At 37.0% G+C, this 288358-nt stretch overlaps 2 protein-coding genes across 2 annotated transcripts; both read left to right on the forward strand.

Moving 5' to 3' along the window:
• Positions 1–26946: 26946 nt before the first annotated feature.
• Positions 26947–218209, forward strand: LOC128861909 (mucin-2-like). The gene is made up of 5 exons (XM_054100287.1): positions 26947–27136; positions 52636–52895; positions 133496–136840; positions 142098–145750; positions 218016–218209. Exons 3-5 carry the CDS (start codon positions 133749–133751, stop codon positions 218207–218209), a joined length of 6939 nt encoding a protein of 2312 aa, XP_053956262.1. The 5' UTR covers positions 26947–27136; positions 52636–52895; positions 133496–133748.
• Positions 98595–105873, forward strand: LOC128860177 (trypsin-1). The gene is made up of 5 exons (XM_054097470.1): positions 98595–99530; positions 102729–103098; positions 103294–103679; positions 103764–103943; positions 105615–105873. The coding sequence occupies exons 1-5, from the start codon at positions 99468–99470 to the stop codon at positions 105786–105788; spliced, it is 1173 nt and encodes a 390-aa protein (XP_053953445.1). The 5' UTR covers positions 98595–99467; the 3' UTR covers positions 105789–105873.
• Positions 218210–288358: the final 70149 nt, after the last annotated feature.

Below are 288358 nucleotides of genomic sequence, written 5' to 3' on the forward strand. Positions count from 1 at the left end.
GCTGAATCAGAATTGCTATTAAAGCGCTTAAGTTTTTGACAGCAATTGCTAACATGGGGTTGTTAACTGACATTGAGTGAAATGAGCCGACCATGGTGACATAGAACATAGTACAAGTTGGCGCAAATTCAGTCATCTAATTTTGTTTTTGAAAAAAAATTTACTAAAAACTAATTAAAAAAAAATTTCCGAATGATAGAAATATTTATTTAGGCGCGCTCCATTGCCCGTTTGTTTGGATACTGACGCTATCTAATTTTCCGATAGAGTGATTAATTTTGCGCCACCTTCTTTATATGCATGTAAGAGCAGATACTTTTTGGAAAGTTGTGATTAATTAATCGAAATACCTTTCAGTGTTCTTGTGTTATTTTTTTTGTGTTGCTTTATTAATTATTCTTGCTTTATTAATTAAAAAACTAAGTTAAAAAAAAAATGGTTTTGAAAATACTCCTCCTCTAAAATGCTTCTGGTCTAGTCTCGGCCTAACAATTGCAAAATTGGCTAAAGTTTGGTTCGGGTCGGTTTCAGTTTTGGCCGAGCTATGATAAAATTGGTCAAAGTTCGGCTCGGTTCGGCTTTGGCTTCGACCTAAACCTAACCATTTACGGAATCATCATCATCATCATAGTTGCTCGAACTCCGTTGCGAAGCATAGGGTTAAAACAACATTTTTCCACTCATTTCTGTTCCCTGCTTTCACTTTTACTTGCTGTCGCGTCAAGTTTTTGTTCATACCTTTTATGTCACTTTCGATGCAACGGCGCTATGAGCCCTTGGAGTCTACCTCGGATCGTGATCTCCGTGCCTCCTTTGCGTAGTGTATTGCCAAGCCCCCTCCACTTGCGCTCTCTGATATCTTGCGCGAGTGGGTTTTGTTGACATCGTCGGCTGGCATTAACGGAATCCCACTTCAAAAAAGTAGGTAAAACATGGAATTTTTTCACTAAAGATCAAAATTGTTTGAACTGAAAACAAAATCTTTAATCTTTTCTTCGCATCCATTAAAAAAGTTGTAAACTTCATTATATTAAAGTCAAAAATCTCTAAAACACAGTTTTCCTCTCCTCCTTCATATGCAAGAAATTGTAATTTGTTGTTGTTATTGTAAACTGAAAATCTCACTGGACATTGAACACGCCGCTGCGTGCAAAGTTGTGCACGACTGTCTCTTCCAATTTGACGGTACTGGAATTTTTGAACATCTGTAAGCAAATTTAGTTGTCATTTTCCACTTCAACGACTTGACAACACGAAACACGCACACACGAAACCGGCAGAAAGATGAGCTTAGCATCAAATGGAAATTTCACTTTTGTTCGATAGTCGAGTGAAATGTGGAAAAAATCGGGAAAATTACAAATGCAAAGGCAACTAATGAAGATTGGCGAATGTGAACGGCAACGAAATTTTTGCGTAGAAAATTATAGATTTATTAATACAAATTTGTTTTCGTTGTTATTAAATTTGTGCACGGCAGCAAATCAACTTTCAATTTCATTGTGGCACTCATAAATTTGGCTGCAATTTCTTTAACAAATACACAAACACACACACACACACGTACGTGAGTCTCAAAATAGATATATTTGAATTTGTGTGTGTGTGTGGTGAAAAGCAAAAGTTGTGCTTAGCCTTGACCAGTCAGCTGTGGCTGTGCAAAAAGTGCCTCTGTACGTATGTTTGCATTGAGTTAAATAAATCACGATGCGGAAAGCAAATGAAATTGAAAACAATTACATTTCGGAAAAAATGTTGATTGTATTTGTATTGAATTTGCATAGTAATATTGAAAAAAGTAAACAAAGACGACGAAAAAACGCAAGTAGGCAGCCTTCGTTGATGGCTAAGCCATAGCCGCCACTACGCCATTACTGCCGAACATGGGTGACAAAGAAGACGACAACGACAACGCCAACGCCAACACCGCAGTTTGCAGCTACGCTTTCGTATTCGTAATTCTGCACACGTAGGCAAATTTAGTGTCACTTTCAGCGAGTCTAGTCACCAACAAAAGCGACAACGTATTGTCCACTGCACAGCAACAGAGAAATTGGAAGATGTGTGGCCAGCTGACAGCAACGGCAGACAAAAGAAGTGACAAAGCGCATGATAAATTGCTAACAAGAAAGGGAATTCTTTGTTCTTTTGGCTGGCGAAAATAGGCGCTACGAGTATGCAAGTGTAGTTCCTTAGAATTCTCGCTGCTATCTATTTTGAGAGCGTCAATAAATTTAAAATAAAAGGACAGTGAAAAAAGAGAAATATTTGAAGCTCGAAGTGATTTGTAAAAATATTATTTCAAAGGCAAAAGCTATGGCAGTCATAGGAATATTGCAAAGAGAAGGAAAGGAAATAAAATCGTTATTAAGTAAGGGTTTAATAGAAGAAGTGGCTACGTATCTAAATACGCATGCCGTAACAAAAACGACTATAAATATATTATCGGATAGCCAGGCGGCCATTAAATCAATGAATGCGGTTATACTAAGTCCGAAGGATGCACAGGAATGCCAGGCAGCCCTAACTGATGTTAGTGTCGTATTAAAGGTCAGCCTTATTTTGGATCCGGCGCACAGAGATATTGAGGGAAACTGTAAAGCCGATGGGTTAGCTAGAAAAGGTATTGCTCTTCAACTGTTCCGTGATAAAAGCACCATTGGAATACCATTGGCCACGAATAAACTAATAATAAAAAAACAACATTACCCAAGAAGTCTATAGGTCATGAAGAGATAAAGACGCATGTGTAACAGCTAGGCTACTATGACCGCAAATAAACAAGAAAAGGGCAAAGCAATTACTTAGTCTCTCAAGCGATGATATCTCGAAAGTCGTGGCTTGTCATTGACTATTTGCCAGGCATTCCTCGAGACTAGGAGTTTTCTCCCATGTATATTGTAGAAGTTGTAGAGATGAGGAAGAGGGAGAAACAGTTGAGCACTTCCTTTGCAATTGTCCAGCCCTAGCTAAAATCAGAGCAAGTTGTCTAGGTAAATACTTTTTCAATTCTCTTACAGAGCTGTCTGGCGTGGGGTTGGGATCAATTCTACGTTTCATAAGAGCCATAAAATGGTTCCACGATGGAAAGTAAAAGGGGCTCCCGTGCAGCACAGTGGTATCACAATGGACCTGTGGGGTCTAAGTGAGTTGGTCCTGCAGACCGACTACCACCATAACCTAACCTAACTTAACCTAAGGGGTTTAATGGCGTAGATATCTAACAGGGAACAGTACACGGTTATACTAGGCTGTTCAATAAGTTTTTCGGTTCGATAAGAAACACACAATCAAATGGTTCGAATTATCTTATGACCTCACCATTTTATGAAAAATGCTTTCCACGCATAAATTTTGATGGGTTTGGAAACAGATGGAAGACGCTAGGAGTCAAAACTGGGGAATATGGTGAATGAAAATTCGAACTTTCATTCATGGGTTTTAGGCATTGTCAAAATGCTCTTGCGAAACTGTTTTCACAGAAGAAGGTTTGCACCACCCTTTAGTCTCTTGTTTTGACTTAGGATGATGGTGATAGACCCAAGTCTCAGTCATAATGATGAATAAATGCACCAAATCAACTTTATCCTGTCGAAAACGCTCTAAATGTTGCTGAGAAAGTCGCATTCGAATGTGTTTTGGTTCCATTGTTAGCGACTAAGGCACCCATTCGGCATACAGCTTTCTGAAACCCAATACCTCAGTCAAAATATTGCTTAATCTGCCCAATGAAGTGCCTAGAGATTCTGCAAAATATTTTTTCGTCATATGACGATTTCCCAATATGATATCCTGCATTTTTTCTACGATTTCTGATGTTTTTGCTGTTTTTGGGCGTCCTGGACGTGGATAGTTTTCAAGGCTGGTACGACCACGTTTCAATTCAGCAACCCATCTTTCTACTGCATTAATTCATGACGAGATGCTATTAGACCTACACCTTCAACATCCATTCATAAATATTCTTTGCTTTTAAACCTTCCAAAAATAAAAATTCAATCCCCGCACGATACTTGATTTTTTCCAATGTAGAAAATACTGTGACACGTCGGTACAAAATGACTTGTAAACAAAGAATGAATTCATAGATTGAAGTGATACCTCAATAGCAGAGGTAGATAGCAAAGAATAAATATCTGCCGTTTGGAGTCGGCTTGAAACTGTAGGTCCCTCCATTTGTAGAACAACATCAAGGCGCACACCACAAATACGAAGAGGAGCTCGGCCAAACACCCAAAAAGGGTGTACGTGCCAATTATATATAAGGGTGTCTTTTTAGAGGTTAGGTTTTCAAGTTGGCACTACTTTTTTCGTAGATGGTCGTTTTGACAGCTGTCACTTGATTTATGCTCAGTTTGGTTTGCCATTTCATAATGAATAGACTTACACCTGATCAAGCGCGTCGCACGTTCGGTGAATGGGCCCAAAACGAGATAGCCACCGATTCCGATTTTCACAAGAAAATTTTGTTCAGCGATGAAGCTCACTTTTGGTTGAATGGCAATAAGCAAAATTGTCGCATTTGGAGTGAACATAATCCACAAGCCATTGCTGAGACGCCGTTACATCCTCAAAAAGTCACTGTTTGGGGTGCTCTATGGGCAGAGGGAATCATTGGTCCATATTTCTTTCAAAATGAAGCCGGCCATAATGTTACAGTCAATGGAGAGCGCTATAGAGCCATGATTAATGACTTTTTCGTGCCTGAATTGGACGATGTTGATGTGGACGACCTTTGGTTCCAACAAGACGGCGCTACATCCCATGCAGCCAACGCAACAATTGATTTATTGAAGGAAACTTTTGGTGAGCGCATTATCTCGCGCCGTGGACCTGTGGCGTGGCCTGCAAGATCGTGCGATATAACACCGCTGGCCGAGACGATTGACGTCTTGGAAGAGAATATTCGGCGCGTTATTGCTGACATACGGCCCCAATTGCTGCAAAAAGTGGTCGAAAATTGGGCCTCTCGGCTGGAATTTATTCGATCCAGCCGCGGCGGCCACTTGCCCGAAATCTTTTTTAAAACATAATGGCAAACCCTTATCTTTATAATAAATCTAAATTCTTGACCATAACATTAAATTATATACGTTTTATTTCATCTTGAAAACCTAACCTCTAAAAAAAACACCCTTTATATATATATATATATAGATAGAAGCAAAACTGTGGGCTACTTTAAACTTCTACGCCATAGCTAAAAGTTTAGGAATGTCCAATTGAAGCCATAGGCCAGCTAAATGACAAACTTGTTTGCGCTGTGTTGTAGCTATAGCTGCTGCGATGTGCACAGCATAGCAAAACCAAAATTGTATTCAAAAAAATTATTCCTTTTGCAGCACAGCCGCATCATATATTTTAGTGCCGTTGGACGTTGAACGTAGACTGTCGGGAGAACGATGTTTGTGTGATCAATTTGGTGGCTAGCTAGCTCGGGTCTTTCGTGCATTCTAGCAGACTAAGAGTGAGATATGGCGAGGGATAAGCTCCATCATGATACCAGTGGTCATGAAATAATATATGAATCTGCAAAATTGACAAGTCAAAAATATCAGTTTGCCATTCTTAATTTTTAAATCTAAAAAGCCATTTTGATAGAAATGCAGCTAAAATTAGACTCCTGGAAAAACCCTCAATGTCACAGGTTTAAACTTGAGAGCAGTAAGAAAACAGTTGTTTGTAGGTTCTTCGAGTATCTAGCCTTGGCGCACGTTAGCTACTAGTTGCTCCACTGCTTTTCGAAACACTGTTTATGGGAGATCTCCTTGCTCATTACGATTTGAATCGTTAACGGATAGTTTGCATAACATCGGTCATGTAGGGTATTCCAGAAAAAAAGTCTAGCGGCGTCAAATCGCAAGCGCCGAGAGCGCTATTAACACGATTACCGAACTTGGTGCGTAAAAGATCCCTTGGGACATGGATTGTAAGGCACGTCGCGCCATCCTACTGAACTCAAGGATTGTCCAAGTGCGCGTCTTCCATTTTCTGCCATAAAAGCCATTTATCAATAGCGCTCAGCGTTAACCGTAAGGGCGTTATCAACTGCATTTTCAAAGCAAAATTGAGTCCCTAATGCCATTGCTAAAAAATCCGCACCAAACTGTCCCACTCTGAAGATGCATTGGCTTCTCGATGATCACATGCTGATTTTTTGATCCACAGGTGCGGCAGTTTTGCTTGTTAGCATAGCTTCCGAGATGAAAATGAGCTTCACTAGAAAATATGATATATCAAACAAAATCGTTGTCCATTTTGAGCAGCTCTAAGATCCAAACTGAGAAGTAATAACAGAGCGGATAGTCATGTGCTTTCAATTGCTAAGTCCATTGGCCATTGTAAGCGAATAACAAAGCAAGGTCTGTGTGCAAAGTTCCCATCAAGTTGGTGCTTGAGTGGTGCTTAAGTGGTTGAGTTCGATGGCGAGTCGATGATCCAGGACTGAGTCGCATACTCCCGGTTACGGTAGCTACATTCTCGTGATGTGCACCGTAAGGCGACGGGAACCATGAGTTTTGTTCACTTACATGGCAGTCTCATGACCTTTTTGCAGAAACTTGCGTAAGGAGATGTCAATACCAACCAACCGAACCATTAATTTAAGGCGCTTTATGGGAAGCATTTGTACTCGTAAATACCCTGAAATTTCTCGTTTTAAAAGTATCGACTAAAAGTCTTTGAAGGTTATAATCTCCAAATTTTCTTCTGCTTGTTACATGGGATTCTGCACTACATTTATATGCCTTTTTTTATATCTTTTTTTGAAAGTATCCTTTCATCTCTACTTATCATCATTTCCACTTTCCGCTCAATACCTGCCTAGAATCGACACGTTTATTTGGTTATTTAGCAATTTTCGTCACTGCTATAAAAATTCGATACACCAAATTTCGATAAATGAAAAATCATAAAACAGAATTTTCCCAAGAATTGCATTTTCACTTACTTTGCACACTTTGTAGCCGTTGAATTTTCATACTGGCATTTTTCATGGGTACGGCAGCAGAGACACCACGCCGGTTTGCGAGTGTGGCCCAAACGTACAACCGCATTCCACAGACACCTGTAGCGGTTAGCCAAAGTGAGGGCGAAGTGATGAGGCAAAGAGCAAAGATGTAAGTTAGCGGCGGCGAGTGGCACAGGCTTGTCGCAATCATAACCAGTTCAACGGCAATTCGCCAAGCTGATATCTGGCATATGCAGCTTCCTTTGCTTGACGGCAGCGCATATGGATTTGTGGCGGCGACCGCATACCTACATTCCCGTACTAGAGTCGTATATGGCCGAAAAACCCAATCAAGCGACACGTCAATGGCTGCTTGGGTATCGAACATTTAAGTGAGACTCTGTAACTCGTTTGGTTGAAAAGTTGAAATGTTTGCTAAAAAAACACACACACACACACAAAACATAAATTGCGCTAAACGAAGTGACAGCAAGCAGCCATATTTGCGCACTTGTTGTTGTGACATAAGTGGCAAGTTTTTGGACAATGTGGGCACGTAATTAAATGTGTTGGAAAATGGTTATTGAATTGGTCAATAATGTTGCTTGGTTCATTGGGGGCGCCCATGTATCAAAGGCAGGCAAACAACAAAAAAAAAAAAAATTAAAAAAGAAATTTAAAAAATATATCTAATGAGCAACTGCTTCAAGCGAAAAAAAAAATAATAAAATTTAGCTGTGTACTCTAATTTTAGGTATTAATTAATTAGGAGCGCTTTTTATCTAAAATATTTTTTTTTTAATTTTTTCAAAGCTGCCAAAAACGCAACTTCTTTGAGTGCTACTAAAAGCTGAAAATAGTAATAGAAATTATAAAAAGTTGCAACAAAAACTTGCAGTAGCAGGTGTTCCCGCTTTTTTTAAATTGAATTTAATAGTATTTGTTTTTGTACGCTTAAATATGTGCTAACTTTTTTGCTCACTTTAATTATTTTTATTTTTGCTTCAAACTCCGCTGTATAGCGTGGGAAAAACAACAATTCGATTTGTGTACAAGTTTGTTCCATTTTATATTTTTATTTATTTTTAATGCTATCGTCGCGAAGTGGAAGTCAAAACTAGGTACCCTGGTTGCATATAACAATAACTAATGACGACCTTGTTTTGCCGCTCAAGTTTTGCAAATGAGTTTGTCGCTTAAGTCTTTTGTTAATAGCGCAGTGCCGCAGACACTAATGCTAGTAAAATACTTTTTGCTTCACGAAAATAGAGGAAAAATAAAAAAATATAAAAAAAATGTAAAACAAAAAAAGAGAAAAAGACTAGTAACTGTAACAGAAAATCAATTATGAACTGCACATTAAAGTGAACACCCTAATTGCAAATTACTAAGGCCAAAAATTAGAATTTGAATGGATTACTATTACTAAAAAGCGTTTTGCAGCAGGTTAGCAGAGCTTGGGAAGTATAAACATTTTTTTATTGTAAAAATAAAAATGCTGGTATCATCGCTTTTTAAGATTAAGGTTTCGATGGCCTTAAAATTTTAATAACGAAAAGCAAGTAAAAGTATGAAAATAAATATAAAAATTATTAATAAAAATAAAAATGTATGCCCATCTATAGTGGCTTGTCGCTGCTGATATCCGTATCCCAACTGCGATGCATAAGACTTCTTTTCGCGCCATTTTTTCTTAAAAATTTAATTTCAAAGTGTCAGCCACAGTAGACAAGATTTAAGTAAGAAAGAACTATTTTTTTATCCATCTGCTTTTATCCGAAGTGATCCCAGAGCAGCAAAGATTTTTACTATAATTTTTTGTTTCTTTTATTTAAAACCGATTTTTAATAGAAAAACTTCTATTAAATTTTACTGTACAAAGTGGCGCAAAATTAATCAGCCAATTCTGTTTTTGAAGAAAATTTATACTTAATAAAACAAAATATTACTATTATTAGGCTACTGCCCAATGCGATTAAAGTAGATCCATTGTGCAAAGCCTGCTGAGGGACTCTATATTTTGAGGCTTTTTTAAATTTTAGCTCATTCTGGGGTTTATTGTGCCATACTTTCTATGAAGGCACGACAGTACTACCAGGGTGCTGTAGCCGTTTCTGCCTAGTGCAGGACATTTACAAAGAATTGGTTCTCAATTTCGAGTGTCCGTTTCACACAATCGGCAGGTGATGGTCTCAGAGTGGCGAATTTTGTTAAAGTGATATCTTACGCTACAGTAACCAGTTAAAAGTCTTAAGCCTACTCTGCTCAGTGAAAGTAGCTTATCAGAAATTCCTCTGTCCGTTGTTGGAAATTGTTATTAGGAATTGTTTCCCGTGTTTGTTGACCGATAGCGTTTCATCAGTGTTCAACGACTTCTTCAAAAAAAATAAAAACATACATGGTTTTTCGTGATGGAAATCTTTATTTTGACCTTCAAGCGCTTCATTGCTTGCTTTGCTTGTACGAGGTTTGTTAGAAAAGTATCCGACTTTGTTTTTTATTTCTACCACCAGACAAATTTAAATTACGTGCGCTTCCATAAGCAGACCTGGAACTTTCGTCTTGGTGACGTGGAATGCTTCCACTGCGACGACTGCATTTTGGTTTCCGGGTCGTACCCGTACACCCAATGGTAATGGTGTTCATGAAGCCAGGATCACGGTTTATGGAGTCCAGCATGTCCTGTGAGACTTCAACACGAAGTTCCTTTTGCTCCACCGTCAGCAGCTTCGGCACAAATTTAGCCGCAACTCTCTTCATGGCCAAACCTTCGGTCACAATGGAATGAGCCGAAAAAGTGCTGATATCTATCTACCTCTTCTGCATTTTCTCAGATAGTCACACGACGGTCCCGCATCACCACAGCGTTCACTTTGACAATGACATGCTCATTTCTACCAGAGCGTGGCTCGCTCTTCGCAGATGTGCGACCGTTTTTAAACCGATTGAACTACTCCTTAATCTGCATCGTCATCGAAAGCCATCCGAATTTTTCGAATAGTTTCCACTTGGCAATCGCCCAGTGTCTGGCAAAATTTGATGCAGTAACGCTGCTCCAATCGTTGCATCATTTTGCTTGTATTCAAAAACCGACGAGAGTAATGGAAATAATTTCTTTTTGTTTGCCTTTACGCTCCGCTCCATTGTTCGTCTCTTCGTATACTGAAGCTTTCTAGTTCACAAGTGTCACATATGATTTACGTACGACGCCATTTGCAAAAATTATAAATATTCCGGTAGGGTGATTAATTTTGCGCCACCTTTTATTATTATGCAAAAAAATGTTTCCATGTGTATGTAATTTTTTTACGCAATAAAAACTATTTTTAATAAACAAATTCCTTTTTGAACTTATTTTGTGTTTGCTTTTTGTCGAGTGCTGACCATAAAAAATTTCTTTTTTAATTTTCTTAAAACCATTAAGTTAATTTTCTTTTTCAATTTTCAAATATTTTATTAAAGAAATTAGGTAACGTTTTTTTAATTTGTTAATTTGATAATTTTTTATTTAAATTATAATTTAAAAAAATTTAATTAACATTTTAAACTTCTTATGATTTGCGTTTTGTCATCAAATTTAAATATACAACAAATTTTACTCAATAAATTTTGTTTCCATCTCAGTTTAGCTTGGGAATTGAAAAAATAAATTTCTTGAAAAGGTTGTGTTAAAGTTTTTTTAATTTTTTAATTTTAGAAAATTTTTTTAAAAAAATAAGTTAGAATTTTTTTAAATTTCAGAGTTTAAAATATTTTCTCAAAAAAATTAAGTTAAAAGTAAGTTAACATTTTTTTAAACTTGAAATTGAAATTGATTGGATTTAAAACCAAATTTTCTTAAAAAGTTAAGTTAAAATTTTTTTTTAAATGTCTAGTGCAATTAAAAAATAAAACAAAAATAAAATATCAAATTTTTTTTATTTTCTAATTCTAAATTTTTTAAATGTTTTTTGAATTTCTAGTGAAATTAAAAAATTGAAATTTAAAACATTTTCTTGGAAAAATTAGGTTCAAATTTTTTTTGAGGTTTTAATTTTTAAAAATATTTCCTAAAAAATTTGTTAACTTATTTTTTATTTCTAGTGCAATTAAAGGCTACCGGACCACTGCAGTGTGTTCCAGGCAGAGGTAGCCGCAATCAAGGAGGCAGCTGATTGGCTGCTCCAATGCTCAGAAGTAAATATTTACTTCGACAGCCAAGCGGCAAAAAGGGCCCTCGGGTCTATGACGGTGCATTCGGAATTGGTCAAGGAATGCTTGACCTCGCTTTCGACTGCGTCCAAATTCTTTGACATCAGCCTCATCTGGATTCCTGGACACAGCGACATTGCTGGAAACTGTGAGGCGGATGAGCTGGCCAGACAAGGGACATGTGAGGTAATTTCCCCGCTAAGGGGGAGAATTGGGATCCCCCTGACTACCTGCGGTCTGCTCCTGGAAAGATGGGCATCGCACCAACTCAGCGAGCGCTGGGGAAGTACACAAACGTGTAAGGTCACGAAATCTTTCTGGCCACGTGTGGACTGGAGGCGCTCGGGCGAGCTTCTGAGGCTGACCAAATATCAGCTCTCTAATCTCGTGGGTTCTCTCACAGGATACAATGCGCGAGGAATGCATGCTGTGAGACTTGGAATCACCTCGAGTCCGTTTTGCGCTGGATGTATGGAGGATGAGGGAGAATCATCTCAGCACCTTCTCTTTAGCTGCCTTGCTCTGGCGGGGCTAAGATCCAGGTATCTTGGCTGCCTGCTGATATAGCTGGCGCTGACATTAAAAATCTGATGAATTTCATCAGCAGCATAAAGCGGTCGTCGCAAACATAGTCATCGTTCGTAATCCGCACGCTCCTAACCATCCCAGCACCACCTCTCCCCGCCCTCTCCCTGCACACCATCGGTCTTTCTCTCCCACCTCACCCCTTCATAATGGTATCACAAAGGACGAACCTTTCTTCGTCCAAGTGTGCCCATTCCCTGGGCAACATATCAACCTAACCTAACATAACCTAGTGCAATTAAAAAATTAAAAATAAGAAATTAAATTAATAGTGCAATTAAAATATTTTGTTAGATAAATTTCGTTAAAAATTTTTTTTTTAAGTTTGTAATTTCAGAAATATAAAGGGTGTTTTTTTTAGAGGTTAGGTTTTCAAGATGAAATAAAACGTATATAATTTAATGTTATGGCCAAGAATTTAGCTTTATTATAAAGATAAGGGTTTGCCATTATGTTTTAAAAAAGATTTCGGGCAAGTGGCCGCCGCGGCTGGCTCGAATAAATTCCAGCCGAGAGGCCCAATTTTCGACCACTTTTTGCAGCAATTGGGGCCGTATGTCAGCAATAACGCGCCGAATATTCTCTTCCAAGACGTCAATCGTCTCGGGCTTATCTGCGTAGACAAGCGACTTCACATAGCCCCACAAGAAATAGTCCAGCGGTGTTATATCGCACGATCTTGGAGGCCACGCCACAGGTCCACGGCGCGAGATAATGCGCTCACCAAAAGTTTCCTTCAATAAATCGATTGTTGCGTTGGCTGTATGGCATGTAGCGCCGTCTTGTTGGAACCAAAGGTCGTCCACATCAACATCGTCCAATTCAGGCACGAAAAAGTCATTAATCATGGCTCTATAGCGCTCTCCATTGACTGTAACATTATGGGCGGCTTCATTTTTAAAGAAATATGGACCAATGATTCCCTCTGCCCATAGAGCACCCCAAACAGTGACTTTTTGAGTATGTAACGGCGTCTCAGCAATGGCTTGTGGATTATGTTCACTCCAAATGCGACAATTTGGCTTATTGACATACCCATTCAACCAAAAGTGAGCTTCATCGCTGAACAAAATTTTCTTCGATGCGTCGCACGAACCGAACCATTATTTTCGTAATAAATTTGCACGATTTGCAAAAGTTGTTCAGGTGTAAGTCTATTCATTATGAAATGGCAAACCAAACTGAGCATAAATCAAGTGACAGCTGTCAAAAAGACCATCTACGATCTACGAAAAAAGTAGTGCCAACTTGAAAACCTAACCTCTTAAAAACCACCCTTTATCATAAAAATTTTTTTTACTTATTTATTTGCTTTTTATCATCCAATGTACATTTATGTACCAGGAATTTAACTTAACCTACAGTTTTTTTGCGTCTCAGTTTAGCTTGGAAGAGAGTTAAAAGAGTTACTATATATTTACGTTTCAAGTGCTGAACATCGTTTGCCACTATTTGTTCTACCTTTTATGAAGTGCACGAATTCGGCGCTGAAAGTATTCCTGAGATGATCGATGAATAGATTCATATTTTCACTTCTTCATAAGAGCCAAAATGCTGATCGGCTAAAGCACCTACCACCGATCGCAGCAAATAACAGTTGGTAGAATCAACATCCATAGAGTACGGTGGGTGAGGTGAGACCTCCTATTTCAGTATTTCTAAGTATTTGCAGCGAGATAACTTTGTCAGGGCTCTCTTCATACTGTCAAATATTATCCTTCAGTGTTTGGCTTAGACGTATAAATTGTGTTCGATGACGTTCATTTCTGATGATTTTACTCGGTTTTAATAGTCTTTATAAAGACAAAGCATAACAATGGTGTCATTAAATTTGGCTCCGCCGCTTTTGAAGACCTCCTCAAATTACATTCTTTCACTAATTAGATTCTCTCTGTGAGTATTTATGAGCGTTCAATGAGCCTCGGCATCAGTTTTCTTTGAATGGACGCAAAACTGCAATGCTAATGACTAGAAAGTGATACAAAAATTGAAATGTAAGGCTAAGAATAAATTTCTGAAGAATACAAATTCAGTAAAGCCATACTGTAGTTTTTCTCACAGATATCCAAGAGTGCTGTGAAATATTTTATATCTGCATATTTCCATTAGCATTCACAAACTGTAGCCCTCTTTAAAAAAACGTCGTTAGTAAAGTTGCTCCTCAATGTATTTTTTGTGTCTTAATGAGTATATCTTTTGTTTATCTTTGGACTCCTTAGGCTATGGACAATTCACTTTTGATTTCAAAGTGGTGAATGATTCAGCTGGAATTTCAGGCGTTATTTGTTAACTTTACCAAACCAGAATGCTAAATTCTCTACTGGTATTAAAGTGCTTTTTGATTTTTTTTTTCTTTTTTGGTTGCTAATGTTTTTTTTCAACTTGCGCTTTTTTTTTTTAGTTTTACTTCATTTAATAAGAGATTTGGTTAATTAAATCTCTACAATTCTTGAAAACGCATTCCAAATTATTTCGGAGTTCAATCAAGAATATTTCATGCGAACATCTCTTTGGAAATAATAATTTACAAAATTCTAGACAACCTGTGTATGCCACCACTTGAGGCGTAGAGAATTTGATTTTACCAAAAAACAGCAACAAAGTAATTCTTTCGCATTCCATGCACATGAGAAATTGACTAGACCACCACAACAATTGCTTACTAACTTACAGAACAAATCATTTCAGTACAATACCTACACACATGCATACATACATACATACATACATATGTGTATTGTATATATAAATTCGTTCATGAGTATGAATGGGCCTTGTCTTTATATACTCGTACAATTGCTGAGATTTCAATTTACTTTGTTTCCACTACACACATTTGGCCACATACCAAAGAACGAAAGACTAAGAAGCAATAAATCTTTTGTGGCACAAAATAATAAGTTTATTTCGCCCTAGGGAGTGGCGGTTGGCTGGTTGGTGGGTTGGTTGGCTAGCAACACTTGCTGGTATTGTGGAAAGAAAAAAATTACTTTGATAAAAAAAGTGAAGTGCGAAGTTAAAAAAAGTTAAATAAAATAGTCGTTGACAAAGTGGATGAATAGAGAAAAATCTACAAATAATCAATTTAAACAACTTTGATTGCTTGCGCTGAGTTGATATTGGACAAGCTTCAAGAATTTCACATGCCACTATTTTTTTGGTATACCCTTATTGCATGATTTTTTTTGAATTTTGTAAGGTTATTTTTTTCAATGCTATGATTTACCCATAAACGTGTTAATAGAAATCATAATAGAAGGTGTGATGGCGTAGATATCCCACCTTCCATGAGTAATTTAAAAGATCGTGGCAGTTGTTGACGGGGGGATGAGAAAGCAAGAAAGCTTGATGAAATGACATCACAAACATCCGAAAAAAGCGAAAAACTATTTTACGAAATACAACAACAACAACAACAAAATAAGATAATAAGAAAATGAATACAAATGCAAATATATAAAAAGAAAAGTAAATAAATGCATATAAAAATAAGCAATGAGATAAATAAAAAACAATAGAAATAAATAAATACGCAAATAAATAAATAAAAAAAAAACAAATAAAATAAAAACAAAAAAAATGGTGTAGAAAATTTATAAAAAAATTAACTAATTAATAAAAAAAAAATTTAAATAAAACATAAATAAAAATAAATAAAAAAATACATCTAAATAAAAAAATTAATTAATTAAAAAAACAACAAATAAAAATAAAAATATAATAAAACAGAAATAAATAAATGAATACATAAAAAAACACGTAAACACTTAAAAAAAATTTAAAAATAAATAAAAAAATAGAAATAAAAAGAATAGATATATATATAAACAAATAAAAAAAAGAAAAAATAACAAAATGTTTGTGAATTTTATGAGTGAAAAAAGTAATAAAAAAATTAATACAATTAATAAAAATTAAAAAAAAAATAAATAAAATAAATAAATAAAGAAGTAAAGGATTAAAGAAATAAATAGAAAATAAATAAATAGGAAAAATCTTTGAATTGAAACTTCGAATAAAATGGCGTCAATTAGAATAGTCAAGGGCAGTTGACTACTTCTCCAATGCGGAGACAAATATGACTTATGGACACGTAACGACGTACTCGAGCTGTAAAGCTGTCTCAAATATCCCACTTGTGAAAACCAAACTTTTGGTAACTTAAAGGCTAAATTAACAAAAATCACAAATTTATTTTACCAGACTGCTAAAAAAATTATATTTATGTATATAATTGCGCTTAAATCCTTTGCTGGGTGTTTGACCGAGCTCCTCCTCTTATTTATGGTGTGCGTCTTGAGGATTTTTTTACAAATGGAGGGACCTACCGAACGGTAGATATTTTTTATGAAGAAATTCTTCATGAGAAACCTTTTCCCAACGACAGAAGAAATTGCATATAATATTAGGTGCGCAACTAAGTTCTCGCTGTTTTTTTGATGAATATACAACTTTATTCTGAAAAAATGGATACAAGTGAATCATTGAAAGTATTGCCCATCCCTGGCTACTACTTTTTCCCATCTTTCTAGTAGATCTCGTAAAACGTCGCGGTAAAACTGTTCATCTTTTGAGGCTATCCACGGATCAAGACATTTTTTGATGTCTTCATATGGATGGAACTGCTGGTCAGCTAGACCATGTGCCATCGATCGGAACAGGTGGCAATCGGACGGCGCAATATCTGGAGAATACGGCGGGTGGGGTAGAATTTCCCATTTCAGTGTTTGGCAACGTGAGGCCGAGCGTTGCCATGCTGTAGAATCACTTTTTCATGCCTCTGCGCGTATTGCAGCCGCTTCTCACGCAGTGTTCGGCTCAATCGCATCAATTGAAGTCGATACCGATCCCCAGTGATGGTTTCGCTTGGTTTTAACAGTTCATAATAATAATAAGACAGTAAACTTTTTCGATAATTTTAACTAATTACTTTGTAATTTGGTGTCCTGATTACGAAAAAAAGTATTAAAAAGTTATATCACCCATCAATTTTTCACATTTTCCAATTAAGTAAAAATAAAGTTTATGTACCAAAATGTATCGGATATATTTCACAGCCCTGCGAGCTACAGCTTATAAAACGGCTATGGGTGTTTCTTGAAGGTTTTTTATGCTGAAAACGAATATGACCTTGAAAATGCTCCAGCACGTCAGGATTTTGACAATTTGAGGTTAAATAGTCGAAAAATGCAGAAATTCGCCCTTTACAGGGGCGTTAGAGAGTTAGAAAGGTTGAATTTGCATATCTAAAAGTCTCCAATTCAAAATAGAATAACTTTTTTATATTAATCGTAAAAATATTTTTAAAAAAGGACCTTAAAGCTAAAGAGTAGTACTTTGCGATGCCGTGGTGGAAAATTAAAAAAAAAACTTTACCTTGCTCAAAAAAAATTAAAAAAATGGCCAAAATCTGCATTTTTTGACCATTTAACCTCAAATTGCCAAAAATTCTGACATGCTGGAGTATTTTCAAGGTCATATTCGTTTTCAGAATAAAAAAGCCTTCAAGAAACACCCATAGCGCTTGTAGAAACTGTAAAAAAGCGAGATTTCGCAGGCCTGTGTAATTCACAGCGTAAATATTCGACCGAGGCGACGACGTAGAAGCATGACTGGGCAGTCCCATGACTTTATTTTCTTTGGATTGCTGTAATGAATCCATTTTTCATCACCCGTCACGATGCGATGAAGAAAACCCTTCCTTTTTTGCCGCTGGAGCAGTTGTTCACAGACGAAAAAACGACGTTCAACATCCCTTGGTTTTAACTCATAAGGAACCCAAGTACCCTGTTTCTGAATCATTCCCAAAGCATGCAATTGCATGGAAATGGATTGGCGGGTAACTCCTAATACTAAAGTAAGTTGTTCTTGCGTTTGTCACGGATCCTCATTGAGCAATGCCTCCAATTCAGCGTCTTCGAAGGTTTTGGGCCTTCTTTAACGCGGACTGTCATCAATATTAAAATCACCGTCTGTGAAGCGACGGAACCAATCTCGGCACGTTGTTTCAATTAAATCAGCATCTCCATAAACTTTTTGTAGCTCTCGATGCGCTTCAGCCGCCGTTTTTTTCGAATGAAAAAGGAAAATCAACACTTCCCGCAAATGACGATTATTCGGCATAAAATCAGACATTTTCACAAAACCAAATGTATCTGATAGCAAAACAAAATCACTAATGTGTCGGAGCAGTTTGTTTACCATATGTCTAAGCTTGGTTTATGACGTTAAGGTTATGTTAGAATCGACTAGCACACACTGCTGGCGGTATTTATTGACAAACAGCGGGAACTTCGCTGCGAACCTTATTAAACATTTTTATTTAGAGCACGCAATTAGCATCTATTTAAAAAAAAACTAAAATTGTTTTACTTTATCTAATTTAATGCGTATAAAATGAAACTTACATCCGACAGCCTGACACGGTTGCCACTTTACAAGAAATTGAAAAAGAAAATTACTTGAGTGCGCTTTAAGCATTTAAAAAATATGTACAGTTTTGTGCTAATCTAAGCAACTTTATCCCTTAAGATAAATATAAGTTTATATCATTATTTTAGTGAAAGATTTAAAGTGTTTTAATGGCCTCCAAAAATTTAGTTTTCATATTTCTCTTTTTGGGCTCAAGGCCGGTTTCACAGTAAGTAAACAAATTAAATTTTTGCTCCTATTTACTCGTGTTTATTTAATATCAATCAATAAATTTGCTGCTTTATTATTTTAGTAAAAGTATTTGGATTATTTTTTCGTTCATAATATCAATTAGCTACAATAACAGAAAAAAATTGGGTTAGAAAATTCAGTAATTACAAGTAGTGTAAAATCTAAGCAACTTTTATTGATTTTGAATATAATCGCTTCTTTTTACCAATTATTATTTCAAATGAATTTTTTTGTATTACTAAATAAATAATATGTATTACCAAATGAATAAAACTTTCAGTTATAAAGGGCATGGAGATTTTGTTCGGAAATTTTTGTTTTGTTATTACGAGATTTTTTTTAATGTCTGGAAATGATTAGGATTCAGTTGCTAATATGTTGCCTTATCACCCAACCTGTCTGTCATCTGTCAATTTGCATGAATGTCTCCGTGTCCAGGGACCCAAACAACGAACGTGGCTTAGCCAGCTCATTTAGAATAACTTCACATTTAATTGCTACTCTGGAATAAGTATTATTGCACTGTCGAGATTTCCTGGCAGCTTGACGGTCAGAGCAGATAGTGATCGGTTATGCTGCAACAAATGAGTCTCTGATCTACAGGGCAGTCTTTTTAATAGCTAACTCAGCTTGAAAGAAGCGGGAGTAGTCAAGTAGACGTAAACTTAGGTTCAACTGCAGCACTTCAGTCTAAAGCCATCAGTGCGACTGGCACTGTGCCATCAAACATACCAATCTGAAGAAAAAAGTTGCAAGGCTGCTATAAGCAATCACAATAAACCTGGAAAGGTTCGGCTTGCGATAAGCACACTGCCACATGCCACAGGGTATCTATTCCTTCAGTAGAACTCTTTCTGCTCTACAATACTGTTTTGAGGCTTAGATATAGAATACGCGGGAGGCAAAAAATACCATTTACCGCATCTGTTCTTCTTTGCTTTTTAGCGATGTAAAAAAGCTGCCGAAGTAGTCTGGGACATTTGGGGCGTGTATGGAGAAGGTGGCATACACGAATCTATAGCACAGAAATCGTTTGCATAGTTCAAAAATGGCGACTTTGACGTCTATGATACGTCCCGGAGTGGAAGGAGATACGTCAAAGCCCAAAATCAAGCCGGATCTTCATTCAAAACAGATCATGATATGGAAGGGCATGGTGGACGGGGAAATGCTCGGGAAGAATGCCACGGTCAACAAGGAGCTCTACATTGCCCAGCTACATCGCGTGAATGAGGCTACTCGTGTGAAAATACTTGATCGACATGGTTAAACCATACTTCTTCACGACAACGCCAGGCCCCGTGTTGCACAAGTCGTTAAAACCGCGCTCCAAGAGCTTAAATGGATGGTCCTTCAGCATCCGCCGCATTTTTTGGACCTTGCACCGAAATATTAACATACTTCCCGCTCCCTGTCAGACCATGTAAAGAGCGTTACCTTCAATAACAAAAAGGTGCTTGAAAACTGGCTGAATAACTTCTTCGACAACTTCAGACCAAGCGATTTTTGGCGGAACGGCATCAACAAATTGGTCGAGAGGTGGGAAGAGGTTGTAAACAGCAAAGGTGAATATATAGCGGATTAATTTATTGGTATAATTATTGGCTTGTGTTTAAATAAAAGTCTTCGGTAAAAACGCTACAAACTTATTTCCCAACCCAATAGATGCAGGAATGATTCATGAAGCGAACTGGGAAAGAACCAACTCATGCATGATTGCGAAAATTTTGCTACGCAGGCACAATATCGAGTCCACAAATTATATTTTATCTATTCCCAGCAAAGAAACTTGTAGGTACAAGGTGGCACAAAATCAATCATTTTAGTTTTTGAATCACTTTTTTACTGAATAACAAACACCAAAAAAAAAAAATTTTATTACTAAAAAATTAGTTTGACCTTTATGTGCTCCTCAACTTTTCGCTTTGTATGCTGCAGCAGTCTAGTTCATAAATGTCAAGTATGATTGACGTACGATGCCATTTGTGAAGAGTATAAATCTTGCGATAGAGTGATTAATTTTGCGCCACCCTGTATGAAAAACGTGTCAGTGTGCCTTACCATTCCCAAAGGGGTTAAGAAGTTGATATGCATTTTAATTTTCATCTATTTCTTATTTTAGTTTTATTAGATAATCAGCTTGCGAGTAGAAGAAGTTAAATTATAAAATAGTTATTTATGCACAAAAGCAAGTTTTTCTTGTATTTATTTGCAATAACTGTTTGATTTATGTTTCAAGTTGGCTAACGCCGTCGTTACCTTCATCTTAAGCTGGCTACAAAATTCTTGCCCACACACATACACAAACACGCAAACTGCGTTCAAAGTAGCATACAAATAATTACACGTAAAAGTAGGTTTGTAAAAATTTAATATTCAAGCGAGATTTTTCACATTTTTTATTTGCAATGTTTTATAACAACAATTTTGCTAACTTTTTTCATAACACATATTCGCTTTGCTTGCAGCTTTTGACTGTTCAATCTTTGAATTCAGTCATTGATTGCAATTTATTTGTGGTTGGTGAAGATAGAGAGACAAATGAAATTAAATATTTGCCTCAATGTGTGCGTGTATGTGTGTGTGTGTGTGTTATGTTACGCCAAGGGGGTGTGCTTGCACATACATGTATATGCTATATATGTAGATGTATATATTTTAAACAAACCACCAAAGTTCAAGTGAGTTCAGTAGCGAACCGCAAACGCAAAAGAAAAGGTGTTGGCTGTGCGCTTCCTGCGTCAACAAATGAGATTTCGCGTACATATTTTATTGCAATTGTTAGTTTTGCTATTATTGTTGCTGCTTTTGTTTGTGATAAAGTGAAAGTCACCATCTTCAATGTAGAATCCTGATTTTGCATTTGGTTACAAATTTAATTAGCGTCGTTAGCGGAGTTAGTTTACAGGCAAATGAAGTGTATTGTATGTAGTTCGTCAGCGCCAGGTTCGCTGCTTAAGTCTTTTGTTCACTTCACGTCGTCTAATCGCGCAGAAATTGCCGACAACACAATTAAAATAAAAAAATAAAAAATAAAACAGTAAACAATAAACGTTATTGCAGCTATTTAACGCGAAATTAGTGGACTTAGCGAATGCTTGCAAGCGGCTGCTGTGCAATTTTCCTCATTAAAACTTTGAAAGTCGGCTTTTAGTGCAATTTTCCAACGTTTGCATGCCAATGCAAGCTCTAATCTTGAAACAAATTGATTACATAAAATCAATAATGCACACTTTAAGAGCTCGCTTCACATGAAATTTGCATATTTTTCACAGCTCTTACAGCGCCTCGAGCGGCAGTCATTTGTTATGCTACATTTGCCATGCCACTCATGACAGGCGATCGTTTCGGTTTTATTTCTAGCTTATTTTTCTTTTTTTTTTAAATTTGTGTTAATAGTTTGTTGTATTTAATTTTATTTAGTTTTTTTCTACATATACCTCCATGTATTTGTCTATTTATAATTTTTACATACATACATACACTGCTATATACATACATATTTTATTAACTATCAATTTTTCATTGCACCAAACCCTCAGCACACCTATATTTTTGTAATACATATAAACAGACATATGCACACTGCCATGCACTAATGTGATTTTTATTTTTATTTCCTCTATTCATGCCTTCATTGGCATGCAGCCGGTATTGCCCTTACCGTTGCGCGTAAATCAGACAAGACGGCTTGGAATCTATGTTCAAATACTCTGTAAGCCAGTAAGCTGACGCTGACTAGCAGCTTGATAGCGGACCTTGAATTCGCTTCATTTCGATTTTCATGCAACTATTGTGCTTGAGTTTTATATTGAGTAATTTTTCAGTTTTAAATACTCGTATTTGTATTTGCTGCATTTTTTTCTCGCTACTCTTCATGCCCAGTTTATTAAGCAAAACTGTTAACTCAAAGGTTAAATGGTTGTTGTATGCGTAGTGTGTAATATTCTTTAATTGAATGATTTTAAGTTTTTGGTACACATTTTATGGCGATTTTTGAGGCAGAAAGCAGACGATGCAGAGAGCAGACCGTAATAGAAATGATTGGTAAACCTTCTTAGATCTGTTGATGAAGACTGCGTTGCACAAGTAGTTAGTTCTATCTATAAGAGTAGAGATGCCAGATCGAAATAAAAACACCCTCTTCAAACTTGTCAAAAAGGGTTCCGCTGAAACAGAGTTCCGGTCCACTGATCGAAACAAATACATATGATAACTCTTGTCTGATCCATGGAGCAAAACAAGATTTTCGGTCCTCAGCACAGTAGAGATCCCAGATTGAAATACAAAAACAATTGATAAGGCTCGTCAAATTCAGCAAAGAGGTGCCGTTGAATAAGATTTCCAGTGCTCAAAAAATTGGTAAGCCACCTCAGATTCGTCAAAAAGGTTTCCGCTGTATTAGTCAAGCCTAACTTTACTTGGCCCTTCCAAAGCTGAATACTTTCAGAGCCGGTGTATTCAGAGTCATTATGCCCATATATCTTTTACTGCTCATAGTTTCATCTCCTTAGATAATCGCCATTGGCCGTGTGCGAAGCTTTATCAATTTTACGCAGAATATTTCTCTCGAACACTCCAAGGCCCATGACGTTAGGTCTCATACAATAGGACGGGCATGACGAGTGACTTATAAAGTGTGTTTTTTCTTCAATTACCTACTTAATTCGAAGTAGCACTTATTAGGAAGGGAGATCCTCCATTGGGGGATTGACAAGAGTTAAGCGGCTCAGAGATCTCCTTTCGAATGCTGTGTGAGCTGGTGGTATTGCTCAAAGTTATTTTGCATAGCTGTATAAGTTTTTCAGGGATTGCAAATTCAGGCATTGCGGTATGTAGGCAACTTCGTTTTGATCTATCGGAGACGCCTTTAAAATCGACAAAGAAATGGTGTATATCGAGTCGTACAGTTGATGTACTTTGAATATTTCATCAGTGGTTGATTTACATACATCAGATTTTAACAAATCAAAGATAATCTTATTTTATTCGATAAGTTAGGTTAGGTTGACTTAAAGTCACCTATTGACCGGTTCGGTCCAAAGCGATACCAGATGGAGTTCATCAGTTATGTATTTTGAAATAGTCCTCCCGCATAGTGCCTGTTTCTGTTGTGAATTAAAGAAGACATTACCAAACCGCTGCTGAGTTGTCTTCCAATCCGTCAAATTGTGATGGCCCCAAATATTTTAAGCGTGTTTTGAATAACGCAGGACATCTGTAACGGAGACGCTCTACAGTTTTCCTTGAGTTCTGCTCCCTGCATTTACTCTCCTACTCGCCGTCCGAGATTATTATCTTTTTTATTCGTAATTTTGTTTTTAATGAAATCCTCGTCCCTATTGACTATCGGATTTTTATAAGCCTCACAGTCAGCTGTCAGTTTTATTTCTTCAAAAATATTTTTTTACTAAGACGTTGATTATCACCAGATATGTATATTAGTTATAAATTATACCCCATTCAAGCTCTCGGAGCTTTTGGCGCGTAGTTAAAGATGTGGTCCGGTTTTGCCTTTATAAAACTCAATATCGCTTGCCTCAATATGGCCGGTTGTTAACAATAGAGGTCCAAAAGGAATGTTTGACCCAATGGAAGCAAACTAAACGTAAAATAAAATAAACGAAATCAATAAAAAAATCTCCCTGGCTATTTCACCACGACCATTTTTGGCTGTTGATCTCATATGGAACCCAATTTTCATTGTCAACTTTTTACTCCAAAAGGCTTCACATTTTACACGTTTCAGCAAAGAATCACAGATATTAATTTAGTTCAAAGATCTCTTTTCATACTGCATGGATTTATGGTTAATTTTCATTTACTAAGCCAGTACTGAAATACATTCTGAGTAGTACTCACATAAAGAGCACAAATTTGTTTAGCCAACTGTTTCAACTATTCCCCTTTTTTGTAGTGAAACTAAAAATGCACTATAGGTTTTCTTTGCACTTGAGAGCTTCCTTCAGCTTTTTGTTCTATATAAACAATGGTTTTAGGGTAACATCACTAAAATAAGTGAGTCTCCGGCTTACGAGAGCTGCACCATGGGCTGTGAAGTCTTATCGACAGGCTCAAAAATACTACAGATGCTGAATTCTAATAGTCCGGGGTTTCAGCAGTGTTAACAAAAACTACAATGTCCCATATACGAGTAGTATCCAGTGAGTGTTCATAAGTTCCCTCTATCCAGATTTAGGATCCTACTTGACGCTCTTCTGGAAGCAAAAATAAATCGCTTTACCTGCTTCTGTGGCAGATTTTCCATCTAATGTCGTGCGAATTCAAAATTTTCTTTATGCTAGCTTTGGTAAACCCGAAAAAGGGTGAGTGCGCATTGAATTTTATTGCACCACTCAGTGTCGCTAGATAGTCCGCCTGCTCGTTGCAGCCATGGCTTTCATATTTTGGTACTCAGACCAGCAAAATGGTGTTCGATGTTATTTAGTGATGAGCTTAGGTGTTTTTATGTGAGATTGTAGTACACATAGGGTTTTCTGTCTTTCTGTCAAAATACAGTTGCGCTTCGAAGTCGTTCTCCCATTTAGATATTCTTCGCCAGGAATTTCGATGCGATGGATCCCCGCTTAAAAAAATGCGGACTACCTGCCCAATTGTTATTTTTTTTTTTTTTTTTTTTTTGGTGGGTAAAGTAGGGTTAAAAATGACTTCGCACTACTGCGTTGGGTAGTGTGACCGCTAAAACAATCTCTCCTCCTCTTCTGGGTAGACTCCCTTCCCAGATCTACTTGCTGTATTACTTCGAGATGGTCCATAAAATAGACCAATTCTATTCACCCACGTCTGGCTGCCCTATGTTTGTGGCCAGCTTTGTGTCTCATTCTGTGCGGTTTCGCTTTGCTGCCCTGCTTGAGGCATCTTGACGATCTCATTGGTTGGCGCGATGTCGCCAATCTGCTCCCTCAGGTCACTTCTTTTCACAAGCCCTCTGTCGAAATTAAAGAACGTGTCCGGGGTCATCGCTCGGTGCTTCGCAGTATACGCATCTGGGGTTACTTACCTTACCCATGCGATATAGGTATTTTCGGAGGTATTCGTGGCCCGAGAAGAACACTTCCCCGAAGTTCCTTAGAACACATTTACCTATTGTACGAATGAGCTTCGCCGTCCAGCTGCCACTCGATTCAGTGTCCCATCGACTTTGCCACCGCTGCATGGTTTTGCATCTCCGTTCCGCGGTATTAGTGGTGGCGTGGTTTTTACTAAAGTCCCACGTGCCCAAAGTTTGGCTCATAAACACGCACTCCAATTCTGCCATTTGTGTACCAGATTTCCGAGTCAGGTTTAATGTATGGTACTTGGCTCCCAAAGCAACCGATCTTAAATACTTGTAGATATGTAAGTTGAAATTTTTAGAAACTTCCAGCGCCCAGATCCACGTATTTACACTGGATAATTATTGTTCAGTCTTAGAGCTCTTAGAGTAGCCTTCTTTTCTATCATAAAAGGGAAAGGAGGATACCTACAAGTGCTCCGATACACTCATGGCGCAGGTTCTCATTGCCCCAGTTACGCCGACGCACACCAATCGTAGCATCATAATAAGAAGGCATAAATACAACCAATACTCGTAGATGTCAAGCGATACCTCAGAAGCCTAAAAAGAAAAAAAGCTCCAACGTAGTGTCCGAGAAAGACTTCAGCGCAATTCACATTTGAGTAGCACCCAATGTAGAATACCTTAAGAAAGAAGCCATGTAATTAAATCAAACAAAGTAAACATTTGATAACATTAAAAATCCATAACAATGTAAGAGAAAATACAAATACAAGCAAAATACAAATTAAATGGGCAAGCAGCTATACAAATCAGACTTAGTATCTGTCGCTCTTCATCACCTTCTAATGAGTTAAGCGAGCGTCCAACTTTGCTTTGCTCAGTGAGTTGAGCGCTATTTAATGAGAGCGACTGAAGCTCTCACCAGCTCTGGCACAAAGCGGCTGAAACTCTCAAACAACGAATTGGTTGCGCAGAGCGCCCATTTTCATTCAAGTTTTGCTAACCGCCGCGCTGCGCCACACCGCACTGCAACGCTCACTGCTTTCACAATAAAATGCGTACATTTATTTATATTTTCTATTTTTAAGTTCATTTATTTAGTTTTATTTTCTTTGCGATTATATTGAATTTTCACACTCATGCCGTGTGGCCTCCTTAAGTCGGCTATTTTTCTACGCTCGCACGCTCTTCTCACACAACAACAATACGACTATCCGCTAGCCGCCAGCCGGCTGTTGTTGACTCGTTTCTTAAGCCGCTTAAACGACAGACTTGCCAGCGACGAGACTTGTCGTCTCAGCAGCAATTTTTACGTCGTTCATTGCTTGCGCTGTTCATACTTTGTTTGCAAGCATGCATGTGTGTGTGTGTGTGTTTATGTGTGGCAATGTGCTCTTGTTGTTGTTGTTGTTGTTGTTGTTTTTTATATTATTATTAATATTGTATTTGTTAGTCAGTTGTCCAGTCTCAACTCAAGCAAACCAGCTAGCCAACAAATAGCTTGGCCATTAGGCCGAAGAGGGGACGACAGTAAGGAAGGTGGAGGAAGTGAGCAGCGCCACTAACACTTTGCCAGCGTTTGAGCTGAGTTTTGTTTGGACGACGCGCGCAGTTAGAGTTTGGTACGTTGCGCGTGCAACACGCGTTCGTCGTTCGCTTACAATTCGTATAAACATACATATGTACATATAGGCAAATCGTTTAAATAAAACATTTCTTTGTTTTTGGTGCGTTGTTTTGTGTTTTTTAGTTTTTTTTTGTTAAATTTGTGTTTTGTTTTTGACATAATTTTTTTCATGTTTTAATGAAGTTTTGCGGTGTCAGCGTTGTGACGCGTGCAAGCGTAATCAACTTTTATTTGTTTTATGTCTATATTAATTCACACAACTTTTAGCCGCCTTTAAGTGATTTTGATTTTTTTCGTCTACGTGAATTAACTTGATTTCGCACAAGATTTGCAGCTGCTATCTTGAAATCCCTTAGTTTACGGTACGGTTTTGCAAAACTGTGAGCGTTTGTGTAAAAAAGATCTGCATTAATTGCAAATTAACAAAGATCAAGCAAATGTTGTGTAATTGATGAAAAAAGCCAGCGGAGAAGAAGTGAAAAAGCGTATGGAGATGACAAACAAATTGCGCATTTTACTGTGTTGTCAACATATCCGCAAATGAATAAACATTGAAATAAAATTTTTTGTCTTTTTTCCTAGTGAAAAATATATTACTTCAGAGTAATAAGTAAATAAGTTAAAAAAAAAGTATTTATGTATAAAATTGAAAAGTTATACAATTGAAAAAAAAAAAAAATAAATAAATAAAAAGAATTGCGTCGGTGCAAAATGGATAAATTTTTCGTTAAAGTTATGCCCACAAAGCTAATGAAATAAAAAAATTTCTCTGCATAAAAAGTGGAAATAAAAATAAAATAATAATACTAACATAATTTTTTAGGAAGCAATAGATATTTTAGGTCGAAGTGTCGGCCATTGGGTACACTGCAGTCACTAACAACAAATAAGTATCTATTTTTATACTTGTAAGGAAAGAAGGCAAAGCCGAATGATATTTATGTGCATACTTCCCTACAGCGCTAATCACACTTTTCCGCAAATTCAACTATTTAAACATTCTAGCAAACGATTTGTGGGACGGAGCGATGCTCGTCCGAAAGTAGTGAGATTTGCACTAGTTAGAAAATAACCAGTTGGAGTGGGTACACATCAAACAAAACGTAAGAGAAAACGATGAGGTTTCGCAAAATTAATCATCTAAGACCGAAGGTCTTTTTTGAATAATTTTTTATTAAATAAAATTAAAAATAAATTTAAAATTAAATAAAGAAATTATAAAATTAAATAGAAAAAAAATAATAAATAAATTAAATAAATAAACAAATAAAATTTGAAATTAAATAAATAAAAAATAAAATTCAAAATTAAATAAAAAACAATTTAAAAAAATTCAAACAAAATATAAAATTAAATTAAAAAAAAGGAAAAATTAAATAAAAAATAAATAAAATTTAAAATTAAATAAATAAAAAAAAATTAAAATTAAATAAAAAAAATATAATTTAAATAAATATTATTATTTATTAAAATAATATAAAACATTACACTAACTTAAAAACAAAAAACAAAGAGCACACAAGCTGCTTGGGTCTAAATAAAAATAAAATGTAATAGTAAATAAATAAATAAAAAAAAATAAAAAAAATTGAAATTAAATAAAAAAAATAAAAGTTAAAATGAAATAAAAAAAAAATTTTAAATTAAATAAAAAATAATTAAAATTTCAAATTAAATAAGTTAAAAAAAAAAAATCAAATAAAATATAAAATTAAATAAAAAAAAATTAAATTAAATAAAAAATAAATAAAATTTAAAATTAAATAAATAAAAAAATCAAATTAAAAAAATTAAATTTAAATAAATAAAAATAAAATGTAAAAGTAAATAAATAAAAAAATAAAAAAGTATAAAATTAAATAAAAAAAGATAAAATTTTAAATTAATATATAAAAGAAAAAAATACAATATAAAATTAAATAAACAAAAAAAACATTAAGAATTAAATTTTAATAAATAATTGAAAAAAAAAAAAAATGTATTAGATATATAAAATAAAACAAAAAAAAAAATTTTCAAATAGAAACAAAATGAGCATTCACTCATATATATTTTTATGAGACAGGAAGAAAAAACTAAAGGATATTTCTGTGCATACTTCCATGCAGTTAAATTCTAAACTATTCAGCTACACTCTAGTGTAGGAACTGATATATGTTGGAAGAAATGTTACTAGTTCGAAAGTAACTAGAATTGTACTAGTTAGAAAATTACCAGTTAGAGTGGACACACCTCAAATAAATGATGATGTGATGGCGCAAAATTAATCACTTTTTTTTTTACAAAGAAAACTAAGCTGAAGGATATTTATGTGAATATTTCCTTGCAGTTAAAATCGAAACTATTCAGCAATATTCTAACGTATGAACTGATATATATTGGAAGAAATGATACTAGTCCGAAAGTAACTAGAATTGTACTAGTTAGAAAATTACCAGTTAGAGTGGGTTCGCTTCAAATAACATGATGAGATAGCGCAAAATCAATCATCCATTTTTTGTATTTTTTGAATAACTTTTCTTCCAAATGAAATACAATTATTTTGAGCGATGGAAATCTCTCTTTTTACCTTACGCGCTCCATTGTTTGTTTGTTTGTAATTTGTAGCTGTCTAGTTCACTAGTGGCGATAGAGTGATTAATTTTGCGTCACCTTGTATTTGTGTGAGTGGACTGAAAGGAGGAAACATACGAGATTTGCAAAATTTGAAAACCTTCCGATAGGGTGATTAATTTTGCGCCACCTTGTATAACTAAAAAGGCTTCTTACATTGAAAATGTATCTACAAAATGAAAATTAAATTATTGTAAATATTGATGAACGCAAGCACCTACCTAATTTTTCGTCCATTATTAACTAGTTCATCAACAACTAGTTCAGGTAATCGTTAAATGCTGAGATCCTAATGCTTGGGCTGACAATTGACATTTCATAGGACGGCGCTGTATCAAAAATACCCGTTGTTGGCATTGCAAAAAAGAAAACAAACAAAAAAAGTAACAAAAAAAAAAATTAAAAAAATCAAAAAGTAAAAAAAAAAAAAATAGAAAATAAATTTATATACTTCAGTTAGAAAGCAAGCTGTTAATAAAGTAGGTGTGTCTGTATTCAGATGTTAATCTCGACTCCACTGGCAAATTATTTTTCATTTAACATAATAAAACTGGTGCTAAAAAAATTGTCTGCTCACAAAACTTATCTAAACGAAATATAATGCATTCTCTGGTTTACGAGTACATATGTCTGTATGTATGTGTGTAAACCCACTTTCGCGCTAAAACATTTTAAATAACACTGTTCTCCAATTTTATGACAACACACATCATCCGTGGCTTTGTTCATATTTTCTGAATTAGCTAAAGTTGGTTCGATTTTTTCTCGTGTCTAGGCATAAGTCATTTTCGTAAAAGTGGTTAAAATGTAAGCCTCACCTCAATCAGAGTTTAAGAAATATTCAGTAAAATGTCACGGTTAATATTTTCGCAGAATATTCTAATCCATTAGCCCCCACCTAAAAGGGTGAAGGTGGGTGGGTGAAGAGGGTGATTCTACTTCAAGAATCCACGAAAAACATCAATTTGGAAAGCCGTTCGAGGATTGAAATGTTGTAGAAAATTAGTTTTGAGAAAAGTTTACTGGGGGGTTTTGTCAGACTGAATTTTCCTGTCATCAACGTAAAAGTCGCTAAAAAATGAAAAGAATTAATTTGTGGCAAGAAGGAATAACACCCCCCTTTATTATTTCATTTGATAACAAATTTCATTTAATTACTTTAAGCAAAATTTATAAGGGAACATTTTTTGTATTACGCATTAATCTTCTTCTTCTTAATTGGCGCGATAACCGCTTACGCGATTTTGGCCGAGCTTAACAAAGCGTGCCAGTCGTTTCTTTCTCGTGCTAACCGGCGCCAATTGGACACACCAAGTGAAGCCAAGTCCTTCTCCACCTGATCTTTCCAACGCAGAGGAGGCCTTCCTCTTCTTCTGCTACCACCAGCTGGTACCGCATCAAATACTTTCAAAGCCGGAGCGTTTGTATCCATTCGGACGACATGACCCAGCCAACGTAGCCGCTGGATCTTTATTCGCTGCGCTATGTCTATGTCGTCGTAAAGCTCATACAGCTCATCGTTCCATCGCCTGCGATATTCGCCGTTGCCAACGTGCACGGGTCAAAAAATCTTACGCAGAATCTTTCTCTCAAACACTCCAAGCGTCGCTTCATCGGATGTTTTCATCGTCCCCGCTTCTGCGGCATACGTTTGGACGGGCATGATGAGAGCCTTGTAGAGTGTTAGTTTTGTTCGTCGAGAGAGGACTTTACTACTCAGTTGCCTACTTAGTCCAAAGTAGCACTTGATGGCAAGAGAGATTCTTCGTTGGATTTCAAGGCTGAGATTGTTATCGGTGTTAATGCTGGTTCCTAAATAAACGAAGTCCTTTACAACCTCGAAATTATAACTGTCAACAGTGACGTGGGTGCGCCGACTGTTTGTTTGAAGACAGGAGGTACTTCGTTTTGTCCTCGTTCACCACTAAACCCAGGGCTAACATTAGCCAAACCGAAACTATGCTTTGGTAGTTATGATGAATTTATTTTTCAAGCAAAGGTTTTCTTGAGCATCTACAACAAAGATCCTTCCTTTTATAAATATTGAAAGTACAATAGTATTAATTTAGTTGCTCTAGAATGATTTACTTTGGTGACAGGAAGGTTATGCCTGAGAGACCCTTCATACAATTTTTCGAAGAATATTTTGTTTAGTACATTTTAATCATATAAAGGCTTTCGAAATTGGTTTTTGTGGGTTTTTGAAAGTAGGGGTCGCCGAACCTTCTAGATGGAAGCTAATGAGTTAAAAAATTCCAATTTATTTTTTTTACCTGTTTATAAATTTTACCTGTAACATTTTTCGGCATATATTTCCCACTTTCAGCTCATTTAGACAAATCCGAGGCGGCGCAAAATTAATCACCCTAGCAGAAGTTGTTAAAATTTTTGTAAATTAGGTTATACGCCAATCATATATCGCACTTGTAAATGAAACAGCCGCGGACAAACGGATAGTAAAAAGAGGTAAACGGAGGTAAAAAGAGAGATTTCCATTACTTAAAATCATTTATTTTTACTTATTCAAAAAAGTTATTCAAAAATTAAATTTGTTTAATTTTGCGCCACCTTGTGCCTTGCTGCAGTTTCGAATTGCCTGCTTTCAAGCACATGAAATATCTATAAATTATGTTACAAACCCTTTAATAATTGCAGCGATTGTGCTAGGCGAATGGAATAGTAAAACGAAGAGCGCGGCTCGTTTAACCCGGGGTTTGTCACTAGGCAAATACAAACACAAACGGTCGCAACCGGGCAAATTATTACCACATAATATATAGGTGTATAATTAATTAAATATTTATTTTATGTAGGGAGCGCAGCTTTTGTTTCTATGCAGAAAGGTAGGTACTTAAAGCGGCAGGTCACGATATTTTGTAGGAAAAAAGTTAGAAGTGGTTTTATTACCTCTGTGATATTTTTTACCCAGTAGCGATGAACGCTGGGTTAAGAAACTTACTTAGTTAAATACAACTAAAAATAAGTTTTACACATTCAAAATGTTATAGTAGTTAAAATTTTGAGAGACATTAAGGCCGGAGATTTTATAAAGCCTAAAAATTGGAAAACATTTAATTTTTTTTATATGCGCAACAAAATTAAATTACCTATAGTAAAGATGCTATTGTAATAGCATTCCGCTTATCCATTTATTTGAAAATCATTAAAACAGCCGTAAATTTTTAAAATATTTTTATGAAGAGCTGTAATCAATTTCACATTAAATTTTATTATGAAAAACTGCAAAAAAAATTCCTACATCTATATACATTTTTGTGGAAAATTTATGTTAGTATAAAAACTGTATTTTCTGCATCACAAAACCTGTGCATTTGTGCCAAATAATAGGCCAAGTAATCAATCCAAAATTAAATGAGTAGATGTTGCAGGCATTTATAAAATTAGCGTGGCATACAAAATATTATATATATTTATTACATATATATATTAGAATAAAAAATAGTTTAAAAAAACTAAAAAACACGCTTTTATTGCTAATCGAACTAAAAAGTAGAAAATAAATTTTAATGATAAAGAGACCTATAATGAAGTAATAGCAAATCGAACGATCAGTCATAGTCAACTACCTCAGAACAGAATTATAACAAAAATTAAGATACAAATAGAATAATTGAAATTAGAATTAAAAGCTTGGGATGTATTTTGCTCCACTTTCATAACCCTCTGTACATAGGTAGTTGCCAATAGAATTATTGTAATATTTACTATATCAAGCATTCCCATCATTGATTGAAGGTCGAGCCTTATTTTTCTGAATGAAAATTATTGTTTTCATTTAGTCAGTGATTTATAGTCCGATTAAATTGTGTTATATTTTATTTATTTAATTTCTTCTTTACCGACTATATGTCCAAAGAAAGGCCTTGACACAGAATAGATACTCTCAACACAGAAAACGGAGACCGTGGATTATATTGACACAATCAAAATGAGATGTAAAGTTCCAGTTTGGTTTTTTTTAGTTCATTTTTGTTGTGAATGGTACTTTAATCGATAAAATTTTATAAATGAAATTATGGTAATGATAAATTCCTTCTTATTTGTCAAAATTTTGTTCCGTAAAATAAGCCTTCTATTCGTACTGCAGTGCCGCGTGCCCGAGCAAGTTCGAATTCGAAAGAGTAAGCGTAGATTCCCGAAATCAGTAAGAGTAACCCGGAGAGTGCTGGCATGCGCAGACCGCGCGTTAGCTCTGTCTTTCTTACTCTTCTACAGAAGATCTACTACTCATGATGGAAAGAATAATGAGATGGCGCCTATCGTGGTCCCGTTACTTTGCGCTCAGCGAATTTGACAACTAGTTACGAGATTTTAGCTCCAGTATGGCCAGATTACCATTTTCGTAACTTGATTAAGCATTTTTGTTTTTGTTATTTTTATTATATTTTGTCTCGGAGTTTTAGTTCTTTCTTCATGACATTTTTCTAGCTGTTCTAATTAAAATGTCATGTTTATAATTTTGTGAAATATACATTTTTAAGAATTAGTTAAATAATTCACTCAGTTTTATTTAGCTTTACTTTTTTTTAGCATCTGGTGGCATTGCCCGCGATTGCCGGTGTTGTTGGTGTTCTTCTGCTTTCGGCAGTCAAATCCCTCTCTCGCTACTGCAGAGTTGCCTAGCTTTGGATATAAAAACGCACTTAAATGCCCATTTAAAGAAAATAACCCAACAAATTTTTATTGAATCCCTTAAAGAACTTTGTATGCGTGACAAATTGTCTTTAAAATGTGCGTATTTTTTAATAAATGTGTTATGCTTATGTACAATTTAATGTATGAGTTTTTTTTTGTTAAGCGAGACTCTTTTGTTAAGGGAACGACTTTTTTGCTATATTTGAAGGTATGTAACTAGATAAGGTACTCTGTTTGTAAAAATGTCAGTATGGTTTCCTTAGTATTTTCTGATATTTTGTTGTTTATTTTTACAATGAATATAACTCTTAATGTCCTATGTCTCACTAAGGATTGATGACCGGAAGAAACGATTACACCTCTATGGTTTTAATTCGCATTCAATAAATTCAAAGGCTTTTTAAAATGTGTAAAAAGGTTTCCAATCTTAAGAAGAGTTGAGAGGCATTTAGTATTTTTGCATAACCTTAAATGGAGCTAAAAATTAAATTTGCACTTTCAAATTATCAAATTTTATAAGAGTAAAAAAATTTTCATTAGCACTAAAATCTTCTCAGAGTGACTTTTTTTAACCTGTTTTTGTTTAATAACATAGTTTGTTTTTTAACTTAAAGTTTCGGTAGCTTTAAATTAAAAAAAAGAAACAAACACGAAACTTAAAAATGTTGCATTTTGGGTATAGAAAAGCACTAACTTTATTGCGAAGAGCAAATAGTTGGCAATACTGCACAACTCAGCAAACGTGACGTCACGTACGCTCTGATGGGCGCAATCTTCTTTCTATCATTCTTGCTACTACTGTGGGCAAAAAGTAAGGTGCATTTATTTGTCAAAGTTCGCGGGATTAAAATTTCGGTCTAGTTATTTTTTTCATGAGTTGGCAGCACTGTTATTAACATCTGGGCCAACTTTCATGTGAATGTCATTATCAGTAATATATTTACGCTTGTGTTTACCAAACGATCGATTTTTACAATGTCTGATTTGATTGAGCAGAGAAGTGCCATCAAATTTTGTTTGCGGAATGAAATTTCGGCTGCGGAAACCTTTAGCATGCAGAAGGCATTTGGTGATTCGACAATGTCGTAGAAAAATGTTTATAAGTGGTACAAAGACTTCAAAGAGGGTCGAGAACGTGTTGATGACTTGGAGCGCTCCGGACGACCATCGATGTCAACAGATGACCAACACGTCAACAAAGTGAAGGAGTTAGTGCTCAAAAATCGTCGGTTGACTGTTAAAGACCTTACTGATATGATCGGAATATCAGAAGGATCTGTGAAAACCATTTTGAAAGACCATTTGAGCCTACGAAAAGTCAAATCTCGTTTGATACCGAAAACTCTCAATTTCTTGGAAAAAAGTCGTCGCGTTGGTGTGTGTGAAACAATTCTTTCAGTCTATCAGGACAAGCTCAAATGCATCATTACGGGAGATGAGACTTGGATTTATGCTTACGACCCTGAAACAACCGACCAATCAAGCGAATATCTTGCTAAAGGCGAGGCCAGACCGAAAAGAGCACGTCAAAGTCGTTCAAAAATAAAGGTCATGATGACAGTTTTTTTCGATTTTCGTGGTGTGGTGCACTATGAATTCCTTTCACCTGACCAAACTGTTAATAAGGAATATTATTTGAGCGTTATGCGTCGTTTACGTGAAGCAATTCGTCTAAAAAGATCAGACTTATGGGCCAACAACTCTTGGTTTTTGCATCACGATACTGCACCGTCTCACACTGCACTCGTTCTTCGTGACCATTTCGCCAAAAATTCCACGCATATCGTTCCGCAACCAACGTATTCGCCTGATTTGGCTCCGTGTGACTTCTGGCTATTCCCAAAACTCAAGAGACCACTCCGGTGAACGCGTTTCGAGTCGATTGAGGCGATAAAAGCTGAATCGAATACGGTGCTGATGGCTACACCGGAAATGGACTATTTGGCATGTTTCGGGGATTGGAAAAATCGTTGGCATAAGTGTATTTCATCGAGAGGGGATCATTTTGAAGGGGATGAAATTGATTTACAAGAATAAATAAAGATTTTTCATTTTACAACCAAATTCACCTTACTTTTTGCCCACAGTAAAAAAAAGAAAATAGTAATCCTGGCAATCCTAATAAGGATAATGGGACACTTTTATCAAATTATTGCATGTCATCGGTCCTTGATAGGTGTTCAAAATTCCAAGTCGATCAGATTTTTAGAAGCCAGTGAAAATTAAGCTCAAAGATTCCGTTACATACGTACATATATACATACATACAACCCGAGATAATAAAAGTGTGTTAAAAATAGCCTTTCTGCTTCAGCACAGATTCTCTTAAATGCCTATTTTCAGCCGGGCACCGCTTTTCTATATACATTTTATCAAATCAACTTTTGTGCATTTTGCTTTTCCTGGAGTGCCTTTCCCTCGCTCCATTGGAAATGGTAGTTTTTTGGGTGTTTCTTTAAAAGCCTGTAAAACGGGAACGAAAAAAAAGATTTTTTATTTCTTTTTGAGTATTTTATTACATACAAGGTTCATTTAAAAAGGTGTCAGCTTTCAAAAAATGGTCTTCCAAAAAAAGATATGTGGCTGGCCTCACGGATTCACAGGTGTCTGAAATGAAAAAGACAAAAAGTTTCTTCTTCAGTATGAATGTCGTTATCGTGTGAACTACTAGCTGTAAAAAAATATAATTTGACAACCTTTTTTGATTTTAAAGATACGAAAAAAATACTTTTTAATTTTTCAAATGATAGTAGTTCACACGACAACGACACCAATTCTACGTCAATTAAATTTTATTTCAACAAAATCGATTCAATAGAACTGGCTTTATCTGTGTTTATTGTTCATGTGAAGGAAATAAAAATACGCTCGAAAATAGAGCTCTAATATCTCAATAGTTTTTGTTGGCATGTTGGCCAAATTACAATTTTATCAGATTTACTACTCCATTGCTCAAATTTGAGTCCTATAATGAAAACACAGTAAAAAAAATAATGAAAATGGCTTCATTTCTTTTCCAAAATATTCTCCTTATAAGTCAATACACTTCTGCATCCGCTTAAACCAATTTTCAAAGCACTTTTGACACTCACAATTGGATACCTTCAAAACCAGCTGTTTAGAGGCTTCAACAATTTCTTTAGGCTTTAAAAAACGTCAACCTCGCATTTGTCTTTTAATATTCGGCAACAAAAAGAAATCATTGGTTGTCAAATCAGGGCTGTAAGGCGGATGACAAATTAATTCGATCTTTTGAGTGCTCAAAAACTTTCATGTGCGAGCCGGCACGTGAGAGCTCATATTGGCTTGGTAAAATATGAATAATCTTTGTCGGTGGATTTTCTTCAATTCTCCGAAAACTTCTGGCACACAAACGGTGGTACACCACTCCGAATTGACTATTCGAAGTTTTTCCGGTGGTACTGTTGTGGCCAGATTTTTCGAAAAAAAAAACAGCCGCCCATTTACTTTGAGGGGTTTCTTACTCGCTCAACGTTTGTTGGATTAAGCTCGTTTTAGAACACCCAAACTCTCGATTGCTGTTTTATTTCTGGCCAATTCGCACAGATCCAAGATTCGTTACTTGTTACGATGTCAAAGGCACGCTGTGAAGCACCGCATTTGAATTTCTTCAATATTTTTTTTTACTCTTATCGACGAGTTCCGTTAGGTAATAATCCTATTGCCAAACAACTTTCCGCACCTAAATATGCGTCTGCCTTGAATGGCGAGCTGCAATTATCTAACCTAACTGAATTGTTCAATTCGTGTAGGACTAAAATATATTAGTCCATATTTTATGCCACGAATTAAACAAACTATGCCGCGGCATTACTGCATTTACTTATTTTACGTTCAAATTTATAGCAAATCCCTAAAACGATTGGATTTTTTCTTAGCGTAAAAACGTCTTTCACCCGAAATCTACCAAAAATTCAGATAGAGGATTAGACCAAGTCTGACTTATGACTTTTTACCGTGGCTGACTTGGCTTCTTGTTAAAAATGTTTATCATAAAAAATATGTACCTATTATTTAAAAATATTAATTTTGTGTCTATTACAAATTTATGAGCTGTTTAAAGCTGTTTTGCGTTGCTATGGTTGGGGAGCCGTAACAAAGAGTGTGAACGTGTAAAATTAAGCGGAAAATCATAGCGGCAACATATACTTTATTATAATAAATTAACATATGTTTCTGTGTATGTGCATATATGAACATATCCACACATGTAATTTTGCTGTCTGCAACGTTAGCTGTAGCCACAGCGTTAGTAACGAGCCACAACCTCAGCCCCAGCTTCAGTAACGGCAATCATCAACAACGGCATCTCCGCATTGGCAGCGGTTTTGGCATCAGTTTCGGCATCGATTGGCATCGACAACGGCAGCAAAAGTAACAGCAATAGCAACAATAACAGCAACAGTAACACCAGCAGCCAAAGCAGCCTCTGCACTGACAACTACACCGGCGATCGAGTCAGCTTCATCGCGCGCATTGATAAATCCATTAAAAAATTTCTCTGCTGCAATGCGGCAGTCGAGTTGCATGCTGATATTGCTGTCGATTTAGCAAGTGCACTGTTGTTGTTGTTGGTGTGTCGATGGCGCGTAGATGTGCAAAAAGTGTGCAGAAAAACAAAAAAAAGAAGTAATGAAAATAAAAACAAAAACACCGCTAACCACTTTCCGTTCGCCATTCACTTAAATCGATGTATGAGTGTAAGCGTGAAAACAACAAAAACAACTAAATAATACAACAATAATGTATGTAAGTCTATCAACAACATTAAAGTAACAGTAAAAATTCCGGCAAAATTAACAACACCAACAAAATGCTAGCAATACTCGCATCAAGAAGACAAATTTAAAAATCTCTGCAAATCGAACAACTGCAAAAGCAATGCGGAATAGCTGAAGTAAAAGAAAGAGGAACAAAAAGGAAAAGGAAATGCGCATTGTATTCATTTAGTTACTTGATTATGAGAAATTGAGGAAATTTGTGGAATGGACATGCAACGGGTGGAATAATTCAGCGGTCGGTTTTGTAGGAGCGCGAAAACGGAAATAAAGGCAAATTGAAGTGGAATGGAATAAAGTGGAAAGAAACGAATTGAAATGGAATGTCATGGAGTGGAATGATATGTAATGAAATGAATGAAAATTAAACTAATAAATAATGATATAGGATGAAATTAAATGGAATAGAGGGTTATTTATATGAAGTGGAATAGAACGGAACAAAATGGTATTAAAATTAAGTAAAATAAAAATTGAATGCATTAAGTGACTATAATGTGAACGGAATTGTTGAAATAAAAAATAAAGTGGTAATTATTGAAATGAAATGGAAGATAATTGAATTAAATTAAAACAAATGAAATGAAGGGAATTGGAATATAGAGTAAAATGAAGGGGAATTAAATAAAATAAGAAAATAAAATTAAAATGAGAATAACTGAAATGAAATAGAAGATAATGGAATGAAATGAAGATAAATGAAATGGAATGGAAAGGATTGAAAGGGAATTGAAGTATAAAGTAATAGGGAATGAAAGGGAATCAAATTAAATGAATTCAAGTGAAACTGAATAAATGATGTACAGGGATTGATTAAAAAGTAATGAGCCTTATTTTTTTTAAGCAGTTTTATTAAACCTTATACAACTAATATTCTTCAAAATAGGACCCTTGAGCGTCAATACATCGCTGGTAGCGGTCCTTCCACTGCAGGAAATATTTTTTAAACTCATCCGCCAATTCGGCTATCACAGTTTTTTCGATCGCCTCGATGCAGTCGAAACGCTTCTCCTTCAGCTTTCTTTTCAGGCGCGGGAACAAGAAGATATCCGGAGGAGATAGGTCTGGGAGGAGGATGTGGAAGCACCGGAACCTTCATCTTGGTCAATGCAGAGGTGCAGAGGAAGGCGGTGTGCGCCGGCGCATTGTCGTGATGAAGGGTCCAATTGTTGACGAGGTCGGGCCGAACCCGGGGACGCGGTTTTTCAGTCGGAAGAGCACTCCTTTGTAAAATTCCGCGTTTACAGTGCTTCCGGTACAAACTGTTTAGCTTTGCGCAAAATTTGATCGAGTAACGTTGCTCCAGCGATCGCTGCATTTTCGCCACTGCAAAATCCTAACACACTTTTAAAACAGCTTTCACGCGCGGAGCGAAGTTGACTGCACCGCTGTTGCCAGCGAACTGGGACCGGTTTCTAGTGGAAGGGGAAGGTCATTTTCCCCCACCAGCCGATTCGGTTGATCGCTTGGCAGACGCTCCGCGTGGGAAGGTTCATTACTTTTCAATCAAACCCTGTATTTGAATTAGAAAGGAATAGATTAAAAGGAACTAAGAAAAATTAAGTAATTTTAATAGGACTATGAATAAGTTCGTGCGGTTTTACAACAGATGGCGTAACTTGATTATTATTTCATCGATCCACATTTCCAAACATTCATTGGAGAGCTACTGTCGTAAGGCACAAACGTCAGTATAAGTTTTTTATTTGAAGCGTAAACAACAATATTTTTACCACACTTGAAAATGTCGAATTTCGTGCCAAATAATGTGTTTTTGCGGGGAATTCTTCTTCATTATTTTAATATGAAGAAAAAAGCAGCCGAAAGTCATCGTATCTTGGTGGAAGTTTATGGTGAGCATGCTCTATCTGAGCGAACGTGCCAGAAGTGGTTTGCACGCTTTAAAAGTGGTGATTTTGGCTTGGAAGACGAAGAACGCGAGGGTGCGCCGCCAAAGTTCATGGATACCGAATTGGAGGAATTGCTCGATCAAGATCCGGCTCAAACGCAAGAAGAGGTTGCAAAAACTTTGGGAGTTGATCAATCAACCATTTCCAAACGTTTAAAAGCCATGGGAATGATCCGAAAGGTAGGCCATTGGGTGCCGTATGAATTGAAGCCAAGAGACGTTGAACGCCGTTTTATGGCATGCGAACAACTGCTTCAACGGCACAAAAGAAAGGGTTTTTTGCATCGAATTGTGACTGGCGATGAAAAGTGGGTCCATTACGACAATCCAAAACGTCGGGCAACGTATGGATACCCTGGCCATGCTTCAACATCGACGTCGGCGCAGAATATTCATGGCCTGAAGGTTATGCTGTGTATCTGGTGGGACCAGCTGGGTGTTGTGTATTATGAGCTACTGAAACCGAATGAAACGATTACGGGGGATGTCTACCGACGACAATTGATGCGTTTGAGCCGAGCACTGCGAGAAAAACGGGAACGCTCAAATGGGATGTCCTACCCCACCCGCCGTATAGTCCAGACCTTGCGCCATCCGATTACTATCTCTTCCGATCGATGCAACATGGCCTGGCTGACCAGCACTTCCGTAATTACGATGAAGTCAAAAAATGGATCGATTCGTGGATTGCGGCAAAACCGACCGAATTTTTCACAAAGGGAATCCGTGAATTGCCAGAAAGATGGGAAAAAGTAGTAGTAAGCGATGGACAATATTTTGAATATTAAATTTGTAACCATTTTACGTCAATAAAGTTTCAAATTTCGAAAAAAACCGCACGAACTTATTCATAGCCCTATTAAAAGTTGATAAAACTGAGGGAAATAAATTAATATGTTCTGAAATGAAGCGAAATAAGTTGAAATATAATTTATTTAAATGAAATAGAATGAAATTCGAAAATTAAGCAATATAAAAAATGAGTAAAATTAAAGGTAATGATATGAAACGAAAAGTTGAAATATAAAATAAAAATAAAACTTTAATAATAGAATTTGAATGGAAGATACTAGAACAGATTGAAGTGATCCATGAATAAAGTGATTTAGAATACTAAGCAAAGTAAAGGAAATAAAGCGAAATGAAATGCAATGGAATTAAAATTTGTGAGATGAAAACAAGACTAGGCAAAGAATGCATTAAAATTGAATACAAAATTGTTGTATATAATGAAATAGAATTGATTGAATGGAGTAGAAAGGAATGAATTGCAATTCAAAGCTAAGAAAAATAAATTAGAAATGAAATAAAATGCACTGGAATCAAAGTAAATGAATTGAAATGAAATTAAACAAAAATGAAATTAAATTAAATTAGACCTTCCAAAAAAAAAAAAACAGAAAAACCTGGGTACGGGACAGCTCTTAGCTTTTGCACTATTACAATGCGCCGCCTTACGCTGCATTCTGGCGGCTTCTGGTTACTCAATACACTAAAAATAATACTGCCGTCGTAATAGTCGAAGCTGACTGGCACGTTAGGTTAGGTTAGAATGGTTACCCAAGGAGTGGGCACACTTGTACGAAGAAAAAAACGGATTCGTCTTTTGTGACACCATTGTGAAGGAAGTAAGGTGAAGGAAAAAACCGATGGGATGAAAGGAGAGGACGGAGAGAGGTGGGAAACGGATGGTTAGGAGGGTGGGTTTAGGGTGTGTGGATAATGAACGATGACTGTGCTGCGTTTGCGCTTTATGCTGCTGATGAGGTTCATCAGACTTTTAATGCGCCAACGTAGGAGTCGTTCGAAGCATGCCACTGATTTCAATAAGTGCTGACCTTTGAACCCTCTCCAACTTCGTCACTAATGCCATCCTTTCTAGTGAGTTCCACTAGACTATGATTGCATATAACAAAATTGGCTTTATAATGGTATTATAACTCTACAACTCTAGGCGTCCTTGCATCCATTCAAAGGTATTATTGCCTTTCTTACTCTCTCCTTAATATTGGGCTTCTATGTAAGGAAGCCTATTACAGTCAAGGATAATACCTAGGTACTTCACCTTGTCAGTTAGCCTCTGCGGAGCGCCCGATTGACTATAAAACAGTTTTAAACCATTTGTGCAAAACTTGTATGCAAAAGTCGTGGATTTCTTTTTTCACAAACTAATCCAAACTATTTCCACTAATGAAAGTAAATACTTTCACACAAGCGAGAAGAGTAAAAAAAGTATTTTTAAGCCAAAGTTATTCTAGGGTAAGAAAGATGCTAGCTTATCTTCTGAGCTCCTCTGTCTATTAACTATTTTGAATTCATTAATCTTACCTGCTAAATTTCAATAAAAAAAGTGGTGCTCAAATTTCTTCGAAAAATATTTCCAGTGCAGGTATAGAACAAAAGGTATTTAATACGTTGTAAATTATTATTTTTTCTTATTATCTGAATAATATTATTACACCTGAAGCAAAACGTTCGAGGAATAATTAAATAAATTAAAAAAAACTTTATTGGGTTGTTTGGAAAGTAATTTCGTTTTTCCCGACAGAGGATTTAATTGTATTTTTTCACAGGTAACTTCACACTTAAGTCGCATTGACATTATATGCTTTGACAGCTGATATAGCAAGGCTTGTGTGTGAATAAGTTCGATTGATTTTGCGCAGTAGTTTTTGGTCGGTGCCCTTTTAAAATGGGGATCAATAAGCAGCATTTTCGTCATATTTTACTTTTTTTACTATAGAAAAAAATGCTGTTTAAGCCAGAAAGAAATTAACCGATATGTATGGAGAAGATGTGTTGACAATACGCCAGTGCCAGAACTGGCATTTTTGATGTTGAAGATGAAACACGTTCTGGATTGCCGGTTGAAGCTGATAAAGGCGCGATAAAGGCATTAGTTGATGCAAACCGGCGAATAGCAACAGATGGGATCGATGAGGGGTTAAATTTATCGAATTCAATTGTTTATGACCACCTGAAAGGCTTGGGTTTAAGATCGTATTTAATTTTCACCACAAAAAAAAAAAAAGAAATTACTTTCCGAACAACCTAATAGTATAAATTAAAATAAATTAATTAATTAAAAATAAATTATGTTAATTAAATGTAAAAAAGGTAAAAATTAAAAATTTTTTTCTTTTTAAATAACTAACAATTTATTTTCTTAAAAATCTTCCTTTACTTTTTTTTAGTTTAAAAAAAAAAAAACAAAACATGAATTAAAAATAAATTATGTAGGAATTAAAAGTAATAATTATCCATTTATTTTCTTAATTATTTTTCTTTACCTTTTGCCATAAAATGTACATAATTTAATTCACAAAACAAAAAAAAGGAAAAAAAAATTCAACCCAATTTGGCTTAGGAATTGGGGTGTTCATGTGATCTTTGATGACTTACGAAATGAGCGTAGCCAAGTTAGGCCCCATAGTAAATAGCCGGTTCTGTATCTAAGAATACACAACTTGGACAACTGTTTTTTGGAATTATTCTTACTAATATTGTGATTGGGAAGACTATTATCAAATTTTTGGAATATTAAGACGCTAAAAACATGCGTTGGGTTAAAAAAGAAAAATGCGACTCCACCCAAACCGAGACAACTTTGCTTATTTCAACAATTTCTACATACAAAATTTTTCAAGAATCTTCTTTTCCCCTTATTTCTTCGCACATTACAGTTTTGCTACCGCTTTTAGCAAGTGGCAGCCACTTGCTGCAAGTAACTGTAAATTTATGTAGGTACAACGTTGTTAGGTCAGTTGTTGTCGTTGTTGTTTGCATTGCTTTCTTACTGTTGCCAGCATGCGCTGTGCCCAATTGAGCGGAGAGTGCGTCGCGTGCGCTGCGATCGTGGACCAGCAGCATCCACGGGCATAAAAAATGGGCACTGCTTGTTGTTTTTGGCTTTGGCGTGCAATTCTTATTTTTCATACGTTTTTGTTTTATGTTGCATGTGTTTTTTTTTCTTCGTTTTGTCACTCATCAACACGGCTGTGTTTCTCATTTTATTGCGCTTGTATGCCATCAATGTTGCCGTTGCGTCCAGCGTGCGTGCTACCCTCGCACGCTTCGTGTCACACATTTACCGTTCGATCAAGTTCATTGTGCGTTGACAAAATCGCCAATTTACTTTTTTCTATTCTTTTTTTTTGTTTTTGCTCACCACTTCTACACTTCATCACCCCATACAAATGCGCGCTGTGCTCACTGATTGGCCGCACAGTTGTTGTTGCCGACTTTCACAAGCCACACAACACTCACTGTAGTAAGTTATAGTGAGTGCACTTGCCACATATTGGAATTTGCAACACATGTGTGTATATATGTGTGTAGCAAAACATGTGCATACGTTCACGGTGCACTCGAATTTGCAATGTTGTTGGAATGGGCTTCGTGAGTGTAAACAAAAACGTATAAATAAAATCAATGTGGCGTGCAGTGTATTCGTGTAGACTATGAACAAATCGCTATAAATACATATCTGTCTGTATGTATATATGTAATCATGTGTGTATGGAATATATGTGCCACATTAGTTAACGTTGAATGCACCACATCGTCGACGTTGCGGCTGTCTGATGATTTCAGATCTCTTATGATATTTTTTCTATTGCTTTTTTTAATTTTTATACTTAAGAAATATAATAAAATTATTGATTTAATGGGATAACTTGCAGCGAAAAATGTGCATTTCCTTATTTGATACAAATAAAATATTAGCATAAATAGTTCGCTTAGTTAAAAATTTATTATTATTTTGTTAATAACATTTGTTTTGTATTCTTGTTCGAAATTCACACTTGCAATTATTAGGACTAGTAGCTGGCTACAAATACTTACCAGCTCATACAAGTGATATTCAAACCTTGCAAAAATCCTGTTTAAGAGTTATACAACAGTTAATAGCTTTTTCCTACATATTTTGTTCAGGGCTCAAGTTAACTAGAAATTTTCACTTAATATAAAAAAATACACTTTTTTATTAAAGCTGTGCAAAACATTAAAATTTTCACTTAATATAAAAAAATACACTTTTTTATTAAAGCTGTGCAAAACATTATCTAAATTATGGCATTTCTTGAATTATTAATATTTAATTAAAACCATGTGGCAACCCTGTTCAAAAAAATTGTTGACTAAAGTTGCGTAGAATATGAATTTTCACATGCTAATTAATTTTTAAATAAAATAATAACGATTTTAAAGTATATTACGCAATAATAACTATCGAGATTACTACTTTGTGCTTCAACTTTCGATGTAAAAAGAAAAAATTTAATTAATAATCGGGTGACATCTCTATCAAAATTAATGGATTAAAGTTGCTTGAAACATTATCTAAATTGCCATATTTGATTTAAAAATTATTCAAATTTAATTAAAGCTAGGTGGCAACCCTGTTAAAAAAATCATAGTAAAATCGTATAAAACATATATTTTCAACTCATAGCTAAATTCTGGCGAGCTTTTTAATTTCTTGATAAAACATATGGTAACACTGTTCAAATGTGATTGTGGTAGTGCTACGTGGTATATTCTCCGCGATATTAACTATCCAGATTACTACTTTTTAACACCTTTCTTTTATTGCTTACATGTATATTGTTATATTGCTCTGCAACTTTCCAAGTAATAAAATAAATTATAAAATTTGTGAAAAAATCAGGTGGCATCTCTATAAAAAAAAATTAATTAAAATTGTGTGAAACACTATTTAGATTTCCATATTGGTTTTAAAAATTGTTAAATTTTCATTAAAATCAGGTGGCAGCCCTGTTGAAAAATCCGATTAATATCGTAAAAAACATTTTATTTCAACACATAGCTAAATTTTGCTAGGCTTTTCAATTTCTTAATAAAATATGTGGTAACCCTGTTCAAATGTTTACTGCGATAAACCAACGAAATATTATTATTTTTTGCTTAAAACTATATTGCACTTGAACTTTTCAAATAATGATTTAAATACATTTTTTTTTTATTATATAAAATTTGGTTTATTTTCAAAAAATTAATTGAATACAAATTTTAATTACAACTAGGTGTATACACCATATATTTTCACATAATACCAATAGTGTGTCATTTTCATTTATTAAATAATTTTTCGCCTAATGCAAAGAATAATACGAAAATAACTATCGAGAATACTACTTTTCCACACCTTTTTCTATTGCCTACACATATACTGTTATATTGCGCTGCAATTTTCAAAGTAATAAAAAAATTTAATTACAAATCAGATGGCATCTCTATTAAAAAAAAATTTATTAAAATTGTGTGAAACTTTATCTAAATTGCCATATTTCATTTAAAAACTATTAAATTTTAACTGAAACCAAGTGGCAACCCTGTTCAAAAAATTTCAGAGTAAAATCGTATAAAACACATTATTTCAACTTATAGCTAAATCGTGGTAGGCTTTTTAATTTCTTATTAAAATATGTGGTAACCCTGTTAAAATGTTTCCTGCGGCAAACCATCGAGATATTATTTTTCGTTTGCTTAAAAATATTGTTAGATTGCACTTGAACTTTTAAAATAATAAATAAAACTAAATTTGAAAATTAAAATCCTATTATGAAAAATTTGGTATTACTTCAACTTTTCAAATAATAATTTAAATAAAATTTTGAAATAAAAATCAGGTAAAAACCCTATGATGATAAATTTGGTTTATTGCAACTTTTAAAGTAATAAATAAAATTAAAATAAAATAAAATAAAATAAAATAAAATAAAATAAAATAAAATAAAATAAAATAAAATAAAATAAAATAAAATAAAAAATAAAATTAAATTAAATTAAATAAAATTACATAAAATAAAATAAAATAAAATAAAATAAAATAAATAAAATAAAATAAAATAAAATAAAATAAAATAAAATAAAATAAAATAAAATAAAATAAAATAAAATAAAATAAAATAAAATAAAATAAAATAAAATAAAATAAAATAAAATAAAATAAAATAAAATAAAATAAAATAAAATAAAATAAAATAAAATAAAATAAAATAAAATAAAATAAAATAAAATAAAATAAAATAAAATAAAATAAAATAAAATAAATCCTTATTGATAAATCTCAAGCGACTGGTTATATAGTTGATATTGCTGTTCCTCTAAACAGAAACATGCAAAAAACATATGCAGAAAAAATATCCAAATATTCTGACTTAGGCATTGATGTCAAACGCCAGTGGAAGCTAAGGAAGGTGCACACACTACCAATTATCATCTCAGCCCACGGACTAGTGCATAAAAACTTAGCAGACAATGTCAAAACTCTTCAACTCCCAGAATATTTAATTTTCGACATGCAGAAAGCAGCTTTACTCAATTCTTGCCATATCGACCGAAACTTTTTACAGTAAACGTTTTTCTTGTTAGTAAATTTGTTAACTATTTTGTATAATATTTATATATAAGTATATTTAATTGTAATATTTTGTACCTGTTATAAATTATTGGCTTGCAGCTAAGCTGTCGCCAATTAATGTAAAACACTCCTTTTTTGGGATGCAATAAAAAAAATAAAAAAATAAAATATATTAAAATAAAATAAAATAAAATAAAATAAAACAAGATAAAATAAAATAAAATAAAATAAAATAAATGTTAAAATTAAATATGAACCAAAGCCAATATTGGAAAATGCAAATTTTAAACTGTACTGGGACAGATTTATATCCACAGATGAAACAGCAGCTGCCAACAAACCTGACATTATCTTGTTCGACAAGACAAATAAAACGATCGAAGTAATCGATTTAGCGGTGCCCCTTAATCGCAATATCCAAAGCACATACTCCACTAAAATATCGAAGTACGTAGTTTTGGCCATAGAACTTAAACGGATGTACAAAGCGAGGGAAGTTAATATAGTACCAATAATTATATCTTCCACTGGATTAGTGCCTAAGCATTTAATAAAAAAACTTGAAGAAGTATGACTGCCAACACCTCTTAGAAAACATGCAGAAGTCGACCATACTGGACACATGTGCAATAGTTCGTAGATTTTTAAATATTTAAGCAATAGCAATCGCATGGGCGTAGAACTTGGACTACGCTCCACCAGTGCACAATCCCTTGAAAATTTTATCCGGGATGTGTAATCTCCGGCAATAGCCGAGATGGATTAAGCTCAAATAAAATAAAATAAAATAAAATAAAATAAAATAAAATAAAATAAAATAAAATAAAATAAAATAAAATAAAATAAAATAAAATAAAATAAAATAAAATAAAATAAAGTAAAATAATCGATCGAGAATTTCACGGCATTGCTGATCGGAGGTGGCGAGTGGAAACTACTTGCGTTACGACCAGACAAATCTGGCCATCCTACAATCTGAAACAGACAAAAACCCTTATAAGTCTTTCGAAACACGAACTAAGGCATATAACATCTCTTATCACCGGCCACTGCCTTTTGGGCACTCACGCACGTCGGCTCGGGGTTCCTCAAAACGACCTGTGCAGATACTGCGAGGACGAAGATGAGGAAGTATCGAGCAGACATTTGCTGTGCAGTTGTCCGGGTCTAGCCAGAAGTCGACTCGCTCTTCTAGGGTCTCCAACAATTGACAATCTTTCAGTACTCTCGGACCTGAAAATCGAATCTCTCATCAAATTTTCGAAACGAATTAATATCTTTGACCAAAATCTACAATAAAAATCTCGGTTAGGTGGGGAAATCATTTAAAATAATGAGCTCTAGGGCAACACAACGGACCCAACTTGCGGTCTATGTGGCACTCCGATGCGGGGTCACCCTTAAACCAACCAACCAACCAAAGTAAAATAAAATAATTTAAATTAAAAATTAGGTGTCAATCGTATTGAAAAACAAATATTGAAAAATATTGTACAAAACATAGGTTAAGACGCCTGTTTTATTTAATTTTAATTTTTCAATAAAATAAGTGTTAAGCTTATGGAATTATTCTCAGCGATTGGAATTACCGCATTTTAGCGCCTTTCTTTTATTACCTACGCATTTGTTCTTATATAAAAATACATTCTAATAAATAAATAATTTAATGAAAGCTTAATATTCAAATTTAGTTATTCAAAAATATTTCTGAATTAATTTCTTCTATGAATTAAATTTAAACTTCTTAAACTTTATTGAATTCAAACCCATACAGTGATACTTATAATCCAAAAAAAGGTGCTAACCTTTTAAGAATATTATTATTATAAATAAAATGTTTATATTATATATAAATTCTAAAAGTAAACTTAAAGTTCAGTACCAGCAGCTTGAGACCTTCGATCTTCCTCAATAATTTCTCAAGTGACGTCATCTACTTTTAGAAAAACATAGAGAGTAAAACATTGTCTAAGTGCAAAATTTCAACGAAGAGATTCCTGAAAGGGCACCGAAATTATCTTTTTATGTACATATTTGATCCTTTTAAAGCCTTACATTAGGTGTGCATGCGTCATGTAGAGCACCTTCAATAACCACGAAAATCTACTTGAAAAACTTGCCAGCAGAGTGATTGGATGCGATTTCAGCACATGCGAAATACCTAGCGTTGCAGTCATTGGAATGACTGCTCATTTCCCTACACACAATTTTAAAATGAAAATACTTTCGTCATGGCCTGTGTCTAGTTCATGCCTAATTATGCACTTTCTAGCACCAACTAGCCGGGTTTCGCAAATTAACCCGGAACTTAGTGGACATTTTTTCAAGCAAAAATTTCTCAAAGCAAAACAAATTCATATTCTATTAAAATGCCGGCCGGTCAGCGGCAGATATTTTGTCGCAAAACTATTTTTAAATGCCTTTCAAATGTGTTCCTATTTCGGTCGAATGCCATTTGCCAGCCGCCGGTAATTGCAAGTAAAAACCGTTGCTCCTAAACGTGCAAATACCTGTGACGCGGTCGTTGCACGCTGGGCGGCCAATTTACAATCTACAATCACCAAACACCGATTGCCGATCGCCAATCACCAATCGCCAATCGCCAGTCGCAATTTGTAAGTTGCCAACAACCATTAATAGCGTCTCTTCAGCTATTCACTGGCCTGCAATTACACGCAACTGAGGTCGTTGCAATTGTTGCAGTGCCTTCGCATTGTTGCTTGTTTGCATGCAACAAAAAGTAAGCGTGCGCGTAAAGTCGAAGGCGCAAAAGTGCGTAATTAATTTGATAATAAAATGTGAAGATTTTACCACGGTGGTGTTAAAAATTAGTAGCGGTACAGTTGGTGTGTGGGAAACAGAAAAAAAGTGATAAAAACGGCTTACCTAATATTTTTAATTTTTTCATAATTTTTGCTGAACAACTCAATTACGTGTAAACATATTTAAGCACTTTATTTAACTTATGAAATCATTTATCATTTTTGGCGTGCTAACTTATTTTTCATTTCCGTCTATTTATTTTTTAATATTTTCACTTTAAATACTTATTTAATATAACACTTTTGAAGTTTACTTTTCCTACGCTAATTGATTTTTATGCGCTAATTAATGACTGGAGTTGGAGAGTTGTGAAAGTGAAAATTGCAAACATTTTTATGGTCAATTGTGCATGCAAATTTTTTTTTGTAATTTTGATATTGACTATAAATGGGTGCATAAAATATAATACTGATAATTGAGTTTATGTTCTTTTTGCGTTTGTTTTTAACGGCGTACTCGTATAAGAGCTATGTAATTGCATATTTGAAGAGGATTTAGAAAGGAAAGCTTCAGCGCTCACAGTGCAAGACTTTCTGGTATAAGGAGTTCAACGTATGCTTTTATATTATAAACAACAATTAAATTACTTGAAATAAATATGAATTTATTGAAAATTAATTGATCATATGAAAATATAAAATTAAGGGAATTTTTTTCAAGTAAATTTAATGTATACATGTAAAATAAATATTGGACACAGCTGCAGTTTTGATAAAAAATATTTTGTCTAAGTTTACAGCTTCAACTCTTGATTATAAAACTTTTTTTTCTGCTTCTTTAGATATTTTTACTTGAAAATCTCTAACTAAACATTTTAGCTAAACCTTTCAGGTTGCCTTTCGAGTGCTAAAGGCACTTAAAATAATTTGATATACAAAAAGTTGTAAATAAAACAATAACTGCAGAGTGTAGAAAAAAAATTTAAACTGCATTTTGAAGATAATTTAATACAGAAGTTGTCTGAGAAGCTCAGCAAAGTGTATGATAAAAATTGTATCAATAACAAAAAATAAAATTGAAAAAACCAAAAAATTAGCAAAACAAAGTAGCCGGAAATACTACGGTGAAATTGAAAGTTATACTCCTAATTAAACTGCAGCAGCAGCAGTGGCAGCGGTGGTAGCAAAAAAAAAACAAAAAACAAACGCAATGTGAGAAAGTAAACAAGGAGGGGAATAAGAAAACCACAAAGTGCAAGAAACACAAGTTCAGTTACAGTTCAGTGAGTGACGGGAAATCGAGTGGGGAAAAGTGTTTTTGCAGCAGCCGAATGTGAAAAATTATATCGCACGTATTTGTCTATACATATGTATATGTACATATATACGTGTATGTATGTATACAAATATATATAAAAAAATTATAATATTTAAAAAAAAAATTATAATAATAAAAAAAAAAATTATTTGTAGAAAACAAAAAAAACAAAGTCGAGCTGTAAGTTTGAATTTTAAAATCAAAATAAGAAGTGCAGAAAAGTTAAGAAATCAAGAAGAATTAAAGGAATTAAAGTAAAGAAAATAAAAGTGTTAATTGAAAAAAGTGAAATTACAGCAAATTGCCAACAGAGTTGAATCTAACTTTTGCGGTGTATTTACAAGCCGAACGAACGCTTGACGAGTGCAGTAACAAATCGTTAAGATCGGAGAACAGATACCTTCAAAAGGAAGTGGTAAGTGGTTATATTTCAATTATAACTTGAAAAAGTGCTTATTTTATACAAAAAAAAAGTAAGATCTCCTCAAATAACAAATAAACTTGAATCTGCAGTAAAACCCGCCTAGGGGTTTCACATCAAAATTTCAATGCTGCCAGTCACATAAGCGGGTTGGGAATTCATCTTGCACAAATACTTCTGTGTCTTAAAAAGATGGGCTGAGAATATATTAAAAAATTAAAAACTAATTTTAATGAAAAAAATTTGCGGGCGGTTAAGGGGACATATTTTGCCCGATTTTCGTTAAAATTACTTCAAATAAAGAAGTCAATATATATTTTTTTAAATTGGCATACAGTTTATTTATACATTAAAATAATATACATTTTTTTTTTTATTTCAATCATATAAAATGGCGGATGTACACTCAATTCTTCCAGGAAGGTCATGGAATAAAATGCTTAGAAAAATGAATTTTGGAGCGAAATTTCCTACTATTTTTGCTTCGAAAAAATTATTTTTTCGAAAAATTCTCGAATTGTAAATTCACATGGAAAGTAATATCATAAAAAAGATGTGTGCAAAATTTCAGGGAGATCGGTCAATAACTTTTCGAGTTATCGTGTACGCCAATTCGAAAAATACAGTTTCGAGAAAAACGCGTCTAAAGTTTGAATACAACGTAACTATACCTCTCCCAGCGCTTGAACGCAAAGAATAGAGTCGTCACGGTTCAAGATTTATAATATAAGAAATACTTAAATTTACGTTCTAAAATTTTTTTGACATATTTTTAAAGGATTATATTAACATTTTATGAAAAACAAAAAAAAAATGTCAAAATTTTACAGGTATCTGTCCCCTTAATATTTAAGTGTTCCGTGGTTTTCATTGTTGTTGCTATAACGAGACACAGATGTTAGAGTTTTTGCCTCACAAAACCAGAACGGCTTAGGAGGCGATGGTGAGGTTTTTCTACTTTATTATACTCAAATATGACCACTAAGGACCAATAGGTCTATGTGATGGCTTTCAGTCGCCAGGTCAATCTATACTTAAAATAGTTACAGCAACAAATACTCGAAATTATTTGAAGCCCCACGGCATGGATTCATACTGAATACTGAAATTACTGAAAACCACTTAACACATGGCCGCCCGGTAATATTTTGCTGAAGTTTACTAGAAGACCGGTGATTTTAGACCTGAAAATTACTTTGGGAGACGTGTAATAAAACTTCGAAAACTTTTTGAAATCAAATATATATTTGAAGAAATATTTTTTTATTTAGTCAGAGTAAGTCTAATAGACGAGATTTCTCGTTCCCGGTCACCTACCAATGTTTAATGAAAACGAGAAATCTCGCTCCCGGGCACCAAGACGAAATTTCTCGCTACCGGTCACCTACAAATGTTTAATGAAAACGAGAAAGCTCGCTCTCGGGAGTCAATGTGTTAAGAACGCTGTCATTATTGAGAGTTACACGTTCGTTAACCTGAGAAGCATTCGCATTTGCCCTTGATCCACGTATCACAAGGAGCTTGCACAGCAATTTATCGCATTTATAAAACAACCGCTTTCTGATGGGTCAATCGTAAAAAGCGACACATTTTTCCCATCTCTCAGGCAATTTGAGGATGCCGCGGCAAAAAAAATTGGCCGTCTTTGGCCGCAAACCAATCATCGAGCCATTTTTTGGCATCTTCGTGAGAATTGAAGCGCTGCTCGGAAAGTGCGTGGCCCATCGATGCAAACAAATGATAATCGGAAGGCGCCACGTCTGGTGAGTAAGCCGCACGCACCAGCGGTGCCCAATCGTACGTCCCCACCAACTCTCGGGTCGCTTTTATTCGATGTGGCGGTGCATTGTCATCAAGAAAAATTACTTTGGGACGCCGATCGGCATATTCTGGGCGTTTTCGGTATATAGCGCTATTCAGATCAGCCAATTGACGTTGGTAGCTTTTGTTGTTTTTGGCTTGTGGCCGGGCGGATCATACGATCGTTTACGCTTGGGATTCGAGAAATACACTCATTTCTCATCACCCGTAACGATTCGATGCAAAAAAGACTTCCTTTTGAACCGGGAAAGCAGCATTTCACAAGTGGTTTTTCGATGTCCGCAAATCGTTGTTTGAAGGCACGAAATTCGACATTTTTAAGAGCGACAAAAATGCATTGTTGTATGAAACGTAACAAACAACTAACTGAATATTGTTGACAGATGACAGACGAAAAAACAAGACATTTGGGAAGGTTTAAAAATACTCCTAGCGAGATCTATGTACTAATAGCTGAAAGTCTCATTTCATAGGTATGCACCTGGTATTTTTTATTTATTTTATTTATTTATTTATTTATACAAATAGTACATAGTAAGACTAAGGTCTTTTGATAGTACTTCAACAATATTATAAAAAAACTGGAATGTTTTTAACATACAAGTTTCTTAATCTAAATTTTACACCAGTTCATTTACAAATCAATCCAATATATTTAACTTAACTATAATAATAAGAAGAAAAAAACAAAAAAAAGCAGTAGGAAAAGAAAGGAAGGATTTAGAAAAGAAAAAGAAAAAAACAAAAGTAGTACAAGTAATTAGAGAATGTAAAGAGAAATGTAATGCGCTACTTTAATGCAATCAAACACTTTTAAAATAATTATAGACTTGTGCCCTGAAGTTAGATCTGTTAAGTCCAGCCTTCACAGTGTCGGGTAATGAGTTCCACACTTTAATAGCGTTAATGAAAAATAATCTAGATGATGGTAGGTAATTAAATTTTGGAACGATGAATTTGTTGTGTCTGCGAGACCTTACTGGTATCAACTTCTCTGTCAGATAGGGAGGAGACCTGAATAATATAAGTTTGCACAAAAATATGCAATTCCTAGCAGATAAATAGCTATTAAGGCAACAGCCTAGTAGCCTTGATCTGAAGGCAGAGATATGGTCATATCTGCCAATCCCATATACATACCGCGTGGCGTTATTAAATGCCACATTAAGTTTATGGCAAGATGTGGAGTCGAGTTTGCTGTATACCACCTCAGAGTAGGTGATGAGAGGCATAATTAGCTGGAGAACTAATTTGCGCCTCGTTTTCTCTGGCGTGAATGTTGCGGAGATACTCAGCTTTCGCAATGTAGCGTAAATATTCCCCACAACCCTATTTATATGGTCAGCACAGGTAAGTTTTGTGTTAAGAATAAACTCCAAATTTTTTACCTTATCCATAAAGGTAAGGGAACTTGTACCTATCCACAATTTAGGGATATTGTCAACATGCACAACACCATTACATATAGGTAAGACATATGACTTTGACGCGTTCAGACATAATGAGTTACCATTAGCCCATACAGAAATAGCAGACAAATCACTGTTTATTTTGAAACATAAATCTTCAACGAGACCAATACGACTGGACAAGTACAATTGTATATTATCAGCATACGCATGGACATTCACGTACTGACAAACGGTAAAAACATCATTGACAAAAATACTGAATAAAAGTGGACCAAGAATAGACCCTTGCGGAACACCAGTTTGTACGTATCTTGACTGAGATGTTAATTTACTGGTCTTGACCTTCTGCGTTCTGTTACTAAGGTAGCTGGCCATGAGCTTCACCGCACTGTCTTTGAAACCGAAATAGTGTTTAAGCTTCAAACATAATAATTTGTGATTCACTTAGTCAAATGCTTTAGAAAAGTCAAGTAAACAAAGTAGAGTCAAGTCTCGGTATGACGTCAATTAATGACAGCTATTTTTATTCATTTTTGAGATCTTTTTTCGTGGCGAAATGGACGTTATATACACGCCCTATTTATCATGCTTTCGATTCGTATCCTCACGATTTTTGCTCATATACGAAAATAATCTGAATTTTTTTTTCTCAAAAAATATTTATTTATTCTTCTATTTCATCTCCTTCAAAATAGTCCCCCTCAGATATAATAGGTCTATTTATAAGTTCGTGCGGTTTTACAACAGATGGCGTAACTTGATTATTATTCCATCGATCCACATTTCCAAACATTCATTGGAGAGCTACTATCGTAAGGCACAAACGTCAGTATAAGTTTTTTATTTGAAGCGTAAACAACAATATTTTTACCACACTTGAAAATGTCGAATTTCGTGCCAAATAATGTGTTTTTGCGGGGAATTCTTCTTCATTATTTTAATATGAAGAAAAAAGCAGCCGAAAGTCATCGTATCTTGGTGGAAGTTTATGGTGAGCATGCTCTATCTGAGCGAACGTGCCAGAAGTGGTTTGCACGCTTTAAAAGTGGTGATTTTGGCTTGGAAGACGAAGAACGCGAGGGTGCGCCGCCAAAGTTCATGGATACCGAATTGGAGGAATTGCTCGATCAAGATTCGGCTCAAACGCAAGAAGAGGTTGCAAAAACTTTGGGAGTTGATCAATCAACCATTTCCAAACGTTTAAAAGCCATGGGAATGATCCGAAAGGTAGGCCATTGGGTGCCGTATGAATTGAAGCCAAGAGACGTTGAACGCCGTTTTATGGCATGCGAACAACTGCTTCAACGGCACAAAAGAAAGGGTTTTTTGCATCGAATTGTGACTGGCGATGAAAAGTGGGTCCATTACGACAATCCAAAACGTCGGGCAACGTATGGATACCCTGGCCATGCTTCAACATCGACGTCGGCGCAGAATATTCATGGCCTGAAGGTTATGCTGTGTATCTGGTGGGACCAGCTGGGTGTTGTGTATTATGAGCTACTGAAACCGAATGAAACGATTACGGGGGATGTCTACCGACGACAATTGATGCGTTTGAGCCGAGCACTGAGAGAAAAACGGCCGCAATACGCCGATAGACACGACAAAGTTATTTTGCAACATGACAATGCTCGGCCACATGTTGCACAAGTGGTCAAAACATACTTAGAAACGCTCAAATGGGATGTCCTACCCCACCCGCCGTATAGTCCAGACCTTGCGCCATCCGATTACTATCTCTTCCGATCGATGCAACATGGCCTGGCTGACCAGCACTTCCGTAATTACGATGAAGTCAAAAAATGGATCGATTCGTGGATTGCGGCAAAACCGACCGAATTTTTCACAAAGGGAATCCGTGAATTGCCAGAAAGATGGGAAAAAGTAGTAGTAAGCGATGGACAATATTTTGAATATTAAATTTGTAACCATTTTACGTCAATAAAGTTTCAAATTTCGAAAAAAACCGCACGAACTTATTCATAGTCCTATTAGTACACTTGTGCTTGCGTTTTTTTCAATCGTCGAAGCAGTTCTGATACGCACTTTTTGGTATGTCCTTAAACTTTCTCAGAGATTCGGTTTTTATCTCCTCAATCGTCGCAAAACGCCATCCTTTCATGGATCTCCTCAATCTTGGGAACAGGAAAAAGTAGCTGGCAGTCAAATCTGGCGAATACGGTGGCTGAGGCTTGATAACGCTGTTGTTTTTAGCTAAATAACCTCTCACAAGTAAAGATGAATGAGCAGGTGCATTATCATAATGAAAAAACCATAAATTTTTTTCAACATTTCCGGGCGTTTTTTTCGTATTGCTTCACGCAAACGGCGCATAACTTCAAGACTGTACTCCCTATTTACCGTACGACCTTGTAGTAAGAGCACCTGATGCACTACCCTATAGTAATCGGAGAAAAGAGTGAACAAAACCGTGACATTTAATCGAACTTGGCGTGCTTTTTTTGGTGTTGGTTCTCCTGGACTCCCTCATTGGGACGATTGGGCTTTAGTTTCGTTGTCATAACAATATACCCATGATTCGTCACCAGTTATGATCCTTTTAAGCAAATCTGGATCATCGTTGATGCGACGCTGCTCATGCGACGCTGCTTTTGGTCAAAATTCAGCAATTTTGGAAAGAACTTCGCTGCCAAACGCTTCATGCCCAAAATTTCCGAAAAGATTGCATGGCATGAGCCAATCGATATGCCGACATGCTTAGCAACTTTTCTAATTGTGATTCGACGATTCTCCATAACAATTTGCTTCACTTTCTCAACAATTTCATCGGTTGTTGTTGTGCTGGGGCGTCCAGAGCGAGCGTCGTCATTGACATCTTCGCGGCCTTCTGTGAAAAGTTTGTACCACTTGGAAATATTTTTTCGACGCAGAGTACTCTCATCTTAGCCACTGTCAAAATTTCAAGTGTTTTTGGTACTTAATTCCCTTTTTTACACAAAATTTGATGCAACTTCTTTGATCCATTTTTTCCTATAGCAGACAATCGTCAAACACGCAAAACACTTGTCTTATTTATGCCTCTCACAAACAAACTAAAGATGCTGTGTTGAACATATCTTCGAAACGAGTGTAACAAAATGAAAAAAAAAAAATAATAATAATCGAAAGTCGTGTACGTAGCCCGCGAAATTTTAAAATTCACCTTATTTTTTGAACACACCTCGTACTTATGTCTGCATCACCTTGCAAAATTAAAAACAAATCAGTATTTTTTTTTATAAAAATATAGTTCATATAACAACAAACTTCAAACTTCAATCTTCAAGCCTTGTATAAAATATTACCACATTTCATCAAAACTCTCAATTTTTTAATCAGAATTCCTTAAATTTTATTGGGTATGCAGTTTGGAGCCCATTAAATTTTAGTATAACAAAGTGCATGTGTGAAGTGAATATAGTTGATTTTTGACAATTTTTTTTACGCGAGGTATCACGTCTTCCCTCCTTTACAAAGTACGAGTACATGCTTGAATTTTTTATAGAGAAAAAAAAGCACAGCTTCATCAAAAAAAAGAAAGGTAGAGTAACGCATTAATAGCGATTTGCGCAAGCATTTTTTGCTTTAGGAGATGTGATAAAGCCAGCTAAGGTTTAGTAAACTAAAATCTATTAGCCCTACTACAGGTTCACAGTGGCTATCTGAAAGTAAATTATTTTGCATGCCTTATAAATATTCCTTATATTTTCATCACTTATTCTTCTAAAACATTCTACTTAGATGCTAACCTTGACCACCCCCACCTTGTGCTCATGTTTCGCTAATATGTATTACCAGTTTGTGACTTCACCTTTTTCGTCTTGAAAAATAAGTAAATAGGGTAAATAATGCTGCATTGTTCCATTTTAAAAGCAGCAGAAACCTTCTTTGTTGTTTTTTCTACAATACAAAAGCTGCTAATTTTTCACAGCATTCCTAACTGGTTTGTAGCATCTATAATAATTAAAACATTTTTTTAATGATTTTGAGCACTAACGTTGTTCCGCAGATGACGCTATAAGCGATGAATCAGAAGTGGTTGTAGTCGCTTAGCTAAATGATGAAAAATTATTGTACAATAAAGCAAATCGTTTGAACTACATAAATTAAGATTTCTGAGAAGAGCAAAGTTTTTGAGTTGCTTATATATTATGGGAAACTACAAAATTAAGGGCACCTAATTAAATTATACATATAATGCATGTAGTCGTATATAAAAATCATATTAAATCTATTGGTGTGTCTACAGGCTATAAACAACTGATAGACTTCAATTTCATGGTCGTTAAGTCTATCCGGCATGTAGCAACATTTTTGCTCTGGAGTTCAGATATTTCTAAAAATTTTACTTACAATCCGTTTCGGTTCATAGTTAGAATATAGGTGCATATTTATTTAGCGAACTGAAGATATATTTTTTAAATCACATTTACGTTTGTATTCATTTAATATTTTTCAACTTTCGAAGGCGAAAATATACTTAGCGGTTTGCTATTGCCTGGCGAGTGGCAGTCGCTATTAGCAAAACTTTTGCCATTATTTGATGTTGATTGACCACCATCGGCATCGGGCAAGATTGACTTGAAATTTCGCAATAATATTGCAATGGAATACGGCAAAATGATTGTAACATATAGTAAATTATTGACTTAATATTGAATTCAAATACGAAATTCCTCCATACTTATTGTATTTAAAATATATTTTGAAGAAGCTTCCAATAAAAAAAGAAATGATTTTGGAGAAGCTGAAATACAAAAATTTTCTGAATAGGGTTGCCACAATTCTAAAAATTTAAATTAAGTAATTGAGTACGTTAATTGAAAGTTTACTTATATGCCAAGCGCAATGTATTTGGAACCCTTTAAGCCTGAGATATTTTTAAAATAGAGTTGCCAACTATCTCAAAATTTAAAATTAAATAAAATATATTATAAAGAAGCTTCCAATATTAAAAGCAAATATTTTGGAGAAGCTTGAATAAACAAATTTTCTGAGCAGGGTTGCCACATAACTAAAAATTTTAACTAATAAATTGAGCACGTTAATTTAAGAGTTTACTTATATAGCAAACGAAATTTATTTGATACCTTTTATGCCAGAGATATTCTTAATAGAGTTGCCACCTATCGGAAAATTTAAAATGAGATAAAATATTTTTTGAAAAACTTCCAATATAAAAAGAAAATATTTTGGACAACCTAGCTAAAAAATTAAAATTAATTAATGGAGTACGTTGACTGAAGGGTTCATACCAAACGAAATGCATTTGAGACCGTTTAAGCCAGGGATATTTTTTAAATAGAGCTACCACCTATCTTAAAAATTAAAATGAAATAAAATATATTTTGAAGAAGCTTCCAATATAAAAAGAAAATGTACTGAAGAAGCTTGAATATGTACAAAAAATTTCTGAATAGGGTTGCCACCTGATTTAAAAATGTAAATTAAGTAATTGAGTACGTTAATTGAAGTGTTCACACCAGACGAAATGTATTTGATAGCCTTTAAACGAGAGATATTTTTAATTAGGTTGCCACCCATCTCAAAATTTAATAATAAAAAGAATTTTCAAGAAATTTTCAAGAAATTCAATACAAAAAGAACTTAATTCGAAGAAGCTTGAATACAAACATTTTTTGTTTAGAGTTGCCACCCAACTACAAAATTTAAACTAATTAATTGAGTATGTTAATGGAGGTGTTCATACCAAACGAAAGGCACTTAAGAAAAAATTAAAAAAAAGAAACGAAGTTAATCAAGACTCTTTCAGCCAGAGATATATTTGAATAGATTCCCCTATACCTTAAAAACGTAAATGAGATAAAATATTATATATTAGCTAAGTAATTTAAGTCAATGGCATTAAAAGAAAATTGTTTGATAAAGCTTTCAGCTGGACTAAGTTTTGAATAGGGTTGCCTACTATCGAAATAAATAACTTAATAAGCAAAATACAAGACATCAAAAAATAGGATATCAGGTAGTCTTCGACCGAAAGTTCCTTAGGAATACTTTAATGTAGAAAAAATTTCGCAAAGGGTGGCCAGGTTTTTACTAAATATGCTTTTAGTTTAAAAAATGAAAGATAAATATAAGACGCAGCTTTAGCGGTACCGGGTTAACACTTTTTTCAAATTAAAATGGAGCAAAGCACGCCAAGCCTACCAGCCTAAAAACATAATCTGATTATTATGACACTTGGTGCAGATGCTCTACTGTACAGTGTCATAAATTGTGCAAAATGGTTATGAAATACTGAATGGGTTGCTGAGAAAGTGGGGTGAAATATTTTGACTGTTTTAAGGTAAATATTTTTATTTAAATTGAAAGTCGAATAATTGTTTTGCTAAAAGAAAATTAGATACATGTTTTTTATATACCTTTTTTCTTACTTTTCGGCCAAAATTAAAAAAAAAAAACAAATTGTTAAGAAAATAATAGAAAATAGCATCATAATAAATGGAAAAATCTTGATGCAACCTTTCAAAGGTGAACATTTTTCTATTGCTCGAAATCCTTTTTAATATGAGAAATGCACTAGGAGGCTTGTTATTCTCTGCTGATAGGCGACGCCTATTAGAAAATACTTTTTTATCTTTGCATATTGAATATCCACAGTGGGCGTCGAACTCGCCAGTAACCGAAAGGTAATCACGCACAAATCCACTCAGCTACGGTGACTGCTAACATAAAATAGTAGATTTAAAAAAAAGTGCAAGACCAAGAAAATGAAAATAATTTATGCAAGCCCTTGGAAGTGGTAATGGCAAGGTCCGTACTGGCGCGAGTTTAGACTCATAAAAAAACCTTGACTTTCACAACGTTAAACATTCATGAATGCTATTTATATAGCAAAATCAAAGCCAATAATAAAACTGCCAATTTGGTAAGGAAGTAAGTGCGAGAAAAACAGCAGCAGTACCCAACAGAGCAGAACTTTTATTGTGCACACCAAAAAAAGGAAGCTAAAAATAAATATAAATATTTGGTTAAAAAACTTTATAATATTCAAGGAAACAAGAATCAGTGAGTACTACAGGTGTGCAAAACATGAGGCCAATGCGAGCCATCAATCGAATAAGCGAATAGAAAGCGACTTGTGGCTGTGTAAACAGACAGGCAGGCTACTACAGCGGCGGAGCAGCCGAGACAAATCACACTGGTCGCGTGACTATCTAATTGACACTCTGTCTGACTGGCGACTCGAACGTCTGCCACTGCTTGCCTCTTAAGCCAGTTTGTTGTGCTTCGCATATCCGTCAGACTGTTTGACTCACTAACAATTAACTACGCGTACTTTGTTCGCCGCATTGTCTGTGTGTCTTCTTACATTCACTTTATACACTAAACTCTTTTTTCAACGTTTTCTTTTTCCACTCCACTACTGCTATCCTGTTTACTTCCCGATAAAAATGCACTCGTCAGTCAGCAGAACTATTCCCTAATTGTTGAATAGCAATTAAAGCAAATTAAAAGCTGCCACAGCCGCTTTCTCACACAGTTGCCATTCTTCACCACCGTTTCCTGCAAGGCATTCATCTACGAGTATGATCGGCAAGAGAATCGTGTAAATCTTCACACAATCTGCACGAGAATCCATTGTGATTGTTGGCTGCAGATTATGAGAGTTTATAGTCGGTACAAAGTGTCCAATAGTTTGTTGACAAGAGGCATGCATGCACATGAGAACTTGAACTTAGGGGAGCTCTACGTAGAGAGAGGAAGAATGAGTGAAGAATTAATGATGATACTAAAAAGTTTAAGTAATTCAGGGTTTTAGAGTCCCGCAACTGACTCATTAATTTCAATTTATAAAATTATTACCATTTTACTCATTGTTAGTGTTTTATGTACCCATTTCAATAGTACTTGAGAGCGCAACAATTATTCTTTACAAAGTATTTTTTTGTTTTACTGTGTTTCAGAATAGTCTATCGCCGTTTTGGGTGTTTTTACCGAGCTCCACCTTCTGTGTGCTTCTTTATGTTTTTGCACAATTCGAGGGACCTACGGTTTTACGCCCCCTCCGAACGACAGGAGGGTTTTTATGTGGACCTTCTTCATGACAGATGTTTCGGCGGTAGGGTTTCAATCCTGTGCACTACTAAATTGATATTCACGCACGAACTCATTCGGCGACAGCGGCTACCGCACTTAAGAATTCGTTCGATATATTCAATTAAGCGTCAGATTTACTTCAGAGGGCATGGAATATTCTTCAGCAGATTTCTATATTCTCATTTTTATAATACTCTGAAATATATATTAGAAATAAATTGAAGTATATTTCAAATTATCGGAAAAACATTCGACGCTTTCTGAATCATATTTAACGGATTATGAATTACAATTGACTAGAGATCGACCGAGCATTGATTTTAAGGGTGAAGAAGAGGAGAATCGGTATATGTCTTTATGAGACCGGAAGTATTTTGCGGCTATAGATGGCTATATTCCAAATTAGTAATTATGTACTGAGTGGATCAACTCAGAGTAGATAAGTAACGTCACAAGATAGGTAAGAGGCGAAACAATTTGTAAACTGAAGAATCTGTTAACTAATTTAGCAGGGTTCTTCAGAACGAAATCAGTCATAATGTTCTCGAGAGCATTAAAATTACTTTCTCTACTGGGAAATGGAATATTTGAAGTATTCTCGTGTATTCATAATTCGTAGTCATTCGGCGAATGAAACTTAAATCCTTACATTGGCTCTCTTAATCGAACTGAAGTCGCATGTGAAAGAGTTGTCAACGAACCTACAACAAATTTCACTTGGTCTTTGTATTTAATTCTTCGGAGTGCATTGATAGCCATCGAACTAATTCGAAGAGCAACACTTAGTCTCATTAAAAATTGGTCTCCTCAAAACTATTTGAGAAAAATATTTTTCATATTTGGCTTCAATTTATGTACTACTCTGTACTTTCCACTGGAATGGAGATTTCTTTCTTTCTTTTATTATCTTTTACCGATGTCTTGCTAAAACTAGTCCTATGATGTGAACGCAAATTTACCCAGCTTCGACTACTTTTAGCTGCCAAAGGTACTCGAATTTCTATTTTTTACCAAGTGAACCACTGACAATCAATAAAAATATTCTTATGAGAAATTCTATTTGTGTTCTTCTCTGCTAATTCTTAGCTAAAAATATCGCTAACCTACAGAGTTAATCTGTCATAAGAAATTTTGGTAACATTTTTCATAAGAAGTGACGTTTTTTTAGCTATGGCTAGTTTGAATGAAGTAAGAAGCAGTTAACAACAACAAGTCATGCAACACTTTTAGAACCCATTATCCCCAAGTGCACTTTAAAATATCCCAGAATACTAACTCACCATCCGCCTTGGCTCAACACGGGGTGTTTGGTTGTTTTTTCGGCCAACTTACATAATTTTATGGCCTCATAAAAAAAATTATGTTGCAACAAGCACCAGGAAAAGAAAAACACATTAACTAATAGGACTATGAATAAGTTCGTGAGGTTTTTTTTCGAAATTTGAAACTTTATTGACGTAAAATGGTTACAAATTTAATATTCAAAATATTGTCCATCGCTTACTACTACTTTTCCCCATCTTTCTGGCAATTCACGGATTCCCTTTGTGAAAAATTCGGTCGGTTTTGCCGCAATCCACGAATCGATCCATTTTTTGACTTCATCGTAATTACGGAAGTGCTGGTCAGCCAGGCCATGTTGCATCGATCGGAAGAGATAGTAATCGGATGGCGCAAGGTCTGGACTATACGGCGGGTGGGGTAGGACATCCCATTTGAGCGTTTCTAAGTATGTTTTGACCACTTGTGCAACATGTGGCCGAACATTGTCATGTTGCAAAATAACTTTGTCGTGTCTATCGGCGTATTGCGGCCGTTTTTCTCGCAGTGCTCGGCTCAAACGCATCAATTGTCGTCGGTAGACATCCCCCGTAATCGTTTCATTCGGTTTCAGTAGCTCATAATACACAACACCCAGCTGGTCCCACCAGATACACAGCATAACCTTCAGGCCATGAATATTCTGCGCCGACGTCGATGTTGAAGCATGGCCAGGGTATCCATACGTTGCCCGACATTTTGGATTGTCGTAATGGACCCACTTTTCATCGCTAGTCACAATTCGATGCAAAAAACCCTTTCTTTTGTGCCGTTGAAGCAGTTGTTCGCATGCCATAAAACGGCGTTCAACGTCTCTTGGCTTCAATTCATACGGCACCCAATGGCCTACCTTTCGGATCATTCCCATGGCTTTTAAACGTTTGGAAATGGTTGATTGATCAACTCCCAAAGTTTTTGCAACCTCTTCTTGCGTTTGAGCCGGATCTTGATCGAGCAATTCCTCCAATTCGGTATCCATGAACTTTGGCGGCGCACCCTCGCGTTCTTCGTCTTCCAAGCCAAAATCACCACTTTTAAAGCGTGCAAACCACTTCTGGCACGTTCGCTCAGATAGAGCATGCTCACCATAAACTTCCACCAAGATACGATGACTTTCGGCTGCTTTTTTCTTCATATTAAAATAATGAAGAAGAATTCCCCGCAAAAACACATTATTTGGCACGAAATTCGACATTTTCAAGTGTGGTAAAAATATTGTTGTTTACGCTTCAAATAAAAAACTTATACTGACGTTTGTGCCTTACGACAGTAGCTCTCCAATGAATGTTTGGAAATGTGGATCGATGGAATAATAATCAAGTTACGCCATCTGTTGTAAAACCGCACGAACTTATTCATAGTCCTATTAGTAATTATGTGAGAGGCGACAACTGAAAGGAAAAAAGTAACAACAACTAAAGAAGTTGCAGAAACCATCGAGCACTTAAAAATAGAGTGTGGAAAAGAGTTGCCACCAATGAGCAGACAAATAACTACTAAGCAGGCAATACTTAGTTAAGAAGCACTGCTGGCTAGCAGCAGAGCAATGTAGAACATGTCTTAAAATGAAAGAATAAGAAAATTGCTACCTAGATTACTAAAAGCCATACTAACCACTTGTCGTAAAAAAAGCAATAAAGTTCACTGAACTTAAAAGGTGCTGACAAGAGATTTAGCGTCGAATGGGCAGTGAACCCAAAGAAAGATATCGAAGGTACAGGAAAGGAAAATGTAAATAAAGTTAAGTGATTGGCAATTTTACAGGGTATCAAAAATATGGATCACTGAAGTGAAAAAAAATAAATACCGTTAAAACTTATGTTATGTTATTAAGTCATTACGCAAGAAAATAAAAATGTTTTTGTTTTTCGTATTGCCACAGCATTAAAGTTGGAGTACTCATATAGATGTAAAAAAAAAAAAATCCATTAAAAATAACAAATATTTGCAAATTAAGAGAAATTCTAAGCTTTTTAAACATTTTTATTAGTTCGTTTTTTTTTTGTGCCTGCTTGGTACACATTTTGTAGTCCATTTTAAACTAAATTCGCTATGTGCAATGAACTTGAAATCTACTGATCTTTGATGTAGAAGGCATTTTACGAAGTTAACATCCTTAAGTTTTTAGTTAAACAATTAAAAATTAAACTTTAATATCGAAAGTGCACTTTTTGTTTTTCAAAATATTCTCTCTGAGGTTGCTGTTTACAACCTCTTCCCAACTCTCGACCAATTTTTTGATGCCGTTCCGCTAAAACTCGCCTGGTCTGGTGTCGAAGAAGTTCTTGAGCCAGTTTTTAAAGTAGTGATCGGTCGGTGCAAGGTCTGGAGAATACGGCGGATGCTGAAGGACCTTCCATACGAGCTCTTCGAGTGCGGTTTTAACGACTTGTGCAACATTGTAACTGGCGTTGTTGTGAAGGACTATGGTTTGACCATGTCGATGTCATTCAAGCGGTGTAGCTGAAGCTCCTTGTTGACTGTGGCATTCTTTTTGGGCATTTCCCAATGCAGTATGCCCTCCCAGTCATACCAAACACATATCCTGAATTTCTTTGAATGAAGGTTCGGCTTGACTCTCTTCGAGTCCTGGAGCCATCCACTTTTTTCTTTGCTTCATATTGATATGTAGGCGCCATTTCTCATCTACCGTGTCGATTCGGTACAAAAAACGCTGTTTATGACCGCGTGTTGCTCGATGGCAGGCGAGATGCGGAGAAGCAATTTGAAGGCGAAGAAGCAATTTGAAGGCGGCTTTCTTTGGTTTTTTCGTTGAGCTCGTGAATCACCCAGACTCCAAATTTTTCAGCAAATCTCGTTAAATAAAGGTGATTGAGAATCGTTTCATGATCGCAGTTCATTCCGAATTTATTTCCGCCAATTCATGGCTGGTTTGGCGACCGTTCGCTTTCAAAAGTAATTTGAGACGTTCTTCATCGAATTCAGAAGGTCTTTCGCCTTTCTCTGTGGCACGTGTCATCGACGTCAAAGTCGCCATTTTTGAACTTTGAAAAGTATTTCAGTGCTGTAGACTCGCTTATGACACCTTCTCCATACACATCGCAAATGTTTCGGGCTGCTTTGGCTCAAAAATACAATTAACATAGTTTTGTAGAGCTGAAAAGGTTCTACCGAATGAATACTTACCCTTTGTCAAGCAGCCAACAAATCGTTGTAAAATAAAAGAAAATATAAAAACACTATGAACTTATTCCCCAAGCCAAGTTTATGGTAATCATGAGGCATTGGACTGGAATGCTCAGCAAAGAAACTTTATTAATAACCGGAAGAGATTGAGAAATCTATGATGAAATTGTTCAATATATAATATAATTTAATGTTATGATTCTTAAATGTTTTCCATTATTTTTCAATTGATATAATTTATATATATAAATGTTGCTTACACCGTTTTTGGGTGTTTGGCCGAGCTCCTCCTCAAATTCATGGTGTGCGTCTTGATACTTTTTCATAAATGCTATAATTTTTTGAAATTTTACTTCAAATGTGATTATTTGAATTGGTATAAATGCAATATTTTATTTGTAAAATTGTATGAACGCCTACATTCGAAGTTTTGCTAGGCAAAGTTTTTGGTTTGGCAAATAAAGAAGAAGAAGATACGTATGAGGCATATGTCTACATATGCACATAGGAATAGTATATATGTTTTTTTCCTTGTTCACTCCTCCTTGACAAGACTCAGTCTTGCGATGGTTTCTTTAATCTATTTTGATTTCTGACCGGGTAGGTGATTAGCCTGCCGCTACCAGTACTAAATAGTGGGAATGCCCACCTGTCGTTACTTAGGAACAACGCCTTTTTACTGCTTGGAGGGTCATCTGTGTTTCACATTTTAATACCGGAAGAATCCCACAGATGGTTCAGGACTTCGCTAAATTTGGTGTGTCTGCGCTATTAGCGCGGTTGCCTGCTTCCTCTTGCCGGCGCCACTAATACAATGCCCAAACTGTGTGTTTTTCTTTGTTTTTGCTTGTTTTAGCAGCCACAATGCCAATAATGCACTGACTATTGTGCGGGAGTAAGGATGGAAAGGATAGGTTTTTGGGGTTGAGGAATGCGTTTTTTTTTAGAATCAGGGGAAGTAGATAAATTCGGAAAAGTCCAAGGGCCGTGCTTTACGTGGGCCTTTATATATGTAATCGGACTATGAATAAGTTCGTGCGGTTTTTTCGAAATTTGAAACTTTATTGACGTAAAATGGTTACAAATTTAATATTCAAAATATTGTCCATCGCTTACTACTACTTTTTCCCATCTTTCTGGCAATTCACGGATTCCCTTTGTGAAAAATTCGGTCGGTTTTGCCGCAATCCACGAATCGATCCATTTTTTGACTTCATCGTAATTACGGAAGTGCTGGTCAGCCAGGCCATGTTGCATCGATCGGAAGAGATAGTAATCGGATGGCGCAAGGTCTGGACTATACAGCGGGTGGGGTAGGACATCCCATTTGAGCGTTTCTAAGTATGTTTTGACCACTTGTGCAACATGTGGCCGAGCATTGTCATGTTGCAAAATAACTTTGTCGTGTCTATCGGCGTATTTCGGCCGTTTTTCTCGCAGTGCTCGGCTCAAACGCATCAATTGTCGTCGGTAGACATCCCCCGTAATCGTTTCATTCGGTTTCAGTAGCTCATAATACACAACACCCAGCTGGTCCCACCAGATACACAGCATAACCTTCAGGCCATGAATATTCTGCGCCGACGTCGATGTTGAAGCATGGCCAGGGTATCCATACGTTGCCCGACGTTTTGGATTGTCGTAATGGACCCACTTTTCATCGCCAGTCACAATTCGATGCAAAAAACCCTTTCTTTTGTGCCGTTGAAGCAGTTGTTCGCATGCCATAAAACGGCGTTCAACGTCTCTTGGCTTCAATTCATACGGCACCCAATGGCCTACCTTTCGGATCATTCCCATGGCTTTTAAACGTTTGGAAATGGTTGATTGATCAACTCCCAAAGTTTTTGCAACCTCTTCTTGCGTTTGAGCCGGATCTTGATCGAGCAATTCCTCCAATTCGGTATCCATGAACTTTGGCGGCGCACCCTCGCGTTCTTCGTCTTCCAAGCCAAAATCACCACTTTTAAAGCGTGCAAACCACTTCTGGCACGTTCGCTCAGATAGAGCATGCTCACCATAAACTTCCACCAAGATACGATGACTTTCGGCTGCTTTTTTCTTCATATTAAAATAATGAAGAAGAATTCCCCGCAAAAACACATTATTTGGCACGAAATTCGACATTTTCAAGTGTGGTAAAAATATTGTTGTTTACGCTTCAAATAAAAAACTTATACTGACGTTTGTGCCTTACGACAGTAGCTCTCCAATGAATGTTTGGAAATGTGGATCGATGGAATAATAATCAAGTTACGCCATCTGTTGTAAAACCGCACGAACTTATAAATAGACCTATTATTATAAATATTTTAGTAGCCGAAAACACATTTCAGCCACTTAATAATATATATATATACATTTCTTTCCAATATTTTCATTTAGCTTTTGTTACCTGCAACCTGATCGCAATTATATACTGGCCAATGCACGAAAAGTCGATTAAAATTCATTACCAAAAAAAATTTCACTCCCCTTTACACCATTACACCACTACATAAACATACACATACGCACCTATTCTATGCACCTAAATATCATTGCACCCATACTTAACGTTGTGTGTGTGTGTATGCATGTAACTGTGCCACACAAATGCCTTCGCTAGAAAGTGCATTGTGGCGGCTCGAATTGATGAAAATCGATATAGAATTTATGTAATCAAGCCAATAGAATGTGAGACCAGTGACCCATTTTGAGTTCATGGTAAGACAGACAAGAACTCACAGTGGCACCAACAACATTTATGTGCGCGCTGGCAAACAAGTACACACACACACACACAAATGCATACACATACAAATGCACCTGGCTAAACTAGTTTCGAAATGTTCAACTTAAACGCTTGACTAGTTGCAGGGGAAAAGTTGCAATTGCAACTGTTCTGTTCTCTTATTCTATGCCACGTTTGTGTCTATTAGCCAACTAACAAACAGCAGCACCCCACTATGGTTAACAGCCCTCTTTGCATGCAAGTTACGTTGCACTTTTTACGCTTTCGACATTGTCCACTCGCTCGTTGTCAGTTGGAATTAATTCTCAATGCACTTTATGTAGCCTACTAATAGACAGTTGGCCGGCCCAACAAAAGGAGGGACGGACGACGGCACGGGCAGTCAGTCAAGTGATGAATGCAGTGGCTGGTGTGCTTGTACATATGTTTGTGTTTTTGCTTGTGCTGAGGTGCCTATGATATGTATATCTACTCGGCAATCAAATGAGTCAGTAACTTACAATTTGCTGCATACATAAAAAGGCAGTAACAACAATAAAACTAGCAATTAGAAAACAGATTGAAACAATGCAAGTGAGTTTGAAACTAAATGCAAACGAGCAAAACAAAAAACAAAAACAAAAATGAAAAATAGAAAAAAATTCAGAAAAAATAGTGTGCCGTTGCATGCGTCGTTGCATAAATTTACATATTAACTACATTTTAACAGTTTTAAATGCGACAGTAGGTGGGAGGTGAGTGAATTGTGTTTGGGTAACGTACACTGAGAGAAATTTTATCAGTTTTATAGAAAAGTTTAGAAAAAAATTTATATAATGAGAGAGCCTATCATTATATCGAATCGGTGGCGAGAAAATCTGCATATTGCCTTGATTAAGCAGCCCGCTACTTAGCTATTCATTAGCTATCCCAGAATTGTATCTGATGACAAAAAAAGCGTGCTAAATCGATTGAAGTCATTCAAGCCGCTGCCAGCATCATTGCAAACAATGTTTTCAAAAGGGCTTAGTAGCTGGGGTGATAACCTCGAGAAGCGTGCAAAGATGCATATCAAGGCAGATGGCTAGTATACTGATTATTGAGAAAGTGTTAACACCAAAATTTATTTAATGAAAAAAGTTCGGTTATGTTTTGCAATGGAGGGTATATATAGCGCCCGCCATCTATCGTTACGGATTTGAACTAGGTATTATTTGAAGAATGGTAACACTTAGCTGTCATCTGATTTGACAGAAAATTAGTTTTATTCTTCCGCTGAACGAAAATGGTTGTGTATACGCTTAAAGAACGCTGGGAAATATTGCGACATTACTTCGAAAATCATGGTAATGTTGCAGAATGTGTACGAAAATTACGTACGGCAATGGGTAGAAGAAAAGCACCGAATGAAGCGTATGTGCATTACTTTGCGAAAAAAGTTAGAGAAATTGGGTTGCTTATTGACAAACCAACGCGTGACCGACCAAAAACCGTGCGTACACCCGAAAATATTGCTGCTGTGGCCGAGAGTGCTCGTGAATCACCAGGAACGTCAGTTCACCGTCATTCTCAACAATTGGACATTTCGGAGACATCATTGAGACGAATTTTGCGTAAAGACCTTGGTATGACGCCGTACAAAGTCCAATGAATGAAGTTGTGTTCCATCATTAACCGGAAGGATTGTACTTCAAAATAAAAAAAACAGTTTGGAAGAATATTGAGTAGTTTTTTTTTATAGCATTTTTAATTCCGTAAAGTTATATGGCGGACCCTTTATATATATTTATATATGTATTAACATTGCTACGGAAAGGATGATGTCACGTAACACAAGGCAAAACCTTCTGGAATACCACCAAAAAGGAAAAAATAGCAAAAAAGCTTATCCAAAAGGAGAAAAGAGAGTCGCTTAAAAATCAAATACAGCAAAAGAGATAAGTGGCCCCGGTAACGCAGGACTATTCTATTCTAAAATAAAGCACCAAAGATCAGAATACATACCTAGACTAAACACATGTAAGGATGCGAAGCGTAACCAAATTTCAGAAGAATGAAAAGTTCTCATAAGATGGGAAAACTACTTTCAAGACCTTCTAAAGCAACAGTACTCAATCTAACGCAATTCAATGGGCAGAAATTCTGGTCGAACCACCCACAACTGATGAAATTAGTCTTGAGATAAAAAAACTAAAAAATGGCAAAGCAAATGGAGAAGATGCCGAGCTCATCAAAAATGGATTGACGGAACTGCAGAACGCCTTGGTGTTACAAAGCATAAAACATATATGTATATGTATTAGGGCGGGTCGATTTAAAAATCGTTCATTGCTCTGTGAAAATCGTATTCTAGGGATCAAAATAAGAAACTTTGCCGAAGGAACCATACTTCTAAAACGAATTCTGATGTCCCCCAATTTGGGTCGAACGAAAAATCCCACTTTGACCCATTTAGAGTGCTCCAATCGAGTCCAAATGTATGACCGACCCCCACTAACTTTGGACGGCCAATCCACCCATGTCAGTGGCACACCTCCTGGAACTCTCCTGGGGGGTTCCCAATACAATCATTTCAAAATATCACCATTTTTGGCCTTTACATGAGAAAAGAAACTAAAAAGTTCGACCCAAATTGGGGGACATCAGAATTCGTTTTAGAGGTATGGTTCCTTCGGCAAAGTTTCTTATTTTGATCCCTAGAATATGATTTTCACAGAACAATGGGCGATTTTTTTGCCTCCCCACAAATCGACCCGGCTTAATATGTATAGAATCTGAGATTATTCCCAAAGAATCTAGTCTGCCATTCATTGTAGCAATCTACAAAAAAGGTGACAAGTGCTTCTGCAACAATTATCGCGGAATTTCACAGTTAAGTACAGCGTATAAAATTTCACGAATGCTCTACACCACAGATTGAATGATTACACCGAACAAATCTTAGGCGAGTGCCAAAGCTTTTGTAGTTTGTCAAATATTTGTAGTTTTGCTAAACCATACAATTCAAGAGGTTGATTCATTAGGAACTATATTCAACAAAGCCTCACAAATATGTGTCTTTGCTGATCACTTGGTCATCTTCGCGAGAAATAGAAATGTTCTCAGAGAAGTATTTCAAGCACTCCCATCAAAACCAAATTTTTTCGGTTTAAAGATCAACGAAAACAAAGCGAAGTATCTCGCAAGCCTTAATACGTTAAGAGAAGCACCAGATCTTAGAATTGGCGATCACGAATTTGAAAGCGTGGATGAAATTAAGTACCCCGGACTGTTTCTCAGTAGAACAGATGATACAATGATTGTTATCGAAGACCGTGTACAACCTGCAAACAGGACATATTTTGCCTACGTCAAACTATTAAAAAGCAAGCTCTTGAGTAGGACAACGAAAATCAAAATATATAAAAAACACTCCTGTTAGGTGTTTGGCCGAGCTCCTCCTCTTATACAAATGGAGGGGCCTACAAGTTTCAAGCCGACTCCGAACGGCAGATATTTTTATGAGGAGCTTTTTCATGGCAGAAATACACTCGGAGGTTTGCCATTGCCTGCCGAGGGGCGACCGCTATTAGAAAAATGTTTTTATTAATTTTGCTTTCTCCGAGATTCGAACCAACGACCTCTCTGTGAATTCCGAATGGTAATCACGCACCAACCCATTCGGCTACGGCGGCTGAAAAGAAGAATACTGAGGAGAATAATGGGTTCAGTATGAGAAAATCATGGAGTATATCGCATCAGATATAACAGCGAGATAGATGAGTTCCTGCAAGGCGAAAACATTGTGCGGTCTGTCAAATCCGATGGCTAGGGCACGTTTGTAGAATGCAAGATGAAAGAATACCTCGCGAAGTTCTAGATGCGCGCATGCTTGGTGAAAAGCGAAAAGAACGGTCGCGAAAACGGTGGTTAGACGACGTTGACGACGAGCTCAGAAGCATAGGAGTGACGAACTATTGTAGCATGGAGAAGAATTGTGGAGAAAGCTAAGGCTCATAACGAGCTGTGATGCTATGAATGATGATATGTATCGGGTGTTTTTTTAGCTGTTTTTTTTTTATCGATAGCGAAAACTCACACATTCTCAGCTGTGAAAATGGCAAACTGTTTTGGTATTTCTCTGCCGCGAAATTGTAGAAATTTACTTTGAAAAAAAAGAAAAAAATTTGTTTGTAAAGTTCATAGAGCTTAACAATCGGTTTATTGCAAAATTAATTTGCTAACAACTTTAGAGGTGGTCCTGTTCACTGGCCTCCTCGTTTAAGGCTCTCGCCTCATTTGAAATGGTGGTTTTTGGGTGTTTCTTTAAAAGTGTGTAAAACGGAAACTAAAAAAGATTTTTATTTTTGTTTTCAATACTTTATTTTTGATCCATTGTTAAAAAATAAAAATTTTTTCTGGCCATACGTGGTTCGTTTGAAAATTTGTCAGCCTTCAAAAAGTCGCCTTCAAAACAAGGTATGTCCTGGCGGCACGGAATCCGCGACTCAGAGGTGTCTGAAATCAAAAAGACAAAGAGGTTTTTATTCAGTATGAATGTCGATATCGTGCGAACTGCGTTTAAAAAAAAAAAAAATTGATAAAATGGCGGACCTTCAATGATAAAAAACCGTTTTTTGAACCTTTTTCACTTTGAAGTTCCAAAAAAATATTAAAAAAGTGACAAAGAGTAGCACTTCAAGGCCATGAAATCACTTTTAAACTGACAGGCAAATCGACGTGCTAAAGCAATGAGCGCTTCAAACAGTATTCGAAATGATGTGAAGAAATAATTATTGTAAAATTAAATTCAAATCTAAATTGAAACTAAAAGCAGCAGTTGCAACTTTTTGTTTGTTGCAACCAGTTGCTGAGCAATTAAATTTATTTTGTAATGAAAACTCATTCAAGTTGCTACTGGAAAAAATAGCATATGTAAGGCAAAAATTATTAATAAAATACTAAAATTTTCATAATTTTAATTTAATGCGCTTAGTTTGACCTTAGGCGCTGTGGCGTGTAAATAATTTGTTAAGATGTTTGAGCTGAGTGGTTACGCGCTGGTGTATACGAAGATACATTTGAGTGTTGAAATATGTACGAATATTTGTACCACTGTTCCAAGCAAATTTGTATGATAATTACTTTAAAATTTATTAATCATTAGAGTTCACGCTAAGAAAATGAATGATTTAGGCATTAAATCGCCTGTGGGAAAATTGTCTAATAAAAAATTTCGAATACAGTTATTTATGATAATTGAAAAGAAAATATATATATGTGTATTGTATATACTTATATTATATATTGTATGTCAAACCAAAAAAAAAAAAGAAAATAATAATAAAAATAGGAAAAAATATGCATATGCGATGGGAGTATTTATGCATACATTCAATAACGCGGCCACTGCCTTTTCATTTACTGCCGCATTTGTTCGTTTTTTAAGGGGTTAGGGGTCGTCAGAATTTTCAAATAAATGAACTTTTTTGCATTTCCTTAAAACATAACACCTTAAAAAGACTGTGTGAAAGTTTGAAGTGAATCCGATAAATGCTTTTCGAGTTATTCAACAACGAACAAAGGGCGCTCGGGCGCTCCAGAGCAGATAGCAAAACGTTAAATGCATTTTTCTCAAAACTATGTTTTTTGAACTGGTGATCACTATAACTTAATAGCCGCTTAGTAGATTTCAATAAAATTTATACTGCTTTTGAAAAACAAAAAAATTCGTGCCTGATCGAAGGTTTTTTTCAAAAATTTCGATTTTTTTTCAAATTGTTTAATTAATTGTTTAATGTTAATTAATTGTGGGTTTTTTCTCGAAAATCTAAAAAATATTTCCTGAAGTCGCCATATTGTTAATTTTGAGAAAAGCTTCGATTAGGCACGAGATTATCTATTAATGAAACTAATTTCTCTTGTCCGATTGATTTTAGGTGAATCTCCAAGGGCTTGTGATAATCACCGCAAGGGACTTTTGGAGAAACGGGCTCCACGCAAACAGCGATAACTTTTAAAATTGTAATTTGTTTTTTTTTGAAATTTTGCTAAAGTCAAGTCGAAACATGTTGTATTAATGCTATGGTTTTACTTTTGTCAAAATGAAGCAGTAGACTAGCAAAAAAAAAATTTTTGAAAATCATTATTTTTTCGGGCCTGTGACTACCTCTAACCCCTTAAAACGTTCGCTTCATTTCCTACTTACCTGCATTAGTTCAATAAGATTTAATTTTAGGCTTTCCTTTTTCACTAAATTTTGTAGCATTTCAATTGAATTGTATTTTTAAGATACGAGGGGTGTTATTTGCATTTGTGAGCGTAGGCTTTAGTTCTAGACGAAGATATACGCGTTGAGAGTTCCGTCATTTTGTTTAGTCTAAGCAGTCGTTTAAGACATTTTCACAAGCAACTTAAGGAGTTTTTTGTTTGTTTTTTTTGTTTTATTTTGTTTTTTTGTTTTGGTGGTGGGCTACTACTACGTCGAGTGGTGTGGCCACTAAAACAGTCCCTTCTCTCCTTCTCGGGACTACTTTCTGTATTACTTCGGCAGGGCCCAGAATGGTATCCATAAAGGACCAATTCTATTCACCCACGTCTGGGTTCGCCATATTTGTAGCCAACTTTCATGCTATAGGCTCGTACTCTTGTGTTTTTATCTGCGCGGCTTCTCTTTGTTGCACTGCGACGAGGCTTATCAGTTTTTTCGTATTACGTTCTCGATGAATTTCTTTACCGCGTTCCAGCTATCCTCGCGTTCGAGCATTTTGCTGATTATATTGCTCGGCGCGATGTCACCAATCTGCTTCCTCAGAGCATTTCTTTCCGCAATCCATCTGTCACAACTAAAAAACGTGTGTTCAGTGTTATCGCTCGGCGCTCCGCAGTATACTCATATGCACTTGGAATCGCTTACCTTGCCCATGCGGTATAAGTATCTCCAGAAGTATTCCTGGCTCGAGAGGAACTGAGTTAAGAAGTAGTTCACTTCACTGAAGTTCCTTTGGACCCATTTGCCAATTGATGGAATAAGTTTTCGCCGTCCATCTGCACTCGGTTCAGTGTCCTATCGGCTTTGTCATCGCATCATGGTTTGCTATCTCCGTTCCGAGACGCTAGTGATGACGTGTTTCTTCTTGGAGTTCCACGCATCCATTCATTCACCATGAGGTCGACGGGTCTCCCCGCTGATCAGGAAAACTTAAGCGCCAGAGATAGTTCGCCAGGCTGAGGCGACTCTGAATGCCGCTGTTCGTTGCACAGGAACTACGCGATCTTTAGATTTTAGTTATATGATGTATTTGCCGATGAACGAAAAAAATTTTGAGGAATATTTTTGTGAAATATTTTAAATTTCTAACTTCACCGTAGATGGGCATTCAGGTCTCTTTTGTGAAAAGCTCGTATCCTGATGATGTTGCGCAATGTCTCTGTATAAAAAAATTTCATGTGTTCGTTATATAGAGAAAATACTCAACACGATCAAGAGAAGAAACTATCAAAAATCAATGAAAATTTTGAGCTACTGCAAACCTGCAAACTTACCATTTATCAAACTCAAATTGATTGGGATAAAATATGGCGTTACCATTTTGTTTTTTAATTGTGATTAAAAGCTGTGTTTCAAGCGGAGTTGTTTGCTGTTCGAGAAGCAATGAACCTTGTTGTGGAAAACAGATGGAGAGGCAGATCTATATATGTCGAGTCCTGTAAATACAGGGTGAACTATGTCGGTAGACTTAGTATCCTGATGCTAACATGGGTATCGCGGGTAACGAGATCTCTGACTCTTTAGCTAGAATGGGCTCCGGGCCACAGAAGTTGGCGGACGACCTTCTGTGCGTCTGCCCAGCCTTCGCTCCTACCAGGCTTGGGGTCTTTGTCACTGATGTGTTAAGAAGCGACCACTTTGGTTCCTTGGCATCATAAGATCTACTTAGATTTCTTCGGAGGTCGCGTAGATGTAAAGAAAATTAAAAAGATAATCCGAGTGCGGTACAATGGACTTAATGATGTCTGATGCCTGTACTTGCTAGTGTATCTCAACAAAAACAAAAAAACAAAAAAAAAAGCTTTGAGAGTTGGGTGTAAATTTTGCGATTTTTTATAAATCTCATACAAAGTTTGAAGCTTGGATTATTATTACATTTGGTGCAGCTTGAGCTACATTTTATAAAAAAAAACAATTGAAATTAAAAAATAAAGAAGTAAATAGTTAAAACTTGTCATATAAGGTAACTTAATTTCGGAATTTCGGGGCTTGTATGTCAAAAGTTTAGGTGACCTAACTATGAGAGCACAACTGCATTTATGCACTTCGGAGAATAGCAAGAATAGCGAGCGTTTCCTACGAGCACCTAAATTCGCCGACTGCTTAACAGTTGCTGCTTCAAAGGAGCTGGCATTGGCTATTTATTAATAATATATATGATTGAACAGACTGATGTTATTCTCCCATATGACAATATTGATGCTCGTTGACTTTTCATCAATTTACTCTATTTATCAATAAATTTGTTTTTAATTTTTCTTAAATTTTTTTTCTGTGAAAGACACTACCATAATTGTATTACCTCATTATACAGGTAATATTGTTCCACTTTTTTCGTATCCACATTCTTCCAATTCATTATTTACTTATATGATTTGCATTTGACTTCTATTTATTTATTTATGTTTTTTTGTACTAATACTTTTTTTTGCTGCTGCTTATGTGTTTTGTCGTGAGTGGGCGATTCCGCTTTATGACTTCAAATTGTTACTCATTTATAATATTAATTTAATTAAGTATGCAAAAACGTGTCTAGAAGTAAATGCCATATCTGAATTGTGCGGTGATTTAATAATGGTTGCGCCACAAAACGTCACAAAAAAAAAAATTATGGTAATGAATGCTGATTCAGAGCAATACGAGAGGTTTGTTTTTACGAAAAACGAAAAGGAAAATAATAATACTAATAAAAATAAAAATTAAGCATAAGAACCAAATAATCAAAAAGTAAGCAATAAGAGGTTGAGAAGTGTTTGAATTGTGGAACCAGCTGTCTTGTAGTTTTTTTTTCATTTATTACTATTTTTATTTTCTTTAATTTTTTTATTTTATTCTATTTTGTTTTTCACATTTCCAGATTTATTTATTAAGCACACATTTTTGAGATACGTGCATACCGCCTTGATCCAAAAAATTTCCTTCCAAAATTTTACCGCCATTACTTGACATTTGTAAAAGTAACACCGTCGCGCGCTGCCACCATTATCCGTGAATTTTGGACCAAGAACGAAACAAATAACATCCAACAGACATTGAATTCACCTGTTATGGCTCCCTGCGATCTTCTGCTTTTCTGATTCGATCGAGTCAAAAACCCACTATGGGGAACGCGTTTTAACAGTGTAAAGGAAGTAATGGAGAAATCGAAGACGACTCTGATGGCTATACCGAAAATATGAGTAAAGTTCCAAAACTGTTTCGTGATCTGTATCAACAGCTGGCATACGAGCATTTCAGTTGATAAGGAGTGCTTTGAATAAAACTTTTGAGGAACAAACTTGTATTTGGAATTTCCTGAATATATTGCGGAAAGTTTTTGATTAATAGAAATTTTTCCAAAGCAAGTTTCTCAGTATACATGAAGAAAATGAACCATTACACATTTTCCATTTTAACTGTTTTTTTTTTTGTTGAGACAGACTGTACTGACTAGCAGTACGCTCAGATAACACTAAGTTAGTACTGCACTCGGGCTCCCTGTTTAATTTTCTTGAAATCTACTCGTCCTCCGAAGAAATCTGAGCAGATCTTGTGGTACCAAGGAGCCAGGGAGGTCACTTCTTAACACATCCGTGCCAAAGATCGCAAACCTGAAACGATCGAAGGCCGGGCAGGCACACAGAAAGTTGTCCGCCGTCTTATCCTCCACTCTACATGCTGGGTAGAGTGCAATGCCATTTATGCCTACCTTTTCCATGTAGCCAGTACAGCACTCAGACAACATTGAGTCCATTGTATTGCACTCGAGTTCCCTTTTTAATTTTCTCCAAATCTTCCCGACCTTCGAAGAAATCTGAGGTGCCAAGGAGGTCACTTCTTAACACATCCGCGCCAAAGATCTCAAGCCTGAATCGAGCGAATGCCGGGCAGACGTATAGAAAGTACCCGTCATCAGTCCAACCAGCTGCTTACAGTCCCGTCTGATTAATGACAGGAGGATCTGCGACAGCCCATTGGACATGTCAGGCAACTTCAGTTTTGTCCATCTGCAGCCTCTCTTAGCCTGCCAAGCTCGCTTGTGAGTTAAAGTAACCCGTTTGCTAACCGTGGCTTTGATGGCCGCCGAAGGGAGTGGCAAAAATGAGGCCAACTTCTTTGGCGCGAAGCCCATTCTAGCTTAAGAGTCAGAGGTCTCTTTACCCGCGATATCCGTGTGTCCCGAGACCCATGCTAGTAGCATCAGGATGTTATGTCTACCGACATACTATAGCCAAGATTTCCATGTAGACACCGGAGCCGGAATCGTGCTCGGTTCTGGAGCTATCCGTGATGCGAAAACAGTGTTTGCCGGGTTCATTTTCGGTTCATTTTGACTTAATTCTCGTGTTCAATTTGATTTTTGAGGTCTAGTGTATTAAGAGAGTTTTGGTATTGTAGAATTTTATGAAAAATATGTTTTTGGTATATCTTAACCCGTTATGTCCCTTTCTTATGAGTATTTTTTGCACTTTCCTACAAAATGGACAGGAAATACTTTTGGTAGGAATTTAATGAAAAATATATTTTTGGTACATCTTAACCCACTATCTCGCTCTCTGATGAGTATTTTTTGCACTTTCCTACAAAATGGACAGAAAAGTCTTATCTATTTATGAGTTAGAGGGTTAAAAAGTTTCACACAAATGATCTCTGTTAATTTCTACGTAGAATTACTGAAGGCATCCTATATCTAAAATGTAAGGATCGCATAGTTTTCTATGCCGATTTCCCTAAAGAATGTCCCAAAGGGTGAATACTTTGATTCACCTAAAAAAAATCAGTCGTTTATGTGACTTTCAAATCACCGTTATAATTATGCTTTCTCTTGTCCTCTCTACTATAATTCATTGCCGGATCTATTTTATTTTTATTTTTGTGATACAGTGTAATTGCATCTCTGCCTTTCAGTTCATCTTTATTAAACTTTGTTGCTAATTTAACCCATTTTATATAGTAACGACTCCAAATTGATGTTGTTTAAGTGAGCCGCGCTATTCATTTCATTATTCCATTCGCCCAATAGGTATGTCTTAAATTCTCAGCAGTGTTATGGAATAGTTCTAATATCAACAGTAGTCGTGTGAAATAATTTTCAAATATCAGCAGCAGCAATAATTTATTTTATTTGAATATTCGTCCAAGTCGTGCCTTCCATGGGCAGCTATATAACCTAACAACAGCAAGAGCCTTCTCCAGCTACGCTTCACGCTTTTTATCACGCTTACAACGCTTACAACAACTCAAAATTCTGACTGTTACCACGTTTAGCCTGAGTAATATTCTGAAAAAATTACGTCTTGTGTTAATTTAAATTTCTAGTCCAAGTTTTTCGTGTGAGCAGAAGGGTAGACTTGCACTTTTTTGTGTTCTTCTAATTGCCTCATTATTTTCAATTAAAACATGGCAATTTTTACATATCACTTCAATCAAACTTGGAACGAAAGCACGCGCCGTGCGTCATACGCCCGAAAGGTGTGTCACGCCAGCTGCCTGTCAACTTGGCTGCCTACCATTTGCGCATGCGTGGCACATTGACACGAGCGACATTTAATTACCGAAATGGCAAGTTGTGAATGGTCAGGTTTAACATATGAAATATACCTACATATATGTCACGATATGTGTGCCTGTTTTTGTTTTGTAGGACGAGAAACGAATAGGTATGCGAATAAGAAGAAACAAATTTTGCAGCAAATATTTGGTTGAGAAAAAAAAAATAAAAGAATTATTACTAGTGCAAACGTTTGATCATATTTATTATATTTTTGTTTTATTTTATTAACATTTTTTGTTGCTAAACGTTTTTTTTCCTGCCCACTTTTTATTTGATTTCACACAACATTTTCACTGTTGCCATTTGTTACACTTTTGGTAGTTGATACTATTACAACACCAAAATTTGTTGTTGGTAACATTACTTTGGTCTCTTTTTGTTATTATTTAGATATTTTGTTTATTAATTGCCAACAGCCAGCTGAGAAGAGTTCATTATGCAGCCGAGACACGCTCCTACAACTCAGCACTTCACTCCAGTTCACTTTACTCCACTCCACTCCTCTTCACTCCACTCTACTTCGAAAGCCTTAACGAGGTTATTGGCAGCTTGATGGTCGCTTTTGGTCACACAACTGGTGTTGGTGTTGTTGATATTGCTGGCTCATGAACAACACGTTCTTGCCACATTGGTAATGCGAGCTGCCATAAATGGACCGGGACGTACAAGTGAGTGCGCCAAGACGCCAACTAATGAGTGCGACGCACTGGCCGACTACCATAAATACGTAGCGCTAACTGACCGTCTACACGTATGGCGGTAGCTGGTTGCATAGAGGGACAGCCGGTTGACTGACTGACTGACCGACCGCTAGCTACATAGTAACTCTGGTAGCTGCTTGTGCATTGAATAGCACCGCCAGCGACTTTGCTCGACTGGGCTGATTGTATTACACACACACGGCAGCAGTTAGCCAACTCTACGCTACCCTTACTTGCAGCCAAGTGTTACTAGTTTAGAGTTATTGATGCCGTAAGCGTTTTTCGGACTCAAACGCTTATGCATGCAATCCGTTGGCCGTTAGCAAGTGTCCGTTGATATTGCAACAAATATTATTTTACAGTTGTATGTCCAAGCGCTGTTAGCATATTTACATTCGTAGTACTACGTGGTGTTATTTACGTTTGCATGATGATAGCATTTTGATGTGTGTAGGGCGTACATACGTTTGTGTGTATTGTAATATGAGTAAGTGCAAAACTTGCCAGAGGAAAATAAAAGTGAATTCACTTATATGGATTTGTGTATGCTTTTGCTGTAACTGTGCACACGGTTATGGGTATATCAAATGTGCATATACAGGGTGGTCCGATTGGAAAAAAAATTAAATAAAAAAATTAATAAATCTCAATTTTTTGCAATATATTTTTATGGGGATAACAAACATAAATGTATAAATATTAAATAATGTATACACAGGGTGGTTCAAATATGAATATCTTTAAAAAAAAATAAACAGACTTGACAGATCTCAATTTCTTGCTGTATATGATATTTGTATGGGAATAAAAAATGTAAATGCGTATGCAAATGAACAGGGTGGTCCAAATACAAGTATCTTTTAAAAAAAATTAACAAATTCTCAAATCCTCGCAGTATATTTTTATGGGCACAACAAACATAAATGTATAAATATAAACAGGGTGGTCCAAATTACTTTTTTTTAATTGATTTAATTATTAATTTAAGTTAGTTTGACAAATCTCATTTTCTTACTGTATATAATATTTTTGTAGGAATACCAAATATAAATGTGTGTGTATGTAAACAGGGTGGCCCAATATAAATATCTTTTTAAAAATTTGAAAAATTAAGCAAATGTCATATTCTTCCAGCATATTATGGGTATAACAAATAATGTATGCGCATATAAATATAGGGTGGGCCAATATAAATATCTTTTTAAAATAAAATAAAAAAATAAAAAAGTAAACAAAAAATTAGCAAATCTCAGTTTTTTTCTGTACATTTCCTGGGAATAAAAAATGTAAATGCGTATGCAAATGAACAGGGGGGTCCAAATACAAGTATCTTAAAAAAAAAATTAACAAATTCTTAATTCCTCGCAATATACTTGAGCAAATCTCAGTTTCTTTATGTACATTTTATGGGTATAACAAACGCAAATGTATGTGCATATGAACAGGGTGGTCCAAATACAAACATCTTTTGAAAAAAATTTAACAACTTCTTGCAGTATATTTTTATGTGAAAACCAAATAAATGTGTGTGCATATAAATATAGGGTGCTCCCGTATAAATATCTTTTTAAACAAGTAAACAAAAAATTAACTAATCTCAATTTCTTGTTGTGTATTTTTATGGGTATAACAAACGCAAATGGGTGTGCATATAAACAGGGTGGGCCAGAGAGAATTATGTTTCTAAAAATGAAAGACAGCGAACACAATTCAATTTCAGTTTCAATTCACAATTGTAGGTATATAAAATATAAGCATATGAGTATTTGTACACAGGGTGTTCCACAACCAAGAATACATATTAAAAAAAAAAGTTGAAAAAAAGTTGAAAAAAAGTTATGTGACGCCTTTTTGTAATACTGCATTTTGTTGATCTAAATTTAGCCTTCTTACATCTTATTTCTAATAAGCAACCTTAAGCTTTAAAAGGCTCCCCCCTTGTCATTATAACTTGTATACAGGGTAGTAAAAAAAAGAAAATTTTTATAGAACATAAACAAGATTAAAGTTTTTTAGTATAAAATGAATCTTATAAGTAATATAATTATACTTGCATAAATACAGGGTGATACGAAAATGTGTATGCATCTTTTTAGACCTGAAATAAAATGAATTATATTTAATAAATTTCAGAACTTTGTTGGAAAGAATAAGAAGTGCGATTATTTAACGGACACGGTTTCAGTTATGTGACACCTTTTTGCAATACCGCATTTTGATGATCTAAATTTAGCCTTCTTACATCTTATTTCTAACTCGTTCTCAGGAACCTTAAGCTTTAAAAGGCAAGGGGGGAGGATAACTTTGGTCTTTAAAGATACCTTAAAAAAAATAATAATTAATAAAAAATTAAAAAATGTAAATAAACAAAATAAAAAATACTCTAACAGTATCTAAACGCATGTCTAAGGCATCTACTTGTGTGCCCTCTTACTGAAACAAAGATCATCAAAGTTCTTATCTTCCATTGTATGACCCCAAATGATCGCTACTCACTACTTTTAGGGTATTCATTCATCGTATTGTTGTTTGCCGTAAGCATTAAACGGGCTAGGCACCGTAAATGATATTGTAGTACAGGAATTATCACGCAGTTAAAAATAGTTGGTTGAGGTACCAAGTTCTTTAAATATTTATATAACCGTTAAAATCTTTACGACATAAGGCAATACGACACCGTGCGAACCACCTATCTGCCGCTGAAATGACAGTTTCAGCACCATTTTTGAAAAAAAATGTCACTGGCTTTTTGAAAATCACCTGCCGGTTACTCGCTGCAGTTTGATTTGATACCGAAGTTGCCGAGTTGAAACTGCGTCTCAGACAAAACTTATTTTCAATAAAAGCCGAGCTTGGGTGACATAGGAAGGAGGAAATTGTAAGAGTAGCGAACGAAATATGGCGTAATGAAATCACCTGCAGAATCGCCCGACAATTGAGGCTGACTCGCAATGCTAAAATAGGCAGACACCTCCTGAGGATGAGCGTGAAAACACATAACTTCTGCAGAAGCTGTCTAGATCAGGAAAGGATGATCTCGCACTTCCTGTGCCACTGCCCTGCTTTATCCTAATTTACCATTTAGGTAGGCAATTTGAAGATTTCAGTGGTTTAAAAATCAGTGATCTTCTAGAATTTTTGAAAAGTACACACTGGTTTCATTAGAGATGGGGAAAAGTTTGTCACGTGACATTACAATGGACTATGAATCTGAGTATGTCCCATAGTGGACAATCAATTCAACCTAACCTAACCTTAGGTGACACATTCACTTTGACATACTTTCCGGGGTTGTGCAAGGGTAAGCCGCTTCACATAAATGATTCTGAGTTTGCGTGTTAATGTGGAAATTTTGAACGGGAAAGAACCCACGATATGCAAATAACATATGGATAAAAAAATAAACTTGTATGTGGAACACCCTTTATGTGTACCTAATCTTTGCATGCATACTACAATCCAAATGCTTCTTCTAACGAAATTGAGTTCCTTCCTCTTTTGAAGCGTCATCATATTTCGCCACTAATACGAAGTTCCCACTTAAATAATTTTTTCGTACCAAATTTTCATTATTCTTCAGCATTTTTCTATTTTCTACTCAAACTTTATATTGACACATTTCCTGCCTAATATTAAATCATTACTCACATGATTTCTCATATTCATTTTCGCAGCGCGAAATCAGCAAAAACTGAATCTCATTTCATTACTAATGAAAATATTATGGAAATTAAGTAATGATCGAGCAAAAATTGTAGGGCAATATATAAATTTTTTATTTAAAAGCTTAAAGATGGGAGTGCCATGCTAACTAGCAAAAAATAGGTAGCAATAAAGGCGAAAACTTTGTGAAACTCATAGGCTTTAATTTATTTGAAAAAGCTGTTGTCATCATCTAATGCAAACTAGTAAAATTTCTGAGGCTTTTTAAAAAAGTGAGCTATAAACTTTGTGCAATTAAAATTGTTGAGTATTCTTTGTTTGATTTCAAAATAGTAAGCAATGCCATCAACGAGAGTTTGATTCATTGAGAGTTTAGAAAAATATACTAAACATTAGGATGGGCTGTAGTATCAGTCGTAGCCAGTCTCTTTAATCATTTTCCGAGTATTCATAGTTTCCGAGGTTGTATCGTTAGGCTTAATGTAAAATACAGTATAATTTTTTAGAATATTTTCTCGCATCATTCCCATTTTGTGGTATTCATTTTAAAGGTTAGTTTACCCAACGAGCTCGAATGGTAAGTCAGTTCTATAAGAGGCTAACCAAGCTGTATCAGAGCAGATTTCTATAACTCAATTGGCTATAATAAATTCATTAGCGGATAGAAATGTATATAGCAGCTGGTGCACTTCATTGAGAACTCGGTGAGATGTAAGACAGAATAGGGAGCAAGGACCCACTTGGACAAATAATCAAATTCGTCCAAGGAGAAGAAGAAAGTAGGAGATTTGGATAAGAGGATAACATTGCGTTAACTGCAGGCTGCTGATGAAATTAACCAGATGTGTAATGTTCAAACCTGCCAAGATGTCTGAAAGTTAGTCCGGTGCGAGTAGGACGACTGAGGCAGAGGTGCTGAGATGATTGCACCTCATCCTCCAGACAGATTCTCCAGAAAGTACTTGAGAAAATACCAAGTCTACCCTCATGGATACCGCGGTGTAAAAAAACTATCGAGCTATTGGCCACTTGCAGCGCTAAAATAGTCAGGTATAAAAAGAAGCACTAATCCATGGCAAGACTGGTCTATCGCTAAGAAAAATCTAAGAATTTTCTAATTTTCTTTCACTTATTTTCTTTCACTAGTTGTGCCAGTTGAATTACAGAAATAACGCGTCGAACCTCATCTCTTATTATTATTTTAATACTCTATTTTGCACTGTGACCACCCTAGCCGAATAGGTTAGTAAGTGACTATTATTCGGATGTGTTTCGAAACCTCGGGCACGAAACATCAATTGAAAGAAGAAGTTTTTTCTAATAGCGGTCATCCCTAGACATACAATGGCCAACTCCCGGATGTATTTCTGCCATAAAAAAAGCTCCTAATAAAAAACATCTGCAATTCAGAGGCGACGGGAAGCCGTAGATGCCTTCATTTGTGGAAAACCGTTAAGACGCACCACACAAATAGTAGGTGGAGCTCGGCGCAATAGCCAAAAAAGGTGTAAGCGCCAATTATGTTAAAAGAAAAGTGTACTTTGACCTCTGACGTGCTTTATTGTGCTTGACTGCATGCCTATAATTGAGGGCTTCTAATGAATTTCGGCACTTGCTCGATATTTTTCTTCAGTATTACTGATATATTGAGAGTCCCACCACCCAGGTGAGTAATTCTTCATCTTGTGAGAGCTGCAGGATATCCTCTGATGTTTCATCGCCCAGCTCGCGAGTGAGACATATGCTTAATTCTACTAAACCTAGATTCTGAAATGATAACGAAGACTGCAGTGCCTCACATAATATCTAATGAGAGTTCGTAAAGCTTCCTAGTCCAGATTTAAGAGCCTACTTAATGCTCCTCTAGAATGAAAAAGAAATTGGCTTGCCTGCCTCTGAATCTGGCTCTAGTTCTGGCTCTCTCTCTGCCTTTGTATGTTAGTCTCGCTTCCTAGTGAAGCATTTTGTTCTTTGGCATATAATTGGCATGCATTTTTTGTACTAAAAACTCACAGAGAAAGAAGTCCAACACTGTCAAATCGCACAATCTGTTGACTAGCCCGCCTCATTCATATCATTGCGGTACGAGTTTATGACATTTTTGAACCGCCTCCACAAAACGCACCATTTTTGCCAACTCACCATTTTCAGAATGTCTATGTGTAGTGCATTTTTGTAATGTTGCATGACTAAAAGCCCTATACCGAGTGGGTAGGGGAAAAGAATACACACGCCTTAAAGCATGCCTGTCGTAAGAGGCGACTTGAATCCGGCAGGAGAAGAAGGGGCTCGGCTGAGAAGTCTCTTATACTCTGAGTAGCTCCAGTGGCAGAGCTGTAAAGGTTAATAGGATCGATACCAGTAAGATCTTGATTATGGTATACTGGAAAAATTATTCGGAGTAAATAGGCTAAGAGACTAAGAAAGTAGTATTCTATCACCTCAATACAGGAAGGAGACACCGCACTGAATATTAAAAAAAGAAGTACTCACAAAAATAACTCACCTTTTAACTTTTGATTTTTTTACTTTTTTTTATCTCAATTTAAGTTTCAGTAAGGCAAAAATCTCAATTCTAGTTGCCATTACTTTTTAACATATACCTGTAAGCCTTAGCTGTAACTAATGAGAGCTACAAAACGGTGCTAAATTCCATCTAGGCAGTCTTAATGGTCACAGTGACCCAATATTTTCGGTTTGAAATCTGTGAAAATTTTTTTTTTCTTAAAAAAAAAGTACCTTCTCAAATTAAGCTTCTCATCCTTACAGTCCCTTCAACATTGCTTGTAGTGCAGGTTCTGTTACAGCACTTTTCACAGATGGCCCCACTATTTCTTAAATATTGGCATGATTATTTTTTTATTTTTCTAAATGTTTTTAGAATCTACCAGTTTGCTTAGAAATTTTTTGGCCATTAGATTAGAGGTGAAGACGAGCGCTCCATGACGTTAGTATTTTGATAATTAGAACTTGTTTGATCACTTGCGAGTGAAAAGTTGAAAGTTTGACTGTCATGCAATTTTCCTTTATTATTATTATTATTATTCCTCCAAGTCTATATAAAAATGTAAATAAAATGGGTTATTTTCCTGAATCACATCTCGTAGATTCCGACGTTAGTCCAGTAAAAGTTTGAAAATGCCATAATGACACCGTGAACACTATGGAGCAAAAATGACTTCATCTGCTTGAAAAGAAAAAAAGAGTATTCAGACAACTCTACTAAAAATACATTACGAAAATGCACGATAAAAATCTTTAAAGAATTCAAAACAAGTAACATTCATTCAAAGCATATATCACAGTACAAGTTTCAAAGCAATTGCAGAGTAAAGCAACAATAAAACTGCCTGCGGTTTTAGAGAATTTTAATATAGCAACATTTCATTACAACCGCAAATTAGTCACCGCAAATAAGTAGACAAGTATAAATGAAAAAATTACGTTGTTAACGATGATGAAAATTGATATGCTTGGGAAAGTTAAAAATACTACCCTATGTACGAGTATAGTTCGTGGAGGAAGGTGAAATGGTTGAAGTACCAGTCTGGCACTCCCCGACTAGCACTAAAGCGCTGTGTTGATACCAATTTGAGACCTCCAACAGGCAGATAACTACAGTCAGCCAGAACAGTTGATATAATCGAGAAGATTGATGGGATTTAGGTTGACACACAGCCACAGACTGTCGTTAAAAGGAGCAACCAGTCACCTAAATCGTCTAACTGCCAAACCCGGACATTCACATAGAAAGTTTTCAACATTCGCCTTCTCTGGAAGGTCCCCACAGCTTCTGCAATGATGATTAAATTTGGAAATTGAATGGCGTTGAGTCCCTCGAATTTTCGGAGTTCCACGTCTATTGTATTGGGCTCCAAGCGGTTTTGAAATAGCACATGATGATTCAAAGCTCCATCATTCTGCGCTTTGCTAAGAGATAAGTTGTGCAATTCTCCTTGAACAACAGCCAAGAGGTTGCCAATGGCCGGTTAGGAGGTCTCTGCTACAAATTCAGTCGCCTTTCTGGCACCATTCATCACCAAATTTCACTTCCCTTTATGTTCCTATGTCCTGGAACCCCGATCAGAGAAATGTTACCTGCACACCAGGCACTTACAGGAGTTGACTAGTTTGAATCTGCACTACGGTGTCGTCAGAGCCTAGATCGCAATTTGACTATCGCAAAAGGTGTATATATCTCCATCGCTCCCATCTTCCCTCGTGCCTGGAAAACACTGGGAGTTTAAAGGAAATTAAAATAGGAAATAATTTAGAGAAAACCCCTGCTACGACTCTCGATCCCATCTTGGACCTATCAAGGAACATAGAGGAATAAGAATCGGTACAGGTTTCTCTCTCGTTCCAATTCCGAATACTTGGGGATGTTGCTCTAGCACGACTCTCAAACTCCAGTTTGCGGATAGAGAGCTCTGTACGAAGTTCAGAAAAATGCAGTGTTAACTGCCTGAAAATGCTACCCTGTCACTTAAGAGTTTACCTCCAGCGGCCAATTTCCCTTAACTTGATTGTACTTTGAGCAGGGATGGAAATAATGTAAAAGTCGATGGGAAGTGAGTGCAAAAGGACATTTAGAAACACTGCGTTGTGCACCCAAAAATGATCCGAGTCTTAATTTTTTGCACAGCAGAGATTTGCGAGATGAGAAAGCATTACTGGCCTCCTTTAATCGATTTTCAAGGTGTAGCTTCCACTAGAGTGTGGAGTCAAGTATCACTCCAAGTTACCTAACTTCCGATGGCAGCTGGAGAACGTGGTTATTAAATTTAAGAAGTCTAAAGTGTGGAGGTTTATATTTTCTTGTTAATAGCACCAGCTCCTTTTTGTCCGTGTTGACTTGGAGGCCGCAACTGGCGGCCCAGCGACTGAGTACAGCCTTGTGACCTTTGTGACCTTTTTAAAATCTCTGTTATGACTGTCATCATTACTCGACCCCTTTGTCATTAAGATCACTTCATCGGCGTATGCAACTAACTTAACCCCACCCTTCTTTAACATTGTCAGAACTTCGTCAATACCAAATAGCTAAAAGGAGAGGCGAAAGGACATCATCCTGCGGTGTCCCCCTGTGCACAATCTAGTGACTTTATTCCCTCTTGCCGCCGCATTAACTTCCCTGCAGCCAAGCAGGGACGAGATCCGGAGGCAGATAGGTGTTTCCACCTCTTGTCTATCTAACGCAGTGACAAGTGACTACGTCCTAATATTGTTGAAAGCTTCCTCTATTATCTATGAAAGCCGCCAAAGTGAATTGTTTGCCCTCCAGAGATTTTTGCACAGACCCTACCACCTCGTGTAAGGTTGCTTTCCCTTCAGGCAAGCTGCTGTTCTGGAGATAATTTAGATTTGATGTGCTCTCGGGGACGAGATCCAGAGACAGATGGGTCTTTCCACCTCTTGTCTATCTAACGCAGTGACAAGTGACTACGTCCTAATATTGTTGAAAGCTTCCTCTATTATCTATGAAAGCCGCCAAAGTGAATTGTTTGCCCTCCAGAGATTTTTGCACAGACCCTACCACCTCGTGTAAGGTTCCTTTCCCTTCAGGCAAGCTGCTGTTCTGGAGATAATTTAGATTTGATGTGCTCTCGGGGACGAGATCCAGAGACAGATGGGTCTTTCCACCTCTTGTCTATCTAACGCAGTGACAAGTGACTACGTCCTAATGTTGTTGAAAGCTTCCTCTATTATCTATGAAAGCCGCCAAAGTGAATTGTTTGCCCTCCAGAGATTTTTGCACAGACCCTACCACCTCGTGTAAGGTTGCTTTCCCTTCAGGCAAGCTGCTGTTCTGGAGATAATTTAGATTTGATGTGCTCTCGGGGACGAGATCCAGAGACAGATGGGTCTTTCCACCTCTTGTCTATCTAACGCAGTGACAAGTGACTACGTCCTAATGTTGTTGAAAGCTTCCTCTATTATCTATGAAAGCCGCCAAAGTGAATTGTTTGCCCTCCAGAGATTTTTGCACAGACCCTACCACCTCGTGTAAGGTTCCTTTCCCTTCAGGCAAGCTGCTGTTCTGGAGATAATTTAGATTTGATGTGCTCTCGGGGACGAGATCCAGAGACAGATGGGTCTTTCCACCTCTTGTCTATCTAACGCAGTGACAAGTGACTACGTCCTAATGTTGTTGAAAGCTTCCTCTATTATCTATGAAAGCCGCCAAAGTGAATTGTTTGCCCTCCAGAGATTTTTGCACAGACCCTACCACCTCGTGTAAGGTTGCTTTCCCTTCAGGCAAGCTGCTGTTCTGGAGATAGTTTAGATTTGATGTGCTCTCGGGGACGAGATCCAGAGACAGATGGGTCTTTCCACCTCTTGTCTATCTAACGCAGTGACAAGTGACTACGTCCTAATTTTGTTGAAAGCTTCCTCTATTATCTATGAAAGCCGCCAAAGTGAATTGTTTGCCCTCCAGAGATTTTTGCACAGACCCTACCACCTCGTGTAAGGTTCCTTTCCCTTCAGGCAAGCTGCTGTTCTGGAGATAATTTAGATTTGATGTGCTCTCGGGGACGAGATCCAGAGACAGATGGGTCTTTCCACCTCTTGTCTATCTAACGCAGTGACAAGTGACTACGTCCTTACGTTGTGGAAAGCTTCCTCTATTATCTATGAAAGCCGCCAAAGTGAATTTTTTGCCCTCCAGAGATTTTTGCACATGCCCTACCACCTCGTGTAGGGTTGCTTTCCCTTCAGGTAAGCTACTGCTCTGGAGATAATTTAGATTTGATGCGCTCTCCGATATCATCGATCAATATTTCAAACACCTTTAAGGGAAATGAGGTAAGACTTATAGGTCCGAAGTATTTGGCCGAGTCGTGACCCATCTACCCTGCCTTGGGTATGAAAACAAACTTCGTTTTCTGCCATACACTCCATACTTTGAGTTTGATAATGAGCTTTGTGAGAAAACAAATTAAAAAAAAATGTAGTTGTTAGGAATTTAGTGAAGAAATAGAAGTTTTCAATTTGTGTTCGGCTTTCGCAACAAATTACCGATGCGATGTAATAATTACATTGATAAATTATGCAGCAGCGTCGCTTTATTTAGATATCGTGGATAATGCGTACATATTTGCATACTTCTTTGTTTTTGTTGTACACATACTCATATGGCACTTGCTGATTATGAATTGATTTTTTTTTTTTGCTGCAACTGCGGGCAATCAGTAAATGACTGGTATGGGAGACAAAGTTAAAAAAAATTGTTGTTGTTGTTGGTATGTATATTCGCTTACTGTTTATTTGCAAACGAAACTAGCTTTGACTTACAAATCGTGCTTTTTGTTTATTTTTGCTTTACTACACCGGCCACACATCGGCACAACCTTTATGCGGCTTCTGCTGCTGTGTTGCTGGTGCTGCTGTTGCTTTCGAAATCACACAATGCAGCCAAGCGATTGCTGGCGATAAGATTGCCGCTAAGCTTGTAATTGCTGCTACTTAGTTTGTAACTTGGCGGCAAATAGCAAACAAAGGCACAAGAAACAAACAAGAAACAAAAAAAAAAAAGGAAACAAAAACCGGCCACTTGCTGTTGGCTTCAAATGTTATTACATTATCCCAGTGGCTGCTGCTGCTGTTGTTATCTGCTATTTCTTCAAAAATGTACATTTTTTTTTTGTTACTTTTCTATCTACAACTCGACATCTTCATGCTGACCCAGTTCAAAGCAAGTGGAACGAATTGGCCAACCGCTTGTGGAGAGAACAAAACAAAATCAACGAAAATATCAGGCAAATTGGCTGTCAAAACAACAAAATTACGCTTCAGTATTAAGCTAAAGATACATGTTGCATTCAAGTGACCGTTAAATGTTTGGTTTTGCCCAATTTTTGATCGCTTTACTTCCGTTTTTAGTGTGTTTTTTTTTCATTGTTTTCCTGAAGAGATTTTTTGTTACGTTTTTTATTTAAATTTTCTAACGGCACAACAGACAAAAATTGCCGCTAATTTTAATAACAAAATGTGTGGAAAATTAGAGAGAAATCGTAAAACTTACAAAACGGTCAGTTTTGTGCATCGTTGCGTAGAAAAAAGAAAATTTACATTTTCTGCAGGTTCGCTGCTTAAGTCTTTTGTTGCTTACCCCCGCGCGTTGTTTAGTACGAGTTTGCGTGGCGTCTAAACGACAATAGCTGTTAGTTTTATGCTGTGCGCTTACGATTAGCCTTAATCTCACCTAGGTCAGTCCACTTAGCGTCACGAAGCCAACAAGTGTAGCGTTGAAGTAGCCCCAGTGCCGAGCGCGGTCAGCAGCATCAGTGGCCTGTGTAAGCAGCTAACTAAGCAAGCACCACCCGAGCGGGTATTAAGACTCCTAAGCTTTGGGCAGTGGCAATGCGTGCATCATTAAATCGAAACAAGTTTATTCATTTTTTTTTTCCTTCTTCGACTTTCACATAATATATTTTTCTTTTTTTTTGTGATTTAATTTTTGTTCTATTTCACTTTGTGTTTTTTTTGTTTTTGTTTTTCTAACTTCTTGACTTTGACTTGACTCCACCACTTGAGTTACTTTCGAACGCTTTTGTTCTGAAGCTATACAAAAGATACGCGCCTAAAAAGTAATTCTTCTTACTTGTATGTGTGTGAGCACCCGCGAGCGTTAGGAAAGTGTGCACACTCGAGAAGACGCAAATGAGATAGGAATGCGTTGGCAGAGATGCTGTGTGCTCGGTATTGCTCTGCTGACCCAAATTTGGGTGATCTTGTAGTTGTTGATATTTCTGTTTCCTATGCCGTGAAATGCAATGTAATGCGAGCGTCAAATTATCGGTTCTCGAATGTTTACTGGTAATTCTTGATTGTTGAATGGTAAAAGTGAAAATATTCAATTCACTGGATCAGCTGTGATTTATTTATATGCAGGTGAAAAATCTGTATTTAGGCTGTTACTACATTTTATTAAAATATTTGTTTACTAATAATTTAGGCGCGTATATGACCACTTGTGGCGGCCGCTGTTCGGAATTGAGAGAGGAACGTAGGCTCGAATTTCGGTGAAAGACCAAAAAGAAGAAATAGCGGTCGCCCCTCGGCAGGCAATGGCAAACCTCCGAGTGTATTTCTGCCATTGAAAAGCTCCTAATAAAAACCATTTGTCATTCGAGGTCGGCTTGAAACTGTAGGTCCCTCCATTTGTGGAACAACATCAAGACGCACGCCACAAATAGGAGGAGGAGTTCGATCAAATACCCAGAAAGGGTATAAGCGTCCATTATATATACGAGGGGGGCTTAATATATTAAGTGACCATACTAGAAATGAAGACACCATTTTTCTTAACAATTTTTTTTTATTTTTCAAAATAGTCTCCTTTTAGAAAGATATGTACACTTCTCCCAACGCTTCGGCCATTTTTTAACCCATCCAAAAAAATAGAACTTTTCTAACTCTCTAAAATACGCCTCTGTCTCGCCGATGACTTCCTCTTTTGAACTACATTTTTTTCTCGCGAGCCATTTCTTCATGTTAGGGAACAATAAAAAGCGGCTGGGAGCCAGATCGGTTGAATACGGGAGGTGCGGCAGCAATTCATAACGCAATTCATGCAGTTTGGCGGCGACAACAACTCCGGATGAATGTGCTGGTTCGTTATCGTTGTGAAACAGCATCTTCTTTTTCGTCAAATGCGAACGTGTCTCCTTCAATTTTTTGTGAAAATGGTCCCATAATTCACTGTAGTATTGCCCAGTCATCGTTTTCCTTTTACTAAAAAATCCATGAGGATGACGCCGTTCGCATCCCATATAATCGTAGCCATGATCTTTCCGGTCGATGGGACCGTCTTCGTCTTCTTTGGAGCAGATTCACGGGGAGAAATCCATTTTTTTGATTGAGTTGATTAATGATGAATCCAGGATTCATCAACGGTGACAAATTGACGCAAAAATTCCTTCGGATCTCGCGTAAATTGCTTTAAACACTGCTTCGAAGTTGCTTGTGAGCAATCACGGCACCCATCGGGGCGACAATTTTTTCATCGCCAACTTATCATGTAAAATATTAATTACCGTTCCGGTTGACACACCAATGGTTTCTTTTATTTTGCGCACTTTCGTTTGTCGATCAGCGAGAATCCTGTCGTGGACTTTTTGAATGATTTCCTCGGTAACCATGTCTGCCGGGCGTCCTGGTCACTTCTTATCAAAAACGGATGTTTAAATTCGTTGTACCAATATTTAACAGGGGTCATAGATGGCAAAGCGTCCCCATAGACAGCATCCAACTTTACTTTTATATTCTCACATTTTTCCCCATCCAAATATAAAAAGCGAATTACCGAACGATACTACTCTTTTTCCATCTTAGCGAAAACCCCGAAACGCGTCTTACTCGAATAGCTGCCAAATCCAAACTAATCACTCAATCAGTCTGAAATTTCGTTTGCTGTCGTTTGATAGATGTTAGCACATGATGCTACTACAAACTTCCGCCAGGAACACCTTCTGTCATCAAACACGGGTACTTGTTGAAGCACCCTCCCTCTCGCCCTCTAATTCGGTTTTCTTGATACTATTTTTTAATAATTTCTACACTTGCGGCAAGAACCAGACGGTCCATGTTGATATGGCAAGCCTCACTTAATGTCGTGACAGCCAGATGTCTGTGGTACCTTTCATAGCCGCTAAAACATAATAATAAGAAAAATTAGCAGTGCCATCTGGTCACTCTTAGGTATCGAACGCTTTAAAAAAACTATTTCATAAATCAGTTGAGAGGTGCAGACAAGTGCTAAGTGAATTAATGCATACCCTCAGGTGAGAGAGATAATTAGCACAACTCGCTGAAACGGTGTAACGGTTTATAATAAACAACAGATTTAACAGACGCAGCCGAAAATTTACAACCTAAGTAAGACAATGTTATTCATGGGCGCCCCAATTAAATAGTCTTTTGTAATGGGTTTCGTGAACTCCTCGCAATTATTCTTCGTGACTCAAATGCCGGTTAAACAATGAAATTTGAGCCGAGTTATGCTTTGCACTAATAAATCATGGAGAATTTGCATATTTATTATATGTGCGGCTACAAATGAGATACCCTTATTTCAATATGTAAATTTCAGTTTAAATTTCATCCATTTCTGATTTTTCGTTCTCTTTTTGTTGGTAACTCGATTAGATGTTGGTTAAAGGCAAACATTATAATGAAGCTAACGAAAGATGATAGGAAAGTAAATATTCATTTTCATTGGCTTATTATGCGTATGTCGTGGAATAAATTAGTAAACAAGCATAATTAAAAACTCTGTTGGAAACTATTACAAAACAAAAACAAATGTCAAAGAACAGCAGCACTCGAATTGGGTCAAGCATGTCACAGCCAAGTAAAGTGATGGGTGATAATAAATGGGGTTAATAAAAACTGAGTGAAAAAATAATTAATGCATAAATTTCTAAAAACATGTGCAAAAACAAAAAAAAAAAGATGAAATGAAATCCACCAAAATTCTTATTGGAAACGCTATGTTGCACAACGCAAACAGCTGCAAAGGTTCATAGCAGAACACTCGTCGTGTGCATAGCCTTAAGCGAATTGAAGAATTTCGTTTCGAACGATTTAATAAGTGGCAAAAAGAATAAAAAAGAACATAAATGATAAAGAGAAGTGAATGAGAAGTTGACAAATTGCGTCTGGGCGCAGATAGCACAGTCAATTTTGGAATTTATAACAGAAAGAATTCAGAAGCGTTTTTTGCGACGGTGGAAAAGGTGGCCAGGAGCTTGACACCAGCACTCTGACATATAAGAAGCGGCTGAAGGCAACTTTCTTCTTTAGTTGAACTGCGAGCCTTGCGTAGCGCGGAAGGTCCGAAAAACGGGTCAGACCTTTGCAAAATATCTCCTCAAGTGTTAAAGGTTTGTGTGCCACTGGGAAATTTAGCTGTCAAAGTATCAGTGCCAAAGATAAGAATGCGACAATTAAAGTACGCAATGTGGGCAGTGGTGCTGCTTCATTTGAGTGCTAGTAGAGCGGTGAGTGAGGAAAGAAATTGAGTGAGCTATAACGAAAGTAAAATTTCAACCTGGACATGATAAGTACAAGCAACATTTAATGAGTGCAGAGTAAAGTGAAATAAATTGAAAATAAATTAAAATTAATGGTATTAATGAAGAATTTAAATAAATGAGGAATAATAATATTAATAATAATAATAATATAATAAAGTAATAATAATGATGATGAAGACAGAAGAAATAATATGCTTTGGAAATTGAGAGCTTTTCCATAGAAAGAAACTTCCGCAAGTGTATTAATAAACTAGATTTGAAGAAGAATTTGCAAAATTTTTTAAGAATTGACAATATATCATTTTTCATTTTCCCTTTTATTAACTATATTTTAATTTACCTCAAAATTTGCTATAAAATGATTTACAGAATGCAATATTTTAACAAATCAATTATGGGAGGCTACTCGTACAAAGCGAACTTAATATATATTAAAATATAACAAGAAACGAATGAGAAAAAATCAACAAAATGAAACTAAATTAAATTACCACAAATAGAAAATATAAATTATCACAAAAACAAAAAAAAATACAAAATATAAAAAAATTAAATTAAATCAAAAATCTTTATTAAATAAATTAAATCCAATTTTGGAAAATTAGTGCGACTTAAAGAAAAAAATATTAAATTAAAATAAATTAGAGGTTATAAAATTATTAAAAATTAAATGTAATTAAGTTGCTCTAACACAAAGTTACTTCAGTAGAAAATAGAAAATAACACAAAAAAGATATTCCAAAATAAACAGAATAAAACAAAGCTTAATTGAAATAAATTTATGCAGCTTAAGTAAACTAATATAAAAATAATAAAATTAAATTAAGTAAAAAAATAAAAAATGAAATAAATTAAATTAATAAAAGTAAGTAAAAGTTAAGTAAAATAAAGTAAAATAAAATTAAACAAAAAGATTAAATGAATTACAGTAAAATAAAATTTAATTTAAGTATCGTAATAGTTGTATAGTTGAAAATAAAATTAAATAAAATGAAAGAAAATAAATTGACAAAAAAATTAGAAAACTAATACAGAAAGAAAAAATAAATTAACTTAAATAAAGGAAAATAAAATAGAATTACATTAATTTAAGTAAAATAAAATAAACTTAAACAGAAAATACAAAAAACAAAAAACGAAAAAGCATTCTAAATTAGTATTAAAGTTAACTGAAGTAAATCAACCAGAACCAAACAAATTAGAAAACAAAATCAAAATAAAAATAAAAAAAAAAATTAAAATAAAACAGATTGTATACGCAACACATTTACTAAGTTCCAAAGCTATTACCGTCAAAGTACTGGGGAAAGAATATTGCTTCCTTTAAACGTTGGTGGAAGAGGAATCATTAATATAGCGCGTCTATACTTTTCGCAAACTTTGAAGCTATGTACATATTTTCTTAGCACCGAGTCTCATCTATTTAAAGCTATCGCTATGGGAGATAATGGCTTTAGCCCGCTCAGTTTTATGGATCAGGTTTTTCCAGTACCAGAGGGGCTTTAACCCCCAGCAGAAATGATCGCAGTATGGAAGGCAAAAACAGTACACGGTGTCGCAATCGCTCACCAGGACTGAGTTATTCCAACAAGAAATTTCCGTAGGTCGATACATGGCGAGGCAATAGAAGATAGGTGCCGAAGGTGCGGCATTTACGGGGAAACATTCGACCATGTTATGCTGGATGTAGCGTACTTGCCCTCGTTAATATGTCATGAGACATAACAATATAGCAAAGATCCTCCACCAACAACATGCGATAAAAGTAGTCTCTTACAAGTAGAGGTCCTGTATTTTAAATATGAACCAAAGGCAATTTTGGAAAATGCAAATTCTAAACTGTACCGGGACAGATTTATATCCACAGATCAATGAGCAGCTGCCACCAAACCTGACATTATCTTGTTCGATAAGATAAATAAAACAATCGAAGTAATCGATATAGCGGTGCCTCTTAATAGCAACATCCAAAGCCCATACTCCACTAAAATATCTAAGTATGCAGCTCTGGGCATAGAACTTAAACGGATGTACATGGCGAGGGAAGTGAATATAATTCCAATAATTATATCGTCCACTGGATTAGTGCCTAAGCATTTAATAAAAAACTTGAGGAAGTATGACTGCCAACACCTCTTAGAAGACATGCAGAAGCCGACCATACTGGACACATGTGCAATAGTTCGTAGATTTTTAAATATTTAAGCAATAGTAATCGCATGGGCGTAGAACTTGGACTACGCTCCACCAGAGCACAATCCCTTGAAAATTTTATCCGGGATGTGTAATCTCCGGCAACAGCCGAGATGGATTAAGCTCAAATAAAATAAAAATAAAATAAAATAAAATAAAATAAAGTAAAATAAAATAAAATATTAGTTTGGAGAAAAAGAAATCCATTATTTTCTCGGTAGATGGCTATAGTGATCGATCTCTCGTAAAGTGTCAATCTAACAATGTAAAGTTTATACTTATTTTCAAGGTGCCATTTGACACTAGAGAAGTTTTTTTCCTGTTTTTTGTTTGTTCTATTCAGTTGTGAGTTACAGGGTGTTAACAATGGAACTAAACAAAGAGAAAATTCGGTACATTTTACAGTTTACGAAAATGCAAGCCAAGCCGCTGATATTGTGAATTGTATTTATGGTGCCGATACTGTAACAGCTAAGTACGTGCAGTTTCGGTTTCGCCGATTCCGTTCAGGCATTTTTGATGTTAAAAATGCACCTCGCACAGGCAAGCCCGTCGTGTAAAATCTCGATAAAATCACAGCAATAATCGAAATAGACCGGCATCATAGTAATCGTAGCAGCGCCCAGGAGCTAAAGATCGGCCATAAAATAGTTTCAAATCATTTGCGCAAAATTTTACGCAAAAATAATGGATTCCTTTTAATAAAAACTAACTCATATTTAGAACATTTTTGAAATTCTATATGAAGAGATTTCGAAGCAAACAACGACTTATAACCTAGCAAAACAAAATTTTTATTTAAATGTTTTAAAAATAAAAAAAACATATTTTTTTAAAATTAAAAAAAAACATTTTTTTAACCATATAATACACTCAAAAAGATGGAGGTCTCGTATATTTTGAAAAATCAAACTAATCCACAGCATCGCATGCAAATTAACAATATAAACATCTATTAATTCCCATAAGGACTCTGGCTACTCTTATCAACCTCCCTATAACCAAAATGTCGCTTTACCACAAGAAAATGGAAACTATTACCAACCCCCGCACTCTCCACTACCTGTTTCACCGCAGCAAAACTTCAACGGATACGACTATCCACGACCACCTTCGCGCGTTCCTATTTTACCTGCGGAGAATATGGACTTCCAGCTTAGCAACAATGAATCAGTTGCCACACCACCACCCGGCGTAATGGGTGACTTCATTGATGACATTATAAATGGGCAAAAAGAGCAAATACTCTCTTCTTTATTGGGTAACACTGAAGGTGCCGTTGGGTTGGGAGATGATGATGATGCGAAGGCATTCCGCTTCAACAAATGTGCTACGTGCAGTAAGTTCCGTGTAGTTACATTACCAGATTGACAGTAAAACAATGCTCCACTATATTTCTTAATCTACTAATTTCATTTCAATAAATTTCGTCGTTGCTATTTACTCACTCAAACGAACTACTCTCTTTAAATACTCGATACATTTTGCCCTTTCTCTCTCTCTCTATTTTGCTTCTACCCTTTCACTTCCTCAGCTTGCGGTGTTCCAAATGTAAATCGCATTATTGGTGGCACTGTTGTGCGTATCAATAAATATCCCTGGACTGCACAGCTCATTAGAGATAATTTTGTCTACTGCGGAGGCACACTGATCAACGACCGTTATGTGCTGACCGCCTCTCACTGTGCCAAGGGGCAAAATGTCAAACGCATATCGGTAAGACTGTTGCAGCTTGGTCGTTCTACACAAAATATGGGCATCATGAGACGTGCCGTGGCGCTAGTGACGCACAAGAAATATAACGATAATACTTTGGTCAATGATATAGCCTTGGTGAAGCTGAGTAAGCCCATAGCGTTGAAGGATCCAATTAGACCAGTTTGCTTGCCAAATCCCAATCAGAACTTTGATTTCAAGGAGGTGTGTTTGTATGTGTTTAGCTGCTGCAATGTGGCGACTCTTCTCTTCCGACTTATTTGAAGGGAGTCTTCTTTGGAATTTTAGGGCGTAATCGCTGGCTGGGGTCTTACGAGTCAGGATGGTGATATTTCGAGCGTCTTGCAGGAGGTCACAGTGCCAATAATCACGAACGCGCAATGTCGTAACACTTCGTATAAAACAATGATAGTGAATGCGATGTTGTGCGCAGGATTAGTTGAAGAAGGAGGCAAGGATGCGTGTCAGGTGAGTAATTGAAAAGAAACATATCTTTAGTAGTGCGCTTTTGGATTATTGGAGTTCTGATTGTTGTAAATTTCCTTTTTTTTTTTTGGATTTTGGAGTACTAAAGTGTAAGTAAGAAAGTGAAAAAATAAGCATGTGAAAGTAAGAATCCAGCCGTGAGCAATACGGTAAAAAATTAATTGTTGCAAATCTACCGTTATTAAGCATTAAATTATTGTCCATGTAAACGCCTATGTAAACTGAACTTTACGCACTCTTATTGATTCATAGGTTCGCCAGAATGAGTTCGTCGCATTCGTTGTGGCACCGCATTTGACTGACCATCGATTTATTGTCTGCGATAGTATGAAGAGTGCCACAATCGTGCCACCCGTCTTACCGCAACGGACATAGTCAGCTATTTTCAATTTACATCGCTCGGGAAGTCCGGCAGGTTAAGTTTTCTCTGGTCCTTGAGCCTATCGAGAAACTGAATTTCTTAGAAACGCACAATCGTATCCGGCTAGTTAAGGTTGCAGGACACAGGTGTATAACTGGGAGCAAAGTAGTGGTCGCATTGGCAAAAGAGGATGCGGCCGCGTTACCAATAGAAACCGGGACCTCTCATGCTGACAACAGCTTAAGAGTGAAGAGGCTAAGCGAGGATATCTAGTACCAACCTATGTCGATACGCCATGGGAAATCCTTGCTGGGAAACTTATAATCCTCCCTCAGGATAAACTACGAATACTTATGGGCATTCTCACAGATCATTACTGATTGTGCAGACATCTGCAAAGAATTGGGATATGACCCACTGACTCCTGTCGTTTCTTCGACCAACCCCCGAACACTTCAATACACCTTCTTCGTGAATGTGACGCAATTGCAAAAAGAAGAAAGGCGTATACACTCAGCCCAGCTCAGCCTTACCTTCACTTTAATAAGTGAACTGTGATGAGTGGAGGTCCCAAAAGCCGGTGAGATCGAAGTGCAAACCTAAAATCAAATATAATATATCTATCTATCTTTCCGGCACTTCAACAATGTGTACAACATAAAATACAGAACAGCTGATTTATTTTTAAACGGCAATGCTTTCGTTGTGGATTCTGCATGCAATTCGAACTCGTTCCCGAAACCGACCACGATGTACAGAATGTAAAGAGATCGTCAACAACGAGCTGCCAATAGGCCCTCAATGATTTTGAAGGAATCAGCTGATACGTTATAAGCGAGATGAGAGCGACAGAGGCCTGCAAAAGCTGAGATAGTGTTGGTAATATAACTGACGACTGGCTACAAGAGCGTAAGAATGGGTGTGATATGAAAACACGCAACTGTGCTGTCAAATGCCCTATGACGTAGCAGCCTTAGTTGTAATTTTGCATTCTATCATTCTATGTAGGATACCAACGCAACGGACTCATTCTGTCTCCCCGCTAAACTCACTCACTTGGTCCTGCTCACTTAGTTTCACAAAACCAGCTGCGTTTTGCTCACTTTCAACTTTAGTTACTTCCAACCGAGCTCACAATCTCTTTGTTGCGCTCAAGCAAGTGTTTTCAATCAGCTACTCCTTCCCGATTTGTGTACATTTACTCTGCCTTTCACTTTATCCTTTTGTCAACTTTATATGAATTTTATGCCTCTCATAGTATCCATTTTCACTTTCTCTTTTTCTTTCATCAGGGCGACAGTGGCGGCCCGTTGATTGTGCGTGATCGTATCTTCCAATTGGCTGGTGTTGTATCCTTTGGATTTGGTTGCGCTAAACCGAATGCTCCGGGTGTCTATACGCGCGTCAGTAAGTACTTGAAGTGGATCTCGGAAAATACGAAAGATGCCTGTTATTGCAAGCAATGAGTGGAGGGAAGGGTTTAATTATTTATTATTTATTAATTTTAATTTATTATATTTTATACATTTTGAACTATTTAGTTATTTTGGATTGTACAACAAATAAATGAAAACAATTTGTTTCGAAGTACGTCTGGTTGTTTTTTATTGCCGTATCGATATTCGTGATTAACTAATATGAATCGTGAATTCAATAAATTATTGTTGTTGGAGTTGAGGAACCTGAATAGATTCCGTGCATAAATTTAATTTTTCGGAATATCTTGCAAAAAAGTGAAATGACAGTCTCGAGCAGGCCAACTGGTATTGCCAAGGCGGTAGCCAGTCGATAACAGCAAGAGATCGATTAATCGCTGAGCTGTGTGGCCTAATACGAAAGCTCACTAAAACTAAGGACCGCTGAAGTTCATATTATTGAGTTAATTTTTAATCGAGAGAATGGCGGTAGTTACACAATGCAGCAGAAAATTTGATGACGAGTGTTTGAGAGCAGAATCTTTCTCTCAAACACTCGTCATCACTCAGGTCCGTCACAACATATGACGCAGAAGCTTGGACGATGAGGCGTCAGTTGGAGTGTTTTTTTTAGAGCTATGGAAAGAGGGTAGATAGCCGAAGAAGAAAGGAGAAAAGTATCAGAGAAAGAGATAGGAAAGAATAGAGAGAGAGAGAGAGACAAAGGTCCTGTTAGTCCTGTGTTAGTCCTATTTTAGGAACCCAAAGCTCGTAGTCTTGCTGTAGCAAAGGCAAGACACTCACAGAGAAAATGCTCAGTGTGATCCGCATCCTCTAAGCAAGACAGGCAAATTGGGTCTTCAGTGATTCCAATGGTGGTCATATGCTGTCCTCATGGGCTGTGTCCTGTAATAATACTGACCATCAATCGAAAGTCCTTTCATCCAAGTGTTTGTAGAAAGTTGGAAAGTTTTCTGTTCGGACTTGTCACAAAACACTTTGCAGTTCTGCAGCGTTCTAGATCGGACCATCGCTCTTAATGCAAATTTCATACACAATCGCTGATCCAATTCATGATTCGTGCGGAACTGATTCCGATAATTGGCTCTGGTTCTTGTGGTGGAACCGCTGAATACCGCTTACACTCGAGCTTCTCATCCAATTTGTGGTGTGCGTCTTGTTGTTATTTCACAAACGGAAGGATCTAAAGTTTCAAGACGACTCTAAACGGGAGATGGACTTTTTATGAGGAGTTTTTTCATGACAGAAATGCACTCGAAGGTTTGCCATTATCTGGTGCCGGGCGACTGCTATTAGAAAAAAAATTTTGTTTTAACTTTTTGCTGTTTGGTGCCAGGAGACTCCAATCTGTGCACTTCCGAATGGTAGTCACTCACCTACCCATGCGACTACGACGGCCCTTATATGTATTTCAGTATAAGCCAAAATTTTTCAAGCGTTTTTTCATCGTTGCACTTCGTTCCGCTGGGATATGCTGCTGACTGACAGTCAAAATTTCAAGTGGAAACGTGATGCGAGCACTGAAACAAAATCTTATTCAAATAGAGGCCAGACTGTATTACTTCGTTTCAGGAGTTGTGTTAAAATTATTGCAAATTCATATTTCGATTAAAATATTTCGACCTTGATACACAGTTGCTGCCATAATCTGTTTGTATAAAACAAAAAAATGATGTTCCAATCTTCAACAAAGTGGAAGCTGACGGACCAAGTAGAACGAAAACAATCAGTCAACAGCAAAAACAAAATCGGATAAGAAACCAAAAACAAAACATAAGGACAAAAAAAAAACAACATGCGGAAAAGCAAAAACAAAAACAGATTAGCAAAACACGAAAGCAACAACTCAATATACATAAAAACAAAAACAAATATTATACAAGCAAAAAAAAAAAAAACAAAGAACAATAACAATATAACAAAAAAAAAATATTAATAAAGAAGGCACAAAAAGCCAGTAAAGGAAAAACGAACTGGAAATAATATTTCAGCAACTGGAAATCGATTTTTCACGCTGATCAGCAATTCAGGGTGAAGCTTCATCAAAAAGCTGTCGTGATAATCGTAACCATAACAGAGTTGCGTATGAAATAAATATAGTAAAAAAGTGAATATGTGTGTGTGAATGTGTGTGAGTACGTCTGTAGCCATGTTTATCGCATGCATTTATGACAATATTTACAACCCTATTTTTTGTTTTCCGTACGCCTCATTTTCGTTTATTAAATATTTTTCCCATGCAATAAATAAATGTATCCATCTAAAAAAAACTGAAAGAATCAACTTAGCTCTTTCACACACACCCCCTCTCTCTCTCTTTCTTTTTGTCACTCTACCACCCGCTCCCTCTCTTTCCCTCTCTCTCTTCTGTCGCACCTTTTCCACAGTGCATTGCCTTTGCCATCTACTGGCTGATATGGCTCCAAGGACATTGACTAAGTGCCGCACATTGTTATCGCTTGTAAACTGTCAACGCGATGGATTTTTCAACTGCCTATGACGACAGCAATAATCACCAGCAAGCAAAAACAACATTAACAGCGGCACAACAACTGTGTTCATGATTCATTTGTGTTGTTTGTGTTGCTGCGACGGCACGACGGCAGCCTTTGAAGTTGTGTTGGCGTGCTCCGGCTGATGTCCTTTTGGAGCCCATTGGCCCATTGGCGCATTGGAATGTTGACTTGTTAGTGCGGGCAAGCAGCACAGCCAGTTTCTGTGAATGTACTGTAGGTATGTAAGCGGTATGTCTGACGGTCAGTGGGTAGATTGTCGCCGGTAAATCGCAGAATTGTTGCCGCATAATTGCAACATATTTTATTGTGGGCAATTATTTGCTGTCGCCAGCAGACGACAAAGTCAATTGCGAGATAAAATTGGAATTGTAGAGAGTAGCGTGAAGCTGAGGTTTTTGTGGGGATTTAAAAATTGGCAAGAGAGACGTTGGTGAGACATGCAAAAATGGAATGAGTGAGAAACGACATGCAGACACATGTAAATGTAACTAAAAGTGTACAGTACTGGTCCTCGCTGGCACAGAGTGGCATTCATTATATTAATCAGATTGTATTACATTATTGTGGCTCCCGCCAGGAAGTGGGGCTTTGAGTGCGCGCGCATCCATCAACCCACACTTATATACTACTATCTAACGCCCAACGATAACATCGAAGCATTTAGAAACAGACTAGATGACACTGAAGATACGGCTCACAAAATCGGGGGATCGGTAATCGTTGCCGGGGATTTCAACTTCAAAGCCATGGAGTGGGGTATGCGAACTACGAATTTCAGAGGTAGGAAGGTTTTGGATATGGCTGCCAAGACCAGATTGACGATCATGAGTACATTAGGAGTAACTGCATCTAGAAGACCCTGGTGCGAAGAAGCAACACCAGATATCACGCTCCTATCTGATCGCATTGCCGGACTAGTAAAGACATAGAAGGCCCTCGAAGGCTTCACAGGCAGCAACCACCAACATATTTCGTTCAGAGTAGACATAAGGGATCATCCTTGGCAAATGTAAAGAAAAGTGGTATCCGGAAGTGGAATGTATTAAAGCTTAACCGCGAAGCGCTAATAACCACCGTTGGTGCACATTCCCACGGAGACACAACCCTTCAAAGCGCCACATAAGTGGTGTAATAAAGCGAAGCCGGTTGTGACAACGAAAAAACATAAATGCTCGGTTTATTGGGGGACGGAGGAAATAACCGAACTGAGATGTGACTGTCTTCGCCTCAGACGGAAATACACGAGAGTCAAACGAACCGGGCAAGCCATTGTGGATGCAGAAGCATACAAGAGTGAAAAAGGCTGCTATAGGGCGCTATTGCAAATAACAAAAAAAGAAAAATGGTAGGAACTCGGGGCAGACTTAACTAGAGATGCCTGTGGACTTGGGTACAAAGTTGTGGTGAAGAAACTGAGAGCTGGGATACCTACACCGGAACTAAGCTCGAGCGCGATGGACTACATTGTAAAAGACCTCTTTCCAAGTCACGAATCCAGAGAAGGTATTGAGTGTCAAATAAACGTGACATAAGAGCCACCAATATTCACCAGTGAGGAGCTCCATTCAGCTGCGAGCAAGCTGAAAAACAGCATAGGCACCAGCACGAGATGGTGTACCCGCTGAAGTCCTCAAGGAGATCGCAAAAATGCGACCACAAGTATGTACAATGCCTGTCTAAGAGAGGGGACTTTCCCAAAAATCTGGAGGTCGTGCTAATAAGCAAGGGGAAAGGCAACCTGAAACTCCCATGACAATAATATCTTCTACACTCAGAAATATATCTTATACTAACATTAATAAGCGAGCCCACATGAAGGCTAGCAACTCAAGTATTACTGTGGGGCCTCCGAGACTCTTAGTTGAGTAGGGGCTACCAGTACCACAGGAGTTTTACCATCAAATATGCAGATAATGATACTAGTCACTAGCCTGTATTAATAATGCGTTGCCCAATAGTCACGGTTGTGAACGTTTTACCCATAGCTACCAAGGAGAAGTAAAGTACCAGAAATGTTGCCCAAAACTACAAAAAGCTGGCAAGTACGGACGACATGACCCAGCCAATGTAGCCGCTGGAACTTTATTCGCTGCGCTATATCTATGTCGTCGTAAAGCTCATACAGCTCATCGCTCCATCGCCAAAGGTTCAAAAACCTTCCGCAGAATCTTTCGCTCAAACACTCCAAGCGACCCTTCATCGGTTGCTGTCATCGTCCAAGCTTCTGCGCCACACGTTTGGACGGGCATGATGAGAGCCTAGTAGACTGTTAGTTTTGTTCGTCGAGAGAGGAATTTACTACTCAATTGCCTACTTAGTCCAAAGTAGCACTTGTTGGCAAGAGAGATTCTACGTTGGATTTCAAGGCTGACATTGTTATCGGTGTTAATGCTGGTTCCTAAATAAACGAAGTTTTTTACAACCTCAAAATTATAACTGTCAACAGTGACGTGGGCAGGGCCGTAGAGAGCATATCCGGGCCCCGGGGGAAAATTGCAAATGCGGGCCCTTTCCAATTATGTCTAATTCATATAATTCGAATTACTCTCGAGTCCGGGCCCTTCTAAGAACTCCGGGCCTGGGGTAAAAAGTCCCCGTTCCACCCCTCTCGTCGGACCTGGTCGTGGGTGCCTATACGCGAGTGCGCCGACTGTTTGTTTGATGACAGGAGCTACTTCGTTGTGTCCTCATTTACCACCAGACCCATTCGCTTTGCCTCTTTATCCACTTTGTAGAAGGCAGAACTAACAGCGCAGTTGTTAAGGCCGCTGATGTCAATATCATTGCTTCTTATGCACCCAACTATAATGCAGCAAAAAAGTGAACCATAAATACAATTTTCACAAATATCGCGAATGGGTCCGAATAAGCGTATAAACCATCTTTGGCGTGCCCGTAATAATTTTACTAAATTTCATCATGCGCCAAAGCATACATCCTGCTTTTTTATACATATAAGCAAGGTGGCGCAAAATTAATCACCCTATCGGAGGATCTATAATTTTTGCGAATGGGAACTGGGCAGCTGCAGTTGTGAACAAACAGACAAGCAATGAAGTGCCTTAAGGTAGTAGTCTGGTAACTTACACGTTTTTTGAGGCCATGTTTGGGACATTTTTTGGAAGGGAAAATAAAATTCAATCGGTTTGATTTTCTGATATGTTATTAAAGGTATCAGAAGGTGTAGAAACAATTTTTTTTTGCTTTTTTTTAATGTGTTGATACTATTTTTGTACACTGCAGCAAGCGGCAAAAAAAAGAGGTACAGTGGCTGGCCGGCGTGATTTCGTCACTTTTGGTCATCTGAAACAGAAAAAACAAATTGCTTATTAATCAGTGTGCTTGTCGTTCTGGCGGGTAGTAAGATCAAATGATAACAAAATGCCGGACTTCGTAAGAAAATTGCCTTTTTTTAAAGTGGAAATCGGACTAAAAAATGGAAAGTTAGGGACGAAATAAATTAAATCTACTACCCGCCAGAACTATTGATGTGTAGAAAAACATATCTAAATTTCAGCTCAATCCGTTAGATAGAAAATTTGTTTTCACGACGGCCATCCGGAAAAACGCTGTTTTGAGAAAAACGCGTTTAAAGTTTTAGCGGCTTAGCGCGCGCAAGTACGAGCCGCTCTCGTGTATGTGCTTTAATTTCGTCAATATTTCGAATTTCGGTCTAAAATTTGTACAGTATATTACCAATATATCACGCTTTCAAAATATGTAAAAAACCGAAATTCGAAATTTTCAAAATAAGTTACCAGACTACTACCTTAAGCTCAAAATGAAGATTTTCGTAACACCAAATAATTTTATTATTTAATAAAAGAATTATTCAAAAACGAAATTAGATGATTAATTTTGCGCCACCACCTATATTTCAAACCGTGTGCTTTGTGAAGAACGACACCATCATCCTGCCTTGGCTCCGACATTTTTTGCATTTCTCGTTACAAAGTGCGCGTAATGTTACAAGATCAATTAAATAGGCAATTAAAATCAATTTTCCGTCGTTTGTGTAAATAACTAACTAAATAACCACAAATATGAAATCATAATCACCACACACACACGCCTATACTCGAAGGCATAGAATCATAAAGCGATAAATTTAACAAAGCAAATAATAACTAATCGTTTGGCTAAAGTTAACGCAGCTAAGAAGCTTTGTTGTTTGTTGTTGGCATTTTTGCTGCTGTAATTATTTTATAAAAATACCTGCCTTATTAACGCTGCTATTATACCTATTTACATATTTGTAGTGTGTACGCATGAATGTAAGAGCATTTGTTGTAAGTTGCATGCGGTGAGAAAAAATCGCTGTTGCATACAATTTCTGGCTGCAGCTGACTTTTATTGCCTTCATTAAATGCCAAGTAGGAGATATGAAAACATAAAAAACATGCTTGACTGTATACTTATACATACACGTACGTACATACATACATATATGTATATATATACGTTCACACAGACATACGTGCATATGACATTCGAGTGTGTGCAGCACTCGCTATTGTCGCTCATTTGCCTCGCAAATTTTTTGTCTTTGTGGTGCTCCTATGGTAATTTCTGCATTATGCTAATTTTATGCGCCACTTTAATTGCCAACTTTCATGTTGGCCATAAGTCAAGTGTACCATATATTTATATGAATGTATGCGCCAACAATCGTACTGTGCCATGAAATTGGTATGCCATTGTTGTTATTGTTGTTATAGAATGCGCGTTTACGTTTGGTGCAACATTTACAGCTGTTTGTTTTTTTATTGTCTATTGAAATTCAAAGTATTCTCTTTGCCAAGCCGTCCAAAGCGGATCTAAGCGTTTTGCGAACTACTAAGCGTTTACTTTAAAATTTTATTTTATTTTACTCATTTTGCCTTTAAGTGGCTTATACGAGTATTGGATACTGCTGAGATAAATGCCATGTACGTTCATGGAAAGATGTTGAATTATTTCAGTGGCATGTCAAGGCTAATTAATTTTTATGCTATTATTCGAGTTTAATGTTATAATTAGCTTCACTTTCAGTTTAATAGAGATAGTTTTGAGAAAGGTGCCAGTGGAGCCAGTTGGCTCTATTCAATGCTTAACTAAAGTATTTTAAACTAATTATTATAATTTTTTTCTTTTTAATACATTTTTTTATTGGGATCTGTTTTTTAAATATTAAGTAAAATTTTTTTTTTACAACTTTTTAATTCATTTAAGGTGTTACATACGTCCAGCAGCGCCAAAAATGCGCTAAAAGAAAAACTGTTTTTAGAAGAGATAACAATTGAAATAAATATATTATAAAAGAATTTTAAAAATTGTTTATTAGTACTTAAACTCTATAAAATATGTATTTTAATTTTTCTTTACAAAAATTAGTAATATACATAAAAAATCACGTGACCCAAAGCACAATGAAAAAAGTTGCTCCACGGTCAGCATCATTTCTCCTTGAAATGTTGGTGGATCTGTAAAAAGTAAAAAAATTCTAAAATAAAGTTCTAGTTATAGTCTGTCGAGAAGGATTTTTGAATTTCAAAAAATTTTGCAACTTACGGCATTTAAAAAAAAAGTATGCGTTTTACGTCAGAAATGTCACAATTTAATTAAGTTTATAAAATTTTTTAATAAAAATATCAAAAATCTAATCTAAGAGAAAACACTTTTGAGTATTAAAAAAAACCGCATCAAAAGATATTATATTAAAAACTGTATGAGTTGTCATGCAGACCGTGCCGGGAAAAGTAGTTTCGAGAAAAACGAGTTTAAAGTTTGAGGTACAGGAGCGCGCGGACCGCTCTCTGCCTAGTTAATGGGCTGTAGAAGCTATAATATTGTGGATTTCCGGATGAAAACTTCACAATATCGTCCCCTTAGTATAACAATAGCCTATGTGCTCATAGGCTATTATTTTTTTTTTTAATTTTTGGATTCTCCATCGTCGATTTTATATGTGGTCAAAATTTTTTCAAATTCTAGTTCCACAAAGTGGGTCAAAACGTCAGTAAAAAAATAATAAATATTTACAGACATAACGAGATTTGAGTAAGAGCTACTTTCGACAAAAAGTTTGAAATTCATTTTCTCAAAACATTAAAAAATTTATAGGCTATTTTAATACTAAGGGGACGATATATTCTCAAGATACCATACTTTTGAAGTAACGAAACAACAAAAAAATCGATTTTTTGAAAATTCTGGATGAATGTAACCCCTTAATGAAAAAAACATTTATGGAATACACCCAACGGTGTAACCGTTTACTAATTTTCTGATACATAGTATTTTAGACGGCGGCCGTAGCCGAATGGGTTGGTGCGTGATCACCATTCGGAATTCACTGAGAGGTCGTTGGTTCGAATCTCGGTGAAAGCAAAATTAATAAAAAAAACATTTTTCTAATAGAGGTCACCCCTCGGCAGGCAATGGCAAACCTCCGAGTGTATTTCTGCCATGAAAAAACTCCTCATAAAAATATCTGCCGTTCGGAGTCGGCTTGAAACTGTAGGTCCCTCCATTTGTGGAACAACATCAAGACGCACGCCACAAATAGGAAGAGGAGCTCGGCCAAACACCCAAAAAGGGTGTACGCGTCAATTATAGATATATACCTATACTATTTTAGACCAAATTCTTATCCTATGCGGCCTTTTGTGCACTTCCTCTTGAGTCTGATGATGGTGCAATTATTTCTGTGACAAGTTGTGGTTCGTCTGGCATGGTCTTTTCTCGAATTTCAGCATAACTGTGGCCCTCTACCGTCGCTCATTCTTCTTTTCATTCTCCTTAGCTTTCCCTACTCCATCGTTCTGCGCACCATCGTTTCCTTTTGGCACGATATTGGGCCTAGATTTTTGCCGGCTTACCACTTGCCATTTCTCAGGCTCTCGAACTTTTAGTTTCTTTGAAGAGTTAGATGCGGCAGAACTTGATGCATTTCGTTTTGCGGTTAAAGGAGTGCTCTTCTGGACAACACCTGTTTTTCGAGCTGTTGTTGGGGTGTCTCCTCTGATCTCTTTCATTGAGGTGTTCGACAGGAGATGCCCTTTGCCGGTTTTTTCAGCTCCAATCCAACATCTTCTGCAGTTTTCCATTGCGTCGAATATCTAGCTCTGAGACTCCAGTCTTTAATTCCATGGATGTATTCCTATTCTTCAGTAGAACTGTTTTCATCTTCCTCAGCACTCTTAAGCATTTCTCTACGGCTTCCTTTTCTTCAGCTCGTATTTTGAGAATAAACTCCTGTTGCTGAGTTTTTTCCCTCTCTGTATTTTCGTCCCTTGTAGTTACAGGGCCGCATTGGGCTCAATTGCAATCTTTTCCGCCTCTTTTGACGTTACTCTTACGTCTAATTCCTGAGGTGTTGTTTCCTCTGCTTCATTGACCGTCTTTGATGTCACTATGGTTGACAATGGCGTATTTGCCATTTGTGGTGGCAAGCGAAGCAATCGTGGTTTGGCGCGCTTTGTTAAACCCGGTAAGCGGTAATCGCGGCAATCAAGAGGAAGAAGAATAGAGATACGAAACTGAAGAGAATGTATTTATTAAGCAAACAAATTTCCTGTACCTTTTATATTAGTTAATTTACAAGAATATTTATTATATATTTTAGAAACTCGTTCCCACATATGTTGCTCAAATTTACACTGCCAGATCGACCATTCCCACCTCCCCATTTATTTCTGCTTGCGAACTAAATATTTTTGCCCCAAAGCACACACAAAACCTAGCAACATAAATTATGCAAATAAATTAGTTTTACTTTAACTTGATTCCATTATATTTTGCCACTCTCTCACTCAGCCATTCTCACGCAGTAGTTAGTCAACTCACTGGCCGGTGCCGCTGGGAAAATTGCATGGGAGTGAATGTTCAACTCGGCCGCTGATATAATTTTTTTTGGTTTTGGTTTATTGTTTTAATTTTTGGTGGGTGGGATTGTTGCCTTCACTGCTCGCAAAATAAATGCTTGTACTTTCATTGCTCTTTCTTGTATTTGTATTTTGCTTTTGTTAACTTGGGCAGGAAAAGTAGCCTGAAGACAAATTGTCTAAGTGGCGTAGAACTACAAATCAACAGGAAGGTTGTAAACAAATCATTTAAAATGAGAGATTTTGACGAATGGGGAAACTGAATCAGTTTTGAATGAACTGCAAACTTGTGGAGATTAAATAAATATAATCCAACTTTTTTTCACTTAGCTCTTTTATTTAATATTTGTTCTAATTTTAAGATTGATCCATACTGAAGTTAAGGTTAGCTGTGTAGTCTGTAAGAATAGTTTGTAAATTAAAACTCGAAATAAGTAAACAAATATTTTTGTGTGTTAAATTCAAAAGACTTAGTCCTAAATAAAAGATGAAAAAGAAGAAGTTTCCTCAGTATGTTTGGAAGGACATGCCTGGTCTTTCCGTATGTATTTCTAGTAAAAAAATGCCTTGTAAGAGTCCCAAAAATGTTGGCTATATTCTTCCTGCTATGAGAGTGCACGCTTTGCTTTCACTTCTAATTTTATTTCGGTCTGAAAATTCGAGAAGTCTTAATTTGATTCCACCTTTTATCCACTTATTCATGCATTCATTTTCCTTCCTTCTCTAAGAGTATGCTCTTTTCGAACACCTTTGATTCTATTTCGGTCTCGTTTGCCTGGGAATTTGGTCAGCTCTACTTTGGGAGCATAATGAGAGGGTTGAGGTTCCCTTGAGAATCTGTGTCTGCTCCTGAAAAAGATGGGCCTCGCGTCAACTCAGTGCGCGCTGGGTTAGTGCGCAGAAGTGCAAAGACGCGAGATCCTTCTGGCAATGACGAGATTGGAGGTACCCGACTTCTGAGGCTAACAAAGTCGCAGCTCTTAAATTTGGTGGGTGTTCTTACCGGGTATTGTCCATTAGGAATACAAGTGGTGAGATTTGAGATTGCCTCAAAAGCTGTTTGGAGGATGAAGTGAAATCATCTCAGCACCTTATTTTAGCTGCCCTGCTCTCACCGGGCGAATATCCCTACATCTAGGCTCTCACTTTTTTGCTACACCTGCGGATATATCAGGTTTAAGTATAACGCATCTGGTGGGTTTCGCCAGCAGCTTAAGAAGATTAACGCAATGTAATTTGTCACGGTTTGGTTATCACCTTCAAATACAAAACCTCGTTTTCCTTCATCTCCTGTTCGGTTTTTTGTTTTGTTGAGTGGAGTGTTCTTTCTGTTACTCTGTTTTTCCTCTGTAGTTATCATAATGGATAATTTTGATTATTTTTCCAAGTCGGCCCTCGCTTGGACAGTCACTTATTTTACCTAACTTAACTTAGATTATGTCTTTCCGAGTGCTTCTATATATCTATATATATATTTAAGGGGGTAGTATGGTTAATTCGGTGTAAAACAAGCATATTTTTCGAAATTTTTTTTGTCGACACAGTTGATTTATTCAAAATTTTAAAATTACTTCATTATAAAGTCATATTTAAAGAATATTGTGTGAAATTTTCATTGATTTTTATGAAGAAATGAGTTGGTGGCAGCGAATCTTCGCGGACGTCTCATAAAAAAGTTTTATTGCGGTGTCCCTCAGAACTCATTACTGGATCAACTAAAATCAAAAAACCAAATTGATTTCATCAGCTAATAAAGTTTCGCAGATAACAACGTCGAATTTTTTTTTTTTTTTTTAATTTTTTAAAGCGCTTTGAAGTCAAAACACCGATTTTTCATAAAAAAAACTTGAAAACTTTGTTGTTTTAAAATATGACAAAATTTAAAAAAAAAAAAACTCGACGTCATTACCTCGTGAATAAAGTAAAGAAACAAAAAAACCAAATTTGAAAAGAATCGGTGCAGTAGATATGAATCTACAGTGGACACCGACCGTAAAAAAGGCAAGTGTGAGAAAAACGCGTTTAAAGATTTTCGGCAGCGTGAAATCCGGTTGGAGAGGTAGATACTTAATCCTTTGTGTCTTTGTCAATTTTACTCTAATGCACTTCAAACTTTCACACAATAATCTTAAGATGTTATAAAATAATTTAAAAAAAAACAAAAAAAAAAAAATGAAAAAAAAAAATACCATACTACCCCCTTAAGAGCAATTAGCAAGTAGTCTATGCACGCAAGTCTTTTCTATGGAAATAATGGGCACGCCTTGCCAAGCAAGTTCATCTGCCAAGCACTTTTCCTTTATGTATCTACGACAGAAGATGCAAGTGAGATAGAGTCTGTTTTCTTTAGCTATCTCAGCTCAAGATTATAATCAAATTAAACTAAGTCTAGAGTTCGGGCTGCAGCCTGGCTAAAAACGCATATATCTCATCCTAGTGATTATGTTTTCAGCTGCTTTGCAGCCTCCATAATGTGAAAAAAACAATCAAGCTTAAAGCTACCTACATAAACGGCTGTACTCCATCCGTTTTTTCTTGTGTGGTATTCTTGTGTTACAGCTGCTTTTTGAAACCGATTTATAGCACAACGACCCGAGCTGATCGGCACAATGAAATCTGTTAATGCTTCGATACAATCATGACAGTGCATGAGTATCGGTTTTCAGACTGGTGTAAGAATATAGCGCCAGTGGCTGGTATTTAGCCCCCATTATTTGCCAAGAGAGGCAATATCGTAGAAGTATTTTTTGAGATGGTGGTCTGTACTTTACTCTCTGCTTAGCTTTTTATCCAGAATAATGGCAAGAAATGTGGTTTTATTTGTGAAGCTTAAGAAGTTGCCATTTGGTTCTGGTGCGGTTGCCTATGGCATTTGGTATCTCTTAAGAAATAATATAGTTTAAGCTCTAATTTACTTCAGTTGCCTTTCAAGCCGCAACTAGTGAACTAAATAGAATGGTATAATAGTATTTATTTCGGCGATTCTGAACTGAGATCGTCTGTTGAACCGGAGCTTTTCTGATTACTTCAGCCTCGGCATGTCTCGGTTGGTCTGCCACCACTTGATGCTTTCATCCAAGGAGAGGCTTTCAAGGTCATCTGCAGGCTAAAACACAATGGGGACTGGTACAGCCCCTGTCCGGCATTGGGAATAGAGGAGGCATGGTCTTCGATCCAACGATCCTCGCCATGCCCATTGACTCCATGCCAAAAAGAGTCGTACTTGACAAGAGATACAGTGTGATGCTGCCAGAGGTTCAATTGTGGTCAAACTCTGAAATTGAGCCGGGCAAACACTGCTTTCGCATTTTCACGGATGGCTCCATGACCTAGCACGACTCCGGCTCTGGTGTCTACGTGAAATCCAGTGGGATAAAACTGCACTTTGCTCTTGGAATGCATACATCTGTGTTTCAAGCGGAGGTGTATGCTATTCAAGAAGCGATGAGCTTTGTTGTGGAAAACAGATGGAGGTATAGATATATTTGTGTCTGCAGCGACAACCAAGCTGCGCTCATGGCCTTAGACAGCCCTCCATCAGGAGTAGTCGAGTCCTGTAAATCCAGGCTGAACTATGTCGGTAGACATAATAGCCTGATGCTAACATCGGTTCCGAGACACGTGGTAACGAGATCTCTGACTCTTTAGCCTCTCCCTTCTGCAGCCATCAAAGCCACGCTCAGCAAACGGGTTACTCTAACCCACATGCGAACCTGAAAAGCTGAGAGAGGCTGCAGATAGGCAAAACTGAGGTTACCTATCATGTCCGACCGACAGTCGCAGTTCCTCCTGTCATTAAGTAGAAGGTAATGTGGACAGCTGGTTGGGCTGATGACGGACCACTTTCTATGGGCAAAGCACATGGAAAAGGTAGGCATCTCAGACAGTGCACTCTGTCCAGGTTGTGAAGAGGAGGATAAGACGGCGCACCCCTTTCTGTGCGTCTGCCCTGTCTTTGCTTGAATCACGCTTGATATCTTTGGCACTGATGTGCTAAGAAGCGACAACCTTGGCTCCTTGGCACGACAAGATCTACTCAGCTTTCTTCGGAGGTCAGGTAGATTTAGAGAAAATTAAAAGGGAATCCAAGTGCACTACAATAGACTTAATTGTGCCTGAGTGCTGTACTCGCTAGATGTCCCGACAAAAAAAAACAAAACGGAAAAAGAAAAATGTTCTAGGCTAAAAATTAATCGATTTGGCAACAAAAAAACAAAAACAATGAACAGTGAACCACCGAGAAAAAAGTAGCAATATTTACGAGCTTCTCAACTCGATGTCCTCCGGAAGACTCAAGCTTAATGTTAATTGACTTGGAGCAAATATTCGCTGTATGCATGGTAAAAAAACAAAAAAAAAACTGTTGCTTGTTTAAAGCCACTAATATTCGCTCAATTCATCGCCGCTTCTTACAGCACTGACTTTAAGCTGATGCTTAACTTCTATTACACCTGCAGCTGTTATTCTATGCTAAAAAAATGTTGCTTTACATAAAAATATATTCACTTGCCTGCGGCTCATGCCCAACTACTTCCAGCAACTTCCTCTTCCGTTTACCTTTATTTTATTTTTTTTCATAATTATAGTCATAACCGGTCATTCATAAAAGTGATAGTAGCCGTAGCCGGATGGCATTGTTGTATTTACATGCAAAGAAGTAAACGCAAGCTGACAGAAAATGTGTAGCAACACTTAATCGATTAACTAAGTGGAGCTTCCTTAGCCAGCAGCTGGAGATAGGGGAATTAGCAGTTTGTAATGAGTTTCTATTTCGATCAGTTACGATTGAGCAACTAATGGTTGATTATACCACTCACACTTCGGCTCAATAAGTCTGGAATACTTTTGATTTATTAAATTAATTTCTGCATAATTGCTTTTAATTGGTAGGAGAAAAACTAATATATTTTTAACTTTCGTGAATGGTTTTAGGTTAATAATAGAAATAGTTTAATCAGAGCTAAAAGTAATTTATCATAAAATATGATAGGGATTCTTCCGATAGTTGGCTCTGAGTTACCTGAGTCACCCGGATTTATGCAGGAGTATATTTAGTCAAGGACAGTCACTTCAGCAGCATTGGACAGATATTTATAGGGAAATGTTTATGTTGCTACTACAACCAAATGATAGAACAGACCAAGGAGCCAAGGTGGTCGCTTCTTTAAACAAAGATCACAAGCCTGAATCGAGCGAAAGTACGCACAGTATGTGGTCCGCCGTCTAATCTTCCTCTCCTCATGGTGGGCACTACCTGAGATACCTACCTTTTCCATGTGCCTCGCCCATAGAAGTGGTTCGTCGTAGCCCAACCGGCTGCCTACAATCCTTTCTGCTTAATGACAGGAAGATCTGCGACGGTCGGTCGGACATGACAGGGCCTTACGAAGCAAGTGGTGTCGCAATCATGAGCCAATTAGTTGCTAAAATCTTGGGAAAATAGAGGTACAAAATAACTTAAGCATAATATTTAAAGGTAAGACTTGAAAGTAATTTGATTCCTGCTTTCTTCTTCTTCTCTTTCTTAATTGGCGCGATAACCGCTTACGTGATTTTGGCCGAGTTTAACAAAGTGCGCTAGTCGTTTCTTTCTCGTGCGAACCGGCGCCAATTGAACACACCAAGTGAAGCCATGTCCTTCTCCACCTGATCTTTCCAACGCAGAGGAGGCCTTCCTCTCCCTCTGCTGCCGTCAGCTGGTACCGCATCGAATACTTTCAAAGCCGGAGCGTTTGTATCCATTCGGACGACATGACCCAGCCAACGTAGCCACTGGATCTTTATTCGCGAAATCAAGATCGAGACTATCAAACATTCTATTCATTTTATTAAGACACCGACCAAAGGGTGCATAATTTAAATAATTTGATTTGAAATTTTTAACATGCGACGGATAGTGAAATAGATTTTAGGGAATATTGAAGCTTATCTACAATATTAGGTCTTGACAATCAATGATACCACAGAAAATGTTATTGACAAAGTGATTCTAAATTTATTAACATACAACGAACCCCATAAGACATGCAAGGCTCGTGAAATATAAGAGATAGCACATCAACCGATCCTTTGGGAATAAACCGCGTAAACTGAAACATATTACCTTTGACAACAATGAGGAATTATAAAACGATTTCCTAGTATAAGAATTCTTAAGGTCTTGCACATAACGTCGCAGCAAGCCCAAGTTGGAATAGGATTTAGGCATACCAAATCTAAAGTGATTAACAAGGAAGAATCCCGAGTCCAAAACAACACCTAGAGCCGAAAATTCATTTACTGCGGAAGGTCTAACATTAAAAATGGTATAAGTAAAAGTACTTGTATTTAGGACTTTAGCGAAGGTCATGTGCGAACATTTACTTAAATTAAGCGACAAAGGGCACAAGAGACCATGAAGTCGAAGTGCAAACCTCATAAAGAAGAAGCGACAATTTGTCTCTTCTACTCCTTTTGGATAGATTGTAATAACAAAATATCCCAAATACCTGAAATATTTTTTGGTAACCAAAAAAAGTCCGCAGACAAAGCCATGTAGGTATGTGTTTCTGATCAATTATTTCTTTCACAAGGAAATAAATTTTATCTTCCACCACATTTTCAAACAACTCTGAGCAAGTGGTGAGCTTCCATATAAGATTCCAGTTTCTTATATTATTCATGGTAATAGATTTAAAGATCAGCTTGATGGATGCAACTGGATGGAAAAGTGAGAATATATTTTAAGGCCATGCAAAGTGAAACACTGTTTTTCTTAAGTAGAAACGAAAACAGTCTGTCTCTACCCCATCTCATTGATGACTGCGAGGAAGAAATACCATTGATAACATCCAGTATATAGGGACAATGATCCAAATTGTAGATTGTGGAAAGAATCAATACCCTCGGAATTTGTGGCTTTTGTGCTATCATCGACAAAGTTTCGATTAAAACCTTTTGATAAGATCTCCCACAAAATTTTACTAACTAAATTAGATTGTATGGGAAGTCATTCGTCTTTCTTCACCCTCAGTGGTGCCACTGACAGCGTCTTGGGTAGCATATATTTTACTTCTTTTATTAACGAATTTAATTCCATTTTGTTCTATTTGCAGACGATTTGAAAAAAATATTCAGAAATTTGATGCTTTAATGGCTATAATACAATCCGCGGTAAAATGATAGGACATGAACATTTAGACCAATTTTGACCAATTTTTGTTTTATTTTTGGTATTCATTATTTTCATTATAGTTTATTGTCTAATGAAATCCAAATACGTCTAATTTTGAAACGTAATTAATTTTGGCATCACATAAGTCAACTTTGAAGTTGCTAAAAAATCCGCTTGATTTTTTATACTTTTTCCCCCGGCGGTGTTGCGCAGTTCCTGCATAATAAGAATGTTGTGCTTTTGTTTTATGGATAAAATTGTGAAAAAGTAATTCTTCTGATTGCCACAAGCAAAGAAATTGTTGATTGATTACCTACTGATGTCGAGAAAGCAAACAATTCCTTCGACAGCTAACTGGCAATCGAGCTTTGCGCTCGTTGTTGGAACGCTCGAATTTAGTGGAACTTCCTTTCGACCGCATCCGTATGCTTCGATATTAGCATCATTTGGGTTCCTGGTCCCCGGGACGTTATAGGAAACTGTTGCGTGAACGAGCTAACTGGACAGGAGATCCTCGGGGTTGTTTCGAGCAAAATGGAACGATTGGGGCTCTTTTGGAAACTTGTAGTTGCTCCTAGAAAGGTGTCTCACAAGCGCTAGTACACAAGCGTGCAAAGTTGCGAGATCCTTCTGGTCACGGGTAGATTAAGAGCGAGCATTCGATGGAGCTTCTAAGTCTAATAAAGGCGCAACTGTCAAATTTCGTGGTTGAACTTTTTGGCCAATGTTAATTAGGTATCCACGAGGTGAGACTTGGTATTGATTGCTTCAAGTTCTTTCTGCACCAGTTGGCTGAAAGATGAGCGGGAGTTATCTTCGCACTTCCTCCTTAGCTTTTTTTATATTGCCGGGCTGAGATTTAGACATCTTGGGTGGTTAGTCTACCAAATTTATGTAATAGAGCTAAACCTTCTCAAAACCAAATCTTCGCGAAAGGAACCACATTTACGTAACTTAGATCAATAATAGCTTCTGTTCCCATTGGGAAATCGACAGCTAACTAAGGCATCGTCTAGTTCGTTATCCTAAATCTAAAAACCTCATACTGCGGTTACCATTTCAGCACCATTCCACCTTTCCGGTACATATAAAAGTTTCAACGTCGCGGGATAAATTGAAATCCGTTTCTGAAATCGATAATTGTTTAGATAATTGGGGAAAAACATTGGCATGGATATGCTTTGTTTGAGGGGCTTACTTTGAAGATCGCTCACAGTGTTTCGACTATTAGCAACAGTCTTGGTAGCAGTTGTTAGAAGAACCCCGTTTAGCTTCGACAGTTGTAAGTACAAAATTTCACATTATTTACTCATCTCCACGATTTGTATACAATCGTACCTGTTTAGCGCTGAAAAAATGATGATAGACTACCAGGTTTGACCAATCTGCTAAGGTTAAAAACAAAATTAATGCGATGAAGATCGGCTGGCACTGTAAGAGTTCCGCCGGATCATTTCACACATATTCAAACACTCGACCAATCTGTGTCTGTTCAGATGGCAACGAAGCAACGTTGACTTTTTTCGTATACCACCAACACAATCGCAATTTCTTCGTAAGCAATTCGCCTTCACAACCCCTGTTACGTAAGCCCATCAGCTGATTCCTTCAAATTTGCTGAGAGGCCGTTAACGGACTGATTTTAGCCAGGCCTCTGAAATCTTTCCGGGATGTGTGAGATTTACTGGAGATTCTGGGTAACCTCCCTTATGGGTTTAGTTATGAAACTTGTTAGCGCATAAGGTTGTTAAGCTGCTGGCCCAATGCAGGCTGGCTGCTTAAACGGCTACGGCTAAACTGCTTTAAATAAAATTATTAAGTCTTTTCGCAAGGTAAGTCGTGGAGACACTCTTATAAAGGGGGTTTATAGATGCAATGCTAGCCGCATAAAGTAGTCCTCATTCTTGTGTATGCACTCAGCGTACGCTTTAAGTTTATCATTTCATAAGCCCATTGAGAGACGCAGCTATTTGCTCGGAAAATGAAATGAAAAACAAAAACGCAACTTTCTGCATACTTACAGGTGGGAATGAATTTAAGCGGAGGTAGCCAAAACAAATATTTATATACCAGAATGGTTTGAGGGCTTTTCCTAACGCAATTTTAATGGGAAATAACTTTGAGAGGAAAATGATTTTCGGCTGATTTTGACTTTTTTCACCTAATTTCATACTATTGAATATCTGTGTGCGTATTAAATAAATAAAAATTCCAAAATTTATAAAAAAGTCATCTCAGCCCTCGTCATAGTGTCGGAAATTAATATATCGTCAATTTGTAGCTAAATATTGAATGCAAAATTTTCATTATCACGCTTTGCTAATGACCTTTCTACAGCTCCTTTTAACTTTTTGGTTTTTTTCTACACTTTTATTATCTTCCTTAAGCTGCGATTTTCAATAGAAATCAACTAGCCAATCGCTGTAGGCGCCGTAACGGATAATGGATAGCTGAAAAATAAGAAAAATCTATACGTAAAAAGAAAAAAAAGCGCATACCAGGCAAGCGGAAAAAAACTTGAGAAATTCAATAAAGTACACCCACACAAAAATCGACAGGTAGACGCTAGTCTTAGATACACCTTTCAATGTAATGCCAACCAGTTACAGGTTCAGTTAGAGTTGCGACTAAAATACCAAACAGCATGAGACACCAACAACAAGCCCACATTTCTATCAAGAGTACGCAAGAGGTTATACCAGTACAACTAAACAACTTGGCTGGTTTCGAGCCCAGCTTTGCGCGTACACATGAATACATACATACATACATATACATAAATACACAAAAACTTATACTCTGAGAGTTGCTGTTTCGCAGCGTATTTATACGTCAACAGTCACTGGTTAAGAAAAAAGCTAAAACAAGTATTTTATACATTTCGTTTCCTTCCTTAATTTTTTTAATTTTTTTTCTACAATTTTTTCACACCAGAAACACACTCGCCTTGGAATCTGCAAAGTAATGCTTTGCGCTGAATTTCGTTTCTCTTCGGCTTATATTTTCTATTGTCTTTTTACCGTAGCTTATTTTGCTGCCTTTGCTATTGCCGAACCTTTATTACCCTTAGTTTAGTAACTCACAGATTCCAAATCCAGCTACAACCACAGTTTCAGCTCTATCTCAAAATAGCTCGAAAAAGCTGTAATGCATCTGCGCTAATGCCAATTTTCCGCTTAAAGCCGGCTAAATAAGCTGCTTTTCAATTCGACGTTCTACTCTGCACTACTCCATTCGCCACTCGCATTCATTGGCTTTGCTTACTGTATTTTTCATTGTACCGCCATGACTTTTGCTTATGTATAGGTACTCTACAGTTTCTTTTACAACAAAAATAGATACCTTTCAATTGCAATTGAAAACTGGAAACTGAATTTTACAGGTGACCGCATACCAGACATACCAAATCAAATGGTCTAAAGGCGCCTTTATGCCGGCAAATAGCATAGCCTCTGAGGCATCAGGTGTCGAGTGGGGAACGAGCTTGCATACAATAATATGTATGTAATATATGTATGTATGTACATATGTAAGTGCATTTCGAATTGCATAGAAACAATCTTGGTATGTGTGTGTATGTTTGTAATTTTACTGTAGCTTCTTTTATTTGATGCTGTGCAATATTTGGTGTTGGCGGTGAGACGATTTTTACTATCCTGGTGAAACTATCAAGTAAAGCTGTTTCTTTTTTTTTTGGAAATGTAATTTGAATATAACAAATACAAATAAATTATATTACGAATTTTCATTACTGTGAACGAGATTCCACAACTTTCGCTTTGGTTACATTGTTGCACCGTGTAAAACTGGTGATCATTGACAAATGAGTAAATACAAATGTAAATGTGTAAGTGTACACCTTTAAATGCTGGCTGAAGGCATCTTGAGCGGATTAATTTTTTTTGAAATACTAGCGAGCACTTGAAGATATCTAGGAAAGCAGCTGATCCATGCCTACACGAAATCGAGACATAAATTAGAAAATGCATGGAATTTTTTCTGCTTTCATGAGGCTTTCAGGATGTCAAATAATATTTTTTCACATTCCAAATATACAAACATTTAATCAATAATATTGATAAATATTGGTAAAGAATTATTTTGAAGAAAAGTTAATAAAACGTGCATTATCAAGTCAATTAGTTAAGAACTCAATGAACTATTTCGATCCTTATGCCAGTATTCCATCATTTTTGATACATCGAATCATCCGTCTTTTACTACTAAGAGAACAATACTGTTATCTTCTCTGAATAATTGATTGACGATGACATATATCTCTGCAGCTAAAAATTTTAAGATCCCTACGCTTAACAAACTCGCGCCTTTCTTGGTGCACCCAAAATAACTGTGCGCCATGCGGACTGCGCCCTCGTGTCGGTTGGCTAACAATAAACTAAATAAAAATAAATTCAAAAACAAAATTAAAAATAAAAAAAAGTTCAAATCTTAAAATTAAATAAAACATAATAAAAAAATAAAAAAAGGTAACTAAAATATTAAAAAAAAATACAAAAAAAAGTTTAATCTTAAAATAAAATAAAAAAATAAGAAAAAAAACAAAAATGTTAATAAATTCTTAAAATAAAATAAAATAATAATAAAAACAGAAAATTATTAAAAGAAATACTAAAAAAAATTAAGAAAATTATTGTATAAAAAAATAAAAATTTAAAAATAAAAATAAATACAAAAAAAAAAATTAAAAAGAAATAAAAAAAAGTTTAAGTCTTAAAATAGAATAATATATAGATAAATACAGAAAAAAAGTTATCGAGACAAGAAAAATGTTTAAAACTTAAAATAAAAAATTTAAGAAAAATTAAAACAAAAAAATTTTAAAAAGGTAAAAAAATTATAAATTTGCATTCTTACGTTCTTTCATCACAAGCAAAAAGTAGTAAAAAAATAAAACTAGAAATAAATACAAAAACAAAATTCAAAAGAGAAAAAAAAAATTTGAACCTTAAAATAAAATAAAATAATAAGAAAAATTAAGAAACAATTTAAAATTTGTTTTTAATTTAAAAGGGTACCAAAAAAAATTGAAAAAACAATACCAAAAAAAAACTAAAGAAGACATGCAAAAAAGTTTAAATCTTAAAATAATATAAATAAATAAGAAAAATTAAAAGACACTTCAAAAAAAGTCTTAAAATAAAATAAAATATTAATAAAAAAATAAAAAAAACTAAAAGAGTTGTAAAAAATAAAAAATAAATACAAAAAACAAATTAGAAAAAAATGCTTACATCTTAAAATAAAATAAAATAAGAAAAATTAAAAAAAAAACTAATTTAGATAAGTAATAAACAATAAAAATAAATATTGTACAAAAAAATATTGTATTGTATTGTATATATTAAAAAGAAATAAAAGAAAATCTTAAAATTAAACATTTAAGAAAAATTAAATCAAAAAATTTAAAAACGTAAAAAAAAAGAAACGTAGAATACAAGCAAAATAAAAAAAAATACCAAACAAAAACTAAAATTAAAAAGGAATACAAAAATTGAAAATCTGAAAATAAAAAATAAGAAAAATAAAAAAAAAATTAAACAATTCTTAAAATAAAATAAAATAATAATAAAATATAAGAAAAATAAAAATATTATAAATATAAAGAAAAAAATTTTAAAGAAAAAAAATTCTTTAATTAAAATACAATTAAATTAAATAAGAAAATATAAAAAACTATGTGAAAAAGTAATAAAAAAGTAAAAATAGAAATAAATACAAAAACAAAAAAAATACTTAAAAACAAGCAAAATTGGATGATTATTTTTGTGCCACCTTTATGTTACTTTTAATAAAGATTTAAATAAAAAAATATATGTATATAAAAACTTGACTCAAAATATTTATCAAATTCTCGTCATTAATCGGCATTAAGTTTTATTTTAAATCAATATATCAAAATTATAATGAAAAAAGGCCCTTGTCAAAATGAAATAATATTTATCAAGTTCAAGGATAGAAGTCTCATTTTTACTTTCTTAAAAAAAGTGTTTCCAAGTAGTCAAATCCCGCCAACCGCCATTTGTTCAAAGTGCTAATTTGCCCGATGCCTGAGGACAACATCTTCAACTTTTACTGCTCAATCGGCCATTTGATGTTTTCTGTCGCTAAAATGTAGTGTTTGCAACTGTTTGAAGTGATTTATTGTTTAGAGAAATATTACTCGTATATTAAGATTTTCTTATTTTCATATTTAACCAAAGTGCTTAAAATGCCTCATGAATCAATTTGTTGAATACGTACGCCCAGATGGAGATCTAAAATCAGAAATACCTTAGAAATATTCAGTTCGGTGCTCGATTAGTGGTACCTCATTTAGCTGAGTACGTCATCACTGTTAGGCTTATTTGATTCGAGATGTATACTTAACTCACATACATATCTATCTCACACTGGTTGATCCAGTCAAGCCTTTCCAATTAAAGGGAAAATAACTCGCGGTAATATTAGCCAATAAGGCATAAGAGCAGCAGCCAATAAGGCCTAGGATGTTACGTTATAAAGGGTTGTATCAGCAGGTACCTGATTTTTCACATAGGCAGCTAGCAAACGTAGCTTTTTAAGAATTCATAGATTTTGTAATGTTTACGTTTGCATTAAATAAACTTTCTACCAAGAAGAAAATAATGTTATATCTTTTTCGAAGGAACTTTAAAAGGTATCAAATAAAATCAGAAGGTAAATACGATTATGATTTATCCGGTATTTAAAAAAGAAGCGCATGGAAGCAAATAAAACAAACTTTTTAAGCAAATAAATTAAAAAAAAGTGACTTCCGTTTGCAAGCAACTGTGTTTATTTATTTTCATATTATTCGAAAACAATACGGCGCGTATAATTCGTAGTTTTCTTTATTTACCATCTGAATTTTTTTGAATTTTGACAATGCCTTCAAAAGGGTATTTTAAAATATAAAATTTTGGTATTCTTTTCTTTGACAGAGTGTCAAATGTACTTTGAAATGACTTCTATACAGTTTATTGCTTTTAAGTTAATAAGCCTTACTTGGGCTCGCTCTAACTTTTTTTCAAGAAGTGAATTGAGAATAAAATGCAATAATTTTGCATTTTCAGCAGCACTAATATTTTCACATCATTCTAGGACCTTCGTGGTGCATTTCTTTAATTTAGTAAATTACGATGGAAAATATTGGGGTGCGAAATTGCAATATAAGTAAATATTTCATTTTATAAAAAAAAAACTTTAAAAACCAAATATTTTTGTGTTTCTGCTTCAATCCAAACTTTAACTAGAACCCTTTTGCATAACTCCACAAAACCTAACAGCAAAGTCGTGTAAGCAAACATTCTAGAGCGCACGCGCCTGAAACTAAAACAAACAAGTCTAGTCAAGCAGCTGCGTTGAACCCATGAAAAACCACAAATTATTATTTTCAAACAAAAAAAATAAAATAAAAATCCAGCAAGATCATGCAAACCCTCAACGACAAAAAGCAAATACGAGTAAGTAAGCAAATAAAATTTACAGCCTACAAGCACATGTAGAGGTTCGTAGCAGCAACAGATGCAGCGCAGTTGATGGAAGTGGTAAAAGTGCAGCATGGCATCTAACAACAACCACTAGATTGCTACTGCATGACCGCCACAACCGCCGACGCCACTGCATCATGAAAAAGTATGTCAGACAATCACTTTGCCGTCGTCAACTTGTGCGCATGCGCGTCTACTAATAGAATGTGCGCCTTCGAGGTGCTATACAGGAATGTTGCTTTGCACACAGTCACATATAAATATGCATTTCCATGCATACTCGTACTTTTACAACTACTCGTGAGCGACTGTTTAGCGTTGAGTGGCGGCGAGTGGCGGCGAGTGACGAGTGGTGAGTGTCTGTGGGAGCAGGTTCTAACCGCTTGTCGTTGTCATTAACCGCAATTCTTGTACTACCATTGACATTACATACAAGGAGTGCTAAAAATACGCCGTAAAATGAACGTAAAAATAATAACAATAATAACAACACACATGCCGATGGGCTACCGGTAAAGTGCATACGATGAAAAGTAGTAAACAAACAACTTGCAGTTTTTCAATTAACGCTTGAAGGCAAGTTTGTTGCTGCAGTCTTTTGTTTGTTAGGTCAAATTTCATGTGGGAGCTATTGATTGGGGAAAAATAGGGAAGAAATTAGTGACAAAAACAGTTAACTGCAATTATATAATTTTGCAACTTTTTGAAATTTTTTGTATTTTAAATTTTTAAAAATTGTTTTTTCAAAAATTTTACATACAAATAAATAACAATTTACAAAATTTATTAAATTTGAATTCCTTTTTTAATTACAATTAAATGAAATTTAAAAATTTTTCTTAATTCGTTTAAAAACCTTAATTTTATTTTTTTTTTAATTTCGAATTTTTACAATTTTTTCTTAATTCGTTTAAACACCTTAATTTTTTTTTTAATTTCGAATTTCTTTGAAATAAAATTCTTAATGAAATTTTAGTTGTTAAGTTGTTGAATATATAAACATAATTGAAAAAAAAATATTTATTTTTAGTTCCCTTTTCAACTAAACTTTAATGAAATTTCAAGTTTTACAAAATTTTAACACAATTTTCCTTTTTTTATTCGTTGCTGTTTTTGTGTTCACAAGTTTGATAATTGGAGTTTTTTTAACGAGATTCCTATTTAAAGTAAATTTCTATTTGTTAGAATTTCGTTTGTTAGAAAGTTTTCGTTAAGAAAAAATATTATTAAATTTTTTTTAATTTGAGTTCCTTTTTAAACTAAACTTTAAACGCAATTTAAACTTTTTTAAAATTCGTTAAAATGAGAGAATGAGAGAGAGAGAGAAATAATATATGTATATCTAAATAAATTCACAACATTTGCAGAGAATACAAATAGACAAAGTTTACAAAAAAACGGAGAAGGGTCGACCGGTGTAGGTAAACGACGGACACAAACCGTGGCAACAGCGCGCACAACTCCGAACGTTTATCATCTGCGCAACGACACAAATTACGGCAAGGCAATACCAATAAATCCGACGCCGGAATGGATAGCACTTTGTAGTTCGCACAAGCACTAGCCAGGAAACGGAGATAAGAGCCAAAAAGTAGGCACCAAAAAAAAAAACGGCAAAAAAATTGGGGCCAAAAAACGCCACAAGCAGTAGGCACCAAGGAAATATAACGCCAAAAAGTAGGCACGGAAAATATATTTCCTACAAGTTTGCACCCACAAACAAGCGCCAAACAAAAAGTAGGCAGTGTTATTTCTCTCTAGAAATTAGAATTAGAATTTACTCTCCATTCTCTCTCGTTTCACTTGAAAAATAATTTTGTGCATTTAGTTTGGATTCCCTTCTCAACCAAACTCTAATGAAATTCTAAGTTTTACAAAATCTAAACACAATTTTGCATCCTTCAAAATTCGTTGCATCTTTTGCATTCAAAGGTTTGACACACAATTTAATTTGTTTTTTAACCAGATTCCTTTTTAAATGAAACGTGAAATAAAATTTTAAGTTTCACTTACTTTTCACCAAAAACATTTTTTTTTCTAAATACTGGGTTGGCAACTAAGTAGTTGTGGATTTTTTTTTTAGAAAATTAAAGTAAGTTTTTTATGGAATTAAATAACTTTATTCTGTAATGTATTGCCAATTTTGTTCAATGACCTTTTGCCATCTTTCGGGCAGTATCATAATTCCACGTTCATAAAACTACTTTTTTTTTTGCTTTTGAGTCATTGAGCTTTTTTTACCGAAAGTTTGAAAAACAGCAGTCGCCTCTTCTTCTCATGGCGCCTCTGTCTTTAATTCAGCGAGACGGCAACTGGCTCAACTAAGTGTCTGGCGCACTGAGTTGGCATTTCACTGACGCAGCTTTGTGTCCCGCAGTAATCTGCTACATCCATAACTTCTATACCTTTGACTATTTTTGCTGTCTAAAATTTTCAATAAAAAACATTGATTGGCCTTCAGCTCGCTTATTTTGCAAACTTTTAAAATTATATAAAAAATTAAAATAAAATAAAAATTTTGCATATAAAAAATATCAATTTGGAATTTTTTTTAATGTATATTCATTTTTTATTTAGACTGAATGCTTTATTACACAGAATTTAAAATATTAATTTGTGTATTTGACCTTTTTTGATTTTTATTTTTTTATTTAAATTCATATCCCATTAAAATCTCATTCCTCTTCTATTTCAGTGCCACCACGGGTTTAACTAAAATTCAACTACACCAAGAAAAAGTTCAACACACACCCTTGACGTCCAGTGAGTGCCAAGCTTAGCTTAGCCAATGCACAAACCCGTGCAGAAAGCCAAACAATTCAACAATTTAATGCACCAAATTCACCACGACGGCTTCCAAACGCACAACGACTCAGCACACATTCAGCAATAGCAAACACGCCGTCAGCTTATAATCAGCAAGCGTTCAGCTACAACACAACTGCAATATGGCGACGACTAACACTGGCGCAACGATAATGAGCACAACGACAACAACAACCATAACAACACCGGGTATTGATGACGACTATGTGACCGTTGTTGAAGTGGACGATCCCGCATCCAAAGACACAAACCCCAGGCAGCTAGTCAAGCAAAGACAGAGCTCAGTTGAAGAAGACTCTTCGTATATAACTGTGCTAACGATCAACAATCAAACTCAAGTTCATAGAAACAGTAGCGGCTATAATAAAAGTGAAGGAAATGACAGTGTTGTTGCTGAAGAAAATATGAACAGTAGCGACACAAACGGTTTGGTGATCGCCACAGAGGCGGAAGTGGAATCAGAAACTGAACTGTTGGTGGTGCACCGCCAGCCAGGTGAACGTTTAGGCTTCGGTTTGAAGTTCCAAGGCGGCACACGCAGCGCCGAAAAGGTGCACAAACTTTACATACAATCCTGCGCCGCCGATAGTCCAGCCTCCAAAGTGCGCGCCAGTTGGGGTGCGCTGCGCGAGGGCGATGAAATTGTCAGCATTGATGGGCAACGCGTCTGTGAATTGACGCGCATCGAATGCGTGCGCTGTTTGAAAGACAATGTGGCTATACGGCTGCAGGTGCGCAACGGCCATGGTCGCAAGCCAGAGGCAGAGGAGGAAGTGCTACTGCTGGCAGGTAGCACCACTGTGGATGTTGTCAATGGTGGCGTGACGGGGATGCGTGTATTGAGCAATGACGCAGGCGGTACAGCTGTGATTATGAGCAATGGCCAAATGAAGGGCAGTCCACCGCCACCACCGCCTGTGCCGCCGCGCAAGCTGGTGAAGCGGAAGTCTTTGAATGGCGAAAGTAAAGTGGCGGTGCCTGCGGCGGCTGCCAACAGTGCTGCTGGTGCAACGCCAGGGATTACAGTAACCGCAACCAGCGCACCGCAGAGCAGTGAGGTGGATAAGCCTTTTACGCCGCCACCAGATGCAGAGTATTACATAAATCTCTTCGCCGATGGTCAATCGTTGAAGACAGAGTCCGAATCGGATGACACTGCAAGCACAATTTCGACAGTGATTGATAAATTCTCCATGAGCTCTAACTATTCGTCCGAATCGGACTTGTCCAGCTACACGTCGCTGACAAATGGGCAAAATGTGATTAATAAATCAGAGTTGGCGAAGGTACTCAAGCCGTTTACAATGCTGGAGCAAGAGTTTAATGTGAATGTGAATGGCAATGCGGCAGTGCAGCTGGAAGAGTGTCTAAAAAAAGCTGTAGAGTCAACGGGGGATGTGATGCCAGATTTGTTAGCGGGCACAATGACAGCGACACAGGTGAAGAAACCCGCTACATTTATACCAGGTAACAATTACGAGAATGTCGAATTCAAAACAGAAAAGGTGAACACCTACGAGAATGTGGAACTGAAGCCACAATCACAAGGTGCGCCGTTTGTAGTATTGCCGACACCGAAACCACGACAAGTTGTTGGTGCCGCAAGTGGATCGCCGTTAGTTGAGCCCAAGAAACGTTCAATTATACCAACGCCACGTAAGATTGCCACGCCTACCAAGCTACCCATACAGGTTGCACCGCCCACAGTGCCAAGCGAAGCAATACACGCAAAGACTTTGACAAAAACACCAACCACACCTTCTGCGTCTTCTCCACCCACTGCGCCTTCTACACCCACCACATCTATTACTCCGACGAATAACCCAGTAACGCCCGCGAATACACCAACTACACCCTCACATGAACCCACGCAAAGTGCTAAAGAATTCATCACGAAGATACCAAAAGCCATTGCGTCGGTGTTTGGTCCAAATTCACAACGTTCATTCGAGCGTGCCAGGACTGAGGGCGAGATCAAGCTCAGCAAGCAAACCCCTGAGTTGTCGTCCTCCATCAGACAACAGACCGCCATGTTTCTGGATAAGGAATGCCACAGTTCTACGGATAGTGTTGTAAGTGTGACACGTAAGCCCACTACAGAGAAATCAAAACCCGCGGAAGCAAACAAGTTGTCGCCACCTAAATCACGCATTCCCGTTGTGCTCTCTCCAAAACGCTCATTTGAATTAGACGGCTCCATGGAGCGCAAACTCACCGGTAATTCTTCCAATATACCACGCTTTTTAACGCACAAACAAAAGTCCGAAACGGATCTGAAGCTCGGATTCTATCGCAGCAAGTCGAAAGAGTCTAGCCCACCGATGAGTCTTAAAATGCCGCTGCAACGTACAAATTCAGCCGAATCGAAACTAAAGAGTCCCGAACGCACACTCATACCCGTTTTTAGTGGTCAGTCTGTATCCGCAGAAGCCATACTGGCCTCAACCACGCCCACTAAAGTGAAAGGCCCCAAACCGAAACCACCAGAGCGTATACAATCGTTGGGCAAATCACCTACGCATATTCCCAAATTGCAAACATCAACTGTAGGTGGCTCTGTTACGGTGGCAGTGACGGACCGCAACGCTACAACGCACACGACGCCACCAACATCACGCAGTAATACACCCACAATGCAAACATTCAAACAACAGTCGCCGACCGCAAGCGCCTCACCCAATCGTGAAATACGTTTTAAGATACAAACTTATGAGAGTAAGACACAAGAGCCACGTACACCCTTCACGGATGTTAACGATAATGAAGATGACAAAATGCCCAGTCTCTTTGATTTGGTACGCAAGCACAGTCCGAATGCGGAACGCAAAGAAGAAACGCCAGCCGTGACAACAACATTGTCCACATTTAAGTCGCCCACCGGCCAGCAGCAAGCACAACATTTGGAGAGTAATGTTGATGAAGAAGACACGCCACCAGCTGTGGTAGGTAAATGCATCAAAGTGAGTGATTCACAACCTACTTACTACTCAAGCTCAAGTGATGATGATGAAGACGAAAACAGTGCATTGCGTAATGAGACTGAACGCGATTATGATTGTGAGGATGGTGAGAAGTTGGGACCGCCAGAGCTGATAAATGGTCCAGGACCATCGGAGGCATACTTCAATCTCTACTGGCATTCGAATATGTTGCCAACCATTGGCGAAGTGGAGGAAGAGTTATCGTCACTGGAGCCACAATCCTTGCCGAATGGGTAAGCTAGAATATACATCCAATATGGAAAATAAAATGAACTCAGTCAAATATTTTAGGCTATTCATTTATGTTTATGATGAGTAGATAGTTTGAGAAGTTATTTCAATAAAAAGATAGTTGGGGTTTTTCGTATCAGAATGAGAGAGCCATTGACTGCTGAGTGCATGACCAAACAATCTCTTAGAGTTAGATTTTATTTTTCCCATATTTCTTTTAATTCGGTGAACTTTAGTAGTTTCATTGGCCTTTTCGAATTGTCTAATTATGAATTCTTTTTCGAGAATCGGATCCCTCATTCTAATTTGGAGGAAATAATGATATCGCGCTTTCTACAAAGAGAGACTCGTAGTATAAGTTTATCGTTTAGTGCAACAAATATCGTCCCTAATCTTGACATGTTCTAAACAACTCAATTGTTCAAATTTCTATTTGTTGTGGCACAGTGCAAAAGAGGTATACGTTTAAATCTAAATAACTAAAACACGCACAGCAGTATTGACGCCACTCTGCTATTAGCCCTTATCTATTTCACTTTCTTGCCTCCGCCTTCATCTTTATATGGTAGGTAGATAGGTTAGATGGCAAAAGTACCATGAGTTCACCACATGTAGCCTAGAGTGCCGTTGGGATACCATAATGTGGACCGCTGCCTGCGAAAAATTACAAAACTTAGAGGAAGAAGAACTATTTCCAGCCATGTACTGCTATTGATGTGATGGAGGCGAGAAACCGGATAGAGAACTGCCTCAGGCTATCCTCGAACTTCAAGGAACTTCAAGCGCATAGCCGCCAGGCCCCGACATTTGCAAATAAAGTGTTCAAAAGTCCCTTTCTCTGCCGGGTCCCCACGACTTCTGCAATACGGAATCCCAAACTTCTCCGCATGAGTTCCGGTCAACCAGTGACCACCGCTATATGTTTGGAAATTTAATGGCGTGGGATCCCTAGCGCCCTGCTTCTGTAGTACTGAAGCCAAAGTGTTTTTGAGATAGCACACGATAAGAAAGAACTCCATCTGTCTTGCGCTTTTTTGAGAAATAAATGCGCAGTTTCCCTTTAATAACGATCAAGGGGACACCGTTCACAGAGATGGAGACAACTGAAACCCGTCCGCCGACCCTTTCCTGGCAAGCTCGTCGGAAATTTCATTTCCCTTTATGTTCTTATGCCCAGGAACCCAGATAAGAGAAATGTTTCCTGCTGGTTCGAGATATTTGATCTCCTCCTTACGGAAAATGACCATAAGAGAGCTGCAACATGGCGACGACAAGGCCTTGATCGCAGCATGACTATCGGTATAGATATTTATGTCTCTTTTCCTACAAAGATCCCTAAGCAGTTTGCATGCCTGCAGGGTCGCAAAAACCTGTGCTTGAAAAATGCTGCTAGTTCTCGGCAGTTGAAAGGATACTGAATTTACTGGTTAGAGAAAAATTCCGCTCAAAACCCAGATTCCATCTTGGGTTCGTCGGTGAAAACTGAGGTACCGACGGCCGTGTAGATTCGCTCCTCATTCCAATCCAGCCTGCCTGAAAAGATAGCCCTAGCACAGCCCTCAAAATCCAGTTTGCGGATGGAGAAATCTGTACGAAGTACAGAAAAAGAAGTAGAAAATTGCTTCAAAATGATACCATGTCCTACAGGAGATTGCCTCTAGTGGCCAACCTCCTTCAACCTAATAGTGCTCTGTGCGGCAATGGATTGAACTTGAAGATCAATAGGAAGTAAATGCAGAAAATGTTCAGGGCGGCAGTGGGTCATATTTTACACGCCCCAGTGATGCAAATACACGCAGTCCTCTGCACTTTCTTTCTCTACTTTAGTGGTGTTATAGCCCCTCTGAAAAGCTACCCACCAAACTAGGCAACCATATGTCGAAATCGACAGAACCACTAAGTTGTACATCCGCAGTACGACAAGTAGCTTGCTGCCCGATTTTTCGCGGAACATAGGTTTATAGGAGTATAAACCTCTACTGGTCTTCTTAACTCGATTTTCGTTGTGCACCTTTCAATGGGGCTTGGGGTCAAGTATTACACCAAGATACTGCTGACGAGAGCGTAAGAAACTGGTTGTTTAATCCAGGAAGTCCGTTCTTTCTGAGTTGACTCTAGGACCGCAACTGGCAGCCCATCCACTGCGTGAAGCCAATGCTCCTTTCAAAATTTCAGCCATGACTAAAGGGTTCTGAAACTCGTATATGATGCAAGGAACAAAATTAAAACTCGCTTCGACGTAAGCAATCTGCTCCTTTGGGAGGAACCATCTAACCTGACATAACCTATGCAAGTCCTCCAGAGCTTTATTAATCCCACTTGATGTTGTTTTCACGCTGAACTTTGAAGTCTCATTTAGGAACCAGGTGGCACAAAATTAATCACTCTATGGGAGGATTTACAATTTTTGTGAATGGCGTCGTACGTCAATCAAATTTGATACTTGCGAACGAAACAGCTATAGGATACAAACAGTCAAGCAATGGTCAAAGTGAGGATTTTTATACTCAAAATCCATGAATTATAAAAAAAAGCCACGATTATAAAAATGTGCGTAAAGTTTAAAATAAATAAACTTTTAGTAGATTTTCACATCTGTCCGATAACCTTTTTTGTTTTGGTTAACAATCACCCATACAACGGCGTACAGCCTTAAGTTAAACGGAGTCTGGGGAAATGAAGAAAGCACTGGGCACAGCCAGATATACCACCAGCTGTCGGAGCGGTGCACACTGTTCTCGATGCCAGTGGACAGTCGGGTGCCTTTCGTTAGCTTCGGTAGGAAGTATGATGTTTTGATCCAAGATAAGGATCAATGGTTAAGTCCACAGAACCTATTAAAGGGATATCAGCACACTTTCTACACCGACGGATCCAAAACCAGTGATGGTAGTGGATCTGGATGGTACTTAGATGAAGACACTAAATACTCTTATGCCACAGGACAGATGGCCACGGTATTCTTTACGGAAGTCTATGCCATTTTGAACGTGGCATACTGGCTAATTGAGAAAAACGGGCGGGTTGCAGTATTAGAATTTGTAGTGATAGTCAAGATGCACTGAAAGCTCTTGCTAACCCACGAAATGGAGAGCAGGGACCTAACAAAACTGAACAGTGTTGCAAAACACTACAAAATTAGTCTTATTTGGGTGCCTGAAAATTGTGGTATTACAGGTAACGAGTTAGCTGATAAACTGGCTAATGATGGTTCTGTAAGTATGCCACTAGACCCAGAACCCTTTCTAGGTGTCAGTGCTGTATCGATTCTACTATGGATTCACGACTTCATGAGGTCTACCCATAGAGGGTGTTTGGTCTGGGTTGTTGTATAATCACATGGCACAACGCCTGTGGTCATATATGGCTGCCGTGGGGGTCGCCGACACCCCGATATGCCTATCCTGTCTTGAGGATGACGACACTGCAGAGCATTTTCTCTGAAGCTGTTCGGCGTTTTCCAGAATTAGACTTAAGATATTGGATTGCGATATACTGAGTATGGATAAAGTTCATACCCTTCCTCTTCCGGATCTCTTAAGATTCATTAATGAATTCAAGAGATTTGTGGAAGAGTGACCTCCACCTAATTTTTCCATCTTATCACCCAATTTTTATCTTTCCTATCTCTATTCTTTCTATTAAACTCTATCCGCGTGTAGTACAATGGTCTCTTTACTGAGTGCTTGGACAGGTCCAAGCCCCCCCACAAACCTAATATAATGAAACCCCATATTGGGCAGGACATCCTTTGGCAAACTTTATCTGTTGTTAAATGATGGATTTAAGCTAAACAGATATTACGAAATGGCTTTTTCAAGCAACTTGAGCTTTAGTATTGACGCTTAACCAGACATTGAGCAGCTGGCGCTAAGATTTCTTAACTAAAAAAGCGCTGAAAGCAATATTATCTGGAACGCTTGGCATGGTTCTAGCTAAATAGTCGTAGAGTTAGAGTTCGATGCTTGAAACTTGCTGCCGTTACTTGCGTCCAACTTCCTTCTTCACTGCCTTTTGATGCTTTCAACTTTAATGGATTTCCATAATTCTTGGTTCTTTACTCTGTTGAACTCTGAATGCGTCACATACTTTTAGGCGCCCTCAATCGATCACATTCAAATGTTCGACGCTCAGCGATCATTCCGCTAACAAAACTCTTTGCGCACTCTGTCATACGCTGGGTATCATATCAAACCCCATTAATGACAGCGCAATCACTAAACAAAATGCAAGATAAGAATAGCTGCCTGAATGTGTGAGATAAGTTAGTGGCAAAAACAAAACAAAAAAAAAAAATGAAAAAAGCAGCACAGTGAAATGAATAATATGAATGTCAAACAAACAAAAAACCAAAACAAAATATAAATTATGCATACAAATAAGTGTTTATGTGTGTGTGTATGCACGAATGTGTGAAGTAAATACTCATAAAAAATGCCGGCGCATTGCAAATGGGCGATGAAAATTGGCCGAAATGGAGAGCAGGGGCCAAAATAATACGTAATCTAGAACAGAGAAACCTGTGGGCGGAGGGTTGAGGGTTGGAGTAAGAGTTGTGTTAGAGTCAGTATGTAGTTGATGGTCGAAACAGAACCAGTAATAATGATAAGCGCCAGTAGGCAATGGAAAAAGCAGTTGCTTGGAGAAGTTTCAGAGTTGAGTAGAGGGTATGTAGATATGTAGTTAGTAGGTATGGTTAGCAGGGTAGGCGTAGCGTCAGGGGGCAGCAGCGTATGTGAAGACCCAGCGGCTCACTTTGCGCCGACTTGCTGCCTTCACGCTCTGCATTGTAGGCAAAAGTAATTAGTACAAGTTTTAATTTGGCACAGTTAAGGTGGCAAACGGTAGAAAAGATACTTGAGTAGTAAATCAGAGAATAGAGGTAAACTTGAAAACAAGAAGAAGTTCGGAGAATGCAAAGCTATATTATTTGTGAATATTCAAATCGGGGAACTGTGCGAGTAATTTCCGCATAATGTAGCGGCTGTTGTGGCATTCGAGAAAAAAGAAGAAATAGTCAAAACGCTAAAGAACTTGTCAATTTCGTATCAGTTAATGCCGTTGGCGATAATTAAAAAAAAAATTTTTTGTTGTATAATTACTAACAAAATACACTGTTTGCTTGACAACGAGTTCACTGTTTTATTTTTTTTATTTTTTCTTTTTTGTTTTGAGGAAAATATGTATTTGAAAATAATTAAAAACTCGTAAACGGTTTGACGAGCTGATGTTGTTGACACAATTCTCTTCTTTTTCCAGACCGATCGTAATTGTGGATGATTTGAGTCAACAACCACAGCCTAAACAGTGCACAAAGAACGCTGAAGCAGAGCAGATCACTGAACACAACCGAGAAGCTGAAAGTGAAGGGAAAATAGTTTTAAATGCGTTGAACGAGACAAAGGAAGCGGTCGATGTGAAAATTGCGAAAGGTACAAAACCGGCAACAGAAGAAGTAAAGGAGTCACAAGGGACTGGTAAGTCAGTAGAGCAAAGTGAAGCCGATGATACAAAGTCAGAAACAGCCACAAAGAAAGTGAAAGGCACAAAGGCGGAACAGATCGGCATCACCGAGTCGACAAGTCCAAGCGCCCAAATAGACAAGAAAACGTCTTTGAACTCTGCAAATTTGAGCGCCACTACCACTCATTCGCCATCCACAACAAGCAAAGCGAGGAAATCCCAATTCATTGGCGTGCCCGTAATGCCGCCTACAGTGCCCACAATGGAGGTTACCCAAGCTGCAAATACTGCACAAGCAACGAGCGATGATAAGGTAGCCGTGGAGAGCACACCGATTGCGGCAAAAGAAATTGATAATGAAAATATGACAGTGAAAGAGAATGCAAGTGAAATGAATAAAACGGCAGTAAGTCAGGTGAAATCAAGTGATAAGATAACCAACACTGCGACCAATGTAATGTCAGAAGTTAATTCCCAGCCAAGTGATTGTAAAGCAGCAGAGGAATTGGAGGGGACAGAGCGTGTTGATATGCCAAATGCCAAGGCTAATGGGGCACATAATGGTGACAAAAATGAAATGGCGATAACGGCTAATCAGGTGTCGATCAATACGGCGGCACCATTTGAGCGGCATCAAGTGGGTCAAGAGCCAAATCCAGAGGAATTAGTAGAGCCCACCACCATCAACACAAAAGCGGAGGCAACAAAACTCGTTGAAGCGGCAACTATAAAAACAATGCAGCAAACAAGCAAAGTAGAGACTCAAGATACACATACCGTCAATGAATCAGAAAACGCAAACGCAGAGATTACCACAACAAGCAACAGCAGCGCTAGCCAGCTTAGTGATTCGCACACCGAACAAACGGTACAGGAAAAGGTGGAAGAGAAGGTGGAGCAAAAGTCGAGTGAAGAGACAACGCAGAAGCTGGCCCACACCAAGACCACAACTACCACCAAAAAGCAGGTAATCAAGTCTAGCACATCTTCTACGCAGCGTTTCGAGAATACCACCTTTGATACGCTGGACGGTTTGCCAGAAGAGTTGCGCAAAGCGCTTGAGAGTGGCGGTAAGATCAACACAATTACTACCACAAAAACCAACAACAACAACAGCAGCAGCAGCAGCACTACCACCACCACCCCCAATCCAACTGCTCCATTCAACACGAACTTGATGGATAATTTCAGTAAGCCCGTCGCCTTTACGCTACAACCATATGCGGAACGTATCAGCAGCGCCGGCTCACCACGCATAACCGTCTTCGAGGAAAGGCATTTCGAGAGCAACCAGAATGCATATACCGAAATACGTACACGTGACGCAACCGGCGAGGAGAAGGTGCAGACGAGCACTGAATCGCATAACGAACGCGCCAAATTAAAGAAGGTACACAGCCATGGTGACGAATTGGATCAGCTCGGTATTCAAGTCGATGCTGAAGGTGTTGCAGCCGACAACTTAGAACCGATGACGGTCACCGCGACTGCGGAGACGCGTATATCGGAATTAGCCGAGAATCCACAAGATATGCAAAGTATTGAAAGGGGTATTTTGAATTTATCGGAGAGTGGTAAACAATTGCAACGCAACGAGTCGGGCGGTGTGGAGTATACGGAGTGTGAGCATCAAGTGCAGGATTCATATGAGGATGTGGAACAGATTTTGGGCGGTAATGATGCCGCTGCCACTGTGGATAGTGACAAGAAGCCGACGTTGCTGCGTGAGCTGAGTGAAACGTTGACTTTGACTAAGGATGGTGAGAAACAGGTGACGCGCCGCAGCGAAACTACGATAGAGACGCCGAAGAAGGGCGCTAAATTACTTAAGAAATCTGATGAGGAGCGGCGTTTGGAGTTGGAGGCACAAAAGTTGATTGAAAGCTATCAAAAGGTAAAGAAAGAAGCCGAAAAGTTGTTTCAATACGAATTGTCCGTAGAGGAGGGCTTTGATTTTGGCGACGACAAGCAAAGGAAGTCTGAAGATGACGTCACGCCTATGGTAATAGAAGTAAAAGATCAAGCAGAGTGTGAAAAAAAGACCGAAGAAAAAAATGTGAGCGTTGAGGAAAATTCAGTGTTAGAGAACAAGGTCGAGCCGTCAACTAAACAAAATAAAAACACACAGCTAACACCAAAAGAAACAGGTGAACTAGCACGTGAAATGTTTTCCCTGACTGAGGAGAAAGATGTCGTAGGCGTGACACAAAATTTAGTTCCTGAAAAAGTAATGCAGCCTAGCTCAAGTCTTAACAAATTAGATGCTACGAAGCTTACTATGGGGTTCTTGGAGGCTGAACGTCGGTTTGTGCAGCCAGAAGGCAAGAAATTGGTTAGTGGTGTGGAGATAAAAGTCGTTGAGCCACCAAAACCAACCCTGCCCACAAGCATATCACCAGACTTGCTCGATAACGAGCCAATTTACGTGTTGCATAAGAATATTATTGAGCAACCCAAACCTGATTTGGTAGACGCCGAACTCAATGACACTTTGGTGCCGCCTGTATTAAGTAAAGTTATAGAAATCGAAGAGATTAGAAAACCGATTGAGGCTGAAGTCGAATTACCTCAGCGCATACGTCAATTCGAAACCGTTGAGATCAAGATTAAACAAAAGCTGCCAGCATCAACTAATGTCAACGAAGCTGAAGCGGCCGGGAAAATCACAATGCAGGCGTCAAAATCAACGCCACCGCCCATCCCACAGAAACGTGAGCACATAGCAGCAGAGGGCACGGCCAAAAAGGAGCTCACGACTGCATCACTGACAAGCGCACCCACACCCACACACACACCAACTGCTAAGAAACGTGGCTCCATCGAACTGGCCACCGCCAGCGTTGGCGACCACACAACGAGTGCAAACAAGCTGCAAACGTCTAAATTAGGTATCCCAATTAACACACCGAAATTCCAACAAAACAACGCACAAAATCAACAAACTACCAAATCAGCACAACCACCGCCAGTAGTCGATGCGCAACAACAACGACAACAACAAACATTAGAGCGTATTATTGTCGGCGTAGAACAACAGCAATTTGACGATGCAAACAACAAGCAAACAGCAATTATTACCTTTGCCAGCGAAGATTTGCCAACGGAAATGGCGCCGGTCAGCTCACCGAAACAAGTTGTCGCGAATGTGGTGAGCGGTGGCAATAGCAGCGGTGCGATTGCTGCTGAATTGCATTTGGAGACCATTAACTTGCCAAATGAGCCACAAAATACGTTAACACCAACGGAGAAATTGAGAAAATCAGACCGCGTTGGCGATGGCGATGGCATGCAAACGACAAAAACAACACCAACAACTGCGTCTACGACATTTGTGTCAACATCATCTTCGGCCGATTCGGTGCAAAGTGTCATTGAAGTAGGTGGCATTGTGGAATCGCCATCGGAGGATGAATTGGGCCGCGGCGTGTCGACGGATGCAAGTGAAGAAGGTAAGTCTATTTTGACATATGAGTCATGCACACGTATTTTACTTGAAATAGGAAAACTATGCAGCAAGAGATTTAATGATTTTCCGCATTAAGTAGTTGATATATTTATTTATTTATTTATAAATAATGAAATATAATTATAAATAACTATATTACAAAAAAGAGGCACTAGCTACTAAGACTATCGGCCTGGGTTGATATATATAAATAAGACTGAGCTAAAATAGAAACAACAGGAGCTGTGTTCTGGTAACTTCGAGTTTATTCAAAATAGTTCTCTCTGACCCCGTTGCACTGTTTAGGGCGATCTAAAAACTTTCCGAAAGAGTGTTTCAGGTCATTGACCGGAATCCGGAATGTCCTTTAGGATGTTGGTGCCAGTTTTTTGGATGACCTCTACGGACGCAAAACGTCTTTCTTTCATGGCCAAAAGCAAATTTTCCGAATGGGTAGAAGTCACTGAAAGGCATATCAGCGAATACGGTGAGTGATTGATGGTTCAAATGCGATTTCTAGTCAAAAAATCAGTCACAAGAGTGGATCGATGAGATGGTGCATTATCAAGCAATAAGCGCCAGCTTTCTCCTTCGGGGTTGTCAGGGCGAATTCGACGAATGCGATGCAATAAACGCTTCAAAATGCTAAGATAGAAAATTGCATTGACGGTTTGGCCCGTTGGCACGAACTCCTTGTGGACAATTCACTTGGAATCGTAAAAACAAATGAGCATCGACTTGATTTTTGATTTCTCCAAACGCGATTTTTTTGGTGGTGGCTCGTCTGGGGCCTTCCAATCGGCACTTAGACGCTTAGTTTCAGGTTCATGTTGGAAACACCACGTTTCATCACCAGTTACAATGTTGTAAAAAAAGTTCTCGTCTTTTCTCGCCTCTTTAATGAGATCTTTTGAATGTTGAATCGTGAGCAATTTTTGGCCCTCAGTTAACTTGTGCGGAATGAAACGTGCACAGACCTTTCGTGAGCCCAAATGATCAGTTAAACTACGTTAAGTCGATGTGTTAGAGATATTCAACTCCGATTCCATGAATTTCAACGATGATTTCAGTTCATTTTTGATAAATTTACAAACACTTTCGACGGAGTTTTCGGGGATTACTGATTTTGGGCGGCTCGTTTTTTCACTGTCATTTGTGTTCTCACAACCATCTCTAAAACGTGAAACCACTCATGAACTCTGGCGCGAGATAGACAATCATCGCCATGAACTTTTTCCATCAATTCAAATATTTCGGTAAACGTTTTACCGATTTTAAAACAAAATTTCATATTAGCTCTTTGTTCGAAACTCATTTTTGTATCGATGACACAAACATATTGGCACTTTAGACGCAATAACTTCGCCTCCACTGAACCGAATGTCACCAAACTTTCACTGGAAGTCAGCTAGGGCTGTAACTCCCAACGCACTAACGCAATAAAAAGATGGCGCCTTCAAAAACATTTTTATGAGGCCCGTCTTGTTTAGTTTAGACTTAACCTTTTACAAGGCTGGTTTTCCAAACTGTGTTGGGATAAGAAAAAGTTGGAATGGTGAATGTGCAGCCCACAACAATTGATAACAGATTAGCATTTTGAATAGTTTTCACTAATTTTGTATTGGAGTTTGAATGTTCATTATTTTTATTTTCAAAGCATGGCTCACAGGCTAACAAAAACCAAATAAATCGAAGGTTTAAGCTTTGAGCAAAAATTTGAACAAATTCATAAATGCCACGGCTATTAATTTGCGGCAGTTTTATAGCTTACTAAATTTTAGTACAATAAAGTGCAAGTTTGAAGTTGGTGAAAATTTTCGCAGATTTTTTATAAATTTTTCCTTGACAGAGTTGCGCAATCCATAAAAAAAAGCTCGTGCATATAAAAATTATAAAAAATTAACGCAATTTTGGAACAGCTTGGAATGTACATTTGATTGTACTAAATTTAATAAGCTATTAAGCTGCATACCAAAAATTTGTTTCTCAAAATTGTAATTAAAATTTATCTGAATTTTTCTAATTTTTGCATAGAAATTCTAAATTTAATTTATATGTTTTTTAGTAGGCAATGAGCTATTCTTTTGTTCAAAAATAATGAAAAATAATAATAAAATTAAAACTTGTCCCAATGAGGTCAAAATGCTGATGCCCTTGTTTTTTTGGCCACGGTGTACATACCTACATATGTCGATAGGTTTCCTTGGTACGAAGCATAGTGCAGGCGCCAAGAAGAAGGTGCTGTATGAATGCTCGCTCTTCTACACCGCAACAACATTTACAAAGTTTCCGGCAAGGTCTATACAATCCCAACAATGCTTTGTATCGAACCTAAAGGAGTTCAAAGCTCTAATAACAGTGTGGCCCACACCATTTCTTAGAGTTTCGGCTCCATAGCCTGCGCATCCAAAAAATGTAAGCGAGTATTAAATCTGGAAGCTAACTCAAACTCTCCTTCTGCTTAATCCCAATCCCTTTCTTCTGCTAATTGGAAATAAAACAAGCATTAATCAGATATCAGATAAATCAGATTAAAAAACGTGATATAATAAAAAATCATAAGAAATTAATGATTGCTGAAACTATAGCCTGGAAGATGCTGCAGTGATTGGGTAAACGAAAATATAGGCTCAAGCCGAGAAAACACTACCGCCGTGCTGGCGTTGGCATATTTCAAAAACAACCGTCAGATATTATGTAAGGTACTGAGGCGGCCGCCGTATCCGAATGTGTTGGTGAGTGACTACCTGATAGCGGTCGCCCATCGGCAGGCAATGTCCAACCTCCGAGTGCATTTCTGCCATGAAAAAGCTCCTCATAAAAAATATTGGTCCTTCGGAGTCGTTTGAACTGTAGGTCGCTCTATTTGTGGAACAACATCAAGAAACACGCCTCAAATAGAAAGAGAAATTCGGCCGAACAACAAAAAAATGGTTAAGCGCCAATTATATATATATATTAGGTTGGGGAATAAGTTCATAGTGTTTTTACCGAAGACTTTTATTTAAACAAAAAACAATATTTATATCAAAAAGTTAATCATTTATACATTCGTTTTTGCTGTTTACAACCTCTTCCCACCTCTCGACCAATTTGTTGATGCCGTTCCGCCAAAACTCGCTTGGTCTGATGTCAAAGAAGTTGTTGAGCCAGTTTCTAAGGGCATCTTTGTTTTCGAAGGTAACGCCCTTCATATTGTTTGACAGGGAGCCGAAAAGATGGTAATCGGTCGATGCAAGGTCCGGAGAATTCGGCGGATGCTGAAGAACCTGTCATTCGAGCGCTTGGAGTGCTGCTTTGACGACTGGTGCAACAAGGGGCACGACGTTGTCTTAAAGGAGTATGGTTTGACCATGTCGATCAGGTTTTGCAGTCGAGTAACCTCATTCAAGCGGTGTAGCTGGAAAATGTAGAGCTCCTTGCTGACCCTGTTATTCTTTTCGAGCATTTCAGCCATGCCTTCCCGGTCCCACCAAACACTCTCGGCTTTGGTGTATCTCCTGGAGCCACTCACTCCTTTCTTTGCTTCGTATTGATGTATAGGTACCAGTTCTTATCTCCTGTGACGATTCTGTTGAAAAAGCGCTCCTTATGACCGCGTGTTGCCCGATGGCTGGCTAGATGCTGAGAAGCAAATTGAAGGCGACTTTCTTTCGTTTTTTTTGTTGAGCTTGTGAGGCACCCAGGCACCAAGGCTCCCAATTTTTCGGTAAATCCCATTGAATGAAGGTTGTTGAGAATCGTTTCATGATCGCAGCTCATTTTTTCCGCCAATTCACGACTGGCGGTTCTCCTGCAAAAATTATTTGAGATCTTCTGTCATTGACGTGAAAGTCGCTATTTTTGAACTTTGCAAACCATTTTCGTGCTGTAGGCTCACCTATAGCACCTTCTCCATACACGTCGCGAATGACCTGGTCTGCTTCGGCAGCTTTTTGACCCCGATTAAAAGCAAAGATGAGTTGGTGTCGAAAATGTTGATTTTTGCTTCCTGGGTATTCCATTTCTAAGCCTCAAAAGTAATAAAAATATTAAATAACTCAAAAATACAATTAACATAGTTTTATAGAGCAGAAAAGGTTTTACCGAATGAATACTTACCCTTTGCCAAACTGCAAAAAAATCTTTGTAAAATAAAAGAAAATATAAAAATAGAATAGATGCGCCCCCTTTTACTTTCGCTCGTCAAATTGCTAATATTCTTTAAAAAATCTGGTTAGTTTGCGGGAAACCAACGTCTTTCCTGTCCATCCCTTTCCTGTACAGCCTTCCTCTAGACCTTAAGTATGATAGAATGTCAATATTGCCTTAGTGCTTGGTAGCTATTTAATTTCGGAGTAATGTCTGGGCTTGACTCATGTCTTTTCAAGTCGCAATGTGTAGTCTGCCTTTGCACGCCCTGAAGGGTCCTTTTCATTTCGTGCTCTTCAATTATCAAAATGTTTGCCGCAACTTACCGCTATATGCAATGGTGATATCATTGGCGCAGCCGATAAGTTCCATTTCTCGTAAAGCGTGATTTGCGCCTCAAGTTGGCTGAGACGTGAGTAGGAACACCTGCCAATGGGGACTGGGAAAAAAATTATTTTTTTCTTTAGAAAAAGAAGAAATCCTTTAAAAGAATGATTCACAATAAGTTACTTGGTTAATTAAAATTATTTTGGAAGACACTTCTTTTGTTGCGTAGCAAAAGCTTTTATCGCCGTTTTTGCTCTCTTTCGAATTTAATTTTTATTTCTTATAATGCAACTCCCTCGTTCAACGTCTTCATTTGCATTGCCTCGCGTGGTGTTTGCATTTAATTTTGGGTAACTCGTGTCGGTCACATTTAATTAAAACTGTAAATGAACGCAAAACCATCAACACACACAGACACACACGTACGAGTAGGCCTTAATGCTTTGCTGTGGCGGTAGTTTGCTTAAACAGATGCATGCACCGATGTGTGTGTGTGTGGATGTGTGCATGTATGCATGCAGGCGTGTTTGTTCACGTAGTCAATTCATTGATGGAAAATGCAAAAATGCATCATTGCGTGCCAAAGCTGAAGCTGATCGGCTAAATGAATATCTACGGCTATGTATTTAACCACTTTGAGCGCTGAGTGTTTGTGTGCGTTAGAGATGTCAAGTGTTTAGATTTTTAACAACTTAATGCTATCCCGAAATACCGGGACTAGTCCCAAGATTTAGATCTTCATTATTTTGCAATTAGTTAATTCTAAAAAAAATGCATCAATATTGCTTGAGAAGCCCTCCTATCATAAAACTGAAAATAAATGAAGAAATTTGTTTTAAAAGTACCCACAAAAACCAAAACAAATCGGTTGACCTACTGCTACCAACGTTAATAGATTCGCCTTGCACATATCGCGCGTTTTCGATAAGGTGCATCCATTAAAGGTGGTGGCACCAACAACAATGTTTTGTATGTTTGATTGTCAAAGCAAAGTATTGGCAAAGTAGAAAATAAACAATGAATTCGGCTTATTTCATTCTGGGAAGACAACCACATGGACAAAGAAAGAAAATAGATCAGCTGATTTTCCAATTCCTGTAATAAATTCGCCTTGGTTTTCGAAATGGGAACAATGAATGCTGGGATTATTTTAACCAAACTTTTTTTAATTTCTACAAATTATTTATACACAGTTCTAACGGCGTTGGAAAACTAAAGAAATACTGACAAATAAAAAATAAATAAATAATTGGCGCGTACACTTCAGTTAGGTGTTTGGCCGAGCTCCTCCTCCTATTTGTGGTGTGCGTCTTGATGTTGTTTCACAAATTAAGAGACCCACAATTTTAAGCCGATTCCGAACGTCAAATGGGTTTTATGAAGACCTTTTTCATGGCAGAAATACACTCTGAGGTTTGTCATTGCCTGCCGAGGTGCGACCGCTATTAGGAAAAACTGTTTCTTTAATTTTGCTGATTCATGCACGGAGACTCGAGCCTACGCATCCCAATTGGTATGCACTCTTCAATTGGTAGTCACGCACCAACCCTTTGGGATACGGCAGCCGAATGCCTACAAAGAAGATTGACACCTTTTGTTTAGCTGCTGATGTAGTTCCAATGCTCGAAAGTTTCGAATAAACATTTGAGCAGTTGAGCAATGGGCGAATTTCGAGCGAGTATCGAACTACTTACACAGCTGGTTATACCTTAGGTACCTAGCGATCTAGTATGCATTGCTTTTTATATTAAAAATATCACAAAAACAAAAACTTTCTAGGAAATCGGCATTTGCTAAAGAGTTTAAGTCCATGTTGCGTTTTTTTACCACAGAAAGGGTCCCTTCTGTTTCCGTTTTATATGCTTCCTATGAAATTATAAATCCCAAAAATCTTGGGATTGTTCGGATTTAAAAAAGTCAAAGTCAATGTTGCTGTTAGTACGAGTATACAGGAGATTTGTCTGTTTCTAAATATTTTCAAGAAATTACAAATCACGAAAATGTCGGGACTGTTGGGAGTTAAAAAAGTCAAAGTCAAAACTTATTTTTTTACCGCAAAAGGGAATTCTTCTATTTCCATTTTCAAGAAATTGTAAATCCCGAAAATATCGGGATTGTTGGTACTTAAAAAAAGTCGAAGTCAGAAGTGTTTGTTTTTACCGCAAAAGGGAATTCTTCTATTTCCATTTTCAAGAAATTACAAATCCCGAAAATATCGGGATTGTTGGTACTTGAAAAAAGTCGAAGTCAGAAGTGTTTGTTTTTAACGCAAAAGGGGATTCTTCTGTTTCCATTTTCAAGAAAATACAAATCTCGAAAATCTCGGGATTGTTGGGAGTTAAAAATGTCAATTTCTCTTTTTTTTACCGCAAAAGGAGATTTTTCTATTTCCCCGTTCAATGAATTACAAAACCCGAAAATATCGGATATAAAAAGTTCGGGACTAACAGCACTACATATGCATGCATGTATATCTCTTTATCCGAAAACCTCGGGATTGTTTGCACTTAAAAAATTTCGGGACTGCCATCCCTATACATGCATGTACGTGTGCATGCATCTCTTTATTTGCATTTGTGGCCAACCAGCAGAGCTCGTTTGCAAATTTTAATTTGTGTACTGTTAGTGTTTTAATTAAAAAAGAACAGTAGGCAACAGCAGCGTATGTATGTATGTATGTATGTATGCATGTTTGTGGCAGAGCACAGAATCCATTGGTTTGCTGACTGCTGCTGGCCGCTAGTAGCAGGCCATAAATACATTGAAACCAATTGATGCACGGCAGTATTTAGTTGCGTATTGTTGTTCCGAACATGCAACTGCACTTTACCGCATGGAAATGAATTGAAAATAAGAGAACAAGAAAAAAAATAAAATAGCTTTTAAATTAAAAACCAGAAAAATTGCAAAGTAATATATGCGCCAGCAAAAATCAATCGGCATAAAAGCAGTTGGTAGAATGCGAAAATTGCACGCAATAACTTCTGCTGCTGCTGCTACTACAAAATATTCGTGTGGCACATGCCATCAGTTACAGCTCCGATGCCACATGGTGCTCTCAATATATGTGTAGTTCGATGTACATATATGTATGAATGTATGTACCTATGCATGAATATGTAAATCACAGCGTATCATCGCCGACTGGCTGACCTGAAAATTTATGGCTTTTAGGGCATTTATAACTCTCGGCAATGATGCGAGGTTATTGATTTTTCCTCCTTTGCTGCGAAAGTATGCAACAACGTACATATACCAACAATGTTGCATGCCATGCGGAGATCTCAATTTTATTGTAGAATGGAATGATTGCTGATTTTTTCTTGACTTCTTTATTTTGTGCTATTATTTGCTACACGTTTATGCTCTTATAAGATGAGCGCTTAGCCATGGCATTGGTGGCTTGTTGCTTGTTGAGATATGCAAATAATTCTTACGAGATTTTTTCCCCCCATTTAAATGCATTGCATGTGGACATGCAAATTTGTATGGCAGAAAATGATGAAGCCAGATTTTAGGCTGGTTTATTATAGCTAAATTGTTAAAAAATGCACTGGAATTTAGAAGAAAGACTGACCTTGTCTAATGAAGGCTTCTAATAGAGCTCAAAACTCTAGCATAACGGTGGATATGTAACTAAAGTGTGATCTATATTTGGAAGAAAGAATAATTAAGATATCGGCCCCCTAGTATTGCTACAATGTAACCATCTGTGCAAAATTGATAGCAGCTGACTGAATAAAGAAATGGAAATAGTGGAAAGCAATTCAACCTTAATATCTATGGCGTTCTCTACTCTTAACAACAGCGCATCAAGACCCATTTCTTAACCCTTTACCGCATGTGAGCCTATATATGGCACTGCAGTTTCGATTGAATTTATTTCTAAACTAAGTTCTATAAAATAATTCAATCTAATAATTATTTGAATCAACTGTTTTCTATACTTTATAACTGGTTTTTACATATCGTTCCACACCAAAAAAAAAAAAAAAAAAATAATAATAATAATAAAAAACTGTTGCATTATTCTCCTTTGAATATGTCTTAATGATAATTAAATATGTATTGGGTTGTCCGGAATATAATAGCCTTTTGACAGTTATTAGCTGGCACTTTTAGCTTGCTTTAGAAAAAAAGTGTGCTGGATTATATTTGTTTGTTTGGCGTCAATTTTAATATGGAGCCCACAAAAGAGCATTTCCGTCATATTTTACTTTATTATTTCCATAAAGGAAAAAGCACAGAGAAGGTTGCTAAAAAGTTGCGTGATTTGTATGCTGATAAAGCCTTAAAAAGAAAGGCAGTGTCAAAATTGGTTTATCAAATTCCGTCCTGGAGATTTTTCACTTAAAGATGAGCCACGTTCAGTTCGGCCAAGTGATGTCGATGAAGACGTTATCAAGGCTTTAATCGAATTGGATCGTCATGTAACTTTGCGTGCGATTGGAGAGAAGTTAAGTATACCAAAATAAACCGTTCATGAGCACATAAAGAGTCTTGGATTGGAAAAACAGCTTGATATTTTGGTACCACATGAATTGAAAGAAATTCATTTAACAAACCGAATCAACGCTTGTGATATGCATCTTAAACGCAATGAAGTCGATCCGTTTTTGAAGCGGATTATCACTGGTGATGAAAAATAGATGGATTGCTTATTGAGAAACGTCAATCGAAAGCGATCATGGTCCAAGCAAAGGCTATTATTCACCGAAAGCAGATTCGTGGGACCGAAAGGATGTGCCATACTTTGAGCTGATTCAGAGGAACCAAACGATTAATTCCGATGTCTACTGCCAACAATTGGACAAATTGAATACAGCCATCAACGAGAAGCGACCAGAATAGATCAATCATAAAAGTGTCATATTTCAACAGGACCACGCTAGACCGCATACATTTTTGGTCACTCGCCAAAAACTGAGAGAGTTTGGCTGAGAACTTTTGATGCATGCACCATGCAGCCCTGACCTTGCACCGTCAGACTAACATTTGTTTCGGTCTTTGCCGAACTCCTTAAATGGTAAAACTTTGGGCAATGACGAGAATGGAAAATCGCACTTGGTTCAGTTTTTTGCAAATAAAGGCAAATAAAAAAGTTCTATGAGCACAGAATAATGAATTTGCCAGAAATGTGGCAAAAGGTTATCGAACAAAATGGAATAATTGATTGAAGTTCATTCTAAGTTTTAATAAAAATTTATTTCCTTTCTTGTAAAAAATCGGCAATTTCTTTCCGGGCAACCAAATATATATATTTCCACCGTGAAACAATTTTTTTCAACTATTTATTAGTTCATTCAGTAAACGGTTAACAGTCTTCAATGTTTTCGAAAGCTTATATCTTTTTGAATCATTGGGTAGCCTAATTTTTTCACACTTTTAAATATTGCATTTTTTTAATTATGCTCAAAGAGCTTTTAATTTTTTGTTTGAAATTATACCTGTACTTTTACGGAGTGACAAAATTTCGTGATTGAATTTTGATCTTGGACGCCTTTTTCCCCACGGCGCAGAGTGCTCCGACTCCATACAAACAATGGACAAAAAAAGAAAAAGTAGTTAGAATTTATTAAAAATTTAATTCCAAATGGATTACATCACGCTAATTTCAAAGATAGTATCTTTTTGGTTTTTACATACCAGTTGCTAATTGTTGTTTTTTTTTACTTTTTGATATGGAGGTACTACTATGGGCAAAAAGTAAGGTTAATTTGGTTGCAAAATGAAAAATCTTTATTTATTCTTGTAAATCAATTTTATCCCCTTCAAAATAATCCCCTCTCGATGAAATACACTTATGCCAACGATTTTTCCAATCCCCGAAACATGCCAAATAGTCCATTTCCGGTATAGCCATCAGCACCTTCTTCGATTCAGCTTTTATCTCCTCAATCGACTCGAAATGCATTCCCCGGAGTGGTCTCTTGAGATTTGGGAATAGCCAGAAGTCACACGGAGCCAAATCAGGCGAATACGGTGGTTGGATCAGGCGAATACGGTGGAACGATATGTATGGAATTCTTGGCAAAATGGTCACGTAGAACGAGTGCAGTGTGAGACGGTGCATTATCGTGATGAAAAAACCAAGAGTTGTTGGCCCATAATTCTGGTGTTTTTAGACGAATTGCTTCACGTAAACGACGCATAACGCTCAAATAATATTCCTTATTAACAGTTTGGCCAGGTGAAAGGAATTCATATGACCTTTATCATGACCTTTAGTTTTGAACGACTTTGTCGTGCTCTTTTCGGTCTGGCCTCGCCTTTATCACGATATTCGCTTAATAGGTCGGTTGTTTCAGGGTCGTAAGCATAAATCCAAGTCTCATCTCCCGTAATGATGCATTTGAGCTTGTCCTGATAGTCTGAAAGCATTGTTTCACACACATCAACGCGACGACTTTTTTCCAAGAAATTGAGAGTTTTCGGTACCAAACGAGATTTGACTTTTCGTAGGCCCAAATGGTCTTTCAAAATGGTTTTCACAGATCCTACTGATATTCCGATCATATCAGTAAGGTATTTAACAGTCAATCGACGATTTTTGGGCACTAACTCCTTCACTTTATTGACGTGTTGGTCATCTGTTGACATCGATGGTCGTCCGGAGCGCTCCAAGTCATCAACACGTTCTCGACCCTCTTTGTACCACTTATAAACATTTTTCTACGACATTGTCGAATCACCAAATACCTTCTGCATGCTAAAGGTTTCCGCAGCCGAAATTTCATTCCGCAAACAAAATTTGATGGACTTCTCTGCTCAATCAAATCAGACATTGTAAAAATCGAAAAATGCACTCTTGGTCGTTTGGTAAACACAAGCGTAAATATATTACTGATAATGACATTCGCATGAAAGTTGGCCTAGATGTTACTAACAGTGCTGCAAACTCATGAAAAAAATAACTAGAGCGAAGTTTTAATCCCGCGAAGTTTGACAAATAAATTCACCCTACTTTTTGCCCACAGTAGTAAAAGAAGGCATAATTTTTGTTGACTTGTGCAATTACTTATATATTAAAAAATATGAATAAACAGTCTGCAGAAAACAATATCATTTTCCTAAAATTCAGAAAATAAAAGGAAAATATATAGGACTATGAATAAGTTCGTGCGGTTTTTTTTCGAAATTTGAAACTTTATTGACGTAAAATGGTTACAAATTTAATATTCAAAATATTGTCCATCGCTTACTACTACTTTTTCCCATCTTTCTGGCAATTCACGGATTCCCTTTGTGAAAAATTCGGTCGGTTTTGCCGCAATCCACGAATCGATCCATTTTTTGACTTCATCGTAATTACGGAAGTGCTGGTCAGCCAGGCCATGTTGCATCGATCGGAAGAGATAGTAATCGGATGGCGCAAGGTCTGGACTATACGGCGGGTGGGGTAGGACATCCCATTTGAGCGTTTCTAAGTATGTTTTGACCACTTGTGCAACATGTGGCCGAGCATTGTCATGTTGCAAAATAACTTTGTCGTGTCTATCGGCGTATTGCGGCCGTTTTTCTCGCAGTGCTCGGCTCAAACGCATCAATTGTCGTCGGTAGACATCCCCCGTAATCGTTTCATTCGGTTTCAGTAGCTCATAATACACAACACCCAGCTGGTCCCACCAGATACACAGCAGAACCTTCAGGCCATGAATATTCTGCGCCGACGTCGATGTTGAAGCATGGCCAGGGTATCCATACGTTGCCCGACGTTTTGGATTGTCGTAATGGACCCACTTTTCATCGCCAGTCACAATTCGATGCAAAAAACCCTTTCTTTTGTGCCGTTGAAGCAGTTGTTCGCATGCCATAAAACGGCGTTCAACGTCTCTTGGCTTCAATTCATACGGCACCCAATGGCCTACCTTTCGGATCATTCCCATGGCTTTTAAACGTTTGGAAATGGTTGATTGATCAACTCCCAAAGTTTTTGCAACCTCTTCTTGCGTTTGAGCCGGATCTTGATCGAGCAATTCCTCCAATTCGGTATCCATGAACTTTGGCGGCGCACCCTCGCGTTCTTCGTCTTCCAAGCCAAAATCACCACTTTTAAAGCGTGCAAACCACTTCTGGCACGTTCGCTCAGATAGAGCATGCTCACCATAAACTTCCACCAAGATACGATGACTTTCGGCTGCTTTTTTCTTCATATTAAAATAATGAAGAAGAATTCCCCGCAAAAACACATTATTTGGCACGAAATTCGACATTTTCAAGTGTGGTAAAAATATTGTTGTTTACGCTTCAAATAAAAAACTTATACTGACGTTTGTGCCTTACGACAGTAGCTCTCCAATGAATGTTTGGAAATGTGGATCGATGGAATAATAATCAAGTTACGCCATCTGTTGTAAAACCGAAACGAACTTATTCATAGTCCATTAAATTGATGAAATATTCATTGTGCATCAGTTTCTGAACTTAAATCATCAGAGGAGCAAATTATAATTGATGCAAAGTGCTCCATGATTTTATCTGCTTCTTCATTTCCAACAATGTATTTTTTAAGACTTAAATTGAAACCCATTGCGATTTGTTTCCTTACTTTAAGTTCCTTCGCAATGAAACTATTAGATCCGACGAAAATAGCAAATGTGACTTCCATTTTTTCGAGTATGAGAAAACCGATTTGTGTGAGTTTCCTAAAGTTTTTTCAGATAATAACCTGCCAAAACACGTAAAAATAAATAGTTAGACAAATAAATAAATGGCTCAGAGTGATTGTGCAGCATCAAGCCAATTTCAAGTTCATCGTAGCAGTTAATGGATTAGTATATTTTTTTCAACAAACCAGAGTTATAAAATCTCCAAAAAATTTCTCATAGTGATTTTCATTTAGTTTCATACTTTTAAACTCAAGCTTTTTTTAAGTCACCTTTCTGGTCTAGAATTTCGAAAAAAACATTTTTTTTCATGTTATGATAGTTTGTACTTTCAAAAATATATTTCAAAGTTTTTATATTGAAATTCGTTGTAGTTTAGACGTTAAAGTCCTTTAAAACGCGACCGATTTAGAGTACGACACCCAGGCACTTGAAAATTTAACCGAGTTTTTCTCGAAACTATTTTTTTCGAGTTGGCGTTGGTAATTTCTCAAAAAGTACTGAACCGATTGATTTGAAGATTTAATATGTTATTGAGTAGACTTGTGGCTCTCGTAGGTAGCAGAATTATAATTTATAATCAATTTTTCAAATTTTTTTAAGAGCGAGAACGTGAAAAAAAAATTCTTGTTTTTTTTTGTTTTTCCAATAAACAGATAAAATATCCAGAAAACAATTTTTGGTAAATCTGCTACCCACCATAGGGACATATCTCCTGATGAATAATCGACCGAATTTTCGTTTGTCAGACGTACCTGAGCAGCCCAATCAGTTACGCCAGTGGCATGCGTTACGTTAGGGGAAGCAATTTTTTTGATAATTGTCATTGAAAAAAAATTTTTTTTTTTTTTGTAAATAAAAAATTGATCTAGTGAATAAAAACAATTTTCAATTGATGCCGATTGTTTTTCTTCAATTTTCAACGCCTTCAATTTTCACGTTTCTAGACCAGAAAGGCGCCTTAAACTCTCCTCTCATCCAAAAATATATAGGGTGTTTTTTTTAGAGGTTAGGTTTTCAAGTTGGCACTACTTTTTTCGTAGATGGTCTTTTTGACAGCTGTCACTTGATTTATGCTCAGTTTGGTTTGCCATTTCATAATGAATAGACTTACACCTGAACAACGTTTGCAAATCGTGCAAATTTATTACGAAAATAATGGTTCGGTTCGCGCGACGCATCGAAGAAAATTTTGTTCAGCGATGAAGCTCACTTTTGGTCGAATGGGTATCATTTTTAAAACATAATGGCAAACCCTTATCTTTATAATAAAGCTAAATTCTTGGCCATAACATTAAATTATATACGTTTTATTTCATTTTGAAAACCTAACCTCTAAAAAACACCCTATATTTAAACGAAAATCTTCTTAAACCTCTTCCATAAAGGACGATTTGATGTTGTTCTATAAATGAAGGGACCTACTGTATTAAGCCGACTTCGAACGGCAAATGGCTGCGGAGATTTTTCATGACAGAAATACAGTCGAAGGGTTTCCATTGCCTGCCGAGGTGCGACCTCTATTAAAAAAAAAAAATTTTTTTTTCTATCATTTGGTGTTTCTTGCCCGGTGGTTCGAACTGCGGGCACTGCCGTATGATAATCACTCACAAGCCCATTCCGCTATTCTGGTGGCCTACTATTGCATCTAAATTAATGTAATAAATTCTTGATTCACTACGAAGTGCTTTTGTGGCAAAAAATAAGCAGCATTTCAGAAATTGCAAAGCGAAATTTATGAGTTTTTTAAGTATTTTTTCCAAACACTTTTACCCCGGTTATCAAGCGTCTCTCAAATGCCACCTTAAAGCAGCACAGCTAACGCACTTGACTCTTTTCGTAGTCTCCTTGGGTTTACTAGGGTTGTGTGAAGAGTCTGTGAAAAGTCAGAGAAATGGCGCTACTGGCTCCTATCGAGGTTATGTTTAGTTAGCAGCATCTCGTGGAAGAACACACACCAAGTTTTAGTCAGTTCAGTATATTTCTTTGTTGTTGTGTTGCTGTTGTTGTTGAAGTGGTTGAGTATTTCCACTGAAATAACCCTAATTAGTGACCAGCACCGTTTTACTACCACTGTCCTCGTGTAATGATGTTTTTTGTTCTAAGTCAGATCCATTTAGTGAAGTTCAAGTATAGCAGCAAATTCTTTATCTCGATGTCTGAGATCTCATTAATTTGCTGCACGAAAGGCTTACCGAAGGAGCGAAGTCATGCCCGAGCTAGCCCTGTACATCCACATTAGTAGTGGAAAAGATTTTCCTTGACCTCTTCCGTTTGACAGCTTCTGCAGATAGGATTGAAGGGTAGGTGGAGTCTAGTTGCATGATCCCCTACTTTCCAATGGCCTGTAAGGGTTGCAGTGATGCGTGAGATGTTTGGCCAAGAGCATCTTTACAGATCATTCGTCCTTTGGATTTTGGCCGTCGTACCATGTGTTTTTTGTTGTAATACATGTAGTTAATTGCTTCGGTCTTCTTTCGGCTAAAGCATGATAGTGTGAAGCTATGGATGCCTTTAATGTCTTGAGTGGAGATTGCCACTGCCTCTGCTATTTCTAGTGTCGAACCTTTTCTTGCTAGCTCATCCGCTATCTCCTATGACCGGGAACCCATATCAGAGTAATTTCAAGTCGTATCCATATTTCTTTGTGCCTGGCATTCGTTTGAATCGAGGAAGTCGAGTGATTTTCTTTTTCGATCACTACAACGCACCACCTCACGCCTCAGCAGTTGTGGTTACAAAATTAATGGAAATAGAGTTCCAACTCGTTTCACATCCAACCTATTCTCCACACTTGGATCCCTTGGATCGGACTACTATTTGTTGCTCAATCTGAAGAAATGACCGGCGGGAAAAATATTTTATTCAAACGAGCAGGCGATTGCTACGAATAACAAGCTTTCAGACTTGGATAAATGCCATTATTCGGAAGGGATCAATATATTAGAACAGCCTTGGACGAAGTGCATAAGCGTAAATGGCGAGTATGGCAAAAGTAAAAAAGGTTTGCCTCAAGCAATTAAGTAGTCTTTGTATTTGCACGACCCTACATTTTCAACCGACCCTCGTACTACTGGGTGATCGCGATGAAAGTACGTGGTACTTCAACTGAGTGTAGCGTAGTAATGCTGCAAAAATAAGAATAAAACAGGAACGTTATTTTTCTGAAAAGTGCAAAGTGTTTTTTTTTTTTTAATTGTTTTTTTTTTTCATGCGAATATGTTCCAGTTATGCCCTCTCAGATAAAAATCACTAATTTATGAAAGGGCCTAATATGCATGTTTTCACCTATGATCCCGCATGTAAATCGCTGCGGTTAGCTCAAGACTGCGTGAGTGCGTGAAGCAGCAAAAAAAAAATAAAAATTAAAAAAAATTATTAAAAAATTCAGACATAAAATTTTTTTTTTACAAACATAAAAAAGAAAAATTTTCAAAACCGCAAAAGTCAGTTATCTGCTGCCTTTCGCAATTTTTCAGCTTCGCAAAAACAATAACAAACAACAGAATATGAAATAACTGCCGCACATGCGTGCCACATTTCCATGTGCAGCAACGAAAAAATAAAAGAAAATTAAAAGATTGCGCAGAAAATCGTCTCCATTGACCACAACTGCAGTGAAAAAAAATTAATGGAAATAGAAAAAATGCAAATTTCATGAAAATGCGTATGTACGTGTGTAGGCTTCATATGTCTCGCAGTCAATTCGTGCGTCGCTAATAAATTTTATGAAGCATTTAGTGGCAAATACAAACCTACAAACACACACACACACATACACACATATATACATATGTATGTACGTACTTAGCAAAGCGAAGAGTTTGGTAAAGCGGGGTAAAAGCCACTTCATGTTGGCATTTCGTGCAGAAGCTATTCGAAAATTTGCGTGCGAAATTATTGCAGTGCGTTGCAAGTGACGTGCCGGCACATACACACATACATATACGGATACATACACACTTTCCATTGCATTTATAGCATATCGCATGCCGGCAATTACGCTTCCATACTCCTATCTGCCCCACTATCTGTATTTTCCGTGCGCTTCACCAACCCTCCGATCCACACTGCTCGGCAACTATGCTTTTTGCATATGAATGAGCATGCGAAAATCAAGAACAACCACAACAGCAATCATTTCGCAACTAAGTGCCGCGTACTGAGTTATTATGAAGTTTTGAAGGCCTTAGGGCCTTTGGCACTTTAGGCCAAGTGGCATGCAAAATTGGTCGCAATAAGACACAACTGTATGTAATAACGGCTGTGCGACTGTTGATAGCTTTGCGCCTTGGAGTAATGCGAAAGGATAACTGTTTTGTGGCACGTACAGTAATATTTATGCATATGCAAAAATGTACGAGTATGCATGTATGTATGTGTATGTTTGAGTATATGTGTGCACCATTCCGAATTCGTATTTTGATATATCAGTGTTGCCACATTAAACTTATTCTCATGTAATCGCTTGTTTGTGCTTATATTATATGTATGCGCGTGTTCGCACCATTCGTACGTGATTGCGATTTGCAAGTGGGAAACTTGCAATTAAGACAATTTTGCTAAAAAAAACTTATTTTATTCCATGATATTCGCTTTTGACTCGCGAAATGTGACAGTTTTATTTATACTGCCTATATTATAATTGAATCAAGAGGGTAATTCTGTATACCACCTGGATCAAAAAGTGCCCAGAATATATTCAGAAAATTCAAAATAAAAGTTTTTTCCTCATAAGCGATATTAGTGCCTTCAACGCACGTATGCCAGCGTTTGATCCAGCTCTTGAAACATTTCTGGAATTCTATTTTCGGTATAGTCATCAGAGCCGTCTTCGATTTTTCAATTATTTTCATTCGGCACTTAAGGGGGGAAACTGGTTTAGGAGACCGAAATTTTGGTGTGTTTCGTGCATTTTTTGAACAAGGAGGGAATAATAAAAAGTGTTTAAACTTGGAGGGTATTTTATTCATATTTTTAAATACACTTTTAAATTTGTTCAAGCCATTTCAGCCGGAAACAGTGGCGTTAGAGCGTGCTGTCCATGGACAATAGACATCCGAGTGTCTTGCTGGTAGGCATTCCTGAAGTTACCATTTTTCTCTGTAATCAACAACAATTTTTTTTCGTTAACAACATTTTTCCCAAGAATATGAACCTAATTGTGATAAAATAATATTGAAAATTGCATATTCTTTGGCGCTTGAACACAATGCCATTTTTTCATACCATATTTTTTCATCTGTTTTGCTTAAAATTTTTTTTTTCTCATGATAATATAATCCAAAAATTAAGTTCATATGACTTAGAATTGAGTAAAGAAAACTCCCAAAAAATTGCATAACGATTGGTCGATAACTTATTGAGCTAGAGTGCCCACCAGTTAAAAAAAGTTGTTTCGAGAAAAACGCCGTTCTAACAACCGCACGCTACGGTGCCGAACCGACGGGCGGTCACCTAAGTGCTCATAGAATTGCGAATAATGCGAGTTTTGCTTTAAAATTTTGACCACATATTCTTGAGTAGTTATACTAATTTAACAATTTATGCAAAAAAAAGTTGATTTTTTGATCAGTCTAAACTGGTTTCTCACCTTAAAACGCGTTTCCCGTAGTGTTTTTCTGACTCGATCGAACAGAAAAACAAAACATCGCAGGAAGCCACATCAGCTAAATTCAATGGCTGTTGGATGGCTTCATTTTGTTCCTGGCAAAAAATTCATCGACAATGATGGCTCCGTACAACGGTGCGTTACCATGGTTCCACATCGGCGAATTGTTTTCCCAGAAATGCTCTCGTCTTGGCGAATTGCTTTACTTCGTCGTCCCTTAATGCGCAAATAATAGTCCTTATTTGGGTCTTGACCTTCTGTTAAAAATTCCTGGTACCCAATACATTTATAATCCATAAACACAGTGAGCATCACTTTCTTTTTTGACTGAAAACGACGTCCTTTTATTGGTTTTTGTTCCTTCGGAGCCCTCCACTCACTGGTCTAATGTCTGGATTGCCTCTTATTCTCATAAACCCACGTCTCGTCTCCATTAAAGATACGTTTCTTGAATATTGGTTCGGATTCACGATTGGGAATCATATCTTTGGCGATATCAGCTTGGTCTCTCTTTTGAGTGAAAAAGCCCTCCTTTGTAACCTACTTTGCAGTAATATGGCGCAAGCCCAAATCATTAACCATCCTGAACGGATCCATAAGCAATGTCCAACTTCTGTGCCAGTTCTCTGATTGTCTGATAGTTAATTTGCGGTTATTGATCAACTTTTCATTTTCACTTTATTGATGTTTTCGTCAGTTCTCGATGTCGATGGCCTGCCTACCATTACGCTTGTCATCCTCGATGGACTCACGTTCTCTTCTGAGGCATTCATGCGACTCGCCAACTTTTTTGTTTTTAGAGTTACTGAAACTGTTTCCCAACATTTCTATTGGTGAGAGCATTGTAACAAAAATGCCGAAATTGGGTTTGCTCGAGAGCACTCCAGGACTCAAAATCAAGTACGTGCGGCAGCCAAAACGTACAACATCCGACCCAAAACTCGTCTTACCAATCATACGTGAAACGGTGTCGGGCCAATTCATCGTATTGAAGGTAATATTGATGCGCTCAAGTGCATTCAGTTGCTTCAAAATGTTGTGCTACCTTTTTTTTACCGGTGAATTGAAATTTCACTAAAACAATGAGCCGAAGCATATTAATCGTGTTGTAAAAAGAATCGTGTTGTTTCGAAGAAAATTCGATCACTGTTCTGTATTGTGCGTTTTCGAGAGTCGACTTAAATCCAAACGAATATCTTTGGAGCGACATTAAAATGCACTCAGTGCGCAGAATACCACAAATTTGTATACGGTTTTTGAAAAAGCCCAGAAAGCATGGGAATATATTCCTGCTGAACGTTATAGAAGTTTAATATTGGCAATGCAAAGGCGCTATTTCACCAAAGTATTAATGTATATCTTCGACTGCATTTTTTAACATTTGACTGTTGTTTCGCCTTGTTCTTAAGTATTTTTCTCAAAGGAATTTCGCACTGTATTGACTTCTGTACAAGAAATAAAAGAATTTTTGTTGTCCTTAGACAAAAGACTGATACAGATTGAAAATATTTGAAGTTTATGTAATAAAACCGAATATGCCAAAACATTTAAGCGATTTATTAAGAAAAGTCTTGAATGGAGAGCTGTGTAAGTTCTTAAGTATTTTTCAATGGCTGTAAGCCGAATTTTTTGTTTGTTGAAACAACCGATCAAATAATTATTTATAGCAGTAACTTAAGTAACTATCTTATTAAAAGGATGAGCCAACAAATACTAGACGAAGTAAGCATTAAGTATTAGGCGATTTAGCAAATTTTGAGTGGAAGCATTTGCTTTTGTTTAGAGTCTAAGGATTTAAATACCACCAGTTGTGGGCATTGAAGCAATTCAAGAGTGTTCCGAAGAAATTTTTGAGTTATCATTACACACCAGAAACAAAGCAATAATCAAAACAAAGGACTTATGAAGGATTTCAAAGGATACGGTGAATCTATTCCAAAGAAGGCGAAGACAGTCCCATCGGCCGGAAAGGTCATGGCGACATTTTTGGGATGCGAACGGTGTCATCGTTATGAATTTTTTGGGAAAGGAGAAAGGAAGAACGATCACTGGGCAATACTATCAGGTCTGTCCATAAGTTCGTGCGTATTTTACCCATAACTTCACTTTTGTACGATTTTTGCATACAAACAGTTATTCGCGGAATATAACGGAACTATTTATATTTTCATTGATATATTGTGCATTCAAAAAGTGATTTTAATCGCGGATAGAAGCACGTGTTGTTAAAAATAAAATGGAATCGAACGCGTATAAGAGGCATATTTTGTATTTTTTATAAAAGTGGTAAAAATGCAACAACTGCTGCTGCAGAAATAAATACTGTTCACGGAGAGGATACCGTGAGTGTAAGGACTACGCAAAAGTGGTTTTCAAAATTCCGAAATGGTAACTGCGACATGGAGGATACCCCGCGCGCTGGTCGTCCTAAAGTCTGTAACTCCGACGCCTTGCTCGAACTAGTGGGAGCTGAGCGAAATTTGACAGTCGATATGATAGCTCAAAGGTTAAATTCATCGCATCAAACAGTTCACAGGCACCTGGTTCAGTTGGAAAAGGTTTCAAAGCCGAGAAAATGGGTTCCGCATGGACTTTCCGTCGCCAACCTTCAGCAGAGAGTGGATTTGAGTTCTCAGCTGCTGCAACGGCTTGAAAATGAAAGTTTTTTGAACCGTGTCATTACTGGTGATGAAAAATGGGTCCTTTACAATAGTTCTGTTCGCAAACGCCAATGGTTAGTTAAAGATGAAACACCAGAACCGACCCCTAGAGATGGCCTTCACCCCAAGAAGATTCTCCTGCCTATTTGGTGGGTTATGGCCGGTATTGTTTATTATGAACTTCTGGAACCAAACTAGACGATAACTGCTGATTATTATTCCCATCAGCTATCAAACCTGAATGAGGCACTTAACAAAAATCGACCGTCTTTAGTGAATAGACGCAAAGTTTTGTTTCAGCATGACAACGCAAGACCTCATACCGCAAGGCAAATATTAGGCAAGCTGAACGAGCTCGGATGGGAGCTAATGCCGCATCCACCATACTCTCCGGATATTGCACCTTGTGATTATCACATTTTCCGTGGACTTTAATCCCATATGAGTAACAAGAACTACTCCTCAAGCGTATTTTGGCTCCAAGGAGAAAACATTTTTTGAGCAGGGAATTAAAAATTTGCCTATAAGCTGGGAAGACATTGTAAATTATGAAGGAAAATATATTATTGATTAATTAATACTTTAAGCATCTTTTTTATTAATTTTAAAACCACCTTTAAAAAACGCACGAACTTATGGACTGACCTGATAAACAAAAAACTGAAAGAGACTCGTCCGCATTTGACGAAAAAGAAGGTGCTGTTTCACCACGATAGCGCACCAGCACATTTATCTGGAGTTTTTGCCACCAAACTGCATGAATTGCGTTATGAATTGCTGCCGCACCCCCCGTATTCACTTGATCTGGCTCCCTGCGACTTTTTCTTGTTTCCTAACATGAAGAAATGACTCGGGAGGAAAAAAAATTTGTTCCAGCGAGGAAGCCATCGCCCCGACAGAAGCGTGTTTTGGAGAGTTCGTCAAATTCTATTCCTTGGAAGGGTTAAAAAATGGTAGGAGCGTTGGGTGACGTGTATCTTTCTAAAAGGGGACTATGTTGGAAAAAATGTATTTTGAAAAAATGGTGTCTCCATTTCTAATACGGGTACTTATTGAACCTTCCTCGTATAGCTTGGTTATTTGACATTCGATTTCCAAAAACAGTATGTCTTTATCCTATCCTGTCCTTTATCTATATTTGGTGCCAATATCCTTTTGAGCTCCGAAGTCTTTTTGTCATAGGTGGATCAGCTACAAAGAGTTGTACTCCGCTACGGCGGCCTGTGTGTTTCGTTGTAACCAAGTTATAATAAAAAGGCCATGTCTGCGGTTATTAAAATTTTCAAAAATACATTTTTTATGTTGCCAAAATCCTCTCAGCATAAGCTTTAAATACAAGGGTGGACTTTTATAACTCTTTTTTCAATTCAGTCCAATATACCTACATATGTATATGCATGCATACGTATAAGTATAGGCATTTAAAAATTACGTAGCACTTTTATTGAATACAACCGTGTATAATTATGCATCACCAACACACTTTGTCAACAACACATAGAGTGTAAATATGTACGTATGTAATCACATACAAAAGTCATTCTTCCCAGTACGCCTTCCCTTCTGTGGACGCCTTAACCTTGAAATACGTTGTGAATCGCTTTAGTATGACTACCAAGCGGAAGCAACAGCGGCAACTGCGTGATTGGACGATTTGCCTGGTAAAAAGTGCCTGTAATATGAAAAACTCTGCTTCTGCTGCTACTCTTTATTTGACCAACTTTTTTGCCGAGCGAGATCCAACAAAATGCCCCATTCTACTTCAAGGATTAAGACATGTAATGCAATCAACATGTTGACAACACGAAAAGACTAAAAAGTTCACATCAAATGGCGGAGATGGAACGCCTTTGAGCGCAATGAAAGCGAATTGCAGGCGCAAAAAAGGAAGTTTAAGTAAAAAAACTAACTCTGCTTAAACCAGAACCAATGAAAAAAACTGAAATTCAGCATGAAGTGTTGTTAATTTGCGTTTTTGTAAGGTGTTAATGTGCGAAGCGACTCTTGCTGCCGCTGTTGTTGCTGATGACGTTGGCACTGCTGCTGCTCACCTCATTTATCCTATACATCTACTGATACATGCACATGATAATGATGTTGGTGATGTCTATTATTATGTTATCGTTGATGATAATAACCTTTCTGCCGTCAGTTGCTGACAAACTCATTTGTGTTTTTCATATCAGTTTTTATTTTATTATTTCTTTTGGCCTATTCAAATTGTACTCATACTTGTGCATGGAGTTCTATTTGATACAACTTCTGCAGTTTTATGTTTCGTTGGAGTAGCTATGCGCGTAAGGGCCACATCAAGTGTCAGGTAGAGCTAATAAGTGTAGCATTGTAAGTCGTTGTGATGGATGTTTTATAATTGGCTGCATTGTAATGCTATTTTGCTGCCCTTCCCATGCGCATTAAATTTTCATAGACACATAATCATAGGCACATCTATGGTAGTGCTTGTGCATACATACGCCAACACACTCGCAACTACGGTTATGAGATTATTAAAACGTTGAATTGCATTGAGTTGCTTGAAAGCGGCTAAAAATTAGTTACCGTGAGATTTTGTTAAACGCGGATTAAAGTGTGATTAAAATCAATCTCATGTAAAGTAATAACTTTTCTAACTTACCATATTTTTTAAGAATCGGGGCTGGTTTTGAGGAGTTGTAGTTTATTGTCATTGCTTTAGTACAGTAGGTTGTTTGAGCAACGAAATGCTTAATAATTTATTTTGAAATTGAATCGAATAAAAGTTAGAACACTGATTGTGGCCGTCTGATGTCGTGATTACATTAAGTCGCAAAATTTTTGCATTTTGGACAATCTCGGATAATTTGGGATAATTCCGGATAACTTCGGATAATTCCGGATAATCCCGGACAATAAGTTGTTGCATTAAATAAACGTAATTTTGTATTAGAACGATAACTACTTAATAAAAAAGAAAAATTTCATTGTTAATAGCACTAAAAACATAATGAATATATAAAAACTTTACTTTATGTACTACAAAAAGTGGTGCGAAAATATTCATTTCAATGACTTGATAAAATTTGTAAATAAGTGCACGTGTCTATACCAAGTATTGTACCACAGGATAATCCTTTAAAATAAAAATGTTCATGCCTAGTAAATATTTTCTTATACTAGTGAATCTTTTTTTTAATACACTGGATAGTGCATATGTTACTATTCTTCCGGTCGAAAAATTAAAATATTTTCTTAAAAGCATTTGATGTAAGTCATGTCTTTATTCTGTATATGAAATATCGTATAGGTATTTACAGTTACGTATTTATATGAAAAAAATCTGAGTTCGAATAGTCCTGAAACCTGGAGTCCTGGAGTCCTCAAAGAAAATAACTTTTAAATGTCCGGATAATACACTACTCATTAATAAGTTGAGTGTAATTTTGAGACTATTTAAAGTAGTCCTTATTTCACCTGGGGCTCCAAGCTTTACTATGGAGCAAAAGTAATAAATATGTACTTGGATAATAATTTTTAGTAACCCCAGAGTAGTTTTTGAGTTAAGGAAGGTTATGGAAAATAAATTAGCCTTACGGATAATTTGGATATACTCGGATAACCATTTTTAGCAATGTGGATAGAGGTTTTACATTTGCAACATGTATCAAAGTTTTAAAACCCATAATAAGATAAAGTGTCAATAATTATTATGAGTGTCATCAGACATTTTCTTGAGTTTGTGCAATTAATGGTATGTTTATCAAATTGATAAACTAAGATAAGCTTGGATAATGATTTTTAGTAACACCAGAGTAGTTTTTGAGTTCAGGAAGGTTATGGAAAAATAATCAGCCATACGGATAATTTAGATATACTTGGATAACCATTTTGAGCAATGGGGATAGAGGTTTTACAATAGCAGTAGGTGTTAACGTTTTAGAACCTATAATAAAATAAAGTCTCAATAATTATTATCAGTCTCATCACACATTTTCTTGAGTTTGGGGAATTAATGATAAGTTTATCAAGTTGATGTGCTTGGATAATGATTTTCGTTAACATCAAAGTAGTTTTTGAGGTTAAAGAGGAACAATTTGCTTTACGGATCATATTTTTGTACTCGGATAACCATTTTTAGCAATGTGGATAATGTTCGTACGTAATCAAGCTAGTATTCAAATAAAAAAAATTATCTATTTTATATTGTAGTATTTTGCATTTTGTTAAATAAATATAATTGGATAAAATTTTTATGCAAAAATGGTTTTCACATAACGAGACAAGTTGCCCAATCTTCTTCTCTCTAGCTCTGAAAAAGCAAGTTAGAAGTATTTAAAAATAAATGCAACTAAAATTAGAAGCTTAGCATGAAAGCAGTCTGATAGAAATCTATGGCACTGGAGCACCAGGGAAAGGAATATATGTATGTATAGATTAATTTTTATCCCAAAAGTAGGTTAAAAGCTTTCACTTGTCACGGAAGCGGCCAAATGAGTCAAAGACAAAAAACAAAAAAAAAAATCGTTTAAAAGTAAGCGGATTTAAAAAAAGCCTCAATAATTCCCAAATGTAACCGAAATGTGATTGAAAAGGAGTAGGAAATGAAAGGTAGCGACAGCGGTTAAATGACCAATCGAAAGATGAAAAACTATACACTTGCATCCATACATACATACATACATACATACATATATACATACATACATACATGCACAGGTATACACAAAAAATTGCAAATATTCTGAAAGCCAAATCATTAAGCTGGCATTTTTTCCATCAAGCAATCAATCAATTTTAAATGCTGTTGACATGTCACGGCGGCTGTTGTTGCATAGTGCAGGTACAGCACAGCACAGAAGCGCCAACGGACCAACAGCACCAACGGCAACAGTGGCTCGGAATATGGCGGCAACAAGCGCATCCGTAAACTTAATTTTGCCACTTTGTGCCGGCCATTCGTTTGAATCCCAATGCTATCACGTACATGTTCTTGTAAGCAATGGAGTGGATTAAGTGAAAAAATGGCAGATGAGGAAAAAAGTTGTAAATGTGAAATGTATTTTTCAACATGTGACACATTTACCCTTTGGCATGCTGCCTCACTTACCTCCGAGGAACTTTCATCGCTAGCCAAGCGGTGAAGTGACAAGCATCAAAAACCGAAAAAATATAATAAAAGTGAAACAAACCTGCGGATAGGTAAAAAGTTGCTGCCGATAAAAGGTAGAATATATCTCTACTCTTGCGCTTTCCTTTGGATTTTTGTGTAACCACTCTTTTTTCTGATTTTTCTGTTGCTGTACTCGTATGTTGCCTGTCAAATTAAGTCAATCATTTCTTTTGATAACATTTGCTCATCAAAATGTTTAAATGGTATCGTCAAAAAGAACCAAACGAACAACTTCAAAAGAGGAAACTTTCAAATATGCATTTCAGCTTGTTTACACAATTCTAATTAGTCGACTGATGATGTTATATGAACGGAAAATCAAGCAATCCGTGTTCTTGTTAGCTAAAATTTAGGAATTGAAAAAATAGGTGAAGAAGTGGGAAGTATAGAAAAACCTTAATGATACGTACATTCTAGCTGTTCAACTTTTAACTGAAACATTACATTATCGCAGCTTCAAAAAAATGGTTTTATATTCTCCGGCGCTTCAAATCAAATTAAAGCCGATCGTAAAAATTTTGCTAAATGAAAATAAATAGTCTTCATCGCTTCGGATAGCACGGATAAACTTTTACATGATTATCCGGCCCGTAATAAATACAAAAAATCTTTATGTTGATGTTGATTTAAGAATATTGGATGTATTTTCTGCATTGGATAATAACAAATGAACTAATATACAATATGACATTTTGTATCAAAATATTGTATATTTTTCGACTTCGAAAAGGGTCTAAAATTATTTATGGATACAAAATGATTTGGAGCTAGTAATTGCTTATAATTAGTTTTTTAAAGAAAAAAAATGTCCATTGCTTCGGATAACACGGATAAACTTTTACATGATTATCTGGCCCGTAATAAATACGAAAAATCTTTATGTTGATTTTGATTTAAGAATATTTGATGTGTTTTCTATCTTGCATAATGGAAAATTAACTACACCATGATATTTTACAACGAAAATATTTATTCCGACTTCGAGAAGGGTCTAAAATTATTTGTGGATACAAATTGATGTCCAGCCAGTAATTTCTTATAAGTATGCTACAGAAAAATAAATGGTCTTCATTGCTTAGGATAACACGGATAAAAATTATCCACAACTATCTGACCCAAAATAACTACAATAAATTTTTAGCATGTTGACTTGAGAATATTTAATGTATTTTCTACCTTGGATAATAAGAAATTAACTACAACATGATATTTTGCAACGAAAATATTTATTCCGACTTCGAGAAGGGTCCAAAATTATTTGTGGATACAAAATGATGTCGAGCCAGTAATTTCTTATAAGTATGCTACAGAAAAATGAATAGTCTTCATCGCTTCGGATAACACGGATAAAAATTATCCAGAATTATTTGACCCGTAATAAATTCGTCAAATATTTGTACTGATGTTGATTTAAGAATATATGAAGCATTTTCTGTTTCGGGTAACAAAAAATTAACTTGACTATGACATTTTGCATCGAATATATTTATTCCGACTCCCGCACCTTAAAATTATTGATGGTTGCAAAATGACTTCCACCTAATTTTTCTTATATTGGATATCAAGATTTTTTATTTAATTTATTAATCTATCAAATGATAAATTGCCCTATTTTCATAGTTTGGATAAGGTGAATTGCAAGGATAATTTTTATTGGAGTAATAAAGCTCTTAAATTATGCTTTATGCTCAATTTTTGTGGTATTCCATTGGAACATTTTTTTTTAAGTGTTAAATTTTATTTTACAAATATAATAAATGAAAAATATGCTCAAGAAAGCAGACATTTTTCGTATTTTGTTACAATTTTTGAATATGTAATAAATGATTTGGATCTTACTAATCATGTTAAAAATTATGTATAGGGAGTTAAAAGGTATCGCCCATTAATTAGGAATATGCTGATGAATTCAGATATTAGATTATTTTATTTTGTGCTTTTTTAAGACGCGGTAAATGGATACATTTTTCTTTGACTCTTCAAGACGTTAGATAAGATTCTTATGGGTATTTTCAATATTCAATTGTGTAAAAATTATATAAACAAAAGATTTGTTTTAATCCTATAAGCCTCCCTAAGAATAAATTGAAAGTGCGCGCAGGCATTCTAACTGCTCACTACTGGCTCCGAATCCATTTATACAGTATCGGGATATGGCTTCATGACTTTTGCTGTATTTGTGATTCATGCTGAGAGACTTTACCACACTTGGTTCTCGATTGTGATGCCATCGGCTGGTATGATCGGAAGAGAGGCACAAACGCTCAATCCAACCCAGTCTCATCTTAAGTTTCTTAAAAAAAGAGTAGAGTTTATAACAGACTTTGAGGCAAGTCTTTTTATTTTTCTAACAAAATTCAAAATAGAAAAGAAACTCTTAATTCAATTCTTGTGCAATGCTTGCAGCTTGGGGCTAGCTAAAAATCATTGCATTCAGGGTTGAATAGCACTTGCTAAGTTGATTATTCATCAAAATTGAGCCAAATAGCTTGAAATAGTTGTTTTGGATAATCCGGATAACTGAATAATTTTTATCCGGTTTATCCGACTTGAAAAATATGCTTTAAAAAATAGTTGTGGCATCATAACTGGCAAACACTGTTGTATTGTACATGTAATTGGCGTCTACGCCGTCTGTTGGGTGTTTTGGCCGAGGTCCACTTCATATTTATGCTGTGCATCTTGATGTTTTCCCACAAATAGAGGGGCCTATGGTTTTCTGCCGCCTTTGAAATGCAGGTGGTTTTTTATGGCAGACAGATTAGAAAAAACTTTTCTTTGTTTTTGTTATTTGGTGTTTCATGCACGGGGTTTCACTGTTGTAGTTATATTACTGTAAAATTTTAAATGAAGATTGCAACAGTTCTAGTTAGCTCTTCTAAAATATACATATACACATATATCTAATATTTTAACAAATTTCTTTAGCTTAAACTAAACCATGAATACCATTTGCTACATTCTTCTGCGATAACCGCTTACGCAATTTTCTTTCTCGTGCTAACCGGCACCAGTTGGACACACTAAGCGAAGTTAAGTCCTTCTCCACCTGACCTTTTCAATGCAGAGGAGGTCTTTCCCTTCCTCTGCTACCACCAGCTGTTACCGCAACGAATGTTTTCAGAGCCGTAGCATTTGTATCCATTCGGACGACATGATCCAGCCAACGTAGTCGCTGGAGCTTCATTCGCTGCGCTATGTCCATGTCGTCGTAAAGCTCACACAGCTCATCGTTTTATCGGCTACGATATTCGCCGTCCACAACGTGCAAAGGTCCAAAAATCTTACTCAGAATCTTTCTCTCAAATACTCTGAGCGACGCTTCATCGAATGTTGTCATCGTCCAAGCTTCTACACCATAGAATAGGACAGGCATGATGAGACCCTTGTAGATTGTTTGTTTTGTTCGTCGAGAGAGGACTTTACTACAGGACAATCGTGATAGTCCGACATTTCTTAATCCGACACGTTCGGTAATCCGACAACCTCATAACGTCTATGGATGCAATTGGCATTATTTTATTTTGATCAGTCGTAGCAGAGCAGCAGAGGGGGATTGTGTTTTGTTTCCCGGTCACAACGTATTTGTCATTAAATTTGAACGACGCCAGTTCTCTCGCGATTTCTGACGGTGTTGACGTGATTTTTTTCTGTATTTTCGAGTCATTAAATGGAATCTTCGGTAGTCCGGAATATTTGATAATCCGACAACGAGTCGGTCCCATATGTGTTGGACTATCACGATTGGACTGTACTTACTTTGCTTACTTAGTCCAAAGTAGCACTTGTTGGCAAGAGTGATTTTCCGTTGGATTTAACGGCTGATATTGTTAGTGGTGTTAATGCTGGTTCCAAGATAAAGGAAGTCTCTTGTAATCATGAAATTATAACTGTCAACAGTGAGTGTGTGGATGACTCGCGAGTGCGCCGTTTTGTTTGATGACAGGAGGTACTCTGTTTTGTTCCCGCTCACCACCAAACCCATTCGTTTTATTGCTTTATCCAGTTGTAGATTAAATGGATTCAAATAGTTTAAACTTAGTGCTGTGAATATTAGGACAACTGATAAATTTCTATCTGTTTTATACGACTTTCACAATGTAATTTGCCACATGTTTAAGGCAATGAGTTTCGTTGAGTAGTTTACATTTTTTACTTCTGGATAATTTGAATAAGTTTTATCTATTTTACGCCACTTACATAATAAACTCTCGTTCATCTCTGTGACATTATAAGCAATAAAATTTAAGGTATTACTGTAAAACCTTAATTGGAAAATTAATAAATTTGACATTTCAACTGTGAGACAAAGTAAACAAGTATGCTAATGAATTTCAATGTTACCTCATCAAATTCCTAGATGAAATACGAATTCTATCGTACCAAATTTTCGCAGAATTTTATTTGAGCCAGACGAAATAACAAGAATAAATTGTGCAATAAAAATGCAACTGCATGGCACGAATTGAGTGCTGAATGTCAATGTCTTGTCGTGTTTACTAGCATTTAAGAGCAAAAACAGAACCACTACCAGCAGACAATGGGGCAACATTTGCACAGCTGTTGCATATATTGTCTTATCGCAGTCATCGATGGGATAGTAAACAACAACAAAAAAAGGCAGATGAGAAAATAGCGAAAAGAAAAAAAAAAAACGAAAATAATAAAAATGAAAATATATTTTTGCGTTGTTTTTTCTTCCACTGCAAACTGTCAAATCTCATGTGCACATGTCATAAATGTCAACAAACGAGAATTATGGCAACAAAGTGGCAAGGCAGTAGCTGCCGCTAGGAATTGCTGAAGGCATAACAAATATGCTAAAGTGTTTACGGCAGCTCATCGTCATATTCGTAGTCGTCATTGCCCTCCAAGTGCTGGCAACGTCAATCGTGGTCGACGAGCGTCACCCAGTACACTAGCAGCGGCAGCGATAGTAGCTACGTTCAAGTGCTTTCAACAGATACACTTGCCCGCTCACATTTTCTGCGATGTAACTATTTACATGCATGCATACGAGTACTCGTACATGTGGAAACATATGTGAAGCATAGCATAAGTATTACACCAGCTACTGGGTTCGAGTTCGAGTAACCCAAGCTCCTTGTGCTACGGCCACTATGGTACTGTGTGCCGGGTGCTCTTGAGGTCCCTACGCTACTGCCAACCATATTCTACCTAGCGCCTAAATATACAGCTGCTGCCACCCATCTCGTCATCTCGTCATTCCATCTTTCCGCTTTCCGCATATCGCCAGTTAAGATTTCGTGGTCCGTGACCATTTCTGAAATGTGATAATTGAAGTAAAAGGAACTCATACTCGGATGGCATATGGCAGAGTGAAATTTCGCGTCGCTAGAAAAGCACACAAACACTGGTAGACGCTGTGCTCTAATGAGTGCTCGGTGTGCAGGCGCTGCTTGGCGAGGTGGGAGGTGGGTAACTTTGTGCATATTGCACAGTTTCTTTTCTTGTTTGTTTTCTATGTATGCATGTTTTCGGCTTCCTGGAAAAAATTTACTATTTGACACACAGTCTCGTTGTCGCAGCAACTGTGCTGCTCTGGGCTCCAATGCCAGTTTGTGTTTGGTGGTTGAATCGCTGCGAGAATATTATCCACCGGCCAGCATCTGGGAAAGGCATAAAACCACATAAATGTCAACTGGCAGGCAAGCAGACAGTCAGGCAACTAGTAAATCAGACGACATGCAAACACACACATTTACACAAATACATATCATACATACAATAGTCATAAGAATTGTATGGAATTATGAGTTCTTCATGTATGTGTGCACCCATATACATGTACACGTATGCATGTATGTAAATGCAAGCAAGCTATGTGACGCCTCACACTTGCACTACAATTCTACTTACCAGGAAATTTTCACGGCGATAAAATTCATAAAAATGTATAGAAATATGCAAAAGTTGCAATTGCAGTGAAACGAAATTTTTTTCCAGAAATAAATTTTGCAACATGTATGTAACCTGGACGGGACTTTTATTATTATTTATGTATTTGCGAGTTGTTAGTGCGGTGTAAATTAGAGTGTTTCGCACTTTTTTAAACTTTCATGATACTGGGAAAAAGTGCATGTGACACTTCTCACTTGTTAGACTCCTGTGCTGCTAATTGCTCTAGATGGGCGTGTATGTACGTAAGTGCCGAAAGGTATGAATAACTTTATGCTCCCAGTAGACTTCTATTAAAGAATAATGACTGAAGAGAAAAGTGTGAACGCACACATACGAGCTCAAATGAGCTCGTAATTACACGTAAGAACAGTAGTTCACATCCGTTTTCAGGTTTTATGTGTCGATTAAAGCTTGTGATGCACTATGGATACAACGGATAATATGGATAAAAATTATGCGACAGTAATCGTTGTATTTAAAGTGGGTACAAACCGTTAATGTTCCTACTACTGTCAGCATTTTCATTATTTTTATCCGACCATCTAAATTGCTGTAGAAGAGTAGAAATAATTTCCGGTTATTGCTGTGAGGAAAAATGCTTATTCGTTATTTTTACCGCCAACCATTAAAGCGGTATAGTGTATATTAAAACTTTTTAAAATTATTAAATGTTATATACATGTTATAAATTGCCGAATAACATTCGGTATATTGTTTCAGCTTGGCGAGAAAGCGTTGTATGTTCCATGAAAGCTTATTATACATTGCAGGTAATATCTAGAATACGTATAACATTTATCCGAGGTTATCCACTGCCTACAAAATACCAAAAAATATCTGAAAATGTAAATTATGTTAGTTAAACTATCCGCTTTATGTAAAAGTCTTATCCAAATCTTACTTTTATTATGAAAACGTATGTTTTTTACACGGATGCTAATTATAACTTGCTACTAAAATGTAGAATTCGTATAATATTTATACGAGGTTATCCACTGCCTACAAAATACCAAAAAATATCTGAAAATGTAAATTATGTTAGTTAAACTATCCGCTTTATGTAAAAGTCTTATCCAAATCTTACTTTTATGAGGAAAACGTATGTTTTTTACATGGATGCTAATTATAACTTGCTTCTGAAATGTAGAATTCGTATAATATTTATCAGAGATTATTCACTGCATACAAAATACCAAAGAATATCTGAAAACGTAAATTATGTTAGTTAAACTATCCGCTTTATATAAAAGTCTTATCCGAGTCTTATCTTTTTTATGAAAACGTGCGTTTTTTACATGAAAGCTACGTTACAGGTAACATCTAAAATACGTATAACATTTATCCGAGATTATCAACTGTATACAAAACACCAAAAAATATCTCAAAACGTATCCACTGACCACTTTATGCAAAAGTCTTATCCGAGTCTTACCTTTTTATGAAAACGTGTTTCTTTTACATTTATTATACGCTGCTGGTAAGATTTAGATTATGTATAACAATCATCCGAAATTATCCACTGTATACAAAATATTCAAAGAATGTCTGAAAATGCGCATTATGCTAATTACATTATCTGCTTAATGCAAAAGTCTTATCCGCGTATTACTTTTATTATGAAAACGTATTTTTTTTTACGTGGAAGCTTATCATAACTTGCTATTAAAATCTAGAATACATATAACATTTATCCGAGATTATCTCCTGTAAAAAATACCAAAAAATATCTCAAAACGTTAATTATGTTAGTTACACTATCCGTAAAATCACTTATCTCAAAACGTAAACTATGTTAGTCTTATCCGAGTCTTATCTTTTTCATGAAAACATGTTTCCTTACATTTAAGCTATATTACAAATAAAACTTTTCATAAAAAAAAAAAAAAATAATTGGCGCGTACACTTCTGTTAGGTGTTTGGCCGAGCTCCTCCTCCTATTTGTGGTGTGCGTCTTGATGTTGTTCCACAAATGGAGGGACCTACAGTTTCAAGCCGACTCCGAACGGCAGATATTTTTATGAGGAGCTTTTTCATGGCACAAATACACTCGGAGGTTTGCCATTGCCTGCCGAGGGGCGACCGCTATTAGAAAAATGTTTTTATTAATTTTGCCTTCACCGAGATTCGAACCAACGGCCTCTCTGTGAATTCCGAATGGTAATCACGCACCAACCCATTCGGCTACGGCGGCCGCCTTTTCATACATGCTACAATTATCCGAATTATCCGTCCACACAAAAGAGCCAAAAAACCACGAAGATGTCAGATAACACACATAATACTGAGTAACAATATTTGCGTTCAGCCGTTCGCCATAGCCGAATCCGCTGGTGCGTGATTACCACTCGGTAGTACCCAAGTGCGGTTTTTTATTAGCAGGAATCGCAAAGTATATTTCTATTATTAATTAGACACACGGCACAAGTTGGAGGAAGAGCTCGGCCAAAGCTCAACAAAGAATGTAAGCGCCATGTTTAAGCAAATGTCTTATCCGAAGCAGTTAAGTGACCTTTAAGTAGACATTCAGACTGATTCATGCAATTTTTCCTTCACTGTATCTATTATTAGTTTCGTGTTTTATAGAAAAGTTTAATCACATAATACTTATATACGATAGAAGAACAAGAAATAAATTTTTCAAGGTAAGAAAATTTATGAAACATTTCATCCGTGATTATCCGTGCCGAAATGTGTTCCATTTTCTGGAAAATAATTTCATAAAATTGTTTTATGGCATATTTTATGCGCTCACACTATTTACATTCAGGGCACCGGGTGCCTAAATGTGTATATGTATACGAAGTTTGGGAAAATCACAACCAAATCCATAAATGCGTATGACTCGCGGATATAAATAAATTTAAAGTTTCATACGTTAGTAGTAGTAGTAGATCAGTGAAGTGTGATAGTAAAGCAATTCACAACATTCAGGGCCTGCGGATAACTTCCCTTCAGTCTGGATAAACCGGATAAGTTTTAATTATGGCTGTAAGAATTGCCAAAAGCTACAGAAAGCCAATTGGTATTAAATACAATAAAACATTTATTAGTATGTAAAAAAAACAATAAAAGTATCTTAAGCGCTGTAAAAGTGATAAAAAAGTGTTAGCTTCGGCTATCCTTGAAGAAAATTGGCTCGTTCAATGCATTAATAAATCGTTACATACAAATAAAAAACAGCTCAGCAATATCTTGATGAACAGCGCTTATCCGTGAATAAAATTCACTCGTCTCTTTTATTGTTATTAAAAGCTAACGAATATTTGGAGGAAAAGTAATTATCCATGAATTAATTTGTCAGCTTAAATTGCAGTTTTGTTTCTCTGGAAATTGTTTTTCTGAAATTACTATATGAAGAATTTTATCCGCCCGCAACAGATACATCATAAATATATGAGATTTGCCATATTAATAAAAAAAACACATTTTATTTTTTTTATTTTTTTTGTATAATTATTTTTTTTAATGAGGTAAATCAGTGCGGTGTGTCGGATATATTATTTACGATTTGCACTAACAGCTGCGCCGCCTTTTCTGATGAAGCAGATACATTTTCTTCAGTGCGGATAAGCTGGACAAATTGCAGTCACCACCTGCAAGAACTGCCAAAAGGCTAAAGAAAGTAATTTGATAATAAATAAAGGGTCGTCAATACATACTTACATATATATGTACATGCACACTGCCGAATAACGCAGTCGTCGTTCCTCCAATCTTCTTTCGAAGCGCTCTTTTTGAACTGGCAATTAACACAACAATGTTGCACGAAGTTCTCCATGGCTTTTAGCCACCGCATAAATCACATTTTTTCGTTCGATAATCTGTCATTTCAACAGTGGAATCCTTTCTTCTTTTTGTTTTTGTACATTTTCACTTGCGAAATTTTGTGCGGACGAATGTAAATCATTCAAGAAGCCAGGAACACTCAACAAGTACTCGTATCAGCGAGTGAGTAAATACGTCCAATTTGCCGACCTGCTGGTACAGAAGTGAAGTAGGTGCAGTTTCTTGCATTAAGGTGCAGTTCACCACCAGTCGACGCCGTGCATCACCATGCCGCCCAGCATTAAACCCACAAGTGAGTGTTGTTAAAAGGGAGGACGAAGGGAGACGACAGTCTGTGCAATGTCCGTGTAATGTCTTTATTCTGCATAAAAATTCCTTATGTCCAACGTACAGGATGGACTGAGGCGAACGCGGATGTGGCATGTGCGATAAGAGCACGGGTCTGCGGAAAAGATGCACTTGTAAGCCTCGCCAGGGGTTCATATGTAGATTTCACTCCACATGCGAGCAAATGTGTCCGTGGTGTGTGTATGTGTCTGGCGATGCGGGCAATTTTCTGCCCTCAAGATTGACATAAACCAATTAACTTTTGCCATTTATTTATCGCTTTTTGACTGCGCTTTTCAACTTTGAAATGGCATGATGGCACTAAACTACACTTAAGGCACCGAGGCGGCTTGTGCTGAGGCGGCAACACATAGAAAATACAGCTGAATGACATGGCAGAAGGTACGGAAAAGAACTGAACTAGGAAACATTTAAGCACAGGAAAGAAAAAATATTTTGTTGCAAATAGAAATTACAAATAAATAAAAGCTGGTAGTAGAAAAAGGAATGAGTGTAAGGTGCCGCTGGTGAAAATTGCATGGTTGGGCTTTGAAAGCATACTTTGTTGCTGGAATTGAAAGTAACAGAAACAAAAAATAAAAAATAAATGGTTCAAGTCCGATGTATACTACGCGGGATTTCCTTGGCAAATTAGTTTGAGTCAAAATTATAAAAAAAAAATCTTAAAACTTTGAGAAAACGAACTTGTCCAAATTCTCTACAAGCAGACACATGAGATATTTTGGACACTTTGTATGAAGCGAAACGATGCGATGAACGATTTCATGTCCAAAGTGATCCAAGAACTTTCGTCATTTACGCTGATTTTTCTGAAAACTGGTTTATTTGTAGGTTGAAGTATAATACAATAAAAAAGAAATTGAAAAATGTTTGCAAAAAATTAATAATTTTGACGTTTATTCAATCTTTATTCAAACTATCAATTTTTTAATTTTTTAGTATAAAACATAGGTAGGTAGGTGAAATGGTCGGGGTACCAGACTGGCACTTCTCAAGTAGCACTAAAGCGCCCTTTTGATACCATTAGGGGATCTTCAACGCACACATATCTACAGACAACCAGAGCTGTGGGTGTAGCGGAGAAGGTTGAGAGGATTTCGGTTGAAGCACTGCCCCAGGCTGTCGAAGGAAGCAGCACTCAGTGACCTTAATCGTCTGGCAGCCAAAACCGGACATTTACAGAGAAAGCGCACAACAGCCTCCTTCTTTGAATGATCCCCTCAGCTGCTGCAATAGGGGTTAAAGAGTACATCCAGCTTTTCTGCGTGAGTGCCGACTGTCCAATGATCGGTAAACACTGCTACAAGTTGGGAAATTGGATGGCGAAGAGTCCCACCACTACCTGTGTCCTGTGCCTATTGCACTGGGGCTACAGGATTTTTGAAATAGCACACGAAGAAATGGAGCTCCATCTGTCCTTTCCTGAGAAATAAGCTGTGAAGTTTCTCTTTAATAACTGTCAGGTGGATATCGATGACCGGGTGACCAATTCAGCAATTTCATTTCCCAGTTCAGGAACCCATTTCAGAAAAATGTTACCTGCACACTCGGGGAGATTTGATCACCTTCTTAGAAGATAAAATAAACTTTTAAGCAAGTTTAAACTTTTTATTGTTTTTTTTTTTTTTTTTTTTTTTTTTGTTCAAATTGCGAAAAACTTGCATATAAATATTTGGAATAAAACACAGTTTATAAGGAATTATTCAGAGATCATAGCTAAATAACTGTCATTTTTAATAAAAAGTTTTTACGAGTTTTTGGATAATGTGGATAAAAAAATTTTTTTACGAATTTATCAAAGCTCACAAATAAATGTCCCTTCTCTGTAAGAAAAGCGCATAATAAATATTTTGGATAATGCGGATAACGTGGATAATTCTTTTTTTTAATATTTCAGACAATTCTGCAAAGCTTAAAAATAGTATTATTATTAATATTATTTATTAAAATATATTTAAAATTATAGATTAATCTAATATAAAAGCTCCAGCTACCAAGGCTATCGGCTTAGCTTACAAATAAATGCATGCAATCCTTAACAAACGGATAAAATGTTTTATTGCGGATAAAGTGTATGAAGAATAACCCTAAGTTTTCTGACAATATTCTGTATTATATATATATTTTATAGTGCGAAGTATGAAACTAAGAACGTTTTTGATACATTTTATATGAGATTTGTGACCTTATAAGAGTTAAATTAATGAGTTTTACCCTAAGGACAATTAAGAAAGTATGTATGACCAAGATACGAGGTTTGCGAGCAAAGATCTCTGACTAACTGACAGATTTTATCCGTTCATTTAAAAAGCATGAAAAAAGTAAAATAACGTAGTCCTCAGGCATTCAAAATACTATAATGTAACCCCGCGATTCGTATTTTGTGGAGCGATAAATTTAATTCAACACCTTCACAACTGATCCACTGACCAATCTTTGCTGGATCTGTGCTGGTATCTTGTTCCAAAAGTTAGTAAGATCGTACATTTGACTTAACAATCGTTTTCCAGTCCAAAAAGTTGGTTTACAAAATTTCTTGAAAGAGGTTCGCGAGCATTGAAAATCCCAAATTTTTTTCTCTTAATGGATTTCATTTCTATAGAAACGAGACTCCAAAAAGGAAATGTATGGCAGATTTTGCGGCTGATGTCGATTGGGGGCTGGGACTGAGTCGGCAGTTCCCAATCGCTCATTTAATAAACGATGACTGATTGGGGCCTGGGACTATTGCTCACCTAATGAAGCAATATTCAAGCCTTGGCAATAAAGTTCTTCAATTTAATTTGCACGAACGCAGTTTTTGGTGAAGTCTTTATTTTGCTCTGTGCAATGAATTTCTGGAATAACGCACCGATGTAAGAGTCTGGAGTCGCACGAGCCCGTAGCCCCAAGTTGTCTAAAGCTATTCATGACTCAAAGGTTGGAAAATAGAGTCAGAAAAAAAGACTACCAATAAAAAAATGCTTTGAGAGCCACGAAAAATTGTATTTTTGGGATAGAATCCATAATTTGAAGAAAAATCGAATGAAGATAATCGAGCTTAAAGTATACGGTGTTGAAAATTAGTACTTTTTTCGCCGAATAGAGTATTAATTTCCTAAATTTCGAAGCCTTTTTGATTCACTCTCGTGCACGAAATTTTCGCAGCCACGATTTCAAATAGAAAACTCATCCCTATGCAGTAGCGCCAATTGGCCGGGTGTAGGGGCGACAGAGGCGGCGGCGTAAATGAGATAACTTCGCTGCCTAATCTCAGCAAACTGTCGAATTGCATTTTCTGGCAGGCATATCGTGCACGGCGACAGGCAGCTAACATGTCGGCTAAAGCTACGTAAATCGAAACGACTGCTAGCGTGTGCGTGCGCACGCTTGCGCATGCACCGTCAAGAGCAAAACGTTTGCATGTACGTTCCGAACGCATGCGTGCGTTTCGATGCTTTGTGTGGCACACAAGTTCCAAAGCTAACGCGTGTCTGTGTCTGTGGCCAGTGCCAGCGTCCGTGCTATAATCCTTTTATCTATGCAATGTTGGTTTTGATATCCTACCACCAGACACTTTTTTTTATCGCACACTACAAATTTTAGGATTGTCTTTGGTGTTGTTGTTGTGCTTTTGGTGCACTAATTACCCATGCAAATTTAAGCAACTCACTCATGCGATATGGCACAAAAGGTAGGCCAAATAGGTAGTAGCTAAAACTGTTGCTAAGAATAGCCACTCACAGACACACATACATATATGCGGACATATTTGTACATAGGATAGAAAAGGCAAAGTTCAGTACTGATAAATTTAATTTTTCGTAGCAATAGTGACAGCGCATGCGCAACGCATTCTGTTAGCCATCAGGCTGTACTCTTCGAAGGAGTTCTTTAGAAACGTTTTGCTAATTAAAATAAAAAAATGATTACGCGACGTCTGTCTGTCACAAAGGTAGACAAAATGTGGCGATAAAGTGAATGAGCCGCCACGACTTAACAAGCAAGGCAGGACATGAAAGCAACAACTGCAAGTAGAAGAAAATAACAACTTGAAATGCTTCATCGACAGTCGGTTTGTGCAATGTCAGCGTACTTTGTTTTATTCTTCCTGCGCGTGTATGAGTGCAAGAGCAATTAAAGATCAACTCAACTTGCCACTTTTTTGTTTTATTTCGTCGCTGTTGATTCACTTCTTAGTATTTATTCTATTTACGTGTTTGTTAACTTTTTCCTATGTCGTTTCCTGTAGTCCGAAATTTGTACGATCGAGAGACTAGTGTAGAATTATGTCATGTGTCATGTGTCAAAGTTAGTTCCGGCCACAAAGGAACATAACCTGGCGGTGACATAATATAGCTTCAAAGCAGTTAATGGGAAGGAAAGGGAGGAGAGGAAACCTTCAACATTTTTAATTAGGCTAGTTTCATATTTTGCGAGTGCTGCAGATAAAAAGAAAGTAGCTTAAAATGAAAGAAGATTAAACCCCCGATCTTAGCAGTGTTTCGACTGGTTCAAGTGGCCATCACTTTCTGTTGTAAGGAAGTTGAAGAGCCGCGAACTTCGGATATCTCACTTCTTCAACCATCCACTTCTGGCTCGAAATAAAAGCCGGCAGCTAAGCAGTGATAAATCTATGTTAGTTTACGGGGAAAACCCCAGGAACTGGGCCATCACATTTCTATATAGAAACGGTTGCTGAATGCGGCAATCCAGTTCATTTGTCTTTTTCAGTTCAGGGTCGATGCAAAAATGAATATTTCTATTCCTATGCGAATAACTTTCATACTTATTAGAGGATTTATTTCATTTATATGTATCGAAAACAAAGTTGGAAGGCTTTCTTATATACAGTCAGCGTTAAAATAAAGTGTACACCACATAATGAGCAATTTTTTATAAAAATATAATGCATACTACAACAAGAACTATATAAAGGAAAGTTTTGAAATTTGTATAAAATTTAAAGACATCCGCAGGGTTTTTTATCATTGAATTTTGGTATAAAAAAGGGCAAGTTTCAAGTAGAGCAAAAATGACACTGGTGACACGCGGTGCTATGCCTTTTCTCCACTTAAGCCCTTTTCCATATTTTTTATATTGAAGAAAACGTCCAACACGGCCAGCAGCAACAATTGCCCAAAATCAGCGCAATTTTTGAGCCACTTGAAAGTTTGCAATTTCTTCTCCTTCTTGATTCACGGAAAGTAAAATAAGGGACGAAACAAAAGAAGAAGTTTTCTTTCTGCCACTCAGCCAACAAACCAAAGCCTGCTGCCTGCTCAAACCGAGCTTCTGAGCCCAACCAAAGAGTCGCAACACTAAACGCTTTTTGCTAGCAGTAGTAGCTACGACGCTATTGTCGGTTGGCGGCGGCCACATATATGCTTCTGCATCGCTGAAGCGATTTTGACGCAAGATGGACACACCAAGTGAGGCCAAGTCCTCCTCCACCTGATCTTTCCAACGCAGAGGAAGCGTCTGCTACCATCAGCTGGTACCGCATAGAATACTTTCAGAGCTGGAGCGTTTGTATCCATTCAGACGACTTGACCCAGCCAACGAAGCCACTGGATGATGGTTCCATGTGTATAAGTCCACGCTAGTGGGAAAGTTCGTGATTACCATTCACTTCGGAGTGACCAGAAAAATTATTCTGCATATGGTGCAAGCAGCTCGCAACTTCCGGGCCTCGCCCAAGTATCCTCTGGGTAGCTTCCGAGCAACCGTTTGAGAGCGAGCTAATGTGAGAAGGCGAAACAATCCAGGATATCTGGTTGTGCGCTGGGGTTGGGACACGCCACGTAAAAATCCTGTCCCAATGAGAAATAATGCAAAGCCTCGGATGAGGCTACTGAGAACTGCCTACTCTGATGCCGGCCCCAGCAAACGAACTAAGGATTATGATTTGAGGGCATGCGCTTGACATGTCCGGTCCTTTAATGGCGAAGATGCCTCTGTACGAAGATGCCTCTCTCCCAGCAAAAGCAGACATCGCTGCCAAGAGATGCGATGGATTGGACAAAAAGAACATTGGAAACTTGCACTTTGCATTAGCAAAATTCTCTGTTTCCAGTAAATATGATTGAAAAGTTTGAAATGTTGATGAAAATTCGCCGAATTCTTATAAATTTTGTACAAAATTTGAAATTTTGCGCCATATAGTTTTTGTTGTATAGTTTTATAAAAAACTAATTCAGGTTACTTTTATGAGCGCACGGTCTGTATGAGTGTAAGATGAAAGAATGAATGGTCTATTCTAAAATACAATTGACTATTTGACCAAATCCTGTTTGCCACTTTCTAAAATCCAATGGCAAATGATGTAGGAACCCAAATCTAAAGTCTGCTAAAACTTAGGTGCCTGATTATAAAGGGTCCGCCATATAACTTTACGGAATTAAAAATGCTATAAAAAAGAAACTACTCAATATTTTTCCAAACTATTTTTTTTTTATTTTGAAGTACAATCCTTCCGGTTAATGATGGAACACAACTTCATTCATATGGCTGCCTCGGCTAGCCATGCACCATCCCATACGATCGGTCCAATTTTTCAACACATTTCAGCTATGACATCGCGTACGTTGGTCTTCAGTGCATCAATTGTTGCTGGTTTGTTGGCATAACACTGGTCTTTGACGGCACCCCAAAGATAATAATCCAACGGCGTCAAGTCGCAGCTCCGAGGCGGCCAAACGATATCAGAATTTCGGCTGATAATGCGAAGACAGTGCGCCAAAGATTGATCGTAGCATTCGCTGTGTGGCAAGTAGCGCCATCTTGTTGGAACCAAATGCCACCAATATCCTCCTCTTCAATTTCTCGGAACAAAAATTCGTTCAACATGGCCCGATAACGCTCTCCATTGACGGTTACGGCCACTCCTCGCTCATGTTCGAAGAAAAATGGACCAATGATGCCTCTCGACCAAAATCCTCACCAAACAGTGACTCGTTGTGAATGCATCGGCTTTTCTTCGAGTGTGTGCGGGTTTTCTGAGCCCCAAATGCGGCAATTTTGCTTGTTAACATACCCGCCGAGATGGAAATGAGCTTCATCCGAAAAGATGATTTTTCGGTAAAAGTCTTCATCTTCTTCAAGTCGATCCCAAGCCCATGAAGCGAAGCGAAAACGCATTGGGTGGTCGGTGCTTTGAGCGTATACTCAACCATTTTCGCTCAGCGGAAGAATAAAATCAGATGACAGCTAAGTGTTACCATTCTTCAAATAATACCTAGTTCAAATCCGATAGATGGCGGGCCTGTATTATTAGCATGTTGCCTATGTGCCTAAGGCATGAAATTTTGTTTTTTACTATGCTAATTGGCACTAAGTCAAGGATGTTAGATTACCAGGTTTCGCCATCCGAAGCAAAATTATGAGAGCAAACTCGACTGCCACATCATTGGGGACTCGTCAACAGAATTCTGTCCACTCACACACTCGTCCAATCAGTTGTTATTCAGCCGACAAAAACTAACATGAGTGTTGGTTGTGTTGATTTTTTCCAGACCGTTTTTTTCACCAACACCATCTCAGTTTTTTTTTCTTCAACAAACCTTTGTCATGACCCCAGTTACGTCAACCAATCAGCTGATTCCTTCGAAATCGCTGAGAGCCGGTTAATGGTCTGATGTTGGCCACACCTCTACATGCTGTACATCGTGACACTGAGTTATTAATATTATACATAGTATACCTTTACTGAAGTTATGGGGAATTATTAACTAATTCACTACTAGCAGAAGTAGATTTTTGGCTTCCACAAAAAAAGTGAAAAAAAATCAGTACATTTTCTTGCGCATAACTCTGCAATTATTAATATTAATAGTTCTATTAATAGAAATAGGAAGAATTAGTTAAGTTGTTTTTAAAAACTATTACACCGAGGCTTAAATAAATGCAATCCATATTCATAAGAGGGTTAAATATATTTTGTGTGGACCACACCGATGCATCAGCTCACCAGTAGCAGCAGCTTAGAAAATGCAAATTATGTGTAACAACAACCACAAGCAGCTGAAAGCTCGACAGCTAAACGGAATTTGAAGTACAATGATTCAAGGTAAAGGGAAGTGAAGTGAAAGGGGCGGCAGCAAACATTAGTTGAGTTAGGTGGAGGTGCCAACAGGCGAACAGTCGATGGATGGATGAACGACTGGATAATGGCAATTCGACGCCTGGGTGGGAGCAACGATAGCGAAGGCAGCCATAATAAAAACAATAACAAACTATCTTGAAACTTAGCGCGAAACAACAACTACAACTACAACAGCAGCAACAACAATAACTTAAATCTCTAAATGTAGTAGCAGCCGTCGAGGCGAAAGAACAGCTGCAGGAAAAATAGCGCAAACATTCCAAAAGCAAAAAGCAAAAAGTTAAAACAAATATAAATAAAACTAAGCCAATGCGCAAATAAGCCAGTTAGTTCCTAAGTTTTTCCTTTTATTTACATTTTGGTTTTCTTTTTCTATCGTTCTGGGGCAACCATGACCCTACGTACAATGCGCCGCTAAAATGTTGCACGTTAGTGCCATGAACAATGCATTGTTGACGCTGTAAATAGTTGATGGGCATTGCTACTGCAGTCATTCTATTTTTTCAACTTATTTTCTTATTTCATTTATTGTTTTTGCCTCTTAAGCGCTTTACTGGTTTTGTGATTGTAATATTTTGACATCAAACCCTTAGCTGATTGTTTTTCTCTTGCCACAAAATCCAACCTAAGTATGTAAGAAGTTGTTGTTGTTATTATTTGCTATTGCTGTTGATGAGTGTTGATTTCGAGTGTTTATTTGTCAAATAACAACAAAAATTAAGTGAGAAATAATAAGGGAAAAAAAACTGGAAATATCTCTAAAATGAATAATCAATCAAAGTAAAAGAAATACTTTACAGGAAGGAATGGACAAGAAAAAAGCAAAAACAAGAAAAGCAAATATTAAAAAAAACTTTGAAAATTTCATTTAAAAGCAAGTTCTCGATACAAATGCCCGCTCCTATATGTGCTTCTGAGGCATATCAGGCATTAGTCTCACGTTTGGCGACGCGTTCTTAGCTTCTCGTGCCGCCCTGTCTAGAGACAGTCGTACGAAAATTGAAATTTTCAATATGCACGGTGAAGTCGAAAATAAACAAGACTGACGTCATAAAAATGTTTTTGATGGCGTCATCTTTTTAGTGCGTTAGTACGTTCGAAATAAGATCCCTAGCGGACTTCCAGTGAAAGCTTCGTGACATTCGGTTCAGTGGAATCGAAGTTATTGCGTCTAAAGTGTCACTATGTTTGTGTCTTCGGTACAAAATTGAGTTTCGAACAAAGAGCAAATATCGAATTTTGTTGTTTTCAAATCGGTAAAACGTTTACCGAAACATTTGAATTGATGAAAAAACTTTATGGCGATGATTGTCTATCTCGTGCCAGAGTTATGACACCAGAGGTTTACACGTTTCATAGCTGGTGGTGCGGACATAAATGACAATGAACATAATCAAAATCAGTAATCACCGAAAACTCCATCAAAATCGTTCATAAATTTATCAAAAATGAACCAAAATCATTATTGGAGCTCATGGAATCGGAGTTGAATATCTCGAAAACATCGACTTAACGCAGTTATCATTTGGGCTCACGAAAGGTCTGTGCACATTTCATTCTGCACAAGTTAACTGAGGACCAAAATTGCTCAGAATTCAACATTCGAAAGACCTCATTAAAGAGGCGAGAAAATACGAGAACTTCCTTTACAACCAGAAACTAAGCGTCAAAGTACCGAATGGCAGGCTCCAGACGGGCCACCACTTAAAAGGTCGCGTTTGGAGAAGTCAAAAATCTAGTCGATGCTCATTTGTTTTTACGAATCCAAGTGAATTGTCCACAAGGAGTTCGTGCCAATGGGCCAAACCGTCGATGCAATTTTCGATCTTGGCGTTTTGAAGCGTTGGTTGCTCCGCATTAGTCGAATTTGCCCTGAATACCGCGAATATTTCATGACAATGCACCATCTCATCGATCCACTCGTGTGACTGATTTTTTGACTAGACATCGCATTTCAACCCTCAATCACTCACCATATTCACCTGATATGGCTCTCTGTGACTTCTACCTATTCGGAAAATTGTATTTGGCTGTGAAAGAAAAACGTTTTGCGTGCGTAGAGGTCATCCAAAAGGCTTGTACCGACATCCTGAAGGACATTCCGGATTCCGGTCTCTGACCTGAAACACTCTTTCGAAAAGCTTTTAGATCGCACGAAGCAGTGAAATGAGGCCAGAGGAGACTATTTTGAATAAATAAACCCGAAGTTATCAGAACAAAGCTCCTGTCGTTTCTACTTAGCTCAGTCTTGTTTATTTTGGACTTCAGTTGTATATTCAGACCAATTACTCCATTTTTCCTTAATGGATAATGAGAGTTAAAATTTGTTTATGCCTATCGAAATGGTTCGTTCTGGTGCTAATTTGTTTTATTTGTTTTACCGGAATGAAAAAAAAATCCAGAAATGGATTGATGCTCGGGAGGTAGCATTCGATTTTCTATCGCCAGAAGGAATGATCCAAAAATCAGCCTGTGAGTAGCTTAACTTTATACATACAACCCTTAACATTTTTCGGAGCCTAGGGAGAGTGGAAAAATGTATGAGATTTGTAAAACTATACTATGTACAGCCTGAAGATAATAAAGTGCGTTCCATCACAAATTTCTTATTGTAATATTTTTTCTTCCTCTAACTCTGTGTAAATGCTTTCTCTTCCTCTTCTTCTTTGCTCCGTATGCATAAGTGTAATGCTACTAGAAAATCAATTAAGCATTTCACGTTGCATAATCAATTGCCTCATGTTGCGCTTTGCATTGTGCAATGGCTATGAAATGAAAACAAAACAACAAACCACATTTCAAAATTGCAAACATCAAACATCACTCGTTTGAACTTCAAATTAAAATTTTAACCTAACCAACCACCAGCCGTCCAACCATCCAACCAATATTTCACCTGTCATTCCGAGCAAAGCGAAAGAACAGCGCCAATACAAGTTTGACTGTACATCTTCTTATCTTGTGCGCCCTTCACATACCCGCATATGTAAGTAGTTACATACAAACATGTCTTCGTTTGGTGGCATCTTCAAAGCAACCCACAAAGCTTTGGCTGTTGCACTTGTTCCGCTTGGAAATGTTCGGCTACACTTAAAGTCCCTTAGCACATTTAGAATTTCATTTTGTTTGGCGTTGATTTGGTTTTACTTCAGTGAATTTGCCGCTGTTATTTCGTTGCTGTTTGTCTTTTACTGCTGAAGTTGTTGTTGTTGTGATTGTCGTGCACCCATAATCGCACGTTGCCGCCACATGTTGTTCGACGGTGGCAAGTTGAAGCTTCGATTTTCAAGTGCAATCAACTCAACTGACGTGGACAGACAAGGACAGACAGCAAAAAAACTGCCAGCATATGTATGTATGAGTATATGTATATACATACATTTTTATGCCATATACAAACATAGCACGGCCTCAAAGGTCGAGCACTAACAAACCAATAAAACGAGCAACTAAAATTACGTCATAAACTTGCGAATGTGAATGCGTTTGGTGGCTTTTGGAGCTCAGAAGTTATAGGTACAAATAACGCAATAAAGTTACCTCCTTCTCAGTTTTCGTTCTGATGTGTCTAGAAGATTTGCCAAGAAATATAAATAAGGAATTCTATGGGATTGGGATTGAGCTTAGAAATAAGTCCTCTTGAAACGGAAACTACCAAAAATAATAAGAAAACTCCAAACCAAATACCCAACCTAATGAGTGGGTCTAAGCATTCTACAGAAAAAGTAGTCGAAGCTGACGTCTTCTGTAGAAAGGGCATTGTAGAAATTTTTAAATATTCATGCAAGTAATAATTGTAAACAAAAATCATACTGCACAAGCCTCTCATCATGCCCGTACTATTGTATGGCATACAAAGTGGGACGATTACAACATCCGTTGCGGCGGTTCTTGTAGGGTTCGAGAGAGATTATGTGGGAGATTTTTGAACCTTTGCATATTAGCAAAGGCGTCTATGGCAGGTGATGGAACTATGAGCTGTATGAGCTTTACGGCGACATAGACATAGCTTAGCGGATAAACATCCCGCGGCTTCGTTGGCTAGCCCATGTCTTCCGATTGGATACAAACGCTCCCGCTCTGAAAGTATTCGATGTGGTATCAGCTGGTGTTAGCAGCGGAAGAGAACCAACCCTTTTCGCTTTATTCATTCATTTGTTGTGTGCTACTGAAACCGTTTGTTAGGTTGTTAGGATCGGCTTAAGCGAGTATCGCGCCAATAAAAAGAAAGAGTAGTATGAAATAAAAGAAGCAGACAAGTCGGCTTCGGTTGCAGTTTCGGACGGTGAATAAATGATTCGAAGAACTCTTAAACTCTTACTTAAAGACGGTACGTCTATTACTTATGATGGCTTGTAGGAGGTTCTCTGTCCACAGTTGACAACGAATAACTTCCTTCGAATTTAATACAAATCCTTTCACAAAACAACTGCCAACTGTGATAAAAATAACGAAATTAAAACGGAAATTCGGTCGCCGTAACCGAATGGGTTGGTGCGTGACTACTATTCGGAGTTCAGAGAGAAAGGAGGTTCGAATCTCGGTGAAAGATCGAAAAGAAGAAAAGGTTTTTTACTAAAGCGGTGGCCCCTCGGCAGGCAATGGCAAACCTCGGAGTGTATTTCTGCCATGAAAAAGCTCCTCATAAAAAATATCTGCCGTTCGGAGTCGGCTTGAAACTATAGGGCCCTCCATTTGTGGAACAACATCAAGACGCACACCACAAATAGGAGGAGGAGCTCGGCTAAATGCCCAAAAAGGGTGTATGCTCCTATTATATATTTATAAAAACTTCAAACCTCGAAATGAGGTAAAAGCGGATGACTTGCGATTCGTCCATGACCGATACTTTGCTGCCTGCTTCTTTCGGCTCATACTATTCTTCTCCCTTAATATTTCACTTTCTCATTTCAAGACTCTGTATTATAAATATTATATATACAATATGCGGAAATTTAGTTCGAAAATGCACTAATCAGGCACGTGCAAGTTCTGTTACTCCATAATAGCCTCCCTCTAACTTAAAAACGTTTCAAATGTTACTCGGACGAGTAGTTCTCTGAAGTTAATTCGTTGCTCGCCGCGGTTACAGCTTCCTTGACAGCCTGAATGTCGCACTGTCAAGCTTTTTCGTGGTACGATCTCAGTTTGGGAAGCAGTAAAAACTCGCAAGCGACGCTAACGATGCTCTTGCGTGGATCGGAGAACGTTGCAATGCATTTTTGCACTAAAAACTCTTATGATATGAGCGAGGAATAGACCGGTGCTTTCTTGTGGTGTAAGATATAGCCGCTTTCCGCGAGTTCAGTCATTTTCTGCTTGCCAAGGGCCAAGGCGACTGCGGTAGCCGAATCTATTGGTACGTAACTACCTTTCGGAAGATGTAGATTCGAATCTCCGTGAAACATCAAAATTAGTAAAACGTTTTTTCCAATAGCGGAGGAAGGTGTAAAACACGATCATGAGCAAATCCACTCGGCTTTGATGGTATTCACTTCTAGAGGTCTCAAGAGTTGTGATATTTCGACTCGACTTTAACGCATTGCTCATGAATAAAAATTCTAAAAAGTTGTCGGATTTGTGGACTTAAAGCATCTTATAGAATTATCTGGCGCTGGGAGATGGTCGAAGCCGAAACCTTCGGTATACTAACCACTGTTCCACACACAAGGACTTTCGGCTATAGCGACCAGAAAAACATATATTCCCCTCACTCAAAGTTTATTAATTTTGAAAAGCAAATGCTTCATTCTTTTTACATCCAGATCCCAGACAAAGCAACAACTAATAAAAAGGAGTCGGCGGTGGCATGTTGAGGCATACAAAACTCAAACTTGTACTGAGAGACAGGTACATACGAACAGAGTAGCGCGTCTTCAAAGACATATCAAAAAGCCGCAGCAGTAACAGAAGAAGGGTTAAGGTTGAGGTGCAGCAGCTGTCGTTGCGTCACAAAAAAAAAAAGAAGCAGCAAAAACAATAACGAAAACGTTTGCTGGTTTAATGATTGGTATTGTTGGTATCTGGTTCTTATTGTTGGTGGTGATGGTGTGTCTGGTTCGTATTGTTAGTATTGTTGGTGTTGCTGCAAACAAGCGACAAGCGATTTGCAACGTGCGATCAACGGTTAGACGGCGCTGTAGGGATAGACAAAACGACCAGCGGTCAACAAAGCATTTGCCGCACGGTTGAGCATTGCGGCAGCTGAAGCTTTTCAGCGTTTCGGCATTTTAGCTTTTTGATCATTTTTCAAAATGAGCAGCCGCCGCACAGAGACTGGGTGCGCGCAAAGCAACAAAAGCAAAAAAAAAAAAAAACAGAAAAAAATACAGAAAAGAAAAGAAACAACAATAAAATGCACATCAAATGTTTGACGACGTTTGTGCGCTTACAAAGGCCAAAGGATTCACAAATGCGTTTTTTCGCCTATGTTTATGTATGTGTGTGTGCGTGGACTTTACAAGTGTGGAAAACATAATGGCAGCAAAGTAAAATGATTTGCTGTAGAAAATTGCTGGTAGTTAGTGGTCGGGTGCTGTTGTGTGGCACCTTCTGTGCATTGCTGCCGCAGCAGCAGCAGCAATAGCTATAATAATAACAACAATTGCGAGCTCATTTAGGCAGCCACGTCAGGTACAACATTCGTTGTGTCTAAGTGGTAGCTGCCGCTGACTGCCGCTAATGCAACACTCGCAGTGGCTTAGTATTTTTCATTTTATTTATTACTTTTAATCCTTTTGATTTTATTTTCTTCCTTCACTTGCCAACGTCTGGCTTAATGTTGCCTCGGAGGGATTCGAGGAAATTTTTGCTTGCCCGCAGGCGCAAATTATTTTCATAACGCGCACGGCGAGTGACATTTATTTGATGTTAACAATTTATCAAAGCGAAAATTTACGCCATTAGTTTTAGTAAAAATACTTCTCTTATTATTTATTTAACTGGAATTGTCTGCTGCTTTTCAAGCATTAATGTGATTTTTTCGTTTATTCTTTTTTCTTTGCAGGTACGTAAAATTACAAGCTTTTTGGCTAAGCTCATTTATTAATGGTGTGCTTGTGAAATTCGTGGTAAGTGTTTTTCTCTCCAAGATAAATGATGATTTTTCATGTTGCTTGGATGTTAAGGGAATTTCGTTTTTTTGTTTTGATTGTCCGTGTCCATAGAATATCACAAGATCATGACTCGCAATTGTCAGATTTGGGTCTGATTTGGTTGTGGAGGGCGGTCCAAATTATCAAATAAAACAAAATACATAAAATAAATATTGCATGTGTGTGTGTACATATACAGGGTGGGCCAAAAGAAGCAAAAAGTGTTAATAAACATGAATCCGCAAACTAGCGGAAATACAGCAGGACTCATGTCAACGAGAATTAGATTGAAATCTCATCAACCGTCGCTGTACCGATAAGGAAATTTTTAAGAGAGCTAATAATCGGGTACTTTTTCCCCCGGGCCCGGAGTTTTCAGAGGGGCCCGGACTCGAGAGTAATTCGAATTATATGAATCAGACATAATTTGAAGAGGCCTGCATCTCAAGTTTCCCCCGGGGCCCGAATACTCTCTCCACGGCCCTGCTGATAGTGAATACTTTGGTAATGAAAAATTTATGATGAATTGGGCAGATGAGGTAGTACAGGCGACTTTGTTAAATGACTTCCTTTCTTTGATTAACACATAAGCGCCAACTTATCTTTATAGTAGGATCTTCTATCAGAAGCTTCACTCGCTTGTAGAGAAATAAAAGTTGAATATTTTCTTCGAGAGATCCTAATGAGTGATTCTATAAGACCGTAGATTTTATTTAAAAAACACAACAAAAATTTTGTGTTACCAATTGTGCGAAAAAAATTATTGTAAGTTATCGCAAATAACCACCCTTAAATCACGCTATAGGTTCAGACCCAATAGAATAACAGGACGATCATTTGTTAGCTGAAACATGGATAGTCTTAATGACGTACACCACTTTACGAGCCTTCCAATGTGCTTTAGGACTTGAACTCGAATGTGGGCAGCATCATATAGTAGTCGTTCTCCCTGAGTCATTCACTGTGGGAGTTTCCCATATAGAGTCTGTATTTTTAATCCTATGTTATTTTGAGTCAGTGTTGAGTAACACGAACACTGGGTTTATTGAAATCAGAAATCAAATTCAGAAGCCAAACTTCGGAGACACTCAACTTATCCACATCAAATAGACTTCCTGACTATACCAACGTGTTCCAGGCAGAACTATTAGCAACTAGAGAAGCATGCAAATCAATAAAGCACTAGAAAAAAGTGGTGCAGGAGAAGCTGATTTTTCAGACAGTCAAGCAGCTATCGAAGCTTTATATTCCAAGTCCATATCATCCAATAAGATCTGCCCAGTTTTACAGGGTAGAGAGGAATTAGAATTGATTCGACATTCGCTTCAAATTACTCTAATGTGGGTTCCCGGTTATAGAAGGTAATGAGATAGCAATTGAGCTAGCAAGGAATGGTGCGGCTCTAGACATAACAGAGGCGGCAGCAGTTGCTACCCCACTCAACACAATAAAAACATCTACTGCTCCATACTACTATGCTTTAGCCAAAAGAAGGTGGAAGCAATTAACTACATGCACTACAACAAGAAAAATATGACCGTCGTACAACATCCAGAGGACAAATTACCTCTTATGATGCCCGCGCCCAAACATCTAACGAATCACTGCGACCCTTACAGGTTACGCCAAGCTAGGGGATCATGCAGTCAGACTTAATCTTCTTTTCAATCCCAACTGCAGAAGGCATCAGGCGTAGGGGGTAAAAGAAAGTCTTTTCCACTATTTACGTGAATGTCGAGGTCTAGCTAGAGCAAAACTTCGCTCTTTTGGTGAGCCCTTCCTACAGCAAATTAATGAAATCTCAGACATTGGAATAAAATGTTTGCTGTTTTACTTGGAGCTCACGGAATGGATCTGAATCAAATAGTGCTACGGATGCATAATAAACGATTCCTTGTGGTCGAAATTGGAGGCATGGACTTGGAGAATTTTTGATTTTAGCAGAATGGCGCGCCATGCCACAGATCCCATGATAGAATGCTGCAATCGATTTTTCGGGCACCAAGTTCGGTAATCATGTTATTAGTCGTCTTAAAAACCATAATTTGAATCCATTAGAATCGTTTTTTTGGGGGTGCTATAATTGGACGATGTTATGCGAGCAATCCAACAACTTGGATTGTTAAGGTAAATATTAAGCGAGCCATTCATGAGGCATAGCCAGAAACTCTCACCATGCCAAAATTGATGTTGATTAACATTTTGGAATTAAAAAAACCCTCTAGGGACCACTTTCAAAATCTCAGACATTAGCCCTTTGCACGAAATTACTTGAAGTTCTGTAGTTAAATCAACTCTTTCCAAGCCCGAAGCTTACATCCTTTATTGCTCATTTCACCGAGCTCCTCCTTCATATTGTGGTGTGCGGCTTGAGCAACCTGTGTGTCTGAAACAACGAATTGCCAGAGCTGTAATGACCTACACTTTTACGCCGTCCTCCAATGGAAGATGGTTTTTCATGAAGAGCTTTCTTTAGAAAAAGCATTTGCTATCATTTTGGTGGGTCATGCCCACAAAGCGCTTTGGACCGGCCAAGCTTTAAGTTTGGTGTATTCAAAGCTGAGCTACGAATAACACAAACTTTGCAATCAAGTGTTTTTTCAAGTTCGCTTGTTGTGAAGCTGTAAAAGTATATGGGTGTAATCACTAATACCCAGAGGTTGGGCGTGCAGTCACATGACTTCTGCAGAAGCTGTCTAGATAAGATGATTTTGCAACTTTAATGCCACTGTGGTAGATTTACTATGCTAGGGAGACGATTTTTCAGAGAGTTCGGTGGAAATCAGGGACCTTCTGAACGGCTCACATTGGCTATGTAATGCAGAAGAGTGAGAAATAATTTGCAGATTTATCATTTTAGGGAGTCAATTTTTCAATGAGTTGGTAAATCGTAACTCGGTGGAAATCAAGAACCGTCGAAAGTTCCTGAGCGGCTTACATTGGTTTTAGGAGAGATGAGAACAAGTTAGCCAAAAGAAGTGGAAGTATGGTGCTTTTTAGCAGTTTATGAGCCTAGTGAACAACCGCTACAACCTAACCTCACTTAACCTAATCAATATTTGTTGGTCTTGTAGCAACAAACAACTATTTTAAACAAGAATTACTTAGACGAGCTCCAATATTTTACCTACCCATTGAAAGTAAGGTTTCTATATCAGGTATTGAAAGGGTTAGATTGGCTAGAGTTATGAAGGAATCTATCAGTGGTACCAGTGCAATATGTATGTCGGACTTTTCCTTTGACCCATTGGTTTTTTCTATACAGGGTCCTGTACTCGAAGTGTAACCAACTTCAGCAACATTTTCAGTTCATCTGCTGTCTGTTACGAGTAGTTGGCTGAATGACAGCCCAGAGTACCTTTTACAAGCGCGCGGAAGCATTTTGCCGAGAGTAAGCGCGAAAAAAGAAAATCAGTAATGCAGTTTAAACGTAATAGTGTGATTGCATTATATTTGGCTGGAAAATCATAACCAGCGACTGTTCGTGAGCTCGAGCACCTGAAAGTAAATAAAGAATTTGTTTATCGCACCATTACAATGACACTGGAGGTGGAGGTGGAGGTGGTCAAGGAGGTGGTCATCAAAAGACTGGAACATCACGTGAAATGGTTCAAAAAGTGAAGACGCGACTTGAGCGAAATCCCCGACGAAGTGCGATCCAAATGGCGAAAGAACTGAAAATATCTGATCGTAGCATCCGCCGCATACTGGAAAATCAAATTAAATCTCAAAGTCAAGCCTTATAAGATCCAAAAGGCACATGATCTCACACCAAAGCAGCAACGAGTCAGGTTGAGAGAGCGAAGGAGTTGCGTCGCTTGGCCGAAAGCGTTCAATTTCCGAACATTCTGTTTTCTGACGAGACAATTTTTCAAATTGAGCAATTCGTAAACTCCCAAAACGATAGGGGGCCGCAGCTGGGCGCTCTCCAATTGTTTTCATCGAGCCTGGTGTCAAGGTAAATGCGAAATATTATCAGGAAGGTATTCTGGAGGTTGCTTTGAAGTCGTGGGCAGACAAACATTTCGATGCCAGACCATGTACGTTTCAACGGGACTCGGAACCGCCTCACAAAGCTCGAGTGAACCAAGAACAACGTTCCGAACTTTATAACCACCAGACGTGAATCCGATGGATTATTCTCTTTGGGCCATTTTGGAAACCAAGGGCCGAACTAAAACATCCACCAGTTGAGAGGCGTTGAAAATAGTCATTATCCGTGAGTGGGCCAAAATATCTGCAGTAGATTCTTAATTTTGTATTATTTTCACCCAATTTTTACTTTGAATTGAATAAAAGTATAATAATTTTCCAATCTAAATTTATGGCTCTTTTAATTGGTTACACTTCGAGGGCCTTACCCTGTAGAAGGGTATCAAGCCATAGGGACAGGGCGAATATAAATCCGAATCGTTCCGACAGCGTAAAACTGACTGCCTCATGCAGTGAATCTACCACTCCGAAATTCACTACTCAATCGCATTTCAAGTGAATACCTCTAAGTTGCGATTCGTGCAAATTTCCTTTGGAGCACGTTTTCCAACATTCGCTGTTTTAACGATTTGCAACACTTCTTCGGTGTTGTTTTTTTTTTGTTTTTCTTTTTTTTCTTATTGTTTTTTGTTTTGTTTTGTTTCCTTCTTTTTGTTTTTGTTTCATTGAACTATTCTTGGCATTGTTGTTTATCCTCTAGTGTTGGCTGCTATTTTCATTGTTGTCGTTTCGAGGATTGTCCCGCTATTGCCTGGCATTGGACACCTCATTAAAATTCTCGCACAACAGGCGTAAATCTCAGAGGATTTTAGAGCTTGGCATGGTTGTTGTCGCAGCTGACGTTGTTGCTGCATTTCTGCAGAGCATGACAACGTATGTTGCCCCAAAACAAACTAAACGCCACATTTTGTAGCTGCTAGTGCTTGGTGCCCGCAAAGCCAAAAGTTGGAGGAGTTAAAGGAGCAGTGAAGCAATGCGCAATGAACAATGGCTGGGCGAGAAGGCAGTGTTGCCATATTGTCACATTGCCTGCATTTAACGCCGCAATCGAGGCGTACTTGCCACAGCAAATAGCGAAAATAAGTAAAAATGAAACTTCAACAAAAGAATAGTCGTGACATTGGTGTTCTTGTTCTTGTGATTGCCTTTAAAGGCCAAACAGGCAGCAACCAAAGTGGCATATCCTATGTGCAAAATGTTGTTGCTTTCCCTACCTGTTGATGCCGTTTTTGTTCATTCTTGGCTTGTTCGCGTTCTTGGTGGCTGGTTGGCATCGCTGGCTGGCTGGCTGGCTGGCGGGCGGACAGGTCGGTTTGCTATGGCGCGTCGGCAGCTTCCTTAAATGCTTGTTTTTTTGCAATGCCGGCAAACAGCGCGGAATGTGTAATTACTGGCGCCAATCATTGTGTGGCACAACCAACATGTTTGCCACATTGTATATATTGCACATACCAAATACAATACTTTGTGCACACAAACACACATACATGCATATACGCATACATAATGTACTTGTGTGTCTGTGCGTGCAACTCAGCATTATTTGGCGTGTGTTGTTTCTAATGTTGTTGTTTGTCTGTTGTCAACTGACAACTTCCTTTGTTGTTGCTGTTGCTGATATGCCTTCAGCTTTAGGTGGCAAGCTCGATCTTTGAGTGCTGCGCAGCGCTGCCCACTAAGCTGTGGTTTTTTATTGTTTTGTTTTGGTTTTTATGTTCGCAAGCACTTTTACGAATTATGGTTGCTGATACGCCTGCTTGTTTTACTATTGTTGTTGCTGTTGCTGCTTTTGTAATTACTGTGATTCTAATAACTTATTTTTAAAATATGCCGTTTGATGATTTTTTTTGCTGCCGATGGCTGGCGCTTAGCAATTTCTTGCTGGTTGTTGTAATTTTTATGCGCCTCAAAGTTAATGTGGAAACCGTTTTAACTGTGCTTGTATTGCAAGGAGTGTATTTTGTATTCGCACTCGATCCACTTGATGTCTACTGCTTATTGAGCGACTAAAATTTATTTTGCAACTATTCCTCTTTGATACTCGCAGACGAAAGTCCAAGGTGACTGCCCTTTTGTTGGTTTTTTTGGCCGGCTCCTCTGCGATGCGTCTTGATGTTGTTCCACAATGTAGGTCCCTTACAGATTTACGCCGTTTCCGAATGGCAGATGCTTTTTTATGAGAACAGAAATACAGCAAAAGGTTCGCCATTGCCTGCCAAGGACGATCTCTATTACAAGAAACCTTTCCTAATACTTTAGTGTTTCGAGCGTTCCACAGCGGCACTACCAAATGGTAATCACGTACAAACGCCTTCGGCTACGGTAGCCGACCTTCACGGCCTGCCTTTTGTTGAAATTGTAATGCTTAGTTTTACCAGAATGATACGTAATTTGGATGAAAGCTATTATCGTTAATCCTCTTCATTTTTAAAACTCAATAATCTAAGCTTCAAGGGCTGTGATTCGCGTACTTTTAAATGTAGTATAGGGTGTTTTTTTTAGAGGTTAGCTTTTCAAGATGAAATAAAACATATATAATTTAATGTTATGGCCAAGAATTTAGCTTTATTATAAAGATAAGGGTTTGCCATTATGTTTTAAAAATGATTTCGGGCAAGTGGCCGCTGCGGCTGGGTCGAATAAATTCCAGCCGAGAGGCCCAATTTTCGACCACTTTTTGCAGCAATTGGGGCCATATGTCAGCAATAACGCGCCGAATATTCTCTTCCAAGACGTCAATCGTCTCGGGCTTATCTGCGTAGACAAGCGACTTCAGATAGCCCCACAAGAAATAGTCCAGCGGTGTTATATCGAACGATCTTGGAGGCCACTCCACAGGTCCACGGCGCGAGATAATGCGCTCACCAAAAGTTTCCTTCAATAAATCGATTGTTGCGTTGGCTGTATGGCATGTAGCGCCGTCTTGTTGGAACCAAAGGTCGTCCACATCAACATCGTCCAATTCAGGCACGAAAAAGTCATTAATCATGGCTCTATAGCGCTCTCCATTGACTGTAACATTATGGCCGGCTTCATTTTGAAAGAAATATGGACCAATGATTCCCTCTGCCCATAGAGCACACCAAACAGTGACTTTTTGAGGATGTAACGGCGTCTCAGCAATGGCTTGTGGATTATGTTCACTCCAAATGCGACAATTTTGCTTATTGACATACCCATTCAACCAAAAGTGAGCTTCATCGCTGAACAAAATTTTCTTCGATGCGTCGCGCGAACCGAACCATTATTTTCGTAATAAATTTGCACGATTTGCAAAAGTTGTTCAAGTGTAAGTCTATTCATTATGAAATGGCAAACCAAACTGAGCATAAATCAAGTGACAGCTGTCAAAAAGACCATCTACGAAAAAGTAGTGCCAACTTGAAAACCTAACCTCTAAAAAGAAACACCCTTTATGATACTTCCGCAAAGAATAATAATTTTTTTAATAATTAATTGGCGCGTACACTTCTGTTAGGTGTTTGGCCGAGCTCCTCCTCCTATTTGTGGTGTGCGTTTTGATGTTGTTCCACAAATGGAGGGACCTACAGTTTCAAGCCGACTCCGAACGGCAGATATTTTTTTTATGAGGAGCTTTTCCATGGCAGAAATACACTCGGAGGTTTGCCATTGCCTGCCGAGGGGCGACCGCTATTAGAAAAATGTTTTTATTAATTTTGCTTTCACCGAGATTCGAACCAACGACCTCTCTGTGAACCGAATGGTAATCACGCACCAACCCATTCGGCAAAGAATACTCATACAAAAATTAAATTAATACATTTATTATATAATATTCATATAAAAAAATTACTATTGGCTCGTTACTCCAAACTATCTCATAAGTATCCGTACTGATTCAAAAAATTATTCTGCCCTCATTATTAGCTTTTGTTCAGACTAAAAATACTACTCTTCCTAGAATTCCTAAATATAATAAAATTGTATATCAGTGAAGCCAAAATCTTTTAATCACAAATCCACTGAATCTGAAAATCCAATCAGTTTTACAAAAAGAAAATTTGGAAAGAGTTCATTGAACCTTTACGCAGTGAAAGTTTTCTCAATTTCTTCTAGGAAAGCTTGAGTGAAAGCTCAAAGCTCGTTACTAAGTATTGAGCTTTTACAATTAGCGACCAATTTAAGTTGAGTCAAAATTGCAACTCAGACAACTTTAGAAGAGTTTTTAGTACCGAAAGCCGAACTATGTATTTATATGGAATAAAGGAGAATGGCGCTGTTATTATTGTATTATTAAAATGAAGAAACGCTGATCTGAAGTGGGTTGCGCATCACAAACCCTTATTATCGCAACAATTGAAAGCCTCGAGTGGAAATTGAAATCTTCCAGCTATACAGAATATTACTCTCAGTAATTCCGAATTTATTAAAAAATAAATGTTCCAAGTTAATTTGCGCATTTTCGCCTGCGATTTCTTGTACTTGTAAAGTGATCCAAGTATTTCGGACATTGTCGTCATTCCTTCTGAAATTTGGTTCATTTGTAGGCTTGAAAAGTAGGCTGAAGAAATATTAAAAACAAATTTTACGATTTTCATATTTTTTCGCTGCTGATAATTTTGAAAGCCTTTTTTAAATTTAAATATCTTCGGTCTTTTCTAACATTTTTTTAATTTTCGTGTTTTAAGTTTTGAGAACAAAATATTCTATTCAACTAAGAACTTTAGTTGGTTATTGAAAATAATGCACTTTTTTTTCAAGAATTTAGTTTTCCAAATTCTTGGAAAATATTTTTTTGGAAAAAAATTTTTTTTTCTTTTGCTGATAATTTTGAAAGAGTTCTTTAAATTTAAATATCTTCGGTCCTTCCTAATATTTTTATAATATTTGTGTTTTCTGTTTTGAGAATAAAATAATTTATTTAGCTGACAACTTTAGTCGCTTATTAAAAATAATTAAAAAAAAAAATCGGGACCATTTTTTTCCAAATTTTTGGAAAATAGTTTTTTTGGAAAATTTTTTTTTTAAAGTTTTGGATTTTTTGTTTTGTAATTGTAAATAATGCAAATTTTTAGAAAAGAAATTTTTTGTATTAACATTTTTTGAGATTATATTTGGATTTTTTTGGGATCAGTAAAAAAATTGTTTTTGCTAATAGTTTTCTGGATTAGATTTGTATTTTTTGGATTAGTAAAATAATTTTGCTTCATTAAAAATTTTGTCGGCATTTTTGAATAATGGCTCAGATATTTTTAAATTGTTTTATTAATGGAATCGCCACAACTATTCGAGTTATATGCAAAAACGCACAGCCATTCACTGCTTTCTGGAATAAAATAATAACAAATATTTATTAAAAAAAATACGTTTTTTTGCTGAAAATATTTTTAAAGAATTTTTGTTTGCCATTTTTGAATAACACGGGGAGTTTTGCCAAAATTTGTGGAAATGTTTTTTTTTTTAATTGTAAATACTAAAACTTTGTTAGAAAAAAATGTTTGTTTTTCGCGATATTTAAAAAAAAGTGTTTTGTTCCTTCTCAGATTTCTTTTTTCACTTTTTTTATTAATAGCAGAGGCTCTGCTGAACAAGCCCTTTAATTCTCATAATGGTATCCCTATAACTAATCGAGTTATATGCAAATACTCACTGCTTTCGCATAAGTGGCTCGAATAATATTAAACAACTTTTTAGAAAAAAACATATTTTGTTTTTCACTGGGGAGGTTTTTCAAAAGTTTTGGGAAAATTTTTTGTTTTTTGTAATTGTAAATAATACATTTTTTTTTAGAAAAAAAGGTTTTTTGCGATATTTTTTTTTAATATTTTTTTTGTTAAAAGTTTTTTGCGATATTTTTTTAATATTTTTTTTTGTTAAAATTTTTTAAGAATTTTTTTTCCATTTTTCAAAATTTTCGAGATCTTAATTTTTTTGTAATTGTAAATAATACATGTTTTGCCCTTTTTTGCGATATTTTTTTGTTGAAATTTTTGTTTTCAAGAATTTTTTTCCTTTTTCAAAATTTCTGATTTATTTTTTTTTGTGATTGTAAATAATGCATTTTTTTAGAAAAGAAATATTATGTGAATAATGCATAATAAAATTTTGTTGATATTTTTGAATAAGTGTCTCGAATAATACTAACACAAGTTTTTTTGTAGAAAGAAATGTTTGGTTTCCAAACTTGTTTTTAAATACTTTTTTGCTACATTTACCCTCAGTTTTCTTTTTATTAATAACTGAAGCTATGCTCAATAATCCCTACAATTTTTTTAATGGGTTACCCATAACTATTTGAGTTAGAGTCAAATGCGCACAGCGAAAGCCTGCATCCGCATTAAGGCCTCGAATTTATTTTGAGTTCTTTCAGTGCTAAACTCAGAATTGCAAAAGACACTCCGAACGATTCTTTCTTGCAAGCAAAGTTTCTTAGATATATAAATGTTTCCAATATATGACATTTTGAATTAAAATGCAGATCTGAGCTTAAGCGCGCAGAGTGCAGAGGCGTCTGCATAAAATAGTTAGTGGTGACAGCGACATTTCGTCATTGAGTCCTTAAGTCTGACCTATAGTACCTTACCACTAACTTTTTGCACAACAAAAACGATTTATGTTTGCAAAATTTATGCTCACAAATAAATTAATTTCTACAAAGTCCAAACTACATAGATTACTTAATATGGCATCACTCAGTTGCTTTATAAATTTTGCACCGAGCCCCATGCCTTCGATTGGAAAAATCTTGCATGAGAAATATTCGTGTTTCGCGGTGCTAAGAGACTAATTAACTGTAAATTTCGATGCAATACATTATGTGATGGCAAGTAACGGAAATAAAAACAAAAGAAAAAACAAAAAAAACAAAAAGGCAAAAAACAACTACCAAAGCAGGTTGCAGAAAAGAAACAAAGACACGCATCACACACAGGGGTATGTTAAAGCGCAAATAGGGCAAAAAAGAGCGTTCCGTGTTAATTGAAAGTCAATTTTTTCTACGCAATCATTACGTAAGCACTAACTACTTATTCTCGGTAGAGTTATTATAGGTCGCCTTGTTGTTATTTTTCCAGATATTTCTTTCTTCTTGTTGCCAGCATTCCTTGGCAAATTAACAGTTTTCCAGTGGCCGCTAAGGCCAGCGCTCACTTGGCTACTGTAGCTGCTGCATTGCGTCAGCAGTTGGGAGCCACTGCGGTTCGAGCACTGTCGTCTGTCTGCCTGTTTGCCTGTTGCTCCTTTGGAATGTGCGCAACTTCCGCCTTCCAATGTTAGAGTCGCAAAAGACGAACAAGTGATGCGATTTATTTGTATTTATTTATTTATGTACTCGCTGTGGTTTCTGTTTCTGCTGCTTGGTATGTGGCAAGTCAAAGTTTGCGCAAACTTTTGCCTCCTACATCTGGCTTCACTCTTTAGCCGGCGCGCAGTCATTAGAGCCTGAGATTATTCGAATTCTAAGAATGCTACTATGTTTGCACTTTAAACTGGTTGTCAATTCGCACAGCTTCTTCTATGGTTGCTTTTTTGCTCCCTTACCAGCTCTCAGCGCCCTTTCGTTAGTGCCTCTACGCCGCTGTTAGTGTTAGCGCTGCTTTGCTGCTACTCACTTCGCTCGAATTTATGCGAACCCTCATTTCTCTCTTTGTGTGTTAATTTGTATGCAATTTATGCCTTCTCGTTGAAATCTTTTATTTCATTCGTCTTCTTTTTTTGCATCAACTTTTTATTTGCTTTGCTGTTGCTGTTGTTGTTGGTGCAGTTATGTCATTGTCGTGATGTCATTAAAAATGTTTTGCACATTTCACTGCCACAGCTCCCTGTGTTAGGCGTTCTCCCTCCTACCTTTAACTATGGTTATGTATGTGTGTATGTATGTAAATACGTAGGCACATAGTGGTCGTTATTTGAGTGTTTGACGCCATCGCCTTTGACTTTGCCTTTGCCATTGCCATCGCCATTGCCACTGTTAGTGCCAATGTCATTGGCATTGTCATTTTTATTGCTCTTTGTTGTTCGTTGCCGTACTTTTTCCTCAAGCTCTTGCCACATTCAAAATGCTTGCCTGTATTTGCAATTCACTCTGTTGATTTTAAGCTACTTGACTTTAATGTCACTGTCAGGATTTTCAATGTTTTGTTGAACAACAACTTTTTTCTTCATTTACCTCATCGTGCCTGTGTTACTGATTATTTGGTTGCTCGTTTGAATGTCGATTGCTATCGTCGCCCAAAAATGTCATTGACGTTATCGAGAAAACATTTGAAATGTTCTAAGGCTGGAGGAGCAAAAAATAAACTGCAGAACGGAAAGCAAGCATTGATTACATTTGGTTTTCTTCTTTTTGGTGAAGACTGGACTAATTTACAAAAAAAAAAGATCTGACAAATACTGAACGAGAACTAATAAAAGTCAGATAATGGCGCTTACTAAGCACTCTACAATCTCAACTCTCTTCTGCAACCTTAGTACTCTTAATCACTGCTTTGAAATATACAAAACCCTTGCAAAGTGATTTTTCATTCGAAATGATTGGGTTAGCTTAGAGCATCCAGCTTGCAAGTAAAAACCACACATATTTTTTTATAAGTAAATATTTTTAAAATTTTAGTTTTATGGTTAAATAATATTGTTCGTATATTGTGGATCCCTTGGCTACTGATGAGCTGCTCCAGGAAATCTAAGCTTGCGAGCGCTGCGCAGGTTTAAATATTATTTACCGACCACTGAATTTGATTATTAAGCAAGAAGGGTGCCCTCACCCATTGGGGTGCCCCAAAACAAATCCCATTTAATATCTCTTCACAAATGACCAAAAAGACTTGACTACAAATGAAAAAAGTAAATAAATATATTTAATTTTTTTTTTAATTTCGGAAGGTTTTCGGTAGCCTTATAAGAAATGGTTAGTTTTTCTTTTTAGTAAAGAATAGGAAATAATTTCTTGGATGTTTATGAAGGAAAATGAGAAGAAGAGATCAAATGATATCGTAAACATTCACGAAAAATTTACATTTGAAAATTTACGTTAAAGTGGTGGGACGTCTTAAATTTCAAATGCAAAAGAAAAAATAAAAAAATAAGTGCCTCAGTTTTTTGTCCTAAAAGGCGTTTGTGGGCATCCGAATTACCCATAGCTGCCTCCCTTTCCTAGTTCCTCTTTCGGCCTACAAATCGTAGCACTATAGACGAATTTAGAACACCAAGTAAGCCGTCTTTACTTTGCACGAAAGTGCAGAGGAGTCTGGACAAAATCGATGACTCTTTCCGTCAATCAGAACAGAACCGCTATAGTCTTGTTCACGAGAGAACGGAAATTGGATGGACTTAGTCTTCCAACACTGAAAGGTGTGACACTTGGTCTTTCCTTCCGATGAAGTTAAATATCTAGGAGTAATATTGGATAAGAAGCTGACTTGGGAGACACACGTTTCACTGAAGGTGAATCGCACATTAAGAAGTTTTCAGCAATGCCACAGAGCCTTTGGTAAGTCTTGGGGTCGGAAAACTGTTGTTATCTTATGAATATACACAGCACTTATCAGACGAATCATCTTTTACGCCTCTGGGGTCTGGTGGCGACGGACTATGATTAAGTCCACTCTCCGGGAACTATACAGGCTGCAAAGAAGTTTATGGTTATTACAGGTGCCATGAGTACAACCTGCGACGATGCTCTAAATGGTATGCTTGATTTGCTTCTCTTGGATCTTAAGATAAAACAGAAAGCAATAAAAGCAATGTGTAGACTCCGAAATATGGTTTATGACACAAAGACGGAACTTTGGCACACAGAGAAATCTTTAAGTTGCTATCTGAGCAGCGCCCACTGTTTTTGGCACCTAAAGACGACCTGATACCCATAGTTTCATTTGGAAGGAAATTTGATCTCACGCAATGGAGCGGAGCAATCCAGAATGCATGCAGGGAGGTTTGACGGATATTTTCTTTACCGATGGGTCCAAGAATTAAATGGGGTCTGGAGCCGGAGGGTACTTAAACGATTGTAATAAGTATCACTATGCTATGGGGAAAATAGTAATTGTTTTCCAAACGGAAGTTTTGCCATCCTGAAAGTAGACGAATTGATAATCGGGAGGACATGGAGCGGAGATTGGAGTTTTCAGTGACAGTCAGGCTGCACGGAAGGCCCTGGAGAACACGAAGCAAACCTCAAAGACTGTTCAAGAATGTAAGAGGAAGCTTAATTCTGTTGCAAGACAGAACAGACTTGTACTTATATGGGTTCCAGGACACTCCGGTGTTCAAGGAAACGAAATTGCCGATGAATTGGGCAACCGTGGATCAGCGGTTCCCTCGCAAAGTATTTTGCGACAAGTCCGAACAGAAAACTTTCCAACTTTCTACTAAAACTTGGAAGGAAAGACATTCGGTTGATTGTCGGTATTATTACAGGAAACATTCCTTGGGGTCCGCATAAGACCACCATTGCAATCATTGAGGACCCGAGTTGCTTGTCTTACATGGAGGAAGCGGATAGCACTGAGCATTTTCTTTGTGAGTGCCCTACCATTGCTAGAGCAAAGCTACAAGTTTCGGGTTCCGATGTCGTGAGAATGAGTAATATTCGTTTTCTAAAACTGGAGAGTATTTATAGATTTGCCAAAGAATCAGGAAAATTCTCACAGGACTAACAACTACCTTTGTCTCTGCCTCCACTCTATCCTATCTCTTTCTCTGCTACTTTTCACCTTTCTTCCGTGACTATCTACCCCCTTTCCACTGGGACACTGGACTTTTTAGCCTGATTATTTTAGGATCCACCAAATCTCTTGGTGCTCCTTGGCTCGACCTATTCAAATTTCAAGCCCTCTTACCCTCGGTGTCAACCATTTCATCTAACTTTCCTATTATCCAGTTGAGGTTGCTACAAGTAACATGCGAATCTAGGATCAAATAGTTGAGTTGTAGAGAGACGAAGTAAGAAATTCATTTTAGTTGCTTACCAGGTCAATGAAATAATATTTTTTTAATATTTAGAAATAATTTTATGATGAGCTGTTCATGGCAGAAATACATTCGGAGGTTTGTCACTGCCTGCCAAGGGGCGACCGCTATTAGAAAATTTGTTTTCTTCATTTTGATGTATCACCGAGATTCGATGTTTCAGATTCTCTCTGAATTCCGAATAGTCACGTACCAACCCATTCGGCCACGGCGGCCGCCATTAATTCCAATAATATTCTGATTGTTCGATTTCTCAGGGCACTACTGCGGTATTGTCATTATTTTATGAACTGAAGCTGTACAATCTCATTGGGCAGGTATTTAATACTTCACTTGAATCTCGCCGATTGCGCTCTGGATTTTGTAGCAAGTTAAACTTTTACCTATCCAGAATCGACCCTGAGCCAATATACCTCCGGCATGTGAAGGCACGCCGGACAACACTAACCACCTCTTCATATGTCCACCCAAATGCACTCGAAACAGCTCTTAGGGTCTACCATTAGATGAGTTAGACAAAGACAACAGATGACTACATCGCACAGATAGGGTTTAGTAAGCTGCTACAATAACAACAACATCCGAAGTTATCCAAGTTCTTAAAGGTGGGCTTATGTAATTCTCATGCATGAAGCTTAGCTTTTATTTGAAGGGGCTGACTTAAGGGGCTTATGAGGTCTAAAAATTGCATCTCTTTGCGATTTTTTTTTAAGGAAAAAATTAATTTACCACTGCAAAGTTTTTTCTATCTTTTAATGAACATTTAAAAAGTATAAAAAATTTTTGTACTGGTTAAAATAAGTTGAAAAAAATGTTTAACATAGAAATTAGTAGAGCGCTGCAACGCTGGAGTTTCCAACTGGCGTACAAGATACAGCTCGTAATTATTATCTAAAGCAAAATTCAAATGGATTTCTAATTATCAGGATTTTCGATCTCAGTACGAATAAAAGTGAAATATTGATGGGTCAGAAAGTAAATTTTTCTTTACTTTATTTGAAACAACTTCAAAGGATCAGCAATAAAATATACCATATACCTGAACGTACATAGGATGAGGGTTTGCGGAGGATGAGCGATCAGCAGCATTACCAATACAAACGACCCGCATCACAGAACGGCGTTGAAGAACGTTTACGTGACATTCAAACGAATAGATTTTAGAAAATAAATAAGAGGAATGGAAATAAATCGCGGAAAGAGCAACAATAAAAACTATACTAAAAACAACAGTAACAACAAAGAGAGCAGCGTTGCATGCAATAATAGGAGTTGAAAGAATAGAAAAAACTGCTGGCAAAGCAACAACAAAGTAAACTATAAGAAAAAGTATAAAAAGAACAACAGAATAAAAAATTTGTAATCAAATGAAAATAAACTACAACAACAATAAAAACTTCGCAAGCGATTAAAAAGCCACTACAACAATTATTCTTTCAAAACTCTTGCCATTGTGGAACCAATAGGTGGCACTTTTTGTTGTTGCCTGCTTTTGCCTTGTTTTCCAATGGTTTGCTGTCGTTGTTGTTACTGTCGCGGTTGTTGGTGTTGTTGCAGCCGCCCTGTTGACGCTTTACGCTGATATTGATGACATCGTCGCCGATATTTAACAAGCGCGATCGACTTGAATGGGCGACATGTTTTGTTGCATGTTGCATGTTGCAAACACCAGCTAACCAGGCAGGCAACCAGCTACCGTCTACCAGCAACAACCACCATTAGTCGAGCGCAAAGCGCACTATGCGGCAAATGCCACTGCCACTGCCACTGCCAGTGTCAATGCCAATGCTGTTATCTATTGCCCATGCTGCGCGTTATTGCAGTTGTTTTTTTTTCTATGCCAACTATTGCTGTGGCAGCTAACGAATTCAAGTTCAATAGCAAAGCCCGTAAAATAGCAAGAAACGCAAAGTGTAGAAAAAGGTGAGTGCTGTGTTTGTATGTGGCTGAGGATGGCGCACGTCGTAAGCTCTAAGTATGCTGGCGTAGCGTTGCATTTGAAGCTAGTATTGAGGTTATTGCTTAGAAGTCTATCAACGATTCGATGCCTCATAGCGAATGCTGTAACAATAAAGGCCCTGCCATATAAGAGCTTTAAAGTCAAAGCCTAATTTCAGGACTTGAAGGTATACCAAATAAGATTTCTGAAAGTGTGTGAAATATGAAAAGTAAATTACCCCTATTTACCTTCCATAATCTGACGCAAAGGTGTCCAAACTTGATTGTCATAAGAGCCATTAATTAGCCTAGGCAGACACAGTCCTTTGAAGTTTCAAATGATATAAAACTCGAGAGTTTCCTTAAGCTAGCAGTGCCTTACTCGACCCGTTCGATCGGTTCAAATACCTAGTTTCGTTCTGAAAGAGAGCGCTAATCTGAAGAGCGATTCACTATTCACTATTCAATTTATTTGAGAACCCTTTGTTATTTGAGATTCTTGCGCTGCACAGTTCTCTGGAGGCATTGGCTGGTAAGTAGGACTACGGCCCTCTACGCTAGCACTTAATGATATATTAAATGCTATCCTAGTAGACATTAGCAGGCATAGCTAAGGCTGCTGGTAATATGAAGACACAAGCTAAAAGTTTGATTGGACTGCAGGCACTGAAAAACTCTTAGAAAACTCGAAGTAATTCGTGCTAATATCGACTACTGTGCACTTATGTCCGCACTTATATCATACGCACTCATATCCCCTTAAAGAAGGATAGAGAGGCAAGTAATACGAGTATTTCGAGGCAAGTTGAGGCAATGAACATATCCACAGATCCGTCGAATCTGTACAACTCAAAACTTCCAGATTACTGGTCAAAATTTATTATATTATTATTTTCCTATAAGCAAGTGGCAATTAGTGTCCAGACTTACTGATGATGGGCTCAATGTCAATCGGAGGAGTTTCTGGCTGATCTTTCTGTAGTATCAGTACACCTTTGTTATCAAATTTATGTGGATCACAGTGAAAATGCAGAAAACTCTATTATCAATAAGTTTGCTAAGCAAGTCAACGTTGAGTTGAGTTTCGCCAAGAAAAGAGAGCAGGCGGATGCCTTCAGTAACCTGCGGTGGGCTTTAAGACAGCTCAGCAAGATTTTCTTGAGCTTCTTAATATACTTGGCTGTAAGATCTGCCCGGCAATGGATTGATCGCAAGTGTTTTTTGGGTTTCATTGTTCGATATTGAGCTCGATTGCGCTTACGCCCCTTATTGGGTGTTAGGCCGTGCTCCTCTGACTATTTGTGTTGAACGTTTTGATGTTATTCCATAAATGGAGGGACTACAGTTTTAAGCCTACTCTGAATGGCAGATAATTTGTATGAGGAGCTTTTTCATTACTGAAATACACTCAGAGATTTTGCCATTGCCTACCGAGGCGCGACCGCTGTTAGAAGAAATATTTTTCTATGATTCATGCATGAAGATTCCAATTTACACACTTCCAAATGGTAGTCGCACACCAACCCATACCCGGCGGCCGAACATCGCTGAGAGTTTAACTAAGCACAATTTGATATGCATCCATGCCACGGCGCTCAACTATGTAGCTTGATTTGTTGAAATGGTCTCTTCTTCTAGTATGCTGATATGCTTTCATGCGGAGGAAATTCCGACATTTTTTAAATTTCCATGCTTTATAAACTGAGGAAGAGTTCCGGAGATGGATGTTAGCCGCTTTCGGAACTTTCCGCCTAGCGGTTACCTAATTAAATCTTCAGCCGTTACCTTTCAAAATACCTCTTCCTTTCCTCGTATGTGCTCTTTCTTCTATTAACATGATGCTACCACATTGGATAATATTTCCATACTTTTCAATGTGTGGATCTCTTTTGTGCAGAATTTGTAATACAAGGCAACCGACTTGGCAGTTCCTTTAACAGAATATTTTTATTCTTAAGCGTATGGAGAAAAATCCTGGATGGCACGTTGGTGCTTCCCGGACAGGTGGGCCATAAAGTCCCGCTTATACTTGCCATTACAACGTTCACGACCCTCCTACCCGCGAGGGAAGAGTAGGAACGGGACGTGGTAAGACAGGGCGCATCCATTCATGTATAAACAGATGGATCAAAGCTCGAGAGCAGGGTGGGCGGAGGTGTATATTCCGAGCATCTGGAGATCTCCTTCAGTTTTCGACTTTCCGACTACTGTAGTGTCTTTCAGGCTGAACTGATGGCAATAATGAAGGCCGTTACACTGGTACAGTATGATGCGATACCTGTAGATGATGTCTACATTTTCACTGATAGCCAGGCGGCGATAAGATTCCTCACAATACAGTCGACAACCTCCAAGGTAGCCATGAAATGCCGCGCATCTCTTAACGAGGTGGTTGAGTCATTTCACCTAATGATAACATGGGTTCCTAGCCTTTGTGACTTTGAGGGGAACTGCAGAGTCGATGGACTAGCGAAACTTGGTACCAAATTGACTGAAGAGTATATAGACAGTGCTATAGGTATACACTTACAAACACGCAAGCTACTTATCCTTGAACAAATCGTAAGAACAGCGAACGAAAAATGGCGTAATGAAGTCACTTGTAAAATCGCCCGCCAGCTGTAGCCGACTCTCAATGCTAAACGCACGGAACTTCTACTAAGAAGATTCTTAACATACATTCTTAACATACTGATATCAGTTATTACGGGGCACTGCCTAATCGATAGGCACGCTCAGAGAATGATTCTGCAAACACATGACTTCTGCAGAAGTTGTCTTCTGTGTCACTGCCCTGCTGTATCCAAACGTAGACTCGCCATTTTGGGTAGACAATCCTTTAATGAATTGGAAGATCTCGGATCTGCCTGAATTACGGATTTTACAAAGTTTTAAAAGTACACACTGGTTTTAGGAGGGATAAGGGCCAGTTCCCCACGCGGCATCACAGTTGGCCATTAGCCTGAGTGTGTCCCACAGTGGGCAATCGCTTCAATCTATCCTAACTTAGCGTATGGAGAGTGGGCGCAGAAAAAATATCTGGGTGTATTATTAGAACTTCTGAGCGAGTTCGTTTACCAGCTAATTATTTGGGAATCTTAGCTCGTTAGGCTCAAGCAGCTCAAATAGTGCAAGGTAGAACTACTCTGCCTATTTATGATGTGGTTTAAATTTTTCCTACAAAAGTAGCCCTAAGCCATACATTTTCCACGGAAGCTACAGCCAGCGAACTGAGTTCTGTAAGCAGTCTTTTGTCTTATCATTTGAGGTGAGATTACCGGTACTCACTACCTAACAAGCTACAAAATGGGGTTTTCCTGCTTCTACGTATCCAGCCGGTTTGAAGTTTTTAACCCTTTGTATGCCCCTAATCAATCAAAGGGTACTTACAAACGCATTTATATGCTTGTTTGTTTGTATATGAAATGATCTGTTGTTACATTGTGTCACCTTCCCTACTTGCAACCGTTCCTATTTCTATAGCTGTTGCTGTTGTTCATTTACAATTGAGTCTGCCACCATAAACACTATTGTTGTTGTTATTATTTCTATCATAGTTGTTTTTTTCGTTTCGTTGTCCTTGTATTTGTTCTGTTGTCTTTGGCTACATTTGAAATGACAGCAATTTTCGTTAAAAAAGTGCCGCGACGCAGCATGTGGCACAGACGCAACAACAAATACTCGAACACTCGCAGATACAAGCACACAAACGCATAGACATGCAAACACACATTCCAACACATCTTCCCAGAAGTTGCTACAATCGGTAGCCAACAGCCGATCAGCCACCAGCAAGCGCCGACAACTGTTGCCGCCGCCACGATTGCAATGTCAACGCAGCGATACCGGTAGCTGGCAGGCGAGCAGCGCACTGCAACATTCGCTTTGACTACGTATGTATGCATGTATGTGTGCCAGTATGAGCACCCGCAGATATTTCGCTTCTACATCGTTTTAATCTTCTTGCCCTTCCTTTGCCTTTGCCATTTGGCTCGTATTCATCTCTCGTGTCGCCTGTTGGCGGCGACTTATGGTGTTGTTTCATTGCTTCCAGGAGCTGAGGTTAACAACCAACCAACGCTTTTGCGCGTGTTCATGCCACAATCTTGATGTGTTTGTTGCCACTGCCACACTGGCTGCAACTGCTTCATTGCTGTCGCAGCTACCTATGTACATAAACTGTAACAACAACAATAAGAACGGTCGTTACTGCTTCTATGTACGACCCTTTCTTCCTAATGAATGTCGATGGCAAAGCGCTTGATTTGAATTCAGGCTCTCTATTGGTAAAAAATGGTAAATGTTGTTTGTGCTGTTTCTTCAGCTGGATATATCTGGCGTTTAACCCTGCAGAATGCGTGGAACCTATGGGCTTTTTGAGGAAAAAATACGCTATACATTGACGAGAATATGGTGAGATTCAGCTTAGGAAATGGGCTTACATTCATAATGACTTTTGAGCCTTTCGCATATATACTAAGGGCCTGTTTTCTATTAAGTTCAGCCTATGGAGCAGTGAACGCAAACCCGAAGCCAGGGGATCTAAAAAAATGTACCGCAATTTATTTTTCACCACCCAAATATTGCCCATATAGCCCTCTCTTCAGAATATTAATAGCTTGCGTCGCTGTCATATTTCATTATAGAGAAAGCTTTAAGCCCTCCTGGAAGCTTTTTATCATAGATACAAGACTTTTCAAAAATTCTGGGGAGTTCTAGTTCCATTACTTGTTAAAGTGATCAATAGAAAGCCGAATTTTACGTGCTCTTTTGGAACGGCTGGGATGGATTTTTTGTGGTGTAAGATGGTCTCCAATAAAGTATGGTTGATCGCTAACTAATCATAATTCCCTTGGCTGATGCTCTCTTCGAATAGATCTAACTGTATAGACTAAGCAAGATGAACTGCGAATAGCTACAGAAAGTGGCTGCGTCTTCTTTATTCTCTCAAGTGACTTTGCCACAGCATGTCGGAGAACACCGAGCCACATGAAAGTGAGTCAAAAGGAACGGAAAGAATATCACATTTAGGTGTTATAAATAAGGGCAGCTTCTCTTTGCGACAGGTGAAGGGAAGATGGTAGTAGACATTTAATTTGGTGTGAAGCGTAAATCTGGTGTCTGTTTGATTCGCCAATTCTGAAGCTACGCCCGAATAGATTAACTCAAATACATTAAGCAGGATGAATTATCTAAACACCAATGGAAACATTACTCTTTGACGCAAAAATCAGTAATTTCTTCTTCTTTTTCTTACGCAGCTCGGTCGTAGAGCTTCGTTTTTTGCGCCGAAAAACGCGAAAGTAATGGCTTCGTGTAAGACCTAGCTAGGCTTCAAAAAATTCGGGCAGGGAGCAAGTTTAAATACCGCCAAATATAAGCAAAAGCAGCTTCAAAGTCAACGAACTCAGGGTTTGACGTTCTGTGAAAATCTGATCTATGTTTGATTTGCCAATTCTGAAGCCACATCTGAATAGATTAACCCAATTACAATATACTAGACAGTGAACATCCCTCTTTGGGTATACGCAAAAACCAGTAACTTCTTCTTCTCTTCCTTACGCAGTTTGCGCGTTGAGCTTTATCGTTAGGGGCCGAAAGACGCCAAAGTACAAAACCTGGTTTGATTTCGAAGGATTCGGGAAGGTAACAATTATATATGTATATGTCCAAATATTGGGAAAACTACCTTCGAAATCCACGAATTCAGGGTTTGATGTTCTGCAGAAATCTTGTGTATGAAGGATTTATCAAGTCTTTATCAGTTGGTTGATGCTCACAATTTAGCTATTTCACACACTACTATCGGTTGGCCTATACAAAACATATTGAGAAGGCTTAAGTTGCAGTTGGCGCTTATGACTAACAGTTGTATGGGTTGAGCTCAGTACACATAGATTCCAATCCTCGGACGGGTATATGCTCTATCGTTCAGTTTTGTAATGCGAGTCTTTATTGATGAGGGACATTTATTGGTTCACCCTTACTCTAAGCGAATTTATGTGATTTGTTGGCACTCATTGAGCCATAGAAGATATGATTTCTCTACGCAGGAACTAGCGGGACTCGACACCAAGCTTCGTAATTAATATAATACATAGATCCGGATATAGATATACCCTTACATACTTGGAAGCTACTTATTTTTGAGCAAAGCGAACGAAAATAGTATTACGAACCCACTTGCAGAATTGTCCGGCAATCTAAAAAATCGCTGATGAGCCAAAACAAGCATGCTGGTCTGTTATGGGTAACGAGCCATTGCCTGTTAGGTTGACGCGTCCAGCGGCTAGGCGCGCAGATACAAGATTTTTGGAGAAGCTGAGAAGAGGAAGATGCAAATTTGCACCTTCTGTGCCACTGGCTTGCGCTATGCAGACTAAAATTCACCGTTCTAGGTAGAAAATGTTTGAATGATCTGGGAGTTCTCAGCACTGTAGAATCAAGAGAAATTTTGATCAGTTCCCATTCACTTTAGCTGAGTTCGTGCGAGTTTCCCATGCGCCCTAACAATGAACTATGAACCTGGGTATGTCTCATAGTGGACAATCGCTACCACTTAGCCTCATCTACCTACAACCTACTTGCTCACAATACAAGCTGTTCCACGTAAGGGTTAAACTACGCTTTGCTAACACAATGTTGCCGTTTTCTTTATCGCTGTTGCTTACTTTAACTTTGCAAAAACGTTTAATTAAAAGCTCATAAGCATGAAACGAAAATTAAGGTTGACTTTGATGAAGCCAATGAAAACATAGAAAACTAATAATTAGGAGATAAATACTCGTAAATCCAGGACAAACAACAAAAGGAGATATAAAGTCAAGAGTACAATTTAAAGCGACACAGGAAGCAGCAACAGCGAGAAGCGACGCGCAGCATATCTAAGCAAATTACTTAGGCAAAAGCAAAACAAATATAGAGAAATTCAAGCTAAACGAAAAATAAAAACTCAAAATCAAATACTATTTACTGCTACTACCACATCCACACATCCACACTCACTCATCATACTCATCTGCAATATTGTTGTTGCTTTTTGCATTTAACTGCAAGCAATTTCCAATTATTCCAGACCCAACCTTATGCCACACAAACTAACCAGAACTGTTTGCTGCCACGCTGGATAGTCGTCGGTGGTGATTAGAACTGTGCGCTTGCTTATGCACAGCTGTAAAATGGTTGTTAGTTTTGTTAGTTTGCCATAAGCCAATTCCCTACACAAGCATTTTTATCTATGGTTGTTATGTGTCACTGGACCACCACTGCGGTGAACTTTTGTAGGTCGCCAGCGTATAATTCTAATTGTGTACAAAAAACAAATGAGATGAAATTTTTATGTTGACATCAATATGCGATTATGTATGTATGTAAGTATAAGTTGTGTATGTTTATGAAGACAGATCCTTTATCAATTCGCTTGTATGTTGTAATCATTTAATTACTTCTGCTTGGTTATGTCTTGACTATTCTAATGATTGGACTTTCATAGCGCACAAAATGGTTAATGAAGTGTCCTAGATTTGATAGAAAGATAGTTTTGAGATTGCACTCTCTTTTCTCTGCATACATGACGCGCTACATTGCCCCGGATTTTAATAAAATTTGCTCCAGCTTATTCGAATTGAGCTTATTCTTAGCTTGATTCGTGATGCTTGGGGCTGCAGTGTAGGTTTGGCCCGATGAAGCGTTAAATTAGGTTGTTGACCCGACTATCAGCATTAACCGAGTTAATTATTAATTGTGTATATATTTATTTCAGTCTCCTTATCCACCTGATCTTTCCAACGCAGAGGAGACCTTCCACTTCCTCTTGGATTTACTAGGTGTGCCCAACTGGCGACGATTAGCATGAGAAAGAAACGACTGGCGCGCTTTGTTTTAAAGTCGGCCAAAATCGCTTAAGCGGTTATCGCGCCAATCAAGAAGAAGAAGAAGAAGAAGATATACTTATTCCTGGAAATAATATAGGTTGGGTTAGGATTAGCTTAAATGGCTGCCCTTGCGAGGGGCCCACTTGTACAAACATTTAAAATTTGTCCGTTGCGAAACCACACAGGCGCAGCGGAGGGGAAGAGGAGAGGGGAAGGAACCAGACAGGTGGAAAAAGGAAGAGGGCTGGAAATTATTTAATAATAAAAGAAATGAATTTAATATAAAAAGTAATTAAAACACATGACTGCAGAGCTGAACGCATTTGCTTACGTACTTCGACTCCTCATTTCCGCTGCTAGCGTTGCAAAGTGAAGTTAGCGGTGCTTCTTATCCAGAGCTGCCAAATGAAGTTGTCGGGAAGCAGGGCTTGGTTCAATAGCTAAATTTGAAACCGTCCACCGTTTCATAGTTAACCGACTAGAGCCAAGATGTTGTTGTTGTTTTTGTTGTTGTTTTTGTTGTTGTAGTAGTTCAGCCAACGCGATGTAATCACAGATCGTCTTAGACGATGACGGTCTAACGGTAGACCCATTAAACTTGCTGCTTTGATGGGTTGGGTCCAACGGTGAGTGGGTTTAAGAGGGCACATGAATAGGTAGTTAGTATCGTTCGGGCTACCCTCACATGTTGGATCGACCCCAAGGATTCTGAATAAGACGGAGTCTAATCTGATACAATATCCAGAACGCAATTGAGCCATTATTCTATACTTAGCCTCGCAGAACAATTGCGAAGTAGATTTCAAGTAGAGTCCACCTTATAAAGCTCTCAAACAGCTTACGTAGGTATTAGGATAGATTCGTTTAGCCAGGTTGCTTGCCTAACACAAGACACTCGGTGGCCCAAGATAAATGTTGATCCTTGCATTTAATTTCCATCCCCAAGTTAAGTTACTTAAAACATTTAGATCTTTTTAAGAAGGTAAATAATCCCTCCAGTAAGACATTTTGCAAATTTCCAAGACCTTCAAGGAAATAATCGCTAAGATATTTGGCACGGTTTCATTGTACTGACACTCGCAGAGGAGGAGTTATTAGGTTAGGATAGGTTGAAGCGGTTGTCCACACTCAGGCTCATAGCCCATTGTGATGCCGCGTGGGGAGCTCCTATCTCTCCTAAAACCAGTGTGTGCTTTCCAAATTTTAGGATATCTCCGATTTCTGCAGAACTGAGATCTTCCAATTCATTAAAAAGTTGTCTGCCTAGAGTGGTAAATCTGCGTCTTAATAAACAGGTGAATGGCACAGAACGTGCAGGATTGTCTATTCTTCTTCCTCATCTAGACAACTTCTACAGAAGCCATGTGCACACCCATCCCTTGGGTCAACCTTCCTATCAGGCAGTGCCCGGTTATGGCCTTCAGGTGGTGTACCGACCCAATTACTCTCTTTCTACGTATAGAGTAGTTATGTGAATCTCGCCTGATATCCTTCGTACAATGTCAGATGAGACGAACAAAGCTACCCGATATTACGGCCTTCGAACGCTTCCGCAACACGTGCGGCTAGAAAATCCCAGCGACTGTTCATATCATTGCTGCCGTCAGAGCTCATTAAGCTGATTTGAGATTCACCTACCCAGAAGCAGAAAAGTTTCGGAATCCCGAAATTTTCGAATGTTTTAACACGAGCTAAATCCACGAAAAAGCAAATTATAAATCTTTATTGCATTGAGTATAGAGGTCCTAAAATGTCGGGATCCGGCAAGTCTTAAATATATGAAATATTATGGAAATATCAAACCTCCAGTTAAGGAATAAGTTTTGCCCAGTAAGCCCTGCATAGGTGAGCACAGAATAGAAATCATTCGCAAGAAAAACTGAGCGATTGTAGTACCGAATCAGAATATGTAGAATCCATTTACAACGCAAACTTAGGATGTTTTTTTTTGTGGTGAGTGAGGAGGGTTTAAAAAGCCTTCGCACTTACAGCGACCGTCGTCAACTGCGGCGAAGCCAGTGTAGCCACTAAAACAATCCCTCCTCCTCTTCTGGGGAGACTCCCTTCCCGGAACTACCTTGCATTACTTCAGGAAGGCCCAGAACGGTGTCCATTAAATGGACCAATACTATTCACCCACGTCTGGGTCCACCTTATTTGTAGCCAGCTTCATGCTATAGGCTCATCTTCTAATGTCTCAGTGCCGTCATACCAGTTGTATGTGTGGCATGCTCCCAGGTTCCTCTCACATGGGCGTATGGATATTGTACGTTCTCGAGGTTTCTTTTGCATCTGCAGCAAAGAAGATGTTGCGGTAATATTATACCGTCTTATGCCGTCGTGAGCACATGACTCGACCGTCTGTTATTTGTCGTCAGTTCGAGGGCTGAGTTGTTTTTCCCTGCATTTTTCGCTGCCACTCCGCGCAGGTGCAGCATTATCCTCTTTGCAAAACGTTTAAGGATGTTATAATAAATTTTTCTGGGGCTACCGTGAACCTATTCTTCATACGTAAAGTCTGAAAAACTAATTAGGATTAAAAAAAAATTACTCAGCATGCCACAATTTATTCATTTCTTGAAATAAGGACCTTCATTCACCTCCACCAACAGACTTCATAAATTAAAGTATTCACAGTCGAAGTTAATAAGCATATCAAGGAAATATTGAAACGAAATCCATATAATAAATTCGCAAAATGCGCAACGAAGTAAGCAAATGAGACTTGAGCCGGCGCTGCGGGTAGCCGCGAACCACTCACAGCCCAGCAGGCTGTTGATTAAAAAAAAAAGCAAAAAAAATAATGGGAAGAAAAGAAAGACACAATTAAAAAGTGTAAAAAGGAAATATCACGCATATGGGCTTATTTTTAGTAAAAACTTTGGCACACAACTCCCTTAGCGCTTAAGACTCAATTTGGACATTCAAAGGAGCCGCTTTACCTGCACATTTTTGGACATCTACGCACAAATGTAGCGACATGTGTACTGCATGAATGGCTTGTGTTTGTACAATTGTCGCCAATGTTAGCCAGCGATGTGTCCATATCTACATACAGGCAAACATATGAGACCAGGAGTCTAGCGGCTGTATCACCTTACACGTCGTCAACGCCTTATCGCGCTGCTTATCGACCATTTTTGGCCAACAGAGAAACACCAAATACGCCGCAAAGCAGCTCGCGTGTTCATGGCGACGAGTTCAAGAGGTCGATCAGTTTGGCCAGTGGGGCATTCTCTCTCTCTCTCTCTTCCTCTGGCTTTAGTCAGCTGGCGCGCATGGCTATAGCTGACTGTCAAGTCAAGAAAAGGGTCCTTTCAGCATACCAGCATGCGCGTATGCATGTAGATGTAATCCTATGTATGTGTGCATGTATGGCTTACGAATTGTGCTGGTTGCTGTTTTCTTTATTGTTGTTCTTAACTTGCTGCTGTTTACTGTCTTTATTGTAAAGTGGCAGGAACAACAGCCACCAGCAGCGAACAACCTCCTCCTCGCACACTCAACAACAATGAACGCAGCTTCGACAAACAAGCAAATAAACAAGAAATATACAAATAAATAGCAAGTAGCTGGTCGTAGGGAAATGTAAGCGGCATCAGCACCAGCATAAACAGCAGCTCCTAAAGGAAGCAAAAAGGGCGCTCTTCCCTTAACACAAACGAAGTGGCTTTGAAACGCGATAAAAAAAGTTCTGTTCCACCACATTTGTTTGCTTTTGGCTTTTTATGTTGTTGTATGGTTTGTTTAGGTGTTTTTATTGCCATTTGTAGCTATTGTTGCTGGTATTGTTATTGCTGGGCTATTGCTATTTTAGTAGTTGTAGTTTTGTTTGTTTCCTTAGTTAAATCCCGTGGGCTGAGGCTATTAACGTTTTTAAATATCAAACAACAAAGGTGGAAGCTAAAGTGGGAACATTAAAGGCATATAAAACACAACAAAATGTGCAATACAATAACAACTACAACACAGGAGCCTAACTATTACAAAGTTGCATTGAAAATTACTTGCAACGGCAAATGGGGTTTAATTAGCTTGGCTGGTTTGATATTAAAGATATAACCATTGTTGTAGTGGTAGTTGTATAATCAAGTTCTGCCTAAATTGGAGAGCCCATTAAGTGTTATGGTTGAGGTTATCTAGCGAGTGATAATTCGAAATTGCGGTAGGACAAGAGGGAAAAAGGGCAAGATAGAAAGATTCAAAGGAGTGCATGTGAAGATATGATTTGCAAAAGATGATCGGATTGGAGGTACTTTTTCCAATAGGAGTTCTTGACAGATCTCGCGTGACTGCTTTCAAATTAAATAAAGGGTTTTCCAATAAGATGTGTTATTCCCGCAAAAGATCAAGGGTTTCGTTGCTTGTGTGGCACGTAGTGTCGTCTTGTTGAAAATAAACGTTGTCCAGATCAATACCATCCAATTCCGACCATAAAAACTCGTTAATCATCTTTCGATAGCGCAATCGATTCACCGTAACTGTTGCTCCAGCTTCATTTTCGAAAACGTAAAGTCCAATGACTCCGCCGGACAATAAACCACACCACACAGTCACACGTTGATGATACAGAGGCTTTTCAACAATAACTCTAGGATTTTTTGAGCCCCAGATCTGACAATTTTGCTTGTTGACGAAGCCACCGAGGCGGAAATGGGCCTCATCACTCAAGATGATTTTTCGATGGAATTCCGGATCATTTCCATGCATTTTAACGACCCAATCAGCAAAGACACGACGTTAACTGGACTTTAAAAGCCTTAAGACCCAAATCTTTATGTAAAATACGGTGTAATGTCGCTTCAATAGTGACATCTACCGAAATAGTGGGCTATTCAAAATAGCACCTGCTTGGCTTAATGGCTACATCAAGAAGCAAAATTGGCGTATTTGGGCTAAAGAGCTACTCGAAGGCGTTCAAGAACAGCCATCACATCCACTGGCAACAACCGTTTGGTGCGGCCATCGTGCTGAAGGAATCATCAGCACATATTTCTTCAAAGTCGAGGCTGGCGCCAATGTAACAGCGAAAGGCGAACGCTAATGCGCCATGATAAACGACTTTTGGAAACGAAATTGAAGCCCGTGATCTCCACAACATTTGGTTCCCAAAAAACGGCGGACGGCGCTACTTGCCATGCAGCCCGTGACACAATGGATTTACTTCGACGCCGTTTCGGTGAGCAATTTATCTCTCATCTCAGACCGTTGGATTGGCCACAAAAGATCGTGTGATTTCACACCTTTGGACTTTTATTTGAAGAGGTATGTAAAGTCAAAATGTTTTGTGGATAAACTGGCTTCGATTGAGCCAACATTACTAAAGTTACTCACGAGATACCGACCGAAGTCTTCCAGCGAGTCATTCAAAAGTGGTGTTTACGGATGACCGAAATACGGCGCAGTTGCGGCCAACATTTGAAAGGGATTATCTTTAAAAAAATTAATGTGAATAATGATTCTACACAAAAATATTAAATATTTTCCCATCAATTTGAATATTCGTTGTTTTATTTCAATTTAAAATCCGATGCCTCTAAATTGATGATTAACCCCTTGCCGTGTGATTTAGCTCGACGAAATTCGGGACCAAGTGTTACGCGTCAGCGTGTGGTAAACTGATCAGACTGATGCGCGAGATGATGTAACAGCAATTATGAGACTCGTGACTAACTCTGGTGGCGTACAGATAGAAACTAACATTCAATGAAGACCCAGGCTCGTGATGTTTATGTTTGATTCGACTACCTGTACGCGACCTCAGCTCGTGATATTTACGATTGGCACGACGATCTATTCACGAGATTAGCTCGTCATATTCATGTTTGTGCCAAAATTTTCATCACGAGTCAGACTCGTTAAAGCACGACAGGGGCTAAGTATGTCCCAGTACACTCTAGATAAGTGAGCGTTAAATGTGCTTCAATACTAAGGGGGTGTCAGGAGGCAGCTCGAGTTCTTCGCTGCTAATAGGAGTTGTTTGCCATCCGATGATAGTTTGCAAATATGTTAGTCATCCCGCAGGGGATTTCAAGGTTGTCTACTGAGCACAGAGGTGCAGAATCTCTTCTTTGAGCCTAAAATTTTGTACTTTCATAGATCTGTAAGGTAACTCCAATTCTAGAGCGATATACATATATTGTGCTCGTTAGTGGGCAACAGAAGATACAGAGATTTCTTCCAGAGCCTGAAAGGCTGCGCTGGCATCCTTTTAGAAAATACTTGTAGGGCAAAGTTATATGCTCCTTACGGAGAGCTGAAGGCTTGGAAGCTTCATCAAGAGGCCGATAAGGTTGGAAGCCTCATCGAATGTGTTCAACAAGTAATCGAAATGTAACCAATTAAAAAGGCCATAAATTTAGTTTGGAAAATTACTTTTATTCAATTGAAAGTAAAAAATGTATAAAAATAATACAAAATTAAGAATCAATTTACTGTTGCTCTCTGAGACCACCTTTTGCCCTGACTATTGCCTTGCGACGGTCCTAAAACGATTCAAAAGCTGCCCGAATGTGACTTTCAGGTATTTTGGCCCACTCGCGGACAATGGCTTTTTTCGGCGCCTCTAAGCTCGTGAATCTTCCTCAAAATGGCTCAAAGAGAATAATTCATCGGATTCGCGTCTGGTGAATTTGAGAGCCATTGTGGGGACATTATGAAGTTCGGAACGTTGTTTTTTAGCCATTATTGGTTCACTCGAGCTTTGTGAGACAATGCTGAGTCCTGTTGAAACGTCTTTGGTCTGCCACCGAAATGTTCGTCTACCCACGGCTTCAAGGTAACCACCGGAATAGTTTCTCGATAATATTGCGCATTTACCTTGACGCCAGGCTCGATGAAAACGATTGGAGAGTGGCCATCTGCGATTACAGCGGCCCAAACAAAAAGATCCCGAAATTGTATCGCCGTTGCTTGGCACTTGTAAAAATTCTACCGTTTTGAGTAAATCTGCCTATAAATTTTGAGTTAAAAATGTATTCAATGGTGCGAAAACTACGAGTGACATGAACGTCTCAGAAGAGATCGTGAGACCATCGAGGAAGAGAAACGTTGTGGTAGACAGGCCATCGACATCGAAAACTGATGAAAACGCCAATAAAGAGAAAGTGAAAAGCTAAGCAATAACCGCAAACGATCAGTAGAACTGGCAGAGGTCTTGAACATTGCTTATAGATGTTATGGATCCGTTCAGGGCATTATAGTAAACGATTTTTAGTTGCGCCGTGTTGCTGCAAAGTCTCAAATGTCCTGATTTGCATGCAAGAAAGGGACCTCGTGGATACCTCCAAAGATACGATTTCCAATGCTGAATCCCACCAAAAATTCAAGAAACGCATCATTACTGGAGACGAGACGTGGGTTTAAGAGTATGACAAGCAATCCAGACATCAGGCGAATGAGTGGAGAGCTCCGAATGAACCAATGAATGGAGAAAACTGGTCTTTTCATGTTATTTATAACATCCATTTCTACGAGAAAGACCAAAATCATGTTGGCATTTACACAGTGGAACAAAATGAAAAAAGAAGAAACGCTAAGCGGATTTTCAAGTTCTATAGCACAAATTACAAGTAAAGACTTAAGCAACATTTCATAATAAGATTTTAGATTCTTATTTAGAATAGTTGTGGATGATTTCAGATTTGTTTTTTTTTTTTTTTTGTCATATTATAACACAAAGTTTCATATAATGAATGGTAGCTGTTTTCCAAACGGAAATTTTTATCCATTCTGAAAGTAGCCGAATGGATATCGAGAGGAGATGGAGCGAGAAACAGATTGGAGTTTTCTGTGACAGTCAGGCTGCACTGAACGCCCTGGAGAACGCAAAGGAAACCTCAATGATTATTTAATAATGTAAGAAGAAACTTCATTCTGTTGCAAGACAGAATAAGCTTGTACTTACATATATGGGTTCTAGAACACTTCGGTGTTCAAGGAAATGAAATTGCCGAGGAATTCGCCAACTGTGAATCAGCGTTTCCCCCATAATGGACAGAGGCAATAATCGGAATCAGTTCGAACAGAAAACTTTCAAAATTTCTACTAAAACTCGGTAGAAAATACGTTCCATTGATGGTCGGTATTATTACAGTACACAACCCATGGGGCATATGACCACCATTGAGTCATCGAGGACCCCATGTGCCTGTCTTGCTTTGAGGAGGCGAATAGCACTGAGTACTTTCTCAGCGAGTGTCTTGCTTTTGCTAGAGCAAGGCTACGAATTTTGGGTTCCGATGTCGTAAGAATGAGTAATATTCGTTTTGTAAAACTGGAGGATATTTACAGATTTACCAAAGAATCTGGAAAATTGTCACAGGACTAACTACTTTGGTCTCTCTCAATTCTTTCCTATCTCTTTCTCGAACACTTTTCTCCTTTGTCCCTTGACGGTAGATAGTCTTTTCAGAGCTCTAAATACAATGCGTTTTTTAGTTTGAGCGTTTTAAGAGCCTCTTGGTGCTTCTTGGCTCGACCTATTCAAATTTTAATTTAATTTAATTTTCGTATAATGAAAATGAGAACTGTAAACTTTGAGGTGGCAAAAAATTCACTTTACTTTTAAATATTTGATAACAGACGTATCTTCTTCTTTTCCATAATCTATCAGAAAAATACTATAAGGCGGCGGGGATTAGAATTACATTTTTTTCATTTTGTTGCACAGTGTTGCTAAGCTCCTAGAAGTCATTTATGTCATTGTATAAATAAGCAAGTAATAAGAAAAAAATGGTCGATACAACAACAAATACTAATAAAAACCTGTACGAACTTCTGCGTAGGTGGCGCAGATGCTCTGCCACACTTGAGATGGAAGCAACACAAGCACAATACACGGACTACGCTCAGTCGGCATTATAAAGTCTCTTCAATCTACTTGGGTGGTCCTTTTAATAAATCATTGTCTTGTTTTGAATATTAAACCGGCAACCAAAATGTAAGCACTGATGTTATACAGATTTGTTTTCGTATTGCCTTTTCTTGAACATTTATGAACGTTTTAACGGGTATGTATACGAATTAGTTCCTTTTGAGTGGAACTCTAGGAAACAATTGAACTAAGAAGCAAAATATTGAGCTGTTGGTTGTTTGCCTATCGGCTCTTGTTCTTCGTTCATAATTTAGCGGCGCTATAAATAAAGTTGCACTTTTAAGAGTACAAACTTTCTTACCTGCTGCGACCACACACAGCGATGCGCCAAAAAGGCTCTCGATAGCTAATTCTGACATAAATCAAATTTTAACTTCTGCGACTTCCTGTGACTCTATAATTAAGGCATCACCGCAAACAAACAAAAAAACAAAAAACAAACAATATTTGCTTAAAGTCTCCTAGACGGCAAAAGGGTGCCCAGAAGCGCTTTAATTTTTAGTATTATTATTTTACAGCAAAGAAGTTGCTTTAATTTTCAACAAATTCTACATCAGTTTGTGGCTTATGAGAATTACGTTGAAAAATAAATCATTCGTCATTTATGTAAACTTTAAGAACTTTTTAAGCATTCACCTAAAAGTTTTGAAACAAATTTCCATCAAAACCTACACCTTTCGTGACTAGATTGAATACATGCACGAATGCCTGTTACACAGCCATGCAAATAAATTTCACAAACAAAGCGCCCAGCAACATTAAACGAAACGAGAGACTTATGCAACGAACTTCTGACCCCACAAAACTCGTCATTTATTTTGCATTTCTTTGTTACTTGAAACTTAGTATTTCAGTTATTTTGTTGCAACTTTTGCTCAATTTTATAACAATGTTGGTCATTTGATTATTTCTTCTTTCTTCACCTATACGCACAAGCCATTGTGCCGGGCGAATTGAGCCAGCGCCTACAGCCAGCTTTACCTGCATCAGGTGACAAGCCCTTTAGGGCCATATACGGCTATTCGTCTCGGCTGGGAAGGAGAATAATAAAAGTTGGAAATAAAAAGAATAAAAACAAGAACACGGCAATAGCTTTCATATTTATAGTATCTGTTGACAAAGGCTGGTTGTTTCCATTAAATGCAATCGTTTTTTTTCAAGACCTTTGCTACAGTTTGGCGTCGTGTACCGCCAGCAGCAGCCGCCAGTAGAAAAAAGGTGTTGTTTTCTAAGAAAATAGGCGCCGATATTGCCATGAATGAATGAATGAAGTTGGTGAAGGCTGCAGCCGGTGACAGAAAGAAGAGGTGTAAAGGTAGCTATCGCTTTTAATGGAATCGGATAAGCAGGTTGTATATGAGTACAAGCTGAATTTTTGTTAGGATTCAAAATTGAGTGAATGAGTACAGGCTGAGTTTTTATTAGGATTCTAAATTTTGAAATAAATAAAAATAAAAATAAAAGTGATTTCCTCAGAGCTTTATAGGTGTGTTCTGATATGAACTAAACTGAAAGATTTTTTTTATATTTTTTTTTTTTTAATATTTTTTTTTGAATTTTTAATTTTGTTTTATTTTTTGTTTTTTTATTTCAAAGAAATGGTTCATTAGATGCGGCGGTGTTAATTTATTGCTGTGGGCGTGAAAGTATTCCTTTGAAGTTTTCAAGTTTTGGAATATTGCTTTGGTTAGAATGCCTGCTAGAGTTACGGCGTTGACCAGCTTTTGTATTAATTCGCTAAAATTTCAAGTCATACTCGCATTGATTGGATTAACAAATTTTCTGAGTTGATATACAATAATAAATTGAAAGAAATGGAATAAAATCGGAAAAATTATTGGGAAAGTAATTCCGTTTTTTTTTTGTGGTGAAAAAACGATTTTCGTAGGTATAATACAATAAATAAATATCTAATTATCAGTTGAGTTCGATAAATTTAACCTCTCATCGATTTCACGTGTTGGTATTCGAAGCTTTGCATCAACTAATGCCTTTATCGCGTCTTTATCAGCTTCAACCGGCCTTCCAGAACGTGGTGCATCTTCAACATCAAAATTGCCTGATCGAAATCTGGCAGTCGCGTATTGTCAACACATCTTTTCCAAACACATCGATTAATTTATTTCAGGGTTGAACAGCACCTTTTCCATAGTAAAAAAGTAAAATATGACGAAAATGCTGCTTATTGATCCCCATTTTAAAAGGGCACCGACCAAAAACTACTGCGTAAAATCAATTGAACTTATTCACACACCAGCCTTGCTATATCAGCTATCAAAGCATATAATGACAATGCGACTAAAGTGTGAAGTTACCTGTGAAAAAATACAATTAAATCCTCTGTCGAGAAAAAATGAAATTACTTTCCGAACAACCCAATAAATGAAAATGATAAACAAAACATATTAATGGATTGCAATGGATTGGCAATGAAACAAAATTAAAGAGTAAATGAAATATGGAGTATCTCACCAAGGAAAAAACAATGAGGTGGTGCCTATCGTAGTACCGTTACTTTGCATCAGGCGAATCTTTTAAAGGTTGTAACGGTAAAGCAGCTGATTTGTTTATTTTCTTTCATTTTATTTATATCATTTCATTTATTTATTTAGAAAGTCAAGAAATACAAAGTTTCTTACAGACTACCGGTGAATATCTATGAAATGCGACTTTTTTCAATTTCAAACGTTTAGTAACAAAAAATGGTTAAAAATTTTATCTTCAAAATAATAGCCATCGCTAGCGACACATTTTCCCATCTCTCAGGCAATTTGTAGATACCGCGCCAAAAAAATTGACCATCTTTGGCCACAAACCTATCATAGAGCCATTTTTTGGCTTTTTCGTGAGAATTGAAGCGCTGCTCGGAAAGTGCGTGGCCCATCGATGCAAACAAATGATAATCGGCAGGCGCCGAGTCTGGTGAGTAGGCCGCATGCACCAGCGGTCCCCAATCGTACGTCTCCACCAATTCCCGGGTCGCTCTTGTTCGATGTGATGGTGCATTGTCATCAAGAATAATTACTTTGTGACGCCGATCGGCATATTCTAAGCGTTTTCGGTGTATAGCGCTATTAAAATCGGCCAATTGTTGTTGGTAGCGTGCACTGTCAACTGTTTCACCTGGTTTTAATAGCTCGTACCAAATCATACCACGATGATCCCAGAAAACACACAGCATTGCCCTGCGGCCGACGCGATTTGATTTGGCTGTTGTTTTTGGCTTGTGGCCGGGCGGAACATACGATCGATTACGCTTGGGATTGGAGAAACACACACATTTTTCATCATCCGTAACGATTCGATGCAAAAAAGAACCGGAAGAGCAGCATTTCACAAGTGGTTTTTCGGTTCTTTTGCTGCCTTTCAGTCAGTTCATGCGGCACCCAGCTTCCGACCTTTAAAATTATGCCCATGTCTTTCAAACGTTTGGAAATGGTTTTTTGGGTCACTCCCAACTGCTGATTTACAATATCGAAAGTCCTCCTACTTTGTAACGATTTTAAGTCTAGTAATGTATTATAAGAAGGAATCAGATCAGTGAAATTCAACGATCTGAGTGCAAAACAAAGAAATTTCTTTTGAATACGTTCAAGTCTATTGATGCGGCACTGTTCATAAGGCCTCCAAATAAAGACGGCATACTCCAACTTTATTCGTACGAGTGAAGTAAAAGTGACTTCAAAATATAATATATATATATATACATATATATGGCTTCATAATATAAGGATCCGTAAAATCGGAAGCAAACCGCCGAATGAAGGCAAGTGCAGAATACGATTTGACGATGGCAAAATTTAAATGACTAAGAAGCTGAAAGATGGAGTCGAAGATTACACCCAAGTCGGTAATTTCATTAAGAGAATTTAAGCGTGAATTCGTAGAGAGTAAATGCTTTGACTTAGAAAATAACACATCCTTGTATTTCTAAATATTTAATTGAAGTAGATTCCATGCCACGACGTTGTTGAGGTCTGATTGAAGATCATATGAATCGGACAGGTTTCGTACAATTTTAAAAAATTTCAACTCGTCTGCATATAAAATAAACTCAGAAAAATGAAAACATTCAGATATGTCATTAATAAAAATTACAAAGAAGAAACGGCCCAAAATACTGCCCTGAGAGACTCCAGAAGAGGAAATGTCGACGTGTCCATGTGGGCGTAAGCATTCTTTGTTTTCCACATTGCCAATATTTTGCGTAACAATCAAACCTATAATGAATGCGTCTTGCTTTGTATACAGCGAATTTGACAATATCAGCTGATTTTCGTGGCGTCGTCCTAGTGAAATTGTTGATGAGTGTGACCAGATTATCATTTCCGTAACTTGATTTAGCATATTTTTGGTTCTCTAGCCTCGGAGTTTCAGTTCTGTCGTGCTGATATTTTTCTAACCTCTTCTAATTAAAATGTGATGTGTATAATTATGTAAAATATAATTTTTTTCATTAATTCTAAAGGGTGGTTAAATTTCAAGGGCCGATGTTGAATGGGAACCACACCTAAACGTCAACGATACCGTTAGACTTTTTTCTTTGGGGTTATTTGAAAGAAAAGCTGTACGTCGATTAGGCAGCAAAAATTCAAGATCTAAAGGATGAGATAATTCGGCACATTAACGCCATAGAACCTCAATTTTGCCTCAGCGTCATCGAAAATTTGGACCATCAGATGGAGGTGTGCCATCGAGGCGGCCATTTGACCAATACTTTATTCTATACACAATTGAGCTATACCAATTTTATCATAATAAAGAGACATGACAATAATTTCCTAAAAAAAATTGTATTTAATTCAAAATCAACACCGGCGCTTGAAACGTAACCACCCGTTAGATAAGGAACTATTTGCGTTTGGTGGTCTTTGGAGGTGTGCCGTCGAGGCCGCGGCGGCCATTTGACCAATATTTTATTCCATACGTAATTGAACTATACAAATCTTAGCGTAATATAGAGAAATGACAATAATTTCCGGCCCTCGAAACTTAACCAGCCAGGTCAATTTGGCTTCACTTTCTTATTATCTGGTCACATCGTCGGCGATTGCGATTGGGATTATTATTGGGTTTGGCGATTATTCGCGTGTTGTTTGTGTGTCACATTTCTTCTTTTTATTTACTTTTTCCTAGCTTGTTCTTCTTCTTCTTCTCCTCCTTCGAACTGTCTAATAGCTCCCTCATTCGCAACTGCAGTGTTGCCTGGTTTTGGATATAAAAAAGCAAAAAAATAAATATTTAAAGAGGAGAAAATACCAATTTGTTATTGAATTACTGACAGAATAGTCCCATTGGCCCGTGAAAGTCATGGCGACGATTTTTTTGGGATGCGATCGGCGTCATCCTTATGAAATTTTTAAGAAAGAACAAGCACTGGGCAATTCTAAAGTGAGTTACAGTACCACTTTCACAAAAAATTTAAGGAGACAGTCCCGGATTTGGCGAAAAGAAGGTGCTGTTTCACCCCGTTAACGGCATATTCATTCGGAGTTGGCTTCGCCAAACTGAATGAAGTGCGTTATGAATTGCTGTCGCACCCCAAAATTCACCTGATCTGTCTCACTCCGACCTTTTCTGGATCCCTGACTTAAAGAAATGGCTCGCTGGAAGAACATTTAGTTCAAATGAGGAAGTCATCGCCGAAACAGAGTCAGTTTTTGGAGAGTTTGACAAATTCTAGTTTTTGGAGGGGTTTCAAAAATGCCCGGAGCATTGGGAGAAGTCTATCCTTCTAAAAAGAAAAAAAAGAAAAAAAAATGGTGTCTTCATTTCTAACACGGATACTTGTTGAACCACCCTCGTATATATCTATTTCTTTAATTAGCTTTCAGTAAATTCAGATCCATTTTAAAAATTTATAAAAATGTTTTAAATGTTAAGAAGAGTGAAGAGCAGAAGACCCAATATTCTGGCTTAACCTCAAAAACAAAAAATGCACTTTCAAAACATCAACCTGATATTATAAGAAACAACAAATTTTCAATATCACTACAAGTTTGGCAGCAAAAATTTTATACTCAAGAGTTTCCTTTTCAGTCTCCTTTTTAATTATACAATTTTTTGTTAACTTACAACTTTGGTAGCTTTGGTAACTAAAAAAGAAACAAACACCAAACTCAAAACTGTGCGCATTTCGGGTATAAAAAAGCACTAAATTTTATTGCGAAGAGGGTTCGCAGCACTGCACAACTACTCTAATATGACGTCACTCACTCTCTGCTGAGCGCAGTCTTGGTACTATCATTCTTGGAGCGTACTAGAGTGGAACGAAGCAAAATGGAACGGAATAAAATGGGAGTGAGTAAAATAGAATAAATAAATATTCTCTCAGTTGAGCCAAACTGACGAGCCATAAATCTACGCAATAAAATTGTATGTATGTCAGTTGATTCACAATCGTTTTTCTATTAGTTTCTAAGCCGCTCCCTCTTAATTGTCAATAAATTTCTTCTTTCCCTATGTGTTTTATAATCAACACATAGTAATCTCTGCATCCATTGACTTATTGATGAAATTCATACATTCGCGCACGCGCAGGCTGCTGCCGGACTGCAACACAACGCAACACTTTCGTCCCTTCGCAGCGTAGGCTGTTCCTTCCTGCTGCCACTCCCTCACTGACCAGAGGAGAGCAACGCTCCTGCGTACGGCGTACAGAGCACAGACAACTAAAAACGATAAATATTCCTAATACGGCAGGCAAAGCCATTGAAGCGATTACTTTTCAATAACGAAGCAAATAAAAGAAAAGAGGAAAAAAAGCGAAACGAAAAAAAAAACACAAAAAATGGTGTAGCAGCAAAAGGAAGGTGCGCATGCGCGCTGTGCACGAAAATTTATGCCAAATGCAGACGTTGCCGCTAAAGCGCATGCCATGCGCACGGGCTCTAGCTGTGGCGTGAGCGGCATCCTAACAACAACAGCTATAACAATATAAACTGCATTATATTTTTGCGATTGCTATTCATGTTGTTGTTATTATTATTATTAGTTGAGTTTTTGTTTTAGGATTTCACCAACATAAAAGCCATTAAGATAACAATTTTATAGGATTTCATGGTAGCATTGGTACTGCTGCTGCTCCTGCACCTACTCCTGCGCCTACCTCTGCTTCTGCCTCTGCTCCTGCTGCTATACCGGCTCCTTGTGCTGTGGTTGCTTTCGAGCAGCCTCTAGAAGAGGCTAAAGCTTTTATGCCTGGCATAAAGGGCTTCAAAGCGGTGCTACGTGCAATCCTTATTCTCCAGTGGCACGCTTGGCTGCTGCGCGCACGCGCGCTGAAGATGCGCCAAAATGTCATTGACTAGCTGGGCCAGCGAAGGCGCAATGACGAAAAAGTGGAAGGCATAAAGCAGCAGACAATGCTGAAAAAATTGCAGTCAACCAACAACCAGCCAACAAAATAATAATAATGCCAACTTACAGCAGGTTGTTGCATGCCTAGCCCTACCCTGCTGTCGCTGCGTGGCGGCTGTTGCATTAATGCCATGCTTTGCTTATGCTACTATTATTATCGTTGTTGTTATTGTTGTTGTTGTTGTTTATGTTGCTGCAATAGCCAACGTCCGCATATTGGCTTATTAAACGCCATAATATTGCTGCCGTACGCTCGCATTGTTGCTATTATTGTTATCATTGTTGGCTGCTTCAATTGCTATTGTGTTCTTGTTTTTTTATCTACCTTCAAAGCCAAGCTAACGCTGCAGTCCCTTGCGCTTTTTGCTCATTGCCAATAAATGGCGATTTATTTTGTTGATTTTAATAATCCTTTTCACCGGATGGCGAGCATCAGACTTTTCTAGTGGCATTTAAATTTGCCATGTTGTTGCTTTATCCGCATTTTTTTTTTCTTTAATTTTCTCTATTCTTTTACCATTTTTTGTATTATTTTCTCCCTTGATGTTTGTTGTAACATCAGTTGTAAAGTTGCGCTTCTGCTCCTGATATTTAAAATATTCGCCTTTGTTATGGGAGTTCAACCAAAAAGTTGACCAGAAGAACAAATGCCAAAAATGTGCAGAGCAAAGAAAAAAACAACAGAAAAAATATTGCCGCATTTATAAAACATAGTACACATTCAAGATTCCATTAACTATATATTTCCTTATTTTAATTTTTTTCTATTTAAGCGTGAACTATTTTAGAGTGTCTTGAGCTTTGCCAGAATCTGGTATGCCTATGGGAAAGTTGCTTCAAACCAGCTTATTGAAATATATAAATTTGTAGTTTATGTGAATGGCCTAGCCCTCAAATTTAAATTAGTTTAATCAACCAAAAAATTTATTGTACATACTCTGTGGCACAAATTAGGAATAGCCTTACCACCTTGAGTGAAAACTGTAAAGATAGTTTAATCTGGGTCCCGGGACATTGGAATATTGAAGATAACGAAAAAGCGGATAAACTGGTAAGAAAGAGAACTGCCTAAGTAACATTCTTCCAGAATTGGTATTCACACCACTGAGTGCAATCAAGAATGCTTCTTCTTCTTTATTATAGGATTAAATCCAGTTCATCAACCATTTTATACAAGAAATACAATTTGTTTGATTGTAAATAAAAAATAAGTGAACATAAGTAAGTAAATATCAATTATCGCTAGAGGTGAATGTCCAACACTCATTCCAGCATTTGAAAGTACGTCCCGATGGCCTAGTAGTCCTCGGTTTTCCCATCATTGCAGGTTTAGCCATCCCATTGTCAGGCGTAGCATGTGATTTTTCCACTCCCTTCTTCGTCTTCAGGAGGAGTCGCTGACAAAGTCTTGCGTATCACATAAGTATCTCTCCGTTTCGCAAACGGTCTCTGCGGGTATGTTCTGTGTTTGATCGCAATGTTGTTATCTTAACCTTGGTTATTGTTTGTTGTGTTGCAGTTGAATCTGCTCGGGTGAGTACTGGTCGAACGCATGTATTATAGATTCGAACTTTGCTTTTTAAGCTTAGATGCTTATTTGGCCCTATTACATTGCGTAAGCATCCAGAAATCCATGGCACTTTATCTTGTGGATGTTTGCATCGGCAGATTCTTTCGATAATGTAATTATGGTACCCAGGTAGCAGAATTCCATAATCTTTTCGATACTCTTTTCATGTACTGCTTGCTTACTCCTGAGCGGTTGTTTAGATATTGGCGAACGAGACGAAGAGCATCGTATTAGCTACCTATATCTGCATATTAAATGCAGAATCACCTTTCTCGAAGGCATACAACATACACTGAAGGTCATATTCGTTGCCCGACATTAGCTTGATTTCATTTTCCAGCAAATAGCCTCTTACCCGGGTAGATTTTACAGCAGATATTATCTCGTCTATCATCAGATTGAATAGTATAGGGCTCAGGGGTTGATATTTCATTATTAGTCTTGACGGAAGTGGTGCCTTCGGTGTTGAGATTCCTAATTACAACTAGAACATTGTTGTCAAGATTGCGTATTTCGAGAATTTTAATCATATCTTTACGCAAACACCGATCAGAACCTTTTGTCAGGTCGATGAAAAATAAAAAAGCTGGTTTTTTATATCAATAGCCTTTTCGACGAGTTGGCGCAAGATCTGTTCCATCTGAGTCCTTGTTGCTCTTCTGCAATGCCAGTTTGCGCAATATAGTCAGGTAATGTTGTAGTAAAAAGTTTTAGCTCGAAGCCAAGTAAATAGTTGCAGTTTCTTATCGCCCTTTTTGAAGAAGGGAATCGTGAAACTGTGTTTCCAGGCCGAAGATCACTGGGCGATTTTGCAGAGTTGAGTTAAAAAAATTAGCAAAATCCGAAAAGAAACTTCCTCCACCGTACGAATCAAGAATGCAAAACTCCTCCGAATCGCGCATTGTAGATGGTGAGACCAGACGACTTGCTAGGTTAGCAGAACGTACTGCCTCAAACAAACGTCACCATTGATAAACATACAGCGGAGGGACGTCTAGAGACTCACGACAGTCATAACTGGCGTTTGGTCTACCGGAGACAAGCAGCCAAAGTAGGCAACACACCCACAGTCACAGTTGTAAAAACCCAGAAAAAAGAAAACGATTTTCCATTTCTTCTGTGAATGCCCTGCTCTGTGGAGGAAGATAGTGTCAACCCTGGGCAAACCACTTTTCGAGGGTTTCGAACAATTGTTTGGGGTATAGTTTTTCTGTAAATAACCGCTGAACAAGCAGCAAAATAGTGTGGAAGCGCTAGTTGGATTCTGGATGAATCACCACTTCAACCAACCAGCCAATCAAGCCCGTGTCACTTCAACCAAACCCATGACATAAATTCATAACTGGTACTAAGACTTAACATCCAGTTGGCGGCAGAATAAGGGTTCGTCGCCCTATGTCCTAGGCTTGTCACGATTGAAGTGACTGTATTTGAGAGACTTTGTATTTAAAGATACGGCGGCTTACGTCGCCTAGCTCATTGTGATACCACTCAAGAGAGCTTTAGTTACCGACTAGAGAAATTTTAAGGTTACATTCTGTGGTTAATTCCATCAAGAAAGAGACCTAAAAGTTGGGGTCTAACTCTAACGCCTTAGAAATGGGTGGCATTTGTATTGTTATCTTGCCTCACTTCAAAGACCTTTCTTCAAATAAGTTTATTCAAAAGCCAATAAAATTATTGGCGCGTACACCACTATTATTTTTCTTGACCAAGCTCCTCCTCCTAATTGTGGCGAGCGTCTTGATGTTATTCCACAGGTGAAGGGTCCTACAGTTTTAAGCCGATTCCGAATGACAAAAGGTTTTTATGAGCAGTTTTTCATGGCAGAAATATACTCGGAGGTTTGCCATTACCTGCCAAAATTATCTACCAGTTAATGTTTCAAATTGACACTTGACATAGAATCGGTCATATATGGGGTTTTTACCCAGATCCGGGTACTTTTATTTGGTGTAAATCCATTTGAGATAAGCGAGGATTCAAAACGTAGCAATATGGTCATATGTTGGCCTACAAATGACCTCGAAGCACACCGAAGTATCGACCGAGGAGTTTACGATCTAAGAGTGAATTATGCGAAGTTCAGTCTTTCAAAATATTTATTCTAAATAAATTCATTTGGGGTAGAAGGTCATTCAAGCCAGGGAGAATTAGCTAGATGTGCCCAGAAGTGCCACCAATCATTGAAAGATACCATAGCTATGAGCACCTACCCTATATCTAGCCACATTTGAATAGCTTTGGAACCTTTTTATCCAGTCAATTCAGTTGGCAGACTGAGTGGTCCCAAACGAGTGCCATAGGCCTTTGAAACTGCAATAATTATCGGTTTATGCTGCCACCAAGCAGCAGATGGTTGTTATGGGAAGTTTCCTCATGACCGAAATGCGTGAGTAGATTTGCTTTCGCTTCTCCAGAAGCCATTAGGTTAGGTTAGGTTTTTGTGGCAGTCCGTTTAGCCTAGCCAATTCACTTAGACGATGTAGGTCCGTTGTGGTACCACTGTGTAACACGGGAACCTCAGTGTTTAGTCATCATTGGAAGAATTGCGACGCTCTTATGAAGCGTAGGATAGGTTTTGTTCCAACACCGGATAGTTCTGGAGGAGAGATAAAAGGTAGTTTCCTAATAGCCTTGCTCTACTACTAGCTCAGACTGGGCAATTACACAGGAAGTGTTCTACTGTTCTTCCTCTTCCTCGTCTCCTTCCGGAACTACTCCTAGTCTAAAAAGGTGTCTATGTAGCAGCCAATGACCGGTAACACAAGCTACGACCTTTGGGATGTTCTCTCTTGAGAGGTTAAGCAATTCTCCTGATCATTTCCTATCTAAGTTAACCGGGTTGTAATGTAAGTGTTTTCTTCACTACAGGACCTATTGGCCTCCTTTTGAATATTATTTTTTATACTTAATTTTCAGGTTGCCATGGTAATGATAATGGTTGTACGGGTTAGGCTAAGGCCTTTATGCATTGCGACCAGATTGATCTATTGTGCGCCCCTAATTACTTAATTATAATTATTTAGTATACCGAGGAATCGAACCAGCTCTTTAGGAAGGAACACCTGTAGGTCTTCCTTCTCTAGTAGATATGAGCCCAGTATTCTGTGTCTCCTGTGGCCTAATGCCTAACAGTAGGTAATTAAGTGTTTCATAGACTCCTCTTCATCACAGCAGAACCTGCATAATCTTGTACTAGGTTACCATAGGAATTGCAATACTATCTTTGTTTCCTGCTAGCTCATCGGCCTCGCAATTTCCTTCAATATCTCTATGTGCCGGAACCCATGTAAGACTCCTCCTTGAAGGCGGTGCTAATATTATTTAGAGCTATGAGGTATTCCTGAGCAACTTATGAGCTTAGCATAACTGACCTCTTGATTTGATGGTCGTCTGGCTATTCGAGAGAGAAGCCAAATTTTTTTTGCTATTGAAAAAATCTCTCTTCATTTTCCCAATGTACTTCAAACCCAGTTAGTTACTTACCAACCAAATCGGCTCCCATAAGATTTCCTTAACTTTTCTTGAATAATTTTTTTGATCTAATCTACTCAGTATTGCTTAAAAGTAAGCTCTTCTATTACCCATGTTGATAACCTTTGGCAAACGATCGCACTTTTTGTTGGAATCGTCATTTACACAACGTCTCGGACCTGTCCATAGCTTCTAAAAGAGTTTGGTTAGTCAGTCTTTAATCACATTTCTATTCACGTTTCTCTTTCAGTGCAGGCTACTTTCATTCTTTTTCTATCTAATCTTTCTTCACCAATTATTTTCCATGTGATCTTTTTGCTATTCCCTTGGAGTGCACCATATGCCACTTGTGTATTTTTTTTCGATGTTTTACTTTTCTAATATAACTACGTGATCGACGAATTGCTTTGATCGGCCAACGCTAGAGGGCATCAGCAGGTAACTAATGGCAAAAAGGAAGATATTCTTGCTTAAGCCTGAAGGCCAACTGCAATGCGCACAAGTATCTAATATCGAAATCGAGAGGGGCAAATGTTTGCATTGTTGCGCAATATACAACAACGACGACTATCACTCGACAGATGGCTTTTTATTAAAGGTAAAAACAATGATAAATATTTTAAGCGAAATAAAAGAAAAAAAAAACACAGTGAAGATTTGCAGCTGTGTGGATGCAGCTTCGAATGACGGCCAGGAAACGCGCATAAATTGCACTTTGTCGATTTGCTGTCGTTACAGCTTTAAGTGATGTTGTTTTTGTTGTTGTTGTTGTTGCTGTTGCTGTTCATTTCATACTCTACGTAAACATAAATAAAGCTCGAAGATAAACGAGCGTAGAATTATTATTTGTAATTACAATGCGAGGCACACAAATACTCGGACATAGAAATACACAGACATTTACTGTAGAGGAATGTCGGCAGAGATATTGGCATTGAAGAAGTTGGCAGGTAAGATTGTAGTGCAGAAGGCTCGAGGGAGGCTTCAAGGAAAGGGTGAGGTTTTCGTTTTTTTTTTATTAGAAACAAAGAACTTTTGTAGTGAAAGCAATATTCGCATTTTGAGAAATACTGGGTGAATTTAAAGATATTTTTCAAAGTGGAATAGCTTAGGCAAATGTGAAGTGAAGCGGCCAACCAAAGTATGCTTTCTTACTTTCCAAAGTATGCTTTCTTACTTTCCAACTTCTGTAATTCCGTTGGCTCTAACGACTATCACCTCAACCCACTCTTCATACTTAACCCCACTATCCACCGAAAAAACATGATTTATAAGTTTCTCATTACGAGAGTCGTCTGAAAAGTCCGTGCAAAAATAAAACGAGTTCATTGTTTGGGGTAAGCCTGTCTCCTTTTAGGCGTATACACTTCGTCCAACGCCTTTACTCGTTTGTTGACCCCTTCCAAATAATAGGATTTGTTTGAGTTTGAAAAGTTGCCATTGGTTTCTGCAATCATCCCATTTTTTGTGTGTTTATTTTTTCCTTTTTCACTCCTCTCGGGAGAATAGGTCCTCGACAAGACTTGTCTTGAGTTGGTTTCGTTAATCTTTTTTGATTTCTGACAGGGTAGGTGATTAGCTTGCAGCTATCATCTCATCGTTTGACTAAAATATTTCTCCAGTCATCCCTTTCTTCAAATTGGGTAATAAATAGTAGTCCCAGGGATCCGAGGCACCCAAATCTGGAGAATAGAAAGGGCGTGAAACGGGTTGGAATCTTATTTCCATTAATTTTGCGCCCACAACTGCCGACGCGTGAGCTGGTGCGTTGTAGTCATCGAAAAGGAAAATCACTCGGTTTCCGGGATTAAAACGAATACCAAACACAAAGAAACTGACCGATCTGGCTGAAACTTGGCGTGTGTTCTTCCAAGAGATTCTACCAATTAAACCTAATCTCGAATGCCAGTAGTGCCATCTCTCTGACTTTGCACGGACTTTTGAAAGAACCCAATAATTTTAATGAAGCAACTGTCTTGTGAACGAATAAAGCGACTCCAGCTCTTAAAGTATTCGATCAGGTATCAGCTGATGAAGGGAGAGAGGCTAAGAGCCTTTAGTGTTTCTGGTCGATGTTAGTTAGCTTAAAACATGGAAGAAAAACTGACGTTTTTCGATGAATTTACCAAAAATGCGTTAACTTATTTCACCGAGGTATAGACAGTTGTATATTCCATATACTTTACGATGGTCAGAGGCAGTTAAAAATGAGTACGAGTATGTTTAATGATTTTTTTCGTAAGCAATTTTATTAATTTCATAATTTCGGTAACGTAGAACCGACTGACGTGCAAAGCTCAAAGGCTGGTAGAGCCATTTCGTTTCAATGTAGAGTTGCAATGGAACTGGGTGCCGAAACCCAAAGACCAGCAGAGGTGAAGATGGACCTCGAGACCTACTAAGGTGGCTAGTGTGTGCATGCCACATTAACGATTAGTACCAAAGCTGATTTTAGCATCCTTGGGTCGGTGATCAACGCATTAACTTGATCCGTTGTGTTTTTAAGCACCGCGAAGTTAGGCTATAACCAGCGGTTTATCCGTCGGACGTTGTCCTTAGCCGGTAATATCTTCATAGTTACATGGATGATATTGTCGTGAGACACTTGGGAACTGTAAAGGAGGAGTAGGAAGAGAAGACAATTTTTGGCGAAAATTATGGTTCAGTATATTATCCATAATTTTTCCTTCCGCTATTGTGGGCTCCGTTGGTAATTGGAAGTAAAAATCTTATTCGGCAAACAAAAGTGGCTCACTATGCCAGTTCGTTTAAGGATGAGAACGAACTGGGATTATTCCAGAAAAATACATATATTGCACAACTGAAAAAGTGCAGCCTTCTCTCGACGAACGAAAACTACACTCTATAAGACGCTCATCATCCCAGTGCTTCTCTATGGCGCTGAAGCCTGGGCAGTCAAACAGGGAAATGAAATAGCTGACCATCTAGCCATGCCCCTAGTCAGTCCTGAACCTTTCTGTGGACTTACAGAAGGCCACATAAACGAACTTTTCAGGAGGTGGGAGGTGAAGAAATTCGTTGAACACTGGCGAAACTCTATCGGTCAACAACAAGCGAAATAATTCCTAACGCCGGACAGAGGAATTTTTGATAAGCTACTTTCACGCAAAAGTGTATACTTCCGACTTTTAACTAGTTACTTTACAGGCCACTGTAGCCTAAGATAAAAAAAAATTGGCCTCTCTGAGACCATCATCTGCCAATTCTGTGAAATGGACACTGAAAATTCAAAACACATTCATTGTAATTAAATGGTTACTAGGTAGAAAACGGCTATAGCACCTTGCTCGTACGGCTGTACTTCCATATAAACTATGGAACAATAAACCCCAGAATGTGCTAAAATTTTTAAAAAGCCTTAAAATATAGAGTAATTCAGCAGGTTTTGGACAACATTTCTATTTTGGTCGCAGTCCGCAGTGGCCTCATAACAATAATAATAATAGGTTAGGTTGGGTTAGATGGTAGCGATTGGCCACTATGGGAAATACTCTCGATCGTATCTCATTATGATATCACATGGGAAACTTGTAGTTAACTCTTCTAAAACTAATGTAAGTCCTTTCGAAATTTTATATTTCCTGATCCCTGAAAGTCCCTGATTCCTACAGTATTGAGATCTTCCAACTCAAATTAATCAAACTATCCACCGAAAATAATAAGACTGCGTCTGTGTAGAGCAGGACAGTATCGCAGGAGGTGCAAAATCGCATCTTCTTTTTACAGCTTTTGCAGAAATCATGTGTTTGCTCGGTCATCCTCTGGGCGCATTTGCTTATTAGGCAGTATCCCGTTATAATGAACGTCCGTGTGCTAAGACTATGTTTATTTAGCATTGGCTTAGCAGAGATTCTGTGCGTTTAGCCCTTAGCAATTTTCCTTAAATAAGAGGCTTACAAACCTGTAAGGGAATGCCTATGTCATTTTCATTGAACTCACCGGTCAGCTTGGTGCCAATTCTTGCTAGTTCACCGGCCCTGCAGTTCCGCTCCGTCTTGCAATGGCGAGGAACCCACTTATTTGCCAATTCAGTGTCTGTATACTCACCGGTCAGCTTGGTGCCAATTCTCGCTAGATTATCGGGCCTTTAGTTCCGCTCAAACTCAGAATGGCCAGGAACCCACAATGAAATGAACCTCTTGGATGAAGTGACAGATATACAAGCTTCAGAAAATCAAGTGCACTGGAAAATATATAAAAATGCAAAGCCAACGTTGATATGGGCTTCCCTTAAGTATCGAATATGCCTCTCTAGTGAAAATATATTTCGATTTGGCACCTATTGTATGAGAAACAAAAGCGTAATGGAAGAACCAGGTTCAGAGGAACCGTCTGAAAGTGCCTAAATCGTCAATTTCCCATGGTAAAGAGGCAACTGGTAATTTTTTTTACATTAGAGTTCATCAGCTGTGTGACTGCAGAAGGAGACGAAGAAAATCCTCGTATCGACAATCGACATATTTTCTCTTACCCACCTTAACTAGAGTGTCATCGCTTTCCCACGTTGCTGCAACCTTACTATTGCTCGATCAACACGCAAGCATAAAAGACAAAGCTTTCCAACAGGCCACTTTTCGCTCTCTATGACTTATTTGAAAAAATGAAATCTGCTGATATCCGCCAAAAGGCAAAGAAGATGCCTCAACAAAAGCAGCCTGGCTAACTAGCAAAGTTTAAACCTTTCAACTACTCGCACTCCAAGTCATTGAGATGAGCTAAACAATCAACAGATTTGAATTTATTGCACATAGAAAATGTTTTATTATCCCCACGCCCGGAACGTTTGCGAATATCTAGATGCGACAGCCAAGAAACGCAAATCAATAGAAAATACGAGACAGGCGATGAGCCAACGCAAAGCTAAAGAAAAAGATGAGAAAATAAAAACGAAATGTGAAACTTGAAAGGATCTCAAAGCGAAGGCAAGTGCGTTTGTTGCCGCTATGAATTTATTGCACTCAGAGGTCCCTTGGCCGACCGATCAGCTAATAAGCCCTGCACTAACTAGCCGTTTAGTTGTTTAGTTAGTTCGTTAGGCGGTGGTTGGCGGCTGGTTGTTGGACAAACAAGCAATTTCGCCAGAAACATTAAATGCGGTACCGTACAACTGAGATCACTTTTCCACACGCCCAACAACATTGCTGACATTATTTTATGCGCCAATGCAAGCTGGGTCTACTCAAATTTCCATTTCAATGCTTGGTTTGGAATTGAGTTTTTCAATGAGGCGAAGTTTTTTAATTGCTTTCCTACAATTTTTACGACACCACATAAAATGCGGATATCCAACAACGCAAAAATCTGGAAACACAAAAGTTGAAAGTGAAACATTTTAATGGCATTACACAACCAACAACAATCAATAAATCCATTCTATCCGTACACAAAATATCACAACAAAAAAACAAACAAAGAACGAAACTAACGAAGAAAACTGAGACCAACAAAAGTGAAAAAGTGAAAAAAGCTTTACGACAGGGACCTCGAAGCACGCATTATGACGGTCCGTCGCACATGCGCGTAATGTAGCGAGAATGAACCGCGCTTGTATTGCTAGTCCAAAACAACATGTGGCATGTTTCATGTGCCGCACCGCCAACTAAACCATGCCTTCGCATCGTGTGCTTGGCTCTTCAAAAGCTTCCGTCTCTTTATGGTCTCGCCTTGGGACTGTTTTCCACCAACATCGATACTTAAGTGGCTAATTTGAAATGACACATTCAAGTTAATAAATTTGATATATGATTGACAAGCATTTTTGTGTGTCTCCTTGACGACGGTTCTGTTCGGACCAATATCATAAAACTCCTCTTGCGCATTTTGAGTACTTCTTTTATTTGCGCAAATTAAGTATCAGTGGAAAAAATGCCAAGACAATAATAAATAAGTTTTTCGTGAATCATAAACGCCAAATTGCTAAATGGCTCGGAATAATTGCCACAAACACTGGATCTACGAGCAAATATTCGAATGCAGGTGGTCAAACGAAGTTCGTGGAATCACCCAAGCGGAAATTTTTGGCTAATTGCGTAAAAAAATTTGTGGTTTGCAGAATATCAATTGGGTTCCTGCCGTAAGAAAGATAGTGAGCAATTAAGTGGAAGTGAAGTGAATTAGGTGAGTGGGTGGAATGGTTCAATTACCACTGCGCGAGGTGCTCTGAAGCGCCGTTTTGATACCACTTTGAGGCCTACAACAGGCGGCTATGTACAGTCAACCAGAGCTGTTGCTGTAATGGAGAAGGTAGATGGGATTTCAGTTGGAGCACTGCCTCAGACTACCGAAGAATTGAGCTCCCAGTGATCTTAATCGTCTAGCTGCCAAGCCCGGACATGCACATAGAAAGTGCTCAACGGTCTCCCTCTCTGAAAGGTCCCCACAGTTTCTGCAATGAGGATTAAATGGTAAATCTAGCTTTTCTGTGTGTGTGCCGATCGTCGGAAGATCGATAAGCACAGCTACCAGTTTGGAAATTGAATGTCGAGGAGTGTCTAGAACTATTTGCGTCCGGCGTCTATTGTACTGGGGCCAAAGAGTTCTCGAAGAAATGGAGATCCATCTGTCCTGCGCTTTACTAAAAACAAGTGTGAATTACAATTTTAAGTGCATTAGAAGTTGAGTAGTTTGATAATTCGAAGCGCCCTTTCTGCCACTTCTTAATGGGGAAGATGTACAAAAAAGTTGAGAAGAATATTCAAGAGCTCATAAGCTCTGTCTGGATGGCTTGGTTGGCTTGAGAAGTTGGTAGATGTGTGTACACAAAGCCTAGTTCTTCTTCTGCCAAGGAATATAGGCTCGTGAATAGGATTTCACCGACCGATGAGAAATACGCTGACATTCTAATGCATTACGGACTGTGAAGGAAGTGTACCCACGGCACGTGATGAATACGTTCTGCGGTATACTACTCGCCGAGTACTTCATGTTAGCGACTTTGATGGAACTTACCGAGCCCCACGAGCTGATATGACCAAATTAATCAGAAATTTGGTCGACTACACGCCCTTTTCCCTTGAGGACTCCACTTGAACGCCATTTTCGCAATATCGGTATTGCCTTTTCGAAGCGTGTAACCAATCCAGCTCGATGTTCTTCTTTTGACTTGGCCAGAAAACTCGGCAGATTGTGTTTAGACTTTTGTTAATAAAACCGAGCAATTTATTGCAGATCACTTCAGTGACTTTCCATGTCTCCGAGACGTACAGAAGGACTGATTTGATGCTGGTTTTGCATATGCTTAGTTTGGTATTTCGGGATATAACATTGGAGTCCCGGATTTTTTTCCAACTTGAAGAAGACTGCGCGAGTTTTGCTAATGCGTATGTCTACGTCAGCATATGCATCACCATCTTGCGCTATCACACTGCCCAGATAAGTGAATCGTTCAACGCCATCAATTACTATAGTGTCGACACCCAAATGGATGGTTAGAGGTTCTGCCACCGTTGTCTCCATGTGCATGAATTTTGGACATGTTTACTTTCAGCTCCACCAGTCTTGCGTTTTCAAGGAGACTTTCGACTCTCCATGCAGTGAATGTGACCGCGTAGTCCAGGTCAATCAGCTTTTGAAACACTTTCCACTGAATTCCTTCCGGAGCTTCGCTATCAGTTTTTCATAAAACGTTTCTTCAAACTTAAACACAAAAATACGCAGTTTGGGATGGCTAAACAGTATCGTATTATCTTATGCTGGATACCAGGCCACAGAGATATACCAGAGAACTGTAGGGCTAACCAACTTGCAAGAGGAGGTACTTGTATGCCAAATATATATAACTTTATGGGGGTACCTCTCGCAATTTGTAAGCTTCTTGTTATGGACGCACTAATCAATTCTGTAAATCAAAGAGGGATTAGTGCCAATACCTGTGATATTGCTTGGCAAACATGGCCAAGGCTAAATTTACGTCTATCCAAGAATATTATAAAATTGAGTACATTTCAAATTAGGACCTTAGTAGGGGCCCTCACAGGATATTGTCTCATAGAAAGTCATGCAAGAAGATTAGGCGTTTACATGATTGGTTTCTGTAGTAGCTGCAGGAATGAAGAGGAGTTGGAAACACATATTTTTTGCACAGGCCCGGCTCTAGCCAGAATCAGGGAGCGATATTTAAAATCCTGCTTCTCAATGAATATGCATGATCCATACATTTAGGTATCAAGAACCTTTTAGGCAACACTCAGTCTTGCGTTGGTTTCCTTAATCTATTTTGTTTTCTGCCAGCGTATGTGATTAGCCTGCCGCTACCAGTCCGAAAGAGTGGGAATGCCCACCCGTTGTTGCTTTGAACAACGCCTTCTGACTGTTTAGAGCACCATCTGTGTCTCATATTTTTCTGGCAGAAGGATCACGCAGATGGTTGAGGACTTCGCTAAATTTGGTGTGTCTGCACTATTACCGCGACTACCCGCTTCCTCTTGCTGGCGCCACTGATGCAATGAGTAATGAGTGTGTTTTTTTTTGTTGTTTGCTTGTTTTAGCAGCCACAATGGCAATAATGCGCTGACTTTTGTGTGGGAATACGGATTGGAAGGATACGGTGTGAGGTTGAGGAATGACATTTTTTTTGGTTTTTTAGAAACTAGAAACTAGGAAAGTAGGTAAGTTTGGAAAAGTGCGAGGACCGTGCTTCACGTGGAGTTCGAACCCACAACCTCTGGGATGGCAGGCTAGTACACTTACGCTAGACTACCGAGGCCAAGCCTGAAAACTATGGCACATTAAATTTGTGTATAATAAAGTGGAAGTTTCAATAGACTCAAAATTGTCGTTGATTTCTGATAATTTTTTTCCCAGACAGTAATGGGTTTTTTCCTCATATAAAAAAATATAGTGCATTTGTTATAATGAGAAAAAACCTTCTTTATTTTAAACTAAAATTAGCTATAAAACTGTGTATCAGATTTGTTTTTTTATATTTTTAAAAATTTTATGAAAATTTCTCCTATATTTCTAACTTTTGTACAAAGTTTCACATTTCAATTAATATGAAAAAAAATAGTCGAAATTAGTAAAAATATTTTTTTCGCGGCCTCTAAGCATCTAAGCGCTTTTAATCGCATTAAAGCGGCTTTCAAATCTTCAGACCATAAAGCAGCTTGTCAGACTTACATGAAATCCACAACGCACAGCAGACGACCAAAATTTCCTTGAGACGGCAGGCTAAAAATTTAACAAAGTACACCCACGTCAAAGTTGATTCTCCATAATCGTTTGGCAATAAATGCAAAATGTAAAGCAAAAAACCAAATTTTAATAAAATACTTCCATTCCCATGAATTGCTGTCTTTCATAAAAATGCAAGGCGCCTATCTGCAGAACCTACCGCAGCGCTGTCAACTGTCATTGCAAGTACTTCCTCAAAACTGCCAAATTCGGGTAAAAATGAGCAGCTTTAATGAAATTAATAAAACAAAGGCGTACTTAGCGGACATAAAGCGGCCATAAAAAGCAGCTTGCGAATATTTCATAAATATTTTCTTTTATTTTTTATTATTTTTTTATATTTGCCAAAAAGCTAAGTGTCAGGCACATTGTCGGAACAAATTACCAACGCGTAATTTTTCAAGTAAAACTAACAAAAGGAACAACAACACATTTGCCTGCATTTGACGTTCGAACATCTCAGTTGACAGTTGAAGATATTTGCATAAAATTTAAGAAAGAATGCACAACATAAAAATTAAGAGAGCAACACAAAAAGCTGCAATGGATTACATTCAAATGACTCTGAGTGACAGCCAAGAGGTGTTCGGGCTTGAAGTGACAGCGTAACGCGAAAGAGAAGCGTCAGAAATGTCAGAAGTAAGAGGCGTCGCTTTTGGCGGCTGGATGTATGATGCGTGTGAAATATATGAAGACACATACATAATATACATCCATACAACCTTAAGTATTTTAAGTAAACAAAAGGCAGCAAAGTCTAAAAAAAGCAAATAATTTATTTAAAGCCATGCCGCTTTGACTTTTAAGGAACAAATGTGCTTGAGTTTATGCTACGAGCGCCGGTCGATCAAAACTGCCGGGACACGTGTATGGGTATTTTTTTCGTGTTCAGCAAGGGATGTGTGTATGGGGTATTATTTTGCAAACGAGCGCTGATTTGGATGACATTTTTCTGCTGATTTTATATCGAAAGAGATGAGAGATACGTAGGCGAGCGATTTTTTTGTTGTGCAGTTTGGAAAATAGAGGACAGAAACATTTTGCGAACTTCCTGATTTTCGACGTGGAGGCGCATTTTAAGCAAATAAAACCTGTTTTTTGGAAACTAAAAAAAAAGAAATTTAATAAAAATTATTAATGAACTCCTAAAGTTATTATAATTGAATATTGAATGAAAAATAAAAGGCCATATTTTGCACCTTAGCGCATTGTGAAGATCTGTGTTTGTGTTATTTTAAATAAAATTTACGTTGATTCTCCTTTCATACCTATATTCGGATGCGCTTAAGGTATCGACTAAATCGGTGCACTGTGGGCCAGAAGTTCCACAAACGAGGCACAAATAAAAATACCAAGCCAAGATTTTAATGAAACTTTGCGTGAAGAGGTTTTTGAGGTTGTTGATTACGAATATTAATTTAATTTGAACAAAAATGTTTATTTATTAATAATTTAATTTTAATGGAAAAAAAATGTATTAAAATTTTAATTTAATTTAATCGAGCCTGTTTTTCTAATAATTTGATTTTAATGGAAAACAATTTTTAATTATGATATTAATTTAATTTAATCAAAAACTGTTTTTATTATAATTCATTTGGATGGAAAAAGTGTTTTAATAAAAATTTTAATTTAATTTAATCAAAAAAATTTTTTTTAATAATTTAATTTTAATAGAAATTAATTTTTAATTTTAATTTAATTTCATCAAAAATGTTTTATTAGTAATTTAACTTTAATAGAGAAAAAAAATTGTATTTCACATTTTAATTTAGTTTAATCACACATATTTTTTTAATAATCTAATTTTAATGGAAAAATTTTTTATTAAAATTTTTATTTAATTCAATCAAAAATATTTTTTTTTAAATAACTTAATTTTAATAGGAAACGTTTTTAATTAAAATTTTAATTTAATTCAATGAAAACTGTTTTTTTAATCATTTAATTTTAACGGAATACAATTTTTAATTATAATATTAATTTAATTTAATCAAAAATTTTCTTTATTATAATTCATTTGAATGAAAAAGTTTATTGATGCAAATATTAAATTAATTTAACCAAAATGTTTTTTAATAATTTTATTTTAATGGAAAAAATGTTTTAATTAAAATTTTAATTTACAATAGTTTAATCAAAAAACTTTTTTTTTATAATTTAATTTTAATGGAAATTAATTTTTAATTATAATTTTAATTTAATTTAATCAAAACTGTTTTTTCAATAATTTCATTTGAATAGAAAAAGTTTTTAGTTAAAATTTTAATTTAATTTAATCAAAAATGTTTTATTAATAATTTAATTTTAATAGAAAAAAATTATTTTATTTCACATTTTAATTTAGTTTAATCACACATATTTTTTTAATACTCTAATTTTAATGAAAGAATTTTTTATTAAAATTTTAATTAAATTCAATCGAAAATATTTTTTTCAAATCACTTAATTTGAATAGAAAACGTTTTTTAATTAAAATTTTAATTTAATTTAATCAAAAATGTTTTTTAATAATTTAATTTTAATGGAGAATAATTTTTAATTATAGTTTTAATTTTATGACAAATTTTTTTAAAACAACTTAATTTGAATGAAAAAGTTTATTGATTCAATTTTTAAATTACTTTAACCAAAATGTTTTTTAATTTGTTTTTTGGAAACAATTTTTTAATTAAAATTTAAACTTATTAAATCAAAAAAGTTTTTTAATAATTTAGTTTTAATGCAAACAATTTTTTAGTTATAATTTTAATTTAATCAAAACTGTTTTTTAATAATTTAATTTTAATTTAAAACAATTTTTAATTTTAACTTTAATTTGATTTAATAATGTAAGGTTATTTTACCTTTATATAATACATCCGGGAACAAAGAAAACGCACTTTAAACTGCTCGGTTGCTTTATTTCAACTAACTGTACATATTAAAACTAAGAATAACGGCTGAACCAAAATGTACATAGCCAACTATGATTCTTACAAATCATGGCTTGCTACGATTCTTACAATCATTGTTTGCTATGATTCTTACAAATAAAAAAAATTTTAATAATTTAATCTTAATGGGAAACATTTTTAATTATTTTAATTTAATTTTATCACAATTTTTTTTTAATAATTTAATTTTAATCGACAAAAAGTTTTATTTAAAATTTTAATTTAATTTAATTAAATTTTTTTATTTTATTTAATTAAACATTTTGTTTTAATAATTTATGTTTAATTGAATTTTTTTTTTATTAATATAAAATAAAAACAAAAAATATTTTTTAAATAAAACTTTTGCTACGTAAAAAAACGAATTTAAAAAGAAAATACTAAACAATTTAAATAAATTACGAAAGTTGAAAAAATAAATTCGAACAAACAAAAAAAAAAAAAAAACAACGCACTATTATGTAAAGGGGGTCCAAAAATTGTACTGCAACTTCTTCAAGATGGAGCTTGGAAACTGCATTAGTTGTAGGCGAACTGCAGGCGTTAAGGAGAGCAAAGTAGACACATAAAGACAAATGTGAATCTAAAAAGTAGCAAAACGTGGCAGGAATTCCCTGCAGTGCATACTCTAAGGAGTAAAATGATTCCAAAGTCATTTCAATATTGCGATTAATGCAGTGAATATTTAGGAGAACATCAAGGCTAAAAATATCAAAACTTTAGGTTTGTACTTATGCCCTTTTTCGTTACCGAACTCAAGCAAAAATGTGTTGATAATACCACGCTGGCTATGTAAATTAAAGTTTAAAAGAACGGCATGCTCTTCATGGCAATCATTTTGACACCATTTTGAAGTCTCTGTGCCATTTACATTTTACTGCTCGCATTATTGTTTTATAAAGACGTCTTTGTTTTTTTGCGTCTTCGTCTCTGCTGTCTGCCCTTACTTTATGTGCTCACTCATACACACCCAGCTCCACAGTTAAGTGCTTCAAAAACTGTACTCACGTTGAGCAGCCGCGTGCAAAAGGGTATATTCGTGTCCATATAATAGCCGGAAGATAAACAAAAGCATGAAGCCGCAACGATAATGGCAGAAACTGTCAACAGTGGTGACACATCAGTCGCCTGTAAATATGAATGATATTGTTCCAAGTCGTATACAAATGTAAGCAACACCAACAAAAACTTGATCTTATTTGCATTGCAAAAACGTAATCGGCGGTATTGCCGAAAAAAAAAACAAGGGATTTCAAGCTTTCAACATTTTATGAAGTGCTAAAGACGCACCAGTTTAGCAAAACTGCTGAAAAATAAATTTAGCCAGGTTTTTTGTAGCCAGTCTTGTTGAAAGGAATTTTGTTGAAGAAATTTTTTCAGCGCCTTTTCATGTAGTAAATTAAAGTTCTGAAGAAGGTCCTTTATTGTGCGTGTCATAAACTCTTTTAATTTCCTTTTTCTGTTTTTTTTTTGTGAGTAACACCTTAAACCTTAACCTTTTCTTAAGCTTTTGAAGTCAGTTCTGCTTTACAAAGATTCAAGATTAACAACGTTGAGTCGATAAGGGCCATACAACTGATACGTGGCGAAAAATCTAAGCTCAAATTAATTTTATTTTGGTGATTAAAAAAAATGAATTATGATACTTCCGAGTAAACCAAGAGTTAAATTTATCAGACTCAGATTGAAGCGATTGAGAGTCTCCGAAATTTCTTGTTACCGAACGTATGTAAAATCGTCTGAATATAAACGAAACTTAGAGTAGGAAATATAAGTACCTATAATAAATAGGAAATAACAAATAATAAAAAAGATATATAAATAATAAGTAATAAAAAATAAATAAGAAAAAATAAATAATAATTGGGGAAAAAAATTAAAAAAAAAATAATAAATATGAAAAAATAAATAATAAGTAAGAAAAAATAAATAATAAATAGGAAAAAATAAATAATAAATATTAAAGTATAAGATAGCACCCAAGGTACCACCTCGATCAAAGAATTCCCGGAATATATTCAGAAAATTCAAAATACAATTTATTCCTCCTGCAACGAATTTATGGCAGCGTTTGATTCAGCTCTCGAAACAAGACCAGAAAGGAACTTTATTTTCGGTATAGCTCTTAGATCCGCTGTCCGCTTCTTCCATGATTTCTTTTACCCCATTCCTTTCGGCTGCTAAAACGAGTTCCCCGCAGAGGTTTTTTTCACTCGGTCAAACAAAAAAATTCGATGGCTGTTGGAGGGTATTTGTTTCGTACTTGGGCAAAAATTCGCAGAAAATGATGGCCATTTTTAAAACTGTAAAAATTGAAAATACATGAATAGGTAGATTTACTCAAGACGGCGTAACTTTTATAAATGTCATGAAATGGCGATACGATTTTGGTGTGAATATTAATCACTGAAGTGACAACCTAACAAAAAAAAAATTATACAAAGCTCAAATCAGTTAACTTAGAGCCTCATCTGTGGATTGTTGCGGGAACTTTTTGATCAAGGTGGTAACTACCTTGCGGCATCGGTGATGTCACCATAAAAAGGTTGAGAAGGTATCAATGTTACTTTTACCAAATGCTGAGCGTCTGTTGCAAAGATACGATTTTAGCCACTTCAGAAAAGTGAAATGAAAGCCTAAGTAAAATAATTATTAATATATAATGGAATTTTGGGCTAGACTCTATGGAATGCCTTTGCAAAATCTTTGCAAAATATGAAAATGATAATATATATTGGGGAAGTGGAATGGATATTAGACGGCAAATGCAAAAATGTCCCCAAAAAGTGGGCAAGTGGAGTGGATATTAGGTGAAAAATGCAAAAAATGTGCGAAAAATGCAAAATGATGCTTTTGACGTATTTTTTGGTTCATTAATTTTGCTAAATCGTTTAAAAACTGTATGAGCTTCAATTCGAGAAGAATTGAAATCAGCATAGCATTTTTCCTGTATAATTACCGCATTTTTAAATTTCTTAACTCGCTGCCCTTCTCCTGCACCAAAGCAACTCTCAAAATAAAAAACAGCTAAAGTTTCAACTTGGCACAGCAGTGACGCATTTTTTATTTATTAGAAATATAATTATGAATAATTATAAGGCAAGGCAAGAAAACCATAGGACCTCTACTGCAGCTGCAATGTAAAGGAGCAAAAATTCGGTGTCGGATTTGTTGCGGGAGAGAGACTTCGTCTCTCAATAATCCGCATCAAGGCGCGAACTAATTATGAATAATTGTATCACATTACGAAAGGCATTAGTAGCTAAGACTATCGACAATCTGCAAGCAGAAATTTTTCATCGTTTTTTTTACCATAGAACCTTTCTACTATTGGCAGGCCCAAAATACAAAAAATCGATTTTTCGAAATTTCTATAGAGACTTAACTTCTTAATTAATTATTTTTCTTCTTTCAGGTACGTATTTTAAAATGCATTAAGCGAGTACGGGAAAACCAATGGCAAAAATTTCATCCGAATGCATCAGTGCAATGGCCTGCAAAAGTGGGTTTCCGTGCACCCAGTGAAGGGCGGCAGTCACCGCAACCTATCGCATACATTTTTAAGTAGATAATTTATAATCCGTAATTGGTAAGTCAATATTTAAATAAAGGGCTTTCCAATAAGGGGTGTTATTTTGATATTCAAAGAAGAATGCTATTTTTTAATATAAATGATCGAATGTTTATTTCATTATAAAGAGGAAGGTATGCCGTTAATAGTGGAAAATAACATCAGGCAAATAATCAAAAAAAAAAAAGTATTTTTTATTATAATGTTTAATCGCGGCTTTCTAAAAGTGCAAATTTTCGATTAAAGAAAAGTTTGTTTTCTTCAAGTTTCTTGGCTTAGTCTTAATTTTTCTTTATTTTAGTAAATTAATGATAAAAAAATATTCAATAACAAATGAACGTACATTTTTTATGAAAAATTATTTATTGTATCTTTTTTCAAAAACTTTTTAAATACAATCGGAGTAGGTTGGGTAATTTTGATACAAAGAAAAACACGCTTTTTCTTTAGCTATGATTGCTATGATTCTCCACTCCATAAGTAGCTGAGCAGCAATGTTGTAGATTTGAGAAGTACCTCAATTCTCAACTTAATCTCAACTTGAGCTGAAACCTAAATGCTTGTTGGGTTGGGTTTGCGTCATTTTTTGTGGTATGTGTGAACACACGCCGCCCGATGACTCGATGCTTTTGCGACGAATTCTTAACTGTCATCGCTTTAATGGAAGCTAATTGAAATTACGTTCATTGACTTTGAAAATCCTATTTAAGTTGACTTTCTTATTATTTTCTATTGTTCTTTGTTCCAGAGCATTAGTTTCGAATTACTTTTTACAAGTTTTTGCGCCTACTCATTTTACACTTTTTTTAGTTTATGCGCTACAAATTAGTTGTTATTGTTATTGTTGTTGTACTAGAAAAAAACGCTTCTTATATGAAAATTGACTGTATCATTACAAATAATGTTTATGAAAAAGGTGGCATGCAATGGCAAATCAAAATGGAATTTATTTATTCCCGCTTTGGAAGCTGACAGAAAAAAATCAGATAGCATTTCTAGAATTGTGGCGCAATGGCACGGTGTTGGGATTTTTTAGATGTGTGTTTCTTTTTTTATTATAGCAGTGGCTTATTTCTTCAGTTTTGCTTTTTAGAAGTGGATTGTGCTTGACTTATACAAGGTGGCGCAAAATTAATAATCGTATCGGAAGATTTATAATTTTTGCAAATGGCGTGCGACGTCAAGCATATTTGACACTTGTGAATTAGACAGCTGCAGTAACAAATATACAAGCAATAAGTAGCGTAAGGACCAAAGTAAAAATTTACAGGACTCAAAATTAGTTTTTTAAATTCTTAATTAAAATTTATTTTTTTTTTAATTTAATTGAATCAAAATTTAAATGAAACAATTAAAATTTAATTTTAAATTTTATTTGATAGATAGTTTAATAATTTTTAAATAACTACTTGAAAATATAAAATTTAATATTTATGAAAAAACAAATTTGGGTGATTAATTTTGCGCCACCTTGTATGTTCTTATTTCTGCTTTATTTATCATATCCGCCGCTAGAAAGTGACTACAATATTTATAAAAAATTATTTATAAAAACCAAATTCGGATGAATAATTTTGCGCCACCTTGTATGTACATATTTTTGCTTTATTTATCATATCCCCCGCTTGAAAGTGACTATAATATTTATAAAAAAAAATATTTATTAAAAAACGAAACTAGATGATTAATTTTGCGCCACCTTGTATGAATGTATATTACATATTTTTGCTTTATTTATTATATCGCCCGCTGAAAAGGGACTACAATATTTATAAAGAAATATTTATTAAAAAACCAAATTTGATGATTAATTTTGCGCCACCTTGTATGAACATATTTTTGCTTTATTTATCCCCCCTAGAAAATGGCTAGAATATTTATAAAAAACAGTTTATAAAAAAAATTTATTAAAAAAATAATTGGATGATTAATTTTGCGCCTCCTTGTATGTAAATATTTTTACTTTATTTGTCATATCACCCGCTAGAAAGAGACTACAACACAAATCTACGGCATTCCAGCCTCTTCAGCTGGCCGTGTACTGATTAGTGCTTTTGACTGTTCCTCCACTCAGCACACGAACATATGTAATCGCATTATTCGTACATGCATACCCGCACACATTCTTGTATATCTATCGCATAAGCTTTAAATTTTGCAAAAGAAAAAAATGTTTCGCATAATATTCTTCAAGTGCTCAAAGTGATCGAGCGAGCATCAGCAAGGTTGTGGCTGCCTGATCGTGCCTCTATTAGCTTCAAGTTATTGTAGACGAGACGAAAGTCATTGAGATTGCGGAAGAATTTCTTATTATTCTACTCAAGTTGTTGATTTTAGTATTGTAAATTTGTAGAAAAGTAAATAAAGAAAAGTATTTCGTGTTATATTCTTGCCAATGACTTTGTTTGCTTACCAGCAGCAGCACCACCACCACCATTTGGCGAGCGCTAAGCTGACGAAATGGCTGTCAATGACAGCATAGGCTGAAAATATAATATAAATAAATCAGTTTACTTGAAGGGCTAAGTATGCCAACTATTTGAAGGATACTGAAGCTGCGTACGGTAGCACAGCTGGCTGTCAAGTGGAGCGTCCGTAAAGGCACAAAAAAAAAAAACGAATTTGGCAAATGTCATGCGAGACAAAAATTCAACATGCAAAAGTTTTGAAAGCCACTAAGGGCAATTAAGTTAATGCTTTTCGATTTATATTTACATATATAAGCTTTTTGAAAACAAATGTAAAAAATATAAATAAATATTTACGCTCTAGACAACTTCATTGGTGCCTTTCGCTTACTCCGCTGCTCATAAAGGCTGCAAGAATAAAAATATAGTCAAGCAAACTAAAAGATTTAAAAACTATCGAACTCAAAAACAAATATGAATTGGTAGACCCACATGCAGGAAAACCATGTCGCAGCTTACAAGCAAATGCGCATTTTGCTGCAAGACTATTGAAAAAATTAACAACGAAAAAGTAAGGCCTAAGAAATATGCCACTGCCAATGCGAGTACAAGCGCCATACACTGCATTGTTGTTGTATGTAGAAAAAAAAATGTTTATTCAATCACAGTCATAACATGTTGTCAAAGATAACAACATTCAAAAATTATAACAACAACAGCTAAACAATCACAAGCATAACAACCGAAAAATCGCCACAAAAGTGCTCGCCGTTAATCAAGTGGGTTTCCAAAAAATCGTATAAAAAATGCACATAAAGAAATCAAATTATTGGGCGCCACTTAGCAGTCGTTTATTCTGGTTGTTATTCTTTGCGTGCGGCATAAACGAATTCAATGAACAGCGAAGGTCAAAATGCTTAAAGGGAATTAAAATTAGCTGGCCAAAATCGCAATCGGAAAGAATTTAAAGTTAGAAAATTATTCAGAATAAACAAAAACCCACAAAAAAATCAAAAAAACGAAAAAATAAAAAGTGAAGGAATAGAACTAATTAAAATTGCAAAAAATTAGCAAATATAAAGCGGTAAAAAAGTTTACTTACATATATTTGTTTTCTATTATATTGGGTGTGTCATGTGTGTGCACATTGAGGTTTAGTCACGGCTTCGTGGGGAACAACGCGGACGCATAGAAATGGTGAAAAATGACTATCGAAAAGATGACAGTTTTGCAAACAAAGTTAGGAATGTTTTTATCTCGCGCCACGACGATGTGAATTGGACACATAGATAATAGGACAGGGTGGTTCATCTAGCGCTTCGAATATAATTTAGATAGAAATGAAAAAACGCATGAATATTTTCTATATTTTTTGGTTTTTTTCTTGCAAAGAGCGACGAGTTTATCCATGGAACACAATTTCACAATTTCATTCAAATGGCTGCCACAGCTGATCCGTTCCACAGTAGCCCATTCTGCAAACCCAAATGTTCACTACTTTTTTGCGATCTGCGGCACTTAGCTCACCAATGGCAACTTACTAATATTTTTTTTTTTTTTAATTTGAACTCCTTTATCATCTCTGGATGTTTAGAGCTTCACAAAACATAATCTAATATGTACGTGAAAAATATCACATCCTGCATGAGGTCTTAAATATTTTCTGTAATTTGTTGGAGTTATCGGGTTGATTGGTAGCCATTTAAAAATCAAAGGATATAGAAAATTTTAAAAATTACTCGTGCTATGCCACAATCAACTTTGATTTAACCTTTTTCTTAACTAATATTTTTGAACCTATCCATCCATTTATAATATAATATTTTATAGATTTTAGAGTATAACGTAATTTACCAAAGAAACTAAAATTTTCGTCAAAAAGGTTTAAAAGTATATTATAAAAAATTTATATTTATTTGAAACCATTCTCTAATTTCATAAAATTATTAAAATTATTACTAATGTGTTTAAACCGATGACCAAAAAAAATGATATTTTACGTATTTTTTTATATTAAATTTTTTAAATTTTAAAACTTTTTTCATTAAAAAAAGTAAAAAACAGATTTTTGTGCGACTACGCCACAATGAGCTCTTTACTAATTCTTTTAAATATTAAATTTTTTGAAACCGTTCATCAATTAAAAAAAAACATATTTTACGTATTTTTTTTATTAAATTTTTTAAATTCTGAAATTTTTAAAATTTCCAAAAAAAATTATATTTTACTCTTTTTTAAATATTAAAGCTATTTAAAGCGCTCACCAAATTAAACGAAAAAAAATTGAATTATTTTATGCTTAACAAATTTAAGTTTACATTAAAAAAGTAACAAGTAAATGTTTGCGTTTGCTACGCAATAATGAACTCATAACAAATTGTTTTAAATTTAAAATTTTTGAAAACTTTCATCACATAAAAAAAAATTAATATTTAATTTGATTGATTTTTAATTTTTTTAATAATATTTTATTTTTTTATTATTATTTAACTTTTTTTCAAAATTTTTGAAACTAAGTAAAATATAAATTTTTGTTTTAAATATTAAAATATTTACTAAGTAAAATATAACTTTTTTTTTAATATTAAAATGTTTCAGACTCTTTATCAGACTTTTTTTAAATATAACAATTATTAAATTTTGTTTTTGAATTTACTATTTTATGGTGCAAATAAAGTTTCAGCTTATACAAAATTAAAAAAAAAAAGAATTGTAAATTTTTATTGAAAAAGACAAAAAATAGTCTGTGTGCTACGCCATAATGAACTCTACACAAATTTTTTAAATATTAAAATTTTTGAAACCTTTCGAATGATTTTAATATTTTATAGAGCAAATAAAATTTCAGATTGTAAAAAATTTTTTATTAAATAAAGTTTCAGATTGTAAAAAAATTTTTATTAAATTAAAATTAAAATTTTTTTTAATATTAATATTTTTGAAACCGTTTATCAAATTTAATTTAAAAAAAATAATATCAAGGTCCAAATAAACTTTCAGATGAAAAAAAAAAAATTTAAATTTTCATAAAAAAAAGAGGTTGTCTGTAAAGTCGGGTTACTATCATAGTTTAACGTGACAACGTCATAAGAAAATACGGATGGAATGGTTGCTTTTTTCAAAAGAAAATTTTAATTTTATTTGTTTGATAAATATTTTGTGTGGATATAGAGAAGGAGGTAAATGGAATCGCAGTGGAATTGATCAAGTTACATTAACACAAACTTGAAAAATTACGAAAATTTATCAAATTCATGAAAGATATGTTCAATTTCGATTGTGCATCAGACGTTAATAAGTCAACAACACTAAGAGGCACCACCATCGATTTGACTTTTTCAAGACACATTACACTCGAAACACCACCATTCATTTCTTGCTTTTCCTATCATCGTCCTATTCTCAACAGAGAAATGGTTCATTACCATGCACACAGAAAGAAGGCATATGCAAATACAAATATGTGAATTTATATACATATGCGCATATACATACATACATGTATATGCTCACTCAAGTAAAAGAGAGCAAGAGGTCGAAAGTTGCCGAGCTCGGGGGCCGATTGTGCCTCTTTGTCGTTCGTTCCTCGCTCTCGCTCGCAAGATAACGCTGTATGAGCAATGTCACGCCGCATTTTTTGGTGCGTGCAGCCGGCTACATCGAATTATCACGTCAAAAAGTAAAAAATAAATATTTGCGTGTGCTACGCCACAGTGAACCCTTTACTAATTTTTTGAAACATTAAAAATTTTTGAAACAGTTCATCAATTTAAAAAAAGATTTCAAAGCTTATCTTTTGAATATTAATATTTTTGAAGTCGTTCATCAAATTTAAAAAAAATATTTAATATTTTACTAATTTTTTTAAATATTAAAAGTTTTTAACCGCTCATGAAGTTTCAAAAATAATTTAAACATTAAAATTTTTTAAATTTTTCGATTTATTTAAATAAATTTTAATATTTTATAATGCAAATAAGATTTCTCTTTATAAAAACCAAATTTTTTAAATCTTTTAAAAATTGAAATTTTGTTAAATAAAAAACAAATGTTTGCCTGTGCTACGCCACATACTAATATTTTTTAAACCCTTCATCAAATTAAAAAAAAAAAATGTGGTATTTTATAGTGCAATTGCAGATTATAAAATAATAAAAAAAAAACAAATTCAAATTTTCATTGAAAACAGTTTGAAAAAATATTTATGTGCACTACCCCACATTGAACCGTTTTTAAATATTAATATTTATTTTTATATGAATGACCGTTAGATAGACCAGTCTGTATAACTTATAAAGCCATTCGATTTTCTTCTTTGCCATCTTTCGAAAGGAGAGCCGCGCAGACAAATAACCTAAGAATATTTCTGAGCTGAAAAATGAGTTTCAAGTTTCTCAAATTTCGCCGACACCGTGTCCAAATATTACAAAATATTTCGTTAAAAACCCAACGTCACGAGGTAGTCATATACCATTTTAGACAATTGTCATCATAAATTGCTACTGATTTTCCAAACCCATGAGTGTTTTGGCTCTTCGTGGCGCCTATTGATATTAATAAGCTTCATTCAAGAGTTGTTCATTGATTTTTTTTAGTTTTTCGGCGACCTCCACTGAAGTCAAAATATTTAATTTTTATCAGATCAAATTTTTTCCAATATTGTCATCAATTTATTTCTTGCGCACACTCTGCTCCATACTCTGTTTACACCAGCGGATGTTTATGCAATATGTGTATGTATGTGTAAATTTTGATCACTTTGCCTTACCGACAAAAAAAAAAGTAGCCAATTCAGCAATTAATAACAATTGACGCAAATCTAACGCTTTGTTGTTGTTTTTAATATTTTTAATTGTAGCACTTTCAGTTTTTATTCAATTGGCGCTTCCGCTCATTTTGCAGTAAATAAAATATTCAAAAATTAACTTGACTTTGACTTTTCGAGTTTCTTTTATCTTTTCTGATTCTTGATTGCTGATAAATGATCGGTAAAGTGCACAATGATGTGGTACATTTCATTATTTCATCTTATTTGAGTAATTTTTGGCATCAGAAGTTAAAATTAACTTATGAATGTTGCGGTAAGTGATATCAGCAATTCTTTAGAGAATTCATTGCTTCATTTGGGATTTAGAGTTATGGCGATATGTGGAAATTTTACAATGTGACAATAATCAAAGTTGTTCAACAACTACAATGTGGTGAAAAATTCATCATCCAATTTTGTTTTTCTATAAGTTGAAAATCTTTATTGTGACTTTTATGCTCCATTGCTTGTCTGTTTGTTTATAAAATGCAACTGCCTAGTTCACAAGTCTCAAATATGAATGACGCACGCCACCATTTGCAAAAATTATTGATCCTGCGATAGAGCGTCTTAATTTTGCCCCATCTGTACTAACAAATACTCGGCATGAGCTGCCCTGATTGCAGTAGGCAATACAATAAAAATCAACAGTTAGGGCAATTTTTTATCTTTGCTTTACCTGTTAATTGCCGTAGAGAATTTGTTTTTTTTTGTTTTTGTAATTTTAAATTTCTATTTTTTTATGTTTCCCGCTTCAGAATTCAAACAGGTCAAAGTTTTATAGCAAAAAACTAGGACTCCAATCGGTTGTTCAATATTTTATTTACGGCTGTTTGAAAATAAATTTTATTATTTTTTCGCACATTTTGGCCTACAAACCCATTTTCTTTACAACTTCATGCCATTTGGGCACAAAAAAAAACCTTATAGAGGAAACGCCCTACAAAATACAAAAGACCCTGTGCAAATCGAAGCATTCCATGCGTTATTAGCGAACATACTTCCAACCTTCCATGCCACAGCATGCTTTCACACTTCCGCACTTACCTATTTGCAGTACAATTTTAGTACAATAAAATATGAGTTTAAAGTATTTGAAAATTCGTATTGATTTTTGATCTTTTGGTTTTTTGACGCCGTTATCAATTTTCTTCCAAACACCAAACATTTTTTATTTTCTGAAATATTAACTCGATTTTATAAAAATTTTCAGAGAACGTAGAAAATATCTGAATAAGCACTTTTATAGTCTATTCAATTTTGATACAACCAAAAGTAGATTGGTTCAAAATTCGCGTTGATTTTTGATTTTTTTTTTTTTTTTTGACACCCATATGAATTTTCTTCCATATAAGCAAACGCCGACATTTTTGTATATGATGAAAATATATGAAGAAAATTCTCAAAAATTACCGCCATTTTATAAAAAAATTCAAAGTGCTTAAAATAATTCTGAGTAAACAGTTTTGTAGCCCATTCAATTTTGGTGTAACCAGAAGCAAATTTAAGGTGGCTGAAAGTTTGTGTTGATTTTTGATAAATTTTTTGTTGACGATTTTATGCATTTTCTTCCTATAACTAATGACCGACATTTTTTTATATGAAGAGCTTTCGACTGTCTCTAAATGATTCGAATGCATTGTAAAATTTAAGATGTTTTTTGCTGTCAAAAGCTCAATATGTCCCTACCAGCACGGCTGCATCCCTGGTAGATTAACTGTTTCAAACCCGGCTGTTTTCTTACAAGATTGCATATCAGCTTTTCAGCAAGGATTCCGGCTCAATATTGTGTATACAGTATCCTTGTTAAAAAATTGGCTTGCTCTGGCTTCCATTCCATATTCTCCGTTGGTTGGAGGAGTCCTTTCTCTTCAATCGTAGATGTGTGGTTGTTGTTGGCTATCATCAGTCATATATTTTTATTGGAATCGCGCAAGCTAGTATTTTGGCTTCCTTGTTATTTGCCTTGTTTATCGATGATATAAAAACTGTTTTTCACTTATGACCCTAACTTATCCGATTCTTAAATGCTCCCATATGAGCTTCTTTGTTGGTGTACTAGTAGTCAACCATTTTTAAATATTTTGAAACGCTATCACACAACCTTCTTCAAGTGTTTTTCTCCTTTGAAGACATCTTTTTTTTCTCTAATTGTTTCTGAGATCGGTCAGTGAAATATTAGACTTGGAAGTCATTTTTGGCGCAAAGTTCATTTTCACTAGTCATAGTAATTATTAAATTTCGAAACCTGATGCTAAATTAGCGTTTGTATGACTCAACAAGAATTTACATGTCGTTATACTCCGTTCGTTCTCCGTCATCTGGAGACCTTATCTTGCCTGTCACATAACTCCAATTGAATGTATCCAAAAAGAGTTTATTGGATTTGCTCTACGTTGCCTTCGTGCTCATGTCCCCATACTCTCATGTTATTTCAGATGTCTGCTTATCAATTTGAAATCTCTGCAGTCTCGGTGATCTACTTTGTCATTATCTTCTGGAGTGAATTTATCTTGATACTCCATCTGGAGCGCTTCGTAACTTAGATTTTTCCATTTAGGCTGTATAAGAATTCTGTGTGCAAGGAATACACCCGTCAATCCAATACTGTTTGCAAATCTATTGGTATTGACTTTGCTTCTTCTAAGCACTCCTTCATAAGCTTCTTAATATTGCCTATGCTTTATTTTATTTTTTTCCTACGCAGTATTTTTATGTTATTTGTTAAAACATCTGTGCTAGTCTGTTAGACAATTTGTTTTTGTTGACTAATTTTTATTTGAATAAAAAAAAAAAAAAAAAAAAAAATTCCCGATTTTGAGCCACTTAAAATTATTTTTTTCTTGTACCAAAATGCAATGGGCTATAAAACTTCACACTCAAAAAGAGAAACAAATTTTTATGAAAATTTGTTAATTTTTTTTTTTTTAATTTTGTACAAGGCAATTTTGAGTTATATGGCTTGTGCTGCAGCATGAGCCACATTTGTATACAAAAATAAAAATCAATTAATTGATTAAAAAAGAAATAAACTGTCAAAACTTTACAATATCTTACGCTCCTATTATTGTGAACACAGGCGTATACGAGTATATCTGCCTTTCAAATTTAACTCCTCCCAAGTAAATCGCATTTACATCTTTCAGCAAGAAATATTTTAAGTTTCAACAAGTTCGCTACTTAATTTGGTGTATCATTTTCCACGGCTAAGAAATATTTCGATTATACAAAAAACTGAAGAATTCCGTGAAATTATTGCTTAAGAAATTTAGCTTCACATCATCACCGTATTTCATTGGACTCAGCTCATTTCGTTGGCAAGAACTTCAGAAATTCCTACAATCACATCTTTTTTTCTCAATTCTTTTTGTACCAGTACCAGTATCAGATGTACTACACCTTCATTTGAAATACATATTCCGTGGCGTATCTGTGACTGATTAGCTGCTATTGGCGCAATTTCCTTTGAAATGCCATTTGTAGCTTGAAATTTGCTAAGCAATCAAAGAAAAGAATGAAGTAAGCAACAATTTTAAGTAAGTTTTTCTAATGACTTGTGTTTGTTTTTCTGCATGTTTGAATATCATTTTGTTTTTTTTTTTTTCTTTCTCATGTGTAGGTGTGCATACATACACACATACTTATACGTTTTGTGTTTATAGGCAACTATGATTAATTTATTTGTTAACCGTTTTTTTTTATGTCGAACGCTTTGTAATAGAAATTTTTGGGGAATTGAATAAACAGTCGTTTTCAGTTAAGTGCTGTGATAGGGGACAAATAAATATAGAATAGGCTTCATTAATTTCAAAACTGGATAATTTCCACAGAATGTCATTATCAGAAGGTATCTGGGATTTCAAAAGTTACATCAACTTAGTTTCTGCATCGAAACCACGCCGAAACCGTACGCGCAAAATCAATCAAACTGCTTGAATTTTGCTAAATCTAAAGTATATTTGGTTGCATAAAAATGTATGCCACTTATTTTATTTAAAAAGTTACGGCGTCGTGTTCGACTCATACCAGAGAACTTATGTTTTTAGGGACAAAAAATACTTTCATTGAACTTTTTTGTGAGCGGAAAAGCTATTTTTGACTGCTTGCTGAATAAAATAGTCGAACATGAAAGAAGTAAAACCAGAAAAAATGAGATGATGAATCAAACTATTTGCCAAAGAAAAAAATAGGAACTCGTGATGATAAATATGGTAAAAAATAATGCCTATAGTCTCTCTGATACTAGTGAAGAAGAGTTGGTGCAAGAAGATTCTGGTGATTTTTTTCGAGTCATGCTAACTTTGCTGATGACAATAATACTCTGTCTACTAAAAACGCTCTTCGGAAGGGCTATAATATCACTAAACTGCGGAGGGTGAAAAGGACTGCTTGTATTGGCATCACCGGAGCATGTAGAACTTGTCCCAGTGCTGCCCTGAATGTCGATTTGCTCTTATCGACTTCCCATCGTTATTTCCATTGCTGCTCAAAGTGCAATCACTTCAAAGGAGGTTGGCCTCTGGAGGCAAACTCCCATGGGACATGGTAGCATTTTCAGCCAATTAACACCGCGTTTTTCTGAACTTCGTACAAATCTCGCTATCCGTAAACTGGAATTTGAGAGTCCTGCCAGAGCAATCTCCGCAAGTGGGCAGGATAGGAATGAGGGCAAAATCTGTACCGATGCTGATACCTGACGATTCTAAAATGGAATGTGGAGTCCAAACAGGGTTTTTTATTTAAATCAGCTAATGTTTCCTTAAAACGGCCGATTACTGCTAGTGTTTTTCCGGCAGAAGTGTCGGCGGTACTGCAGGCATGCAGAATGTTTAGGGAACGTGGGAGTGAAGGAGATGTTAAGATTTTTTCCGATAGTCAACTGGTGCACAACTGGTCAACTCCTATTAGAAGCTCATCAAATATCATACATACCCATCATATTTCTCTGAACTGGTTCCAGGGCATAGAAACCTAGAGGAAAATGGAGTTGCTGATTAGCTTGCCAGGAAGGTGTGCTTCAACATACCATCAGGGCCACCCATGTTGAAGAAGTCAGCATGGAATATGGGTACATGATTTGGTGGGATGATTACTGTACATCTCGGCCCCCATTTCGGGTTAGCAGGTGTCCATCAAGTTAGTTTGCATACTGCATTTTAGCCTTACACCTCACTGATACTTGCTCACCTCAGTGAGTATTTGTGGACTAATTGTACTAAACTGCACAGCTCTCCTTGTTTCCCCACACTTGTGGTATTCTATTATGGACCAAAGAAGTATAAGAAAAAATAAAGTAGGCGGGTTCATAAACTGCATCTAGTGGAGCTATATCTTCAGGATCCCAGGGTAATAACTCCTAAGTGGAAAGAAGCAAGACCAGTGGGGGATACAGATACCAAAGTGCCCGATAAATTTGAATGAGCGCTAACAGAAACTACGACCCGCAAAGCGATAGGCAGACGAAAGAAAAACGCAATGCAACTGGGCTTCGGGGATACTTCAACATCTAAGTTGACTATCCCAAAGCCAATACTATCGACATATTTTTAAATATATTCAAAAAGATTAACTCAAATTGGCAAATTACGGGTTCTACTACAAAAGCAAATTTCCTGCTGTAATTTGAAAGGTCCCTTTCAAAAGATACATTAAAGATAAGCTCCTCTAAATGTACAAAAAATCTTATATTAAAAAAAAATAAGAATGGCTTTCGCTTCGTTACTACTTTTTTCATTAAAAAAAACACATTTTTTGACGTTTTCGCGAATGCTGCACTGTTACAACTTTTTAGGTGAGAGGAGAGTTCACATAATTTACGAGGTGTGACAATTAATTTCCGGTATGTAAATTGTTATGTCTCAGGTTCTATATAAAATACACATATAATTGGAGCTTGCACTCTTTTTTTTGGGTATTCGGCCGAACTCCTCTTCCTATTTGCGGTGTGCGTTTTGATGTTTTCCCACAAATGGAGAGACCTATAGTTTTCCGAAAGGCACATAATTTTTATGAAGAGCTTTTTCTCAAGGCAGGAAAACACTCGGAGGTTTTTCGTGCGAGGTCTCTCTGTGAGGTCTGTCGTTGAGCGAGCGCTAGTAGAGAAAACTTTTTTTATCATTTGGTGTTTCGTGCCCGGGATCATCATTAGTTCCAGTCGAAGATTTGAATGCCTATAATTGAATATTTTAGCTCTACTTAACTTTGAAACAAAAAAATCGCCTGGTTTCGCAAATCTCGATTGATGCGCCTATTATTGCCTCAACACAGCTTCTCTTTCCTTTTCGCTTTACCCAATAATTATCCAATAATGTGGCACAAAACGTTTGAATATTAGTTTTTCGTGTAATGGAAATCTCACCACACTAGGCTATAATTACTCAAGAAGGAAAGCAAGAAAGAATGAATTCAAAAATGAAAAACAAGACAGGCTTCAGGAGAAATAAATATACATACATACATATGTATATGCACACATGCATACATACCTACACACATTGTGTGCTAGTTGCTTTGTTGCATGACCTCTCTGCCCCACACAGAAGAGGTACAAAAAGCTAGACGTTTTCGCGGAGGGCAGGGAACGGGCTACCAAAACGTTTGAAGAACAGACAGACCAATATTGTAAGTGGCAGTTATGTAGATGGGCCGACAGACATATCAACAGTCAATGGTAGCTTTCGCATACAATGCGGAACAGCTGGACTGGCTGACGGCGGACTGAAAACGATATCGGGATAGGGTAGTTTGGGTAGAGGACAGCCTGTAATTAAGTTCAATAAACTTGGCTAAACACGTATTGGGACGCGGGCGTGAGTGATATGTAGTACGTAGTATGTATGTATGTGTGTTGTTGTAGCAGTTTAATGCTGATGCTTTTATTTCATTTATTTTTCTGCACACGCTTAGAAAAGTGTTTATTAACGAAGTAAACGAACGACCGAATGGTCGGTCAAATGGTTCAACCTAAGTGTGGGAGTGCTGAAAAATTGAAAATAGAAATGTAGCTAAAAGAAATCAGCAGAGAAATTCTCACAGCAAATGAACATGTCAATACATTTTTTCACAAGCATTCGTTTACAAAAATTTAAAATTTATATAAGTAAAAAATCCTAACAAGCGCTGATGTCAAAAACAATAGAGTTATAATTTGATAAAGACAGCAGCCAAGAGTGGCAGGTAAGCAAATAAATAAAAAAATTAATTCCGAAATAGGTCAGCTGGGCTTGAAAGCTTGCGCGATAAGTAATGGAATGGGAATTTACCGCTGACAGCACAAAAATTTCAAAGTCAATATCAAGAGAAATGGTTAAATAAAAATGGTGAAAAAAAAACAAAAAAATCGATAACAACCTTTGTTCAAGATGCGCATAACAAAATATGCAGATCAGTTTGAAAACAGGCGCTGACAAAATATTTTGAAACGACGATCCCCGTCAGCGATAACAAAAAGTCTGTGATTATTGAGTAACAAAAATCAATTGATCACCGACTGATCGCAGATGGCGCGCTGAGATACAAGTGAAAAATAAGAGTAGTAAATTCATAAAAAATTATGTAAATTTTACATTGGTGCACAACCTGGATGTAGTTTTTTTTCATAACAGAAAAATAATATTATACCAGCTGCTCGGTGAGAAATGTGCACAGTCACCAAGCTGAAAATAATATTGTGGAAAGAAGTAAAAAAGAAAACAACAAAATAAGTAAAGAAAAAATTACTAAAAAAATGCAAAAACATATGGAAATAAGTAAAAAAAAATAGTAAAATTTATCCATATTTTTTTTTGTTAAAATTTTATTTTAATGTTTTTTTTGTTGTTTTTGCTTTGAAGAAAAGATAGATAAGTTGAATCCATTGCTTTATATTTAACAAAACCTCTTTAAAAAATAAATACTAGCTGCGATAAAATGAACAAAAGTTCTGAATAAAGTTGAGTAGTCCATTTCTCATACTTAGGTGCATGCCAAGGAAATAAACGCCTTTTATATTGTAATATACAAACTAAAAAAAATGAATAAAGTGAAGAAATGATTAACTCTTAATTATTTAAAAAAAGTGTTTGTTTCAGAATTAAATGAGGTGAAACTTTTTGAGCGAAATTTTATATAAAATATTATACACTTACACAGGGCTACTGGGAAAGTCGTCCCAATTACCTAGGAACATTATTTAGCTAATTTCTGAGTTATTCGGGATATTTGATTTTAAAGATTATTTAAAAAAACATATTTTTTTTTCCTGGTACGTTCACTTTTTTAAATGTCAGTTCAAGGATTCGTTGAAATGGACTAAAGAATAATATCCTTATATATAGAAAGTCCTCCTATCTCGGTAACCTAGACGACATTGTAACGTATTTTCAGCGATTATCATAAATTCATATAATCTTATCTTAATTATCATATAATTAGTTGGTAACCCGTTCTAAAAATTTAGCTGCATTAAAGTTAACCCAAATCTCCCTAATTTCATGACTGTGAGGGAAAAATTTATGAAATTACATAAATAAATATTCAATAAAAAAATTAAATAAATGGCAATCCTCTTCAAAAATTTAATTGGACTAAAATTTACACAAATAGCCATAATCTTATAATTGTGAATGAAAAATTTATGAAATTATATAAGTAAATACCTAATAAAAAATGTTTATAGGTGGCAACCCCCTGCAAAAATTTAACTGGATTAAAGTTAACGCAAATCTCCATAATCTTATAATTGTGAGAGAAAAATTAAAAAAATATGACATATGTAAATATTTAATAAAAAATGTAGGTAGATGGCAACCCTCTTCAAAAATTTAACTAGATTAAAGTTTGCATTAACAGCCTTAGTCTTATAGTTGTGAATGAAGAATTTATGAAATTGTATAAGTAAATACTTAATAAAAAATTTAGGTAGGTGGCAACCCGCTGCAAAAATTTAACTGGATTAAAATTTACAGAAATAGCCTTAACCTTATAATCGTAAGGGAAAAAGTTATAAAATGTATGTAATTATATTAAATAAAAAAATTTAGGTAGGTGGCAACCCATTTAAAAAAATGAACCGGCTTAAAGTTTACACAAATAGCGTATACAAATAGCTATAATCTTGTAATTGAGAGAGAAAAAGTTATACAATTACTAAAGCAAATATTTAATAAAAAATATTGAAGGGTTTCAACCCTCTTCAAAAACTTGACTGCATTACAGCTTACACACATAACCACAATCTTATAACCGTAAACAAACCATTTTTAAAATTACATGTGTAAATATTTAATAAAACAATTGGGTAGTTGGCAACCCATTTCAAACATTTAACAAAAAATCGATTTTTTTTAATTTCCGTCCCTTTAAGCCTCCCTGATGAACGAATTTCTAAGGCATAGGCATTTGAGTTAGTGCATAGAAATTGACATAAATTTGCTCCAATCATCTTCAAGACAAAGCCGTCACGTGGCCTCAGTAAACAAACCCATCCAGTGTAACTGATAAAAGTAGTTTTGAGATAATTGAGTTTAAAATTTTGACCATTTAAATGCGACCATTGATGTCGCCGCTTGACGAATCTGACTCTACCTGCTAAAACGGCTGTCGAATCGAAAATACTGGGAATATCCTAAAATTTGACGTATATTCTTCAAAGCCTTTACTTTTGAAATATCAAACAAAAAAAATGATTTTTTGAAAATTTTAAACCACAGGGGTTACCTTAAGTCACCCTGTCACAACGCACATACCTATTTATTCTAGTATGTCTTCCAAATCAATTCATAGCTAATAGTCTGTTTTACACATTTTTCTTTCCAATTTTTATAGCTTCTCTTCTACGCGCCACTCAAATTTTATGAGCAAATAAATTTACAAATTAGTAGTGGCTGTAAAAATTAACTCATAAAAAATTCTCCAAACAACAGCCCAACAATTTGCTGTATTTAACGCTAAAACAAAAACAACAACACAACAGTTGTAATAACAATAATAACAATAGTTTGCTGGTACTCAAGTTACAAAATAGAGCGAAAATTTTGATATTTCCAACGATGAAGAAAACGGCGAAGAAATGCCATGTAATAGCAGGAGTTAGGCGGTTGAGACATTGCTTCGGTGCATCGGTTTATTTGAGTGCGCATGCGTGTGTGTGTGTGTGGTAGGCTACATGGTATCTCGTTAAAGTTAGCCAAAAACAAAAGCAATAACAATGGCGGCCAGATGGCTGGCCAGCAATGGGTATCGAATTTTTATAACTAAAAAAAAAAAACAACAACAATAACAAAAAACAAAAACAAACATGAAAAATCTAGTAGTCGCAAAATGGTAGCGAATTTCCATTTTGTTTCACTTACTTATTTATTCCTTTTACCTGGGCAGAGGAAAGTCATAAAATTGCAACATCGTGGCGTGTTGTTGCTAATTTGTTTACCTATATTGGCAGATAATTACAGTTAGTAAGACATGTATGTGCGCTTTTGTTGTGGAGTTTCGTTATTGCAATTATGTGTATTATTTCACTGAAGTGGCCAATTTAGTTATGACGAAAATTTGCAATGAAGTGAAAATGAAGAGTATTTCCACCTAATGAGGGGAATACAAGAAAGTTGATTAAGCAGTTGGAAGAATTTTAAAGTGAATTAGTGAAATAAATTTTCTAAAAGTTGTGAGGATTTTACTTAATACTCGTAATGAGCACTGTTTAAGGGGGTCAACAACATTGGTTAGCTGATTTTTCATTCTTTTCAGAGATTTTTTTGAAAGAAGCAAACTAAGTATTGCATTTATTGAAATATTGAGATTTTTTTTTCAATACTTTTAGCTACATTCCTCTTTTGAGTATTTTCAAGCGAAATTTTAAAATAATAATATGAGCTGCTGTTCGCTAAAAACTAAGCCATTGAAATTCACAATGCCTCGTAATCTGCAGTTGACAATTTTCGCCTGAAACCAAAATAGGAAGTTCTTACACTTTTTACATACTTTATTAGTAAATGGGCTAATTTCAAGCTGAAAATAATGAAAATTATAAAAAGAAATAAAAATAAGTAGTTTGAAACAAATAAATAGGTATTTTTTATATTTTTACGGTAGGAATTAGTCACACATTCTGTCAAAAGACTACCGGGAATTGCTCAATAAAACGTAAAATAGTTGTTTAATCATGAAAACTTATTTTGACGCCTTCAAAATGGGCTCCACACGAAGCAATAGGCCACGGCCAAATGTCAACGATTACTCCAGTCACCGCGTTTAAGGAGATCTTCTTCAGCTCCTTCAGCGAATTCTCCTTAATGTCCTCTATCGACTCAAAGCGGCGTCCGCGGAGTGGCAATGTAAGTTTTGGGAAAAGCAAAAAGTCACCGTGGGCTAAATGCGGTAAGTACGGTGGCTGTTCTATGATATTTGTCGAGTTTTTGGTAAAAAAAGAGTTCAAAATATGAGCCTTGTGAGACGGTGCGTTGTCTTACTGTAAGATCCATGAGTTTTCTCTTCACAAATTGGGCCGTTTCCTACGCACATCCTCTCTCAAACGTCGCATTACTTCCAAATAATATGCTTAATTTACGTAGAACCATTGGAACGAATTCCGAGGGCACAACACCAGGATAATCAAAGAAAACGAGTAGCATGACTTTCACTTTTGACCGACTTTGAGGTGGTTTTTAGGTTTCGGCTCATGTGGATAGCGCCACTCAGCCGCCTGTTGACTGGTTTGCATGTCAAACTCATATACCCACGTCTCATCCTCACCTGTTATGATGCGCTGGATAAACGTTGGGTCCGAATTCACTTGCTCAAGCTTGTCTCCAGCTACCTTCTTCCGATGAATTTTTTGAAAGAAATTCAACTCTTTTGGAACAAGTTGAGCAGCCACGCGTCTCATGGTGTAAATGTTGCGAATTGATTCGTGAGATACGTTAAGACGCTAAGGTCACGATCTACCTCCCTCAAACTTAAATGATGGTTTTCCAGCACAATTTCCTTGACTTTGTCGATGTTTTCATCCGTTGAAGACGTCGATGGGCGACCAGATCGGGGCAAATCTTCCACGACTTCTCGGCCCTCTGCAGAAGCTTTAGGCCATAGGCTTTCTGCAACATTTTCAGCGATTCGGCACACGAAATTCCATTCAAAACACAAAATTTAATACAAATTCTTTGTTCGATACTTTTATCCATAGTGAAAAGCGCACACCTGCGGTTAACTGATGTAATTAAATGCCAAAAACAAGCTAACTGACAGATCACGCTGAAACTGTGCGACACTATAGAGTGTCCTCTAAACATTCCAGCAAAAGAAATGTAGACATATGCGTAACGTGCGCTTTTTAAAAGAACAATTCCTGACTTTTTTTGACAGAATGTATTTTGTCGGTAGTTTTTTTTTGTTTTGAAAACTATTCAAATTATTTTATTTTTCTCTGATTTCGCGCACTTAATTAAGTAACTCAATATCGAATATAATGTTTTTTCTTTTGAAATCGGATAAGTCGGCTTGTGAAGTATCAGCCACAATTGAAGTTTTGTTCAAGTGAAACATATGAAGTTCTCGCTCTTACAATATTTGGTGGAGAAAAGTAGTATTTTTTATAGTTTTAGTACTAAATTTAATATAATTTGAATTCAATAAAATTGTGGTAGAATATCTGTAGTGTATGTGGTAACTTTAGTTAGGAAACCGGCACAGAAAAAATGTCATTCTTTTTTACTCTTTAATTATAATAAATAAACGAAATTTGATTTAAGAAAATGCATTGCTATTCTTTCTAAAAGTTAAAAAAAATAAAATAAAATATGTGCTATGAAAATGTTTTAGTCATGACTTTAAGAGAAGTACTGCTAAGGAGACTTACAACATGTTCGATGCTCGCTGTTGGGGTTGCGTAAAGTCTGACATAACAGTTCGGTGGGCACTGTATTGCAGGGAAAAGGACAATGGGGTAGCGTTGAATTAATTTGATCTTCTATTAATAAATAATACTTCATTCAAATTTAAAAATAAAATAAATAAATCGGAATTAATATTTTTCGTTTGCGAGAGTCAGAAGCATTTTGGTTTTTTTTATTATTTTTTATTTATTTTTTTATTTGTATTTATTTATTTTTTTGTTTTTTTATATTTCTTAATTTTTTAAATTTGTTTATTTTTTTTTTTAATTTTTTTATATATATTTTTTTAAATTTTTTTATTTATTAATTTTATTTAATTTTTTTTTATTTTTTATTTATTTATTTTTTTAATTTTTGTTTTTTTAATTTTTTTATTCATTAATTTTTTTATCGCCGGTTTATTTAAAAACTGCCTTACGCATCTCAAAGTTGCCGTCGCATTAGTGCTATGTGGGACTCGCACAGAAAAAAAGGAAGGGATAAAACAAAAATAAAAATAAAATAAAACAAAAAATAAATTAAAAAATAAAATAAATAATTGGCCCGTATACTTTTGCCTGGTGTTTGGCTGAGCTCCTCCTCCTATTTGTGGGGTGCGTCTTGATGTTCTCCCACAAATGGAGGGACCTACAGTTTTTCATGGCAGAAATACACGCAGCGGTTTGTCATTGCCTGCCGAGCGGTGACCGCTATTAGAAAAAACGTTTTCTATTATTTGATGTTCGTGTACGGAGACTCGAAACTACGTTCCCCTGAAGGTAGTCACGTACCACACCATCCGACAACGGCGGCCGCTCACGGCTTTTATAGATTTTTGTTTTGTTAAGAGAAGGAATCATCGACAGCCTAACCTCGCCGGTGTGGGACTTTAACCCGAACTAAACTTTCTACCGTCAAAGTACCGATCCCCCCGGTACAGCCGTTAAGTAAATCGTCGGATTTTATGTTATGTTTTTTTCCATATTCCTCAATTTCTTTATGTTCTTGAACTCAGAACTTAAGTTCTAAGTTGATATCGGACATCATTCTGCAGTAGCTCTGAAACTTTCTGGAATTTTTAGTTCTTATTAACATTTTTTAGTCGTTGATCTTCTACTATCTCACCTAATCTGATAGCTCACCTAATCATCTCATTTTTCTGACACATTCATGAAGCTCTTAATTCTCTACTGATATATTTAAAATCTTTCAACAGTTTTTCATTCTTAAGTTGATATTCTCAAATCTTTAGGAATTTTATTATAATCTGAAACGACATTTTAAACTTAAGCTTCATGGTATCAGTATTTAGCCAATATGCCTTATTTACCCAAAGAGTAAGCCGCATTCTCAGTGTATTTCATAATGGAGCAAACGCGGCAACCACAACAAAGAACATTTTAATAGTTCGATGGCTCGATCTGCGTCTCACACCAAGCAAATCTTGTTCGAACTTGAAGCGTAGAAAAAATCTGCAAGCTAAATGCAACACAACAACAACAAGAGCAATCGCTAGCTAGCAACAATTGCGCTGTTAATGCAATTCAACTCTTTGACAACAGCCGGCTACAAAAGTTCTATAAAGAAGTTCTCTTAAGCCGTGTTGCCAGCAGAAGCGGCAACAGCAACAGCGCAGCTTCCAAGCAGCGCTACATTTGAGCCAAAACTGCATATTGCAGATCAATACGGAACGGCGCACATAAAATTTATGCTGTACGTGGAAAAGTTTGCGGGAGCAAACAAGTTCTCAACTTGCATTTCTGAGTGGCAAGAACACAGTTTTTTCTTATTTTGCAATGCAGCTTAGTTGCTTAGGGATGCTGGTCGTTCAATAACAGCGCTAGAATCTGCAAAGCATTTGTTCTGTTGGCTGTCTGGCTTTTTCTGCCTGCTTCAACTCCAACTCCAATTTTAGCAGCTCACTTCAGCTGGAGTCGGAGTCTGTGGCTCTTGCACGACCGCTGCGACGCCTCCGCTTTGGTCAATCAGATTTCAGTAAGATTTCGGACGTTGCTTAAATTGGTGGATTCTCTCGCTGGTTAAATCTGTAACTCTGGCTGTTTTATAGTTCGGAGTGCAATGAGCGCGAATTTTTATATAACAACAATTAGGCAGAAATTCTTTGTTCTTAGAGAGTGGAAAGCTGTTTGAGAAAGTTTTTGTTGTTATTGGTGTTGTTATGGTGTACAAAACTATGCTCAATAAAAAGTTGCTTTAGAACTCGGAGTTTATAGGCTTCTTTTAGCAATTTAGAAAAATAAATTCAATTAAACAATTGAAATTCTGAACATTTTCTGAAAAGTTCTAGTTAAAGTGACTGCATTTCGCCAAGTTAAATAACTGTTTAAAAAATATGAATGCTAAAAGACTATTAATAGTTAAAAACCTTGAAAACCGAAAGGCGAATTGAAAGTCTCTTACATGGATTTGTAAACAATTACATGTTGTTTTCAACAAATCAAAAAAAAAATCTTGAATCGAGTGTTGTGTAATATTGCAAGTGTGCATTAGTGTGGCAACTCAAAACACTTTACAAATGTATCGTATGCGTCTGGCAACATTGAATGTCAAGAAAGGTAATATTTATAAGAAACATTTTTTTAAACCAATTATGTTTCTATGCCATAATAAAAATGTCACGGAGAAGATTGAAAAATCCGTGCAAAGAAGAGAGTCGACACTGCTGGCGCTTATCGAGTTTATGTTTAGTTAGTAGCATCTCTTGGAAGAACACATACCAAGTTTCAGCCAGATCGGTAGCGATCTTTGTGTTTGATATTCGTTTGAATCGAGGAAGTCGAATGATTTTCATTTAACATCACAACCATCACAACACCAGCTGAGCAGTTGTGGACGCAAAGTTAAAGGAAACAGGGTTCCACCTCGTTTCATATCCCCCTATTCTTCATACTTGGCGCCCTTACTACTACTATTTGTTCACCACTCTGAAGAAATAGCTGGCGGGTAAATGTTTTTATTCAAACGAGCAGGTGATTGCTGAAACGAATGGCAATTTTTCAGACTCGGACAAATTCTATTATTCGGAAGGGGTCAATAAATTAGAACAGCGTTGGACGAACCGTACAAGCCTTAAAGGAGACTATGACGAAAATAAAAAAGTATTAAGTGGTTTTTTTATTTTTGCACGCACTTTTCAAACGATCCTCATATATTTGAAATCCTTTTCTGAAAATTAATTTTTTTTGCTTTTCGTTGAAATAAATTTTTTTTTTTTTAAATTTACACAGATAAGGATTGACAGAAATATGAGTGCCTTATTTATTAAGTATTTAAAAAAAAATATTATCAACATTTTTGCATCTTTTCTAAGAATATACCCTCGTAATACTTAGAAAAAATATTTTTTATATGATTTTAAGCAATTCTCTGCCTAATTTTCATTTGCCACCTTTCAATTGTAGTATATTTAATTCGAACTCATACAAATTATTATTTGCAGTCGTTTAATGTATTACAATGTTAAAATAAATTTTTATAATAAAAAAGTTTTTTTTTATTAAAAGATAATTCAAAAAAAAAAAATTTTTGTTAAAATTTTTCGTAAAAGTTTTTTTTGTTAAAACTTTTTTTTTGTAAAATTTTTTTTTTTTGGTAATATTTTTTCGTTACAAATTTTTTACAATAAAAAGGAAATTTATTTTTAATTTATAAAAAGAATTTGAAAAAATTTAATAATATAAAGTTTTTTTAATTAAAAGAAAATTAAAAAAACAAACAATTATTTCATTTTTTTTGCTAACATTTTTTTTGTTTCTGTAAAAAAATTGTTTTCTGTTAAATTTTTTTTTTTTGATAAAATTTTTGTTTTTTTTTTGTTAAATTTTTTTTTTTTTGATACAATTTTTTTTTTTAATTTTGTTTTTGTAAACAATTTTTTTTTGCTAAATTTTGTTTTTTTGTTAAAAGTTGTTTAGCATAAAAAAGAAATTTGTTTCTACTTTACAAAAAAATTCAATAATATAAAAATTCAACCATCTTACTCCCCCTAAATACATACATACATATATCTCGGGTTTAATAAGTACCCGTGTTCAAAATGAAGGCACCATTTTGTCAAAAAAAAATTTTTTTTTCAGCATACATAGTCCTCTTTTAGAAAGATATACTTCACCCAACGCTTCGGCCATTTTTTAGCCTCTCCAAAAAATAGGATTTGTCAAACTCCCCAAAATACGCCTCTGTTTCGACGATGATTGCCTCGATTGAACGAAATTTTTTTCCGCGAGATATTTCTTCATGTTAGGAAATAAGAAAAAATCGCAGATGGCTCCCTGCTCCTGACCGGAAGAATACGGGAGGTGCGTCTGCAATTCATAACGTAATTCGTGCAGTTTGGCGGCGACAACTCCTCATGAATGTGCTGGTACATTTTCGTGGTGAAACAGCGCCTTCTTTTTCGCCAAATGCGGCCGTGTCTCCTTCATTTTTTTTGTGAAAGCGGTCCAATAACTCACTGCATAGTAGTATTGTTCAGTGGTCGTTCTTTCTTTTTCTAAAAAATGCATGAGGATGACGTCGACCGAATCCCAGACAATCGTCGCTATAACCATTCCGGTCGATGGGACTGTCTTCGCCTTCTTTGGAGCAGATTCACAGGGAGAAATCCATTGTTTTCATTGTTGCTTAGATTCCGGAGTATAATGATGAATGCAGGTTTCATCAACGGTGACAACTCGACGCAAAAATTCCTTCGGATCTCGCTTAAATTGCTCCAAATACTGTTTCGAAGTCAACAGCCGCATGCGCTTGTTGTTGCTTATGAGCAATCGCGGCATCCATTGGCCGACCATTTTTTCATCGACAATTTATCTTTTTGAATGATTTCCTCGGTAACCACGTCTGCGCGCGTCCTGGTCGCTACTCATCAAAACCGGAAGTTCGCCCACGCTTAAAATCCTTTAACCAACTTTCAGCATTCAACTTTGACTTTATCTCCTCGCATTTTTTTTTCTGGGGATTACCGAACGGTGGTAATGGTAATGGTTGTACGGGTTAGACCCTTAGGTTAGGTCTTTATACGCTGCGACCAGATTTATCTATTGTGCGCCCCTAATTACTTAATTATAATTATTTAGTACACCGAGGAATTGAACCATCTCCTTAGGAGGGAGCAATTGTAGGTCTTCCTCCTCTAGTAGGTATGAGCCCAGGATTCTATGTCTCCTTTGGCCGAATGTTTCACCGTTGGTGATGTGTTTCATAGACTCTTCTTCATCACAGCAGAACCTGCATGATCTTGTACTAGATAATCTTATTATGTTAAAGTGTTTATTACAGGCGAAGTGACCTTTAAGTGCTCCATAGAGTAACCTGAGGCCATTTTTATCTAAGGTTAGAGCAGATTTTGCTCTGTTGGCATGGAAGTTCAAAAACTTTTTGGAGCGATTAAGGCCGCTTATGCCATTCCAGTGTTCTCTGATTTTAGTTTGGATCCATTTTATGGTTTCCTGTTTTATATTATTTTTGTTAAAGCCAAAAATGGAGTTGGCCCAATAAATGGTCTTCTGCCACTTTTTTTCGCATAAACGTCTGCCTTCTCGTTTCCTTCGTGCCCCTCATGTCCTAGTACCCGAATCAGTGAGACCTGATTATGAGAGGCCAGTTTTTTGAGTGCATTGTTACATTCTATTGGGACTTTTGACTTGAATGTGAAGCTATTAAAGGTTAATTGAGAACCGATTGGCTGTCCGAAAGTATTTTAATTTTTATTTCCTCGAACGCTCTTTCGGGTATGATTTCCACTGTTTGCATTATGGCGAAGAGCTCCGCATGGAAAATTGTGGTATCTGTACTTAGTGTTAGGGATTTGTGTGCTCTAGGCCCCACTATTCCTGCTCATACTCCATGGAGCGTTTTGGAACCATCTGTGTACCATTTTTGTGAATCATCATTTAGGCATCCATCTTAGCGCAAAGCACCAAACACGCCTTACTCGAATAGCTACCAAATCCAAACTAACCTGTCGATCAGTCTGAAATTTGTTCTGCTGTCGTTCAATAGAGTAAATCGCCCTCTGTCATTAACCGCCTTCGAACATATATTTTTTAATACGATTTTTGTTTTTTTGATTATATCATCGAACCTTCTCTATTACTTAGAGACTAACAATAAGTTCTAATATAGCAACATTTCTTATTCAGTATTTGCTAAGTAGTTGCTTTTATTTATTTAAAAATGAGGAACAAAATTAGCTAGCTGCCGCTTCGTGCCATCAATGCCAAACTCCGGAGCTCTGTTTGACATGTAAGAGCTTCTCGCAGTAACCAATTGCCATTTCAGCGCAGGATATACTTTCAGAATTCTACCAAATAATTCGTTAATTATTTCTGCTATTCCCTTTAGCTTCAGAAAGCAATTAATTCTTCCTCCAATAATCAAGAAAGTATTACCAGTGCTCATCCACAAGGTTACTCTCATTTCAGCAAATCCTATTTTCTTTTCTTAACTCACTCCTATGCACAGTTTAGCGCAGCTGTATTCAGCCTCATCGCTCGCTTCAATTAGTCACTCTTTTTTAATTTCACATATCTGAATGCAATTTCCGTTGACAAATTGGCTGGTCAAACAGCATTTTAGTCATCTTCAATCACTGACAGCTATCATATGACCAAGCGATGTCTCATTTGCATGGTTTCTTTTTTTTAATTTTTTTTTTTTCAAAACAATTTGAAACCGCAATTTATTATTGTGTAATTATTTTTATGAGTATTTTTAGTTATGCTGTTCATGAGTTACGTTGGCAGACTTCGTCAAAAGTTTATGTGATTGCAGTTTGCCTATTTCTTGAGATGCTTAAGCTATCGCCATCATCATCACCGCACGCTGCAATGTCTCTACCCGCTTGCTGGTGCATAGTTTTGCAACTTTATTATTAACAATTTTATTATTATTATTCTGTTCATCGTCTTTGCACTCATCCATCATCATTAGCAGTAAAATGCTATCAGCTGCCTGACCATCTCGTTGGCCAATGCAGTTTGCCATTCGTAGTGGTTTTTTTGCACCTCTTTGGATACCTAAAACTACTGTTACTCCTGCCACATTTCCTTCCCACCTTGTTCGTTTTGCGCACGCGTGACTCTCTTTAAACTCGCATTATATTTTATTGCCATTGTGGCAGTGTTGCCGCATTTTGCCAGAAGTTGTTTGCTATCATATTTTTTATTTTTCTATCTTCGGTTCATTTTTTGCTTGCTTCTTTCTTTTTATTGTTTTTTATTGTTATTACGTATTTTCCTAATCTTATCTGTTTCGCGTTTTAGCCAATTGCCAGTGCTGAGTTATACGTCCGCCTGTTGGTTCGTCGTTGTGGCGTGTCTGCTTAATAAAAATTTACCGCAATCTGCCCCAGCAGTGGCTTTAGTCAGAGAAGCTAACGGTTGTTTTCCCTTTCTGGTCCAAACGCACGAATTAGCAATGCTCGTCGAAGGAGTGGAGTAAGCGGAGTGCATTCGAGATGCTCTTCAGCTAGTTGCATTGCGCTGCCTGCAGACTGGTGGGATGCTGCTGCAAGCTTGAGTTGGATTCAAGGAGTCGCTGTGCTGCCAATGTTGACTTTACTTTTGTTGTTATGTTTTCGCTATTTGGCGAAAAGTGGCTGTAGCTGTGGCAACCAAGCCTGCATGCACATTCACTGTTTGCCCATTCAACTGTCCATCCCAAAGATGCTAGCAGTAGTACATACACACGCACACACATACGCAGAGGGAGGAGGCAGCATGTCAGTACGTTGAGATAGTCGGCTAAATGACCGTTCGCGCTCTGGCCAGTGCCACTGCTTCAATAGCAAGTACTTGTTGACCGTACAGCATTCGCACCCCCGTTACTCTCCGCATATCAATCGACCGAGCTTGTCTGGCTAGCAGCCCGCCCGCTCGCCGGCCTGCCTGCTTGCGTGCGTACCCGTTTTTCTTCCTGTTATTTGCGCCTATGCCATTGCCAATTTAAAACGACTGATTGTAATGCGTGTCGACTGTTTTTCGCCGTTCTTGCCTCCCCAACACCATCTTTCGCTCATCCCTCTTGACTGCCTACCTGCCTGCCGCCGTCGCTACCTTCGTGGCCTCTTGCTTAGCCGCTGGCAACTACCGTACACAGCGACATTCTTCTACTTTGTGCTTCGAAAACATTCCGCTTCCACTTCACACCTCGTCGTCGTCCCCATGCATCTGTGGCGTGATGCGTGCTGTGGATGCATATCTTTCGCGTGTACGCATTTAATTCAACCAACCAAAGAAACTTGGCCAACTGCTTCGACAGGCGCAAAACACCGCACACAGCAAACAAAAATACTTCAAAGTCCGCACATGTTGCACTCTATACTCTGTACTCCAGCTCAGTTACCTGACTTGAACTTCCCACTGTCGCGCATGCGCGTGAATGCGCTGTCTCCTTCTCCGCTGCTGTCTCACAGTTGGTTTTGTGCTCGGTGGCTTACCACAAGTTGGTGTCGTTTGTCTTTTATCTTTGTTGTTCTTATTGTTGTTGCTTTTGATGCGCATGCGCAGTTAATCAATTATAACGACTCTTGATTTCCTTCCTGATCTAGATCAAGATTTCATATGCGCGATTGCAACGTGTTGCGGTTCACTTTGCTGTTCTGTTTTGAAGTTGTTGTTGCTGTTGCTGTACAATTGATCTTGCAGTCGCATCTTCATGTTCAACTTTTTTCGAGTATTTTTGTGTTTACAGTTTCAGAATTGCGTTATATGTTGGCCGCTCATTTAGTTTTGCAGTTTTGCGGTAATGCGTTTCAGTGGTTTTCTTTTTTCTTTTTCTTTCTTTTATTTTTTCACTCATCTTCAAGTTTTCGGTGTATTTTTCTCCACTCGTTTTAGCATCCACGGACTTTAATTCCTTCTGCATTGCAACTCCTAAATTATTAAGTCATTTAATTAAAATGCGTTTACGTCTATCACTGCACTCTTGAAGCAGCAATCCATTTGGTGGGCCTCCCCGAGTTGTTTTCTGTAGCTCACAGCCACGCCTACACTTTACGTTCCCAACTCCTAGCAATTCGAGATCTCCTCTAAGTCAGTTTGCATGAGTGGAAGAGTCTCATAAATACCTCGTATGCGGAAATGGAAGTATTTTGGATGAA

Source organism: Anastrepha ludens, chromosome 4 (assembly GCF_028408465.1).
Source record: "Anastrepha ludens isolate Willacy chromosome 4, idAnaLude1.1, whole genome shotgun sequence".
Lineage (NCBI taxonomy): Eukaryota > Metazoa > Arthropoda > Insecta > Diptera > Tephritidae > Anastrepha > Anastrepha ludens.

Excerpts from the sequence above, each read along its gene's own strand:
- LOC128861909 (XM_054100287.1), top strand. The coding sequence starts at position 133,749 with ATGGCGACGACTAACACTGGCGCAACGATAATGAGCACAACGACAACA. Across the intron at positions 136,841-142,097 it reads CCACAATCCTTGCCGAATGG|ACCGATCGTAATTGTGGATG; the intron begins GTAAGCTAGAAT and ends TTCTTTTTCCAG. Across the intron at positions 145,751-218,015 it reads GACGGATGCAAGTGAAGAAG|ATACAAGCACACAAACGCAT; the intron begins GTAAGTCTATTT and ends GAACACTCGCAG.
- LOC128860177 (XM_054097470.1), top strand. The coding sequence starts at position 99,468 with ATGCGACAATTAAAGTACGCAATGTGGGCAGTGGTGCTGCTTCATTTG. Across the intron at positions 99,531-102,728 it reads ATTTGAGTGCTAGTAGAGCG|GACTCTGGCTACTCTTATCA; the intron begins GTGAGTGAGGAA and ends AATTCCCATAAG. Across the intron at positions 103,099-103,293 it reads CAACAAATGTGCTACGTGCA|CTTGCGGTGTTCCAAATGTA; the intron begins GTAAGTTCCGTG and ends TCACTTCCTCAG.